We start from the raw sequence: 283468 nt of genomic DNA, 5'->3' as shown, positions 1-283468 counted from the left end.
GCACAGAGGTGTGGCAGCGGGCAGGGAATGACTGCACAGTCCTGCATGTGGCTTTTGGGTTTGCTGCTCTCAGTGGGGCAAGACCCAAAGGGGCTGGCCCTGCCTGAGTGTGGCAGACATCTTTTCATTAAAAATCCTTTCTTAGGATTTTTCTTCTTGAGAAGCTGAGAGGCTTCAAGAACAAAATGTAAGCAATGGTTATCTGCTGCTGTGGAATGCAACAGGTGCATCTGTGATTGGTCTCATGTTGGATGTTTATTATTAATGGCCAGTCACAGCCCAGTTAGCTTGGACTCTCTGTCCGAGACACAAACCTTTATTATTCATTCCTTTCTATTCTTAGCTTAGCTAGCCTTTTGAGATGAAACTTCTCCTTCTATTCTTTTTAGTATAGTTAAAATTTAATATATATATATCATAAAATAATAAACCAAGCCTTCTGAACATGGAGTCAGCATTCTTGTCTCTTCCCTCACCTGAAAACCCCTGTGAACACTGTCACACCTGGAGGTGCTGGAAGCTCTGTGGCCCCACTGTGAGGGCATCTGCCCCAGTTCTGTCCTGACTAAAGGAAGATGGGTTTTTGTTTGAAGCCAGTTCGGTTCCACATCATCTGGCACCTCCACTATCTCCAAGTGTTGATGTCCCTTTCATTATGAGACAGCAAGGAGCACTCTGCTGCCTTTGACATCAAATTGGTTAACTTTTATTTCCCATAACAGTGTCTCAGGGGTTAGAAGCTCCTGGGCAAATCCAGTCCAGTGGCAATTTGAGCAGAATCAGTTGGGTTCTGGTAGGTATTGAGTGCTGCAACTCGAGGATGCTCTGAGCCCTTTTTGGATATGTGTGTTCCACCCAAAACCCCCTCCACAGGCAATACTCTCTTGGCTGCAGACTCTGAACTGAGCTCTTTTAGATGCCCTGCAAATTCCAGGGTAGGGTTGTGTAGCAGGCAGCAGTACTGTAGAAGGACTTATTGATTGAAAACTCCCTTTGTATGTTCTCCAAGTTTAGCTCAAGCTGCTTTCCTGAGTAAAGGTCAAGATGAAGTACTGAATTTCTGAAATGCTAAAGTTCTGCATATCCCAGAACTTTGCTTTATTCTGCCTGTTTTGTCTGGATATCTGTTAAAAAGTTTGGCTGTCTGTCATCTTTGATGATTTGATGAACAATAGTGAGTGTGGAATAGCTTGAAGTAAATACTGGTCTGTGCAGTTGCTAGAACTGCTTGTCTCATCTGGAAAACAGCAGGTTTCCATGCCCTCCTTCAGCCTCAAGCCTACTTGACTATATTTATTTTTGTTGTTGGCCTCCTCTTTTGACAGGTAGAGAAGAAAAAGGGCCTGCAAGAAAAGCAGTAAAGAGTAAAAAACCAGACCTTATTGTTTCAGGATGGTTGGTGCTTTAAGGGGAAATCAGCCAAGTTTCATCTGTTAAAAATCCTGCTGAGATTGATTGGTGTATGGAGAGGTGATTATAAAAGCCAGCAAGTAGCTTAATTAGGATGGAGAGTTATGAGAAGTAGCTTGGCTTTTGTGAGAAGTACTGGAGCAAATGACTGTTGGCAAGTGGCTGGTGGAACAGGGAGAGCTAAGCTCAGGAGTTAGAGGATTGCTGCCTGGCGTGCTGCATTTGTATTTACAAGGAATAAAGCTGAGAATTGCCAAACACATGCTTGAATCTGGTTCATGTCAGGCCTTATTGTCCTGAGATTACATTTTGCACAAATAATATTTACTAATCAGGGACTTGAGAACTCTCTGAACTTGTCTCAGGGATTTTTTACTGCGTCAGGATTTTTAACGAGCCGGAGGAAAAGCAGCCTCGGCTATTCCAGGCTGCAGGTGAGAATTTGCTCCTGGCAAGAAGAAATGCCATACACTGTACCATTCATATTTACTCTCTTAACAGTGGGTACAGTGCCATCTAAAACTTCCCTGTGCCTGGGCAACGAAGAGCAAGAGCTCCTGGATGTCTCAAGCAGGTTTTGAACGACCATCACGCTCCGAGCTTCCCTCGCCTGCTGCAAAATCCCTCCGCAAGAACCTGGTAAGGAGGAGAATGGAGCATTATGTATTCAACAAATTCTGCTGATGCTGCTAGGCAGTGAGGCTGGAATGATTGTGCCAAATCCTGATCTTTCATGATAATGGAAGCGGAATTTTCCCCTAAGCAAGCCAGTATCAGAGGGAAAACCCAGGGGACAAGAGAGAGCATTTGAAAATACAGCCTAGGCATTAAAAAAACAAACCCAAACATATAGGCTTTAACTAGTTAAATTACAGAATACACAAATATCCCAGAATTATGTAAAAGCCTGATCCTGCAGTCTCTGAGTGGGGAAAACAATGTTTAACTGACTCTAATACTGCAGAATCATCAGTATAGACAAGAAGAAACAACTGGGTCATTCTGTCTCAGCCACTTGCATATTGCAGAACTACTTGTCTGTTCTTGCTGTTATTTCATCCCTGCTAATGTCTTATTTAACCTGCTCAGGATAGTTTTGATTTTGCAAATATGCAGAATAGATTAAATTTTAACGGCATCATTTAAAAATACATAGATTTGTGCAGATTTTTCAAAATGACTGGGATCTGAATGTGTAGGGCAACAGAACACGACTCAAAGCCCAATTTAAAGAAAGAACGTTTTGAGCAGGCATCAACAGATAGACTGAAAAGCAAGGCAAAAGCATAGGGGTTTTTTTTAGATGTTGAGTGGACTAAATGCAATGTGAATTTATCTGCAAACCATCTGTGATTTCTGGTATTTTTTGGTGCCTTCACAGCTCTAATTTTAAGCAGTTCTGTAGCCTTTAAATAATGGTACTTTCTTCCCATTCGGTTTTACAGCAGATTCCCCATTTGATCACTGAATGTTTAAAGAAAAGAAGTAACTGAGTTCTCTGCAGATTGCACACACACAGAATAAAACAGCAGCCTTTTTTTTTTTTTGCAAGTAAAATTTGACATATTTTGGGACAGAATTCCTCATGCATAAAATAACACCATGGGTTTTGCTGGGTATGGTTTACTTTTTGTATTTTGCTTTACACTTCTCATGTAAATTGGGTGCTGGGATAAGGTGTTAAGTTGACATCTCCAAGGAACCAAGTTCCAGAAGCAGCACAACACAACAGCAGATCTCTTTCAATTTTCTTAAAACTGATGTCAAGAGTACCAGTTTCATCAGGCAAGAGGGATTGGAAGAGTCATAATCCAGCCAGTCCTTGGTGGTTCTGCAGACAAATCTGGATTCTCTGTGTGTCACGGGAACACTCTAAAACCATAAACTGAAAGAAAACACTCTGGATTACCAAATATCCACCTGAAAATCGTAGTTCCTACAGTTACAGAGATCCCCTAAGGGGACAGGGAGGCCTCCAGGTCTGTTTTCCATCCAGCACGATGTGGGAGAAGATCCTTTTGAATGTGAGCCTGGTCCCTGAGAGCATGAAACAATAGGAAGCTAACTCTATCCATCCCACAGGAAATCTGATGATAGCTACATCATTGTCAGCTCGGTTCATTATTTCACTGTTTCTTCTGGCAGGAGTGCTCAGATAAGATTTTTGCTCACTATTGTTGGATATAGTGGGGGATTCTGATTCAGGGAACAATAGGAGAGAAATAGCACTGAAGAGCAAATCTCCTCCACATCTGAAAATGTCTTGCCATTCCAGCCTTCTCTAAAGAGAGGCAGGACTCATTCCCTTCTCTTGGCAGAAGCCTCAAACATGAGTCGATAACCCCTCAGCTTCTCTTCTGTTTCAATAATGCATCGTGTAGTAAACTCTGTGGCTAACTGAAGACTGAAAACCTGAAAGAAATTAATAGGAATGTAAAAATAGCAAGAACATCTTGCCAATTGCATTATTGAGCATCACAATTATTTGAACAACAACAACAACAACAAAATCAGTTTATTATATTTATCTGAAGTGCTGTCAAGAATGTAGCAATGAAGTATAAAGAAATGAAGAGGTTCTGGTGATGAATATCAGTCCAGCTTGCCATAGAATAAATATCAGCATTTATCTCTGTCAGAGAAAGATAAAGATAATTTCTTATGTTATAAGTTATTTCAAATATTGAGCCCTATTCGGACGTTTTGTGAGAGATTATCTGCACTTGCTTAGAAACCCAATAGTGGCCATTAATTGTCTCTCCTGACAACAAAATTAATTTCTCTTAAATGAGAATGCATTTCTAATTGGACACTTTCTTCCCTGACAAATTGTTTACAGTACCTCTGCAAGGATTCTGAAGTCATCTCTTTGCTTTGATGTTGCTGATTAATTACAGCCCACGTGGTTCTTAGAAGCTGCAATTTGAGTAACACACTTTGCTGTGAAATCTTCATCTTAATTACACACTCCCCCAGCCAAGCTTCTTCTTGAGAAGGGAGCTGAACTTCTCTTGCTGCATGTGATGCCAGGTTGGATTGTTACTTTTTCCCCCTCCCTTCTCTCCAAGTGAGTTCAGAGCTTATGCATGATCCGAGACTGACAGCGCCCAAAATGAAATTCTCTCTTTAGCCACAGAACAGATCCAGACCTGGCAGCTCAGAGCAGCTTTCCCTCTCCCATCTCATGGAGCAGCACTGATGGGGAGAGCTGAGCTGGCTGGAGCATCACTGTGTTAGCACAGGGGTCTGCCACAGCTAATTAGCCAGGCTGAGACACAGGGTTAATTAGTGTGGGCAGGATGCTGCACTAAGGGAGCACCTCTCCACATGGCATCAAGTTGTGCCATGTTGATTTACCCCCTATCCTTTAAATGTGGTTTTTTTTTTTTTGGTGGGAGATCACCAGGTCCTTGAACTTCTGGTGGAGAGGATTAAAGATACCAGTTCTGCTACTTGCTCAGGTGAAACCTGCCCATATTGAGCCACACAGGTAATTTTGCAGGAGCCCACTCAACAGCTGTCAGATAATAAGATTTTTGGATGTTCCGAACATCAGCTGGATTCTTGCTTTTATGTTTTATTAATGACTTTAAGGCAAGAAGATTTTTATCAGTACCTTGGAGATATCTTGGTTCCACATATTTTTTCTCCATAATGCCCCCTTACAATGCACCTATAATGAAGATGAAATGAACATACTGCCTTGGCTTGGGCAAGCTGCCAGTTAAGGAATTTTGCTTAAAAGAAACGAGCAACATCGGCGCGGCAATGCCCTACAAATGAGCACACAAAATGATGCAGCCTTTTCCTTCTAGATGTGGCAGAACAGGAGGAGGAATAACAAGAGGAAAAGGAGCTCCTGCTCTCTCCTTCAGCCATTATCTGTAGGTGTGGAAGCAGCGCCTGCCTTAACTCCCCAAGGAGCCAGTGGAGCTCTGAGTGCTCTGAATTGCCTGTTGTCTGTTCAGGAGGACTTGGCTCCTCATTTATGCAAGAAAAAGCAGATCCCTGGAGCAAAAAATTGTGAATGCCCTCCTTTGAGTTTCTAAGGCAAAGCTATGTGGTGCACTTTGTTCTATAGGGGCAAGTTCCAAATGGTTCCTTATATATTTATGGGTTTGTTTTTAGGCCACTGTTTTGTCGTTTGTTTAAAAATAGTAAAACAACTGTCAAACCTTTTTTGCTGTTCCAGGTAGGATGTGAAATCAGAACTCCTTGCATTTGGGCACCACAATGACAGGGCTTTTGGAGATAATTAAAATAAATGCAGTATTGACATGTAGGAATATATGTTTTAAAATAGTAACTATTAAATGGAAAAGAATCATCCACTTCCAAGTAATAACACATAAAATAAGTTACAGACATCTGCAATGTGCACTGAGAGTCTTAACTTTGTTGGGAAGAAAAAAAATCAAGTCATGCAGGAATGATCTCTCAGGCTGCAAGTATTCCCTAATAACACAATACTTTCTTGATCAATCTATTTTAGTCCAAAGAAAGAAATTTTATGTTTAAAATAACTACCATTACAGATCCATAAACAGTTTAGGTTGCTGGTCTGGCTGAGATAGTCCTGTCCTTTCTGCTTCTGGTTGCTTTTCTTTGATTCAGTATTTTTTAACAAAAAGAACTATTCTTACCTTGCTCCTATTTACTTTACTAAGTGTGCTCAGTCTGTTGCTGATTCTTTGAAGCACACTGCTATGTATTTCCCTGGCTGAGTAGGCTGAACTCCATTGCTTCAGACTACATTGCTTCCAGGTTTGCTTTACCCCAGTGCTCAGACAGAACAGCATCCCTCAGCTCAAGAGGAACCGCAGCCCTTTCATTTTCTCATTCTTCATGCTAAGTAATAGGGCTTCACTTTCCAATACCTCACATGGTGTTCTGAGAACATTTAATTGATTTGGTACAATTTTCAGAATCCATCACTTGACAGACAGAAAGTGTCACCGAGTGGAGGGCGAAGCTTCGCTTCACTTGGCCACTGACACCTCGGCTGTTCCTTGTTGTATTCATTTCCATTTTACATACAGAAAAAGAAAGATCTCCCATGGCCGAAGAATCTGTGTGGATTTTACTGAATTTAATTAATACCTTTATGAAAGGGGTTGTTATTTACTTTAGAAGCTGAGAAAACAAAGGACCCATCCCTGTGCTGCAGTTTACTTTGTGTGGTGTGACTATTGGCCTGTGCAGTGCTTCATTTACTTTAGCTCTATTTATTTTAGCTGCATTCTGAGGGTGAAAAGAGCTGGCAGTGGCATGGGAAACACAAGCAGCTCCTACAAAATCAAACCAGTACTGTTCAATGCTGTGAAAGCACTCCTGAAGGACCTGAAGGATATGGAGCTGTGTCAGGGGAGGTTTAGATTGGATTTAGGAAAAGGTTCTTCCCCAGAGGGTGCTGGCACTGCCCAGGGTCCCAAGGGAATGGGCACGGCCCCAGGGCTGCCAGAGCTCCAGGATGTTTGGATAACATGATGGGGTTGTTGGAGTGTCCGTGCAGGGTCAGGGGCTGAACTGGATGATCCCTGAGTCCCTTCCAGCTCAGGATATTCTGTGATTCCATGATTCTGTAATTTTGTGATTCCAGGCATCTGGACGTGGCACAGGGCGATGTGGTTTAGGGGTTATGGTAGCAGTACTGGGTGGATGGTTAGAGTTGATGATGTACAGATTCACTGAATATTCCGAACTGAAAAGAACTGACAATGATCATCAAGTCCAACTTTGAGGTAAATGACCCACACACGAACTCACAATCTTGGCACTATTAGCATCATGCTCTATCCAACTGAGCTAATCCCATGATTTCACAGGGCTCTTCCAGCCTTGCCAACTCCGTGATTGTTGACCTAAGTGTGAAAAACACCAATCGGTTTTAAAATTTTAAAAGTTTAATAGTAATAAAATGGTTATAAAAATAGTAATACAATTAGAGTAATAATAATTTGGACAATTTGAATTAGGGCAATATGAGACAATAGAAACAAAGAGTTACGAACGTCCGGGTACCTTTTTCTGGGCTTGAAAAAGGACACATGTTAGCAGAGGATTAACCCTTAAAAACAACAGCCTGTTGCATATTCATGCACCTCATACATGATGCATAAATTCCATTCAAACACAGGATTCTGTCTGGTCAGTGTCAATTTCTTCCTCTGAATCCTAACGGCGTCATCCTGCCCAAGCGAGGTGAGAAGAAGTTCGTTTCTCCTGATAATGGAGCAATAAATTCTCTTTCTCTGAAAGATGTAGGTGTCGTGTCACTGCTATCTCAGTGCCAGTCCTTTGTCTAGAAAAACAAGTATCCTACATAGCATAGTTTCTATTTTAACATTTTGTTATAACCTAAAACTATATTTAACCCACTACTTAAGAGAATTAACACAGCATTACTTTCTAACACAACACATATAACATTCATTTTAATATTTGCGAAAGGCCAATCATAAAATACATATTTTTCATATAAGCGACCCAGGAAGAGAGAAAACTTTTTAAAAATCGCTTCGTGGCGATCAACACCCGGCCGCCCCCACACATGCCGGGACTACATTTCCCAACGTGCACCGCGGCGGCGCGGCGAGGCCGGCGGCGCCGGCCAAGATGGCGGATGGGGCGCTGAGCCCCGGCGTGAACCTGGAGGCGTTTTCGCAGGCCATCGCCGCCATCCAGGCGCTGCGCTCCAGCGTCACCAGGGTCTTCGACTGCCTCAAGGATGGGATGCGCAACAAGGAGACCCTGGAGGGCCGCGAGAAGGGCTTCGTGGCCGCCTTCCAGGAGAGCCTGCACTCCGTCAGCCGCGACCTGGGGTGAGCAGCGGCCCCGGCGGGGCAGCCCCGGTGGGCAGGGAGGGGGTCCCGGGCTGCCCTGGCTCCTCTCAGCGCCCGGCGGGGCTGTTCTCACTCCACGGCAAAGTTTTAGGCAAATAAATGCGAAAATGCTTCGGTTTGTTTCCCCCCCAGCACCGTACGCGTTAACCCCTTTGTGGGGTTCTGCTCCAGAGTCTCCAAATAGTTCAATATGCTCATAATATTTACCTGGTTTTTGTTGTCATTTTGTTTTCACGAAGGATCTGTCGGTGGGGTTGCACTGACAAGGTGAAGGTGTTCGGCTGCAGGGAGATTTATCTCTACATCTAAAGCTTTTTGTTAAAAATTAAGACACTTTCTAGGTACAGTAGCGTCTAAGGGGTTCAAGAATGATCGTTTTACTACCAAAACTTGTCAGGCTGGAAAGTTATCCCAGGTAAGTGTAGCTGCTTAGTGCCAGCAGGTGTGTTTTTTGTAAGTAGAGACAAACTGCTGAGGCTGAAGACGAGGAGGAAAGTTATGGGCAGAAGAGAGAGGTGTACACACAGTTTCATTCAGCAATTTTGTGTATTTAAGTTGAAAACTCCTACACAGACACAGGAACTGAGAACTTTGTGTACGCTTAGGGACAAGGTTTAGTGGTGGACTCAGCAATGTGAGGTTTATGGTTGGACTAAACGATAATCAAGTGTTTTCCAACCTCACTGACTCAATGATTGTCCGTGTTGGTTCCACCACTGGGTTGGGTTTGGTTGATTCTCCTGGGACCATCAGCACTGTCCAGGGAGGTGTCCCCAGGTGTTTAACCACCCTTTCCCAGGACATCTTCTACTTCAGGGTCTTGTGTGCGAGAATTTCTTTCTTGTCAATTACAAGGCCTTGCTGATTTGAGAATTTCTTTCTTGTCAATTACAAGGCCTTGCTGATTTTTAGCTGTGAGAATTTCTTTCTTGTCAATTACAAGGCCTTGCTGATTTTTAGCTATGAGAATTTCTTTCTTGTCAATTACAAGGTCTTGCTGATTTGAGAATTTCTTTCTCGTCAATTACAAGGCCTTGCTGATTTTTTAGCTGTGATCATGCTAATGTTGTTACCCCCTTCTCTTCTGTTGGGAAGGGTGGTGGATAACCCTTCTCTTTAATGATGCTGTACCCAGCTGTAGAAGTAGGTGTTTTATCCCTTTGGTTTTCAGTTTTCAAGGCCTCACAGTTTGCTCCATGGAAGCTGATCTGTTCCTTTGGTTCTCCTTCTTGCCTCTGTGGCCTCCTAAAGAGTAATCTGTATAACCCCAAAATCTCCCTCCCAGACAATAATAAATAACAACTCAGGAGCTGGAATTGCATCCTTGTGGGTCCCTTCCACCCCAGGGTATTCCATGAACTGGCCTGTTAAAGGAGCAAGGGAATTCTCCAAGGTGTGCTGAAGTTAATATTACCAGTGCACTTTTATGTAGTGAAAATATTGACTGGTATCTCTGTTCAGCAAATCCTCAGTTATTATGCCTAGTCACACTTGTTTTATTGTATTCTTCTGTCAAGGGGTATTAAGCAGATTTGCAAGTGTTCACAGCACCAGAGGATTGGAAAGAATGTAGGCCATGAAAACTTCAAGGAATGGTGATTAATAAAGGAGAATTTTGTGTTAGTGAAGTCTGGAAGTCTTTTAACTGTCAGTTCCCTGATTGTTGGGAGTTTATTTTTGTAACCTTTCTTAAATGTAAATGGAGATATTTTGGATTTCTCTTTGCAGATGTTTTCATAAGCTGCCTTTTGAGTGCTGCATTTAATTTAGTGTAGCTTCTGAAGTTCAGACTTGGGTGTAGCACTGGGCAGTCAAAAGGAAAAGCACTTTAGTCATGTCACTTGAAAAACTGCTTTTTATATCTGTGCAAAGTGGCCAGCCTTTCTTCTACAGCTGATTAATGCAAGTTTGAAAAATTGCTTAACTTTTGTTATGATTAAATGTTGTGTTTGACAAATGAGATATGAAGCAATGATAGATCATTTCACAGTGAGGGAGTTTTTCATGGGAAAATGGTGCTTATTATGCTTCATTTGAGTATTTTACACTACAGATATACAAATTGTTCATGCAAATCAGAAGATCCTGAGAACTTGGAAGGCAGATACTTGATTAGAGTAATCACAGCCTTTGCAGGATTGTCTCCAGGCTTAGGACTAATACCAGTTCTTGTGTGTATTTATATGAGGACAATGTTAATTTGGAGTTTAATGAAATGATGAGGCATCTGTTTGCTTGGTCGGTAAAAAAATAACTTCTAGTATTGCAGGCAGTGCTGAAATCAGAATTTTGTGGTTTCTGAGGAGGTGGCCTGGGTTGTGAGTAGGACCTGCCATAGTCTGACTCTTCCCAGGTTGTTTTCAAAGACTCTTGACTTGTACTTTCTTTCCAAAGAAGAACTGAGCTTAACAACCAACAGACTGCTTCAAATTGTTCGGGTAATAAGAGGGATTATGTTTTAAATCAAATTTGGGACATATTTAAAACTCATTTAGCTACTAAAATAGAATTGGTGCGTGCTGCTGTCCGTGGAGGATTGCACATCTGTGATTCCCAGCTCTGACTCTGAAATTGCCCTTCTGCTTCCTCCCAGGGAACTGGAACGTCTGAGCAACCTCGTTGGGAAGCCCTCAGAGAACCACCCCCTGCACAACAGTGGGCTCCTGAGCCTTGACCCTGTGCAGGACAAAACCCCCCTGTACAGCCAGCTCCTGCAGGCCTACAAATGGTCCAACAAGGTAACAAAGCACACCTGGGTGACTGAGTTGTGAATTCCCATTGCATTGGCCACACAGCTGACTTCTGAGTGTTAAGAGCTGAATTTTTTAGACTTGAGGAGCATAATGCATACCTAAATGTGCTTTCAAGGATAAAATGTTGTTTTAATTAAGAGGAGGCTTTTCTGTGATACCAAGGCGTGCCCTTGATCTCAAAGGGGGTATTAGCTCCCAAGCATTTCCACATTTAGCATCTTATGTAGATATAAATTAAAAGTATGTTGTGTCCTTGCATCTGGCAGCAAACACTGCAGTGGGATATTAGAACAGAGAATCAACAGCTTATGTCACCTCCAAATTATTTCTAGGAAAAAGTCCTCTAGGGAAGTTCTCATCATCAGAAATCTTGAAGCTTTTTCCCTACCATTTTCTGCCCATGGTCTCAAAAGCAGCTTTGTATTCAGCAGCTTTGGCATCCCTCTTGTTTTAATATCATATAAATGGCATTGAATTTTAAGTAAAAGAAAAAAGGCAGATAATATTAATGTAGTCTTTTACATTTAAAAAATTTGGTTTTGCTGAAAAAAGCTTCTTTCTCAACAGCATAATTCAGTTTCATAAACCTGTATATTGAATATGTGTAGGATTTGGGTAGGTATGTTTCCTTTTGTACCCTGAACCAATCTACTTGTAGGTCAAAAAATACTCCTTTCCTCACCTAATTTTCTTGAGTAAGTAAACATGGCATTCCAATTCTTGCTGGCCTCTGAGCACTGTTATATTTCAGGTTGCCTGTTCCCATCCTGATTTTTTTGAGCATGCCTATTACTTTTTATAGAAGTATGAAGATGAGTAAGTATTTAAAAGCTTTCTTAAAGTTATGTTTGGAATACTATCAGCCGTTAAGAAACATAAAAGCTGGATTAATTTCTGTTACAATAATTATTAGTAGTAAGTGTAGTCAGAGTTGTAGCTTTTAATACCCTTATGCAAGACAGCAGGGGTAAGCAGGAATAATAAATCTGAAAATATTTAGAGCATTAAAAGAAACAGTTCCACTTTAAATTATTTATTATGATACGTGAGCCAGGAAGACTTTGAGAGTGCACAAATACTTTGTAGGCAAATTCTTGTTATACATTGAGCCAACCATTCTAATATTATTCAGATTTAAGATAGGATTCTGCAATAATGTTTGTATGAATACCACAGTAATATTGGTACAGTAATGGGTCAGAATACAAATATCTGGTTTTTAAAATCAGCAGGATTTGACATTAAGAGAAATTTGGTATGATTGGAAAAAAAGGGGGACAGGAAAAATTTTTAAGTGGGTATTTAGTAATTGAGAAAATATTACATGTTTGCTTGTATCCCTTGCTGTTAGCAGCTGACTGTTGGCACGGAAGAAAGAATAATTAATTTGCTACTTTCAGCAAAAGTAAAAGTAGGAAAACTTATAAACTTGTAATGCAGTTAAGTCTTCAGGGATTTAATTACTTCTTTAGGTCATTATCAGGGTAAACTCAGGCAGTAATGAAATAGCTTTACAGAGCTGTTCTAATGTAGTTTTTTATTAACTTAGAGTGTTATGGAGCTTTGAAGAGCAATTTTTTGTAATCCTGGATTCTGATTTCAAGAAGCTGGGAGTTTCAGTATCCTGTGCACTCATATTCACAATGAAATGTTGCAGGAGAAGAATTGTACCTTTTATTTTAGCTGTGAAACTGAAGTCAGAGACAACAGAGAAAAGAGAAGAACACTGGCTGAGTTGCAGGAAATGTGTTGCCTGTGTGAGGGTGTGAGCTGCTGGCTTTACCACCACAGGTCCCTCTGTTCCTGCTTAATTCTTCATTGCTAAATACACTTCTGGAATAAGAGTTATTTCATTACTTCTTCTGGCTGCCTTCAATTCTTATTATGTGTCTCCTGTTCCCAGCTGCTTCTCAGGGATGGTTTCGAAGTGATGGTCTGTCAATACACTTTAGATCTGCCTGCATTTAATTTTTAATTTGTGACCCCTTTGTGGCTTGCCTGCTTGTATTTTTGATGAGCTGAGATAAGGGCATTTTCCTCTGCCTTTGATTGTTCATGCATTACTGATGGCATGAACAGCCCCATGGCTGCCAGGGGAGGAGACTTCTGGGGCTGTGGTGCCATTCCAAAAGAACGTTCATGAAATACAAGGAAAATGAGTGCACAGACTGTGCTGCATGTCTCAGTGCATTCTGCTTATTTTTAAGACATGAGGAGACTGTTAAAAGTCACTTTGAGGACAATAATGAGTAAAGTTGGTAATAACTGGGCTACCTATGAGAAGCAAATTAAGTATTCAGTATATCAAAGCACTGTCCTGTGGTTCATGAGGTACTGGATGTTAGAATAGCTGGTTCTTTCTGTTTGCAGCTTTGTTTTGATGCTGGGTCCAGCAAATGCCTGATTTTGTTCTGGTCTTGGATGCATGGACAAGTTTTTGGTTAAAGTAGCAGTACTGGATGTGAAATGGAGTGAAGATCATAGTCACAGACATAAATGGAAAATGCTGTGTTTAAGATGGGAGTGTTGACACAGGAGATGAGACTAAGCTGGCACTGGTTTGGTTTGCTTACCATGATGAATTCTTGTAGCTTTTATGTATTTGGAAAGGACCCTCTTTCAGGTGTAGATTTACTGACCCCTTTGGCTGAGGGCAGTAGAGATGAGCTACATTTAATTGTGATTTCACAGCTTCTTGCCCTGAACCTTTTTTTAATGCTTCTGTGGGTCACAGCACTGGTTCCTCCATTTCTAATTGTGAGGTTACCTGCTCCAGGAGTAAGAAGAAGTCCAGGGGGAAGAAAGAAAAGTTCCCTTACAGAAGTGTGTTATCTTGGCAGCATTTGTTATTTATGAGCACCTGCTCTCCTGATATTTACTTACTGTAGTTTATCCAATAGTTTTGCAGATGGTAAAGTTGTCTGTGTAATGGAAGCAGCTGTTTGGGAACACAACAGCTTGTCAAATGCATTAATTGCATACACACACAGCTGTAAAAGAACTTTCCTTTTTCAGGTGTTTACAGCTCTCACCAAGCCATAACTGAAAAACACAGGAAGTTTATTTTATTGCAAGTAACAGCTAAGTGGTTTTTCTTCTTTGCTTTAACCTATTTTATGTATCATAAATAGTAGAAATCATGGAAGTGATTTACTTTGCTGCCTGTGGGGTGCATGGAGACATGGAGTAGCCATGGAACAGTATTTAGGTCTAGTTGATAAATTTCTTTTCCTCTCCTCTTCAATTTTATTTAAGAAAAGAAGTTATCTTTATTACAATTGAAGTGCTGTTTCCCAGAAGGATCCATATGTACCTCTAATGTAATACTGAAGATATAATATTAGATAAGGTAAAAATGAGCTATCATTCTGCAAGGTTAATGCAGAGAGATTATTATGGGTAAGACAGGATGTGTGTAGATAGCAGTAGTTGTTTTTCTCATGGACTGTCTCTGTTGAGTCATTGCACTTGAATTCTGGGTTTAGGAGTTACGTGCATCTTGGCAGTTGATTTTTTTTTATTTTGTAATATACTGCTGTGTCTGAGCAGGAGCAATCTGAGCTGACAGCAGCAGCCAGGAGGGCTCCTGGTCAGGGTGTGTGAGCCCTGATGCTGCCTGGAGCAGTCACACTGGGTCTGCAGAGGCTCTGCCTTGTCCCTCATTACCAGCTGCCTGCTCCTTGCATTATCTTGGAATTTATCACCACGGAGCAGAAGGCATCAGCTAAGCTTAGATTAAAGGAAGTTTTGAAAGTCACTTTCTAGACTGAGATACTGATTGAGTTTTGTTGGTTTTTTTGGGTTTTTTTAAGAGATGTGATTTGTGGTAGATACTGTAAACACTCTCCTCTTGCTCTTCAGGACACTTTTGTGCCAGGGCTCTTGTGCCACCCTTCCCTGTTCCCAGTGCTGCTTGTTTCCTGCAGGAGATGAGACCACCAACTCATGAATATCAGCTTCCTTTACTAAGCAGCTGCCTGTTTCTCAATATTTGTTTTCAATACTGGGCAACAAAGAGGTTTTGTAGGGGGAGAAGATGCTTGTTGGTGCTGTGATTAATCCAATGTCATACTTCCCCACACATGAAATGTTCACTGACGCTTTTGGTGGTGTGGTCACTTGATCCAGCTACAGTAATGCTGGAGGTCAGAGCAGGTTTTTGGAGCCCAGGAGTGTCAGCTCATTCTTTGAGTGGTACAAACTGTGGGTTTATCCATCTGCAGCTTCACTGAGGTTATTTATGGCCTGCAGTGTGCCCTGGCTCATCCTTTGTCCTTGGTGAAGTGTTCCATGCCCTCGCCCTGCGGGTGCCCGAGGCAGTGCCTGGTAAGGGGTTTCCACTGGAACAGAAAATAAATGTATTTTATGTCCACTGAGCAAGGAAAATGCTTTTTTGGGCAGGTTTCCCCTTTCTTGCTGGGATGCTGTTAAGTAGTTCATGGCCCACACTTGAGCTTCAACCACTGTAGAGGTTTTTTGCTTGTTTGTTTAGGTGAAGGGTGTGTGCAGAATGGATCAACTCCCAAACCAGAATTACTTTCAGGGAAGGAAAGCTGTGTTTGCTGGAGAGCAGCAAACTCAGTCTCCCCTGCATTCCTGAGTGACAGCAGCATCAGCTGAGTTCACTTGCTCAAGTAAAAATAGTCTGCAAGTCATCTTTGCTTCTCCCCCTTCCTTTGCACTGAAGGGTTTGTGTTCAGACCTTCAAGTTATTTTATTAACAGCAGTACAGGTGGGGAAATTGAGTGCAATTGTAGTCTTGAACAGGTGATGTTATTTCAAATTTTTTCCTTGATTTTTAACTTCACTGAAGTACCATGTTGTATCCCCTGCTATTTTCAGAGCTGCATTTATCCATGTGCTTTATTCCAGTTCCAACTCTTGTTGAACCCACGTGTGGGGGTGTGTGAGGGGTGGTGGTATTGTTTTATCTTCATGAGATGCTGCTTACAAAACGTGATAACCACGTGTTTGGGAAGGCTGTTTTCTGCTGCTTCAAGCAGGAAGCAAAAAATCAACTTTTCTGACTTTGTAACTTTTTAGGAATCAGGAATTACATCAAATTATTTAATTTACTCATCTGTGAAAAGATTATTCTGGCAACTTGGATAAACTTTATAATATCTGCATTATAACTTTTCTAAGTGAACACAACTGGACAGGAGTTGTCATGAATTTATTTGAAAGTAATATGCTGGCAATTACAAAATGAAAAAAAAATTACTGTTGATCTGCATGTGCAAATAGGCTAAAAATATTTGGATTTAAATTTGTTGCTTCATAGCTTCCTCTTGTTTTTACATAAATTTAAAATCGAACTGTTAAGATTACCATTAATGAGTTAAAATGATTTTCTGTCACATGACTGAAGACAAAAGGTATAGATAGGTTTTGTTTATTAAATTATTTTGATATGTTCCCTGATAAATTATTTGTATAAATTGTGTTTATTGTAGGGCTCAAAAGAAACAATCAATAGAGCATGTAGAGAAAGACCAGACTTGTTACAGCTGCACTTGGTAGCTTAGTATTGATTAGACACAAATACTGAGTTTAATGACAATAAATGACATTAAATGTTAACCATGATAGTAGAGAAGCACTGCAGAACAGGAAAAAAAATCACTTCATCTTGATTGGAAAAGGATGTGTTCATTGCAAGGAACATTAATTCTGAATTTTTGTCGTGCTCAAACGTTGTGACTTCGTTGTAGTTTTACAGCAGCATGGACAATGTAATTGGATTATTGTGTTGGTACTTCTTGGGAATTTCAGGCAGGTGTCCAAAATGTCCTTTCAGAACTTTTTTCCTACAAAAATGCAGCATTATAATACTGTGACATGTGTTGATCCTCAGATTGTGGTGGAATCTGTTTTGTAAGAGCAGAATCAGAGCATCCTGGAGGGAGCTGCATTGGGAGCTCCAGCTGTGGGCTCCTTTCCTGTGCAGATCAGGCACAGGAATTGATATTCCTGTCACTGGAGAAATGAGTGGCACAGACTGGTGGGTTTTGTACACTGGACACAAAATAGGAGCTGGGCCACTTGGATTCTATTCCTGCTTTTCTCACTAATTGTTGTAACCTTGAACAGGACACACTCATTTTTACTGTGCCTCATTTTTGGTGCAGATAAAAGAGGATAATATCACTTAACCTACTTCTTGGGAGAGTTTCTAGTCTAAATGTGTCCCAAGTGCATTGGGTTCTTTGGGCAGAAATGTTTTTCATGTGCCAAGTATTATATAGCCAGTGACTAATGTTGTTTGCCTGGCAGTCTGGAAAAATGTCCTTTATGGGTTTTTAATTCTGTGTGGTTTTGGGCAAATATCTGGTGAAATGCCCTTGCTGTTCAGAATTACATTAATGCATTAATGTTCAGATTTTTTAAATTTTTTTTTTTAAGTATGACTAGGAAACAGTTGATTACCTCTGTGCTTCCAACTCTGCAATTATTAATTACTGCTCAGTTGTCTGCTTGGAGAATACTCACTTTTCTTATTGCAGGGTTGATTTTAGTGACCAGAGATGGAAAATTCAGGTAGTGTGGAATTTATCCTTGATATTACAATGATGAGGGGAAGAAGCCCTGGAAAAGCTGTGATGAGGATGAAAGTGCTTGTACCAAAATGTAATTTCAGTAGTCCACCTGTGTTATACTGGAGAAGGAAAAAGGTGGGACGTGAAATTTTTCAGAGGGTCTTTGAGCTCTGCATTGATAGTTTAAAAAAATAAAGTGCATATAGTGAGAGCAGAAAATGCTGAAAACCATAAGGAAAACAGGGAAGCTTACAATAGTAGGAACATAAAGGCAGAATCAGCAGCTACTGCTTCTTAGACAGGGCTTGTTTTCCCTGGAGATCCTGCCTCAAGCAGTGTCTGGGGCATTAGGGATGGATAACATCAGTTTTGTCTTCTCCTTGGAAATGTATCTTCCCTCCTCAGCTGTGAGTTCCTGCAGTCTGCAGCTCTTGGGCTGTTTCTTTGCCTTTCATTTTTATGTTGCTTTCTGACAAAAGTTCAAGCCAGGGCTATTGTAACTATTTTATTGTCAGGTATAATAGTGGTTTTGACACCTAATAATGTGACTGAAAGAAAATGAAAATTACCAGTGTGAAAGTTATCATGGCAGGTGAGAATTTCCTGCATATGCTGACTTGTGCTAGTAGGGAAATTAGTTGAATTTATTTGACATTTTAGTAGACTGAAGTTACTCTGTTTCTTCAGGAAGGGAAGAGTTATGAGGATAACTTGTTGCTTAAAAAATGAGAAATAATTAGCCATTGGTTCTGACTTATTTTTGCTGCATAGTTTGAATGTTTTATATCTGTGATCCTCCCAGAGTTATCATAGTAATAATTCACACCAGGATGCTGTTGTGAAATAAGGTTATGTGTCCAAGCAGAATTGCCTTTCTTACTGAATTTTTTTTAGAATATTTTGTTTCAAATCTGAAGCAGCCTGAGAGCAATGTTATGGTGTTTTTCTATTGTTATGCCTAGTGTTTGTTATTATTCAACAGTATTTTTCAAGGCTCTGATCAAAATAATGCTGTAAGCAGTACCAGTCTCACTTTTCCTAATTATGGGAAGTGATCTATCAATAACACACTATTATAAATCACAGCCCCCTTGTCAGCTGGTGGGAATTATTTAATGCTTTGCAACACCTTTATTTGCTAATGAGTGGGTTTTTTCCCCTGTTTCTTTGATAAGTATTAATGTCCTAGCTGTTAGCCTATTTCAGGATGGAAATGATTGATGTGGCTCTGTTTTAACCAAAACACTTCTGCCCACTCCTGGTTCCTCCTCCCCTAACTCCTTTCCCTCTGCAAGAACTCCTCATACATTTCATGCTGGATGGCTCAAATATGTAATTTATAAGACAGTGATCACTTTTTCTTTCTAAGTTGTATAATGTGGCCATCAAATCAAATTAAAGGTGCCTTGCTCTGTGTTGAGTTTGAGTGCAGCTAAGCCAGGCACAGACACAGAAATGTGGCCTGGGTAACTCAGTACAGCCAGCAGAGCAGCAGAAAAGGCTTTACTTGCAGAATCTGAGGAATACAACAAAGTAGAACTGGAAATCCATGTTGTCTGGGGATTAATTGATGAATATTCAGGACTGCAGAACAAGAGCAGCTTTGAGAGAAAGCCTCAGCATTGCTTTGAATTTCCAGTTCTGCCTCAGCTCTCCATGGCTCAGGCTGACTCTTGCTGGTGAACAAGCCTGACCATCTTATGGATGGTGCCACCATGAAAGCACAAAGAATGTTTTCAGAGACTCAATGTCCTTTCTTGCTTTCTTTGAGGCAAATAAAAGTTGTTTGTAAAGCATTCTCTGACCTTCATATGAAGGGCATTCAAGGAATATGAACACTAATATAAAATAACTGATGCAGGTGATAAAAGTCCCACAGGTATTCTTCATATGGAAAAGATATTTTTGTAGCTTCTAGAGGAAATCAAATAAAATGGAAAATTTAATGATGTCACCCTGTTGCTCTCTACTTTTGTTGTTGTCAGGTCTTTTATTGTGCCTGTTATTTGGGTTTTTTAATGGAGAAGTATTCTCATCTCTGTTCTTCTTTGAGTTCTCTTTTGAAGTTACTGAAGTTCCCCCCCCCCCCCAGACAGTTCACAGTGAATTTATTTGCTTGAATTGCACATAAACAATGCTCAGTTCTTCCCCATTGTATCTTAATCTCATGCAGTTGATAATTGGGTAACAAAACATGGAGATGGTTTAACTGCTAATAAAATTGAGATTATTCTGTGTAAGGAACTGTGTAAGCATATAATCAAAACTCATTTCTGACCACTGGTTGCTGTTTTGTGGAAATGTGCATTTGGCAAAAAGGTGCCAGCAGTTCTTTGTTCAGCAGGAACTAATACTGAGCTGCTGATGTTGGAGGTGTGCAAAGCAGAGGGTCTGTGGTGACCCTTGAATTCTCTTGGGATCAATGAAAACTGATTTTTGTTTTCCTGTGAGGGAAGAGTAATCCTGGCCGGGACAGAGGGTGGTGGTTTGTGGCTGTGTGACAGCTGAAAAATGTGAAATGGGCTTTTGAAGAAGAGGTATCTGAGAACAAGCAAATTCATGAGCATATTAAAAAAATGTACACCCCAAGAAATACATTTTTAACTCTCTAGAAGGCCAGGCAGTCATGCAACTGCAGCCATGTGCCATTTCTCCTCTCAGATTGCTCACCCAGTCCAGATTTAGGCATTTTAACTTGAGGGCTTAAATTTTCAGCACACACAGAGCAGCTGAATGACCAGGACAGACATCAGGACCATTGCTGGATAAGAGCTGCAGGCTGTGTAACTCTGTGCCTGCTCTCAGGCTTCTTGAGTACTTCCAGAACCATGTCTTGGCTCTCCTGGAATCTCAGTGGTGCCATGGTTGGGATAGGAAAATAGAGAAGAGACCAGAATATGATCATTACACTCAGAGCTGCTTCACTCCCAACCCCATTTCCTGCTGGTGTATTTTCTTGGTGTGAGCTAGCATTTAAATCTACTAGAGCTGTCAAATCCTGAAGTTCTGGAAATAAAGACACTTATCAGTACATGTTATCATGTCCTTTGCTGATACAAGATTAGCCCAAGCATTTATAGCAGTTCATTTAATCTAATTTTAAAGTGCCTGAATGTAATGATTCTTGCAGAAGAAACAGAAAACATGAATAAATCTTTTAACCACTGACACTTGTTCAGTTACAGTGTGTATGGAAAAAGATGTCCTCTGAATTAATAAAAGAAGATTTAATGAAAGCTGATTGATTCTACCAGGTGCTAGTCTTTCACATTTTTGATCTTTTCAAAGAAAGATCAAAAGTTTCTGTATCCTGAGCAGCAGTTTCCTTGTTGTGCTCTTTTGTGAAGTTCTTGGCTTAGTGTGAAGCGTTCAGTCGTGCTTTGGAGCTGCTCTGTGTGTGCTGAAAATTTAAACCCTCGAGTTAAAATGCCTAAATCTGGACTGGGTGAGCAATCTGAGAGGAGAAATGGCACATGGCTGCTGTTGCATGATTTCCTGGTCTTCTAGAGAGTTAAAAATGCATTTCTTAGAGTGTACATTTTTTTTTATATGCTCATGAATTTGCTTGTTCTCAGATACCTCTTCTTCAAAAGCCCATCTGCTGACAAACTGACAGGAATAACTAATATCCTTATTAGATGGAATTAGCATGAATCATCATTATGAGAAGTAATGACCATGTTGAAATGCTGAGGGTATTTTCAACATTACCTCAGACTTGGTTGGCAAGCAGGGTGTAATGGCTCCATCTTACAGCACATAATAAAATCACAGAGGTCTTTGATCTTCACAGTTGTGCTTTGCAACAAATATTTCTAGCCAAAACCAGCAGAGTCTTGATTAATTTAGTTGTTGTATCTGGATTCTCTAAGCTCCTGTAACTGGTAGTGGCAGAGTATTAAGGTGCTCTGTGTACTGCATGGGCCATTAGACACAAAGGAATTGTTTCTTGATGTGACATTTTACAGTATTTTCTAAAATAGATGTATTTACTTCTCATTACATGAAACTGCAATTCCTAGGGAAATCAATATTGAAAATACCCACTAAAAGCCTCCCAGGATCTGCAAGTATGCACAAAAAGAAGCTGGATGCATGTGCTATTACCCACAAGTGGTGGGTTAAAGTGAATTATTTTAGTCTTTTCATGTCAACATTGATTCAGAATATTTTCCTTATTGTACCAGCCTGTTGCTGCTATGGAAGATGCAGAGAATGTGGACTGGAGCAGCAAGAGTCCTCAGGTGTCTTTAAACTGTTTTAAGCTGCCTATGGTTTGAAAATATTCAAGAATCTGTGATATGAGCTGTTTGACATTTTTCCTATTCCAAATGCTCAAAGGAATAAATCTACATAAAGAGTGTTAAAATGAGAGAGTCTTTGCCACAACGTCTGGATTTCAGAATGTTACTTTATTTCTCTTTTGGCTGACCACCACGACAAAACAGCTGAATCAAATACATTCTTTTATGTATAAAATATATTTTTTTGGTTTTGACAGCTTGTTTCCAGTTTTAGTCTAATTCAGTTTGAAACAGCTGTTCCTGATCTCTGCAAAACAGTTTTCTGATGGAAATCATGACATTCTCAACTACTGCAGCGTTACTGGGCTCTGTCTCATTTCAGATGGTGGCTTTTCTTTCTGGAAAAAGAATTCCTCATTCAGAGAAAATGTCACTTTTGTATCAAATAAGCTGCAGTTAAAAAGATAATAATGGCTTCCTCCTCCCTTCGAGGTTATCCCTCAGTGAGGGTGGATATATGTTTCTCTTCTGAGAAAAAACATCCCTGTGTGTTTTACCATTAGTTAGATTTTTATTCTAATGTTCCCTGCCCTACCCATCTGCTTTCAGTTGGGTTCTATTTAGAGTCTTCTCTGCAGTTGTCTCTGCACTCAGACTTAACAAGTTCTCTGCTTTGCCGTCTGCTTCAGTTTTACTCTGGAGTCAAATCTTGTATTTTCAGAATTTTCTGTGTAGCATTTTCAGTTTGCTCAGTGCCATCTTTTTTTTTTTTCCCCCCCCTTTTTTTTTTTTTTTTGGCTGCACTATTTAATGCTTCTTCCAAAGCTGTTTGTAGAAATATCATAGATCACAGAGCTGATCAGGTCTGTAAGCTCTCTGGTGCCTGATAAAGCACCAGCTAACCTTTCATTTCCAATTTTCTGGTTCTTTTGGGCACCCTGCATGTAATATGGAGTGAAGTTGCTAACTTTCAGCTTAACAACTTGCTGTGTAGTTGACTCTGTGAACACGAGTGTGTGATGTGGATGTCCCATAACACTTCTGGTGGGGAGGATGAAGATTTTGGGAGCCAGCAGCATTGCCAAGTTTGTCATGGGACTGGAGAGATCCATCCTCCTCTTTCCTCTGGCCTTAACTTGCTGCATGAGTTTTCACAAGTGTCTTTGTTGTGCATGTCTTTTTCCATCTGTAAAATATCTAACTATAAAATAGGGATTCTGCTACAGAGTGAGTGCTCAGAGAAATCTGAGGGAGATGCTGCACATGAGCATCTTATTGTGCCAAGCCCACTATGGACAAACACCATCCTGAAGTCTCTTTTGGGTTGTTTTTCCTTTTAAAGGACAATTTATCAGCTGAAATAAAACTCTTATCCAACACAACAGGAAAAAGCTTTAAAGCTTTACTTCCTAAAGAGCTGTTAAATATGTTTTCCGTTCCAAATGCAATGTTTTGCCTGGCAAATACTTTAGAGTGTTTGTAGTTTTCCTTGTATTTATTTTTTTCCCACAGTCTAAAAAAGCAGACTTGGGGCTGCATTAGGATTAAGTGAGATTAGAAACATCTTCTTTTCATCCCTCTTGTGTACCTCATATGGATACATCCTAATTGTATTGATATTGCATTCATCCTGCAAGAATCTAAGACCTTTAGTGTCTGCTGATGCTGCAGTTTTGATGGTGTGTTTTTCTTGCAAGTAAAATCAATTCAGACAAATCTTGGTAACTTTTACAACAAAATAAAATGACTATGCCAGGCAGGCACAGGAAGTTTTTTAAGCATGGGCATTGCTCTTAGATCACACACAGGGTTGTTCCAGCAGAATCGATTGGTTGATCTACTAGATTTAAAGGTCAACTGTAATCACATTTCAGGAAGATTGAAGAAGATATAAAATTGCTACTGTGCTTTTCTGGGTCACATACCTGCTTGTGGTGCTCTTTGCTTTTCCCCTGTACATCTTCATTTACTCAGCCAGGGCATCAATACAGAAAGGGCACAAGTCAATGCGCTCGCTTTCTGCTGTCGATGAGGGAGCTACTTAGTTGTTATTTCCTCCAGGCCAATCCTTTCCCTCTGGAAGAGCTGAAGCACAGAGGAGTTCACTGTACCTGATGGATTTGGAAGGAACAAATCTCTGTTCCAGGGAAGGGCTGTGTGAGGAGAGCTGCAGTCTGCCTGTCTTGTCAGACAGTCCATGCAATTGCTTGAGCTGATGCATCCCAGGGATGATTCTGTCCCTTCAAAGAGCAGCACAGGTGCACAGAGTCAGCAAAGCCCCTTTCAAGTGTGGGACCTTCAAAAGAACTTCTCACTGCTCCTGTTTTATGCTGCACTTGGTGTTGTGCAGATGTCCATAGAGACCAGGCAGCTTTGGAATATTCTGTTTTGTAAATATGGTGTTTCAAAGTGGTATTTCCGTGTAATAGGCAACAATATCTGCACACACAGGTGAATAAATTTCCTGCTAATTTTTTGCAAGAGCCCAAGTGAAACAACTGTGTTGCCATAGAAAGTTGCATGAATTAAAAGCAGCCAGGACATGGAATATTCACCTGCTCAGGTGAAATTAATTTTCCCTGGAGAGTAAAAGAGTCTTGAAATGAAAAAGGGGTTGATGGGGAAAAAGAGATTTAATTTAGGTTGATAAACCAAAACACATTGCTGTTAAAGTTTGTTCCCTCATGAACCATATTCTTGCTATATCAATTTGATAGGACTTCATTAATGAAGTTTTGCTCTTTTCCTGTACTGATAAACTTCTGTGGATCTTCCATGGAACAAAAGAGAAGAAGTTTAAAATGGAATAGACTTTATTGGCATGGGAGCTGTTCCTAAATCAGAGATTACAGCATTGCAGATACTTTTAGCTAATCTTCAAACAAATTTCAAAGTAACTTTATGATTTTTTTTTTCCTGTGGCTAGTAAATGCATATTTGCTGATGGTCAGGCTATGGAAAGGGTTTTGTTGTGTTAGCAGAACATGGAAAGATTATTCTCTTTAAGAGTCACATTCCTTCAAAAAATCTGTTGTAGGTCATGCTAACTATTTTACAAAGGTTATTTGGAGTAGAACTCTGTGAGCCTAAATGAACTCAGAGAGTACTGTCCTTAGTGCATTTTCATATGTGCTAACTTGCAAAATGCAGCAATTCCCAGATGGATGGAAATCAGGGTCTGTGGCTTTTCTCTAAGCATCCATGACCTGCTTTTAAAGCAGACATGGACATACAGCAGTGGCTGAAGGCTCTGCTTGAGTGGGCTGAGGAGACATTTATTGTGCATTTATTTAAGGTGCCCTTTTTCAGAGACTCTTGCTCTGCTGGCTGCCTAAATTCAGTCTGTGTTTTGCTTTGTCAGCCACTGTGAAGTCTGGAAAACTAATGTCTCATGTTCACTACTCTTATGGTAAAGATGGAAAGGGTTTTTTTCCTGAATAAATAATGGACCAGGGAAAGTTTCCAGAGACTTGGATGATCAAACTGGAGCAGCAGCACGTCCTTTGTGGTTTTCTCAGTGGCTGATAAAGTCAAACATGCCTTGACTGAGTGATTTGCTTTTTCTTTTCTTGCAAGTTGCTTAAATCTATTTTTTTTAACCTTTGTTGATGTTTGTTTGTCTTCATTAAAAGAGTTCTTAGGGAAACAATGCATCTTGTAAAGGGCAGAAGTAGTTCAAGAAGGGTACTGCAGATGTAGTTATTAATTTCATGTCTGCAGTTGGATGTCATCCTGACCAGTAGGTTAGAAAGATTTTTGCAGGAACTTCAGAGAGGTTGAAAACAAAAATCTGTGACATGTTCATGAGGTTTTCAGGCTACAGGGAATTGTCAGGTTATAAAAGAATTCTTCTGTGTGAAAGGAAGTTTGCAAAGTCAGAAAAACCTGTCAGTGGGATTGTTAGTGTCATGTAAACTTTATGCCTATTTCTCTTGTTTTTCCTTCAAATCACAGAGCTTTATATCCCTTCTTTCTTCAGTTTGGTAATTGTAGCAGCAGATGCTGTTTGGAATTGAAACAGTTTAATATATGATCCATCAGTTGCCAGAATAAAATACCCATTAGAAAAAGAGAAGAATAATCCCTTTATTATCAAAAGTGCTTGAACAAAGGTGTTTAATCAATCTTAATATTTGCTTTCTTGAGAAGAGCAATGCCAGTGGCCACAGTCCTGGCAGGAGGATGCTGGGACTCTACACTGCAGGTTCTGTTCTAATTCTTGTACAATGTCTCAGGCTTAAGTCTGGAAAAATAAATATATCTGGAAGCATCTTCCTTAAAATGAACTTGCTTTGATTTTCTATTTGATAATTACTTTAAAGAACAATAATATTTGGTTACTCCCTGAGAGTGATGATAAACTTGTGCTTTTGAGTTGTACAAGCCTACCCCAAGTTCAGGCAGTGGTGTCCTCATGCTGAATTCTAAACCATGTGTAAAACTGTGTGCAGAGGCCTTTTACCAACATCAGCAACTGTGTCAGTGAGTTTTGATTTAAGAAAAATAATAGACAATACTCTACAGTAAAACACTCGTTTTAGTGGATTTTTTTTTTAAATTAAAACAATCCTGTAGGTGAAACAGGAATATGTCAGCATAGTCTGTAGCTGAATAGCATCACCTGTCATGGTGTGCAAGGCAAGATGATATTTTCTCTGCTAAATCCAGCTACTGAGCTTGCCCTTTAAATAACCTGATTTATCACAGGAAACTTGCAGAGGAAGAAGGATCTTATGCTTGGCTTTAAATTGAGGCTTTCACCTGTGCTCTGGTTCTACAGTGAGTATATATTTATTTTAAGAGGTTCTTACGGTCAAAGAGTTTATAATGTTTTGGCCTTTCTGAAAAGTTTTGTGCTAGATTTTTAGCTTATTTTAAGTCCTTGCATAACTGGTATATTGCTTAGTCACGGTGGCCTTGAAATGCAATACTTGAAAAAAAATGAGTCTGAGGTCCTTACGCATTTGTCAAGAACTCCTTCGCCCTCTCTTCCTGTGTTGATGTGTTTGTTGATGTGTTCCCTGCCATTGCCTCTGGGTTTGTCCTCAAGGCTCAAACAGGGCCATTTCCATTTGGAACCAGCTTCTATCTCCTCCAGCATGGAGTTGGAAACTTCCTTTGGCAAATTTTGGTTTTGTTCCGTGTAAATAAATCTGCCAGTAAGAAAAGCAAACCCTAAAACCCCCTCAGCTTGGTGATGCCGCCCGGTGCAGTCTGTGCCATCTCCATGGTTTTGAGCCTTCATTATGCAGCTTGCACTCCACACACTTTTTATTTAAAGCAGAGCTAAAAGTAGAACTAAATAGCTGACGTTCAGAGACGTTGGGTGTGATGCAGAATTCCTGGGAGGGGGCCGGGACAGGAAGAGGAGCTGCTCTGGGTGGATGGAGCTCATTTATTTGCACAGAACTGTCTGTGCAGGACTCTTGGAAAAACTCTGAAGGAGCCCACGCTTTATCATGGAATATAGGCCAGCTGTAATAAGAACTTGTGTTTTCTTTTACTCTCGTTTAATTTTCTTTTGTTTTATCCTGTGAAATGATGGGATTTGCTTTGCTTTGCTGTTACAGCCAGGCAAACTATTGCTGCTGAGCTGTTGCAGCATGCCTGTGCTGAGTGCTTTTCATGGAGCCATCTCCATATTGCAGAGCCATCTGTTTTCCTTACTGTCCAGGCATTGGGCTCAGTAGTATAAATTACTGACTGCTCCTCAGCTTTCAATTGTTCCTGTTTGTTCAGCGTGCCGCCAGCAAGGCTTCAGCTCTCCAGCACCATTTTTAAGTTTTTCTTGCTCTTTTATGTTTTTGTGAATGCCTCAGGCAAAAGCTATAGTTGAGTGAATTGTCAGTTGTTCGTGTTGCTGAATTACTGGCTTGATAAAATAAACTTTGTGAGGTAGGTAGGTAGTGTCCTCATTAAAAAAGATTTTGTAGCTGGAGAAGTGAGGGAAACAAGTTCAAAATTCCTAATTTGTGAGAAGCAGTGTCTGGCTCCCCCACCGCCCCAGTTTCCTTAAATGCACACCAGTTTGTCATATTGCTGGTGCTATGAGCTCATACAGAAAGATCCTTTTTGGTTGTGTAAGTACATGCACTGCTGAAGAGTTGAGAATACTTTTAGAAAACTTAATGCTGAATTTATCAGCTCATGTCTACTTCAAAATTGTATTTGTAATGGAAAATTCCAACTATAATGTAAGTTGCATCGGGTTTTTTTAATACAATTTCCTTTTCTGTTTTCAAGACCAAAAGATACAGGTTTGGGTTTTGTTTTTCTTACATGTATGATGTATTTTTACATTCCCACTTGCAGAGGTTCTCCAGTGTTCTGCACTGATAGGCACTGTGCAGTGCTCAGCTCCATAGGGAGTTTGCTCCTGGCCAGCTCAGAACTGTTGGAGAAGGAGTTACTGTGGGTTTTGAGGTGAAGAAAAGAAGAATAAGTTAGAATATAAGGTATTCTGTGGCTGTTCAGGACTGGCAAGCTTTGGAAAGTGGCAGACCATATATATGGGATGTATTGAGGTTTTCATGGGAAGCAGTCAATAGGATGAGTTGGAGACCAGTGCAGGGTGATGCTGAAATTTTGTTACCACACAAACCATGTCGAGGGAGGTCAGTGCTGTTTCCCAGAGGCAGCTGGACTTTCTGGAATTACCCAGTTCAGGGATGGGTGTGATAACAGCTGTGAACTGGGTAATGCAGGGAAGGAGAACCTCCTCAAAGCCTCACTGGTTCTTTCAAGAGATTAAAGAATATTGTGGTAACTTTTTTTTTATTTTCCTACCTTTCATTTTTTCTTCATACTGTGGAACATTCAGAAAAAAGTGCCAGTAGTGTTCATTTCTTCTGTAGGGGCTTGTAGGCAGCATGGCCTTCAGCAGAGATGGGTGAAGTAATTAAAACATCACTGATAGTTGTTTATCTTAAGATTGAGGGAGAAAACACAGCCTTGGTTGAATGAAGCACTGTAGGAGCATTTTCTATTCAAATCCAATGTTATTCCCTTGCTTGTTATGCTCTGGTCATTAGTGCTTTTAATTTACCTTCCAGTGAATGTGCAGATGAGCCACTGAGCAGCCACATTCCTGTTTATTTTTCTGATGATGGCCATCTGAAGCAATAGATTGATGTCTGCAATTTTTACTTCATTAGTAATGAAGTCCACAGAGCAGTGAGAGGAATGTGTGTTTACTTGGTGCCTTGAACTGAGCTACTGATAAACTGCTGGGCTTTGATCTGGTAGGATTTTCATAGTGATTATCAAGATACAGAAATAAGGTATGTCCAGGTTTAAATGAGGATCTGAAATGTCTGTGGGCTAGATGGCCAACATTTAAGTAGTAATTGGATTGTTGAAGAGTGCCTGCAAGACAGCCAGTGCATGGAAAATCAAATATATGTCAGTCTCCTTTGAAATCCATGAAAAATAATAATTTCTATTTTCCTGTAGCTTTAACTGTGTCCCACAGCAACATAAAAATGCCTCAATCTCCAAGTCTTAAAACCCTGTGATAACGCCAGTGCAAATTCCTGGCTAAGTAATGAATCCCTAATGTTTGTAATTTCCAGAAAGTATTTTCCCAATTCTGTAGTGGCAGTCACTGTTAGGAATCCTGTAGGGCTCGTGTGGGTGGGGACATTTTTTGCTCAGTACAGTGACAGCTGCAAGTCTGGTCTTCAGAAACCTGGGTTTGGCCCTGAGTTTTATTCTCCTTCCCCTCTGTTCCTATTTTGAGCCCAGTAAAAAGAAGCATATGTTTTCTTGCATCAGCTACCTCAGTGTTACCTTGTGAGGCATGACAAGGTCATGTGTTTGCATGGCAAAAGAGGAAATCTCAAATTGTCTTTGAGCTGTCTTAGAACTGCTTTTTTCTTGTGATCTATTAAAGATTTTCATGATGTACATGGTTAAATTTTGATTCATGTAGGTATGCATGTGTTGATGCTACAGTGCTGCTCCTGAAATTGGTACTGTTATATTATTAATATTGCAGATCATGCCAAGGAGGTGTCTTGCATTTAATACAGAACATAAGAAGGTTTGCCTACCCCATATGAAAATCTCAAATTGGAACTGAAGATGCTATAAAAATTTAAAAGGAACAAGGTCAGCCTGAAAATTGCATATTTTAAAAAGCAGAAAATCATCTATTTTTTACAGCAAATTTCCTTACCTGTTAGTACCTTTACTAAAATAGCATTTTCAGTTATTAACACTTGAAAATTATTTTAAGCATCATTTTAATTGTAAAACTACCTAGTTACCATTTGTCTAGCGCTCATTAATATGAGGTTTTCTAGTTGAGAGATGTGAGAACTGAGCCAGAAGCATTTGGCTTCCTGTGCTCCTCCTGTATGATCAAACAAGTCAAGAAAGAAACGATAATGGATGGGTCACCTGCTTTTTACCAACTTCTGTTGGGGGGAAAGTGAGTAAGAGGGTTCTTTATTATAGCAAACAAAAAAAAAAATCAGTAATTGAAGATAAAAGTTTAACAAATCTGGACTGCTGCTGAGGTGGATGGTTTAAACACCTGTGGTCATTAAGCATGGGAAGAATTGGAGAAGAATAGTCTGGGACCTGCCTGAAAGTTCAGTAACTTACAATTTTTTAAACTTGATTGCAGAGGATATCTGGCCAGGTGTGCTTTATTTCCAATTAGTGGCTGGTCCAGACAGAAAGTTACAATGGACTGCTCCAGACTAATCCTTTATTTCTAGTGGTAGAAGTGGGGATAGAGATTCCAACCTTGCCACAACCTGGTGAAAGCCTCCTCTGGCTGCTTCAAAGACTTGCTCAGCACCTGACTGCAGTCATTATCTATGGAAACTCTACTATAAACATAGTAAGTATGTAGTAAAAACATTTAGTGTTGTTAAAAATCTGAGATTTCCTCAGATCCACACCCAGCATGAGTGGAATAAGAATTGTGAAGGTAAATTTAACAGTATTTGTAAAGAAGCAGAATAAAGCAGGAAAATATGGTAGAAGGCATCTGAGACGAGAAGTGTGGGCATTGTGTGAGATGCTGCAAATAACATTCTGTGCATGAAAATGGTGCTGAGTAACTGCCTCTTCATCCATGAGATCCTGCAGGCTGTGCTTAATTTGAGGTCTGGAAAGAAGCACATAATGAAAGTCTGAATCCTTAGCACAGGCAGACTAATTTAGATTGCACAGGCATTATGAAGCATTTCCTCGTTGCGGAATTCTTCATTTGTAACCTTAATTTTAATGTAATTTTTTTAGCATACCTAAAAATACATGAAAAATACTACTTTTCTCCTCAAATACACAATGTTTCTTGGGTCAGCACAAAACCTCCCACCTCCCTGTAAAACGGTGTGTTATAAATCCCTAAATAAACACAATAAACAGCTTTTGGAGAGGATCTCTTCCTTTTGGTTCCAACAGGAGAGGAGTAAATAAAGTAATTGATGTGCCCTGTTAGCTGTGAGCAAGTTTCATGTCCAAGTTTCGTGTGGTGTCTTTCCTTTGGCATGCAGAGAGAAGCAGAGGATTTTAGCACCTCGCCCACAGCATCCACCTCCTGACAGCAAAACTTGTCAATAGAGAAGCATTCAGCACTTCATTATTTCTACAACCTGAGCGCATTTGCAAATTAATTGATGTGTGGGAGGAAAGGCATCTGCTATTGTAGAAGCCCTTAACTGTTGCAGCAAAACTAGAAATAAACTGGTTAGCTGTAGTGAGCTGATATGCTGCTGCAGGTGTTGGAGCCTCTAAAGTGGATCTTGTCCTTTTTTCTTTTTGTTTTTGGTATTAAAAAAAAACCCAAACAACCCAAATCCAAACTTCTCACTGAATTGTGACCATGGAAACACTAGCATAGTAAAGGTAATACCTTGTATACTTCTATATGGTTGCTAGTAAGTAATTTCATATTTCTTGCTGGCTCAGCACCAAAAGAGAGTTTTAATTAGGCCTGTAATGAATGACTGGGAGCGTTTTAAAGGCTATTAATCTTGTGGTGTAATTGAGTTAATTATAATATCATTATAAGCTCCCATGAAAATAGGATGAAGTGTATTCCATTTGTTTTACTCTTTAAGTTATTTCTGAGGTCCCCCAGCTTCATCTCAAATGCTCCCACTGCAAGTCTCCAACAGAGAAAACTGTAAAAGCATTTCATGTGTCATTGCACCAAACCTTCTGTTGTGCATCATCCCAGTCCTGGGTTCTCTGAGCTGCCCCTCTTCTGTAGCTGCAAGTATCTCCTTGCAGTGCAGGATGCCTTTAATTTGCATCTCCCAGAGTAGTATTTCCTTGTTTTTCTGGTTTGCTATCAGTAACTCACCCGAGTGTGGCAGATGAGAGTAAGAATATGGGATCTATTTTCAGAAATAAAGATTACAGCAGCTTTCGAACTGTTACTCTTTGTGCTGTGGCAAAAAAATGTGTAGCAAAAGAGGTGTTTTTTTGCAAAGCATATGGCTCTTAACTCGTTCAGACTACTGTAAGTTTGGGATTTGGTTGTAAAACATCTCTGTGCTTTTTGCACTCTCTAGTCAGAGTGTGACATCTCCAACAGATGGACACATAAACTTTCCATAATCCACTTCTTTCCTTTCAAAAGAAGAGATTCTCATCTGTAAAATTTGTTGAGGAAAACCTAATCTGTTGAAATCTGTTGTGTGCATAGATGTGGGGATGTGAAGATGTGATGGATACACAGCTCAGCGCTGGATTTCTGGGGCTCTCTGGCTGCAGTGAGGTCAGCCCTGCTTTTGTACTTCAAACCCCCTTAGAGCATTTTCCAGGGAGGTTCAGGTTGGACATGAGGAAGGATTTCTCCACAGAAAAGCTGCTCAGACATTGGAAAGGGCTGATCAGGAAAGTGAAATCACCATCCCTGGACATGGTACTCAGTGCTCTGGTCTAGTTGTCACCAGATTTTGGCTGGTAACTCTATACTGTTTGCTTTTTGCAGCCCTGCATTATCAGGATTGTCTTGGTTTGATGGTTTTAAACTCTACAGTCAAGAGTTTCCAACCCTTACCCTGCTGGGATGGTAGAAGTACCTTTTTTCTTTCAGGAACTTTGCTGGTCATAGTTCTGTGTTTTCCATCCTCTTGACTATAACAGATTTTGTAAATAGTTTAGAAATGCCAACTTGTGATGTATGGGCCTCTTTAACATTTCTTTGATTTATGTGCACTATGCTGGAAAAAAGCAGAGGAAGCATATTATTCTGGAAAAGAATGTTGCCAGTCTTCCATTTGTTCAGTCTTAGTTAAAAGCTACACTTTTATCAATCAAACCTGATAGATTCTTTTTGCATTCCCAAAAACATTCATAACTTAATTCTTTGATGTCTGAAGAGGTAATTTGCCTACGACTTTTATAAATGTCTACTGATTTTTTGGATGTCTTACTTGAAATAGCTTTTAATCAGATTTTTCAGAATTTCCAGACACCTGTGGTGGTTCCAGGGTTTGTCTCTGTAAAAGTCTCTGGTGTTACGTGGGAAGGATGAGAGTTCAAACCTCTTAGTTTAATTAGTGATAATAGTGATCTTAAATTTAAGATTTGCTCTTATTTGTGGATGAATATTTTCTGTGGGTTACTTCATAGTGTCTAGAAAAGATGGATAAATCAATCTGCTCATGAATATCCTGCAGCTGTTGTAGGAATAGGGGAATAGGCCTCTTGCATTCTGTTCCAGAAGTCTCCAAGCTTTAATTGCTTGTCACTGGCAGGCTGGAAATCAGCATCCCCTGCAGCCTTGCTTCAGGATGCCTGCTGGATGTAAAGAAAGATATTAGTAAAAGTAACCATTTAAGGAAGAATTAGCTCCTAATTTGGCGACTTCAGCTCAGTTTAAACAATATTCCTTCAGCTCTTTCTGCTGGTGCAGTGGGGTGGTCACAGAAGAGTGTGGTGATGTTTGGTGTAGCTTGGCAGAGCCTTGGGATGGACTGTGGAATTGTGATCTTCTAATTTCCCCTTCAGGAAAGGCACAGGATGCTGAGGAAAGCCAGGTTTCCCTGTGCTGGCAGGAAAACCCTCAGCTGGGCTGTTGTCAGACATCAGTATGGGTATCTGCCTAAAGTCTGAAGATATTGTGCACTTTAATTCTTGTGCAAGTCACCAAAGCTAAGGAAAGGCATTCAACAGAAGTTAAAATAATTAAATTGAATGAGTTAGGGAGAGAATAAATCAGCAGCACAAGTACTGTTCCACTGCTTTCCCACTAATGGATTTCCCTCATCTCTGCTTTGCCTGTCTCCCCTTTGTCTGATTGTGCACTGTACTGGTTGGATTTACATAACCTGCACCATGTAGGCATTATATTGAAAAGTATGAATTCCTTGATTTGTCTGTAAAGCACTTTGTTTGCTGTAGTAAAGCTCCCCTCAGAGCTGCAAATCATGGCAGGGTGCTGGACAGTTTGGGGAGTGTTTCTGTACCTGATTGCAGCCCTTTATTCTGCCATTTGAGCTTTATCTTCCCATTCCTTGTGTAAGCACCTGAGCACGCCCTGTCACAGAGGCAGCAGGTCATCCTTCATACTGACACAGCTGCCACCTGAGCCCCTGACACCAAAGATTTAGTCTAGGGCTTTAGAAAATACTAATTTTAGCAGGAGAGCAGTGTCTCCAGAGTTCTGGTGGCTGTTTAAGGGAGCACAGAGCTGTGGGGGAAGGCACTAATTGTGTCCTTATCTTGGAGTGTAATGATGACTTTCCCCTGCTACAGATTGTTTGTCCTATACAAAGATAATGCTTCTGTCAAAAAGGAATTAGGATTTTCTGTCAGCTATTGATCATGTGCACTTCTTGGGTCTTTAGACTTTAATGAAGTCCATTAAAGGAGCACACAATTGTGAATAAACCTCACAGAGTGACATGAGACCATTTACCTATTCTGGAAAACCTCTGTACCCACCACCTGCCTTCAGGGTTACTCAAAAATAACCTGCTGCTGCTGTTTGTTACTGCACCTAAGTTTATTTTGTCATTTAGATGCAGAACACAATGTAATAATTCTACTTTGCTTTTTGTGATTCTGTTATGTGTTTGTGGCGTAGCTGCATATACAAGGAAATAAATGCTGGTTCATTTAGTTATCTTTTAGTAAATATGTATGTTCAAATCCTTCAGAATACCTGGAGGTATAAACATTTGAAGCATAAAATACAGTTGTTCTTCTAAAGAGTGCATAAAGTAGCTTGTAACCCCAGATTATGATTATTATGCCTCTTTATCCAATTTAAACACTAGATCCCTTTAAAATCAATGGTGGTGGCTGTGTTATGTCCCTTTATGTCGACATTATCCAAAAAACAAGAATATATCATTTCTGTAGCTATTAAATGGATTCCAGAACATTTTTTAAAAAGGTGGAGGAGGAGTACTGGCTTTTGCAGAGACTTTGAACAGTGCAGGTCATTTTATTGGCAGCAAGGATGCAGATGCTGAAGTTTTGACCAATTCCTTGAAGAAAGTGCCATGAGATTTGCTATCTCTGCACGGTTAAAAGCCAAAGACTTGCAAGCAGTATTGGAGTGAGGGAGCATTCATCAGCAGTCATTCATCAGCAGAACTTCTGTGTTTTCAAAAGAAAAGTAGGAAGAACACATTTTAGGGCTGAAATCTGACACTAATTAAAACAGCACTCTCAGCAAAAATAGGAATTCAGAGACAATGGAATAAAACCTGTAGCAAAAACAAGACATTAAAAGAAACAGGGATGTGTATCAATGCATTTCCTCTTATTGTGTCATTATATATATAAATAAATAAAAATGTCTCAGCTTGTTTTTGAACTCCCTAGGTCAGGGAGGGAGGGAGGAGAGAGCCCTAAGGGAGAAGCCCTGTGCAGGGTGATGTTCCCAGCCTGCTCCATATCCCAGTTTATAGACCTGGCATCTCACAGCCCAGGCATGAGAGGGGACAATAAGAGAAGTGTGAGCTCATAATTGTCACATTTTAGTGACAGATTGACACATTTAGTCAGATCCGGGTGTTTGGCAAAAGGGGCAATAACTTTTCCACAGAGATTTAAAAAAAGAATGAGATGGGAGCAGCCTTTGTTCTTCTCATGGATAGCATGTTTCTGGCTTAAATATTGTTGTAAACTGGAAAGGGGGCATAAATGATTTTTTAAAAAGAGAATAAAATGTCCTAATTAAATGGTAAAATAGAGCAAAGACATGCTGTCTAGTTTTTCTATTAATTGAAAAGCCTGCAACCCAGCTCAACAAGAGGAAAACCAATGAGTAGAGAAATTGGAGACTCTCCTTTTGGCTTATTGATGCTGTTTTGGTCAAGTCAGGAATTCAGCTGTCCTAAAATGATCAAACGTTGTTGGGAGAAAAAGAGAATTTCCAAACAGGCCTCATTATCTGAGAAAAGCTTTAAAATATCAATTAAGGTAGTATAATTTCTCTCTTGCTTGCTTTACTCTGCAGAGATGAAACTGTGGGAGTGTCCTGCTTGCTTGCTGGTTGCTGTTTCAAAAGAGCAAGTAGAATTTTATCATAATAAACAAATCCCTTTTCATCTGCAAGGGAGAAGTTGTTTAATGATGAGGGGCAGAGCACTGTGCATCCTAAAGGAGCCAAATGTGCGTCCCCAGGATTACAGTGAGTATCTGTCAGCCACCTCTCTAAAAGGCATTCCTTGGAGGAATGGAAATAAACTTTACGTTATCTGGATCTGAGAAAATGTTTTTCTGCTTATGTATATGATCACTAAGGATTTACATAAGAATGGAATAATAAATAACAGGGTAATGTGATTACAAAGAAAATTACTCTTCTGATTTCACTTTTTAAAGTGTTGGTGCTTAGAAAGCTTTAATTAATAGCAAAATGTAAATGTAATGTGCAGCTGTAGCTGATGTGATCAGTTGCTAATGCTCCAATTGATTGCTTTTTTTTTTTTTTTCCTTGATTCTTACCTTCTTTCAACCAGTTTTGCAACTTTGGATGGCCTTGTCAGTAAGTGCAGTGTACTCACTTGTTTGGGCAGCAGTCAGCACATGCAAAATCTCCAGCCCATGAATTATTTAAACTCAAGACCTCTAGACCCAGCTTGATTCTAATGATGAAGCTTTAGTTTTCAAAGTTTTAAATGAGCACTGGGCCCATGTTTGTGGTTTCATAACATTCACTGCAAAGTAACCCTAGAGGCTAAGATGGAAAGCTGTCACAGTATGGTCAGTGCTGCTCAGCTGAACAAAGGGGCCTTTCCTGCAGGGTTCTGGCTATAACAGAAGTTTCCTGTCTGCTCTAAATCTTAAAAGATCATCTGCACAAGACAGGATTTTTGGGGGATGTAGAGGTTCTTTTTGGTTATTTTCATTGTTACCTTATTTCTGGTAAGAGGGGTCACTGGAGTAGAGTAAGGAAAAGATATTATGTGATTAAGTTCTTTAAAAATATTAATGCTTTCAGTGCTAAATCAGATCTGTAATTCTTTAATACACCTTTTTTTGTTTAAATAGTTCCTGTGAAAGCCAAAGACATCTTATGTAGATGAAGAAATTGCCCTCCTTACAATTCAGCTGTGAGAAAAAGTAACTCCCAAGTGCTTTCACCGTTGATACTTTTCACTTAGTGAGGAAGATTAAGAGCTGTTAATACAGGAATATACTTTTCATATACTCAGGAGCATTGAAAATGTGAAATATTAGTGATAGCATTTTGTGCTAGAAAATCTAGCTGTGTGGCCATTAACGTAGAAAAATAATTAATCTTTAAAAAATAATTTAAAGTAATCCAAGTTCTGTTTTTATTTAGCTTCATGTAAAGCATTTGTATGTATTGAAGTGTTACTTTCAGTACCTTTCCTACATTCCTAAGCAGAATTCACACATCTGCTTGGAACTGCAGTTTTTAGAAAAATGTCAGCTATCATGAGATTCATCATAAACCTGTACAAGTTGGCACTGGGGTTTATCCTGGCTGCTAAATGTTGTCAATTGATTTTTGTTGTTGCTGGTTTTGATTTCTTGCTTTTCTGAAATAGATTTGCTGTTTCATCTGCATGTATTGGGGAAAACGGATCAATCTCATTGATATTATACAGAAAAATATTTCATTAGGGAAAGCTTAACCTCACACAAGCCAGGTGGAATTCCCCAAAGCTGGAAAACGTGGGTGCTTGCAGTAGTGATGGGGAAATCCTCTGCAGCTGATAGGGGAATGATTTGCACGACTGCCTGGTGCAGTGCTCATTTCAGTGAGTGTTCACCACTGGGCACAGGTGCCAGGAGCAGAGGGGAGGTTGTGGGGAACGCAGTGGGGAACGTGGGGAACATGGGGAACGTTGTGGGGGAACGTTGTGGGGAACACTGTGGGGAACGTTGTGGGGAACGTTGTGGGGAACGCGGTGGGGAACGCGGTGGGGAACGCTGTGGGGAACGTTGTGGGGAACGTTGTGGGGAACGCTGTGGGGAACGTTGTGGGGAACGCTGTGGGGAACGTTGTGGGGAACGCGGTGGGGAACGCGGTGGGGAACGCGGTGGGGAACGTTGTGGGGAACGTTGTGGGGAACGTTGTGGGGAACGCTGTGGGGAACGCTGTGGGGAACGCTGTGGGGAACGCCATGGGGAATGCTCTGGGAAACGCTGTGGGAAATATTGTTGGGAATGTTGTTGGGATTGCCGAGGGCAGGTTTGACCATCGGCGATTCCGCAATTTTTGGCCGTGAGGTCTCAAACCCCCCCCCCCAAAAGTGCTGGCGCACAACAGCTCTTCTGCTCCAACCCAAGCTCTGTCACCTCCTGTCTCCACATGCCCGCAACCTTCTCCCCGTATTCTTGCAGCCACCAGCATTCCCTGGATTCAGGACTCCTTGAGCTTCTGTGTGCTCATTAACCCCAAACAGGATTTGTGTCCCATGAGCTCCTCTCAGCCTCCCTGCCTGAGCCTTTTAGCACCCACAGCATCCTCTGACAGTGCATTTCAGCACTTTTCCCTAAAGTGGAGAGAATGTGTTTGGAAATGGCATTCTCTTGTTAGTAAGCAAAAATTTGCTGGGGGGGTTGGTGTGTTTTTAGCTGACATTTCTCTCATGGTTGGTGCTGGCAGACAAAGGTGTTGATTTTGTAAGAAGAAAAGGGAACTGAATGGCTCCTGTATTTTCTACCCATCAGACCATAAATCTCCTGGCCATAGTTCTGATACCTGTGGTCCTGCTTTGGCACTCTTTTCAGTCTTGCTTCTGCTCCTCAGAAAAATGATTAAGAAACAATTCCCTGGTCCCTTCAGTGAACACCCCCTGTCCCCAAAAAGGAGAGCACTCTGTGCAGTACAGTGTGATGCTTTAATAATGCATAAATCAAGCTGGACAGAAGCTGCCTGTCAGTTTTATTAACTTTGACCTTTTCTCCCATTATAAAGATGGTTTGGTAAATATTTAATGGCCCTTACAGGTTTTGACAGTTGGACCTGCATTCCTAAGAGCAAAGGTAGATTAGGGAGAAATACTTACAATTAATAAAAATAACTTAATCACTTGAGTCAGCCTTGAAGGACAAAATTTTGGTTTAAAATCTGGGGGTTTTTTATTCCTTTAGTAGATTTTTGGTTGATTTTTAATGCCTGACCACTAAATGTCACTAGCTGGGAGGTTATGAAATGTTTTTAAGAGGTTACCTTTAAAATCCATCTCTGATTAGTACCAGTGATTACTTCCATCTCTGAGCAAGTGTCCAGATAATGTTGTTTACCTGAAACACCTGCACAGGGCACATGAGTGGATGGTGTCACCAGCACAAAAAGATGCAGGAAGGAAAAGGAAAAGCATATACCTTGAGTCAGTGGGCTCTTCTGCCTGTCTTTGCCTTTAATTCCCTGCATATTGCACTCCCTGCACATTCAGGTAGTGAAGATTGAAAACTAAGCCCTGACACTGAAACATGGCCTTTCAAACAGGGACCCTCCATCGCTCTCATTGATTTTTTTTCATTTCAGAAAACTGTCGGAGAAAAACAAATTTGAGCAGAATCCATTGGTTGGGGCAGTAAAATCCCCCCCTTCCCTGGCAGAGCACAGCTCCCTTCCCATTAGCAATGTGATGTGTCTTCATGTTGTGCCAGGCTGAGCTCACGTGGCACAGCAGCCAAGGGAGCCTGGAGCCTGTTGGAAATCCTGGATGTGCTGAGCAGTGACATCTGAGTCAGGGCACTGCTCCCCTCCTGTTCACAGGTGGTTTTGGGTACATCATTCCAAGCTTTTCATCCCACTTTTTCACTCAGCCCCTGTAGAACAGCTTGGTCTAAGACCATTTCGTTTTCTGAACATTTTAAAATCGTACTTTCCTGATGAACCCATTTTTTATGTGCAGACCATGGGGTTAGAGGGGTTAACTGTGAAACAATTCATCTTTTTCAGAACAAATCTTCAGACAATGTAGTGAACACATAGATCCAGGTACTGGAATGATGCAGGAAATCACATTTGTCCAACAATGAATCTTCCTCCCCCTTCCAGATTAAAATTGGGTCACTCAGAATGTAACTGGAAGTGTTCAGAGGAGAACCTGTTGCACTTGGAGGTGGTTGCAGGACAGGCAGAGCCCTGTAGCTGTTCTTAAATCTGAGAGCTCAAAATCCTGCAGATTCATGTTGTGTCCTTCAAAAATTTGTCTTTTATTGGCAAAGGAAAAGAGAAGTTTTGAGGAGAAAGCTGCTGAATGTGAATTGTTCTGCAGTGCTATGGAGATGTGCAAGCAGGTATTTTAAAAACAAGACTTTTCTTTACAGCGATAGAAACTCCTTTGCAAATGTTTTGTGGTTTTATGTTTAAGAAGAAAAAGATGAGTGTTATTTCTAAAAAGCTGGTTTATATTGTGAAAAGGTTGCATCTGTCTTCCTCTTATCTTCTTCCTAAAGTGAGAATGTTTAGTCCCTAGAGAGGAGAAACAGTTTCAATGTTTAAAAGCAAGCCCAAGTTTCAAGAGAGGTAGACTTGAGAGGAAGTCCGTGATTTTCCATCTTACTTGCCCTAATGCTCCCATTTCACAGCAGATTTTCCCCATGTGCTTTTGTCCTTATTGTCTTCCACCCAGCAATATATCTGAAATACAACACACCACCTTCCTGACTGGCTGTAATTTGAATCAGGTGCCACAGGTAGCAGAGCTCTGACACAGACAGAGTACTGCAGAGGTGTGTATTTTAATATATATATGTTTTTTTCTTATCCAGTTGCAGTACCATGCTGGGCTGGCATCTGGCCTTTTGAATCAGCAGTCTCTGAAACGTTCGGCCAACCAGATGGGAGTCTCTGCAAAGCGCAGACCCAAAGCCCAGCCAACAACTCTTGTCCTGCCTCCTCAGTAAGTAATGGAATATTTGGAAGAGTTTCCATGCTTAGGGGGGTGAAACATTTCTTATTAACTTATTGGTTTTTTGGTTTAATTTTCAATCATAATAATAATTTCAGTAATCGTAATAAGCGACCTCGTGCTTGCGTTTTTGTTCCGTACACATTCTCTCTGTAGCAGGTCATTAAAAAACTTTTTGCAACACAAGTTTGTCATTGAGGAATGATTGCTCACCTGATTGTTATGACTTGGAGCTTCAAGCAGGACTTTTCTGAAGGTCCTAAAAGACTGAAGCCAAAAAGTCTTTGGTGTGAGTACTTTCTCGGCAAACGTCTGTTCTGAGTCCATCTGTTCACCATATGCTAATTTTGCATCGGATCTGAACCTCTTTTACAGGTGACAAGCAATTATGAGGACACTTAGAAATTGTTTGAGGACAGAGAGTATCAACACTTTGAGCAGCCTGTGTGTGGTGATGCCAGAAACACAGAGATGTGCACAACAAAGCTTATAAATTAATAAACTACCTGAAATATATTTAGTTACCTGTAAGAAAATGATTATTATGTAGAAAATGAAGTGCTAAGCAATTGTTCATTGTGCTGAGCATCCTTGTAGTTTGTGGAAACTGCCTGCTTTTCTTCACAAAACAAGAGTCACTGATGTATAAACACTGTGCTACCAAAAACCTTGTAGCTGTAATAATAAAAGTCCCTGTTGTCACCAGATTTCACAGGTTAACATTTAGAGGGTTTCTTCTTACAGGAAATGTGAAAAAAATTAGAGTCAACAGAGCTTTCCCCTTGTATATTAACTTGAAAGGGCTGGTAATCCAAGAATCCATAAAATGCTGTATTGTTTTACCAATATATCAGCCAAAGGAAAATGGTTTCAAGGGGGCTCCAGCTGTAGTTGGAAAACCAGATCTTGTTTCTCTGATATGTGGGATGGAACAGGAGTATCTTGTGACAAACTGGCTGGTTAGTTTTCCTTCTTTGTTGGGGTATCTGGAACATCAAATGGATTTCTTCTCCAGGAAGTCTATAAACTGGAATACTGGTATATCAGTTAACACAGATTTTTCAAAGGTCTTAAGGTATTTTGGTGTTTTTTCTTTCATTTCTTAATCATGGCATCTCTAGTTACTAGAAATATGTGTAAAGAGCTAACTTGTACTTTTGCATAGAAAAATCTGTTCCTTAACAGCTGCAGCTGTATAAATCTTAATGTGAGATACATAATATACATATTTAAAGGTATTATATGGCTTGTTATCTGTAGATGATTTTCCTTCAGTGGTGCATTTACCTAGGATCTGCAGATAGACTGAAATTTTAGTGTGGTAGCTAAACTTTAAGCAGTAGTTGAATTATGTTTCAGTATCTTATTACCACTTCCAGCATTATTCACAGGGAAAATGTGTTTCTGCTGAGCTGGCCCTTTATTTGTCACTGGTTGCCTCCTCTCTGGCTCCTCTCTGACCTTTCCATATTTGTTCTTCTTTGCTATCTCAGTGTCTTGAGAGAATAATAGTGATATTAAGGCAAATCAAATACCTGTTGGGCTCAGTATCTTGTTTCCAGCACAGGACAGAAGGAGATTATGAAAAGACTTATTGAAATAGGCTTATGAAAAGTATTTAGAGAAAAAAAAAAAAAGGTGTGACAAATGGATTTTAATATCTTGATTTTGCTGTAGTTTCATGCAAATAGTGATGAATCATGCACTGGGGTTTTTTTCCCTTCATTCTTTATAAAATGCAAAAGAAGAAAACATCCAGATGCAAAACTACAGATCTCCTTGAAAGGGCATCCTGCATCCTAATATTCCCATGGCAATTCAAGGATTTTTTTTTTAAGCTTTATTAATTCATCAAGAAAGGGATACCTATTTCTTGGTCTATTTTTGCTTTGATGTATGCTATTAAAATTAAGTTCAGTGACAAGTCATTGGGCTGAGTAACAATGAGTCAAGTGTTTATTAAATGTTGTTCAGAGCAGCTATATTATCTTGAGCTTTTCTTAAACAGAAGGAGTTGAAACCAGCTGTATGCCAAAATGTCATTTCAGGAGAGCAGGTTGGAGTGAATATCAACACTGCAGTAAATCCTCTCTGCCAGCAAAGGAATGCAGGAAACACTTGCTCAGGAGGTATCAGAGGTGATGATTTGGGCAAAGAATCTCCTAAAACAAATTTATTCTTATGCAGATTTTGCACATGGCTGGTTTACTAGTAAACATGTCTGTATTTGAGTTACAGGTGTTATTAGAGGGCAGGTTACTATCTATTTATTTATGGTGCTGTTCCCTGAAGAAACTGCATGAGTAACTTTTGCTATTGTGCTTCACGTTCCCCATGGCAGTGGTGCAAGCTGAGCAGTTTTCTTGTTCATCCAGGTCTTTGATCTGTGCTGCTGGTGTGAGACTTGGGTTGTATTCCACAAACTAAAACTTCCCAAATGGTGTTTCATCTCATAAAAGCAGAAAAATCAAGTTTTGTTCAATTCACTGTTCACTTGAGCCTTCAGTCTCTATCCCTGCTCTGCTTTTCTTCTTTCCCCTCCAAAATGCCTTTTTTTTAAAAAAAGAAACCAATCAAGCAAAGCACACCCATGCCTGTCTTGGAGGCTCAGCCATCTCTTCCTCTTTTATGCTCACAGCAGGAGCTGGAGAAAAGGTTTTGGTGATGGCAAAAGTGATTCTTGGCAGGTCCTCATTCCTTTTCCTCCCCAACCTTAGGCTGTCCTCTGATGTGCTTTGGTTTGGAGGTGAGAGCTTCTAATTCTTCACTAGTAAATATCTGAAACAGAGCAACAATTTTAAATCCAAAAGGTGGTTTTGAAAATGGAAGTTCTCTGCCCTATGAGGAAAATCTGCATTTTCTCCCTGTTTATTTGAGGACTTGCAAGTGTGCTGAGCAGTTTTGAAGCGAGGCCTTTTGGCGTTGGGTTTTGCTTTTCAGTATTGGTTTTCCCTGGCTCTGAAAGCGCAGAAAGGAAGCCTGGATTGATGTGTGTCTCATTCCCAGCCAAATGATGTGTGTGAGAAAATGACTAACTGCTGGCTGCTGTCTCTGCCTGCTTTGTCCCTCCTTCTGTCTTCTATTAACAAGACATCTCCCTGTACGTGCTAATGGATGCATTCCCTCACATGCCTCTCATCTGGCTGCGGGTTCCTTCCTTCTGTTCAGGAATCTCAAGGCAGTGTTTGCTGGAGTGCTGAGAGCTGTCAGCTCCTCCCAGAGCCTGGGGAAGTGTCTGTGTGCAGCCCTGCTGACAAGCAGGGTGGCTGCTCCTGCTTGGGAATCAATAAAGACAATAGGAAACGATGGTGGGGCTTTTCTTGTCCTCTTGAAATGTAGGAATTGGTGCAGTTAATTAATCTGGTATTATTTTGCTCGGCACCACAAATTTGCAGTTAGGAAGTTGCCCCTGAGACCCTGAGGCAGCAGAATTCTCTGGGGAGTGCTGAGAGCAGGGAGTCCACAGGGTAATCCTGCTGCTGGACCACTGTCACTATAGGGCACAAAAGAACACAAGCTCACACCGCTGTTCTCAAGGTGAAGAAAAAAGAGAAGTTTATTTTCTGACTCTAACATTTATAGTTTTCTAAAAGTGACAGCGGATTGGAGGGTGACAGTGCCACCTCTCCAATGACACTGGACAAACTAACAGTCTGTCAGATTTCTCTTCCTCCATAAAAGAATGCAAAACAATGAGTTATTTACAGAAAGTGTGTGAGAAAGCTCGCTACAAAAATGTCAACATCAGAAGGCTGAGAAAATCTTAAAAAATTAGGGCAACAGACCACCCTGCTGGGGTCCCAGGGAATCTGGTGTGTCACTGTCCAGCTGGAGAACAGCAGTGAGCCACTGTGAGCTGGGGAAGGAGGAAAAGAGGAAGGCCAGGATGCTCTCTGTGCTCTTGCAGTGGAGTTCAGTGGCACACACGAGAGTCAGTCAGTTTTAATGGGAATTTTTAGGAGTCTCAGTTGGAAACCCTGTGATTTTGATAGCTGTGTTGTGTGGGGCTTTCTCAGTGCTCCCAGAATGATCATCTGTCTTCTCTGTCTGGAAGAAAATTGCCAGAACAAGAACTTGATCACTGCAGAAGGTACTGAGGCTCTTGCCCTTTATGGTGCCTTTTAGGGTCATTTGTTGTCACTTTGTGGTTTTGAAGAAATAAGCACACTATAAACAATAAACAAGTGGAAGTCTTGTTCTTGTTTGACAACTTCAGGCTCAATGAACAGAGAGGTTTGAGTAAAAGAGAGTCCAGTTTCTTTGTTTTAAGGCTCTTCAACTTGTCTTGTAAACCTTGTGGTCTGATATATGCCCTGACTTGACAGTGAAAATACTGTAATAGATTGAGTAAAAATCTCTGTAAATTTGTACTCTATTGCTAGGAGCACACCAGCAAAATTACTTTTTTTTTTTCTTTTTAATAAAGGAAAAGACAGTGCTGCCCATGATACTGTTCTAGATGAATGAGCAAAAAAAAAAAATCTGTGGAGATAACTTTCCTTTTAGGAGATAACAAAGACTTGAGGATATAGAGACTCTGGATGGCCACTCTGTTTCTACTTATTGTTCTGGGTGAGATGGAGGAGGTCTCTGATCTGCTCTCTACACCTCAGAATTCATCTGGATAATTTTTCTAGAGAAGAAGGATATATTCAAAAGAAATCCATATTTTCTGCATCCTTTGGAACTGCATTACTAAAGATGCTGTATAGTGAGTGGATTCCCTAAAAAGTTAATTTCCTGGCTCAGCAGGTATTTGTTCATCTGGATTTGGAACAGAACTGTACAGATATCCCAAACTCTGTGTTTATTGGAGCTTAATTTAATACCAGCATACTTAAAGTGTTGTTCTGTCACAGCATTAATGTCTTATCTGTTCAATGGTTCTGTCATATAATTAGTACTGTCAGATTCCATTGGCTTTCGTCAAGAGCCTTCTTCAGGAAACTCGAAATTACTCTTAAGGAAGGATATAGTATTAAATTAAAAAGTTGCTGGTTTTAACAGCTATATATATATATGTATATATATATATATATATATATATATATATATATACACACACACACACACACTATACACCCAGTCATCAGATGTGCCAGAATAAATTCTTTGGAACTTAACTTGTATAATTTATCATTTTTGCATTAAGGAAAAATCCTGAGCCCTTTGCCAAGAGTTTTTTGGAGGAAAGCATTTTTTCAGCATTTTGTTTTATAAACAGCATCTAATTGCTTCCTAAGTTCAGGGATTTTCAGTACGTAAGAAAGAGGCAGGTATTTCTGAAGATAATGGCAAAAGATGCTTAAGACAATAGATGTTCATAAGTTTTGTAATTTTTAAGAGAACTTGTTTAATTATGCTGTGTTAGTCCTTTCCAACCCAAATTCAGTGGTGAATCTGATTCAGTTCAGTGTGACACAAGGTGTAGGGGTGAGGTTATTTAACAGCCAGTGTTGTTATTGCAATAATGTTGTTGATAATGATAATAATAATAATAATAATAATAATAACAATGCAATAATTCAGTATCAGGACTCCAAGCTTTGGGCCTCCTCCTGGAATGTTCAAGAGTAGAAGAGTGAAGTGTGTACCTGTATTTTCTGTTTTGAGAAAAGTCATCAGAAGTTTTGTGCAGTTCTGAAATTCTTCTTTGCCTATACTGGCAAAGCTGCATTAAGTATCAATATTCATTAAATACCACGGAGATGATAATGTAATAAAGCAATAATCCTCAGACCCACATCTGTACTTCTCTCCAGAAGAGCTGAGGTTGAGAATATAATTAAAGATTAAAACTCTGTTTGCATTCTGGAACATGGAGATATCTTTTTGTACATGATGGGGAATTGTATTAATAAGGAAGAGATCAGTTTCCAATAACTTTCAAGACTGGGAGCTCATTTCATATCCCTGTTCATGTTTAAGTTTCTCACCGAATTCTTTAGCTTGATTTTAGCCAGACAGTGCAACAGGAACTGTAGAAGAACATGTTGCTGAAACATGTGACCCTTTTGCTCCATAAATTAATCCCCTTTTATATGGAAAAAAAAAAGATTTCAAATTAGTTCTTTATATTGTAAGACAGTAATATTTACAAGAATAAGTTTAATTACTTTGCAGCCGTGTACCACGTCAATCGAACATTAATTTTATTATTTGATGTCTTGTGCACAGTTTGGATCACATCATTGTGCTGTTTTCTTTTTATTTTGAGTCAGTTGTTGAACTGCTGTTGCAGAGCTCCTCTGTGAAGCTGTTTCAGTGGGAGTTGCAGTGTGTTGCCATTTACCCCTGACTCCCACTCTGATTCCAGTGTGTTCAGGGCTTGTGGGGCCAGATTTGGGATCCCAAAGCTGGGGAAGCTTCTCCCTTGACTGAACCCACCTGTGTAAGAAATGATCAGGGTCAGTTCCAGGGTGATGACAAATCATTAACCTGCCTTGAGCTCAGTTTTCCAGAGAACAGCCCTTGGGTGGATGCTGCATTGTCCTTTATGAATTTCAGGTGTGACTCAAGTGAGTTACCCAGCCCTTGTCATTTGGATGAGATGAGTCTAAGCCTTTAAAGACAGATATTTTTCCTTCCCAGCTGCCCATATCAGCAGCAGAAACAAATGTTCCAGAGCTCTGTGAGTGGATGTTGTTTTGTCCTGCTGCTCTGGGTGCGTTTTGTTAAAATGTGATGAGGGGAAAGGGTCTGCTGTTCAATGTAATGGCAATCTGTCTCAGTTAAGTGGTGTTTACTGTTGAGCACTCAGAATAATGTAGCTGGAAAGAAAAAACTCCACAGTACAGTTTTATTTCATGAAGGGTTTCATTAGGCAGCTCCAGTTGATTAAATCCAGTAACATAGCAGGGATATAACAGTGGTCATCTCACAGCTTGTAGCCAAAGGTACCTCACCAAACTCTGCTCCAAAAAAGAGAGGAGGGGTAATCCAGTTGAAATTTTATTTCAGTGTAACAGGTAAATTATAAAACAGGTGCTCTTAAATTGTCTGATTTCTCTGGTTTGTTTCCAGTGCTGTTCACTTGGGTTATGTATCATGTTAACTTTGGGACTTTACAGATGCTTTGTGACCTGTGTAGATACCAAAGATACAGAACATGAGCTTTGCTGCTCTGTGCATCTTTAGAAACAGAATTCTTTTAAACATTTTAATCTTGATTTAATCTTCTAATATGTTGATATATCTGACAGCAGGGGTTTCTGCAGTAATCTTCTTTGTTTTGTTATGCCAAATCAGTGCTTTTTTTTTTTTGGCTGCAGTTATATGCTGAATTTAATTTAATTCCATTAAGTACTATACAGCTGCATATTTTCTTACAAAGTAATTACAAAAAACCAGCAGGCATTGATCAACATAGATTGTCCAAAGGAAATACTTTGACTGAAACTAAATGTTCCTTATGATATTCATTAACTGGAGAATAATTTCTATCCATACAATACAAAAGGATCTTGAATGTTGCTTTATCCATAGTAAATTACTGAAATATGCATTAAAAAATCTCAGAATGGTTTGGGGGGGAAGGGACCTTAAAGCTGATCTCATTCCACCCCCTGCCATGGCAGGGACACCTTGCACTATCCCACTTGCTCCAAGCCCTGTCCAGCCTGGCCTTGGGCAATTCCAAGGATCCAGGGGCAGCCAGAGCTGCTCTGGGCAGGAAACATTAGGAGATAAAATACATTAGGAGTTAGGAGATAAAACTTCACAGTGTATTTTAACATGGAGGAAAAACCTATTCTATTTATTCACTTTTCAACAGCTCTTATAACCAAGTACTGTGGAAAGAGAGTGCATGCAATTGAAATTTCACAATTTCTTTATTGTGTATGGAGCTTTTTCTACGAGTGTGTTGTGAGCCACTGTGGACTGATGTGATGAGCTCTGTGCACGTGCCTGTTATGGAGACACGAGCCAAAAAGCACCTGGGGCTGGTGGCTGTCGATGTTTTGTTGTCATATTGCACAAATAATCCCCCTTACAGGATTGCTGGGTGATGTGGAGCCCTGTGTGACCGAGCACAGCAATTTGAAATCATTGCCATCCACTTTGGGGAAGGTTAACTGGAACACTGGATTTGGGAAGTGAAAAAGATGAATCTTGTTGGAGACTCTGGGCCATGTAGCAGTGTTGATCTGCTGTTTCCAAAACATGTGCAGATCCAGAGCAGAAGACCCTTAGCGAGTTTAGAATTACTGGGGACCTCAGCTCTGTTGTAAAAGAGCAAATTTCTGACTCTTTGATGTATGTTTGCCTTAAAGGTAATGTTTGTGTGAGAACTGTACCATTAAAAGGTGGCAATTAATTAAAAGTTGTTCCACAGTCCCAACCATTAGAAGATGCCCTTGCAGCATTTAGAGCAGAACATTAATATTGCACTGTAGGGAATCCCTGTACTTTCAGTAAAAAAAAAAGTCAAGGATGAAGATTTTAATGTGTAATTAAAGACTGCAAATACTAGTTTAACTGCTTGTTTCTGTGTCAAAAAAAGTGGAAAAGAACACAAACTACGTGTGGTTGAACTAATTAAGACAATGAAGAACAAACTAGATAAGAGAGGAAATTTGTATGAACCTAATAATGATATCAAAGCTTTTGCTAAAGCTGTGATTTTATAATAAGACTGCTTTAACCCCCTCCCCATTTCCTTTTTTTTTTTAGCTTTGCTATTTGGGGGATGGGGATTTGAGGCTGCTTTACTGCAGCAGAAAGTCTGAAAAGAATAAATTAAAACTGCCTCTTGCCAAATTCAAAAATGTATTACAGCAAGTGTTTCCATCTGCATTGGTTGTATATTCCCTTGTCAGAGAGGAGGAGCAGAGCTGGAATAAGGTGGAATGAAAAGGTCTTTATATTTTGGTGGCTTAGCCAGACCAGCTTTATTGTATAATTGCATTGTGGAGGGTGGTGTAAGCCCATGGAGAATGTATTAATTAATAACTTTATTTCTTTATCTCTACAAAATAACCTTAGTCTATCTGAGAGGAAATCTAAACAGCTATGCTGGCAGGGGGATAAAAGTGCTTTCAGAGGGGACCCCTGTACCCTTGAGAAGGAAGCTCTAGGAGTGTAGCACGGTAAAAAACTTCAAAAATGCAAATCTTACCTGGAAATAAAGAAATTGAAGTAGTTTCAGCAGTAACTCTAGAAAGGGGAAGTTTTCCCAGGTGCTGAACTGCACCATGGGGGTGTCCTGGGAGCTCAGGGGCTGTTCCCATCCCTGGGACCGTGGTGGTGCCAGGCTCTGGCCATGCTCCTGACATGCAGGGTCTGAGAGGATGCCTGGCTGTCCTTCCTAACTACACAGAACTGCTTTGCTCTGCTTTCCTTTACCTGCTGTTAAAAATAACTGTTATTACTTTTTAATTTCACTTTAGGGCATTCTCTGGGTATTCATGTGTTTACAAGGAATCCTATGGATGAGTTAAATGAAAAAAAGCTTGGGGTAGCAAATTCCAGCTGATGACTTCATGGTTTTCTCCTCTAAATATAATCTTCACTTAAAATGATTTGAAGTATTTTGGTACTTATTTTCTAGTCCCATTTTCCCAACACACAGTGGGGAAAAAATAAATAAAATGGAACCATTAGAAGTTTCACTGGGTAAAGTGACTCAGTTTTTATCTCTTTATAGATGCTACTTTACTGTTATTTCCATTCTTGATGGGTTAATTTTGGAAGGCACTTGCTCTGTGCTGTGCAGGTTTTGCCTGCACAGGAGTAACACCAGCCTTTCAATTTCACTGATGTTACTCAGCAGTATGTGCATGTTATTGTGAAAATAAGTGTATTAATAGTGTGATGGACATTGCTACCTCATCATTATTATCTGATTCTTACCTTTGCATGGGTAACACAGGGAGAAAACTGCACAGGAAGACCTTGTTAACATTGGAGACTTGGGTTTGCTTTTTTCTGTGGCTGCACACTGTGTCTTTATTGTCTGTGAGTCATGGCCAGGGGAATCCTGTAGTAAGCCCTCTAATTTTAGCAACCAAAAGCACCTCCATGCAGCAGGTTTTGTATTGAAATTAAATTTATGCCTTAGTGTTGCTCAGGATTGTTCTTTGAAACTCAGTTTTGGGAAAGTAAGTTTGGCACAGAATTGGTGGTAAAGTAGTGAATCATTTATGTAACGTTCGCTGAGCTTACCTGGAATGAAATGAAATAAAAATTGCATTCTGTGTATGATCATTATGCTCCACTGTTGCCTGTAATGCTTTGACTCCATCCCTCACAAAATGTGATTGTGGAGTGTGTTCAGCCTTTTCATTCTGTGCCATGTGCGTTTGAAAGCACTTCAAGATACAGAGACTCCTAAACAACTTCTTGCAGAGCAAATTACTGTTTTGTTGAGTTGTTCTGTGCCTCAGTTTCCCCATGAGAATGGTGAGAATTTTATCATCTGGAGGCTGTGCAGGAATGCTGGGAGTGAGTGGAGCAAGAAGGAATTAACCACAAAGCAGATGCCCTCATCCAGGCAGAGAGTCTGGACTTCGACCTTTTCTTTTTGCTTGTTCAAGACCAGGTAATATTTTCTAAAATCCAGACTCTGGGAATGACACATTGTGAGGAATGAAGGAATGACCAGATAATTCCTACTTGCAAGGCCTGATAGGAAGCTCTCACTATCCACTGCCAGCATTTGTTGTGATAAATGAGTGGTGATGGATTATCCTGTATCCTTTGTGTTCTTGCCTTTAGGTGCTCATTTCAGTGATGGAAGGCAAAGTGCCAGCACATGAAATAATTCCACACGAGCCTGGCTGCAGCCTGTCAGTCTGTGTCAAGCTGCTTAAACTTCTGTGGCCTCAAATTGTTGAACTCTTTTACTGATTGCTGTATTCAGTGTTTGGTATTAAAATCAAATGTGCTGTAGGAGTGGCAAAAAATACCCTACGGTTTTGATGTGTTTTAAGTCAGAATGTAATATCTGTGTCCAAAATAGCCCTGTAAAGCTGAGCTCCCCTGAAGCCAAAGCCAGGTTTTTCTCCTTCCCTGTTTTACATGCAGAACCTTCTTTCATTTTGGCTTTTGCATTTTGACAGTTGCTCAGCAGAGATGATGCCTTTGCTCGTGACAGATTTGTGTGTGCCATGTAGACAGGTCTTGAAAAGAGCTGAGCCCACTTCTTGTGAACCTTGAGAAGGACAGTTTGAGGGCAGTGGCTGATGGAAGGAGAAAACAGATATTTTTGAAGAAATTACATTAAGTAATAATGTAGATTATAGTAGCCTCCTTAAAAATTCCACAGTGAGAAGCTGTGTTAATTGAAAGGAGTGCTACAAGGAGTGCTTGGCATTTAAAGTAATAGTTGCATGATTTTTTTTTAATCTGAAATTTGGCTTAAAAACAGTTTGTGTTGATGCATCCATGATCTTTTCTAGTTTGAAAGTTGCTCTTCATTTAAACAAAAGGTTCCTCCTTCAACAAGCTGATTTTACAGCATAGCAGATGATAAGCAAATGTAGTGCTTTCTAATCTTAGGTATTCCTAGGGAAATGAAATGGATTTCTTGACATGACAGAGCAATGGTGGCTCCTGTATCCCTCTTGTAAAATGAGTTTGTGGACAGAAAATGCCAGGTGGAACTATTTTAACATATGATTATGCTTTTAAAATTAAAATTTATTTTCAGAGCAAAGATAGCAACTTTAACACCACAGACAGAAAATCAATTATAATTTTTGCTAGTACAACTAAAATATTATCTGCTGCTGCTAATTTCTTTTTGTTGTTCTACAATTTCTGTCTTCCCTCAGTTTTTTATTAAGTCATCAATAGGGATAAAAATTCTGATATTGAAGCCTGAGTGTTGTAATATCCTTCTTTCTGTCCTGCTCTTTTGCATCTCTCAGCAGTGCCATGATTGAATCATCTCTTTCTGTGCTGGTATGTATTAAAGCCAGTTAATTTTTGGTGTCCTAGGCATCACCCTCCACCAAAAAACTCTTAATGCCAGTGAACAGTTTGCTTTTGTATTAATTGCTTTGTTAAAGTGTCAGTAAATAAATACTGGATCTTGAAGGTCTGCATTTTGCAAGTCTTTCAAATACATTCTGCTGAAATTCTCAAGATATCTTAAAATGCTGGTGGGAGGAAAGTAGACAGAGAACCTGGTTATTGGATGGTCCTTAGATTTTTCAGGTTGTTTCAAATATTTCTTCATCTCTTAACCTGCTCTGGTTTGTTTTGGAGAGTTTCAAGGATGAAGTTGTTTTCTTTCACATAAGGTCTCTCCACTGTTGACTCCTGGTGTTTTCAGATCCTAAATAAATCGTTCATTCCTGCCTCCTGAGCGTGGAGGAGAGGATGTACTGAGGAAAGTTCAGCTCTGAGTGAGCAGAGCCTGTGCAGGTGTCAGGGAGCACTAACTGCTGAAATACTGGGTCATGTTTGTACACACATGTCCCTTGGGTTTGTTTTTTTTTAAACCCTTGAAAAGAACAAAATGAGAGATTTGTTTTGTTTCGTGTGTTTGGTTTTTATTTTTGCTGTTGCTGACTTCTCGCCACTTGACTCAGCTGGTGGGATGGGGTGCAGGGCACCAGGCAGAGCAGGGAAGTTCTCAGTGCTGGATGTAATTTCATTTGTTTTGTTCTCAGTTTGCATTCTCTTCCAGCTTTCCCATCATCCTTTTCAGAGTTGTTGTACAGTGTTTGTCTCATTGTTTCTTTTGCCAAATTGCCAAAGGAGGCAAATATTTTGTCTTCTTTTTAAAAATGCCTATGAAGTGCTCTTAAGAATGGGTGCCATTAGAAGAATGCCAGTGTAGTTCATGTTTTGAATCTACAGGAAACTTGATGATGGCAATTAGGCAAAAGAGTGAAAATAATTAAATGGTGAAAGAGAAATCAAATACAGAAATCCATGTTGTGCACTGGGTAGTGAATACAAAGTGGGCATGGCCGGGGAGCTCCCTTCAAACACCTGCAAGCTCACTGATGTTTGGGATGTAACTGCAGGAAGATCTGTGCAGCCAGTAGCTACCATTGGGTGATATTTTATCCATTTCTGTAGGGCATCAGTTTCAACTGGTTGACTCACAGTAGCTATGTGGGAGCTAATTAATCATGTAATTTGCTGTCATGTTACTGGGTGAACCTGTATCCTGGTAGCAGCATGAATTGGAGATAATGGTTTCCTAATGATTGAAACTGCCCTAATAGCTCTGGCCCTCGTGCTTGACTTCAGCGTTCCTCTGGTGGCTTTTAGAAGAATCTTTGATGTGAGGTTACCCTTAATGAACATTCTATCTGCTCATACAGGTAGTTTGCAGCTGTGTGGAGCAGACACAGCTGAGCCTCTTTCTCTTCTTTATCCAGTGTATTTTTAATTAAAACAGCATATTAATAACAATAATGCATTGGTCTATAACATGCATGTATTCAATATCAATCTGTTCTGCAGGTTTTGCTGTGTGATGAAGAAAATTTGGGTTGTTTTGTTGGGTTTTTCTAATTTTTAATTGGGTATGGGTTTTCAGACCTTTTCCTGGGAAATTACAGAGCTCTGTGTTGGGTGGAATAGTTCAGGTTTGCCCAGAGAGTTTTAATCAGAAAATTATTGAACTCTTTCACAATAAACCTTTCAGCTTGGACGCTATAAATGTGTAATGAAAACAGCTATCTCAAAGAAAGGAAAAATAGAAACAGGGAATTTGAAACAGAAAGAAAACAAAAGTAGCCTTGCTTTAAAAGACACTGTCATTTATCTCCATATTTAAAATTTAGTGTGTGTGCAGGGAATGTCTTTAGTCAGTGTAAAAATCTAATTAAATCTTCTCATGGCAGTGATTCAGAGCTGACCCTCTCTTCATTGGAGCATCTTATTAGAATAATAAACCACTCCCTGCTGAGAGCCCCTGGCATTGACAGACAGGCCAGACACCGGGGCTGCTGATCAGAAAGGGTTCAGCAGGCTCCTGTTGTCTGCAGGGTCTGCGAGAAATGTTTTATTGGCTCTTCTCTAGCAGCACTTTGGAGATGTTTGGCAGAGTTCAAACCCTGGCTTTTGGCCAAGTCCAGACCCTGGGACAGGTGGATTATTTTGTACCACTCAGTCACATTACAGTGGACAGGATTTAGTTTTTCTTTGTTTTATATAAGGGACTGTGGATGCATAGACTGTCCTTTTTTATTTTTTTAATTTGTATCTGTTTACTATTAGAAATTATCTGACAACTTGGAATTTCTTTACTTTGAATAAGCAACTTGACGTGCCTTAAAGGAATTTGCTCTTCACAATCTCTGAGCTCTATATTCATGAAGAGGATTGGGAAATGTATTTGGAGCTAAGCTAGGCAGTGTTCATGATAATATTTGTGCTTACCTTGGGATATCTTCATTCCTTGGATTCCACTTGGGCACTTTCCTCTCTTAGTCTGCCTACATAAACAGAATCATATTATTTTTTAGTAGGCTGAGCTTTTCTCCCAGATTGCACTAGACATGGTAATTTTGCAGGGCTTATTCTACTTTAGATATATTTGGCATTAATGCTAGCTTAGGTTTTATTTTTTAGTGAAGCTCTGCAGGTCATGTCAAGCAACGCAGCTACACGACTACACTTCTGAATTTCTGTATTTCTTATTCTGGCTTTAGTCCAGCTCTCAGCCCCATGAAAGACTTTAAACTCCAGCTCAGAGGCTCTAACATTTCAAAAGCCACAGTGAACTTCAAACCTGTGTGATCTCTGCTGGGGCTGCACGTGATCCTTGTGTGAGTGGAAATAACAAATGAGAGGGAATCTGATTACAGGAGTGGGGAAATGGCCAGAAAGGAGCAGTGAATTTCTGCTGCCACTTTGCTGCCATGTCTGCACTGTGCTCCCCAAGCCCAGGAGTTACAGCCATGAGGAGCCCTTTCCTTTAACCAACTTTCCTGTTCAAGGAGAGTTTTTCTCAGAGAGTTTCCTCCAGGGAATTCGCCCTCCTCCCCCATGCTGACTTTCAGCGGAAGCCACGCAATTAATTTCCATAAGCCCTATAAAAAATCCCAACCTAAGGAACAGCTTGTCATGCTGGAGGAAGAAGTGATGAAAGCATATTTTTTATAAAATAGCGTTCTGAAGGGCTTCTCTCTCCTAAATGTTTGTGCTGGGAGAGTCTTGAGTTTATAAATGCCTAATTGTTCTTGTTATCTCCAGTTTTTCTACTGAAGTGTGAAGATGACCTTGAAGGAGTCTTTTGATAAACCTCTGAGTTGTAAGATAGATTTTTATCTCTGTAGTATCACAGGCAGATCGAAGTACTTGGTCAGATCATCATTCTGAAGAGCTAAAAACCAAGACTAATTATGAAATTCCCTCAAGAAAACTTCAACTAAGTGATCACAAAAGTTGGAATGAGTAAAAGCTTGTGTAATAAATTGCAGTGGGCTGTGCAACATTTATATCTCATCTTTTCTGCTTTTTTCTTCACCTTTGCTTCCCTCTTAATTACAGAACAAATTGATCTTAAGGATCCTTAAAGGCTGATATCAAGTATCTGAAGTACCCTTAGAACTAGTGATATTAAGACTTGCCTGTTTCTACCATAATTTATAATTTTAACAAAAGCTCTAGACCTTGAAGTGGATGATTTTTTTGGAGTGGCTGTTTGAACTCTATTGATGAAGCCTAAAATTTGAGTCTTCACATGCTAATTCTGTCTATTTTTAGTCCTGTGTATGAAATGGTCTGCTCTGCTCTCCAGAGGGTCAAATCCCTAATCTTCCCTTCCTCCCAGCCTCTGGAATTTGTGATGCTTGCACTAAGTTCAGGGAGCTGATGTGCCTAGGAGAAGTGATCACTGAGATCCCTTCCTGCCAGCAGTGCCTGTCATGGTCAAGCCCAGAGTGTGAAAAGGTCTGACTGGGCACAACATCTGTGTTTCCTGTTCATCACTCACTGCACCCAAAGGTAAAATCTCTCTGCTTCCCATAAGTATAGAGTAAATAATAGGTATCATGCATCATCTGTTGCTGTTCATAAAAGGAGGTAAGCACTGTAATTTCTGCTCTGTTGAGGGAGAAATAAAGCACAAAGAAAGAGAGTGAGAAGGCTTTGCTGTTGCTGTAAATCTTCAATAGGAGAGCTGAAAATAACATGTTATAAAATAATGAATTCTAGCTTGAGAAGGCTGAACTCAAGTTCAGTGACAGTGGGGAGTGGTGCATGGTGTCAGGGTCCCATCAGGGGGTCGGTGCACACAGTGGGGCCTTTCCCAGATGGGAAACAGCCCCACTCACTTCCCCTGGGAATCTGGCTGGCCAAGAAACCATCCCAGCCCCTCATTTCCTCGAGGCAGGACTGGACTCTGTGCCTTCCTTTGAGGCCCAGGGTCTGGTGTTTACTGGGGTCAGCATCAGCTGCACCCCCTGTCCCTCCCTGCAGGATTTCACCTCCCAGCACTGACCCTGCACCCCCAGGTGAGCCCCGAGACGGTGGGGGCATTATCCAGCTTTGGAACACCATGGGCACAGCTCTGTCTGTGTGAAAAATGCTCTTTTTCCTTTTTAAAGGACTCTGGGTTGGGTTTCTCCTGAAGAGTTCTATCTCAGCTCTGCTGTATGGAAATGTGTGTGCATGTGCAATTTAGGCTGATGTGTTTAAAATTTCAAACTTTTCAAATTGCTTGAAAAGTCAGGAATAATTCAAGAACCATCTAATGCAATAATTCTAATTCTTACCCAGGCCCCTAAAAATTACTGCTTTTAGCATTTGTTGTTAATAATAACAATATTATTATTGTTGTGGTGCAATGTCATGTTTCATGAAGTGGAAATATAAACAATGCATTTGTGCTGTGGGATTTTGGTTCTGAAATTATTTTACCTCTGATGCTGAATGGTTATGGGAGGGCTGGTTTCCCTCTCAAGGTGTGTGTAAAGGAGTTAATGCTTTTCTTTTTCATAAAGCACAGACCAGTGCAGGCTCAGGCAGGATCCTGGTGATGACTGTAAAGTAGATGCATGCTTGTTTTGTTAACCAGTTTTCACACATTCTAATATCCATATTCCTCTCGTGATTACTGCTGTGAATTAAAGGCATTTTGAAGAGCATTCCACATAAGTACAAAGAAAGCTATTTCAATACTATAATAAAATAGCCCTGGGAATTGGATTGCAAGGTCTCTATTTGTAACTTAAAATTTCCTTATTAAAGTTATGCTTTTTAAGGTGGTGCACTGGAATTCAGCATTGTGAAGAGATGTCTTTTTGTTCTGTATTAAAAAACAAAGTATGCACTGATAAAGTGTGTTACAGAGCTGTTTGTTCATATTTAATGTAAATGTGCAGATGCCCAGAGACTGTTTGATTCAGCAGCAGGTTTGCATTGCAGAGGCTTTCAGCAGGACAACCTGTGTTCATTTGTGCCATCACTGTCAGCTCAGACCTTTGAGGACATTCCAGGCAGGTCTGCACCACATCTCTTAGCAGTGGGCTCACGGTGGCACTGAAGAATTCTGAATTGTGTTTGCTGTATAAACAACGCCTCTTAAGTAACAACATTTTACCATAAACCAATATTTTATTGTTGAAATAGGATGACCCCAGTGTGCAGCAGTGCTGGCCCATGATGTGTAGTGCCAGGAATTGTGTGCAGCCACACAGGGAGTTGGATCGTGAAACTGGTTTAGATTTAAACCAATACTTTTCTTTTTTCAGTTGTGAGCTCCAGCTCCTCCAGCACAGCACAGCTGAGGGGGCTGAATGCTGTGCAGGAGGGGATGTGTCAGTGCCTTATGTCACTATTGCTGCTGAAGCCTCAAAATTGTTGAATCACAGCCTTAGGTTTCTAAATGTCTTTGTAAATCCAACCCTTAAACACTCTGTCATGGCTTCTGGAGAGCTGTCCAAACGATTCCACATGTGTCCTTAAGTGCTGTACCAGGTTTGGCCTGTTGTGAGTGAGAAGTGCAGATGGTGAGTGTTTGATACAGCTCTGTGTGCATATGCTTTTGCAGCAGACCACCCTGTGTTTATATGTAAACACTGCTAGACTATTTAAGCACTTAACTTAATCTTTTGCATCCACTCAGTAATAAAGCATAATTCCTCTATGACCAAAATAACATCCATAGCAAAGTTGAAAGCAGGAGGATTTTTAAGAATCAGTGGAAGTCTGCCTTCTCTCAGGTTTGGATCTTAGAGTGCTTCCACCCCTCTGAAGGTGGAGTGGGGTTGGGCAAAAATTTTAGCAAATTTGGGAGCTTTGTTCAAGGTGTCTTAGCAAATCAATTCCTTGCAGCCCACACATCCTGACTTCTTCCCACACCTGTGGATTCCTACTCTCCGGTGCCGAAACTCCCTCCTGCTCATTCTGTGGTTTAGCCCCAAGACTGAAGAAATGTGCACAACTCAGATTTGCTCCTTTTGCCCTCCCCTCACCTCCTGGTAGTTCAAAGTCAGTTAGTTATTTGAAAGAATATTTTTCCTTTCTGATGTGTCATGAATAAAGATTTTACAGCAGGAACAGAGGCATTGCAGGAGCAGCAGAGACCAAGTCAGTGTGCAGATGAGAAGGGAAGAGAAAGATGAGCCAGGAGGATCCTGGCTGGAATCTTCCACCAGGAGAAACTTGGAAATTGGGTGAGAAGAGAGAGGAAACTGCTGAAGCAGTTTGTTAGAAAGGACAAGAGGACGGTGTTAACAACTGTATGAGAAAACAGCCTGGCAAGGAAACTCATAGCTGGAGGAGATGTTGCTCAAAACAAGAGAATTTAGTACAGGAGCCAGGAAACCGCGAGCATTTCATAGAGGTTCTGCAGAAGTGAAAAGCAAGAGCCTTGTGTTAACAATAATTTAAAAAAAAACCAACAGAACCTGTAGAATCTGTGAGAAGAGGCAGAGACTTCCAGGATTGTTGTACAGATGTCAGGGATGCTGCCAGCTGTCTAATTTAGTCCTGAGATGTGAAGTGGCTCTCTCAGCGTGAGTGGTGTTGGATTTCTTTTCACGCTCCTCATTGCCTATCCAAGCAGGAAGTGTCATCTCACCAGAGCTGGCAGAGGTCACTGTTTTAATAACTGTTGTTAATTGATGCTTCTGAAAAGCTTTCTATCAACTTGAATTTGCTACCTGCAGAGACTTGCCTAGCAGGTACCTGAATCAAATTAAAACTTGAATTCCATGATGAATAAATCACACTAGAACTGTGATTACTCTCTGTGTGTTAAAATACACTATTTTTCCAGTCAGCCTGCCTGAAAACTATTAAATCTCTTTGTAAGTTTATAATATTTTAAATTCTGCTGCTGCTAAAATGTTTAAGTTGTGTTTGAGTCTTGATTCTGCCAAAAATAGCTGTTCTATAGGTCTTGGAATGAGTGCAGGCAAACGCTGTCCCCTGATGCCTCCATCAACCAACCCAACATGTGCAGCAGGGCCAGCTCATGCTTCTGAAATATCACACATGTGAAAAGAAATTATTAACTGGGTTGAAAATATTAACTGAAAGCCAAAAAAAAAAAAAAAAAAAAAAAAAAAAAAAAAAAAAATCTGTGAGCAAGTAAATACTGTGCTAGTGAGAGGATGTGTGGAGAGTTTCCCCTGTTGCTCTCCAAAATACCATGAATCCAGAGTTGACAGAATTGTAGAGTTTATTTTTGTCTTATGTGTTGTGTTTTCTGCTAAGTGTATAGGATAGATTAACTTCTTTCCTGTCACAAATGTGTATTTTTGCCCCTTTTCTCTTTATCTCCATCTTCTCAAGATCACTTAGCAAAATTTTCTTTCTTCCAAAAGAAAATTATTATAAACCTATATTTCTAATTTTTAAATCATTGTATTGGGTGGAAAAAAAGAACAGCATGCAAGTGAAACGCTGTGTGGGAAAAATGCTATTTAAGTCTTGTCTAATCTGTTAAACATCACACTAACACTGGATTGCTGGATGTAATCCAGTAAAAATAAAAAAAAAATCAAAAAGAGAGGTCACATTAGAGAGTGAAGCCATCTGTCCAGTGTGGAATTGAAAGGCATTTATAATGAATTGCTTTCCTATATTGCTGTCTTTTGGGGGGCCTTTATGTGAATCAAAGAGATGGTACAAGACCATTTATCTACAAAAACGGGTCCTGAATTATTTCTACATTGTCAACCTGATGTTTTAGCATGAAACTTCTCTGTGAGTGGTTTGCATAGATAATTAGGCCTTTCTAAACAGGATTTTCGAACTGGTTTCAAAGGTGTTTTCTGCATGTCCCAAGCATTGTTTCTGTAATAGGGACTAAAGGATTTATGTGTACATTTACTAGCAAAATAGCAGAGATTTTTCAACTAATATCTCTATTCCTTTATTCTATTTTTTTTCCCTGCATGCTCCTAACAAAGCTTCATATGAAGTGTAATATTTTGAATTAATTTTAGTCATTGCTGATGTTCACGAAGTAGATTTGTTTTGACTTTTGTAGTATTAATCTGGCATGTTTGTGGAAAAAAGAACTCTTCTACATTAAAATAAAAATACTGATTTATAGTGTTGACAGCCTTTGAGAGCATCTGAGGGTCTGGCTGGCTCTGCACATTCAGATGCAAACTCCTGCATGACAATATTAGCATTTTTTTTAATGTAAAAGTTTTATATCTAAAATAGAATTTTAATACCTCCTGAAAAATCATGAACTTCTGTCACGAAGGAAAGAAGAAGGAAAAACGAGAGGGGGAAGCTGGTACAAACCTGCTGTAGAAGATGTTTTAAAAATTTTTCCCCAGACCAGTAAAATTACATTGGGGAAATTGTTTTAGTACTTGATGAGGTGTAATGAGGTGAAGACCTGTTGGTTGAGTCTGTTCTTTTCTGAGTAGGATGTTCAGGGATCTGGATGGGGAGACACTTATGGGTCTGGATTAGGCTGCAGGTGTTGATGAAATTACTTAAAGCTCTATTAAATGGAATGGGACTAACTCTGGATGTTGCAATGAGAACTTGTTAAATGTTTTTGAGACCTGGGATAGTTCATAATATGAAATTCTGTCTATGAAGAGTTAAAACTCTGTGCTGTAAAATGAGGATTATTGGGTACAATCTTTTGCAGTCTGGCTTCAGACCTTTTTGAACAACCTTTGCATCCCAGAGAAGCAATAGGGAATTTGTCTAGACACACTCTTCAGCCCTTTGTAGGTGGAACAATGCCTGCTCTAGGACATGAAATTCCAGCTTGTATTTAATTCTGAGAATTCCATTAATTTCTTAAGATTAAAATAAGCCAAATGTCTGGACAAATCTATTGCCATTTGCTTTTCCCCACTTTGTGTTATTTCTTCTGGGTTTGTAAATGCTCCTTCCAACCATCATCTTTTGTATGTAGGAGAAAACTGAGATGTGCAGAGGACGTCAGAAGTGCTTTTTGGCAAAGTAAAAATAGACTTTTCTCCATCCTCAAGTGCTTTGCTTCTCTGAGACTGGGCAATAGGTTCTGTAACATAAATAGGAACCATCGTATTTTTGAGCTAAAACTGGACAGAGATGTGTAAATTTTGTAAGTGCTTATTTTGGCAGGAAATGTCTGTATTTCAGTTCTACAAAATAAGTTGCAGACAGCAGCTTTTTCTTTGACCCTCTTTCCAAACAGCCTCAGGAGTGCACTTTATCTCTTCTTTAACATGTGTTCCTCAGTTTTCTCTGAAGTTATCACCAGCTACACTTTTACATTACTTCACTGCACCTGATTTCTCATGTTCATCCCTTTACAAGATATTTTACCAAATGTCTTCTCAGAATGGCAAATCTACAGAATTTTGCCTTAGAAAAGGCTGTTTGTCATTTTGTATTTGATACACAATCCAGTCAGGCTAATTGACTAATTATATATGTATTTTTGGAAGAATCTGTGTTCTGATAAATGCTCAGGAAAGCCTGATGACTACTGGAAAAAAGGCGTGGGGGCACAAAACAATGCTGCACACATCAGTGAATTTTCTCCTGTTGGTCTGGGATCTTCTCTGACATCTGATTGATGGAGAAGAGAAGAGGTTCCCTGTGTGAGGGTCCTGACAGAGCTGCCAAAGTAAAACATCACAATTCCTGGAGCACGTGATTTTCATTTTCCTTCTTCTGTCAGCTGATCTATGAAAAGTGGTACAAAATTAACAGGCATCTAAGCCCAAAAAGTCACAGTAACTCACCTTGAAGTGCTTTCAGAAGGAAATTAGGAGATTTCTGCTTTGCTGGATGTGTGATTTCATTTAAAGGGAAGATTCCACAACCCTGTGAGTTCCCTGTTCTGCCTTACACTGCTCACGTAGTACAAGGTGACGTTTGGGTTTGAGTCAGATTTTAAGCCTCGTGGTCCAGACAAGTTTTACATTTAAAAATAATCTTATCTGAGAAAGACTTTGAAGAATTGATTACCTCCAGCCAGCCTGGATCCCAGTTTCAAAGGATGAGTGTACATGTCCACTGGGATTTTCAGAAGGACGTAAGCAGATTAGGTGCCCACATCCAACTGTTGTTCACATGATTTAGAATTTCTTGAATTTTCCTTCCTTAATTGCACTGACTATGCCAGTGTCTTGTTTTCTACAACTTTTCATTTTGTTTAACTTCTTCTTGCCTAAAGCTTGGCAAATTGCAAAACTTAAGCAATGCACAAATCTACATCACAACGTGTTCAGAGCCACAGGATCTCTGGTCATCCCTGGTCCTCCACAAGCAGGAGATGAATTTATTTGCAGAGCCTGGAGTAATGGCATTTATGAAGCAGAATAAACTCTCCTGCTGGATGAAATCAGCCTGGGATTCAGCAGTGTTTGAAATGAGCTGGGTTTGTGCTGTCCATGTGTGGTTGATTCCTCCTGATGTGCCTCCTCTTCCCAGTGCTGAGGAAGTTCTTGGCTTTTGGATGGTTTTGGCTTTTCTTATCAGCAGCAAGTGTTAATGAGTCATTGCACTGAATGGGGAACTTTCTCTGTACAATGACAAGTGTGGATTAAGGTTTTTGTCCAAAATTGTCCTAACTCATCTCATTCTTTGGTTACTTTTAAAAGCTAACTTTACCAGCTGAGGAGGTGTAGCTTTCCTGATTTGATTTTATTTTTTCCTGGTTGTTTTAATCCTTTGCAAAGCAGCAATTGGAGCATAGCACCTCATTGTTGTTCAGGAGATTTTAGCACTAACATTAGAAATTAATTACTTTGAAGAGCAAGAATTCAACTTTTTTTTTTTTTTTTGCCTTTATTTAAGCAGAATAAAGGGAAATTATTTGCCTGGGTTTTTTTTAATTTTTACTGTTAATATAACTCAGGCAGCCAATTTTCCCAAAGTCTTTTTTTTCAGAGCACACATGTGGATTAGCATGAAAACAGTTTTATTTATAAATTCATTCATGGGTCTGAGTTTGTAAATGGGGACAGATCAGTGCACAGATGATACAGACTGTCCTGGGAACTCTGCTAAAGCAAATGTTTGGATTTTAATGTGTCCAGAGGGGTGGCTGAAGTGGCATGTCCATGACTTGGGGTGATGTGTCCTGGGAAATAAGGTCTGTGTAAGGCTCTTTTCAGTGTTAATGGAGGTCAGTTCTTAATTTGATCCCAGGGAACAGGAGAACTGTGTGCCAGCTCACCTTGGCCTGGAGAAACAGGGATTACACCCAGCAGAAAGGATGTTGTTTTACCTTTGTGTTTGATTGCTCCAGAGAAACATCTGGAATTTACCAGCCAATTTCAGAGTCACCAGTGCATGAAATAAATTGGAAAGATTCAGGGAAAAAAAAAAAAAACACCTCTAAGAATCATCCAAAGACTTTGATAAAAGCTTTATCTCTTAAGTTTATCAAAGAGAGAGTAAGGACATGACAGCCTGTGAATTCCTGCACTGGAGGAGTAATTGTAATCATGTGTCCTTCAACCCTCCTGAGGAGAAAGTACAGAACTACCATGGCAGGAGTTTGAAGCTGACGGATTTGGACTGAAATTTAAGAGTGCATGTTTTTAAGGGCAGAGTAATTGATTTTCAAAACAACTTGCAGAGGGCTTTGGTTTGTTTCCTCTTATCAACAACTTTTTGAATTATTGCTTGCATGTGGTTTTGAAAAATACGCAGGTATCAGAGAGAAACTGGTCCAGGAAAGTCCCATAAATAGGGTTAAAAAGGATAATTTTTAAAAGGATAATTCCTAAAAAGAATAAGTGTTTTTTAAAAGCATAGTTTGTATAATCTGTGTGTGAGAGAGCCCCTGTGTTGATGGTGCTGTGTGCTTTGGTTGGTAGGTACGTTGATGATGTGATCAGTCGCATTGACAGGATGTTCCCTGAAATGTCCATCCAGCTCTCCCGGCCCAATGGAACCTCTGCAATGCTTCTGGTAAGCTGAAACATTTAATCCTTGAGTTCATTTCCTTCACAGGTTGAATTACTGTCCCAAAAATGCAGGGTATTAAAGATTTTTTTCCCCAGAAACATATCATTCTTCATTTGCCACAGCAATGCAGCATCCTTCTTGCTCTTAGGCAAATAAGTGATAAAAATAATTTCCCCTTTAAACAGAAGATCTATTGCTTTATTGTTAAATGTGATTGTAGAAATAGGAGCACAAAACTCAAATACTCACTGTGGGTTTTGGCAGACTTGGCAATGAGTGAATCCTAATCATGATAATTAAGAAGGAGGAGAATGTTGTCAAGAAGAAAAGAAGAAGGAAACCAATATGATTTAAATTTGTTCACATTGCTCTTGGGTCAGTGAATTTCTGTTATATGATGAAGTTAAGAATTTGCCTTTGAAGTAAATGAGCAGTAAAGGCTGGATTTGAGATAAACAAGTCCAATACATTCAACTTATTTCTGCCTGACCAGGCAAGATTTCATTGCAGAGGAGCCTATTGTTCACATCCATTTTTACAGCCAGCTGTTGTGCTTACAGCAAAAAAAGTCTTCAAGGCTCTAAGACTTTAGGTGGAAGAGGAGTCCCTGGTGTGGCAGCTGGATGCTGATTTCCTTCTAGGGAAAGGCAGAAGTCACATATTTTGCCAAATTTTAAATAAAACTAGAAAATAGACCACATGCACAGATGAAGAACTGAGGCCAGTTCAGTCTTTTCCACCTCACATTTCTCATGGAAATTTCCCTATAGCAACTATTGCTGTGATTATTTTTAATTTTTAAGTATTTTAATTGTATTTAGTTTTAATTAATCAACTGTCTAACATGTCATTATTAACTTTCTTTGAACAGCCACAAATTCACAAGAGATTAACTGAGTCAGAGGTTAAAATAAACAGCTGGCATTAAAACATTTAATCTGCAATTGTTGGATTCACCAAGTGGAAAAATATATTCCAGAAAAGAATGGAATTCATCAGTGCAGTCTTAAGAAGTTATAAGTCTTAGAAGTTTTTGCATTTCCTCTTAAGCTGACTTTGTGTTTTATCTATTTTGCTGTAAAAAATGTCTGGTTTTACTTCCTTACTTTGAAATGCTTTCCATTTTCCTGGAGCCCTTCTTTGCATACTGAAATACCTTCCACTTTTGGTGTCTTTTTGAGGTGGTCAGGAAATAGATGATGTTTTTCAAGACTGAGGCACGATTAGGAAATAAGGTAAATTATCTTGGATGTGATGCCAAGGAACAAGGTTGGGTGGTAACTGAAGGAGGTGCCTTCCACCAGCAGCAGTAACAGAGTGAATTCCATGTGGCAGTTGCTCTCTAAATCAAGGACATCTTTGTTCCTACAAGATCCCAGCCCCATGTTGAACCAGTGGTGTGCATATTTTCCTTGGATCAGAGATCAAAAAAGATTGTTTTTAAAGTATTTTTGTGTGTGATTGTGTGATGGGTTTATCATTTTTGCTTTTAGCCAGGTTTTTCCCTCTTCCCCATCTGTCTCAGTTGATGTTGCCAATATGGCACTTTCCATCTGGCCCTGACTGCTACAAAAGCTTTTGCTGTTTTCAGCCACAGATCCTTCAGTGGAAAAGGTGCTGAGGGATGGGCAGTGTGAAGAGCACCTCCTCCAGAAGGAGGGAGGTTTCTTCAGCACTTGTGATTTCTCACTCTGAACTTAACCCAAGCTACATCTGGAGCTGCTCCCCTGCTGCAGTGTGGTTTACCTCAGTGCCAAAGGCTCCAGATAATGCTCATTTTATCAAAATATTTCACAGCCAAACTGTTTGCCCAGAGTTAATTAACTAACTGGAATCTCAACCATGCTCATCCTTGGACTGTTCCTAGCACACCTGGTGTCTTAGCAAGGTCCTTGATGCAAAGATTTGGTTTTTACAGCATCTTTAAATACAGTTGCTCCATCTACTAGAGAAAACCCCTGCATTCATCTTCAAAGGCACTGGTAAGCACTATACATATCTTAAAAATATGTAAATTATTGGAGGGAGATGGGGAAGAAGGGGAAGGGAAGTCTGGGAGACTCTTTGAAACTCAAGAAACGTTGGGGCCTTTCCCAAACAAATTATCTTTAAGAAAAAGACCCAAGAAAGTTTCAGCCCCAGACTCTACAACTTCATGTGCACGTGGAAATCTGTTGGTGTCCTTAGCTGTGCAGGTGGGACTTGCACCACTGAGATTCATCTGGTGGTTCAAGGAGATTTCTTTCTCTTCAAGAAGAACAAGGAGCGGCTGGAGAGGGTCCTGTGAGGGACACCCAGAGGATTTGGGGCTGGAGAGGGTCCTGTGAGGGACACCCAGAGGATTTGGGGCTGGAGAGGGTCCTGTGAGGGACACCCAGAGAGGATTTAGGGCTGGAGAGGGTCCTGTGAGGGACACCCAGAGAGAATTTAGGGCTGGAGAGGGTCCTGTGGGGGCACCCAGAGGATTTGGGGCTGGAGAGGGTCCTGTGAGGGCACCCAGAGGATTTGGGGCTGGAGAGGGTCCTGTGGGGACACCCAGAGGATTTGGAGCTGGAGCAGCTCTCTGGTGAGGAGACACTGCGGAGCTGGGCTGGGTCAGTCTGGAGAAGGGGAGGCCGAGAGGGGATCTCAGCAATCCATGTCAGTTCCCTCCAAGAGGTGTCAAGTCAGTGCCAGATTGTCTTGAGTGGTGCCCAGTGGCAGGAAAAGGAGTTAACAGCCATAAACTAAAAGAAACCACAGAAAGTTTCACCTCAGCATGAGAATGAACCCTGAGATGAGCTCCCTTGGTTAGGGCACGGTGCCAGGGGTGGTGCCAGGTTTGTGGGTTTGATCTCCTTGTGGGCCATTCCCATTGATCCTTGTGGGTCCCTTCCAACAAGAATATTCTGTGATAAACTTTCCATGGATGGTGGCAGAACCACCCAGGGAGGACGTGGAGTCTCCCTCTCTGGAGACATTCCAGACCCACTAGGGTGTGTTCCTGTGTCACCTGCTCCAGATGACCCTCCCTTGGGCAGAGGGTTGCATGAGATGATCTCCAGAAGTCCCTTCCAACCCAAACAGTTCTGGAATTCTGGAATAATTAGGAGTTGTGTGAGCCTGTTGGTCGAGCTCTGCTGGCAAATAACCCTTGTGCTCAGCTGGGCTCTCCCTGACCAGAATCTGCAAATTCCTGTGAGAAAAATGAGCTGCTGCCTCCAGACAATGAGGAGGTTTTTTATGCTTCAGATTTACACACAGCAATTGTACCTCATTAGGCTGGATTTATGCTACACAGGCCAAACACATAAATAATTGAAACCTTTCAGAGCTGTGTGAGATCCTCAGCTGATTTTAAAAGCAGTTTATTGTGGCATTTCAAGGTGCTGTTTAATCCCAGTCTTCACCAGTGATTTTTCAATTAATCTTTTAATAGCACTATGTAGAAAATAGACTAAACATAGAATTATATCAGCTCTAATAACTGTGTAATGCAAAATTAATTTCCAGCAGCAGCACAGGGAAATGTGGACTCCTTAAGGTTTTTTGTGAGATTTTGTTGGTCAAATGCCAGGAATTGTATATAGATAAACCTTATCTTGTGTATTAAGAAAACATTAACTAATTTTTCATGAATGAAAATACCTAGTCTTTTTTTCTCAAATGATTAGTCATATTCCTAGATATATTATTTTTCCTATTGTATTAATCACATTATTTTGTATTTGTTTCACACACCTTGTTTCCATTACCAAAATTCAGAATATTTTTTGTGTGAAACAAATCCTGTGTACAATATATTCATTAATAACAGAAAGATTTTAGCCCTACTAACTTCAGCCCTACTTTTCCATTTGAGAAATCTGAGTTCCTTTCCAGTCCTACTTGGAGAAGAAGCTTATTTTCTTATCTATGTCTGGGAACTACTTTGTCTTTAAATTCTTTTTATTCTCAATATTTGTAAAGAACTGCTACAGAAATTGCAAGCAGTGGTAAATATTTTTGCAGGTAATGGAACTGTTTTCTGTAATTTGTGTTTCTAAAGCATAATGATATGTATAAGTAACTTCCAACCAAAAAACTGAATTGTTTCTGCCAGACTCAGGTCAGGAATCATTATTTTTTTCTTTCCAGGTTATCTTACAAAATTTTAAATTATTTTTTTATTAATTTATACTGCTGCCTAGATTTTTAATAGATCTGTCATATAAAAATACGAAGCAGGTTTTTATAGAGTTTTATTCCATCTCCTTAAAACCAGACACATTTGCATTTGAACTTTCAGATCTTGTTCCCAGCATTTGCAGCAGGCTGATTGTGTGGCAGTGGGTTGTATTAATTGCAAATAGGCCAGACATCTGTTCCCTGAAACTGAATAATTCCTTGTGTCTCATTGTTGTTTATTAGTGTTTTACATAAAACCATTATTATTTTTATAAGGAAAATGGATGCTGAAATTTATTATTTGCCCATCAAGAAAGGCACCAAACTGATTTCTGTGCATGAGACTCTGATGTTGGAGATCTGGGAGGAGTGGGGAGGAATTTGCAAAGTGATTTAAAATCAGTATTCATGCTGTATTGATTGGAAACAATTCAGTGCTGTTGTTTCTAAAACAATTTCGTATTTCCAAAGTGCTTTGCAGTGTAATCTTCCTTCCTTCTTTCCTGTTGGATGGTTTATCAGGAGAGCAGTGCTCAGGGATAAAAGCAGGCAGTTCATGGGAGGGATGTAGCTCTGCTGGTCACCTTTGGTGGCTTGGGCACCTGATTTTTAGGGCTGTAGGATGAATATTCATTTAGGGATTTACTGCCTTGGAGGCAGTAGCTTGGTTTTGGTGTTGAAGGGAACCCCTGGGATGGTGTTTAAGGAATCACTCCTGAGCTCACACTGGGACTTGTGACTGCAGTGGCTTCACAGTTTGTGCCTTAAGATGGAGAACCAGCATTTAAAAAGCATTAAAATCAGCATTTAAGGGGCATTATTTGAGAACCAGCATTTAAAAAGCATCAAAATCGGCATTTAAGGGGCATTGTTTGAGGTGGCATGGGCAGGGGAAGGATGTCTTGAATTAACAAAGTACATGAACAAGAGCTGGCAAGTAAATTGGAAAGTGTTCTCTGCTTGTCTAATGAAGAATGAGGAAGATGAGGAAGAGTCCTTTCCATTGGGAAAAGGGAAAAAAATAGGAAAAAAGTGGATGAAGACTTGTGAGAAATGTCCTCAGCTTTGCTCCCTCCACAGGGTTGCTGTGCCCAAAGCTCTCAGGTGTGTATTGATATTCCCATGGATTTATATTGTGGAAGATCACACGTCATTTTCATCCTTGTAAAATTCCTGGTGTGCTTTAATTTAGAAAGGAAAAAAGAAACAAAATCCATTTCATCTTCTGTAGCAATGCTGGACTGGTGTGAGTGTTCCCTAAGTGTGACTGGCCACTGGCAAAATCTGTCCTTGAACCTTGAACAAAATTCCTGTGCCAGTTTTTTTGCTTTATTAAGAGAAAAGGGAATGTTAGTGAGAGAAAAGAGCCAGCTCATCCTTCATATGGTGGGAGCATTTAAAGTCCTTCATTTATGTTGACTTTTTATCAGGCACTATTGCAATTAGGTTAGACTAATGAAAGGTAAATTCCAGCCCTTGCATAAAAAAAGAAATCCGTGTAAAGAACCTAATTAGTATGTTTGTTTATTTAGACTCTAATGGCTTAATTGCATCTTATCTTGCTATTTACAAATAGGCATCATTAAAGAATAATGAGCATGTGAGGGAAAAAGCAGCCATACCAGCAGCAGATGAGACATAAAAAATGAGAGGAAAAAAATCTAGTTGAAAGTCTGTGTGTTGGGTTTTTTTAAAAACTTTATTTTAATGCAAAACCTTTTTTTTTTCCAGCATATCTAAATACGATTTCCATGCATTGTACTGATTAGTAAGAAGGATCTGTGAGTGGGAGGCTGAGCTTATGGCTGGTTCCGTGGCAAGGAGCAGGTGTCTGGCCTTTTGCTGGAAATCTGTAGCTTGGTTACATCTCTGCTTGGATGTTGCCTTATTTCTGAGGTGAATAAAAACCACACACACACTTGTGCTCCTTTTTATAGAAGTGGGGAGGTGCCCATGTTAACTGAAAATAATGTTTTCTTTCTTTTAGCTCTGCATTGCAGAGCATCTGCAGCTCAAATCAGCAGCAAATTCCCTGGAATGCTGAGGGGAAATCTGCAGCTTTGGGAATTTTTCATTTCACAAAGTATGGCAGCTCAGTGTTGTCAGTATACATTTTCCTGATATCAAACTTAAATAAATTTTAAGAAAGAACATTTGCTAATGTGTTGTTTAAATGGTTGATAAAAGGGCTTTTCACTTGATATTAGTTTTAGTGAGGAGGCAAAATTAAAGGGGGAAATTCAAACTGATTCCTCAAGGCAGAGTTCTGGCATGGTAAATTAATTTTGATCCTTTTCATTTTGTAAACTCATGTGGACCCTGATTTTGACTTACTTGGAAAGGTACTTTCTTCTTTTATAATTATAACTGGTGTTAAATGGGAACTTTTTTTAGCAGTCTTACAAGAAATTATCTAAGTCATTCTCCCTGATTATTCTGTTTCCCCCTCTCCCTTTCTTGGCATACTGTGTCTGTCAGATGCTCCTTGAGATTTATCTTGGTGATAGACAAAATATTTTTAAAACTGGGATATTTCAAGAAGATTTTTATTTTATATGTCTTTGTCAGAAAAGCTGCATAATATTGCAGATTCCAATCAGCTGCCTGTCCTACCTTCTTCTTGGGCTTGCCATTTTAGGAAGCAGGGGATTTATGAATAACTTAACTGTCTGAATTTAGTATACTTTAGTTAAAAGGAAGTTAGAAGCATGTTGTTATTACACAGCCCAAAACAGAAGCTACAGAAGTATTTAACTTGCAACTGTTCCATTTTCAGCTCACAGAACTGTGGGGCATATTTTTTCATTCATATTAATTGAATTTTAAAGTGACCTTGTACATGTATTGATTTGAATTAAAATTTTCTACATCAAGGACGAGTTGGCATATATCCTTCAGGCAAAATATTAAAAAGCCAAGTGCTGTCTTAACAGGATATCGACAGGAGAAGTTGAAATTTAATAGGAAAACTTGGCTTAGAAGGGAAATTGTTGCCATTTTGTCACAATTGAAAGGTATCTTTTCTGAACAAGGAAGGAAATTTCTCTCAGTTGGTACCTGTGGAAATGTAGGGACATTTCAGTGCCCATTAAATAGAGACCATCTGGGTGAGTCTGGACCTCCAGGAGAGATCTGCACTTTTGGAGCTTGGAGTAGAACTATCAAATTTCTGGTTTACCAAAGGCATTAGTGTTTTATTAGCTTCTTTCAGGTGATCTGGAGGGACACAGCTGCATGACTGTAAATGTGAATTATGTTCCATACACAGATCTGTTCTGAACACGGCCTCCAAGCAGCCAAAGTGAGCAGGGATTGGAATAAAATGATCTGCTGAAAAACATGATTTGTAAAATACAGCAGAATTGAACAAAAAACATTAAGCCCTGGAAATAGTTATGAATCTTGATTACTGGAGGAAAAAATAAAGGCTATTGCATTTGCTGTGTGTACAGTATGGAATGTGCTTCACCCTGAAAATAGCTGTGGAGCAGAGTTGTGGCTTCCACGTCTCACAGCATCCCCCAGTCTGGTGACAGGCTGTTGTTCATTCTTTGTACTACTACCCTCATTCTTTCAGTGCTCTCAAAACCATGAACTGTAATTTCTCTGAGCTGCTCTTTTACAAAACTCCTGCTTCTGTCAGACTTGACTAATGATCCAGTCCTACAGAAATCATCTCAATGTCTCGATCTCTCTCCCAGCCAGAGTAAAATCTGCAGGAATCTCTTGTCAAAACAAGAGTGGTACAAAAGAGGAAGTTTTTGTTTCAGTACCAGAGCACTGTAAGAGCTCATTCAGACAACCCAGCCCAAGTTTGGATTTCTAGGGTGCCTGGGTGCCCTGTAAAGGGGAAGTGCAGCTCTAGGACCTTTCTCAGGAGCTCACTGAGGTACCCAGCCAGAGCTGGGTTTCCACAGCTCCTTACACATGTGGGAGACAGGAATTTTGAATTTCTGTGGTCAGGCAAGTGGCTGATCAAGGTCCTGTCCTGGACATTGTGCAGGATGTGACATTTCAGTGCTGTGATGGATTCTGGAAGTGGGGAGTGAACCACTGGAAGGGTGTGAAGTCAGATCACCTGGGAAAGGGCAGGGAGGTAATGCAGGAGCGTCTGTGCAGGTGGATCATGTGAAACTCATGAGGAGGTTTGAGGCCAGCAGTGAGTTCATTCCAGCAAGCTGGAGTGCCACACACAGGATTTTTCACTGTATTATGTTCCACTGTTCACTCTGAGGATTTTCAGGAACATCCCACACAAGCTTCAGATCAACCTCAGATTTATTTCTACCTGGCAGCAACGGGAGGTGCTGTGAATGCACAATGGAAAGAGAAAGAGGAAAGAAGGGAGCATCAGCTAAAGTGTGTGAAGGCAGTGAGGATAGGAAATATTATAGAGAAAGCTGGGTCTGGGTGTTTGTAGGGCAGCCTTATCCTTCTTCCATTAAGATTTCTTTTTCTTTAAAATGTCTTCTTTTCTTCCTTTTAATTTTGTTATGTATGGTTGATGCCTAGTGTGAAGTTATAAATAAGAGTCAGTTCTCTCAGCAGACCAATATCCCACTGAAGTGCCAGTTTTAATAATGCAGAAAAATAAATTGAAAACTGTTAACTCTTAATGTGCTGGCAGCTTTTCTCAAAGTTGATTCATTTCCTCCTGTTAGCAATTATGACAACTCTGTGATTCCAGTGGTGATCAGGATCATAGCTTGGGCACCTCTGGGTAATGACTTTGCATTTATAACTTCATTAATTCAGTGCCAGGTGCTGAAATAACTCTGCCAGCTTTTTGTACATGAGGACCAACTAGATCTTGTTTAAGAGTACCCTGGCAAAATACTGCATTTAAACCAAAATTCACAGCACAATGTGGTGTTTCCATACATGTTCATGGTTCCTGGTGTGTGCCTGGCTCAGGCCCTGATACAGCTTCCTGTCCTTCAGCCTTTCACATTTTTTTCTTCACAAATTACCCATTCTTCTGACCCACTTTTTATGTTCTTGCAGCATTATGCCTGGCAGCCTGTCTGCTTGATGGCTGTCATTGTCTCCCCTTCCTGTTCCCCTGTCTTTTCTCTTGCTGTGAATTTGTCCTGCCCTGCTGGAGTTCTCCCTGTTCTGTGCCAAAGGTTTGGCATCAGTTCTGTCCAGGGTTTGTCGCTCTGTCCTGCTCAGTGCTGATTAAATCAGCTCAGGCTGGGGCTGTTGGTGTTGGAACAAGATGATGGGCAGCAGTCATTACCAGAAGTTACAAAGGAATAACATCCAACAGATCAATAAAGGTGCATATTGACTGGTTTCTTTAGGTGTGGATTTGTCTGCTGAGGTCAGCAGTAAAAACACATTTGTTTTAGTGGGTGTTAATCTATACAGGATGAAATGTTGGAACACTGGCAGAAAATGAGCTGCTGCTGGTTGGGAAATATTAAAATGAGCTAATTGTTTCTTTTTTATCTCAGTTTTATGCTTTTGTGGGTGAGGAAAAACTCTCTAATAATCTCTGCATAACAAAATACAAAGACAAGATCCTTGTTAGACACACATCTTAACGGTATTGAAGTACAACTTCATCTTTGAAATGTAAATTGATTTTTAGATTAAAATGCCTTCATTATTGCATTTTTGTCAATAATATAATTTAGGCTTGTTTCTGTTATTATACTCTGACTGACCCTCTATATTTTCCATTATACTAGTTTTATTCTTTGCACTTTAACACTCTCACAGAAGGAAATGAAACCTTTGAAAATGTAACATTTTTACTTTAAGCTGTAGTTTCCTTTGAAATAATTTTACATTTTTATTGGACAGAAAATGTTTTCCATTAAACTCATGGTATGCTTTTACAAGGCAGCATTAGGAGAGTCCGATTCCTCTTTCAAATTGTTTTTCTCTAAGTGGGCTTATATTGGAGAATATCAAATTCATCGAAAATAATCACATTTGCCCATTGTTTTTGACAAGTTATTGAGTTGTGGTGTTAATAAAATGGAGAGAATTGCTTGGCAGTGTCATGTCTGCACAAGGGAATTCTGTGAACTCATACATTTTCAGTTGCAAATGAATGTTTGTTTGTTCTGCACTTTATAGCATCTCTCCTCCTCATATCACACACTGCTTTTAGATCTTTTATTTTGGTCTCTCTATAAAATATTGAAAACTGAAATTGCATCAACTTAAGCTGTTAACTCGCTGGTCTTACAAATTCAGACACCACCAGCTCACCCTGAGCCCGTTTGTGTCCCTGTCCTGCTCTTGCCAGGTGACCTTGGGGAAGGTGCTGAAGGTGATCGTGGTGATGCGGAGCCTCTTCATCGACCGCACCATCGTCAAGGGCTACAGCGAGAACGTCTACACTGAGGATGGCAAGGTGGGGCATTCACAGGGTGGGGCATTCACAGGGTGGGGCACTCACAGGGTGGGGCACTGGGGCACTCAAATCCTCTGAAAAATCCCTTCTGTAGGAGTGACGAGGGGTAGAGTGGTGGGGATGGACGGAGACAAGAGATCTGTGAGGCCACGTGGTGAAACTTGGGGTTTATTGCAAAGGGCCTGGGTGCAGGGCCCTGCTGGGAGCTGCCAGCCACAGAGAAGTAAAGACAGTGGTAAAGAGAGAGAAGGCAAGAGCGTGGTAAAAGTTATGAGAGAGTAGAAGAGGTAAAGAGTAAAAGAGGGTAAGAGAGCGAGGTTCCCCGTTACAATACCATAAATCTTCTTCTGTGCTGAATATTCTAATTCTTACTAACCAATCTAGTATGAGACACAAATCCTATAGCATTTACATAAAGCCCCTAAGAATCATTACATTACCATACTGGGTTACATTTTAAACCGTAAAAACTCCTCTTTGGGCCCCTTCTGCCAAGCTGGCAGGGTCTGCTCTGACCCTAGGACCTGTCTGCAAGCAGAGAGTGTTGTTTCATCTACCTTCAGCCAGCCACACCATTGTTTTCCAGTTGTTCAGTAAGGTATCTCAAAGCTTGCTTTCATTTCATCTTACTTATAGTTTCCATATTCTCCAAATCTTTTGCCAGACAATCATATTTATAAGGTTTTCCTGTTTCATCTTCCCCAACACCCTTCGCCCAGGATTTTTCTCCTGGGGAGCTGAGAAGCCTCAGAGAAAAAGGAAAACAAATTCTTATCTCATTTGCTTCTCCTGTGTTGTGCTCACATATGAGATTGTTTACCACAGGTGATTGTTTTGTTGGTTTCTGCTGTGGGTTGTTTTCACTCTTTGGCCAATCAGTGCCGAGCTGTGTTGGGAGTCTGGAGAGAGTCAGGAGTTTTCATTATAATCTTTTTAGCATTGTGTAAGTATCCCTTTTGTATTCTTTAGTATTGTTTTAGTATAGCATTCTTTAATATAATATAGTATCATAAAATAATAAATTAGCCTTCAAGAACATGGAGTCAGATTCATCATTCCTTCCTGCCACGAGGGGCTCTGCAAATACAATAGGTCACAGCCTGCACTTCATTTCCATCTGTTTTCATGGCAGAAAACTGGGATCCCACTGCAGGCACACTGGAAATGCAAAACTGGCAAAGGACTTGGAATGTTTGCAGAACATTCCAGTTTAAATCTGTCTTGTTTTGCTTGGGTTTTGCATCCCATATCTCTGAGTTCTTTCTAAGCTCTGAAGCCTTTGCTTGAATTTCTGATTTATCACCTTAGACCCCAGTTGCTGTGTTCATAGTGTCTGCTGAGAAAACATTTTTGCAGTGTACCAGCACATCAACAGCCCAAGGTCCAGCTTTCCCTCTTCTGAGAGCCATTGAGAAATCTTGGGCTGTTTTTTTTGGCTTGATAAACACAACAGAGAGGATCACTGGTAGGTGCTCCTCAAGAATTTGCTTGCCAGCAGCAGCACATCTTGAACAGCAGCTACTACAGCAAGTGTTACCTGTTTCCACAAGTGATTTATTTTGTGAACAGCTCACCCTGCTTGAACCCTGAGATTTCCTGTGCCTGCACACTCTCCATCTGGCTCTCCTCAGCACATCAGGAGATGTTAACAGGACCTGATGGCCTTGGCTCAGCTCAGGTCTCTTTCCAGGGTGGAAGGATCTCTGTTCCTGAGACATCCACCAGGATTCTCTGTTCCAGCAACAGCACTAAATACCTCCATGTTTCACACTGTCTCTCTGGAGCTTTCTTTTCTGATTATGAAGCCTATTAAAATAAGAAGTTCATTATATCAAGATGAATATTTGGCACCCATAGGCCATGTTATAATGAGGTGAGACTTCTTTTCCTTTCAGAAGTGATAACTGTGTTTCAGCACACAGAAGCACGTTGTGTGCTGACCCAGAGTTCAGCAGCTCTGAGTCTGAACCTCTGTTCTCTGGGAAAGGCCAGGAGCTGAGCTGCTGAAGGAAATAGTGCAGCTCCATCTCCCAGGTGAGACATTCTTCCTCAAAGGGCGGAGGATTGGCCTAAGAAGTAGTAAAATAAAAATTGCTTAATTTTAATTTGCCTTTTTCATATAGGCAGGTTTAAATACCAGTTTGCAACAGAAGCAGCTGCTCTCTAGTCCCTGTATATTTGCATATAAATACAGAGCTCCAGCAGCAGCCCCTCTTCACCCCAAGTTCTGCATGGAAGTGAAATGATGGTCTGCTGAGAGAGCCCTGACAGTGTGTGATGGATTCCCATGTCACACTTCATTTGGGTGTGCTCGTTTTCTCTGATGAATCCAGTTTCCTTTGAAGCTCCCTTGAAATACAATAATGCTATATATGCTGAAAAGCTAAGTAAGGAGTTCCTTTCTGAAACTCAGCATCTGGCACTGGGATTCTGTTGAGCTCAAGGTGAACTCTCCTGGGAGCTGCACATTGTTCCTCTGCCATCGTTTGCTGCCAGGGGACAGCAGGACTTGCCAAGGCCAGCTCTGGGCACGGGGCACTAACCTTTGCCTGCTGTCAGTGGGGAGCAGCTCTGCTCCTCCAGAGCATTGCTGTTAACACCTGCCTCATTTCTTGCTTTAAGCCAGTCTGCAGGGGAGTCTGTTCTCTACTCATTCAGCTTTGTGTCCAACCCTGGGCTGTGTCATTGCTCCTGCAAGGATGCACCAACCTGTGACCTTTACGTGGCACTTTGCAATTCCAGTGGGCATCCCAGAGATTTTGCAAACCTGAAGGTCTCTGTTTCAGGTATAAATATGAACATTTCATTTGACTGAAGTAGAATTGGAGTTGGAGCCACTTAAATCATGAGCAAATTTGGCTTGGAAGATTAAATAAATGCGTAGTTTGCTAGTTTTGCCAACTGGAGCACATATTGACAAACAGTAAGCTCCTTTTTTTTTTGTCACTAATTAACTACTCTGGTAATTGGAGAATAAGAATTAAGATTGTGCTCTCACAATGATTTGCTTTCCTTATTGTGCCTGCTGGGAATGAGCGATTGCAGTCAGTTAGGAACAGAGTCCATTGCAATTCCTTCCCTGTCACAACAGATGCTGTTGGGAAGGTACTTCAGTGAGGCTTCTGCACCATTCTGCCTTCTCAGTTGCTAGCCTGATAGCATGAAAAATGCACCAGCATTAAGGAGAAACACACCAAAAAAGTAAGAAAAAGATCAGTGAGTATCATCCTTATTAAATAACAGAAATATGGAGAACCCTCAGGAACACAGTGGGCGGTGATAATTTTTCCAGGGAGCAGTTTACACAGTCATTGTTGACTTGGGACTTAGCTTATGTATTCCTAGGAAACATTTAATATTTGTAAACAACAGGGAGATGAGGAATTAGGTGCTAACATGCAATATGGCAATGCTGAAGTGCCTCTTTTCTGTAAGGCAAGCTGAAGAAGGGACACTGGATAAATCTTCTTGGCACTTAAATAACTGGATGAGGGTCTGTTGAGTCACCCTCCAAACTGCACACATTGGAAAGGTACAAAAAGTGAAATTCAGTGGAAAAAGACTTTTTACAAGTAGAGGGGGGTTTGAGGCAGTGTATTCAGTGGTATTTAAAAAAGGAGAACTGGCCGTCACTGGGAGACTGGTCACACAGACACTAAGTGAGAAATGGACTGTGCACAAAAGAGGCCAAGGATTTCCCCTCTGATCAGAGCAGTCATCATTTATTACTGAAAATACACTGGTTTTTAGCAAATTCTACATTGCTGGGGAGATAAAAGGAAGAGACAAGTGCAAACAGCAGAGCTGTTGAGATTCCTCTGGTCCTTCAGTCAGGCAAGTCTGGCAAAAAAAACCCAAATCTGGGTTTTTCTCCTGGTGGTGGAGCTCTACAGTGACACACCAGCAGTTACCCAGGAAAGCTGACACAGCATTTTCCAGGTGGCTTTATCTTGCTGTGTGCTCACACATTGAGCTGTGCACGTTGACAGGTGCTTACATGACAGCCTCACGTGGTCTCTGCTGAAGTCTCCCTAAATTGGGTTCTCCCTCTTATACATTTAAATCCTTTCAAAATTAAGGTGAAAGAGCAGAAGTTTTAAGCTTGCAGTGAGTAAAACAAGACCAGCCATTCTGGGTTTTTTTTTTCAAGCTTTGCTTATACAGACAGAATCATTGCATTTCTTAAGTGCCTCGTGTACCTCTCTCGTGAATTATTCACAGACCCTGCAGAATGTCTTTGCCAAGCTGCCAGCTGCATAACTTGGACATTTTTGGTGCCACTTTGCAAAAACAATAAGTGAGATCTGGCAGGCTCTGACATGTCGTGGGTGCTGGACCTGCTCACAGTTGCTGTTGCTCACCATCCTAACCCTTCATGTCCACCACAGACTGATGCATTTTAATTACCCTCATGATTTTAGTGGTGGCACAGTGCCACCCTTAATTTCAGACTGTGACATGCTTGTTGTGCATTGAAATTTAACCATGGATGGTAATTAATTACTAGTGTTTTCCTGATTCCTGACTAAATGAAGCTATGCAGCTCATCTTCACAGGGCAGCTGAGTCATTGATCTGCCAAGAAAAAAATCATATTGGGATTTTTTTTGGCATGATGATGCCATGATTTTCTTTTGATGCAGAGACCAAGAACCACCTTGACAGGGCATGTGGGCACTAGCCAGATTTCTATTTTGCATCCCTTAGACTTAACTAAAGAAACATAAGTGTCTCTGTTGAATTCTCATGTTCAGGAACTTGGGTTATGTTAATGCTGTGGCTTCATTAATTACCCCATATCAATAAGAAAAGGCAGCTTTTAGCCTCCTAGCGTAAGAGAGGAGAAGAAATAGTGGTATCAAAGGAAAGCTTCAAAGACAGGCAGAGCTGTCTCTGGGGTAATTTCTGATCCCTGCATTCTCACCACTTCAAAGCTGGCTGTGTGTGTGTTTGGGTGAAGGGGGGGTTGAATCTGATTTCTCTAATAAGTGTTGGCACCGGACCTGTTTGATATGGGATGCAGGGAACATTCGGGTTTGTTATCGCCTTTGAAATCGCTCCGCGACCTTCAGCAAACGGCCTCTTGTTCCAGCTGCTGGGGCTGGCTGGGGAGAGGGGCACTGGGGAGAGAAAGCCCCTGTTTAATTCACATGCAGAGGATGCCCTGAAATTGTGCTTTCAGCAGTTTTTTCGTTACAAATGTGTGTCTTGATTGAAAGTGAAAAGTTGAAGAATAATAGACCTATAACGATGCATTCTTTAATCTGCCTCTGCCTTAATCCTCAGTTTCAGGAGGGAGAGGTGGGCACTCATTTAGGATGTATGCATGGAGCAGGGGCTAGTGGCTTTTTCTTTCTTTCTTTTTTCTTTCTTCCTTTTTTAACATGGATAACATCACGTCTGTAAGACAGGCATTCATTACTTTTTCAGCTTTCCCATCTCCATGCCAACTAATGAACATTCAGAACCTGTTGGACTCATCTTAAAGCAGCATCTGAAGTGGACTTTTTTTTTTTTTTTGAGCCTAACTAGAGAGGATCACATACTTGGTTTGATCACTGGAGATTAGCAAACCATCTATACATTCCAATTACAGCAACTCTGCAGTCAAAGAAAAGCTGTAAATTACATTAAAACAGGGTGGGTTTTTTTAAAGATACACATTAATTTTTTATTTTCAAATGTAGGCCTTTCTAATCTGGAAGTGCAGTGCTGCTTTCCCAGGTGGGATAATAAATCAAGCCTGGGTCAAGGTCTCAATGCTGGTGTTCACAGGAGTTCTTGATCTCACCCCAAGAGCCAGGAAATGTTACCAGGCTTGCAGGGAGGTGCCTCAGGGTACTCCTGTCCCCATCCAGCCTGGAGAAGGCATTGGGACATTGAGACATCAGCTGCCTTTTGTCTCAGGGCAAGGTCAGCAGTGCTGAGCCGTGAAACATCGATCCTGGAGCAGCTTCTGAAGCTTTAGCATCATCCTGTCCCCTCTGAGCTCTGGGGACCCAGGAGTCACTGGGCAGGATTTGGACATGGGCCACTTCACACTGCTGCTCCTACAGGAGTGAGAGCTTTTAGCATTCTGACCGTTTTTAGCATGGTGAATTAATCACTTGGACTCAGCATCCTTCCCCCTCGCTTCCCTCACCTCCCTCTAATGTGTTTTACTCACTTCACATGACTTACTTCATTTCAGGCTCTTTTTGTGCCTTTGGAGAGTTTTACTGTCAGTTGGAATGTATGGACACCTAAGGCAGAGCTGAAATAATCAGTTGTACCAGGGAAAGAGAGAACCCCCTTGTGAGAGCACGTGTGTCCAACCCTGGTATCAGGCACTAGAGGAGCTACTCCTGCTTCATAAATTCACTCAGAACTTCTTCTGTCTAGACTGAGATTCCTGAGATTAATGCTTTATCAAACACCTTTCCTGTGACAAGTTCTGTGCATACAGAATTGTTGAGTACACTGGGATCTGTTGGAAAAAGGTGATTTGCAAGTCTGGGATTGATGGGAGCTCCTCTTGGTTTTCCCTGCTGCTTTCCCTTGACAGAGTCTGAGCTGTTCCACAGGGCTGGCTAAGAGAGCATTGACATGTCAGTAGGAATTATTAAACACCAGAGCTAAGAAATCTTCAATTTCAATTTTGTTCTTTTAGTTTGTGTGTAGCTGAGCACACGTTTAAGTCATGGATGCATGCAGTTATCTACAACCTTCAATCTCTCTTAGTGTGATTTTTGTCTGCAAATGTAAATGCAGTTTCCTGAGGGATGTTTTATTTAGCCCCAGTAGACCCAAAGCTTTGGCTTAATTCAGCTAAATGCTCTTTGTGTCGTTTGTAACTGAATCACTTATTCAACACAAGACAAGCATAAACTTAATAAAAATGCCCTCATTTTGGAAACACACTCAAGCTGATGAATATTTGCATAGATCAGCCACAACCCCATACAAATGAAGATTTTGCTTTTTTAAAGAGAACTCATTAATTCAACAGGTCTTGTATGTATTATTTTTTTATTGAAACTGTGCTGAACTATGTTCATTCTTCATTGCAATACAAAGGAAATCTTATGTTATTAATTCCCTTTCTTGGATTGCAACAGGTGAGGGCAGGGGGTCAAAAGAGTGAACTCAGAGATGCATCTTTGTTGATCCATTTTCTCTCCAAAGCTGCTTCTTTATCTGTAGTAATTTATAACTTTTTTCTTTTTTCCCTACTGTAGCTTGACATATGGTCTAAATCCAACTATCAAGTTTTTCAGAAGGTAAGTCTCACATCATTTCTCTCTACCTAAGGCACATATGGGGAATTGATTTTAAATATCTGGGCCCTTATGTTAAATAATTCAGAATTTATTCTTTGTCATCACAACTTGCAAATAGCAAACAATAATCTGTAATGATGGAAAACTGTGAGTAGAAAAGAAGATCACTTCTAGTGTTATTTAATTTGGATTTATTTCCCATCACAGTTCCAGTCCATGGTTTGGAATAGGAAATCAGAGATTATACTACAATAGTCTTAAAATTTCATGAGAAATCAGTTTAAATCTTTTGAGGGAGAAAGGACTGTTACAGGTTCATTTGGATTTTGCTTTGTTGTTTTCAATGGGGTTTGTTGCCTCACATTCCTGAGAGCTTGAGTTTAATAAATCAGTGGAACCCCCTTTCCAGAATGAGTTTGGAAATATTTGGGTGTACTGTGTTTGGGTGTATTCTTCCCATGATGATGTAAGCCAGAGGAGGGACTTACTGGAATAAATGTTGTGCCATAAAGTAAGAGAAGCCCGATGAGAGAATGGCAGCAATAAAAATAAAACTGCTAAGAGGGTTAAAGTGTATTTTAGAAAGATCTATATCTTGCTATTTTCAAGGAGGGGAAGATTTCTCTTTGAAGGCCTCTTGTCAGAATGCTGTAAGTTCACATTGATCCAAGTTTAAATTCCAGTTTCCCTTCCCTCAAGCCTCAGTTCAAGGAGCTGGAGCCTCCAGCTGCTGCTCTGGCTCCTTTCATCCTCCTTTGGAGTTTGTGAAGCAAATGGGGGTCAGGGACTCGAAAGGGCTTAAAAACAGGGGTCACAACTCTGGCATCTTGGCTGTGCTTGTGCAGCTCCCTTCCAAGATTTCTGAGGCAGGCAGGAGGGGAGGATGTTGACCTGGGATATTGCCCTGCTGCAGATCAAAGACAGCTTTTGGGGAGCTGGGTTGCTCTCCCTTCTCTGCCTGGCATTAAAGCGAATTTTTGCTGCAGTTGGTTCTTTACCCCAGAGATTTAGTGGTTGAAATATTCTTTCTATTTTAGCATCAAGTAGGGTAATAGAGCAGGAAGTAAAACAGCATTTGTTTATCAGCCTGCTTTAAAGTGATTTTTTCAGTGGAATAAGTGTAAGGTTATGGAATGACCTGCATCATCTCAATTTCCCATTGTGCGTGTTTGGTTGTACTCTCATTTGGGCATAAAATTGTCCTCCTGGATGTTTTTGTTTAGAATTAACTTGCTGAAATTTGTGTTAAATGATAATAAATAATCCGGTTTTGATGATATAATTGTCTATAGCAAGATAACAGAGTTCAGTAAATGTCCAGTTTGCTTAGATGTCCATGTTAAGGACTTAGGATGCATAAATAAGTGGAATAAATTTCCCTTCAGGTGATGCTTTCAGAGCAGAAGATGGAAGAGATCAGTGAGAAAACATAAAATACCCCTCTTCCTCCTGCCTCTGTGGCTGCAGTATGGATAATTGAGAATCTTTCTTCTCTTCCTAAGTTCCTGTTGTCCAGTTTTCTCTTGATAAATACCAAATTATTCATATTTACCAATAAATAAATCCAACCCAGAAAGACTTCAGGGAAAGGGTGTTCTGTAACAGCTGAACAACTGTTTGTAGGGGGGTTTTTATAGTAGTTTTATAGATTTTGTTGCTGGCTCTGTCACTGTGTTACCTTGGACACCTTCACCTCTCTTTGGCTGAGTTTCTCATCCCTCAGGCTGGGGTAATATTTGCTGACTTCACAGGAGCTCTCACTGAATTGGTTGCATAGAGCTCTCAGATTCTTGCCTGAGAAATGTGATAAAAATGGAAGGTGATGGCAGCTTTTAATCAATAGATGGTGCAGATTGAGCTGATAGTTGAAGAAGTTAAGGCTGAGACCCACATCAGGTTTTCAAACAGGTGACAGAAAGTGCTGTGGTTCAGCATAGTAAATTCTCTGTGGTGCAGTGCTTGGTTTGATTTCCTCTTTATTCTCTAAAGCTGCACTTGTGTCTATTTGTAATACCCAGGAGTAGTGATTTAGGAGTAGCAAAATGAAGGAAATAGATAAAATAGTGTTACAGAAACTATCACACTCTGTTACCAGGGTAGGGTCTGTACTGCAGGATTTTCTGAACAAATGTTTTCATGCCACTAAAAAATCATGAGTAAATGTGTCAGAGCACATCTGAATGTTCTTGAAATGTGTTTCTCATGGCAGTCACCAGTACGGCAATGTGGAAAAAGGGAAAATAGGGATGAGTAACTGCTGTCCCCATGGAGGAGGCTGAGCAGCCCTTTCTGCTGCCTTTAAATGAACAGAAGTACAGGCCTGCTCCTCTTTAAAACCCCAACCAAGTTCCCAAAATCTGTCTTCAATGATAACACGAATAAAACATGTGGAGCTCCCCAGATCCCTGCCTGGGGGAGCTGCAGTCCTGTCACATCCTCACAGGGTTGCAGCACAACTTTGTAGGACCAGAGACCTCTGATCTTCAATGCAACCCTGTCAAACCAAGCTAAATTTGTCCTGACTTTTTGTTTGCAAACATTGGCTGTGTCAGCAAGGCTTTTCTTTCTCCTATTTATTAGGCAGGGGACCTGGGTATGTGTGATTTGATGGGGGGCAGCTCCTGGAGGGCCATTTCTGTTCCAGTGTACTCTCATTTTCCCAGTTCCCTGGAGACTTCCTGAATCTGCTCCTGGGGTGACCAAACCTTACAGGCACTGAATGCAGCAGCAGGGTTAGATCCAGAGAATGCAGCTGGGAAATAAGAGAGGGGAATGCTCAAAGGGCAGAAGCACAAGGAGCAAAGAAAAGGTTTCTCAGGCTGCCATGTTGGTGTGACATTTAAACTCCACAGGAAGAGCAAATATTTTCATCTTAAACCTCCTAATTTTAACACCTCGTGCCTCTTGATCCACTAAAGCAAGAGGAGGAATAAAACAGGAAATAAGGAAAGATTTTGAGGCTTAAATCCTGGTATACATGAAGGCTGCATAATTCCAGTCATTGTGCAGAGAGTTCAAAATTCTAATTGTAAACAATGGTGCCATGTTCATAACTTTGCATTCAAAAAATGAGGGAAGAACAGAATTTTGGAGCTGCTGTGAGGGGATCAAACTGGGAGATGGTGTCAAAGAACTGCTCAGTTAAGAGCAGCAGAGCTGATGTTGCTGGGTACTATGAGGAGGTTGGCTGTTCAAATCATATGCAAAAGCTTTAAACCCATTTATTTCATTCTGTTCTCAGAGTCCCACCCTTATTTTCACCTAAACAGTCTAGGAATGCCACAAACTGGTTGTGATTTTGCTTGATCTGCTTCTCCCCAAAGCAGATTTTCAGCAGCACTTGGAGAAGCTGTTTGTGAGCCCTGTGATCCCAAAGTGCTGGCATTTTCACCAGCACAAGGGCACATAAGTATTGTAATGTATGAAGATGTATTCCTGTCAATAATCTCAGAGTGAGATCACATGCAGGATGAATGCATGCATGAGACAGAGCGTGGGCTCTGCTGCTGCTGCTGCTGCTGCTCAAGGAGAGGAGCTGGTGGTTCCAGGGTCACCTGGGCAGGACCAGCCCCTGCCTCTCCCCAGAGACCTCCTGGAGGGAAATAAAACCTCTGGCACCCAGCCCAAATTAGCAGAACAAGCAAAATAATAACTAAACATTGCAAGGTCTGAAAAGAACTGATAAATCCTGTTTTACAGAGGAGTGTGGTGGTGCTTTCCTGAGCTGGGGGTGGTGTGTAGAGATTTGTGTGAGTTCCTCAGTGCCTGTTCCATCCATCATCCTTCCCGGCACCTCTCAGGCACCACATTCCCTCCAGAGAGACTCAGATCTGTTCCTGGAGAGAAGATTGAGTAATGGGAATCCTTGGAAATGAACAAAGGCATTGGTGCAGTTTTCCACGCTATAAAAGATCTAAACACTAATAAAATAACTTCCTTTTTTTTTCTTTCCCTCAGTGCTGTGATCAGCCTTCACAGCTCATTGCTACAGGCTACTGTTAAGGCCATGAACTTACAAGGGTTTGGGAAAAAAAAATTAAAAACCTTTCAGGGGATTGAAAGAATCCCTTTATATTAGATGGAGTTGTCAGTGCCATGCTGGAGGGAATAAAGCAGTGAGTGGCAAGGAAAGTTGTGGCTCTTAAAGGAAGTTCTGCACTTACTTTTGAGAAGGATATTTCCTGGCAGTGAGATAAAATGCATGGGGAGAGGGAGAGCTTTTATAATTCAGCCATGTGATGGTTTTTATTAGGCCAGGTGTAGCTGCATCCACCTGGTCTGTGGTGGGGCAAAGCTGTGCCTTAGGTCTTTGGTTTTTTTTGCTGCTTTTCCCACTTACAGGAAGCACTTGCTCAGCCTTCTCCACCTGTAAATTGTATAATTTAATTTTTTTAAATGGATTTTCTGGCTTTGGGAATGCTGTATGACTAACCAGTGTCATCAAAGCCCAATAAAGCCATTTTTGGATGTGTCACCTTTGGAAATCTTACCACTATTCCAATGCATTACAGCTCTGCCTGTGAAAAAATGAGACTTTTTCCCAAATCTGTTTTTTCCATGTCACTGAAGTCTCTTTTCCTCAGTCTCCAAGTGCTTAGTTCAACAATGGCTATTTTATTCAGCAGAATTTTGCTGCAGGAGATTGCCTTGTTTTTCCTTTTTTTTTTTTAGACAAGAAACACAAGTGCTTTTCAATAGATGAATTGTGAAATATTGAGCTCTTCTGCAAGATCTCTTGAAAAATCCATTTCAAGGTCCAGAGCAGAGCTATCCCAATCAATGTGTGCTCCCCTGAATATGTTTCCCTATTAAAAAAAAAAAAAAAAAGTAGAGAAATTACAAAGTGACTGATAACTTAGAGAGCAGCAGGTAAGGCACAACGATAAAAGTGGAGTTAATAAAATAAAACCCTGAGATGTACAAAATATCATCCTACACCCAGAATAAATTAGTTTCTGATTCCAGCTTGGCTGGAAGAAGAAGTGTGTCCCTTAAGTGAGCTGGCACATCCACAGTTTGTTTTGCTTTGCTTTGCTGTGAAATTGTATTGCCATTAGGAAAGCTGGGTATTGATCTTTTGGGATTTTTATTTTTGCTTTTCCCCCTCCTCTTTTTTTTTCCTTTTTCCTCTTGTTTTTTAATCTTGCTCAGTTTGTGTTTTCTCTCATTGTCTGTTATCTTGGGGGGGTTAAATGATTTAAATTCTCCCTCTCTCCCATGCCCTGGGCAGTTTATCCATGGCCCAGCTCTTTTCTGCTGGGGTGGGAAGGGGTGGGGAATCATTCCTTCACTTTTCTTCCTCAAATTTGACACCCACTTTGATCTTTTTTAGCTACCAGCTCTTGCTTAGGGTAGAAATTGCTTTCTTTTCGTGCAGAAGGCATTATTAGTGTTCCAGCAATGCTGGGATGGCTTTCATCTCCCCAAGGAATCTCATTATCTTTACATTACAATAGCAACAGCATATGGGCAACTTTGCCAAAGTGGCCAGTCAATTTAAATTTGTTAATAGCAGTATTTTTTAAGCAACTTCCTTCAGTGCCAAGAGAAAACAACTTTGTTGTTCAGGAGGAAAAAAAAAGAAAAATAACAAACCACAGTTTGTTAGAAGTAGAAATACAGCAGAAGGAGAACGGCTGCTCATAAATATCTTCAGAACTTCCTATTCTTTGACATGTCTGCTACTATCCTATAAAAGCACCAGCTCAAAAAAAATCAGATAGCTGGTGGGGCTTCTGAGCACTGCATGAGATGTGTTTAAAAGCAATGGCTGGTTTGAGTTATGCTGTGCTGTTAATGCACAGTTCATCACATTATTTCTTATATTTATTTTTACATGGTAACACAGGAATGGCTAAAACAGGCCGGGGTCCTTTTTGTGAATATTTTTGCAAACTCACCAGGATGTGCAAAGTCCTGAAAGTTTTGCCTTCCAAATGTCAGAATCACATGTGAGTGAGGGAGCTGGGTGTGTGAGAATGGTGGGGAGCAGATCCTGGGTCTGAAATAGCAGAAAAACTCAGAACTGGATTCAGTCAGCCTGATGTGATGGAGAGCTCTGTGGAGGAAGTTTGTGTGGTGTGAATGAGAGCTTGGCTATACATGGATTTATTCAGGAATATATCTTTGGCAAAACCACCTCCCTGAATAGCTTCAAGCACGAGCCTCTCTTGTCTCCAGTGAAACTTGGAGTATTCCAGCTCCCATTGCTGAATTGGACTGAACTGCAAATGGGGAGCAACTGGAGCTAGCTGGGAATAGCACTGGGAATTTCAGTTCTCACTTCCTCTTACTCAAACTTTGCTGTAGTCTGTAGACTGGCCCTGAGAAGAGCTCCACTCCCATGCCAGAACTAGAAAATACAATTAAATCACTCTCTGTAAAGTCATGTATTTTGTTGGCAGCTTTGACATTACTGATGAGGACCATTGAGATTCATGAGTTGAAATCTGTGAAAGAGCTCTTGTGGTTGTGTTGTTGTTCTGAATTCTTTATTGTCCAGCATAAAGAGTTTTTCCAGTAATTTCTTGCATTCAACATGGAATTTCTAAGAAGCAGTAAGCTCTTGACTGTGCTGATAACAGCTGACAGGCTGAATACTGCTAGAAAAGTGTATCATAACTGTCAGAAACTGCCCCTTCCAGAATAATTTGAAAAATTGTACTTACTAAAAAAAAAAAAAAAAAAGTCTGTCAGCATTGGTTAGTTTTCCTGATTTTTCTTGTAATTATTCTTATTATTATAAATACACATTTTATATGTATTGTGCCCATGTGCAATTCCCAGATGTGTGATCTTGCTATGGCTCTGTCTGGGAAATTAAAAAGCTTTTTATCAGAAATCTTTTAGTAATGCAAGTATTTATAAACCGTAATCATATTAATTGATTCCTGATGTCAGAGGAAATGAAACTGAGTAATCCTTGTACTCCCTGGTTTGCTACCTCCCCGTGGAATTCATGGTTTTCCTGCAGGCTGACACTGCTCTGTGTGAAATGGGGAGTGAATAAAGATATAATAATAAAGGTATTTTTTCTGCTTTGGTCTGATGCAGGTGACAGATCATGCAACCACTGCCCTGCTGCACTACCAGCTGCCCCAGATGCCAGATGTGGTGGTCAGGTCTTTCATGGTAAGTGTGTTGGAAAACACCTTTTTCCAGCCCAGTTTGAGTGTGTTTGCAGTGACTGACACAGGCAGTTCTGATGCAGTTGGAATTTCCCCAGAGACTGGGATCAAGATCTCATCCCCATTTCCCTGGGGGAATTGGTGTTGGAAACCTGAGCTGGGAATGGTTCTTCTGTCCAGGTCTCAGTATTGGCCTGATGGTTCCTGTCTGCAAAGGTCAGAACAGAAGGAAAAACTCCCTCAACCAAACTCTGTCCTTTGGCCCAGCCCTTGGACAGTTCTGGATGTACAAAACCTGCTCCACTGAAAGTTCCCTGGTAAGAGGAAATTGAAATTCCCAGAATTAGTGATCCAGCTGAGGAGTTTACCCAGTATGGGAAGTGATGGGCATTTTTTACAGAAAGTTCCATTTTGTATCCAAACTTTGTTCCTGTGGGACTGTGTGTACTCACCCAGCTCAGCTGCAGCTGCAGGAGAAGCAAGGAAATACTGGAGGATTCATACCTTCTCTTACTGAATAAAATTAATCCAATACAATTCTACCTTGATGTACAGATTTAAGTTTATCCCCTTTAATTCTTTTTGTATTTAGAATCCTGTTTGTGAAATAAACTTGCATAAGAAGCAGCCGTGTTAATCAGAGGGTGAATACAAGGAATTAGGATTCAGGATCCCTTCTACCAAGATAAATTCTGGCAGTGGAAGCTCTTGCTGTTCTCTCTGCTGCAGTCAGAGGAGGATTTGGGGAGATTTTCTTTACAATTCAGGCTTTTTCCTCCACTTCCTTCCCTTATGTTGCCCCTTCACCTGCAGCAATGCAGCTGAGACTTTGGGAAACATAAATCTCATTTTGCCATTCACTGTCTTTAGGAGTATTTAGCACCAGTTCTTTTAATTCCTTAATTTCCAGTGTGCAATTTCAGAGCAGTCAGGCTCTCCTCCCTGCTCTGCTGAATTGGTTGTTTAATAAAAAGGCTACTAAGATTAAGATTAGAGATTTGCAACGTGCATCTTAAAATAATCAGTTTTGAAAAGGGAAAGCAACCATTACTGGTCAGATCCATGTTCAACATGGTCCTGAAAATGAATGTTGAGTAGAACAAGTGGTTTGTGTGAGCCAAGGCCCTGCTGTATTGATCAGAGAAAACACCAAATCTTCCAACAAAGCAAAACCAGCACAAGTGTCAATATGTTGGGCCTTTCAGCTGTCACTTGTGCAATCCTCATGACAGGATCTTCTGGAGCCCTAATTTTCTGATGGGAATGAAGAACCCATTCCTTTCTTTTCTGTCAACACATGTCTCAAGTGCACAATTTAACTTCATTTACTTATTTTTGTATTATGGCTCAGAAAGTTCGATTTCTTAATAGTGCAAGCAAAGCCCATCCAAGCTGAAGTAAATAACAGCAATTTACTTGTAGAGTTGTGCTGCCCTTGTCCCCATATTTACTGCTCAACCCAGACAAGATCTGGTTCTTCTGGAGGAGAGTTATTGACAGCCCAAGGTTTGGTTGCTATAGAGAAGACTCTGATGAAGATGGAAGGATTTGTTTCAATAAACTCAGCTGACCTCTTCTTTACAGAACAATTTTCTCTTATCGATGGAATTCAATAGGACTTTAAATGACAAGATTCATGTGCATCCTTCACAGTATAAATCTGCTGGTCTAGGGCTTTTTTAGTTGTGTATCTCCTTGAGTGGGGAATTGGGTTATGCAATGCTCATTGCTGCGTGTGATGATGGGAACAACCCATTTCAGAGGCAGGAACTTTGTGAAGGAGCATCTCAGCTTACCCTGTATTGTTCAGCATTATTTGTTACTGTCATATTTTCTGAAAAATCCCTTTGCCAGGATTTCTTCTCCTGGGAAGATGAGAAGCTTCAGCTTCTCCATGTTTTGCTGCTCTGGAATGTAATCTGGAGATTGTTTATCCAAACATGTGAATTGTTTTAAATTAATCAATCACAGCCATGTTGGACTCTCTGAGTCACTCACGAGTTTTTATTATTCATTCTTTGTATCCTTCTCTTTAATATAGTTTTAGTATAGCATTCTTTGAATATAATATCATAAAATAATAAATCAGCCTTTTGAGAACATGGAATCAGATTCTCATCTCTCACCTCATCCTGGAGACCTCACAAACACCACCACTACTAGCCTTTTATTTATTTTATATCTATGTAGTCATCAGTGTAATCAGGTTTAAAATGGCTCAGTATTTTTATGAGCAGCGAGTATTGATCCTGAAATCGCATTAGAGAGGAAGTTCATTAGCTGGATGTGGGAGTCCTTCTGTCTTGAGCTCTGGAGAGCCCAGCCTGCAGTGGGAGTGCAGCAGGGGGTGATAGATCATGGCAAGGGACAAACCAATGCTCAGCTGGAGAAGGCACCACCAGGAGGAACAATTATATCCCAGTGAAAATGTGAGGCCTTGCAGCACTCGCCTCCCCTCACAGCTCTGGAGCTGCAAATGCCTCCTGCTCACAGGGCAGGAGTTTCTATTAAAGAATTTGCTTCACTGACTAAAAAAGAGATGATTAATAAAGTGGGAATTCAGCTCTACAGTGACCTTGTAGTCTTCAGTGTGTTTATAAAACACCTCACTGGGGCCTGGCCAAAGCACATCCTCTGTCCTTGCTGCTGCTGTTTGACAAGAGTAATGACGAAGGGGACCATCCACATCCAGTTTTCCTTAATTTCTCTCCCTTCTCCTTCCAGACCTGGTTAAGGAGTTACATAAAGCTGTTCCAGGCTCCGTGCCAGCGCTGTGGGAAGTTCCTGCAGGATGGCCTCCCACCCACGTGGAGGGACTTCCGAACCCTCGAGGCTTTCCACGACACCTGCAGGCAGTAGGAGCCCAGAGGAGGCAGCACTGGGCTTTGGGACAGCCCTGGTGGCTCCACTCTGAGCAGTGAGGTTGCACTGGAACATTTGACTCTGGAGCAGCCATCTGCAAGGCACGCGTGTGAGACTGATACATCTTGGAGGAGAAGCTGTGTGTGTGTGTGATCTGAAATGATCTGCCTGGGAAGATCTGGCACTAATTATCATTACTCCAAAATTTAATGAAAATATCTATTGTACAGTTTGTGTTTTGTGACAGAATTTTCAATGCTGAGGACTTTTATAAGCTTGAAATAAATTTTGTATTCTCAAGATTTGTGCTGTTTGTTTCGCTGTTTGGTCAGCAAAGCCTTTGGTTTTGGTGTGGATTTTTCAGTGCTGCTCTTTTCTTTAGGAAACATTTAAACATGCTGAAATGTTGGGGGGGGAATTGTTGCAAGGATGCTTATCTGAGTGCTGTGGAATTTTTGTGGAAGAGGAGATTATGGCATTGATTAAACACAGAATTTCAAAGGTTTGTGGCAGCTTGGAAGATGCAGTGTAACTTTCTGAGGCGGGGGGGAACCAGATGTTTCCCTTTACTGAAATTGTAATGAGAAATGTTAACAAAATCTGCATGTATTAAGTGGTTAGAAAACGTGTGATGAGCAGTGACAGTCGTGTTCTACAACTGAAATAATTCAGCCCTAAAGCAGAGTTTCTGCAGCACAGATACCCAGCGTGTTTCCTAAATGATTTAAAATGTGCATGGAGCATGCTGGAGAAGAGCAGGATCCCTCCCAGCAATCCCTGAGCTTGGAAGGGATGGGAGAGTTCCATCCTCTGAGCCTTGGCTGCTTTTCCTTTCCCCAGACACAGGAAAAGGTCCCTGCTCCTGTCCCAGCCTGAGGGTGTTGTGGGTGAAGTCTCTCCTCTGGTATTTTGCTCTCCTGTGTCATCCCCTGACAGCCAGTTTGATTAATTCCACTCTCATTCCCACCTTTTGCTGCTACAAACCACAAAGGCTTCAGTAATCAGCTGATTTGGGAGCTGGGAAGGGGAGCTCTGGAGGACCCTTGTCACTCCATTAAGTGTCAAATAAATTGACAGTGCTGCAGAGTCATTTTTGAGGTTCCTTCTGCCTTTAGACAAGTTTCTGTTGCAGGACTGGCTCTTACGAAGGAGAAATTGAAGGAAAATCCACGTTTATGACCGTGGAGGCACAACATTGTATGTGAAGGATGAGAGTGTGTGTTTAAGGATGTTAATAATCAGATCTAAATTTTAACTCTATATTATTACTAATAATAACATTCCTTGTCACCAAACAGAAGAATTACCATAGCAGTGGGATAATGGCCATTTCAAACCCAGCTGCAGTTGGATTACCTAATGAAAACTTTCTGTGCTGTTATTTGACCCAAGCAGCCTTCTCAGTCCAAAGATCAGCCAAGACAGAACAACGTTTGCATCTTGGATGAGCCCGAGCCTTGGAAATAATCAGTCCCACTCTCTATCCTGTTCCTGTGCTAATTAGAAGTTCTGGCTTTCTGATGGCATAAGCAATTTTTTTTTTGTTACTATAAAGGTCATAATATGATATCCAACCTGCTTTAGGCACTGCTGGCTGCTCCCTTCTGTTTATGCTTAAATAATGGTGCAGAAAGCAAATCTTGAGGTTCACAAAAATACCGTGTGTGGAATCGTGTCTTGGCATTTGGAGATAATTAGTTGCAGAAAACAGCGTTGTCCAGGTCTGTTAATTGAGCCTGAAATTTTAAACCTGTAGCTGGAGAGTCTGATGGAGAGTCACAGAATTCACTGTAAGTACCTGAGTATAAAAATAATTTGTTTTACTGAAGTGCAACACAAACCCCTTTGTCAGGTCCCTCCCCCCTGAACTGCAGCAGAGGGATCAGGATCTTGGAGTTCTGTCCCTGCAAGCCTTGAAGGGCAGCAGGTTGGAATATTTTCCAATATTTGGGGGAGTGAGACTCAGCTCAGGAGTTCCAGCAGTTTGGATTGATTCTGTGCAGTGCAGAGCCTGGTGGCAGTGCCTGGTTATCCCTGGGATGTGGATTCCCAAGGGAAGCCGAGGCTGCTCTCAGTGTGAGGGCTGGAAACTGGGTACAGAGTCACTCCTATGCACAGAGCCATTCTCACAGTCACAGAATTTCTGTGGGTTTTCTCAGCTTTACATACTGGACATCATAATTATTTTTGTTACCCTTAGAAAGGATGGGTGACCAAAAACAGTTTAATTGAAGAATTAATGATTTTGCTCTTTGCCACTGGAGTTTGTTGCAGGTATTAAAGCAGTCCCAATCTCTAAGGCAAACACCAAGGACTGTGATCCATAAGGAGTGGTTGGCTCTCACCTCTTCCAGAGCATCTTCCAGGCCTGCACTTGTCCTTATCCTCATTTCTGCAAGGCCAGCAGAACCAGGAGTGGCCAAACTGAGCACAGAAAGAGGGAAGTGATGCTCATGCAGAAGCAGGAGCTGCTGTGGTGGCTCTGGCTGTGACAGAGCTGAATCATGCCAGTGTGGTTGTTCCTGTGCAGGATCCATCCAGCTCCGTCCTGCTGCAGCCCCTGGCCCTGGCACCGTCACTCCGTGTCACCTCCCTGAGCCCAGCCTGCTCCTCTGGCAAGAAATCCCTTCTATTTTCCCTGTGCAAACCCTTCCTGCTCTGCTCGTGGTGCTGGCGAGTGCTAAAGGTTACAAAATCCATCTTTTTGCTAAGAAAGCAACTTAATTAATGTCCACGTTTCTGTGGTGAAGGGAACCCGCAGCAGATCCGCAGCCGCTCCCCTTTCCCTCCCCGCACCCCTCCCCAAACTGCTTTAATTTCTCTGCCAATATTGGACAAATGTAACAGGCTGACTTTTTAATTTTCTACTCCCAGGTCTCCCTTGTCCCCTCATGCATTTTTCATCACAGCTCATGGCTCCCTCCCCGCCTGCCCTGTGAAAAATATTGATCGACTGATTAAGCCATCAAGCCATGGCAAACAACTTTAATTTTCTAACCAAAGCCTTTTAGTTCTCTTTCCTTTCTTGTGTATTTGTTGCCTTTTCCCAAAGTTTTTAACGCCTGCTCAGAAACAAATACATTTTTTTACATTAGGCCCTGGGTTAATTGGTGCTGAGCAGCAGCCAGAGGAATCCACAGGGAAGTTTTTAGCCAGGAATGCAGTAAGGGAGTGAATGGTGTTGGTGTGTTCCCATTTCAAAGCTAAACTTTTTGGAGAAGGGCTTCAAGAACACGTGGGAAAGGTTTCCCTTTTCTCTTTGGCCTCTCCCAAACAGCTTTAAATTTTAAGAGTGAGTGGAATCCCAGCACAGCAGTGCAGCAGCGCTGGCCACACCAGCTGGGCTCTGGGTACCTGACAGGGCTCCTGCAGCTTCTCCAACCCCAAATTTACATCCTTCGCTAAACCCCCTGAAGGCTCACAGGTTTCACCCACCCCACGCTCAGAAAGCTGCTGGAATTCTGCAGATGTGAGAGCTGGGTTGCCTTGTAGAGCACTTTGAAGGCCTGATGATGATGGATCCCAGGGCTGGCAGGTGGGTAAAAGCATCTTTCTTGCAAACTCAGAATGTGGTTTCAGTGAGGCTTGTCAGAATTGCTCTGTGGGTTTGCAAATTGCTTTTCAAGGTAGAAATGCAGCTTAAATAGGAGGATATTTGTCTCTCAGTGGCAGCCTCTGTGTTGTGCTGTGGGGCTGCAGCCCTGGCTGGCGTGAGCAGCACTGGGGCTTCTGGTGTGTGGCAGGATCCCCATCCTGAGCGTTGTCTCCACAGTTTGTTCTGGTGTCTCCAGAGCTGTGAATTCCACAGATGTGGCAAAACCTTCCAAAAATCCTCTGTCATGGAGGGTTTGCAGGAGGGCAAGGACTGGGCACGAGGGCAAGGACTGGGCAGGACTGGGCTCTTTCACCCCCCTGTGCCTGGACTCTCCACCAGCATCTCCCTGGGAATCCATCCCTCCTTGCTCCATGCCAGGAGCCCCAGAGCTGAGCCCTGGACGTGGCAGATGTTGGCAGGGAGGGGGAGAGGAAGGAGGCTCAGGGTCCCCTTCCAGCTGCCACCCAAAAATGCAGGGAAACCTCAGAAGTTCCTCCTGCCACCCTCACCTCTGCTGGTGCGACCCCAGCACGGATCCCTGCATGGGTTTAGTTCACACCCATGCAAGAGGGGGTAGATCAGCCTCAAGCTGGCTGAACTCAGGTTTCATCAGAGAGTTTGGCCCCTCAGGCCATGTCCTGCTCTTCCTCCCCCAGCCCTGAGCAGGAGCTGTCACTGAATCCCACACCCTGAGCTGAGTCTCCAATGCCCTGCTTCATCCCAAAGCTGCACTGCAACTCAGAGCTTCTGTTCCAAATCACCTGGTGTCCTTCAGAGAAGGAGATTTGCTGCAGGTGAACGCAGGAAGGAAGGGGTGGCTTCAGCTGGGTTTCCTCACATCAGACAGCAGCTGTTTTTCCCATGCGTGTTCCCTGGTTGGAAGCAGCGGGGTAAGGAGGGAATTGGTTGTTTTGTGTCTCCTCTCTTCCTTTGAGAGACAGTAACTGCAATATGAGATAATTAGTTCCTATAAAGACCTGTGTGTGTCATGAACTTGCTGGAATTTGTGGGGTTGCCTTTCTTCTTCCTCTTTAAAAGCAAATGATCAAAACAAGAGACATCTCCAGACTTGCTCCTTGTTAACACAAGGAGAGCAGTGACCCTCTGGAAGGGCAGGGGTGTGTCCCTGCAGCAAGCAGGATTTTTTATCAGCTGGCATTTTATCCTCTGTAAAGTTCAACAGCAGCACTAATACCTGATTGCTGGGTTTATGTCATAAAAATGAAAGGGGGATTTAAAAAATGCAGTATGGCATAGGAATGTAAATGGGCTTTTATTGTCTTTTGAGTTGGGAGAACCCAGGAACAGCTGAGCATTTCTCATATTATTTACTTTTTTATGTTAATAAGGAGGCTAATTTAAAATGGGAGTCCTTGTAATAGACAGGGTTGTGCTGATTAAAAAGTTGCTCTGAAAACCAGAGGACCAGGATCAAGGACAGAGAAGTTTTGTTATTCAGGTGCTGAGACTGAGCATTTTGGGGTTTAAAGGTGCCCCACTCTGGTCTCCAACATCCCCAACAGTCCTGCAAATCAGCTCAGGAGTACTGCCAGAAAACAACAAATATGTGAAAAATATTAATGGTGAGATCATTTGGAATTCATGAGAACAAATATTTGCGTGGAGAACGTGATTCTAAGGGACAGTAATGCAGGCTGGGATTTATGTACCCAATTACAATTAACCCGTGCTACCAACGTCTCAGCTACTAAGTTTCACAACAAGCTGCATCTGCAGGTGAAGAATTATGAGCAGGAAATTTCAGTGTAGCCTTGGTATAAAAATAAAGCTGATGGAGGGGAGCAGCAGCCTGTGCCCGCGCAGCGCTGCCGTGCCCTTGTCTCTCACCATCTGCAATTCCTCCCTGCCTTTTGGGTTTATTACGGTATTTTTAGCCCTTTTTCTTTCCTTACTGTTGACAATCCCTCTTTAAAATGCTGAAAAGAAAGCAGGAGGGCTTTTTTACAGCGTCACCAGCCGGGGCTCGGGGTGACAATGGGCTGTGGGCTCCCCTGGGCTGGGAACAATCCGGAGAGCAGCCACAGCAGAGGTGACCCGTGGGCACTGCTCATTTTCTGCTGGATGAAAAACTCTGCCAGCCATCAGCTCCTGGAGCTGGCGAGGCTGGAACCTGCTGGGGGACCTGAGGGGAAGGGAAATGTCACAGGAGAATGGGAGCTGGGAGGGAATAAAGGCTGGGGAGGGGACGGAGCATCCCGCCTGAGCAGGGCAAGCCAAAGCTGGGTGATGTCCCGAGATGCTGAATTTGAGCAAAAATTGCTAAACCACAACCTTAACAGGAGGCTTAATTAGATTTTGTTTTCTTTCTCTGAGGTTTTACCTAGCTCTCCTATCAATCCTGCTCTCGTGATGAATTCTTCCTGAGCCAGGAGGTGACTCTGATGAAACGCTCGCGCTTCCAAAACCCTTCATCCTGAGCTTCCCAAACCTCGGGTTTCTGACAGAAATGTGCTCCCAGCTAAGGGGAGGGAGAGAAACCATGCTGCTCCTTCACATCAAGGTCTGTTCTGCTCAGGGCCTGTGTGGTTCCCTGAGCTTTTGGGTGTCTTTTCCCCCGTGGATCTGTGGATGAAGCAGCTGATGCTGCTGCAGGATGTGCTCCTGGCCCCGGGTGCCACCTGGGTCTGAGGCCCTGGAAGGTTATAGCCAAATTATTCATTGCATTAAGTACTTCTCTCCTACAGAAAAACATGAGGAAATTAATCCCAGAGTATTCAACAAAACAAGCCAAGAAGCAAAGCTGCCAAGCTCTCCTGGTTTGCTTTTTGTTTTCACTGAGCCCCTCGCTGTAATTACAAACATCCGTGAAATTAAAACTGCAAATTGCTGAGGTAGGAGAGTGGAAAGGCCGGGCTGGGAAACATTTAAATTGCTGTGACAGGACATTCTTCCAGCCTTAAAGCAGCAGTGGGGGATCAGGAAGGGAGTCCTGCCAAACTCACCTGACAGCCGTGTTGATTGTGCTGGGAAAATACAGGTGAGCTCTCCAATATCAGCACAGCTGGTCCCCACAGAGCTTTTGCAGATGAGCAGGGGCTGCTGCCCTCTGCAAGGCAGAAATTCCCAAATTTGTTCAAGAAGATTTAAAACCATGCAAAAATCCTCACAAATCTTTGGGTATCATCCCACATTTGACGCCTCAGTTTCCTGTTAAATCAGTTAAACTGGTTTATTTGCTTCTGTTAAAAATCCTTTTGATTGTTTTACTGTTACAAAACTCAGCAGAAAGGCTGGTATTTCGTTTTCATCTGTGAATATTTTTAAGGATTTTCTTGGGGGAGAAAGGGTGCTGCTTTAAAAACAGTCAAACATGGGCAGGCTCTGAACTAGAAAAGAGCTGAGTTATCTCTTTTTTAATACAAGCCACCTTCTAGCACGAGGTGGAGAAATCAATACAGCCTCACCCTGGTTATCAGAAGAGCTGCAAATATTCAACATTAAATCGTGGTGATATAAACAAAACCTAACACCTTCAGCCCTTGAGATGAAAAGTGGATTCACTTTATTTTTCCCAAGTCTGGTGCCACCAGGGCTCTGCACGAGCACGGTGTGAGAATTGCTGGATAGAGAAAGCAAAGCTTTTGAAGAGCATTCCAAAGGCAAAGTAATTAATGTTTTTAAAAACTGAAACAGAACAGAAACAAAAAACCCACGTTGAAATCCCTGGTTTTAAGCTGCACTTTAAATTTGTGGTGCCAAGCAGAACTTTTCTCCTGTAAGGCTCCTAGTGCTGAGCAATGTGCTTTTGGTCTCCTTGGATGCCATTTGAGTTCTGTTGTTTTATCACCTTTAGATAAAACTGGTCCTTTTAATGCTCCTATTTCAAAGAGATAACTTTGGGTTACCTGGTATTTTGTCCTCCACCCCTGTTATTTCAAGGAAGCTGCAAAAATAAGAGTTTCTGTCTTTAGTTTTTTGCACTCCAAGGCCGTTGGGGCTGGAGAGGCTCCTGGCTTGAAGCATCCTTCAGCCTGAGTTCTGAGGAGCTTTTGGCACATGTGCTCCTCTCTGTCCTCCAGGTTTGTGCTCAGATTTCAGCAGCTTTCCCCCTCCTTGTGCTCAGTGTCTCCTGAAATCAGAACAACCTCCTGAGTTTCAGCACAACAAGCAGTGCTCGGTTTTTACTGATTGTGGAAAGCCGCGTTTCTTTAAAATGTAAATTTTGAAAAGGAGTTATGTTTATATCTTTCATCCCTCAGGTATCACAGGCTTTACAGCCTCTGTTTAATCATGGATTGATTGATGCCCATGGAAGTTTTCCACTGGCTTCCATGGATCTTGGACAGGTCCCAGGGTGCAGCAATGCAACAGGGGATGCAGCAGCTCCACAGAATGCTGGAAATCATCCAGAGCATCACCCAAGGGTTACTGAACACCAGGATTTCACACACATGGGGCTGGCAGGTACCTGCTCACACACAGCCCTGCATGAAGAACTGATGGATTTTCTTCCAGAGATTTAAAATCCAAGGGGTGAGGCCCTGGGAGAGGTTTCAAAGCCACCACCCTCCTGTCACACATGTTCTTAGTGCAGGAGCAGATGGAATTGTCATAACCTTCCTCTGCTCCCTCTCATTCCCAGCTCTGCTTCAGGACCTGTGCACAAAGGTAACTCCTCCACGTCCTCTGCTCATCCTGCTCTGAACTATTCAGCTTTTTCTTCTGAGCTCGGTGCTAAAAATACTTTAAAGGTAAACCCTGGGGTGGCTCCTCCACTCTGCTCCTGCTCTTCCTTCCCCAGCAATCCCCCCACAGCCGAGCTGGCCCTTTTATCCCAGTGGAAACGTGGTATTGATCTCAGCACTTTACAAAGGGAGGGCAAACACGGCCCCTTTCATCCTCTCCTTGCACAGACTGATCTCCTTGTCGAAATGGGAGGGTTTTAATCCAAAAGGATTGGAAATCTTTGCCTTATCAAAGAATCCCCCAGCTCAGCCTCAGATGGGGCTGCAGCTGCAGCAAGCAGGTGGAAAAAGGGGGAAGCAAAGGGGATGCACAGCTCAGGAGCCAGTGTGGTATTTTCTGAGTCCCTCGTTGTTGGGAGGAATGATTGAAACTGACTCCATGTTCATAGAAGGCAAATGTATTATTTTATGAGATATATTATATTATATTATATTATATTATATTATATTATATTATATTATATTATATTATATTATATTATATTATATTATATTATATTATATTATATTATATTATATTATATTATCTATACTAAAGAATAGAAAAAAGATATTATTCAATTATTTCAATTACAGAAGGCTTAACCAGATACCAATGAAAAATTTGTGACTCTCTCCTCAGAGTCTGACACAGTGATTGGTCATTAGGTTAAAACAATTCACATGAAACCAATGAAACAATGACCAGTTGTTACACAATGTCCAAACCACATTCCAAAGCAGCAAAACACAGTAGAAGCAATCAGGTAATTATTGTTTTCATTTTTCTCTGAGGCTTCTCAGCTTCCCAGGAGAAGAAATCCTGCAAAGGGAATTTTCAAAGAATGTGATGGTGACAAACCAGCCCCAGGTGTTTGTGGGGATGGGACAGAAACCCTTGTGGGGATGGCACCAGCCAGGGCTTCAGGTGAAACCCAGACTCTGTCTCTGTGCAATTCCCCCCCATCCCTCCCAGTTCTTCATTAACTCAGTTGTTTTTAAGCGTGAACACCGGGGCTGTAAATCTGAGGCCATTTCGCAGGTTAGGTGAACTGTGAAAAGCAGATTTGCACAATTTGCAGATTGCTTGTTGAGGTGAGAGCTAATGCTGCTGACTCACGAGCTGAGCTGATGCTCTTGGCAATGCTTCCCCTCTCTCCAGCTATTTCTACGCAGCCCTTCACCCCTCTGGGGCTTTGGCAGCATCCAAAGTTTACTCCAGGAACAGAAGTTTTCTGAATCCAGCAAAACCACCTGTTTTTCCCCGGAATGATGCAAATGCACTGCAGTCTCTTCCACACCCTGGCCCCAAACATGCTTTTAAGCAGTCTCAGCTCAGACCAGCAATTAGTATTCAGGCAGGAGAGCCTTGGGAGCGGCAGGAATGCCTCCTCTCCATCTTTATTCATCATCCAAAGGCTGTTTGCTCTCCAGCTGCAGTGCTGGAGCAGCCTGAGCCCCACAGGACCTCTCAGGTGCTCCAAGGCTCTGTTGGTTTTCAGCATTTCTGGATCATTTCTGAGCTCAGGCTCTCGCCCAGCCCCAGAGGAGCAGAAACCCCTCGTGGCTCAGAGAGCTCACAGGGGGAAATGCTCGGGCTGAGGGGCAGCATCACCTCCCACCTTGTCTGCCTGGCTTTCTGTGCCCATCACAGCCATCCCTGTGCCCCTCATCTCCTCTGACACAGAGCTGTGCTTCCATGCATCGCTTGGAATTCTGCAGCAGGGCAGGGGAGAAAGGTTTTCCTGTCCTGAGCATTGCTCCCCCTGACCCTGCAGCTCCAGGGCCTCCAAAACTGGGTAAAGCCACTTGTTCTTCCAGGGCTTTTAGACTGGCATTTGTGCAGAATGGGGATTTCTTTAATCTTGGCTCCTCGCCGCGGTTTGCATCCTCCTCCCAGTGAATAACTGGGAGTTAACAGCATCTCCCAGCACCTGCTGTGCCCCTGGGCTGGGATTTTCTGGGAGGAAAGGATGAGATGTGATGCTTTTGAGGAGCAAATTTGGATCTCTCAGTGTCCTGAGCTGCCACAAAACACCTCCCAGGCTCTGTCCTGCACTGCCCAGGGAGAGGCAGTGATAGATTAATCTGAACAAAGATTGATCAATAATTTATGCTGGTGTTCTCACTCACCTGGGGCTCAGACAGACTTTGATATGATCTGATGGGGTCGGACCCACCCTGCTTTAATTAAACATGATGCCGAAAATTAAACGGAAAACCTATTGGCTACTGGAAGTGCAATCAATCTGCGATCAGTAACAAGAGACTGATTAAAGAGGTGATGCCCGGCAAGGAACAGGCAGGTTCAGCAGACGCTTCCTGAAGGCGAGATTAGCGGCACCTATTGAATGTAAATACAGCTATTGGCATTTTGTCACGGCGTGGCCTTTAGCAGCCGAGCTGTTTGTGTGCCTTGATGAATGGCTTTGCACCAGGGGAGGTGCTGCGGGAATTCGGGATGCTGGAGGCTCTCCCGGAGCATCGGAGCGGGTGGGATGGGGACAGGGAGCAGAGCTGAGCCCCCCTGTGCCCACCGCGAGGTTTGGTTTTATGGCAGGGAGTGCCCACCTTTGGCTGTGCAGGGGATGGGGCATGGAGGGATGGGGATTTGGTGTCCTGGGTGTCCCTGCCTTTCCCTCTGCCCATCAGGGATGGGGATTTGGTACCCCGGGTGTGTCCCTGACTTTTCCTGAGCCCGGCAGGGATGGGGATTTGATGTCCCGGGTGTTGTCCCTGCCTTTCCCTGAGGCCGGCAAGGATGGGGATTTGGTGTCTCAAGTGTGTCCCTGACTTTTCCTGAGCCCATCAGGGATGGGGATTTGGTGTCCTGGGTGTCCCTGCCTTTCCCTCTGCATGGCAGGGATGGGGATTTGGTGTTCCAGGTGTGTCCCTGCCTTTCCCTCTGCCCATCAGGGATGGGGATTTGGTGTTCCAGGTGTGTCCCTGCCTTTCCCTCTGCCCATCAGGGATGGGAATTTGGTATCCCGGGTGTGTTCCTGCCTTTTCCTCTGCCCATCAGGGATGGGGATTTGGTATCCCGGGTATGTTCCTGCCTTTTCCTGAGCCGGGCTGGGCTGTGCAGGAGCGGAGCTGCAGCTGGAGGAAGCTCCGGACCGGAGTTAATGAGGAGCCGGCGCTAATTAAGCAGCGCTGCCTTCACCCAGGGACACGGAGATGCTCCAGGAGGAGCGGAGGTGATGCAGGAACCGGAGCTGGCAGCAGGAAACTCGGGATGTGGGGAAATCAGAGACCAAACTCGGCGCTTTCACTGAGAGATCCTCACCCTGGAAGGGGGCAGAGCTTCAGGTGCCCATTCCAGGGTCATCCTTCAGATTCCCCATTCCAGGATCATCCTTCATGTGTCCCATTCCAGGCTCCCCCTTCAGATTCCCCAGTCCATGGTCACCCCTGCTGCTCTCACTGGTGTGACTGGGAAAGGTCCTGAGAGCACCCCCAGTCCCGGCTCAGAGCCTGGAGCAGCCCTGGGGACACTGGTGGGACATTGCCACCTCTCTTTGCAGGGCGGATTTTTCACCTGAAAAGCAAAGAGGAAAAGAAGCCGAAAGGTTCCCTCTGATTCCACCCCAGCCTCTCTGCTGTTCCACCCCAGACAGGGTGGACAAATGAGAGATTTTCCAGCCCTTGTGTGTCCCTGTCCTTTGCTCTCCTCTGCATGTGCAGCTCCCGACAGACAGACAGACAGACAGACCCTGCATAGACAGGACAGGGATGGGGACAGGAGCACGGGTGGTTCCTTCCCTCAGCTGCTGCAAATCCTCTTTTTTAACTTCCTTACCAATTTTACAAGAGAAAAGAGGCTGTGGGGGACAGACCCAGGATTTTCAGGGTTTCAGAGGGTGCAGGCAGGAGGCAGAGCTGAGGATAAAGCACCCTTGGGCTGTGCTGTGAGAAATGGCTGCACTTGGGGATGAGGGGGAGAAACCTCCCTGTGTTCCTTGGAATAAACCTTTGCCATCAATTTTATTTCAGTTTATAATTTAAATTTTCAGTTTATGATTTAAATTATTTCAGTTTATGATTTGTGTGTGATGGGCACCAGGGGGACAGGGATGGGGCAGCAGGAGAGCTGAGGGAGCTGCTGGTCACTCAGGGAATTTGGAAGTTGCTTCCTCACCTGCCTGCCTTGTTGGGGCTTTGATTCCTCACTGACAGCCTGCTGAAGGATTGATCTGAGCGGGGATAAATAATTCATGAGCTTTTTTGGGCTTTTTGAGCAGCTGTGAATTCTGAGACGCGAGCTCTGCGCAGCAGACGCTGTTGGGACTAAAAGAACAGTTTGAGGAGAAAGCTGGGTATTTTTGTTGTTGTTTTGTTGTCTGTTGCCGTTTATAATTTTTAATCTCCTTTCTCTTTTCCTCCTTTTTTTTTTTTTTTTTAATTTTTTTGTTCATTATTTTCTTCCCCTTCTTCCTGAGGCTCTCAGCAGGGGCAGAGTCCCACAGTGAGGGGATGGCTCCACCAGCTGAAGGCACCGGGTGGATCTGCAGGGAGATGCTGCCCCAAGGTGTTCCCTGCTCTCAGGTGCACCCCAAATCCCCCCCTGGAGCCTGTGCTGCTCCCAGCCCTGCAGATGAGAATCTTGGCTCCATGTTTCAGAAGGCTGATTTATTATTTTATGATACATATTATAATAAAATGATATATTATAACTATATTCAGGGGGGTTGGATGATGATGCCATGGTTCCTGTCTCACCATCAGGGGGAAAAAGGGAGTGGGAGTAGAGCCTGGAGGGGAGAGGGGATGAGGAACTTTCTTTGGGGTGTTTGGGAACAGGGCTTCATGCTGTGTAGGTGTTCTCCTCCTTTATGAAATTAGGATTGGCCAAATTTAGTTGGCTGGTTGGCAAAACAGCATCTGCCCATCCTGGGCTGCCAAAACTGCCCCCAGCCCTGGGTGAAACCTCTGTGACAACAGACAGGTGATTGAATGGTATTTAATTATTTTATATATATAATGGTATTTAATTAAATGGTATTTAATGTTTCCCAGGTTATCTGGTAGCATTTGTTAGCTGAGAGCCCTCCTAAATCTTTGCCATCAGTTTAAAACCAACTGTGCAAAGTTGGGAGGAGAATTTCCAGCTTAACCCCCCGATTCCACTGAACACCCACGGGCTGGCTCCAAGAGATCCCAGGAAGGGAGAATGGGGTTCAAAATATTTCACAAGGCAAAATTAATGATGAAAATATTCTCTTGCAAGTCAGCCAGAAGTTTTGTAGCTGGTTCCCAGCAGAGGCAGTGCAGGGAGGCAGCTGCAGCCACATCTGGGGGAATCTGCTATGCCAGCTCGAGTCAGTGTGGAAAATCTTGGCTGTGGAGAAGTTTATTTAGGAAAACAAGAGCAAGAGCAGTGCTGAGAGCTCTGTGGAGCTGCCTGGGAGCCCTGGGAGCAGCAGGCACTGCTGCTGCCATCAGCCTGGCACAGAGGGCAGAAGGGGGGTGAGGCAGGAGCTCTTTGCCTTCCTGCCCCCCAAACCACCCCGGGTGCTGCTGTCTGAGCCCACAGTGCCCTTCCTGGGGTGCTGGGGGGCTTCTGCAGCCCCTGGGGAGAGAAAAACTGACCCTGGACACATGTCCCTGATGCTCTGCATGGCCAAAGTCGTCTCCAGGGCACAGGGACAGACCCTCAGCCTGCCCTGGGAAAGCCACCTCAGTGAGGGTGTGTGCAGGGGTCCCAGGACGAGGGAAGAGATGAGAATCTTGACTCCTTGTTACTATAATATATATAATAAAATGATAAATCAGAAGGCTGATTTATTATTTTAATATATATATTATAGTAAAAGAAAATTATATATTATAACTGTATTAAAAGAATAGAAGGAAGGGTTTCATCAGAAGGTTAGCAAAGAAAGGAAGGAATGATGATAAAATCTTGTGACTGATCAGAGTCCGAGCCAGCTGACTGTGATTGGCCATTAATTAAAAACAACCACATGAGACCAATCACAGATCCAGCTGTTGCATTGCACAGCAACAGATAATCGTTGTTCACATTTAATTTCTGAGGCCTCTCAGCTTCTCAGGAGAAAAGATCCTAGCAAAAGGATTTTTCATAAAATATCATGGTGGCACACCTCAGTGGCCCCACAGACCCAGGTTTATGGCTGTGACTCCAGCATGGGCTTTTCCTTGATAGGCTTTTCTTTGATGGGCTTTTCTTTGATGGGCTTTTATTTTTCCCTCCAAACAGCTCCTGTTGCCCAGAGCAGCAAAAGTGGTGCAGAAGGTTGGTGGGGATGTGGCCATGCCCCAGGGAGAGGAAGAAGGTGTTCTGGAGGGTTCTCACCACATCTCCTGACTCCTCCAGGATTTCATTTGTTTGCTGTGGCAAACCTTAGGCCTGGGAGGAAATTTCAGGGATTTTGGGGTCACCATTCCCAGCAGATCCTGGGCTCCCAGGACATCTCACTGCTGGGGAGAGGAGAGGATCCCACCCTGATGGGCACTTTGGGCTGAGTCTCATCAGCCACGAGCGGTTTCAGGCTGATGAAAATTATTCATGAACTTGTGCTGAATTAGATGAGGACTTGATGAATGGGGGGGTTGGGTTTTTGTGTCAAAATGTTTCTTCATAATCCTTAAAAGATGGAGTATCTCGACTCTTTGAAATGATGTGAAAATAACTAAATTTGGCCAACACTAATTTCATAAAGAAGGAGAACACCTACACAGCGTGAAGCATTAGGTTTGGTGGCAAAACATTCTCCATATTTTTTTTTCATTTGCTTATCTTGACAAGGGAATGAAAGAGAAAGCTTGGGGGGATTTGGTTTGAGGTTTTTTTATTTTTCCTGAAGGCCACAGCAGTTTTTCTATCCCTGCCTTTTGCTGGGTGGGTGGAGGTGCTCGGGAACAGTAAAGCAATATTGGTTATTTAATTTTTGGCCTGTTACAGAGAGGAGGAGGAGGAAGATTCTTCAGCAACAGTAAGTTATCTCCAACACAGGGGCTATTCTCCTTGTTTTCTGCACCTTAGTGAGCACATCTGCCTTCTTCTCTGGTGAGAAAAGCAGCAGAGGAGCCCCTTGGGTTGGACACATAGGTAGTTAATCAGCCAATTAATTAATCAGTCTCTGGGATCCAGCTGCCAACACAGTTTTTACTGGGTTTTGTTTCTCTTTGGTGCCTTCATGATGCTCACTACACCTTTTCCTTTGGAGCAGGCTTTGGACCTGCAGCAGCAAAAACTTGACCCCAGGAGCTTGATCTGCCCATTCCCACCCAAGGAGGAGCAGCTGTGCCAAGCAGAGGAGATAAACACTTGAAATTTGGGATGAAGGAGGCTCCAAACATCCCTGCTGCCTGCAAAATGGGTTTGTGTTCCCTGAAAGCCACAGGGATCACAGGGAGGCGCTGGGAACAGGTGGAAATGTGCAGTGAGACATTCCTTGTTCATGGAATAATTGTAATCATCATCCTGTGAAGGGCTGGGGTGGGGAGGGTCACTGTCATTCGGGTGGGTCCTGCTCACAGCATTTTCTCATTTTCCATGTTGGGTGGTGGAAGAGGGGGAGTAGGACACTCACATTTCTTGCAGGTAGGAAAGCGCAGGAGGGGTTTTTTGTTGGAAAACGCTGCTTGGAACGTGGTTCCTGTTGAAGAGCAGCTCTGTCCCAGTGCAGAGGGAGGGAGTGAGCCCCTCGGAGCTGTGTCCTTGAGGGAGTGCAGCATCACCCCGACGCTGGCTGGGACTGGGATGCCTCAGAGAGGCTCAGCAGTCAAAACACGGGGGGCAGCAGGGTCTGTCCCACGTTCCCAGGGCTCCTGCAGGGGCTGAGGGATGCTGCAGGACGGAGCAGGGTCTGTCCCACGTTCCCAGGGCTCCTGCAGGGGCTGAGGGATGCTGCAGGATGGAGCAGGCTCTGTCCCACGTTCCCAGGGCTCCTGCAGGGGCTGAGGGATGCTGCAGGATGGAGCAGGGTCTGTCCCACGTTCCCAGGGCTCCTGCAGGGGCTGAGGGATGCTGCAGGATGGAGCAGGGTCTGTCCCACGTTCCCAGGGCTCCTGCAGGGGCTGAGGGATGCTGCACGATGCCCACATCCCTGGATGTGCTCCTCTCTCCCACTACCGCTGCAATCTGGACAAATCATTCCTCTTCAGAAGTGGCCGAAAAAATGGGAAAGGAGCGGGGGCAAAGTGGGAAAGGAGGCCTGGTGTGGGAGGGGAAGGCGGCTCTGTTCATCGATAGGCGGTGAGATGCTCGCGGCCGGTGCAATTACGGTGATGAGATGCGCGGGTAGTTAGCACATCGCCGCTAATTAATTAATTCTCTGTGTTACAGGAGCTGGCAAAGGGCTGCCGGCGCCGAGACTCCGGCAATAATTCACCCAGCAGAGGAAATGAACCACAATGAGAGCTGATGGACAGCTTCAACAGGCAGGACTGCATCTCGTGTGGGAGCAGCACTGGAGCTTCCCACTGTCCCAAACACCAGAGTGGAAGGAAGGAAATCCCTTTTTTTTTCAGCCAAATCTGCTTGGATTATTTGGGAAACCAGAATTTATTTGCTGCTAGCACCTTTTACTTTAAAAATGCCTGATAAAGCTGAGCAACACCCCCAGCAGAGGGACACCTCCACCCTGCAGGTGAAGGGGAATGATGCTGGAGGTGGCATCCCCACATCCCACCAGGGCAGGGGCCTGTGGGGCACCCTGTGTCCTCTTGATGTTGTCCAGGCCGTGCTATGGGATGTTTGTGATGTGGTCAGCAGAGATGGGCACAGGGTGTCCGTGCCTGGATGTCACCTGAGCTGTGTGAGGTCACCTGTGCTGCGCCCGTGGTCCTCGAGCATCCCACAGATGTCACATCAGGTAATTAAAATAAAAAATAAAAAAAAAAAAAAACCCAAAAAAATCAGGAGAGATCTGGTCCTGGATGTTCAAAGGATGTTTGGGAGCAGACAAACTGCCCTTGCATGCCTGGCCATGACCTCTCTGGGGCTCCTGTCCTGGCTAGGACCTGGGGCTGGCTCTGCCTCCTCCTGAATGGCTCAAGGCCTTGGACACGAGCCCTGCTCCTGCCTGGAGCCACTCACAAGGGGAAATTCAGGCTGGACAGGGCCTCTGGAGCAGCCCAGGCTCCTCTTCCCTTCTTTTGTATGCAAAACTGATAAGAAAAAAAAAAAAAAATCAAACCCCAACCATAAAACCAAATCAAACCCAACCAGTTCTTCAGCTTTATTTGGATGGAGGCCCAAAGCACAGTCTGGCATGGCACAGATGGAAATCCTATCTGGGGCTACTGACTCACAGCACTAAAATAAAACCTGTTAGTCAGTGTTCAAAAGGGCTGGAGCTCCTGAAGAAACCCTCCAAGGTGCCCAGGGGGATGCTCCACCAGGGCTGCCATGGGCAGGGCAGTGTTCCATGGAGCTGCATCCCCTGGGATGCTCCAGGAGTGGTGGTGACGAGCACTGGAGAACTCAGCAGGGCAATGCTGTGGATGTTATCGACCAGCATCCTCACCTCCCCCTCTCCTGTTCACTGATTTCCATCCCTCCCCAGTGCATTGGGTTCTTTAATCCATCCAGGCCATGGCCTGCTTGAGTGGGGCCAGCCATGGGGTCAGTGCTAACGATATGCTAATGAGGCTGGGGCAATCAATCCCCCCTAATCAGGCAATCGATCCCCGCTGCAGGTGCATCTGATCTTGGGCTGTGCAGGAGCAGCAGCTGATTTGATTATTGAGGGGTCCTTTCATGCTGTTTGTCACAGCAGGAACAGACTTGGAGGAGACTTATAATAAAAAAAATAACTCAAAAAATAATTAAAAAGAAGGTGCGGGGATTGGAGCATCCTTTTGAATCCAAGGGCTGTTTTGCTGGAGGTGTCTGCTATAAAATAGTGGGGTTTTAGTGGGGTTTTGGTCTCCTGTCTGCTGTAGTAGCCGCAAGCAGATGCACAGGAGCGAGCAGGAACAGGATTTTTGATCCCTGTAATTTGTGTGAGCCCTCTGATAGATTTTAGCATCACCTGTTTTTAGCTCAGGGAATTTCCTGAGCCTGGTGGTGTTTGCCCCATCTCATTGAGCTCCTCATTCACTCTCCTCTTCAGGCTTTTTCCCACCCTTGAATAAAAATTTCAGCAGCTCAGATTATATGGGGAAATCCATTTAACCACCTCTAGTCCATGGAAGGGGGAATTAAAATCCCCTAGGAAAGGGGAATTAAAATCCCCTGGTGACCTGTGCATCTGGAAAAGGAGGAGATGTTGGGGAAGGTGCCCCTGCAAAGCCTGCACACACAAGTTTATTTTCTAACTTTAACACTTGTAGTTTTCTAAAAAGTGATAGTGGATTGGAGGGTGAAAGTGCCACCTCTCCAATGGCACTGCACAAACCAACAGTCTATCAAATTTCTCCCATTCTATAAAAGAATGCAAAGCAATAAGTTATTTACAGAAAGTAAGGAAGTTTGTTACAAAAATGTAAACATCAGAAAGCTTAGAAAAATCTTAAAAAAAATCAAAGCAACAATGGAGGAGTAATGTGGTGTGTGGCAGAGGTGGAGGCAGCTCTCAGGGTGCCCTGAAAGTCACAGGAATGCCCACAGTGCCAGCAGCGTTTGCCCTGGCTGGGGCAGATGGGCAGGGACAGGTTTGTGTTTGAATCTTGTTGGACACATCTGCTGGCAGGTCAATTAATTCTGCACCTTTTCTCCCCTGATCAACCTGTCAGTTCCAATATTATCGTTAATTAGAAGACATGTCCAGAGTCAGCTAACGCAGTGTGAGCTGTGTGAAAAACGCCAATCACTTGGTTTTAAAATTTTAAAAATTTAATAGTAATAAAATGGCTATTAAAAAGGCAATACAATTAGAGTAATAATAATTTGGACATTTTGAATTAGGACAATACGAGACAATAGAAACAAAGAGTTTTGGATGTCTGGCACTTTTTCTAGGCAGCACAAGCCTGGAAAAGGACCCATGTTAACAGAGGATTAACCCTTAAAAACAATAACCTGTTGGATATTCATACACCTCATCCATGATGCATAAATTCCATTCAAACACAGGATTCTGTCTGGGCAGTGTCAGCTTCTTCCTCTGAATCCTGACAGCTCCTTCAAGGCGGGAAGAAGTTCATTTCTTCTGATAATGGAGCAATAAATTCCCTTTCTCTGAAAGATTCAGGTGTCCTGTGGCTGCTATCTCAGTGCCAGTCCTTTCTTTAAAAAAAGTATCCTACATAGCACAGTTTCTATTTTAACATTTCTTATAACCTAAAACTATATTTAACACACTAAGAGAATTAATGCAGCATTACTTTCTAACACAACACATGTAATATTCATTTTTATATTTGCGAAAAGCCAATCATAAAACACTAATTTTTCACATCTAAAACTATATTTAACACACAACTTAAGAGAATTAATACAGCATTACTTTCTAACAAAACACATATAATATTCATTTTAATATTTGCAAAAAGCCAATCATAAAAATACTCATTTTTCACAGCTGTGCCCTGTGCCATCCCTGGCTGGTCCAGCCCCACATCCCTGATCTCTCTGCAGCTTGTCATTGTCACCAGTTGCAGCCAGAGCTGGCATCACCTCTCTCAAGGTCGGGAGGAGCTTTGGGGTTATCTCTGTGCTCTCCCCAGGCTCCACTTTCCCACCAACAGGCTCCCTTCATCAGCAAGAAAACTGTCTTTTCCTAACACTTATTAAGCCCTAATTTTCATCTTATTCATTACTACCGAGTCATTAAGCTGGCAAGGAATTAAATGAGGTGAAATGAAAAGAATTGAAAGAGACCAAAGAGTTTGGGGCGGTTGGGTTATTTTTTAAAAGAGACCAGAAAATAATCTCCCAGGATTAAGCAGGTGAGAGCAACTCACCCTGTGGAAGGGCATGTAAGACTCAGAGACGAGGTTTCTAATTAAAAAGAGGCACTGGAGAACCCCAGGGGGGATCTGCCTGCTCCTCCTGCTCCACCAGGTGACAACGAGGACACCGGGCACTCCAGGACGGTGAACCGACTCCTCCTTAACTTCAGTGGAGCTCAAATAAAAGCTGATGGGATGGGGATTTCAGGGGACATTGTGAGGCTTCCAAAACCAGCCTCTGCTAAAGCCTGCCAGTGCCAAACTACAGTCCTGAGCTTTTATATGTATATACACACACGTGTATATGGGGGGAAGATTTAGGGATTTTATTTAATATATTGATATGTTAGGTATAAATAATATACCATATATATATATATATATATACACATAAAGTATTATATATATCTTATTATATATAAATTTTTATATATATATTATATATATATGCATATATAAATTATATATCATATATTATATATCTCATATATATATGAGAGATATATATGTGTATATATATATTATATATATACATATATATGTGTATAAATATATAATATCAATATATAGATATGTATAAATAATATTAATATATTAATATGTAAAAATATGTTTAAATATATGTCTGAATGTATAAAGCCATTGCTTCCATGAAACAATCCTCTACCTCCAGGGCTATGGAATGGCCCTTGCTGGGTGTTTGCTCCAAGCATGGCTCTGGAGGGTGCACGTGGCATTTATGGAATGCTTTGAAATCCATAAGTGTCCATCTCTCTGTCCTTCCTCTCCAGGATCTGACCTCACACTGCTTGTGTCCCCAGGGCTCCTGGCACAGATCTGGATCATCAGGAGGTGCTCACAGCCCAGCTCTGGGGTGACCTGAGCATCCCACCCCTCGATGGCTCCATACCACCCCCATTCCCACCCCATCTCCCACCCAGGCTCCCCAGCCACCAGGCAAACCAGCATCAGCTGCTGCCTGGGCATGCACACCAGTTTGTGGCTTGTTTTCCCCCATTTTTATTGTTGTTTCCTCTGACTGAATTAAAATAACAGTTCTACAGAGCAATGTCAGAGCTGCCAGAGGAATCCCATCTCTCTGGTGACTTCATTAGCACCAGTGCCTGCAGTCAGCAAAGTCACAGGGCTTTATTAGTGCCTGGTGGCTTTTTTTTCTCCTGCCCTCACATGCAGAACCCTCATTAGTGGGAAGATGGAGCACTAAAGAGCCCCGTTAAGTTTCCATCCAGATCTGTTTCATCTCCTCCTTTCCTGACACCGAGTCCCTGTCACCTCCAGCTCCACCAGGAGCATGGGCACATCTCTCATCAGCACACCTCTCCTCCTGGTGTCACTGGTTTTAAACACACCTGGGCAGGGAGGTGGGAGTTCCTGGAGCCCTGATTCAGCCACACCCTGAATGTGTGGTTGGGGTTTGTTTCCAGCCCTGCTTCACATTCCACACAGCCCCGGGTGTGTTGTGGCCCTGCCGGTCTCTCGTTCGTTTCTGATGCATTCAGGATCGTAAGGAGCTGTTATTTTGTGATGGATTAACGATGCTGTATTTGCTTTTAGCCTGTTTTATGGTGCCCCAAGTGCCTTGGCTGTAACTCTTCTGTTTATTTGTTTTATTATCCCAACTGGCTGCTCATGGAATCACCCACTGTCCTCAGCATGGGCTCACAGAGAGGATGGGGGAGATGTCCCAGCCCAGGTAAGGCTCAGCTCACCTCGGCTGGGGAAATGTGGATTTGGAGCTGGACTTGGGGGATCAGATGTGATTGTGAGGTGGGGGCTGCCAGGGAAGGGAAAAAAGAGGAAGGGGATGCAGGAGGCAATAGCTGCTTTAATTCAGTGACTCTCTCAGTGCATCCCCCCACTGTGTGCAGTACCCTGGAGCCAGAGGAGATGCACAAGGAGCCAAGGGCTGAGGAGAGGAAGAGAGGAGCTGTCCCTGCTGCAGGTCACATCCCCACAGCTGGAACCCTTCTCCATGCTGGCCTGGGTGCAGGTGAGCTGCTCCTGACAGCAGCCAGGGAGGGTTTGAAAGGCAAACACAGGCTCGGGGTCCTCCCCATCTTTGGGCTCATCCCATTAAAAATGGGACCACACTCCCAGTAGAGTTTCTAACCAATCTTTAACAATCCCATTGTCCCACCTCCCCTGTACCTTCCCTCCCCTCCCCAGGGGCTGGTACATTTGCAGAGAGGTATCCAGTGCTAATAATCCACATTAACACTTCGGGCTGGTGGATGCCAGCACCAAGGGCCAGACTGCATTTTTTAAAAGAGACCAGACAAGCCTAAAAGCCTGGAAATTTCCAGCAAAAGCCTGGAAATTTCCAGTAGCAATTTCTAGCTAATTTCCTCCCTAATTTCCAGTAGCAAAGATCAGCTGGGAGCTTCAGGGGTTAGAGCAGTGGGTTGGAGGGTGAAATGAGAAATGAAAGAGGAAAAATAAACATAAAAGTAATACAAAACAAATAGCTGGAAGTAATTCCATTAAATCAGATATTTTTAAAATGAAATATTAAAATATTAACTATGTAATTAAGTATTTATTAATTAAAAGAGAAGCCAAGCCACATTAAGCTGAGCAAGGCCCAAATCATGTGCAGGTTCGTGTTTAGCTCAGCTGCCAACTCAGTGGACCTTGGCTGTGTCTCAGGTCTGTGGAAGGGACAGGGAGGCAGATTCCTCAAGTTAGAAGAGCAATATTTCCATTCTCCTGCCCTCCCAAGGTAAGAGCTGCCCATGTTGGCTTTCTAGTGGCTCCTTCCTGCAGAAGCCCAGAGGTGCCTGTGGAGCTGGGCTGGCAGAGGCTCCAGGGCTGCTTTCCCTGGCTGTGCATGGCTGTCACCCCTCCTCTGGTGACATCCAAGGTGCTGGGACACCTGTGCTGCTGTCCTGGAGCCCCTGGGTGTGGAGGTGGATCACCAACGATATGAACAGGGCAGGAGACTTGTGATCAGCTCAAGGCTGCAAGGCCCAACAAACCCACAGCCACCATCGTCATTCCCTGGCTAACTCAGAGAGAAGGAAAAACACACAGCTTTGTCCACTAAGAGCAGAACTGGAGGTCCCACCCTCATGAAAACAACGGGTTTGTACCCTGTGTTTCAACTTTTAGAGCTTTCCAGGCTTGGTCTCTTGGTTCCAGCTGAGGTCTGTGCTCAGGGTGAGGGGCAACCAAGGTTCTCAGCATCACTGCAGGCCCAGTACTTTGTTCCTCACGTCCAGACATCACTCTGATCTCTTAATTCTGTGTTGGCTCCTTGTTTTCGGGGTCCTTTCGGTAAGTTTGGTGGGGTAGCTTCCCATGGCATGCTGGTCCTGAGGTTATTTTGCATTCTGTCTGATGCCACCCCCATGTCCTCTCCTCTCACCGTCAGGGAGAAGGAGACCTTAGCCCCAGGTAGGGCCTTACCGATACAAAAGGAGCAATTAACCAACCAGTGATTACAATAACAGACAGGTAGAACTTCACCTTGGCAGCAACTGGTTTGACTGGTTCACTCTACAACCCTTTTTTCAAAAAAACCAAAAATTGGCCGATTTTTTTTACTTATAACAACCAAGGCACAGAGTGGGATGTCTCAGCATCTGCTCTGGGAGAGTCCTCGGTGCCCCCCTGGTGTCACCAGGCCTGGAGCTGGTGCCAGGGTCACATTGAGCCCTCCCAGCCCAGTGCAGGGAGCAGGAGCTGTCTGGTGCCTGTGACAAACTCATCTGTCACCGAGTGAGGGCCACGGGCTGCGAGACACTGCAGAAGAGAGAGAATTAAAGAGGGAGAGAGAAAGAGCAATCAATACATTATTTAGCAGCAGGAATGCAAATGACAAAAAATTAATGAGGCCTCTCACCCCCTCCCCAGCACCCTTCCCCCAGCCCTCCTTTGCTGTAAGATTGCTGACAAATTCTCTGGAAAATATCAAAACAGCCGGAGGGTGTAACCTGCCAGAGTGATGCACCATTATCTATTATTGATGGAAACCTTGACAAGTTCCCTTTAAAAAAGGAGAGAGAAAGGCAGGGAGAGAGGGGAGGAAAAAATTGCATCTAATCTTTGTTTTAAAGCTACAGTTGCTCATTTTCTCTTCCCCGAGGGCGGCTGAGGAACAGAAGTGGTGTCACTCTGGTGATGCTCCCTGAGCCCCAGCCTGGCCGGGAGCCTCCGGGCTGGGCTGGGCTGGCAGGGAATCCACGGGTGCACAGGGAGGAGGAATGTTTGTTTCTTCCCCTGTAAAGAGCCTTTTAAGCCTCGTTTAAAGATGAAATAGGGCTGAGCTGGCAGAGAGCACTGGGGATTGTGTCTGGGGAGAAGCTGGGGGCTTGGGGTAAGAGGGAAGGAGAAGATGATCAAAGCAAATTGTGTGGTAGATCCAGGAGGAGAGAGCAGCTGTGGGACAGGAGGAAGAGAAGGTAGAAAAAGTGACTGGCGGGAAAAATATCCAACAAGTCCCTGAAGCATAGCAAACCCTGTCCTGAGCAGCAGAGAGGTGAGAAACCATGGTAGCCAGCACAGAGGCATTATCAAACAGGCTGGCGAGTGACACACTGCAGGGATTAATACTTAATAAATGTCACTGGCCTCCTGACAGCTCCTCTGCTTTGGCCTCTTGCAGCAAGCCAGCAAAACCCTCCAAACAAACCATGAGGAGCAGCTGATCCAGGTGCCAGGGGTGCCCTGTCCCTCCTCCTGCAGGTGCCACCATCCCAGGGGACAGCTGGGCTGTGCTGGCTGCAGACCCCCTGTCCCACCCAGCCTGGGGATGCTGCAGGCCAGGGGGACAAACCAACCCAGCTGATGCCACAGGAGCCCCCCAGATCCTTCCCTGCATCCCCCTGAGCCTCCTTGAGCACCCACCCTGAATTTACAGCCTGCTTGATCCCCCCAGATCCTTCTCTCCATCCCCCTGAGCCTCCTTGAGCACCCACCCTGAATTTACAGCCTGCTTGATCCCCCCAGATCCTTCTCTCCATCCCCCTGAGCCTCCTTGAGCACCCACCCTGAATTTATAACCTGCTTTCCTTTCTCTGTGCGTGCAGCTCTGGGAGGGAGAGCTGTGGCTGCAATGTGGGCAGGAGCCACCCGTGTCACCGTGCCTCAGTTTCCCCAGGCACAGGATCTCACCCTGAGGTCCAAGATGAAGGACACCTTGTAGATGACGGTAATTATTCACTGTTGCTTTTTCTTTAGGTCCTCTAAAGGATTTCTCTCAATCCCTCAAGGATGCTTGTGGGATCTTTTGCAGGCAGATGCTGAGATGCAGCTCCTGTTTGCCCATCAGTAGCTCTAGGCCTGTCCTCGGGCTATTTAACATGGAAGGTACAGGAATTACCCCCAGGGGTTTAAATCCTCACCCCACTGTCCTGTCTTCAGCAGAGTCCATGCCAGAGACCCCAGAGGTACAAAATCCTGGGCAAGACAGTTTGTAGCTTATTAAATTTAATCCTGGCCAACACCACTCTTGTTCCAGTTTGTTCTGAGTTTGGAGATCCTGCTGAACTCCACTGTGAATTTTCATGGCAGGGCACCCTGCAGCTCTGCCTGCTCTTGGTTTGGGAGGTACCCTCGTCTAACTGCATTGAAAGTCTCCTGTTTTGGTGCTGCAGAGGCCAATTTGTGCTCCTCTACCTCAGTCATTGCTTTGTATGCCTCTGCCTTCCTTGTCTTCACCTCTATCCCATCCCCTCTTCTCCTAAAACTAAATAGCCTTAAGTCTTTTTAATCTCTTCTCATGGATTATTGATACTATTTGTTGCAATTCTTTGGATCTTTTCCATTTCTGCTCTGTGCTGGCAGGGATGATGGGGTGATGAGCAGACTCTGCTGAAGGTGAAGTTTTATAAAGTCGCAGCAGCTCTGCCGCCTCTCCCTGCTCTGTCCAAACTTTGGCAAGGGGCAGCTGCTCCCCATCACACCCTCTGCTCCTGGAGCTCCCTGCTGCAGTGCCAGGCTGCTTCCCTGTGGTTTTCTCTCTCGGGAGGAGCCCCCATCCAGCAGCAGAAGGATCTGTAGCTTTCTCTCTGTGTGTTTTGTTGCAGTTGAGCTCCGCAGTCGCGTTTCCCAGCCCCGGCTCCTTTTTTGAGTTCTTGACTGCTCAGCCACTGCTGGGACTCACGGAGCTGTTCTGAGTCCCCCAGGCCTTGTTGCTGCAGGGTCCAGAGCCTCTCTGGACCCCCCAGACACAGAGGTGCTGCTGCTGCTCCCCATTATCCCTTGGCAGCATCCCTGTGTAATGGGGAGCAATCCTGTTCCCTTCTTGACTCTCTCCAGTTCTCCCCCATCACATCCACAGCCTCAGCAGCTCCTTGTGTTTGCACATCCAAACCCACCAGGGGGTGATGCAGGCAGTGCACAGGCTCCCGTTTAACTGGGGAGGTGGCCCAATTTATACAGAATTATTTGTGGCCAAGGGCTGGCAGGCAGGGCTCCCCACTGCCTTCTCTTTGTGTCCTGCTCTTGGGGGTCTCAGGGGAGAAATCCCCTTTACAAAAGGGTTCTCCCCACTCATCCAGCTCACCTGGATACTTATTAGTTAAATATTATTAGTTAAATATTATTATTAGTTAAATCAGTTTCGTTTTGGTGGCTTTTTTTTTGTTTTGTTTTGGTTTTTTTGGGGTTTTTGGGGGGGTTTTTTTGTTATTGGAAGGCAACCAGGCTGAATCCCTGATTTTATCCCCTGGGTTTCCTTCAAGTTTGGCTTTTACTGCTTTTCCAACTTGCTGAAGGGGTTATCTCACTCCTGTTTCAGCCACAAGGGAATGAGCCTTGATGTCCATCTGAAATGTGCTGGGTGCATGCTGGGTTTTCTGCCATCCCGACCACAGCAGTGTCAACTCTGTCAGAAGCTGAGCTAAACCCTGCCCACCTTTAAGCTGGGGGGGAAACATGATTTGGTCTCATGCTAATTGTACTGAAGGCTGAGTGACTTTTTTACTCTTTTCTTATTCCTTGGTTAACTCCAGCTGCCCCCATAGCATTCAGGAGCCATCCCCCAAATACCAAAACCTGCAGGGAAGCACTGAAGGCCAAAACAAGGTAACAAAGCTGCTAGGAGCAATTGGAGAGGAGATTGCTGAGATTTCTGCCAGAGAATTGAGAAGCTCCAGCTCCTGCAGTGGGACTCCCCAGCCCAGGTAGGCAGGCTCTCAGCTGACAAGAAAATCAGAATTTTATGGAGCTGAAGGTCACCCTTGGGCCAGCTGTGGGGGGACAGAGAGCAGCAACGTGGTCACCATGGTGCTGGAAATGTCATGTCCAGCCAGAGCATTTGTTTTGCTTTCCTATTGTCTGCTGTGCTAAAGAAAGCTTTGTTGGCAAATAGACTTCATGGGAAGTTTATCTCCCTGCTGCTGACTTTGTGCAAAGCAAAACAAAACAAAACAAAACAAAAAAAAAAAAAAAAGAAGAAAGAAAGAAAGTAATAATAAAAAGAATCCAACATAAATTCCCGGGAGGAATCAGGAGGTCAAGTTTAAAAATAAAATAAAATAAAGGAAGCAAAAAAAAACCTGCACCAAACAACCCATCAGCACCAGCTTGAGGATGAAGAGAAGTGCTGTGGGCTGAGGAATAATGGTTTGAGGTTTGCATCGTTATCAGTGCCCCACATTTACAATGCTCTCTGAAATGTATCAGGGCTTGTGCAGCATAATGGGAGCAACCTGGGGGTCCCTCCTTCAAGACCAGGAGGGCCAAAATGAAGATTTGCATGAGGCATTGCAGCCTGTCACCCTGCAGGAGAGAGGCCTTGGAGGGGCTGGGTGAGAATCACTGGCTCATGTTCATACCTGTGTTTGTTAATGAGGTCCAGAGGTGTCTGTGCCTCCCCTGTCTAATTGCAAAAGGGGAAACTGAGGCACACAGAGGCTGGCCCTGCCCAAGTTACCTTTTTGCACTGAAAGCAAACACATTTCCTCTCCTCTGTGCACATCCCTGTGCTGGTGCTGCCTTTCCCAAGGCTGGATCTCCTGCAGCCCTCAGGATTATTCAGCACATCTCCCTCCTGACCTGCCACAGGCTCCTTTATTCCCCGCTGGGCTCCCCAGGTGCATTTGCCAGCACAGCTCATTCCTGCCCTGCAGGACCTCTGCTATTTCAGGCCAGGCTGCCTGCAGCTCCCCCAGGTTTCTCTCCTCCATCCTCCCTCCCTGCAGCTGCTGACAGCTGTACAGACCCTGTGGAGCTCCAGCAGCATGGCCAGGTGACACTTTGGCTTGGGCACAAGGTCTCCCCACCTGGGATTGGCAGGGAGGGGAAATCTAGGCTGTCACGTCCAATTATATTTTTCCCTGGGTGACCTTTGTTTCCATAACACAATTTTTATTATTTGACTTTGTAATATTGATTTTGATTTCCTTTTTTGATTCGTTTTCCTTTCACTCTTTTCCTGCAGGGGAGTGACTTGGTTCACCTTCAGCATCTGCTTGCTCTGTGGTGTGAGGCAGGAAGGGTCACTTGTCCATGGAAAATGACCTGGAAGAAAAGCAAGGTTTTAAAGAGGGCTTGTGTATGAGCTGGGCTTGCTTCTGGTGCCCTAAATTGGTCCCCTCCATCCTGTCCTTCCTGAACACCCCTTGGCTTCATGGTGAGTTGTCTCCCTCATCCAGAGGTGGATGGGAACTGCATTGCAATGAAGCAGCTCTGGATGTGGAGCTCCTCCAGTCTTTGCTGGCAGCAGGAGCATCTTCTTCTTGGGAGGGAGAGTTTTCCACAGAAATGTGTCCATCTCCTTGTGCTCCCTCTTCAGCAGTGACCAGTAACGATGCTTCAGATGGAGGAAGAGATCAGTTGCAGCAGGCAGAGTCTAAAGTGTATTTCCTACAATCCTGTGTGTCCGGCAGCCTGTGCCATGAGATGACAAAGTGACAAAATTACAAACTTTCCTCTCCCCTGCCTGCTCAGTGCCCTGAGGTCTGTGATGCAATGTGGCACTAGGTGATGCCCAAGCCATCCAGAGGGTTTGGGACCATCTGTGTCTCTGGGAAGATGCCCTCATTATCTGCAAGGGGAAAGCACTGCCCCAGATATCCTGTTCCCTTCCTCTGAAAGAAGCAGGGCCTTCCTTCCAGTTCTGTCCCCCAGGAGGGTCAGGGCAGGCTTCAGAGCCCCTGCTCAGAGCTGCTTTTGCTCTTCAGGGACAGCACAGATGGACCATGATGTGGTCAGCAAAGTCAGCAGCTGAGCTCCAGCCATGCACAGCAAAGATCTTTATTCAATTATCTGCCAGGATGCCAATAAGCCCAGGAGGATGAGCCATCGATGTGAACCCCACGTGTGGGGGGTGAAGGGACAGCCAGACCCACTCAGTGCTCAGTCTGAGCACTGAGAATTGCTGACAGAAACACCTGGGAGTGCCAGACACCTCGTTAGCCAGTGAATCCTGTGCTGGTGATTCACACAATTTTGTTTCCACTGTGAAATATAGTCCCCACTAGAGGGAAAAGATTAAACCAGAGAAAGAACCTTTACAGCCTTTTCTCCCTCCACCCTCACCTTCCTAATTATTTTAAATGTACAAAGGGCTTGTCATAAGCTGTTTAATCTCTCTCTCAGTTTTTTTTCTTTTAACAATCCCAGGGCCTGGGGTTCTTCTCAGCGTCCTCCTCAGATCCACCTCATCTTCCTGTGGCAGCGTGGGGCCAACAATTTTTTTTCCCTATTTACTTCTTTTCACAAAGACTAAGACAAAGACATCAAAAAGCTTAACTTTAGCTGCCACTTTAACAGATATATGTGAAAGTGCAATTTATTTATTTTTTGATTAATCCCCCAGTGCCAGTGACCTGAGTCTCTCCCTCCTGCCCACCTGGCTGTTGGTGTTTTACAGATGGGGAAGCCCTGAAACATTGAGTGACCCACCCCAAAAATCCATCCAATGGATTTGCTGGTCTTGGACTGAAGATTCGTCTGGGGAACAAAACAAAACAAAACAACAAACCAAAGGTCAGTCACCAAGCAGGGAAGGGACCAAGGTGTTTCAAGGTTGGGATGTTGCAACAGGACAAGGGGTAATGGCTTTACAATGAAAGAGGGTCAATTAAATTACATATAAGGAAGGAATTCTTTACAATGAGGGTGAGGAACCCTGGCACAGGTTCCCAGAGAAGCTGTGGCTGCCCCTGATCCCTGGCAGTGCCCAAGGCCAGGCTGGACAGGGTTGGAGCACAGTGAGAGGTGTCCCCAAATCCTTTCAGGGGGTTTGGAACTAAATGACCTCTAAGGCTCCCTTCCAGCCCTGACAATTCCATGATTCCATCACTCCTTGTCCCACCTGCAGGCAGAGGACAGCGAGCACCTGAGGGATGATCCTGCCGGGCTTTTCTCCTCTTCCTCTTCCTCGCCCCCAGGCTTCTCCTGCGCAGGGCGGGGGGAGCCGGCGGCGCCCCCAGCCCCATGTGCCGGCAGATGCTGCCCTCTAGAGCCCGCACCCAAATCTCGCCTTTTTCCACGGAAAAAGCTGCGAGAAAGCGAGTCCTGACAATCCTGACAGTCAGAATGGGAGAACTGACGGAAACTCCTCCCGGGGTGAGAGCACTCAGGGGGACCAGCACAGGGCTATGGGGGATGTACAGGGAGAGCCTGGACAATCTGCCCAGACCATCAGCTCTCCAAATAAAAATAAAAATAAAATAAATAAATTAAACATAATAATAAAACTAAAAATTAAAATAAAAATAAAATAACAAGACAACAACAATAATAGTAGTAGTGGGAAGAAGAAGAGAAAGAAGAGGAGGAAGAAGAAGAGGAGGAAGAAGAAGAAGAAGGAGGAGGAGAAGAAGAAGAAAAGAAAAGGAAGGAGGAGGAGAAGAAGAAGAAAAGAAGAAGAAGAGGAAGGAGAAGAAGAAGAAGAAAAGAAGAAGAAGAATAAGAGGAAGGAGAAGAAAAGAAGAAGAAGAAGAGAAGGAGGAGGAGAAGGAGAAGAAGAAAAGAAGAGAAGAAGAAGAAGAAGGAGGAGGAGAAGAAAAGAAGAAGAAGAGGAGGGAGAAGAAGGAGAAGAAGAAGAAGGAGAAGAAAAGAAGAAGAAGGAGGAGAAGGAGAACAAGAAGAAAAGAAGAAGAAGGAGAAGGAGAACAAGAAGAAAAGAAAAATAAGATATTACTAATTTTAGTATTAAAAACTTCATTTCCCTAAATAATTTCCCTTATTATTAAGAAAAATAAATATAATTTATTTTAATACTAATACTAATTAGTAATTTAATACTAAATACTAATTTAATACTAAAATTAGTAATATTAATTAAAAACTAAAAAAATACTAATACTAAATAATAATACTAAAATACTAATTTAATATTACTAAATAATAATAATAATAACAACAATAATACTAATAGTTTCCCTTTACATAACTTCCCAGTTATTCCATGCTACTAAAGCCCACTCTGACCGGTTTTTTTGGGGTGAATGGCCACTTCCCCCTGCAGGGACAGACCCAGCAGAGCCCTGATCCCACAAGCTGGAGGGGAACAGGAGAGCAGGGCTGGGATGGGATCAGCCGGGATTTGGGCCGAGCCTCACTAGAGGGCAGGAGAGCTCTGTAACTGCGCGGCTCCAGCCTCCCCGGCATTTCTTGCACAATTTCCCCGTTCAGTGGGTCAGCTGTACAGCTCAGTGGCTCAGGAAATGACCCTGTGGGGCTGCACTTTGTGGCTGTGGCTTTCCCTCGGCGCTCCCAGCCCGTCTGGGGCTGCCTCCAGAGAGGGGTTCCACCATCTGCAGCTTTTGCTGCCTGGGAGTTTCTCCCAGCGAAGAAATATTCGGGGAAGGAGGCTCCAGATGTTGCCCCCCACATCTGGCACGTCTCTGGCTGCAAGGTGAACTTTAGCCCTGTGCTCTCATTGATAACAAAGCAGGTACCCAACATATTCTTCATTTCTTCCTCCTGATGTAGCATCAGCACCTGGAAATTTGGCTTTTTGTGGGGTGTTCCAGCATTGCTCCCTCTTGAAGGCAACCAGCTCCTGCCATCCCTTTCCCTGTACCCAAATGTGCTGCAAGAACCATCCCTGTGGGTCTCACACTGCTCTGTACCAGCCTGAAAAGTGACATCTCTCTTGTCAGACCCTCTCCAGCCTCAGCTCTGCCCTTAACAACACGCTCAGATGGACACCATCAGCTCTGAGCTGTTTTTCCCCTGCTGACTCCAGGGGATATTTAGAAGCATCAGGTTTTCCCAGCGTTGTGAGTTACATCTCAATGCAGAAACCACGAGAGAAACTCCAGCATCCCCCGGAAGGCAGCACATCATGGGCACAACGGGGCTTTTTATATCAGAGACTATGAAAAGACCTTCCAATTTAGTAGCTGTTCTGTTCATATCTCACATTATTGCACACAAGCTCCTTCTCCCTTGCCCAAGCCTGAAAACGGGAGGGTGTAAGAATAGCAGCTTGTTACTTCATCTGTCTGCTTCCTGTGTGTACTCCCAGTCGGGTCTGCTCTCATTAGCATCACCCTCTGCAGCTCCCTGTTACTACTGCTCACTAATACCAGTGAGTCAGCACAGCTCAGCGTGGCTGCCACAGCCACCATTTACATCTGTGTGAGCCGGGGGAAAGCCTCCACCTAAATCTTGCTTTTTTAAAATTGGATTTATTAAGCAAATGCACTCAGGAGCTCTCCGTAAGCCTCTCAACAAAAAAAAAACTGAGAGAAAAATGCATACTCTGCCTCTGAGACATTTCCTGCTGTATCTTCTGCCTGGCCCTGGGTGTGTGAGATGTTTAAACAGGCTCATGAAGTCACTTTCAAAGTTGTGTGTAAGGAAAGCTTACAAAAATAGCAGCCTCGTGAATGATTTATTTGGTAAAGGAAGTAAACAACCTCTGACAGCTCACCAGGCTGCAGATTTATTGGCCCGTAGCACAGGGCTACCTGTAAGTCATTGTTGAGATGTTTGTCCCTAATTAAGTTGTAGAAATGAGTTCATTTTCAAACAGGACCATAATTATTTTATTATTGCCCGGAGCCCTCTCCGCGGGCTGTGCTGTCACCTCCCTGTGGAGTGAAGCCACTTGTCCCCAGGGAGCTGCCACTGCCACTGGGCTCAGATTAAAGCAGTGTGTGCGGGCTGGGGTGGCAGACACGGAGCTGGGGTGCCAGGGGGCAGGAGCAGGGTCACCGAGCTGGCTGGGGCTGCTCTGGGCCTTCCAGCAGCCCTGCTGGGCAACCTGGGCTCACGTTTGCCTGCCCTGAGTGTGGGTTTGGGGTGTCTGTGGATGCTGTGAGGATGCGCTGGTGTGACAGTGTCTACGGGGGTTTTCAGGATGAGAGAAGAGAGGTAGATCTGACTCCATGTTTCAGAAGGCTTGATTTATTATTTTATGATATATATATATATATATATATATATATATTACATTATAACTATACTAAAACAATAGAAAGAAAGGTTTCATTTCAAAAAGCTACCTAAGCTAAGAACAGAATAGAAAAGAATGATAACAAAGGTCTGTGGCTCAGACAGAGAGAACTACCTCTGCCGTGAGTGGTCGCTGATTCTAAGCATCTACACGAGACCAATCACAGGTCCTGATGTCCATCCCAGGATCCCGATGCCTATCCTGGGATCCCGATGCCCACCACAGGATTCCATCCCAAGATCCCGATGCCCATCCTTCAATCCCAGTGCCCATCCCGGGATTCCATCCCTTGATCCCGATGCCTATCTCAGGATCCCGATGCCCATCCTGGGATTCCATCCCAGGATCCTGATGCCCATCCCACGATCCCAGTGCCCATTCCAGCATCCCGGTGCCCATCCCAGGATCCCGATGTCCATCCCAGGACCCCAATGCCCCTTCCAGGATCCCAATGCCCATCCCTCGATCCCAATGCCCACCCCTCGATCCTGATGCCTATGCCAGGATTCCCTCCCAGGATCCCAATGCCCATGCCAGGATTCCATCCCAGGATCCCGATGCCCATCCCAGGATCCCGATGCCCATCCCTCGATCCTGATGCCCATCCCGGGATCCCGATGCCCATTCCAGGATCCCGATGCCTATCCCTCGATCCCGATGCCCATCCCGGGATTCTACCCCAGGATCCCGATGCCCACCCCAGGATCCCGATGCCCATCCCAGGATCCCGATGCCCATCCCGGGATTCTACCCCAGGATCCCGATGCCCATCCCTCGATCCCGATGCCCATCCCAGGATCCCGATGTCCATCCCAGGATCCCGATGCCCATCCCTCGATCCTGATGCCCATCCCGGGATCCCGATGCCCATTCCAGGATCCCGATGCCTATCCCTCGATCCCGATGCCCATCCCGGGATTCTACCCCAGGATCCCGATGCCCACCCCAGGATCCCGATGCCCATCCCAGGATCCCGATGCCCATCCCTCGATCCCGATGCCCATCCCGGGATCCCGATGCCCATCCCGGGGCCCGGCGGTTCCGTGCCCGCCCCGCCGCCGGCCCCGCCCCGCGGTTCCCTTTGTGGCCGGGAGGCGGCGCCGGGCGCTGGGCGTGCGCGGCGGGAGCCCCGGGCCGCCCCTTCCCGTCGCGGCCCGCGGAGCGGGCAGGGGGCGGGCGCAGCTCCACGGCCGCCGCTGGAGCCGCTCCCGCATCGCGCCCGGCAGCAGCGGGAGCCCGGCAGCCCCGAGCGCCGGCTCCGTGCGCCGCCGGGCCTGAGCGCCGAGCGCCGGCTCCGACATGTCCGGCAAGATCGAGAAAGCAGGTGAGCGCCGGGAGGGAGGCCCGGGGCAGCCGGGAGGGAGGGACGCGCCGGGCCGGCCGCGCTCGCCGCCCGCCCCGCGGAGCCGCCGGAGGAGCCGGAGCCGCCGGGGCTGCGGGAGCTGCGGGAGGTGCCGGCGGTGCCGCGGGCCTGGCGGGCCCGGCGGGGCGGGGGGAGCCGGGCAGGGACCCCCGCGCCCGGCCAGGCTCCCCCGGGGGCTCCTGACAGCGCGGGCGGGCAGCGGGGCCGGGGCTGGGCCCGGGGCCGCGGGGGATGCTCTGCGCGTCCCCCCGGGGCTGCTCCTGCGGTGCCCGAGCGCTGTTTGGCTCCGGCTTTGTGTCTCCGCCGCGTTTTCCTTTTTCCTCGTTGTTTGCCTGTTTTCCCCCCTAGTTCCTTTATTTTATTTTTTGTGTTCTCGCACCCGTTCCGTCCTTGCCGTGCAGCCGAGCATCAGCACAGCCGGGCGCTGCAGCGCTTTGGGGCCTACAATGATTAATTTCAACTTCTCCCAACTTTCCTCTCCTGGTGTTTGTGCAGGATGAGAAAAGATGAGTCCGTGGGCAAATGTCAGAGGGACCGTGCAGGTTTTTTCCTCCCTCTTCCCCTCTGCCAGGGGTGCTCACGAGAGCCAGAGCCAGGGGAGGCTGCTGAGGTTCCTCCAGCTCTCACAAGGAAACGCTCAAGCACGGATCATATTGTCTCTCCGTGCTTCTGGAGTCGTGCCTGCTTCTCAGTTGTCACTTTAGATGGTTGAATGACCCTGTTTTTCTCTGTAGTGGGAGTAGTACGCTTAAAGATTCAATTAGTGTTGTGCAAATCAAGCGGCGAAGTTACGTAGTTTAATTATGTTGCATTTAATTAGCAGAGGAAGAAATCGATGCTGTTTTGTATATTTCATTGTGGGGAATGGCTCGGCTGTCTCCTCCTGGGTGAACGCAGGGCAGGAGCCTCCAGGCTTCCCAGGGCAGGAGCATCCAGACTCCCCAGGGCAGGAGCTTCCAGGCTTCCTAGGACAGGAGCATCCAGGCTTCCTAGGACAAGAGCATCCAGGCTTCCTAGGACAGGAGCATCCAGGCTTCCTAGGACAAGAGCATCCAGGCTTCCCAGGGCAGGAGCATCCAGGCTTCCTAGGACAAGAGCATCCAGGCTTCCTAGGACAGGAGCATCCAGGCTTCCTAGGACAAGAGCATCCAGGCTTCCCAGGGCAGGAGCATCCAGGCTTCCTAGGACAAGAGCATCCAGGCTTCCCAGGACAGGAGCATCCAGGCTCCCCAGGGCAGGAACATCCAGGCTCCCCAGGGCAGGAGCATCCAGGCTTCCTAGGACAAGAGCATCCAGGCTTCCTAGGGCAGGAGCATCCAGGCTCCCCAGGGCAGGAGCATCCAGGCTCCCAGGGAAGAAGCATCCAGGCTTCCTAGGACAGGAGCATCCAGGCTCCCCAGGACAGGAGCCTCCAGGCTCCCCAGGGCAGGAGCATCCAGGCTCCCCAGGGCAGGAGCATCCAGGCTTCCTAGGACAGGAGCATCCAGGCTCCCCAGGGCAGGAGCATCCAGGCTTCCCAGGGCAGGAGCCTCCAGGCTTCCCAGGACAGGAGCCTCCAGGCTCCCCAGGGCAGGAGCATCCAGGCTTCCCAGGGCAGGAGCATCCAGGCTTCCCAGGGCAGGAGCTTCCAGGCTTCCCAGGGCAGGAGCCTCCAGGCTTCCCAGGACAGGAGCATCCAGGCTTCCCAGGGCAGGAGCCTCCAGGCTCCCCAGGGCAGGAGCATCCAGGCTCCTCAGGGCAGGAGCATCCAGGCTCCCCAGGGCAGGAGCATCCAGGCTTCCTAGGACAGGAGCATCCAGGCTTCCTAGGACAGGAGCATCCAGGCTCCCCAGGGCAGGAGCTTCCAGGCTTCCCAGGGCAGGAGCATCCAGGCTTCCTAGGACAGGAGCATCCAGGCTCCCCAGGGCAGGAGCATCCAGGCTCCCCAGGGCAGGAGCATCCAGGCTTCCCAGGACAGGAGCATCCAGGCTTCCCAGGGCAGGAGCATCCAGGCTCCCCAGGGCAGGAGCCTCCAGGCTCCCCAGGGCAGCGGCCAGGGATGCAGGAAGGGTCCCCGGTTCCAGGGGATGCGGGTCGGTAGCATCTCCTCCTGGCCGTGCTCAGCACAGCCTGGTGTGCTCCGTGTGTTCCGCAGCGGCCCCGGGGGATGAGCAGCCTGCCAGCCGCCTCTCCGCGCAGCACCTCGGCGTGCTTCCAGCTCTCCGCGCTGAGTTACTGTCTGACAAGTGTGCTCGGCATCAGGGGACAAATGTTGCTCCAGAAATATCCCAGGTTAATCCCGTGCACCGTCCCTTTCGGAGGATCCCGGCGTAGCTTTGCTCCTGCCGAGCTTTTCTGTGCTTGTCCCTTACTCCAGCGAGCAGGGAAGGTGTTAGCAGAGTACACAGACCTCGGGCCAGCTCTGGAATAATTGCCACTTGTTTATGCTGGAGGTGAATTTGGCTTGGGATTTAGTAACTGTAGACAGTAATTACAGACGTATAAATAAGTGATCACGTTTTGTTTATTCGCGTGCAGTAAATAACCCTGGGAGAATAGTAAATAGAGCTCCACACCAGAGAGGCGGCGAGAGGAGTTCAGGCACAGGAAGATCACTCTGGAGACACACAGAAACTCAGCACGGTTCCATAAACAATGGAGCAGAGAGGCCAAGAAATACCATATAAATATAAAATGCCATATAAAATACCATATAATAGCAATAAAATACCATATAAAAGTCATACCCTGCGCAACCTAGAGACCAGCCACACTGAGCTCCCACTGGAGAATTCAAGGATGGTGCAAGATCCATCCCCAGGTCAGTGCTGTGAGTGTGCAGGTGGAAGATGCAGTGGGAGAAGCCCTGATGCAGGGACATTTGTTCTAGTGGAAATCTATCACAGTGATGATTTGCTGAACAAGAGAAACTGTAAATCTGGGAATCTATCATCTTTCAACTGCTTGTACTTTCATTTCTTTAGGAAGGATATTAAAAAAGAATAATAATCCAGTCCAAATATAAATGGGAAGAGAAGAGACAGGAAAGGAGGGCTGGGAGCCAGTTCCAGAGCAGCACTGTCTCCATCTCTGTTCCTGAGTGTTTGAACTTCTGATTGACACAAACAGTTTGGTTAATAGCGTCACCGAATAAACACAGCCTGTAGCACCACAGCCACTCGGGGGTAATGTTTGTCAAAACGTGTACAGTAGCAGAACAAAGGATACAGGCTCATGAAACAAATGCTGTGAGGTCCAAGGTCTGTGCATTTGTGTACATTTGAATTTATTTTTTCTTACAGGGACAGAAATTCATGCATTATGTTATAAATAAAATAGACTACTGCCTGGTCACAAGCCATGGTGACAAACTTTGGAGTGGGCTTTGGTTTAACTTGTGTGTCCATCTAGACAGACTGCTGTAAAAAATGTGTTACCCCTTGCAGGGTTAGACCCCCAGAGACCCTCAAACATCTGCTCCCCGGGTCCTTAACTGAAACACCTTGTTGGCACTCAATAAAAAACAATAATAAATGATTAGAGATAACAGCTTCCATCCTGTCCATGAGGGAAGAGCAGACAAGGCTCCCTCTGGAGCCTCTCAGTGCTGCTGTTTAATCAACAGAAGGGTCACTGTAGAGCAATTCAGAGCTGTGCTTTGCAGTGAAGGGCAGCCATCTGGTAGTGTAGAAGATGGTGTATTTGGGGTTTGTTGGTGTTAGAGCCCCTGCTTTGTTAGGCTCCCACTAGGAGACTTCCAGACCCTTTTCCAAAGCAGAAACCTCCTTGGCTGGAAGAGGAGGAATGGCCATTGGCTTCTCTTTGCTCCAGAACTGTGACTTTTTGTCTTCACTTTCAGAAAATATTTGCTCTCTCCCTTTTTGATGTGAAATCCAAAATAGAGATGCCAAGAAAGAGCAGAGAAGGTCACAGATTCTGCTTTGGTTTCCTGTTTCCATGGCGATGCACGAATTCCTGTTTTTATTTACCTGATGGATTACGTGCTGCTGGGAATTCAGCTACTCTGCATCATTCGGGGAGAGTAAGGGAGGAATTAGACACCAAAAGCTTGTCATGAAACAAGTCAAAAATGCCCTTTTATTAAAACCAAAGAACATATGGGTGCCATATTTTGAAGGTTTATTCTACTTGGTGTTTTCAGTCTTAGTCTTGTTATTTCTTTCAGGGTTTTCGTTTCCCTTGTGAACTTGTTTTTTTCAATGGCTGCCTGCTAAAGGTTGTTTGAGAGAGCTGTTTCAGGTGTTAGGTACCTGGAGTGCAGGCAGTCATCTCTGTTCTGCTCAGGACTCATTGGGATGTGTTTATTCCCAGCAGACCAAAAACACTATTGGCTTTACCTTTTACTCATAAGCACTTGCCTGATAAGCAAATTCACCTCAAATTGTCACCCTTTAGTATTGGTGGGATAAACATCTAGGGGTGATTCCAGGAGAACTCTGTTTTTAAGAAAATGACAAAATTGAAGAAGCAATTCAGGAGGTCCCATTATTCCCATCTTTGTAGGAATTTAATGTTCTGTTTGGAGTCCTTCAGGCCAATTTATGTGATCCTGAATTGTTCATCTGTGGATGTTTTTGTACAAATGTGAAGTTTCCTGGAGATTTTGTTTTTGCAGAGGGTATATTTTGAACTGTCATCATGCCTTGGATCATTTTATGGAAATTAGCCTGCCTGTTTTATATACCTGTTCAGTTTTATGCAGTTTCTCTTTGTCTGTCATGCTTAGGTGGGTTACTAGGCAGGACTCTCAGTTCTGTTTTGCATTCACAGCTGCACCGTATTTCTCAATACTAAGTGAGGGGTTTCAGGTTAGAAAATTTTGCAGTTGACCAGCTTAAGTGCTTCTCTGCTGGTGGTGTTCAAGCAAAGTAAGAGTTACCTGCAAATCTGAAAATGAGACCCTTCAAAAAACTTCTCTCTCAACCCCAAAGGTAATTCAGTTCCAATTCTTCCTTCGTCAGGCTTTTAGCACCTCCTGTTTCCTCCTGTGTGCTGCTCCCATAGAGACATCCCACGTGTGTTTTACTGTAACTTCTTTAAACAGCACCAGCCATTCAGGCTGTGTTGTTGTATTGCACTAAATAGTTTATTTAGTTGTTGTTTTTGTACTGGGTGTTTGGTAATTTTCACACGGTCAGGTACAAGATGATTGCTGGTTTCTACAAAATGGTACAAGGAGCAGAATTTGGCATCTTTTGTAGGCCACTGTAGGCTGACAGGTGGTGTGTTCCAAAATGCAGCCTGTGGGATAACTGCTGCAGGATTGAGATGGTCTTAGCAGTTGTAAGAAGGAAGTGGGCAAGGAGTGGAGCAAGAAGACAGCTGAAGGCTACTGGAATGTGAAGCAGCTGGGTTGTGCCTTAGTCAGTGAAAATCAGAAACTGGAAACAATTGCTAAATTTATTTTCAGCGTAAGCAATCGTTTTCCTTGAACCACAGTGACTAAATATATCTGTTGGTTGTGATTTTTATGTGGTGGTAACTCACTGGCTCTTGCTAACCTCCTGGCAAGACAAGAGAGGAGTGCAAGTTCACTGTCAGTCAAGATCGTAAAACAAATATCCCTCATTTAGATCTCTTGATTCACTTGTGTGCCTCTGCTTGCTGCAGTGTATTGCCTGAGTGGAAGAAACCTGGGTGTTTTTTCCTAGGGAAGGGAGTCAGTCTCTAACTCCTCTTTCAGATTTCCTTGGGGTTCTGTTCATATTTTTGGAAGTTTTGAATTGCAGTTGATGCTCTAGTAACTCTAGTGTAGGTGCAGGTAGAGTCTAATGCAAAGGTGTGGTCTTTCTTTTTAAAGAAATATACATTAAGACCTAATTTATTCCAAAGTGGAAAGCCTGAGGGTAGAACTGGCAAAATGAGCTTTGCTGTTGACTTACAGATCCTTGGAAGGAGAGCATTCCATCCAGAATCTTAACAGCATTTGAGCTGCGAGTGAAGGAACGCGAGGAGTTAACTTTCTAAACTTCATTTTAAAGAAGCTGGAGAGATGTTGTCCCTTCCTTGGCAGAGGCATTTGATGGCTGATCAGGTTTAATTCAATCACTCAATCATTTATGTGTATTATAGGTAGCTCTCAGTTGAGCTAGTGGGAGCTGGAGTTGTTTGTTACCATAGCACCCAGTTTGGAAGATCCCTTGTACCCCAGCAAAGGTAAGATGATAAAGAACATTTTCTGTCTTTGTGCCAGATAAAACACCTGAAACTATGTTGTATATTAAAAATAACAAATTACATGTCAGAATTACAGGTAAGGTGATTTAATAGCCTCCTTCCTCTCTCCCCCTCCTCACCACACCCATCATTTTGCATAGTTTGAATACATGTAGTGGATAGAACTTGTTCAGTTTTCCAAAGCATACAGTCACAACATTTTTTTCTGCTGGAACTGGAGATTTGGGATCTTTTGCTAGTTGGGAAGCTCTTGCCCTCTGTGTACTGTTGCTTAGCATGAAATGAATCCTTCCAGCTTATATTCTGCCTGTAGAGACATTACATTATCTAGAGGAAAATCCTATACATGGAGAGGGCTCCTTCAGCTTCTCAGATTTGTGACAGAATAGGCTTTTCTCTCTGAAAAGAATTGAAAATTTATTATGCTGTAAGTGCCTGAATACTTGAAAAATACTGCTTTGGAGTTGCATTTTTCCTTTTTGTTTGTTAGCATATGACTATGGGAGTCAGCCAGTGACATGGAAAGAGTATTAAAATCACATAGCAATTGCAAGGATATTAGCTTGGTTATTTGTAATTTTTGTCTTAGTGGTTACAGTTGAGAAATATTGTAGAACATAATGGGGTGAGGGGATGGTAAGGTAGAACAGTGTGTCATTCTCAGGGCTTGAAATCAGAGGAAAAGGGAGAACAGGTTGAAGGAAAACTAGATTTATTGTCTTTGCAAGTTTGAATTTGCAGCCCCAGCACTGCAAGGTGTATAAAGAGGTGGCCAGAGAAGGAAAAAGGAGCACCACATGTGGATGGAATGGGTTGAAAGATGAGAAAATTGAGAGGATGCCCAACGCAGCAGCGATGGGAGAGGAGGGAGCGGGGGCTGCGTTGCGTGCGAGGAGAGCAGAGAGGAGAGGACAGGATGGATGGCAGAGGGGGAAATCAGGCAAGGAGGATGTTCCCAGCGGCTTCCATGGAGTCTGTTCCAAGGCACAGAGACACAAGATGAATTTCAGCAATCCGGAAAAGCTGCAGGAATCCTGCAGGTTGGGACGTGCTGCCAAAGGAATGCTCTGCACTTGTGCTGTTCACGTCCTGCTGCATCCTGACAAATTACAGCTTTATTCCCTGACCCACTGCATCCACTCTTAAAAATACATTTCCAAGCTCTTCTTAAGGTGTCTGACACTGGCAGTGACAGAGCAAACAATTTCATCTGTGTGAGTGAGAAATGATGTCCTCACATGTTCTGTGGAGCAGCCTGAGCAGGCTGATGGATCACATTATTGATCTGCTTTTATTTGGGTTGCATATTTCAGTGGAAGCTCTCCAGCTTGGAAACAGTCTCTTCATGTTAAATCCCTTTGCTGTTTGAGCTGCTAGCACAGCTCACCTTCTGTGGCGTTTGTAAGAAAATGTTTCCTTGTGAGAGCAAGGGAGAAGTGAATAGAGACAAGCAGAGGGAAAAGCCTGTATCAGTGTTCACTTGGTGTTGTGGGAGGTACAATATTCACAGTATTTGGAGGATGGGTTCTCCTACACCTCCTTTCTATTGTATCATATTTAGGAAAGTATCTGAAAGATCTGAGAATTGATAAGAGCTATATTCTAAATAATTTTTTATTTCCCATTTTATAACCACTCTGAGGGTCAAATGGGCACAGGTGGCACTGAAGAAGAGATTTCTTAATTACAGAAATGAGGCTTTTTGGATTGAAAAAAATACATGTTTTTTTATTATCTTACTTTATCTGGGTGGCAGTGTCTGCTGCTTTGGGTAGAGTTTTTCTGGTGCCATGAAAATGCTGTGCACTTTGTGATGTAAGTTAACATCTTGGCATGGCTATCAGTTCCTCTGAGGAAATCCTAATCCATTATTCTGCCCAGGGAGAGAGGTTAAAGCTTGCTTGCACTCTCATGCTCTCATTCTTTCTCTCTGAAGGCTTCATGGGGGGATGCCCTTTGTTGAGTACTTAACATATTCACTGAACCAGTCCCATTTATATTCTAAACAAGATCTTTAATTTCATCCCTGACGTGTACAAAATCTTGGGGTTTGAAAGAAAATTTTCTTTTTCAGGCTTCTGGAAAGAAAGGAAAAAATCAGTGGAGGTTAAAATCAAAGAATAGTTACCCACAGCTGGTAAGGTTGGAGGAAGCAGATACTGCAGCTTGGTTGGTTGATTAAACCTTGATAGAATTTTGCTGGGAGACTGAATAAATAGTTCTGTATCCATTCAGCTGTACTTTGCAGGGAGTCTTTAATAATTAAAATAGGAACCGAAACAAGTGTGTTCCAAATGTGCAGCACATATTGTTTTATCCCTTACCTTCTGATGGGTTTTTTTGGGTCCTATCTGTGCTGCCCAAGAGGTTCTGCAGTAGCCTCAGGAATTAATTCCATATTTAGAAAGTTTCCTTTACGAACCAAATGTAACAAAGGGCACCCAGGGAGATCAATATTGCAGTTCTGGTTGTAGAGTACATTCCAATCAATTATGGAGAGCAGAGCTCAGTGAATCCATCTGACAAAGGGTTCAGTTAGCAGGACAATACTGTTTAAACACAATTTTTCTTGGGTGTTTTATGATCCTTTCAGTTGTGCTCTAACCATATTAACTTTGTCAATTTGAGCATTTTGCCTTTTTTTTTTTCCTTTTTAGTGCTTAATGCAGCCTTGCATTTCACATTTGACAGTGATGTGTGCTGCAGCTTTCATATACTAGAAAATTAAATATCCCTTTTTGGATATATATTTTCCATCTTAATTTTTTTAAGTCTACATTTTCTACTTTTCTCAGTAGAATTATATATAAGAATAATACATTTGAGGAACTAGGGAATTCTGCCAAAAGGTTTAGTTAGAACTCATCTATGAATTTACAGGGATTTGCAGAAAATGTAGAGCACTGGTTTGTGCAGGAGGTGGTTTGTTTGTATAAATACCCTTGAAAGGTCACATGAAATCAGATGTTCAGGCTGATGCCAGATTTTTGACAGAGCATGGTAGGAGCAGTGCAGGGGCTGAGTTTAACTTTTACTGCTTGGAATTGCTTCTGCAGAGCTGCTGTGTGGGAAAAAATTGTGGTACCCAAAACCATGGTGCATCTGAAAGTCACATGATTTAAAAAAAACCCAAAATCTTGTATTGTTACAAGCAATACCTAGCACATAACTGACAAACTGAGGTGGGGAGTTTCTCTGTTTTCAGCTCAGTTTTTCTGTTCTTTTTATGTGTGTAGCTCTTTGCTCTTTCTCATTAGAATCAGCTTCACTTCTCTCCCCGGCTCTGTCTGGGATGTTGTTTTACAGGAGAAGCACTTTGGAACATTGTGGAATCACTCTGTTAAAACGATGGAGTGAATTTAAGGAATGGTCTTTAAAGTCCATGAGCTGGCACTCTCAACTCTGGCCAGTTTTGTGATATTCAGGTGCACAAAATCCCTTTAAAGAAGAACCAGGGAGTCTTCATGCATAACTTGGCACATCTCTCAGAGATAAGTTTGCTCCTTGTCTGCACCTCTCTTCCTTAATCTGTAACATCCTTACATAAGGCAGTGTGATAGCTCATCCATCCTCTATTACAACTCTTGGTTTTACTGGCCAATTTCTGTCAAACTTTGTGGAGCAATGGATATTAAAATTTATTTAAATTTCTGCGCATTTTCTGAAGAAGGCTGAGGAGATAAGAGAGGCCTCCAAAAGGGCCTTCATTATGGCAAAATTGAAAATGTAGCCATCCCATGTTTGTAGCCATTTGGCAAATGTGACTTGTGAATGGCCTGGAATGGGGAATGCCAAGGAAAAGCAAATCTTTGGGGAAAAATGCAAATATGTGTGTTTTGGAGACAGTTCAGAGGAGCCAGTCAAGGGCAGTGAAGGGTGGGCTGCCAATAAAGGGCTGGTAACAATTGCAGGGCAAAGAAATGCTTAAAAACCATGCCAGGAGAGAATTTGTTCTTGTTAACTCTCTATGCCTATTTCCAGGTAGCCTTTAAACAAAGATGGTTTTGTTCCTATGTGTCTTGGGTGAAAGCACTTGCATAAATTCCCTGAATATTCATTGGCAGCACTTATTCTTAGATTTTATCCTGAAATACAACCTGCTTCATTAGACCTCAGAGGTGAGGTGTGTGTTGCACACAGAGGGCTCCCTGGGGACATCAGGTGCACCACAAGTGATACCCAGGAGAATTTCCCTGAGCTTCCATTTGGCTGGCAGCCTGCTGAGTGCCAAGCTCCAAACCCTATTTTGCTTTGGGCAGAGGAATTTATCTATAAATCCTGAGGGTCTTTTGGCAACAAGGTGTGTAAGGGTGTTAGTAACACTTAAAAGGATGTTGGAAGGGTGTTGATTGCCCATGTCATTGCTTGGATAATTCTCAAGCTCTGTAAGGACTGAATAATTGTACCTAAGGTTAGAACCATTGGTTATCCACTCTGTTGGAGCTCCACTGGTAATGTCACCAAAAAATTCCCCCATGCACTGTGGGCACGGCTGCTTCTGGGATTAATCCCAGCATGCATGAGCTGTTAATGTGGCTGTGGGTCAGCATCCTGATCCAAACCTGCAATGCCTGCAGAACACCCTTTTCACCAACGCTACCAGGCTTGTCCTGTGAGAGGGCTCAGATTTTCCACTGAAGGAGAGGTCAGGCCTTGGAATAAGCTGCCCAGAGAAGTGGTGGAGTTTCTGTCTCTGGAAGTGTCCAGGAGATGTCTGGATGTGGCCCTTGGGAATGTGGTTTTGGGGAGATTATGGCTGACACTTGGATCAGATCATCTTGAAGGTTTCCTCCAGCCTTGGTGCTCCTGTGGTTCTGACAGCTGACAGGCTGTTAGTTTTATTGTTACTGTTAATTTGTTTTTACCATTTAATTCTTTTCAGATGAGATAATTCACATCTAAAAGCTTTGGCAACATAGTACACTAAGTTTCAAATATTATCATAATGGAGAAGAGTCATACTAGAAATATTAGTACCCAGTTGTATACATTTAATGAAATTGTTATTCAAAGCTTTTATGTCCAAAACAGTAACACTGGTTTGTGTTGATGCTGCATGCTCTGATCTTAACCTTTGGGATGATAACAAAGCACAAAAAACTGGCTCCTCCTGCAATCCTTTGCCCTTGAAGGAGTCATTTAGTTAAATTCCTTAATATTTTTGCAGCTGTGGTTGTGGTTTATTAACTGATGCTGCCTTGAAGAACAGTCTGTGTCTGCAGCAAAGTTTTCATTACTCATCTGTCAATACTTGCAGAGTTAAACAAATGGGTCTGAGTAGAGGTTTCTCCTCTTCAGTCTAAATAGTTTCTTTCCCTCTATTCCTGCTATTTTACCCAAGAGAGAGCAGAGAATAGTTTTGAGGCAGTGAGTGCAGAGTTGTACTCTATTGGATAGGAAGGTCTGGCCTGCTTTGTCTGTCAGGATTATTTTAAGCCATGATGTTTAGAATTTATTAAATGAACTAGAGGGAATTAAAAACATCTCTTTTTCCCAAAATATTCTCACTTCTACAGCTGTGAAATGCCTTTAATCCTGATTCATACCAGCTGAAGAATCTCCTGAATTTCTCTTTTGCAGTCAGAAAAATATGATTTTGGGCCAGTTTAACAATTTGCTTGTCAGGAGAAATCCGGGTGAGTTTGGTTTGGTTTTGTTTTAACACAATCCTCCAAACTGAAAATCAGATAACCCAAGACTATTACATCTGTGTTTACTGATGCACACTTCAAGTTCTGCAGTAATTGCCTTGGCCTTTGGGTGAAATGAAGGAGGCGGTTTATCTGCCTGGGTTTTTATGGGGATATTTCTGCATGATAACTGCAGATGAAGAGCACATCTTATTTGGAAGATAACAGGGATGTCACCTCTGGGAGGTGATGGGCATGAATTTTGTGCTGGTGAGTGGAAGGAACTGGAGGAGCTGCTGTGATTGAGCAGTGGATAGAAAATGCTCTGGTGTCCCAGGGCAGAGTGAAGGATGAGCTATAATAAGTAGGGGAGGAGCACTTGCAGGGGTCTGACTCACTTGGCCACATGCTTCTCTTGAGTTTCACACTTGGCTGGGACAAATATCAAAGGGAATAGCAGCCAGGCTAGTGAGCAAGGGTGCTGAGAGCAGAGGTCTGTGCTGACCTCTCTCTGTGCATTTGCTTTGGGGAGAAATACCAGAGTCCTTGTGGTGGGAAACCTCACATGTCAGTTCCCTGGGCTTGGAGGTGTAAAGAGCTAACCCCAGCCCAGTAAAGGTGACTCATAACTGGAGCACTCTGTGCCTTCATGATGTTGGCTGGTAAATTTGGGCTGGTTTTCTTAGCAAATGGAACTGCCATCAACTGCATTTTAAAATCTGTCCAGCAGGAGACTGCTCTGAGAGTGGAAGGAACCTAAACCTCTGCCAGACCTAGCTGTGAGCATGAGGACCTAGTTTGGAGATAAAAACTGATTAGTGGATAATTCCCCCAGAATGAATAATCTCTGCCTTAAAAGATGAGTTGCAGATGGTTTTGGATGAGAGAGGGAGAGAGATCAGGTTTAAAATGTCATTCTTTCAGTAACCTGAATCTCCTGACCTTACGTGACACTGCAGAGATGATTTCAGCCGAGTAAGACCAGGAGGAGAGGCAGGCTGGGATGTGTGGTCAGTGCTTCCTGCCTTGGGCTGACCCTGAGCCCCAGTGTTATATTTACCTGGTAGTTTGAGAGGTCTTTCCCTCCACAAGGTCAAGGAAAGCTTCCAAAATAGAGGGAAGAGCCATTTGTAACTCCCCAAGTGAGGAGTAATATCTGACATGACTTCTTGAACTATTTTCAGATTGGTTATGTGTCTGCTGATCTTTCACCTTTGCAAAGGTAACAGCACTTGTGTGTTTGCCTGTCCTTGACTGGAAAGGCTGCAGAAAACAAAACTGAAACTTAAAACTAGGTTAAGGACTATTATGAGCAAGCTGTGTCAATAAAAGCCATCATTTTGTGTAGCTGTGCAGCTTTTCAAATTACTCCAGCGAGACTCTCTTTACAAATGCTTTTGTGTTTTGTCTGTTGACTCATCCATCTCAACACTCACAGTAACATTTCAGTGCTGTCTTATAAAGCCAGTGATTGAAACAAGGCTGTTCTTGGGCTGGTTCATCAACAGATGCAATTAATACAATGATGTTTGTTTTGACACCCTGGCTCACTGGCAGCATTGTAAGCAGCATTGCTATGCGAGGAGATGGCTGTGGTTGAGGGCTCCGTGTACAGGCAGCTCACTCAATATTTGTATTCAGCTTAAAGTCAACATTGAAAGAGTTTCAGACCTCTCCTGAGCTGGCAAACAGGCTCACTGGTGCTACCAGTGATGCTAACAAAAGGGCAAATCATAATCTGCAGCACTTCTAATTTATTTACAGTCTTATAAAACGCTGGGTTTTCGTTCTGTCAGAGAGCACCACAAGTATAAAAGGAAAGCTCAGAGGGATTTTCTCCTTGTGTGAGTCTGGGAAGGTGGTGAAGGAAATACGATTTGGACTCAGATATTTATTCTTTCAATAGAACAATGTCAGTCCCAGACCAGAGCTTCTCAGATGTGTTTTACCCTGGGAACTTGTGTGAAATGTCTCTTCCTTTTCAGCTATTTCATTTTTAGCTGTATACAGGGTGTAACCATTGTTTAAGGGAGTGTCTGTGGCATGGAGCCAGTTGATATGTAAACCCTATCATGAATTGTTTTAAAGAGAGTATGATTTTCTGTACTGAGATATATTGATGACTATTTTTCAGGGCAGGAAGTACCTGCTGACTCCAGCAGTTGTCAGAGCAGCTGTTCATTATGAGTAAGCCACAGAAAAAAATCTTGTGAAATCCCTAATATTTCTAGGAAGCAACTCGAGCTTAAATGATCAGTCTAGTTAAGCTATATGAAGAACTGCTTTTGTATTTTCACTTGCCTGAAATGTTATATTGGGGAAAAAAAATTCTGGTTCTTAGGGTATCAAAGTCTGTAGGACAGTTTATAGAGAGGTATTTAACTTCAGGCTAGTTAATATTTGTTAAGGCTTGCCTGGACACTCCCCAGACTCTTGCTCCAGGGTACAAATTTAATTGATTTATTCCATGTTGAGTTAATGCAGCATTTCTGTTTCTGCAGGTAGGCATCTCTGCTGCTTTGAGCATTTGGCTTTGAGCATTCTCTGCCATTGTAGAACCCTGTGACCCAGCCTGGGTTTTTACCAGGACCTGTGTTAGCCCAGGCACTCACTGGGAACTCCCTGTCTGAGCTTCCTAATGAGCAAGTTAGGACTTTTTTTGTTATATTCTCTGTTTTTAATCACAGAGCTGACTTCTGATGAGATAATATATAGATTTCCATAGCTTTCCGCCAAAAGATTTGTTTTGAATTAATGAACGTTTTTTGTGAATTTCTGTAGTTGACATTTTCTGGAAAAATAAGTTCTGATTTTGGCCCAGACCCCTCTGATCAGTACCAGGTGTGAGCAGCAGGATCAGAGGGCTCATCCAGGGTGTTGGAGGTTGTAGCAGCCCTGCTGACCTTTGGCTCACGGAAAAAACAATGAGCAAGGAGTACAGTGCTCCAGATGTGAACCTGTCTGGAAACTGAGTGTGCAGAGATAAGCTGCTGATGGAAACACCCTCTCCTCTACAGCTTCTGCATTATCCAGGTGAACCCAGAGTCATAGCTCAGCCTCTGAGATACCTCCAGCCCAAGTTCAGTCACTCCCCTCATTCTCCATTTGGATTGCTTTTCATTTTGTTTTGTCTCTTGTTGTCTTCGATACCAGGATATGATTTCTTCTTTGTCAGCTCTCCCTCCCCTTTGTTTCTCTTAGTTTGCAGGTTTTTTGGGTGGTAACACTCAGATTGCTTGTAGTGCATCTTCTGTGTCACAAGGTTTTGACTCAGCAGCGTTGTCCTGGAGATGTGCAGGGATGTGCCAGTGGTACATGTGTCACAGCAAAAGAACATCCTTACACATCTTGCCCAAGCAGCAGAGCTCCTCTTGCTGCTAAATGCAACTCTGGGGTCATGGCTCATGAGTGGTAACAATGGGAAGTGTGGGATGTTCCGGCTTATTTTGAGATCAAGATTTCATTTCCCTTGCAATAATTTCATGAATCAAAAAGGAAAATGTGTAATGCTTAGTGTTCACCTAGAACTTTACATTTTTAGAGCATTGTGCAAACATTTCTTCTGTACTTCTGGCCTCATGATGGGTGGTGATGGAAAGTTCTGTCTGCAGTGAGGTAAGGACAGTGAGTACAACTCCTGCCCTCCTTTCATTTTCTGCTGTGCTTCCACTTGGTACTGTGGGCAGATGATCTCTACATCTCCAAGAGCTTCTGTGGGCTTTTCAGTCGTCACTGGAGCTGTGTGAGTGGGTTGTTAGTTCATGTTTTAGGGATGTCATTAGGATGTGACAGTGGCAGCCCCAGTGCTGTGTAGTGGTGACATCTCTCTGCGTGAGAAGACCAAGGTGATGCCTGCACAGATCATGCCACCTAGAGGAATGCAGCTGGCAAGCCCGCAGCCATTGCTGTGCTGCCAAAATTTTGGTGGTTGTGCCAGTGACTGTTTTGAGACCTTCTCCAAGCCATGCCCTTTGTGGCATCACCTCACAGTCCATCATGGTGTCAGGTGAGAGAAGATCTCTTCACAGGCAGCTCTCCATCAACTCAACAAACATTTCTCAGCTTTTTACAAAAGACTGCTTTTCCCAACTTAGCCTCCTAAATGTTGATCCTCATCCTTTCCAATGGCTCAAGAACCTGAAATTAAGTTGTGGATCTCACTTTGCACTCTCCAGGAATTAGGGTGAGGAATCTAGTACAAGGTGTGATTTGATGGGATAACGTTCTCCAAGCTCTGTGCTTTTTTTGGCTTGTATGTTGCAATTTCTTTTGTGGGAGACTGTTAAATTTCCCAGAAGATTATCCTAATTTCCAGAGTCTCAAAGTCTGAATTGTAATTAAGCACTTAATTTGATGAGGGCTTTTAGATGTCTTGCTAGTCTACTGGCAGCTTGGGGAAATACTTCCATCTTCCTCCCAGCTTCCCTTGCATAGGTTCAAGCTCAGAAAGCTGGGATATATTTAGAGCTGGCAGAACTGCCAGCCAGGCCTCAGAAAATTGCTCCAAATCTCTGCTTTCTGGGTAGGATAAAGCCAAATTCAAAAGGAGCCTGGCTTTCCTGAAGAAGTTGGGGTGATGACAATTTATCAGTAACAAATGGGCAGCGGGGAATTTTAATAATAAATTTTATTGCTTGCAATTGCATTGAGTTCCCTATTGCCACAATGACAGTAATCAGGACATCCAACAGGGAAGCAATTACTTTATTTCTTGATCATCCAGGCAGTCAGCGAGTTTTGTTTCGAGATAAGCACATGGTTTGACCAGAGGGTGTCACCTCTTCGGGAATGAATTTTCTTTTTGACCCACTTTAGTCTAATACATGGTACAGTAAGGTCAAGACTGATGACTTGGGTTCATAGGATTTAATACACAGATAATAATGACTGAGTAGAGTCTTTTTCTTTTGTGCTATTTGAGGTTAGGGCTTCTAGATTAAGTTTCTATCTTCTGCTAAAGTTTCTATCTACTGTTCAAGTAAAACATTCTTTCTCCCCCCTCTCTCCTGTGCTTCAACTTTTATGCCTAAAATCTCTGAAACAATCATGAAGCCTTTATTCTGCTGTGCCTTTGAAATGACCCTCATGTATTTTCATCAAGACATTAGGATGGCCTTCCCATTTCCTTCTATTCTCAGCTTAAATTTGCCTGTTACAGGAATACTAAAAAAAAAAACCCAAAAAAACCTGAATTACAGTTAGTCATATGTTAAAATTACCAGATTAAAGCCAGCAGGAAGAGCATCCTCTCAGTGTCAGGGGATGAGGCCATGTCCATGGCAGGAATGAGATGATCTTTAAGGTCCCTTCCAACCTAAAGCATTCCATGTTGCCTGCATTGACCACTGGTGATTTACCAGCCCAGTTCTGTGTCTCTCCCCCATTTTTACTGATAACTTTCTGGCCTCCAGGCTACTGACAGCTGTTGTCCACTTGCTGCTAATTAAGAAAGCAGCATGAGGGATGGGAATGTGGATTGGAGAGATTGAGCCCCCCTCTCCACAGCCAAGCGTTTCAACCTGATTAAAGAGCATCTGACTGACACTGAGCGGCCTCTTTTCTCCTGCTGTCTCTCTGCAATAGCCTGGTTTTTATCACAACTCCCAGGTCAGGTGCTCTCTGTGCCTCTGGATTTTTTAGACCCCCTAACAATGGGCAGAGTCAGAGCAGATTTGCTGTTCAAAAGATGGGAACGTGTGAAATCTGAGCCACTTACAAAGCCCCGTCTTTAGCATGCAAAGCGTTGTGTACGTCTGTGATCTTACTCAGAAATTCAAATGTAGGTCGTTTTTTTTAAATAAAGTGACACATACTACGTGGAAAATTTCAAACTAGCTATTGGAATCAAGATCATTATGAATTAGCAGCACTTAAGTGGATGGGCCAGCGATTTCAGAGATTTTCTTTCTTTGTTTAAGGATTTTTCCTTGTTTGCTTTGTTTCCTTGTTTTGGTTTTCCTTGTTTTGCATCGAGTCCCAGTGGGAGACCTTTTGTGCGATACGGTAATGCTGGGATTTTTATGATCCAGCAAGAGAATGGGCTTGAACTCTGAAATTCCCTTCCTAGCCTGTGCCTCTGTGGAGGTAAAATGATTGACTGAGGTTAATATAATACAAGATAGCTGTGTTAATACGCAACCAGGAGGTGTGAATTCAAGAAAGAGTGGTGGTAATTTGGCTGAGGAAGCCTCCTGTAATGCTGATGCTCTCAGGAGCTGTTTACCCCCAGAAATAATATGACTCTCTGTATTTCAGATTAGACCTCCAAAATTCAATCTGAATTGTTACCTGTGATAAGTGGGCTCTGTATAGCCCTGCATAGCCCCTAGCAAGCTTTCAAATCCATGTCATTTGCTCTTTTTTATGGAATTTAATTTCTCTTCTTCCTTTCTCATTTTTCTCATATTTGGCTGTTACCTTTTACCCTGGAGTTGAATGGGTTTTGATGTTTTTTTGGAGGTTCTCTTTAAAAGCACTATGTAAATATAGGTGTAAAATGTTTATTTAAATAAATAAAGAAATCACTGCCAGACATGGCTCCTTCGGTGTGTGAAAATCCTTTAATAAGCCATGTCTACCACAGTGTAATTGAACAGTAGGAACATGTCTGGGGAGAGGAGGATGTACTTTGATTGTACTTACTGGTGTTCACCTTATTATGCCCATGATCACTTTGTGAAAGGAGCCTTGGAGCATGTGACTTCAGCTTTTGTAATAAAGAAGTGCCTTATATTTGTTTGAAGTTGAACAAGAGCTGTTTTACCAGTGTTATCCTATATTCACTAAACACTTACAAGATTAAAATAGTAGGAAATGCAAAGTGTGGTGTGCTCCTAATGAGCCGAGCTGGGGAGACTCTTTGGGACCTGGGTGATCCAGGGTGTGAAAGTGCCATAATCTCCTTGGGCAGCTTTTTGTTTTCACATGAAGAGAGCAGATGCTGACATGGTGCAAATAGAAGAGAAATCCTATCAGTAGATTGGCCCCGAGTCCCCAAGCTGGAGTCTGTAAATACAGTGATTTATGGGTATTAGAGATGAAAACCATGTTTCTTTCTTTCTTTCCTCCAAGCAAAATATTATTTCCAAATAGATCATCTCATTATTGGACTCTGGTTTGGCTAGTAATTTTATAAAATAAACCTAGTAGCCTTAATGTTAGAAAATTAATGGGTTGATTTCTCTACTGCTGAGAATTTATGGAGGCTCCAAATCCCTGTCTGTCTTGCTGTGGGAGGTAATTAAGAATATGAGGGAGTGGTTTCTTGGTTTGAAATATTGAAAATGACTGTAAGCATTCGTGCTGTTACATCTGGAGAGCTCGTTAGGGGTGGTGAGATGGGTTCTGCTGGGTCATTTGCTGTGAGCATTGGTCATTTCTTTCACAGTGACCTGCTCATTTCTTGGGCAGCTTGGCCAAAGTGTTTACTGTGTGCTGCCTGTGACGGGCAGCGTGTTTCAAGGCTATTATAGGAATATTATGTGGCCTCAGGATCACAATTATTCCATTTGTCCTTTAAAGCTGCTCCTGGTGACTTCAGGAGTGGAGCTGCCATCACCCAGGTGGGTCACCTGCCAGTGGTGATGTGGTTTTGCATCTGTTCTGCCTGAGCTTTTCACGTGACTGACGCTGTCACCTGCTCTGAGTCCTCACCTCATCAATTTGTGCCATGAATTTCTGGTTTGTACAGTGAAAAACCATCCCAAGGCCATTTTGGAGGCACAGAGATGGCGGTTTTCTCATTAAAGGGGCAAAAGTAACATTCTACAAATTTCTGTGTGCAAACCAGCTGCCTGTTTGGTGCTAGGTCAGGCTTTGTTTGTTCTATTGATCAAATGTAAGCCTGGAGCTTTGCTGCTGGGTCTGGAGCTGACTTTCCCAACCCTGAGTTCCTGAATGACAAAGTATTTCAGTGGAGCTGGCACTTCTTTGTTGGGCTATTTTGCAAATGCAGACCCAGTTGCTAACAGAAGAGCACAAACCAGGGATTTCTGCTTTACAATGGAAAATGTTGAGGTTATGTTGTCCTGATTTCTTATAACACAGGATTGTCCTTTAAATAAAAAAAATTGACAATTCATACAAGAAAAATCTCTTCCTTTGAGGTTTGTTATCTACTCTGTACAACAAAGCTAGACTTTATCTTTGAGAAACAACTTCCCATATATATATATATATGAGAACTATCTCTAAATATTGCCTTCTAATTAGATAAATCCATTCTGCAAGGGGACAGTCAAACTCCAAAATAAAACTATATAGGGAGTTAATTGGTAATAATATGTATGAGTTTCCAACTTTCACCTTGATTTAAGCTGCCTTTCCAGGATGGAGAAGCCCTCATTATAAAGTCTGAGCTACAGGGTTTTGTGGTTTTGAAATGTTGCCTGTGTTATCATGATAAATTCTGGTGCGTGTTACAGTTTGAAGCGATTTCCCTAAAAGTAGATTTGTACAATTGCCAGAAAACCAGCTCAGCTCTTCACCTGCTCTGCCAATAAATAGCAAATTTACTTGACTATACTTGAAGAAGTATTTTCTATATATTTTTAAAATCTCTATTTTTATAAGTGATTTGAATCCCTGTTGAAAGTATCTTCTGTGAGGGCCATCTTTCAAAGTTCCCATGTGGGTTCAGTTTCATAATTATGATTGTGACTGCTATATATGGTGTTGTTTTTTTATCAAATAGCAGCAATCAAGCCTTGAGGAGTGTTTTATACCTACAGTGTGTCATATCAGGACAGACATGGAAAAGGTACTAGTTAAAGTCATGCAAAACTGTAGGAGCCTTTTGCAGATGGACTTAATGTTTCAATACATTTTAATCAAGCAGCTTTTCCCAAACAAATGCCTTTTTCAAGATTTGTTTTGAGCCATATTCCAGTTCTGCACTCTTTTCAGTAGATACGTAAGTGGCTCTCAGGTTAATGAGGAATGAGGGCACATTGAGTGTATTCAGACTTCTGGCTGTAGAGTTGCCAAAAATGAAGCAGGAGAGCTCTCTTCCATCTGTCATTCCTCTACAGAAATCAGCAGTTTAGAAGTGGATGTAGCTGAGAGTTTATTTGCTGAGCTTCAGAGTTCATGAGTACACAGAGGAGAAAAAAGGCAAAATTTATGTGTGTGTTTTGGGAGGGAGTTTGCTGTGTAAATTTGTGAACAGGGTAGAAAGGAAAGGGGAGTTTCCTGAAAACATGTGCTAAAATAAATGAAGTCCAAGCACAGATTGCAAATCTTGTGAAGTCGTGCAGGGCGTTGTGGGAGAGTGGTCCTTGTGTGGAGCAGATGTTCATGGAGGTCCTGCAGTCACTGACTGCAGTGTCTGATTCCCCAAAGCCCCTTCCCCACAACACAAGGTTGTTTCCACTGAGCAATAAAAAAAAAAAGATGTTTTTTTACTACACTGACACAAAGCTCAGTGCTAGATTGTTATACTAACGTGATGTTAATAAACGAGGATCATATATATGAAGTCAGTTCTGTGCTTGCAACGTTATAGGTGGTTGTTTTTTAGTTGAAAATGGTTTATAGTGTTTCTTGTTCCTTTTTTGTACTCATTGGCTGGATCCAGGTGAAGACTCAAAATCAATTTGGGGTGAAGCTTTTGCAGGCAGGTTGAGCATTACCAATTGATAATATTGATCCCAAAAGATGTGGGAGGCGTTCACCCTTCTAGTAAACACCACAGGTATTTCTACAAACATCTCCTGATGTCTGTCTGAACCCAGCAGTGTGATATACTGAATGGTACAGAAACCACTGGGTTTTTGCCTGTTTTTCACGGTGAAGGAGCACGAAGTTAATCACAGTGAAGCTTTGACAAGGCACCAGGCTCAGCCTGACCGAGGGGCCATGGAGCAGAGCCGGGCCTGACCCTGCACCACACGGCTCGAGGCCTCGTGGAGCTGAAGTTTCCCGTTACAAACTGGCTGCTGTTTTCCAAACAGACCTCCTAAAGCTCCAAAGTATTGCTCAACAGACCACAAACTGAAATTAGTATTGATTCACCTTTCAGGGCCCACGGCAGGATCGCCACACAGTCGCATGTTGTGCGGCACAGACTTAAATAGCTTTTGGCAGTTCTGGCTTAGCTGTTTTGTCAAAACCAAATTAAATAGAAATACTGTACAAAATTATTTCTTATTTATAGAATCCCAAGGTCTCTCTGCCACAGAATCTGGGCACTGGCTTTTAAAACATGGTTTTTTTTCATGGAGTGGGTCATGGTCTTTCAATGCATTCGTGTGTCTTCCTGGCTGGCTCATGGGCAAGATCTCACTTTTGAAACCTGATGCCATGCCCTGAATGGCATGGGATATGATCAGGAAATGGGCTGTTGGTAAAAACATCACTCAAGTAGCTATTAATTCACTAAGATTTATTCTGTGATAAGAGAATGGTTTCAGCAAGATTGTAAACAGATGCTGAGATAAGGTTCTGCTTTGGTTTTGGTGAAATTCAGCCTGAGCTGGGTTCCCTTTAGCTGTTGGGTTGTTGTATATGAGCATGGAATCTTCTTGAGATTCAGGCCAGCTTCCAGTGTGAGCAAACTGAAAGTTCTTCGAAAAATTGAAACTGATTCTTAGTAGGGCCCCCTATTGGGAATTTCCATTAAAGATGACAGTAACTGTTAAATACAGATAGGGTGATACAAGATATGCCAGCAAAAAGTGATGTGCCAAAGAAATCAGGCTCAGGTATCACCTTGTTAAGTGGGTTTTCAGACTTGTCACTGCATTAGGCTGAGTAATGTTCTGAAGCAGCTGGGGAATAGCTGCTTTTTCTTCAAAATTAAATTAACAAGTGAAATTCTAGTGGCTCTTTCCTGCTACTGAAATCTCAAGTCTTCAGTAGGCTGAGATGAGTTAGAGATGGGATGGATTCCTTCAGACTCCCTTCATGTTGTTGATGATGTTTGGACAAATCTGCTGGGGTTTGCTGCTGCAGAAATTCAGTCTTCTGTATCTTTCAAAGTCAGGATTTGCCAGAAAGAGTGGGGAGAACTACAGGTGTTGGTGTCAGTGTGCCTTTACCTTGAAACCTGTTGTCTGTAGACCGGCAGATTTTAATTCAGTCATGAGGAGATGGCATTAAATAGAAAGCTGCCACAAATAGTTGTTTACTGTTAAAATAACTTTAATGTGCAGCAAAGTGAAAGGCAGACATCCCACTTAGACTCCCCAAGGTGCTTCATGTTTCCTGCCACGGTGGTGTAGGGATGTGCTAATCCTACAGCTAAGGAAGGGAAGAGGGAGCTCCCTCCTGGGCTGCTCAGTTCAATTAGCATCTCAGTTTCCCCTTGCTGGAGGCACTGATGTTCCAAATCATGCTTATAGAAGACTAATATTTTCTCCTGCCCGTAGGCAGGCAATAAAGCTGGTGGTTTGGTTGCAGATCCTATCAGGTACAGAGCAGAGTATGGAATTGAGGATATGGCCTGCAGCTTCTTAACCCTTCGTGGAGCAGCACAACAATAATGTCAGAGCAGCTCCTGACCTGATTACATCAGAAATTTCACACCTGCAGAGCCCTGTATCACTTCACACACACACACTTGTCTGGTGTGTGGAGATAGAACTGCTCCTTTGGGGCAACAGGAGAGCACTACTTCAAAGTTGAGGGATTTGCACAGCCCTCCTGTGATGCCTTGTTTTATTGAGTAAGCAATATTAGGGAAATTTACACTGGTATTGCAGTAGTGCCTCTAGGAGATAGTGCTGGCTTGGTTCCTGAAATTCATTTTTTTTCTCTCTCGTGCAGAGATGTGAGCCCCCAGCATGGTGCACTGGAGTTGTGCAGACATGTTTAATCTCACTGAAGTGAATATCTGCTTTTCAGCATTTGAGCCCTGAGGATACAGTGCTAGTCAGAACAGTGAGAAATGAGGCTCCTGCGTGGAGCAGTTAGCTCATCTTGGGGCATGCATGGAAAAGAGCTTACATCACACTCTCACCTGGACTGCTGCCCTTGGTCTGTGGCACTTGCTAAAGAAGGAAGTAAAACTGAGCATGTTTAAGCAGATGCTTTCCATGTTTTCGTCTTATTTCTTGTGCTCAGCTCGGATGAGTGTGGGTGGTGGCTCTTGGGCAGGGTATAAGGTTCCTCCCAAGCCGACTAGAAAAGAGGGGTTATCTTTGCCATTCATATTGAATGTGCAAAGAGTCTGTAATCAGAGGTCAAAAATAAAGATGACTATAATTAGTAATGTCCAAAGCAACTGGAAATTGTGTCAGGCAGATCTGAGCCAGCTTCTTTCTTTTTTTTTTTTTTTTTCCATTGCCTAATGAATGAGAGCAGAGGTTACTCTCCAAGGATGAAAGAGGGCTGAGTTTTTCCCATTCAGAGCCGGTGCTGTGGGGCAGACAAGAAGCCAAGGCTCCATTTACAACCTTGTTTGTCAGCTGCTGAACCTATGGCCAGGTTGTGAGCAATTAGGCTTTTCCCTAAAGCATCTGAAATAATGCCTTTCTGCTTGGTGTCCTGCCGAGTGCCTGTGACGACACCCTGTCACCTTGGAGATGAATAAACAGCTCCAGCAACATTGGGTTATAATCTTTCAGCTCCCAGTTTCAAAGCTGACCGGCCGCAGGACTGAAACACAACCCCAGCAAAGATTTTTTTTTGGGAAGAACTTAAACATGGTTGAGAAAATGAGAGGAGGGGAGAAGGAGTTGAAGCAGAGCTCAGTGATGAGGGTTTTTGCTTGGCCATGGTGTCAATGAAACAGATGAGCTTTGGCTCCTGCAGCCCGGAGTGACTCAGGTGCTGCGCACGCACTTGTGCCTGCAGGGCTTTATTTTTAGCTGTCTGAATCACTGTCATGACCATGTCCTCCAAAAGCTGCTAGACAAGTGGGGATGCCCACAGACCCCATATTAAGTCATGTTTGGTGAGCAGGGAAATTCAGCAGATTCCCTCCCAAGCGTTGCAATTTCTGTGCTAGGAGCTGTTTGCTGAAGTCATGCAGATGCTATGCCTGGTAGCTGGATTATTTTCTTCATTTAAAACTAAATGTTTAGTTAAGATCCTTGTTGGCTTTCATGGGTAGAACAGGGTGAGCAAGGACCACATTGTTCATGTTGGTGTTGGAGGCTACTTGAGTCTCTTGTTGTTCTAGTGCTGTTGGCACTGGGATAGTTACGAGTCACATTACCAGTGTTGTTGTAATCCCATCAATTCTCTGGGGCTTGCAGGGCTGTGCAAAATCAGTTCTTAGATGGGAAATTACCAGAGACTCGCCAGATGCTGCACAAAGGTTTGCTGGTGATTGCTGGTGTTTCTGCTTGGGGGTTGATATGGCACCAGTCTGCTGGAGCAGCTTTTGATAAACCACAGCAGAAGTCCTGTCTGCTGCTTATCAATAAATTACACTATCTTGTTCAAAAAGAAATCTCAAAGACAGTTTTGGTGTGCTGCAGGAAACTGAACTTGGGTAGCAGTTTTACTTCCTTAAATCTCTCCTTGTTTGATTTATTGTAGCTTTTTGCCTTTTTGTTTTCTTTTTTCTCCCCTATAAATCAGTTGAGCAATACTGCTGCAGTGTTCAGCAGGTAAAGGATTCCTGGTTTATCTGCATACAGGGAGATTTCTCTATTCTGAAATACCAGGCAAAAAGAGGAGTAAAGGGGAATCTGGTCAGCTGCTCTGAACATGCTACTTGATGGTGTGAATCTTCCTTGCAACCTGAAGATTTGCTTCCAGATATGATACTGGAAGAAAAAAGAGCTGTAATGCTAATGCACCATAAAATTAATGTTGTTGACCAACCCAGTCCTTTCAGAGCAGTTGGGAGACGTGGCTGAATTGATAAGTTACCCTCTCTGCCTTCCAATTCCCTTGCAAACACTGCAGGCTCTTTCCACGTGAGGTTGCTGCAGCTGGAGATCCCTCATTCATGGCTGCTTAGGAGGAAAAAAAAAAATCAAAATAAAAATGTGCTCTCTGACAAATAAAAATGTTTTGCTTCCTCTGGAGGCCCCAGAGGGCGGCATAAAAATAATGAAGGCTGTGAGTCAGTGAGCATTGCCTGGCCAGCTGAGAGGGAACTGAGCCTCCCTTTTCCAGAGAAGTTTGTGTGCTGTCATTGCACATCATTAATGCTCACTGGTTTATGCTCATTCACTGTAATGTTGCCAGAAAAGAAAAAGGGCAGTCGGTCTTTCCGCTCCCCAAAGCTGGCTGCTTCCAAGGTGACGTGAGGGTAGAGGAAAAGTTTCTTTAGCACTCGAGAACAATTGTTTGATTCTCAGCTGCCCTTCCTCCATGGTTTTCCTCTAAAACCTGGCGGCTCTCCTAGCAGTTGGATTCCCTGGAGAAGGACTTGGAGCAGCTTACAAACAACTCCACCTAAGGTACAAAGGTTAGGGTGGGCAAACTTCCTCATTGACATTGGACCCTCCCTTTTTTTTTCCTTTCCAGGTCCTCTACCAGGTCTATTTTTTGTTTCTGCTTTAATTCTCTTGCTTCAGTCTCTGGGGATAATGGCAAAGTTGAGGAAAGCAAACTCACAGAGCTGGGAGTAGCAGTTCTGAGGCTTTTGAGCACCCATGATGCAGCAGTGATATGCCAATACATTTAAAAGGGATATTTTAATTCTGTTCTGTCACATTCTGTCTTTTCTGTACTCAGGATCCCAGTTCATACTTTTGGGAACACACAGCATTGCACAAGTGCTGCATATCAGCGTTTTTAGGCTTCTAAACATCCTCAGGACTTCTGGAGAAAGAGGGTGTAAAAAGAAGCTGAAGGCTGTGTGCAGTGTAATGGAAGAGCTGGCAACACACTGCAGGTGTGAAAGGGTGGAGAATTTATCTGGGGTCCTCCTCATCTGTGTCTTCAACCCTCCTTGAAGCCTCGTGCTTGCTCTCCACTTTCACAACTACTCTTTGGCAGGCTCAAACATTTTGTCACAAGACAGGATTATTAGAATTTATTTTTACAAGTGCCCCTGCAGTCGTTTTCTGTTGCCCGCAGCTCGCTGGTGAGCATCACACTGTGCCTCCTGTGCCAGCTCTTCTGCAGAGGAACTCTGCTCAAAGGCTTGGATTTTCTGTCAGTCACTGATTTTAATATTTACATTACAAGAGAGCACAAAAGCTTTAGCCAGTGCACAGTCCCCCAGATCTGTGAGCGTGCAGGTATGTAACAGATACAGCCCTTGGCCTGAGGGTGGGAGGAAGATGTTGGGAATTGTAGTAATATTTATATACAATCTGGGAAGGCGTTTGCTTTGCAGAATGTTTTGTGATTATTGTGGTAAGCTCTCATGTGCCTGTCTGCCCATCCTGAATCACCTGTTTTCCTGTGTTTCTGAGAGCAGAATTGCATCCTGAGTAGCCCCAAAGCCTCTCGCTGGGTGCTGCATCGCAGCACAGACATCCTCAGCAGAAAGGTCGTTTTGAACTCTGCCTCGTTATTTTTGCTTTTTGCTTCAGAACCCTTAAAGTCCCTGTCAGCTAGGGTTTAGCTGAAGCCTTGCAACTTGCCTTTTGTCTTCTCAAGTGATGGAGCTGAGCCCAAGGGAACAAATGCCATTTTAATGGGCATCGTTGTGTAACTCATTACATAAGTCACTGCTGCCTTCAAAGGACTCGTGGCAAAAGTGGCAGGAGCAGTTGATTAAAAATGTGCACAATAGCTTCATTATGACATGGGGAGAGATGTCCCCTGTTATTTTTAATCTGATAGCTTTAAAATATGTGCATCCAGCAGAGACCTAAATGGCCTTTGAAAAAGGAACCATTTGTGGAATAAGGTTTTTAGACTCCACTTCGTTTTTTCTAACAAGCTGCAAGAGTCAGGACAAACTGGAAAATGAACTATAACCCTTTTTAAGGTTGTGTCCCCTCTAAAGCTGCAGGGTTTTGGTGTCTGAACACACAGAGGGTGAGAGAAGATGGAAGGCTTAGTTTTTCAGGTGAAGGAAAGAAAAGGTACTGTATTCTGAAGTTTGTGGGGTTTTGATTAAAAATAAGTCTATTTTCAATTAGTTTTATATGATCCAGGCACTACACAGGTTGAGAAGCTTGTCCCAGCTGCTGGAGCCTCCCTGCCATGGAATAGTAGTGACAAAAACAGGACCAGGAGGTGCAGAAGCAGGCAGGGCATTATTTCCCATTCTTTCTGAAGCTCCCCTGTGCTGGTACAGGAGGCTGGAGAGTGGGACCCAGCAGATGGAAACTCTGCTGTGACTGAGCTCTGTAAAAGGCTGAACTTTCACTTTGACTTTAAAGCTTTGCTTCTGGCTTAGCTTGGTGGAATTCACCAGCCTATGTGTGTTTTTGACTTATCCTGGCCTTCATTTGAACCCAAGTGGAGAGTAACCATTTGACTATGGCAGAGGTGGATGTTGGGCTTTGACTTGCAGGCTTTCTCCTAAGCAGCCTTAGTTCCTTCTCCCACAAGCACATAAGCTGATTTATCTGCCTCCCCTTTTAATCCACTGTTGTTTTCAACCTGCAGTTGTTTTCTCACCAGGTTTGGCTTTCTGTTGGCGGACTGGAGCAGCAATTGCTGGAGTTGGGGGGCTGGTGGGGCATCGGTGGCTCCTGGTTGACCGTGGTCTCCTCAGCCATGGTCTGCCTGGTCCAGGAGCTGCGGGGACCCTGAGAACCCCTCTGGGCACAGCTGGCAGCAGGGCTGGTTGGAGCAGGAGTGTCAGAGCAGCTCTGTGGTGCTGTGTGTGTGTGGTCAGAGCCCAGACACACGCCTGGAGCTGAGCAGGGCCGTGACTCAACAGCTGGAGCACGTTCAGCAGCAGGAGCCTCACTGACAGGGGATGGAATTAGCTGTGAAACCAGTGATGTAGTGAAGCTTCCAGGCAGAAATCAAGAAACTCAGATCTATAATAAAGTCATTTTGAAGGGCTTTTTTTTTTTTTTTCCAGCAGGAAAGAGCATCCAGACAGATGAAATATGAGGGGATGGAAAGTCAGTGGTTCCTTTGAGACAGAAATACTTTGATACAACTTTTTCCCCCTTCCAGTTGAAATAACTTCATTGAGTTTATTACCCTGACTTTTCCCATTCATCTCACAAATATTTGGACACATCATAGAAGTAAGTGTAGGGTACCCTCCTCCTGCACACCAGAGAGGAAAAAGCCAGTGCTGAGGCTCCAGCTAAACACTGCTGGCTATTCATCAACAAGAGGCAAGGGTAATATGATAGAATAATTTCCAGTGGGCAAACTCCCAAGCTAAGAACAATCTCAATGCTGCATTAAGGGGTTTGGTTACTGTAGATAGGCAGGAAGGAGCAGAGGGACAGAAGTGGTTTGAGCCACTGCATGGCTCTGTTTTCTGCCTTGGTGTATGTTATCAAATTATTTAATCTATAAAGGCATGCTGTGCTGTTTGAATTTTTTAACTGGACATGTAGGCTATTTCAATTAGGATATTGTATAAAAAAGTTACTTTTTCAAGGCAGACCAGTGCTGTGGTAACCAGTCTAGGAACTTACTCAGCTGTGCCCTTTGGAGGAGAATTTCAGGCTTCATCTGTAAAAGCTTAGGTCCCTTACACCTGTGAGCTGGAATCCCTCCCTGCTCAAGTGTCACTTCTCTTTTATACCACTTCATCCAGATTCATTACACAGCAAATTCTGTTTATAAAGCTTGAATGATGTATCAGCTTGCAAACTGTAAAGCCCAGTGTGCCGAATAATTCTGTTGGCATTCACTGAACATAATCACAGGACCTCCAGAGCTTGATCCCTGAACACGGGGAGAGGCTGAGGGCCTGCAAAATGATGGAGATGCTGCACCAGAGTCACTGACTCACCCTGTGCTCTGCTTAGACAAGTTGCTTCACCTCTGTGCCTGCTTCCCATCTGCAGAGTGAGGTTAAGGCCTGACTGTTTAAGGATGAAAAGGATGTGTTTGTAATGTGCTTGGAACAAGAAAAGCGCTATTTTAAGTGCTAAGTGTAATTGAGTGTGAGAGAATATTGGTTTGTGACTCATTTGTTTAACTGCAAATGCATCAGAAACTTGTGAGCAGATGAGAGCTGGAAAGTGCTTGGTGTAGACAGAAAGCCATGGCAGTAAAAAGCTGCATTAATTTGCGATCTTCAAAGCAGGACTTAGCAGGGCTGTTCAGACTATAACGTTTATTATTTTTGCAAATGTCAGCTGGTTTACTTCAGTACTATTTTAAGCAGTTCCCATTCTGCTCCAGCCACTTGCTTCTGTCCTTGCTCTGTGTGTCTGTCTCCCCTCAGAGTGTGGCACACTAATGATTTGGTGTTTGCTGTGACCAAAGGATAAAAAGAGCAAAGGAGCAGTGGTTGGCTGCTGGTGGTGGTGAAGAGGATGTGCTGTCAGCAGAAAAGGAGCTTTCTCTGGTGGCATCTCCTTTTTGAGGGTCCTGACCACCCAGACATGGTGATTCAGCCATTCACGTGCTTGCCCCAGGAAAGTGTGTAGAGATGTCTGGTGGCAAGGAGAAAAGGAAATGGTAATCTTTAGAAATCTTTTTCCCTTCCAAATATCTTGTCCCTACAACTCAAAATATCAGCATAGGTGACCAAGGGTTTTGCAGGCATTGAGTGTTGTCTTACTGAAACCAGCAGTTTGGATCTCACTGCAGCCTGTGGAGGAGCCAGACACAATTTGTTGCTGTCACCACTACTTCCCTGCAGATCAATTATTGTAATTGTTTGCCAGTTCTCAAAAAAATTAATTCAGAGCCGTGACTTTTCATGGCAAGTGTGTGTATGCGTGCAAATATGGAAATTCTCAGATGGTGTATGGAATAAATACAGATTATTTAATGAGGAGGAGCTCAAGAGTGTTATCACAGCAGCCAGGAACTCTCTTCAGTGGTGACCTTCAGCACCCTGTGGAGACGGAGAGGTTTTAAAGGTTTGGAGATCCTCTTGTGGATGTAAAGCACTGACGTAAATTGTTGCTAAGTTGGGGTGCCAGCTGCTGCAAGTGATTCTTCAGAGGCCAACTGATACGCCTGGATTTATCTGCAGTGGCCAAGGTTTTAGTGCCTCCCTCCTCAGAGCACTAAACAGGACTTTAGGACACAAAGAGAACCTTAGGAAAACATTCACTCCTGTAAGTGGAGAACAGCTCTGCAGCCAGACTAGATTAGGACGGGTGCTCACACAGCTCCCGTTTGTAGGATGCAAAATCCTGGTCTGGAGGACATCCCCAACCAGAGCGCTGTGTGCTCACAGAGGGTCAGAACATGCTACAGGAAACCAGGTTCAAAGGGAGCCAGGTTTCTTTCCTTGGTCTGTGGTTAGGTGGTTTCTGAGTGCCAGCAAGAGCACTTGCTCTGTGGTATTTAGCTGCTGGTTGCTAGATTTGACTCAGCAGCCTTTGCTGTTTGCAGCCTGCATGCTGACGAGGTGCTGCAGTGCTGCATGCATGGGGCTGTCCTCTGCACTCAGTACAGCCAGTGCAGCTAATGCTCAAATAATCTAAAAGAAAAATTAAACACTCAGCAAAACTGTGTGCTTTTCTTCATAATGTAGTTAGAGACAAGTTGGGTAACTTCTGCTGAATTATCTGGGTCACTAGAGAGCAACTCAGACCTTCATTTATTAAAGTGCTCTTCGCTCAAAATACTTTCTAAATTGCACTCTACAAGGCAGATTAGTTTTTAGTTTTTAGCTTAGTTTTATTTAGCTTCATGGTTAAACAGATAAAAGTGTATTTCAATGATAAGTCTGCATATGGCATGATTGCAAACCTTTAAGACTTCTTTTAGGTATTCAAAAAACAATGAAAATACAATTTCTAAAAGGGCTGAGCACTTCTGCAGTTCAGTTCCTTGAAGGATGCCCCAGTATTAGGTATCAAAGAGGTTCCTCCATTTTTTCTGGTACAGTGGAAGTGAAATCCATTGCAGATGACAAGGGCTGGCAATTTTGTTCACATTATCCATGGGGCCACATTCAAAATTGATGCTGCAGAGTGGGTAGAGATCAGCATCCCGGGCAGGGCATGACCTGGGACTGTGTTCAGCCAGGTCCCAGTAGCAGGCAGAGCCCTGCACTGACCCACAGCCAAGGGCTCTGCTCTGCCAGGGGCTGTGAAGGAGTCACTTCATCCCCTGGGCTCGCTGCTCATCTGCCAGAGAGGCACGATGATTGCCTGCTTTGTAAAGTACTTCAGGACCTTCTGGAGATAAGTGCTTTAAGAGGGGTGTTTTCCCTCTTCCCTCCAAGGCACAGAGCTGTAGCAGTCCCTCTGTCCCTGCCTCCAAGGGAAAGCAGGAAATGATGTTGATATTGTGGTTGAGGAAAGCAGGAAATTATGGTGGTGTTGTGGTTTGAAACATAATATAGAGCAGCAGTTTGTTAATTTTCTTTATTGTGTTCTACTCAATAAATTTACATGGTGCAAGTGTCTTCCAGATAATGCTGTAACACATCCCTGGTTTCATCATATTTGCCCTAATCCAGAAATGCTTTTCTGTGTCTTTCTAGATTCTGAGCGTTCCCATCTCTCCTCGTTCACCATGAAGTTGAAGGGCAAGTTTCATTCACCAAAAATAAAGAGAACACCCTCAAAGAAAGGAAAGCAAGTCGACCTGACAGTGAAAACACCAGAGAAGTCAGTGAACAAAGTAAGCAAAGGCCATGTTCTGTTATCCTGATGGGTTCTTGCTTTCTGGTACTCAGTCTATCATAATCTGGCGTGTGAATTTGTCCTGTGCATAATTCTGCAGCTCAGGGATCCTCAGGGTCATTTTATGGTTACCTATAAACAGCCCTGTGTAGTATTAAATCAAGGCATGTGCTTCACTTTGCAGAGCACGATGAGACCTCCTTCCACAAGCATTTAAATATCTCATTATGGAACGCGGTGTATGGGCTGACACATCCTCCCCACATGCACACCCTGTGGGTTGTGCTTCCAAAGAGCTGCCTGGTTTGGGGTGTGATCCTCTGAAAAACCCCAGACCCAGGCAAGCACATCCTTGAAGCTGCTCCAAAGATGTGCTCAATCCCTGGTGACACCAGCAGGGAGAGTCCCACAGAGGTGTTGGAGCAGCTGCTGATCCAGCACAACGTTCCCCAGACCAAATGTACTCCGGGTCCTCTGAGCAATGAGGTCACAAACTGATCTGTGTTATCTCCTCTCCTGTTGTGACCAGATTATGTAGCTGGAGACTTTCTCTGTGACAGCACTGTTGCAGTCAGTTTTCAAGTACAAATTGAAGCCAGAAGTTAAGAACAGTTGAGGTTGTTTAGGATAATTAAATATCATTCTCAGCTGTTAAGTCTCATCCAGTACTCAGTGCCAGACATGCAGAATTTTTCAGATTATCTCTGCTGGGAGTTGTTGTGGAGGTACTGAGAACAGCCAGCAAGATAAAGTTTTGTTAGGTTTTATGACTTGCTCAACACCCAGAGAAGTCTCTGCAGCCTTCCTCACCCTATTCTGCCCCATCAGATGAAAGATGATGAGGGATTTTTCCCCAGGAGACTGTGGAATTGCTTTCTAGGGAGCCAAACACCTTGCATTGCTGAGTGCTATTTAAAAATAAAACTAAAAAACCCCAAGACAACCCTGAGAGTACTCCTTGAAGGCTTTTAATTCCAATGATGTTTCAGGATGGTATCTTGAGATAATTTAGCAGCCTTCCTTTAAATTGATGTGTGACCACATTAAATACATTAGAAAATGAAGAGCCCTTTTCAAAATGTGGTCTATAGCAAATGCATGTTAATAATAGATGAAGTTTTTGCTTTTCTATTTTTCCCCTAAAAACAGTGCAAGAGGATTTACTAATAAGCCATGCTGGACATTAAAATAATTTTTTATGTACAGATTGGGATTTTTTAGTTGGAAAACAAAACACTTGAAATATTTTTTAATTACTGTACATGATTATTTAAACTACATTAATCTTTATACTGAGAAATATTGTTGATTTCTGGTTCATTCCTTACCTATTTTAATAGCTACTGCCCAACTAATCAATCAGTTGGATGTAGTCAGCTCATTAGCTTTAGGGGAGAGAGTGGGGAAGAGGATGGGCCTGGATTGTTGCCAGTTTTTCTCACTGGAACACAGACATCAGTTGACAAACGGGAGCTCTTCTGTCAGAAGGCTCACTTGATAAACCAAATATCATCCTTTTCTCCCTCTTAAGTACTCAAGATGCTATTTTTGTGCTCTTGAAGTAGATAATCACTGTAGAGCAGAAATAGCAATACTAAAAATTAATGTAAAATCACGATGTGTAAGCTGAAGGATATGCTCAGCTCATGCCAACATCATCATCTCCTCTTCCCCTTTATATCTGGATGGGGACAACATTGGAGATGTTCTTTTCTTTTTAGAACCTCCTTTTGTCCCCTGAACTTTGTGATTCTTGTCCTGTTGTAGGAACAGGAGTGTCCTTCAGTGCTATATACAGACTTATGATAGGTTTTACACTGCCAAAATGTAAGGAAAAAAAGGATGATTCCAGCTTTTGTAATTGGGTGTATTCTGTACAGCTCACTGTGACCCTTTCTGGGTCAGCTGTGTCTCATACATGATGCATTTGCAATTTGATTATTAAGGGAAAATTTCAGAAATCATCCAGAAATATCTATATGTGTCAGGCAGGGATTTAGAGGAGATGCTGTTTTGCCTGGGTTGTAACTTTTTCCCATTTAATGTCCCAAAGAGAAATGGGAGGCTGCCCCATCCCTGGGAGTGTTCAGGGCAGGTTGGACAGACCTGGGGCAGTCTGCTCTGGTGGAAGCTGTGGCAGGGGTGGAGTGAGATGAGATTTGAGATCTCTTCCAACCCAAATCATTCCATGGTTCTGTGCACTTCTATGTGTGATACTTTGGACTTTGGAAGAGGATTCATTACAAAGTGCTCCTGGGAATGTCACCCAAAGGAGAGGGAAAAAAACCCAAAAAATAAAAAATAAAAGAAAGGGCTGTGTCCCAGGCAGTGTCTGGATTCACATCCCTTGGTGTGCTCAGAGGAAGGATTTGTGTTTCCAGTTGTCATTCTCAGCCCTGAACTCTGTCAGGCCCATCCCTTCTGTGCACCAGGAGAGTGTTTAAGCTATTAAGTCACAAGCCTTTCTACAGGAAACAGTTGTTGAATGAAACCCATAAGCAGCCATGGGAGCAGGAACTGCAGTCTGCATTTTTTCACTTCTGTTTGAGAGCTTTGACTGCTGGACCATGGTTGTACTTACCCAGGGAATTTACAGACCCTCTGATCCCTAAAATGTGTGCTCATTTCATATGAAGTGCAAAACCTTGGAGGAGGCTGAGGCTCTCCATAGATTAATGGTCGGACTCAGTGATCCTGGAGGTCATTTCCAGCCTAAATGTTTTTAAGATTTTGTATCCTGGAATAAACTCTGCAGTGGTGAGGGCACATCCCTGCAGAATGGGAAATGTCATTTTTTATCCCAGTGGGTTGCCAGGATTCTCCTCAGCAAGGAAGGGAGTTCAGGGCACTGTGGGCTGTAGATCAGAACTTGAGGTTCCTGGCAAGAAGTGTTGTCCAAAGGGGAAGCAGCAGCAGATTTTGGGCACTGCCCAGACGAGATGGAAAATGACAGGGTGGTTTGCAGTTCTTGGATTGGGACTTAGACTTCTGAAGTTGGAGCGAGATGGAACTTGGGATTCTAACCCTTTTATGCAACTGGCCCCAAATTACTAACCAGTGCTGCCTATAAATTGTTCTTCCTAAAACCTTTTGGGCTGCTGGCCTGATTTTGTAGAAAAGCAGCAGTTTAACAGCTGACAGGAATATGGGGAGCACACAATGCCCATAGGTCATTAATTCCTGAAGCTGAGGAGATAATGGATGAAATCTGACTCTGCTAAGCTCTCTGCTCCTTTTCTAGCAGTGCTCAGTAGTTATTTTAAATGTCACTTAGAAACTACTTGTGGCCTTAGAAGTCCTCCAGGCATACTGTTGTAAACTTTTAAAAAACTATCCCTGTCCAGAATGCCATTGAGGTATCATGTGTCACTTCTGAATTTCTTCCTTTTGTGTTTGTGGTGGCACAGAAATTAGTGACCACAACTCAGCTTTATTCCAATGAATTGTTCCCTTCTGCAACATTCATTCACCAATGCCAAAACTTAGCTTTTACAGTTGGTCCTCGTGGAAATTGTGTGAGTTCTCTTCTTCCAGCAGCATCACAAAATGATTCAGGTTGGAGGCTCATCAGAGTGGAGTGTTTTCATGTATTTTACAAGGACATGTAGTAATTGGACAAGGGGTGTTACCTTTAAATTGACAGAGGGCAGGTTTAGGTTAGATTTAGGAAGAAATTCTTCCCTATGAGGGTGGTAGGGCCCTGGTGCAACTTGGGCTGTCCCATCCCTGGAAGTGTCCCAGGCCAGGTTGGATGGGGCTTGGACAGCCTGGGATAGTGAAAGGTGTTCCTGCCCAGATGGGCTTTAAAGTCCCTTCCAACGCAAACCATTCTGTCCCAGTTTAGGGTGTGGGTTTCAAAGCAGCGGTCCTTGATGTCATCAGTGGTGTTATTCTTAGCCTAAAGCTGATCAAGATCAGCCTTCAGTTTGGAATGCAGGTAATTCTGAAGGTTAAAGTGGGGGTGTGATCTTGCACTGACTATTCCTTTGAAAGAGTAGTGATTAAATTTAAAAGTGTTTGTGGTAATAAGAGGTTTTTCCACTCCTCCTGGAATGCACCTCAGTGTCACCAAACTTTGGGTTTGTTAAAGGAACCCTGCCCTTAAAATACTGAAATTTTAACAAATCTCTGCATTTCTTCCCTCCTCTTCAGAATGTATCATGGCTGGAGGAGAAGGAGAAGGAGGTGGTCAGTGCGCTGCGCTACTTTAAGACTATTGTGGACAAAATGGCAATTGATAACAAAGTGCTGGAGATGCTGCCAGGCTCAGCCAGTAAAGTGCTGGAAGCCATCCTGCCCTTGGTGCAGACTGACCCACGAATCCAGCAAAGGTGAGTTTCCTCCTTGGCTTTTGGGGCCGTGACAGACCAACAGGCTCCTGCTTTATCTGAGGAACCTCATGGCAGGAGATGCTGGTGAAGTGACTCCTGTTTTCACTAAATTATTTTCAGACATCATTTAAAAGCAGATTCCCTGCTGTGAAGAAGCTCATGCCATGGAAAGATAAAGCAAATTAGGCTGCTTTCAGAGTGGAGGAAGGGATGGGTCTTAGCATAAACTTAGAAATTCATTGTTTTCCAGAGGGAGATTCTCTTCAGATGCTATTCCTGTTTCTGCAGTCCATGGTGGTATCCTACAAGCTAACAAATCCAATAGCTTCACCTGAAAAAAGAGTTTATCTTCAGAGTAATCCTTTTTTGTGCTCAGTTTATCCACCCTGATATTACAGAAGTCTGAGCCTGCACTCTTAACTGCTTTTTTTGGATTTTGCTGGATCAGATACAGAAGTAAATAGATGTACTTCAGCAGATTAACCAGTCCAAGTTCATTCCTGCCTCACTCAACAGATTATTGTTTTATGTTTTAACAGATTATGTGTATTACGTTTTTACCAGTTAGGCAGTGGGTTTGAAGCCAGGAAAGAAGTAGAAATTTGCCAAAGCCAAGCTCAGCATGGTTTATAAGAATTTGTGGTGTTGCCAAGCCACAGAGATATTGTTGGTGTTCAGCCCATGGATGCTGGAGCAATTGATTTCCAGAAAACAAACAAACATTGTTGAATAATACTGAAAGAGCAAAGTTAACACAGAGGAAAGCACAGAACTAAGCAGAGAAATGCAGGTGTTTGGTTCCTGAAATCCTGCCAGGTTTTGTGCTGTTCCTGTTTGTTTTCCCATTAAATAGCTCCAATTTTTTTTTACTTTCAAGATGCTTATTTCAGTGCTGGCACAGGGAAGGTTTATAATGCAGTTGGGGTAGCACTGGGTGCCAAATACTTTGCAAACAGAGATGCTCAGTTGTGTTTGGCCCCAGAGCTGAGGCCAGGGCAAAAGGAAGGAGGAAATGGGTGAGTATCACACCTGTGGCTGGGACAGGTAAGATCCAGTTGAAGTTGGATCTTTTGAACCATAAATCTGTTAAAATGGGAATGTCCTCTACACAGAGATAAGTCTCTGTTTCTGGAAACACTGTGCATTAAAGCACAGATCCCATGCCCTGCCTTGCTTACCCTCCCAAAAAAACCCAAAAGGGGATCTGGTTTTCTCAAAAAGCCATGTCCTTCTCTCCCTACCTGTGGCAGGACACAAAGGGGTGACTCTGATGGCAAGAACAGTGAGCAAGACTTGTGTCAGTGACAAAGAAAGCCCTACATTATTGTTGGACTCCTTTTGGCTTTAGGGGAAGCATTTGCATCAAGGAAAAAAGTAATTAAATCTTGCACAAAATGGGCTTTCAATTACTGCCTCCTTAGAAGGAAGCAGACTGAAGATTAATGGCAAAGAAATCAAAGCCTTAGAAAGAGATGAGGGAGGGCCCTGTTTAGGAAATATCTCCTACCAAGCTAATTTCATTTGAAATGAGAACAAATGGCAAGCAACAAACCTTAAAAAAAACCCCAAACAACAACCAAACAATCAAATCCTTGCCATTGTTTGTATTCCCTGGTTGAAACTTGACAGTAGTTCTTCCCCCAGTCCTGCAAACCTCATTCACCTAAATAAACTCATTGGAGCTCATGGGCTCGATTCTTTTCTCACAGATAATGAAGTTACTGGAGTTAAGCCAATGCAGAATGGATAGCAGAGAGAAATGGGAAGATTTGGAACAACTTGTATCAGTAATGATTGCAAGATTACACCTTCTCTTATCTGTTTATGGTTTTGATGCAGTTTGAAATTGATTTAACGTGGCAAAGAATTGCTGAAGCGTTGCCATCAGCAGTGCTGTTAACACACCTTGTTTAGTAATGAAGTCAGTGTTTTCAGAATGGCCAGGAAAATGCCTGGGAGCACTGTTGTTACAGTTAACTTTTATTTAAAGTTGTCATCCTTCCAAAACTCTTTTTTTTCTTTCCCCTTCAGAACAATAGCTTCAATTCTGTTTCTCATTAAAAACAAAACAAAGCAACACCCTTCCTCTTTCAAACCTGAAATTCATTCAGTTCAGTTTCTCTAAATAAGTAATTTTAATTACATGTTTTCAGGCATTATAAACAGTGAGGCAGTGATTTGTAAAGGAATGAATAGAGTCAGCTCTCAGTGGTCCAAGGTGGTTTTGGGGAGAGCTAATAAGGAAGAAGGATAATACTGAAATAACATAACTTAAATGTAGGGCTTGAATACTTATCTTTAACGTTAAGGCATAGGATGGAGCTGTAAATTAAGATGGAAAGAATTGTTTTTAGCATTGCTGTGCTAACCTGCATCCTAGATAATTCCTTCTGATACTTGGGAATGAGCTGTTGGTGGTTTGTACCTTCACACTGTCATCATTTGGTGCTAGAGAACAGGAGAGCAGCTGAGCTTTGTCACCTGCTCAACACAAATTCTTAGTGTCAGAGAGCAAAGCACTGAAATGCACAGCGTGAAACTCACTCTCCTAACATTTGATAACATCTCCAAAATTTCTTTTTGTTCTCTTCTCTTTTTTTCTTTTTTTTTTCCTCAACTGCTCCCTGTCCTGCTGTGCAGTTCTGCCATCTCATCCTGCTACAGCCGAGTGTACCAGAGCCTGGCCAACCTCATCCGCTGGTCTGATCAGGTGATGCTGGAGGGGGTGAACTCAGAGGACAAGGAGATGGTCACAACAGTGAAGGATGTCATAAAAGCTGTTCTGGATGGAGTCAAGGTGCGTGAGACGTTGTAAATTTTATTATAAAGAGCATATAGTAAAGTATTTTAGAAGAGATCTGTGTAAACTTGAACTCTTCTAGTGTCAACTAGACCCCTTCTAGTTTAAACTAGACCCCTTCTAATTTAAACTAAACCTCTTCCAGTTTAAATTAGACCTCTTCTAGTGTAAACTAGACCTCTTCTAGTTAATCTCTTCTAGGTTTTTAAGTGCAGGTAAAATATGATGATCCTATTTCTGCCTTCAGTAAACTTACCTCTTAAATCAACTGTTCCATAACTTAAATGTTCCTCTTTGGAGTGCTGGTTAAAGACTAGCACAGTTTGGCTCTGAATGGGAACTTCTGGCATGCTCACCCTGGCATTTGGATGAATTGGAAGAAGCAATGGATCTTTCTTCAGTGTTGCATTAAATTTTCAGCAAGTCATTCCCAGTCTCCCCTGCAGATTACAAGACGTGGTTTGCACATTTTCTGTCTCAGCAAAATAAAATGAAAATGCTCCCTTGTCAATGCCCACAAAGAATGAAAGACTCCAGCTCCATCTTTTAAGAGAAATTTCAAGGGATTTGTCAGTGGTACATCACCACTCTGAGCAGCTGGATTAGGGTGTGGAACAGGTGATGAGCTAAACTCAGTTTTGTGCAGATTAGTTTTACATTGCTAATGGAAACGTTGAACAGAAACCTTTGTGTCCATTGTCAGACCTGCTTGTAGCATTCCCTCCCTGTTCCACCCTGGACAAGCTGTGGGCTTTCCTCCTCCCTGCAAGGTTCTTGTACCCATTATTTCTGTGTCCCAGGCTGTCCCTGGGCTGATCACTCACCTGTCCTGGCACTGTTGGTAAAGTTTGGTTCATCTGGGCTTAGGGCACCAGTGGACAGACTGTCTTATCTCCTGGGAATCTTATTTTGGAAACTGTAGAGGAAGTTAAATCTCTTTCAAGAGCAGGGCTGAATTTAGAGGGGAATGTTTAAATCACAAGAAAAATTGGGATGGAGTTTTAAGAACTGCAGCATCACCTGGACTTAAGGATCAGGAACTGGTACCTTTCACTGTACTCAGACTCAGTTTTATTAAATGGAGCCAAATGTAAAAACAAAGTGGATCTCCCAGGCTTTGGCTGTCACATTTTCAAGCCTCTTGGTTTGGTGTCTGCCTCATCTGGATATCTCTTTAATGTCACTCAAGCACAGATACTAAAGTCTGCTATTACTTTATGAGCCTTTTAAATAAATATCTTTGAAACAAATCATTTCTAGCACCTAAAGAAGATGGATTTTCTAGGATTATTTTGCACAATATGCTCTTTAAGCTACACATTTTAAAAGTAAAGCTGGCCTTAAATTTGCACAGCAGGAGAGAGGAAAAGAGTTTAGCCTAAAATCTCAGCTGCTGTTAGTCTGGAATTCAGCAGCAATTTGGAGGATGTGAAAATCTGTGCTGTAATTCCCCAGCAAATGGTGAGTTACCACTGAGTGAATCTGCACAATCCCAGGGAGAGATGTGTTATCCCCAGATGTGAATCAGAGCTGTGTGGTCTCATTGCAGGAGAGTTGGGCACACAACTTGGGAGTTGTTCTTTGACTTCAAACAGTATTTAAACCCTTGGTACCTGTTGCCTTTCAGCCAGAGCTGTGTCCTCTGCACACTGGGAGAAGGTCTGGGATGCCTGTTCTTGAGCCAGCCCAGACTGGGAGCATCCATGGACATGTCCTTGCAGTGCTAAATCAGGCTCTGCTTTGTTTTTAGGCTGAGTTATTTTGGCCTTCCAGTTGGAGCTGGCTCATGTCTGGTCAGCCCTAGAGCAGATGTGTGGCTGTCTGGGGAGATGGGAGAGTGTTTGCCCATCAAGAGGTCAGCACTTGGGAGCAGCATGCTTTCACCTCCTGCACAGCAAGGAACAAAGTTTATTTTAGAAAGGCCCAGCCACATTTGGTGGAAGCAGAACTGAGATGATGGACACTTCTCTCCACAGCAGAGCCTGTGTTTTGTTTTTCTGGCAGATCACACAAGATCCACTTCCACATTTCAATGCTTACTTCTTTATTTTCAGAATTAAACATAAAGGAGACTCTTGTTCACCTCTGTTACTTGATATTTTGATCTCATGTTTTAGGGCTTTGCTAGGCAGGGAAAAAAATCCTTGGTTTGATTACATAACTTCTTAAAAATCCATCTCATTGTGGAATTTTCAGCTTGCTGAAGTAGCATAGTTTGTAGAGAGGCTTTAATTATCTCTAATTACTGCTGCAGGAATCTCTTTCCTTGCTGATAAGGAATAGCATAATGTGCATCTGGCTCAGTTGTGTGCACATTACCTCTATGTGTATGCTAAAGATTCTGGCTTGATTTCCAAATGCTAATTCTCATTTGGGGATAGCAGAGAGAAGAAACACTGAGGGTCTGGTGATATTTGTCAAAGTTGGAAGGGAAAGTGATCCTCTCAGGTAATTGCAGTCATGCCTTGGTGCCTCCACTGGAAGGTGCTTTGGGTTTTTCCTCCCCCAGTCCCAATGGTTTGAATAATTCTGAAGATACTTTTGAGCCAAATTGGATTGGTTTTCTCCCATTTTAACCTACATTTCCATGTGGTAGACACCTTTGTGTCCATTATGATTGGCAAAATAGGAAAACTGAGCACTTCAGCCCTGAGTGTCTGGGGCTCCTCAGGGCTGCTGCAACACAGCCACCACCACAGTCTGCAGTGTTGGCCTGGCTTTGGTTTCAGGTGAAGGAAAAGGAGACATTACACTTTCCCTTCCACAGCCTTCTCAGGGGGATGTTTAAGGAGTATTTTGGCTTTTGGTTTGAATGCCCACACATTTTATTTCCCTTATTGTGCTCCTGTGTGTTTGCAGTCCTCGCTGGCCACTACCCCAGAGACTCCAACCCTGAGTCTCTTTAAGTACACGAGGATCTCCAAAAACCTTTTCAGCAGTGGAATTTTGCCCAGAGGGCAGAAAGGTGGCAATCCATTGAGTCATCACTCAGCCCCATGATGCCAAATGCAGCCAGAAGAGTCAAGTGATGTTACTCATCAGGACACTTTCCAGAACACACTGTTCCCACCAGGGCTCTCTGTCCCACATCTTCTTATTTTAGTCCCCATGGACATCTGTTTGTGCTCCCTCTTCCTCCCCCCTGTGTGGGATGTTCTGGAGAGCTGAGGTTTTGGGTAACACAATGTACTGTGTTGGAGCACCAGCTCACACCAGGAGTGTAAGTAGGGCATGGAGACCAAAGTCAGCTGTGGTGGACACTTGGATGGTGTTTGCTCCTTATTCCTCTTGTTGTGTGTGTGTTAACCCATGGAATTTCAGCTTTCAGAAGAGCCTGATGTAAAAGGGCCAGAACTTTTACAGTATTTTCCTTCCTCAGAGGGATGATGGCAATGCCAGGTGTTTCCAAGCTCCACAGACAAGGACACAAAGATGATACTGGAATGATGACACTGTACTTCAGGCTGCTTTAAAATAATAAAATTAAAATTGATCCCTTCCAGTTTCCTTTGTGTAATATGCTGGGAAGCCAATAGTGGCAGGAAGCAGTGCCAGTTTTCCAGGCTGCCTGTAAGAGGGGCATGTGTTTGTGTCTCTGAGCTGGAGATGTATTTGTCAGCCTCAGACAAATCCATGAAATGTTCTTTCTGTCTTTGTGGCGTGAATGATTGTTGCTTTGACTGCTGGCAGACTTAAGAGTTCAGGATTATCATGCCCTTATCTCTTTATCCAGAGCCTTATCTGCCCATAACAGATACACTGCAGTAGCTTCTTGAATGATTAGGTCTTCTATTGCTAATGTGTTAAAAGGTAGCTTCAGGGGAAGCAGCCTTTTAATGAAGGTGTTCTCTGTTTAATTTTTGGTGGGGCATTTTACAGAAAACTTGCTTTTTGAAGCAAATACATTCTTATTTATAAAATAGAAAGCAATTATTTAATGTTGGTTTTGGCTAGATGAAGTACTCCACTGGGTAAGACTGTTTTGTACTTAGATTTATATATGTAAAGCAAATTTGCCATTATTTAGGGTGTTGTGTGGACTGGAACACAGTTGTGAGACAGAGGAAAGAGGAAGCATAGCAAAAACACACACACGTGGGTTTGTGCAGAATCCCCATTCAGTCAGGGTAATGAACTTCACTCAAATGCTGCCAAAACTTCCTCTGGGTGCAGGCTGCTCCTCAGCAGCTGTTCTGCATCATTTGTGTGGCTCTGTACCAGACTTACACCCAGCTCAGCTCTCTGTGTCCACACCATCATTAAACCATAACCAAGAGTTTACTGCAGTAGCATCTCTTTGTGTTCTGAGATGTTTAAGTGCAGCATTCATCAAATGATGATTATTCTCTTTTTCTTCTCTCCATCCATCAGGAGCTGGTCAGACTCACGATTGAAAAGCAGGAGCATCCCTCTCCCACAAGCCCAGTTAAACCCAGTTTGCCAGCATGTAAATCTGACAGGTGGGTCACTGATTTCTTCTGTGGGCAGCACTGATGTAGAAGGGATAATTTCTGACTGCTGACAGTGGAGTTAAATCATTCAGCTGCTCTTCACAGAGGGTGGTGTAGTGTTCTTTATGTAGCCACCATCCATTTCAGTAGGATCACTAAAAGAGAATGTGCTATGATAGGACAGACACCAAAATCTGGCAGTGAAACACCCTTTGTGTCACATGCACTCTGAGCTCTGCACATACATGGAATTCCACCTGGAGATGCAAATTCTGCCTTCTGTTCTAGGTGTCTGTCTGATAGCACATGATTTAAAATAGGTTTGAATCTGTCAGGGCTGTGTTCCAGCTGTGGTTTATGATTTACAATCTGTGTTTTGCATGTGTTGCAGCCCATCAGAACTTCCCCTTACAGACCGAGAAATGGAGATCCTCAACAAAACAACAAACATGACTCAATCCAACGAGCTGCTGACTGACTCCATGGATGAAGAAGTTGCACCTCCTAAACCCCCTCTGCCCAGCATTCGTGTGGCAGAGAACAGGTAACACTGCCCAGCCAGCCAAAGAGCACCAGTGCCTCTCACCACCCTGTTGGATTTTAAACAATCTTGCAAAATGTGCACAAGAGAGGAGGGTTTGTGTTGCTTTTGAATTTCCAGTCCTCCAGAGCAATTCTTCCCTGCTCCTGCACTTTGCTTTGTGTTCTCTCTTATTATTTCTTTGTGTCTTTTCCTTCTTTTTATGTGAGGATAATGCCATGCCCTGATACCCACACATGAGAGGCATCACATAAATCCATATAACCTCACATAAAACTGTGTGATTTCTGCACTGTGCAGTCTTGGTCTGCTGTATCCCATGGGAAATGTTCCTTTAACCTCGGGGGCAGTTCCCAATCTGTCCTGCACAGCCAGGTTGTTCAGCTTTGCCTATCAGCTTAAGAGTGAAAGCCAGGAGTGCTTGGTTGTTCTTACCCTGTTCTGAGAGTAACCACATGAAACTTTCTGTGTTCTATTTTGAGAACGAAGAGAAAACCCCCAATTTGCAGGTTTGTGTGTGTGTGTTGTTTTTCTCCTCTAGTACTGGTGCTGATGGCTGGTGTGAAAAATACGTGTTGTGGTAATTTGCAAATGCGGCTGACAAAAAGAATCACATTTCTGTGTATTTTATGAATTCTCAAAGGTTATATAAAATTTTCGTGGTATGTTCCAAGAACAGACTATGTGTGCTCTTGGGAACTTCTCAGGCTTGATGACTACCAGAATTACGTGTCATTAGGAGCAAAAACTTAAAAGTCAAAGGGTTAAACTCTCACAAATTACTGTAAATGTGTGGGTCTGACACAGATTCATGTCAAAACAGGGGGCCCTCACAGTGCACAGTGAAAGCAGCTCTGACCCTTTTGTTCCCTGAAGTTCACCAAGAAAGCAAAGACCAAAAAAGAGAATTTTCCTGTCCTGTAAATCTGTTAAAATTTGAGCATTTTTCAGATCTGGAAGGTTTGAGGAGGGGGAGGGACTTCTGTGAATGGAAACAATATTTGGGTCAACCAAAACATTTAATTTGGATTTTCACTGCTTTTATTAAGAAATAATTACCATGCTAATTAGCTCCATTAAAAATACTTTTTACAGCAGCATTTGTTTCTGTTTGAGAAATACCAACCTTAAGAAATAAATCACTTAACAAGAGAGTTACCTTACCTGTGAGACTATTCTTAAATCGATATTTTTAGTGGATACCTTTTGCTGAATAGCTCCTGGCTGACAAAAGCTCCTGGAAAACATCTCGTGAAGCCTCTGAAAATCCTTTTTTTTTTTTTTCTGGAAGAGTGATGGAAACATCAATTCCTGTTGTGTCTTGCAGCCCTCCACCAGCATTACCCCCTAAAAAACGTCAGTCTGCACCTTCCCCAACCAGAGTGGCTGTGGTGGCCCCCATGAGCAGAGCTACCAGTGGGTCCAGTTTACCTGTTGGGATCAACAGACAGGTAATGGCATAACCCCGTTGTGAGAGCCAAGGGAAATGTGCTGTGAGCTGGAGAGAAGCTCAGGCAGATGCTGAGAGCTGCAGGTCCCTGCTCATCCCAGGCATTCTGCAGTGGGAGTGGCAGTGGCAGGAGCAGCAGTGTCATAAATAATGTTGGCGGCGTAATTTTTATTTTTTTTTACAGCGTTGTTGTGTTTAATTAACAAATTGCTACAAACTTGGTTGCCTTGAGGGGTGGCAGAGTGTGAGTATGGGAGTGGCTGAGTGTTGCCATGGCCAATAGATCAGGGGACAGCAGCTGGCTGAGCTCCCTGACATCTCACCATCTCTTGAAAGACTTATTTTCATCCAGTCACAATTTCAATCATCTTTTAACTCAAGCAGCAGTTTGAGCTGCTGCTCTGACTGCTGCTGGTGCTTTGGAAAAATTTGTACATTTTCTGGTAGAAAAATGGGAAAGTTGTATGTGTGTTAATCACATTCAATTTCTTGTGCTTGTCTGGGGTTTATGAGGTTGTAAATGGCTGGGTTTGCTTTACCCATTCAGGAACTTACTAGCTCAGCAGTGAGGACCTGAATCATATCAAATTGCACAAAAATCAAATCTTGTCCTCATCCCCAAAGCCTCAGCTCTGGCTTAGGGAGCCTCTACAGTTGTTTGGCTGACTCAGATAAGCTGTGGCCACTCTTCAGTTGAAACTACAGTCACACTAAAGGTGTTCTGATGGAGTGGGAGTAGTGAGGGGTTCACTCACAGGTTAATAAGCTTGAGGTGATTTCTGAAATGGGACCATAGACATAGGCACAGAAAGTTGTATCTCACTGTAGTTTATTTTCTCTTTGTGTGAGGTAACCAAGTATTTGCTAAAGGCCCAGGTGTGTCGTGAGAGGTCTTGCAGTGTCATTCCCTTGTCTCAGTGTTGGGACAGACAGCAGACACAGGTAGCTGTGAAGAACTTGATCATCTTCTCAGCATCTGCAAAGTCCAGTGTGGTTACAGAACCCCTGCTTGAAATCAAGAACACCCAGAGCTCCCTGGCATGCCCTGTTTGCCACATCAGAGAGTTTCTGTGTTCTCCCTGAGCTTAGAGAGAGCCAGCAGCACTGGGAGGTCTTTGCTCCTCGAGCTGCATCTTCCTCACTAGCGAGCTACCAAGAGTGATGATGATGATTTGACGTTTTTATTTTTTTTATTTCTGTCCTGAAGGATTTTGATGTCGACTGCTATGCCCAGAGGAGGTTGTCGGGTGGGAGCCACTCCTACGGGGGGGAGTCTCCTCGGCTGTCCCCGTGCAGCAGCATTGGCAAGCTGAGCAAGTCAGACGAGCAGCTCTCGTCGCTGGACCGCGACAGCGGGCAGTGCTCCCGCAACACCAGCTGTGAAACCCTGGGTAAGAGGGGCTGCTGGGGGCTGCTCTGCCCTGCCAGCTCAGCTGCACGAGCCCATGGACTCAGTGCACTGCACTTGCAGCTGCTGGCGTGGAGTTGCTGCAGGCAGCTCAGTGCAGAGCTGTTTCAGAGAGGGAAAAGCCCAGGGGATGTGTTTCCCATGCTGTAGGTGATGGTTCTCAAACTCAATTCAGCTCTCAAGTGGAGTGTTTTCTTCATTTCAGCCCTGTCTGCAGAAATTAGAGTCCTGGTAGACTAAAGCAGTGTGGTTTCTACATGCTAGGAGAGAAAATAAAAATATAAATATGACAAAAATTAAGTCTGCAGATGTCTGCCTATTGAATTTTTGTTATTTGTTTGCTAGTGTAAAGAATTAATTATGAGTTGTATGAAGTCTGGATGTTACAGAAGGTGTAAAAAGATGGTCCCAGCTGCGAGGAAGTTCCACTCTGATTAAAATGAACCGATTAATTAACTGATAGAATGGGAGGGACAGAACTGAGAAGGTCTAAACAGTAAAAGAGAGAAACTAATACATCATCCTCTGTTTACCCAGATCAATCAGATCACTATGATCCAGACTATGAATTCCTGCAGCAGGACCTCTCCAACACTGATCAGATACCTCCTCAGGGGCCCAGTGTCCTCAGCCCCTTGCCAGAGTCCCTGGGCGAGTCTGGCTCCCCCTTCCACGGACACACGTTCCAGCTCCCGCAGGGCTCCTCTCCTCCACTGGAGCCCTGCAGCCTCCCAGGAGCAGCACAGCCAACAGAGACTCCCCCAGCTTTGCCAGAGAAGAAGAGGAGGAGTGCAGCCTCGCAGACCTCAGAGAGCTCGGGCTGCAGGGTGTCCTACGAGAGGCACCCATCCCAGTACGACAACATCTCCGAGGATGACCTGCAGAGCGCCGCCCTCGTCCCCTCCATGCCCTTCACGCCCTTTGCTGCTGTTCTGCCTTTCCAGCAAGGAAACTCTTCAGCTCCAGTGGGATTCGTTGGTGATTTTGCTGCTCCAGTTTCGAACAGTGACCCAGAAAAGCCGCCACCTCTGCCAGAGAAGAAAAACAAACACAGTAAGCAAGTTTCTGGTTGGGGTTTGTTTTTTACCTTGCGGTTGTCGTGCTTGTGATCATCACTAAGTAGTGGCGATCGTGGTGATGCTCTCAGTTGAGTCTGAGTGTCCAAAGCAGTTGGTCAGTGTCAAAGACATGGAGGGGAAATGTCAGGGCTGTGATGGGCAGGGGGTGATTCCTGGGGCCAGGACTGATCCAGGCCCAAGGGATCTGGAATCACACAGCATCTTGTTTACTGCAGTGAGACCGTGTTACTTCTCTGTTCACCTGAATGTGAGTCTTTGAGGCACTCTGCCTTGGAGATCTTTCTGCTCTATTCTCCCTTTTTAAGTCTGCTTCCTCCCCCCTTCCCCAATCTTGTTTTCCCACTGCAGGGGAGAGTTGGATCCTCTCCAGGAGCTCAGAGAAAGGGCAGCTTTTCTGTCCAAAACCCAGCCCTGCCAGAGCAGTTATTGGCAATAGGAGCACAGTCACCCACATAGCTGTGCAAGACAACACTATTAACTAGACTCCAGCACTGCTGTTTTGCTGCAGGATCTCATTTCCTTTGGATGCCTGAGAATTTCCCACATCATTAAAACAAGCAGCCTCTAAAAGCAAAGGCTCCTGTCCCCAGCCAGACTCCTGGCACACCAGGGCTGACCACATCTCAAGCTCACAACCTTCCTCTGATTTCCTTAATGTTCATGGCTGAAAAATGTGAAACCTCTTGCCAAACAGGCAGCCACAGTGCTCTGCCAGGGGTGGCTGTGGACTGCACAGAGAGGTCCAGCAGATTTTGCTTTGCTGGTCACTGGCTGGCTGTTGCATGAGGAGGTAATGTCTACAAGATCTGGAGGAAGAGCATTACACTGCATGGCTGGCAGCCCAAGAGAAGAGCTGATTTCAAAGAGCTGAGTTGGCCTTCTGGCTCCTTTCTGCATGGACTTCTCACTGAGAATAATTTTTGTCCAGAGAGGTTGTGGACTCCATGTCCCTGGAGGTGTTCCAGGACAGGCTGGATGGCACTCTGAGCAACCTGGCCTAGTGCAAGGTGTCCCTGTGCATGGCAGGGGGGTTCAAACTGGATTCTTTAAGGTCCCTTCCAACCCAAAGCAGCCTGAGATGCTGCAATTGTATGGATAAGGTGGGAGTAAGAGGGGTGTGTGGTGTCAGGGTTATTCTCCCCATTCCTGTGCAGTGCACTCTGCCAGTCACTTCTTTAAAATATGCCTTGTCTAAAAGCATTTCCATTATCCCTGAGTGACCAGTCCACGTGAGTAACCCTCAGGGATTTTACTCAGAGCACAAGGCTTGACCCACCTGAAACTGGGGGTCATCCAAGTGTCCCCATATGCAGGAAATCTCTTTTGTTCCTCTCTGCTAATCGAGCAGTTAAAGACACTAAAATCAGCTAAAAAAGAGGCTGAGATGGTTGTGGACAACAGAGAGGAAGCAAATGGGCACAGGCAAAGGTGTTACAGTTCAAAATGCTCTCCTGAAGTGTGAGCTGCCAGGGGCTGTAATACAGAGCACGTCAGTGCAGGGTCAGATCCTTGTGGATCTGCTGTTCCCAATGAGGGATGGCTGTTACCCCACTCAGGCTGGGGGGGATGCAGGGAAATGCACCTCTGTGCACGTAGGCAGGAGGGGAGATTCCTGGGTGAGTCTTGGGTAAGAGGAAATTTTGACATTTGCAAGAGAGATCTAAGCTGTTTGCTTGTGTCATTAAGCCCCATGTCTTTCTTTTCTGGTATCACACAAAATGCTAAAGAGTTGACAACAAGTTTAAAAGTAATCTGCATTATTGCTTGAGCACAACTTTAACCTCAGTACCAAGACCTTGTGTGAATTTTCTTTGATGTTGGATTAGAGTTAATTGTAATCTGGCACTACCAGAAATGTTGTGAGTATTGATCAGATTGCATTGTTAGGAGAGGCAGGATCTGTTACCTAATGTGTTGTCCACTCTGATGATTTGATAAAGCATCCTTGCAAAGCTTGTAGGTAGTCCTGGGGCTGATACCTGACCTCTGCAAATTTTTAGTTGCATTTGTGTGACACTGAGAACTTGTTTTAAGTTGTTTTTACTCCACAGTATATCACACCATGGATTTGTGGTTGCTAGTTTTACTTTTTCAGCATTTAAAAGGCCAGTCAAACATTACTCAGGCTCTGTGGTGACACCCAGGATATTTTTTGCCCAGAGGCTGATGCATGTAGATATTCTTGTGTAATCACACAAGGCTGCTTCCAGAACCTCAGCAAGCTCCTGGGATCTGGAGAAAATGCATGGATTTGTTAAAAAACACATATGGGACTTGGTAGTAGTGCCTTTGTTGTGGGTCATCTCTTGGTAGCTGGCAGCAAGTGTTGCAGCAGAGACACTGATGGTGTTTATTGGTAATACAAGGAAGAACTGCTTGAGTTAACCTTGTGCATTGCTGTGAGCTGTGCTCAGAGGGACCTCCAAGAGTTGACTTCTGTATAATTTACACAGAGGAGTGATAGGGCTTTTAGTCTGGCATGAGTTATGGTTATTTTACTGTGCTAAGGGCAAATTACTCCAGACTTCTGCTTGAGCACCAGCACTGTGCTCCTGCTGAACGAGACGCAGACGCGGAACAGCTTCTGCCATTAAGAGCCCAGAGTCAGAAATAACAAGATCCTTTCCTCAAACAGCTTGGAAACTACTGGTGAGGCACTTATTCATGTTTCCCTCCCTGTCAGTGGGAACAAAACACAGCCTGGTGCCCAGTGAGCAGCTGGTATTTAACTGCAGGAACCACGCTGGGGGCAGGCTGGGCTCAGCCAGCGGATAATGCCAGCTCTGTGAGGAGCAGCTCTCCTCCCAGAGGTGACAGCAGCCACTGCCTCATTGACCTTGGCTTCTGCTGTGTGGTACAGCTTAAGAATGTCCATTATTTTGGCTCTTGCCCATGCACACAAATCTGTTGTGCCTGTGCAGGGCGCAGGGTCGGGCTGGGCTGTCGGGGAGCCCTTCAGGGGGATGCTGGTGGGTCTCACCTTACTGCAGGTGTGCCTCACCTTATTGCAGGTGTGCCTTAGTGCTGATCATCCCCTAATAACCCCTTTGGACTCCAGCAGCCCCTGGTCCTCTCCTGCAGATAAGTGTTTGCTTGCAGGAGAGCAGTACCTGTGACTTGTGCCATATGGGCAGAGCTGGTGTGTGCTGGAAATCCCTGAGCAGCTTTAGCTCCTTCAGAAATGACAGGCAAGGCACTGCAAGCAGATTGCTGGGAAGGTGTTCCAGCCTCAGTCTGAGATTTCATGTTTTTTTTTTAATTTTCACATATTTTCTGTCTGGGTTAAGAGCTGACATAAACTGGGCATGTGGTGGGAGAGGTTTCTCTCTCACGCCTCCTTTTCTCCTGGGGTGCTGCCTTGAGACTGTCACTCCACCCCAGCTGCTCACTGGGGAGTTGCAGCCCCCATCCCTCCCTCTGCACAGTTGCTGCAGGGCGTGCAGCCTGAGCTGAGCTGCTGATGTAATTTCCCATCTGCTTTTAAATTTCTGCCTTGTTAAAAACCACAGTGCAGAGGGGGAGAGGAGACCCTTTGCAATCAGGAGTCATGGGAGTGCTCTTGCTCTCTTTCTCTCCTGTTAAAGATTGGCAGGATTTTAATGATGCCTGTTTTGATTTGCACTCTGCAGTGCCAGGTTTGTATTTCACCATCCCAACTGTTTTTCACTTTGCCTAAAAACAAAGATGACAAAGTCGAGGCAGAGACATGCTCACCTGCCCAGGACTAGTTGTAACAGGCCAGGCAGGGGAGCTGCCATGACAATGGGATGCATTAGCCCCATAAAGAGCTGAGATAAAAAAGCTCTTCATTATTCCCTTGCAGATTGAGTTAAGGCAGATTGAGCATTCAGGCTCAGTGCCCTGAGCTGCAGTGATTTGATTTTACACGAGTGCCCTTTTCACCAACACTTGTGAGCTGTGGTGTCATTGCAGAGTTTGGGGCTCTGCCAGGAGCTCACAGCCATGGATCCCCAGTGGTGGCTGCAGTTCTGGGTGTTCACTGAAGCTTTTGGAGGTGACTCAACACCAAGGGTTGGTCTGCGTTCAGCAGTGGCTGCTGCATTGTGCCAGCACTGCCAGGCCTGCCCTCTTGGCTTTTGTCCTGCTCAGCTGATGAGCTCTCAAAATCTTTCCCTCAAGCTCTTGTCCTTTGCATTTCTGCAAGGACTCCTGATCCTTAGTTCAGTTTTGCTGCTAGAGAAATATCTTCCATAAGCCTTCTTTAGATCTTGTCTCCTGAAGTTGTTGTGTGATACCAGGGCATTTTCCAGGGCACAGGAGCACCTTAGCCAACTGAATCACTGATACCTGAAAAGACAATTTCAGCAATTCTGTATTTCCTGCACCATCACCATGATTCCAAATAAGACAGTAATTCCAGAACATGCTTCTTGTCACTGTGAGGTGGTGCTGGGAAGGAGCAGGGAGTCTGAGGGAGCAAGAGGAGCAAGGCTCAGGTGGCAGGGAGAGCTCAGGTCAGGACTGCAGCAGCTTTGGCAGGGCTGTGCAGGACTGGCTGTGCTGCAGGACATGAACAGGTTGTGCCCTGGCAGGGCTGTGGGGTCACAGGATGGGGACAGCAGGTGCTGCCGGTCAGGATTGGAGTCCATCAGCTCCATTTCCTGTGCTCCCATTGCTCTAACCTCGTTTTTTTCATTATTTCTTTTTTCTTTATTCCATCTTTTTGGAAGATGGATATAATTCTTTTGGGGAAGGGCAGCTGTGTTAGCTCCATTTCTAAATGAAGTTTAAAATATTAGAGGAAATCTGAAAAAAGGTGCCCAAGACAGGTGCAAAGCAACTCCTTCCTGCTGACACATTTGCAGGGCTGTATCCTGTTTAAAGGCTGGCCCAGGGCTCTGCCTTGGCAGGTGAACAGAGGAGCAGCCAGTGTGGGAACCAACTTCATGATGTGCAAATCCTGCATTGTGCTCATTGTATTTATAGCTTTCCCTGAAGTCATCCACTCCTTTCAGCTGTGCAGCTGAAATGCCAGCAGAAGATGAAAAATTGCCACCAAATGACCACATTTAGAAGAAGTAACAAGTGCTTGTTTATCAGGAGGAAGGGAGGGATGCTCACAGTGCCTTGTGCATGACAGCATGTTTACGAGAAGGTCTGGGTTAGTCCTTCCCATGACACTGAAATACATCTGTTTCTCCTGCTCTCAGGTGCACAGAAAGGGATTCTTTCTTTGTTTTACATTATTCAATATACTTCTGATCCTTAATAATGGGGGGGATGGGTTTGTGGTAGTGTTTCTGTGGCACTGGATGTCATCCTCCCCCTCCAACACTAAAATATTGCAGCAATAACTAATCCTCTGTCAGAGCTGCCCAGGCTCACCTGTGTGGGGTTTTTTATAGATTTTGGAAGAAATATTATACAGATGGTAAGGTCCTCTAGACAAGGTTTGATCCTGTTTAATATTTCTATTGAGCCACGTCTCACAAAAGCTTGTGAATCAGTTGAAGTTGAAAATTTGAGGTGGTAAATTGTTTAAAAAGGGATGTGGGAGCAAAGGGTGCTGGATTTGAGCTGAGGAGGTAGGAACACGTGGTCAGTGGCACTTTTAGAAGTGTTTTGTAAGTATTTTGTACCAGGATTGGCAGTGGCATTTAAAGAGCTGAGGGAGAGGCACAGGCAGGCTCACAGGTAGGTGTTCTCTGATAACAGCTTTATCAGCTTGCCAGAATGGAGAAACACTGTGTGCCTGCTGGTTCTAGAAATCTTGCTGACTGCAGACATGAGACTTACTGTAGGCACAAGAATTATTGCAGATTTATTGTCAGGATTGCATTGTTACACTCCTTGAAAGCAGACTGACACTATTCTGGGTTTTTGGTGACTTTGGTGACATTTTGGTGACTTTGGACATTAGCTTTTGAGGAATATTCTCAGAATTGGATTATGTGAGGATTTGGGCTAAGCATCAGTGAATGATGCTTCTCAAGCTGCTGTTTGGAGACCTCGTGGTTCCAGAGCTGTGTTTGTGGCCCGGGATGGTGTTTGCTGTGTGCTGGCTGGCAGGACGGAGATCTGGATTTGCAGGGTGCCCTTCTGAGGACGAGCAGCTGCCTGCTGACCCTCAGTGGGGTTCGCAGAGCAGGACAGTGAGTGCCACCTCTCTTTGCCTTGCAGTGATGGCCTACATGCAGTTTGTGGAGGACTACTCGGAGCCACAGCCCTCCATGTTCTACCAGACCCCTCAGAACGAGCACATCTACCAGAAGAAGAACAAGTACCTCAGGGAAGTCTATGGGATCAACGACTCCTTCACCAGCTCAGACCCCCCTCAAGATCTGGCACCTCCTCCTGCTCTGCCCCCCAAGCAGAGGCAGCTGGTGAGTGACGCCCCAGGCTCAGCTCAGCTCTCCCTGCCCCTGGCTCTGCCAGGCAGAGCTGGTGGGAGGATGTCTCCCTGCTCTTACCCCATCGCGCTCCCTGGCAGCTTGTGAACGTGGTTTTAGGCATTTTGCATTCTGTGAAGTTTTGCTGCGTTGCAACCCCACGTTCAGGCGGTTCCCTGTAAGATTTGAAAGTGCTGAAAATGAAAGGTTTGTCTTGCACATGGCAGGGCTGAATCTGAATCTGTGCCAGGCTTGTGTAACAGCAACTGCTTGGAAGATTTTGACACACTGAGCAACACTATTCTCAAGAGATTGCTGCGCTGTTGTTCCCACTGCTGTTTTGAAACTGTTGTCAGAGATGCCACCAATAATAACTGTTTGAACAGAATAACTGCTGTTATTTTATTAGGCACAGACCTTTGGTACAGCCACTGCTTCACTCTGCATGTTTCCCTCACCTCAGTCCCCTTGTGTGAGTCAGGATTTTACCTTTTCTCAGGCTGTTTCCACATCCACATGTGTGTGTGGGTTTAACAGCACAGAAAGGGCCATTTTCCATGTGGGGGATGAAATCCTGACCTCACTGATGGCAGCAGCAGTTTTGTTTCCAGCCTCACTGGAGGGTGGGATTTTCTCCCATCTCCTTTTAAGGGTTTTCCTTTCATTTCGTTTCTCCTTTTTTTTTCCAACTCCAACTTAAGGTATTTTGATTATATTCATTATCTTATTTGTTCTGTTAAAAAAAATTTAAATTATTTTGTTTTGATGTAGCTTACTTAAATTGGCCATGGCATTAACAAAATGGGAGGAAATGTGGGAACAGAGCCATGAACTTACCACTGTGAGGGTGACTCTTGCAATATTTCTTCATGTTGTATGTGCTAAAGTTTGACTGCCCTAGAGTGTTACTTTTTAACTCTAACTTTGGGATTTGCATAACTACATTCCTGCGATGCAAGGAGAGTCCTAAAAAGATAGAGTGACATTTTTTGGCTGAGCTTAATAGTAATAATGATGATGATGATGATGATGATAATAATAATAATAATAATAATAATAATAATAATACAATAACAATTTATTTATTTATTTATTTATTGGGACAAGACTTTAAATGCTGGCATCCCATTTGCTTTGCAGAGATACTAAAGAGTCTAAGGACTCATCTCTGGAGGATCAGGCAGTTTTCCAGGGTGTGTGGTCCCCATCAATGTGACCCTCCTGGAGGTGGCTGCACTTCAGGGATGTTTTTGGAGGTGACTTGGGCTGCACAGTCATGATCAGAGTTTGCAAAACACAGATTTACTGCAGCCATTGTGCAGAAGGGAAATTCTGCTCCTGTCCTGAATTTGATGGCTGAAGCAAAGCATTTCTTTGCTGCCCTTTAATCATTTTCTGGACAGCCAGGATGCCACTGCTTTGCCTGCTGGCCTTTCTTGTAATTTTACAAGCTGATACCATCAAGGTGTTGCTTGCAGTTCCCCTGAAGCAAAGGTTTCTTCAAGTGCAGCCTCCCACCCTTCATCCCTCCGTTGGGAAAGAGGTGCAAGGAGGTGATGGCTTATTGACCAGTCCCTGTAAAAGGCACCAGACTCTTGTTCCTCTGCTCCTGCTGCCCTGGGAGATTTTGATTTGGCTAATCAAATGGGCATCAGCTGCTCTAGCAGCAGCAAGTTTTGCTGGATGGACTCTTCTGTAATATAATAATGAGGAAGTCCTTTCTTGTCAGCTCCAGAGTCAAAAATAAGATTGTGTGTTTGCATTGTATGTTTTATTCAACAAGTCTGAGAAAGCCTGAATATACCTTATCCTCTCTCAGTCTCCTTACCATAGGGAAATTCAGGAGAAATTCCTTGCCAGGATTTGTCACTTACAGAGTAATAGCTGCCTCCTGTGCAAATGATTATTATTTTGGACTGGACAGAGAAATGGCAGGATGTCACTGTCACCCAGTCTCACAGCAGTGCCAGTGAAGATCCACAGCTCACACTGGGAGGCCAAGTTCCCAATGTGCAGGTTGTCAGAAGAAGCCAGAAATGTGCAAGAGCTGTGTGCTTAGAGCCAGCTGCTGCTTTGGGTGTCTGTCCCCACGGCCAGGGGACAAAAGGACAGCCAGGAGCAGCTGTCCAGGGCGAGCAGGGAGGGGGAGGCAGGAGTTCACATTTAAGGGATTTGTGAAACAAAGAAGATTTAAATTGTGATTTCTGCCGAGCCTCTTGAGCTCAAGAAAGGCACATTGGTGTGTCTGCTCTGATGAGCTGTATGAATAGCTGTTTGTTTAGCCAGCCATTATATGCATTGTTTTACAGTTAGCATTTCTTGCCCTTTATTCATCACCTTTTCTGTGCTCTCTTTCTCTGTGTCTTGTGTCTCCTGCTTTCTCCCCCTTCCTCAGCAGGCCTCCTATGCTGCCTCTTCTTTCTCTTCTGTCTCCTACTGTGTCCAGCAACCTAAAGTGCCCTTCAGCCCCGAGGACTGCGCTGCCACTCAGGGCCTCACTATGTCAGTCTCTAACTCCTTTCTCAGCAGGCACAGCTCCTTTCCTGTGCACTCGGTGAGTTCTGAGCTCTGCAACACGTGGGTATTGTCTGACTGCTCTGCCAATTCCCTGCTTGGCCTCTCAGGTGAACCTGGAGGTTCCTTTGGGGGCTTTTGAACTCCTCCTGTAGTCACCGGGCAGGTGGGAGAAACGGTGTGTGAATCTCACCAGGTGTAATTCTCACCAAGTGTAACTCTCACCAAGTGTAATCCTCCCAAAGTGTAAATCTCACCAGGTGTAACTCACTCTTCCCCAGGTGTAACTCACTCTGCCCAGGTGTAACTCTGCCCAGGTGTAACTCTGCCCAGGTGTAACTCTGCCCAGGTGTAACTCTCCTCTGGGTGTAACTCTGCCCAGGTGTAACTCTTCCCCAGGTGTAACTCTCCCCTAGGTGTAACTCACTCTGCCCAGGTGTAACTCTCCCCCAGGTGTAACTCTGCCCCTTCAGGTGTGACTCTCCCCAAAGTGTAACTCTGCCCAGGTGTAACTCATTCTTTCCCAGGTGTAACTCTTCCCCAGGTGCAACTCACTCTGCCCAGGTGTAACTCTGCCCAGGTGTAACTCTCACCAAATGTTTGCCTTGGTGAGATTTACACACTTTTCACCAAGTGAAGCCAGGGGAGGTGTATCTTTCTCTCCACGTTGACATTTGTGGCAGGGGACTCAGGAGCAGCACACTCCTGTGTGCCCCAGGCTGCACGTTGGAGCTGCAAAGCCTTTTTGTCCCATTGCATGATGCCGCTGATGTGGATGAGTCAGTTAAAGGCTGCTCTGTGGGAGAAATAACAAGATGCTGTCCCCAAAATCCATGGATTTAATCAAAGATGTGGAACAGGGGCTGCAGCTCCTTTATTTAATTTTTTTCTAGTAAACAGCCCCTGCTAGATCTTCCATCTCATTTTTGCCTGTCTGCTTCTCTTCACGTCTCCATGGTCCCAAACAAGCTCAGTTTGCTTGTATGATTTGCTGATGGATGAGCAGGGTTTTCTCTCCTACAGCACTTGTGAGCAGCCTGAAGAGAAAATGACAGGAGGAGCTGGAAATCATTTAAATCAAAATAGTATTAGAGCACTGCTTAAATCTCTGATCAGCTGCTTAAATTAAATTGTAGTAATAACAAAGTGTTAATATAATGAAATTGAATTCAACCATGGGATTCCACCAGCTCATCAGTGTGGGGCTCATTTTCATGTAAAACTACGTGGTTATGCTCTGATTGCCATGTGATGACAATTGAGAATACACTATTTTTTGACAGTGACCTGGATGTTTAGTAAATTAGGCTTCTCCTGGAGAAGAAATTATCAGGCAAGACTTGAGAATGTTCCGAAGTGTTCAATTAGTTTAATATGAAATGTTTGAAAACAGTATCCTCCCACTGTGCCACTGCTATCTCCCCATTTCAGCACTTACTCATTCTTTAAAAATCAGTGATAATCACTGGTCCAAAGAAGAAGAAAGTATTCAAGTGCTTTACAAGTAGAGCTACTTCACAAGGCATGAATGAAAGCTTTTGGCTTCCACTTGTGTGAGAGAGAGCACTATCACAGCTTTGCTGCACAGATGAAAAGGCTGAGGGGTGGCAAGGTTAGTCTTTGCATAAATTCGTGGTAAACAGTTCTGAAATTTGAAGTAAAAGTCCTGAATTGTACAGCTCTCTTGCTTGGTAGTGGTCCTTGCTAGCAAAACATGGAACTGTAGGACTAGATAAAAGTGCTTGACTATTTTTGATTTAATTGGGAGGCTATAAATATGATTCTATAATGTTCTAAAAATACGTGGGCACTTTGATTTTAAAAAGTGTCCTTGTTGGATTAAATGGTTACTACCTATTAAATTGCTCTGACCCATTCTCATCTTACTTTGGACTACATTACTGTGAATATATTATTTTAAGAAATGTTAAAACTTCATTAAAAAATCCTTACTTATTTTTGCAAGGATTTGGTGAAGGATAAGATAAATGGCTGGAGCAGTGAGGAACAATGAGAACAATGAGACAGGGCACTGTCAAATGAAATAAGCTGAATTAAAAATGGTGATTTTTCCATTAGTACCTTTAAATTAGGGTCATTTCATAGTTTCTCATTATCTGGTCTATTTTTTCACAGCCAAAAATGAGATTTTCACTATGAAAGTGTCTCTGAGCTGCAGAATACCAATGTCCTGACCCATGTAATACCATAACCACGGTTTATCCTGTTTCCCCTATCCCTAATAAGACAGAGATGTGAAACAGCTGTGGGGTTTGGATCCCTCCCAGGGTGACACCAACCCTCCATCAGCCCTGCAGGAGCAGAGCAGCCCCTCCTGCAATCTGCCCCAGGATGTTTCAGGAGATGCCACCAGGAGCAATTCTGTTCATGTGCCATGTGTTGCTTTTAAGGGTTTTCCTTTCATTTCTTTTCTCTTTCTTTTTTTTTCACCCCAACTCCAACTTAAGGTATTTTGATTATATTAATTATCTTATTTGTTCTGTTTAAAAAAAAAATTAAATTATTTTGTTTTGATGTAGCTTACTTAAATTGGCCCTGGCATTAACAAAGTGGGAGGAAATGTGGGAACAGAGCCATGAACTTACCACTGTGAGGATGACTCTTGCAATATTTTCTTCTGAGCCAGCACCACACTCTGCTTGTTATCCCCTTAGCTCCGTGCTGCAGGTGAAGGATTAGTGCCTTACTCCTGATTTACATGGCTTAACAAGACTGTTTTCAGACAGCAGAAAAGAGGTGAAGTTGTTGAGAGCATCTTTTAATTTTTTAATGGATGAATTTTTCCAGAGCCCTGACTCCTTTCTCTGCAGGGGCTGCTGCAGCCCAGCTGCCAGCACTGCTCTGTCAGCCCACTAATTGTGCTTTTCCCTCCTTTGCAGGAAATTGTGTCAGAGGTAATAGCTTTTACTGGATAGAGGCAGATCTTGAGCAACTGGATCAGACCTCATAGGTTTGGCAAGTGGAGCTGTTTTTTATCCCAGTGTGACTCGTGTCTGGCCTCTGTGCCAGCAGGGCTTGTGTTGGTGGTGTGGGCTGGTGCTTGAAGGAGCTGCATCATGTTCCCCATCCCATGGACACAGCCATTAAACCCCACACTGGGGGGACAGCTGGATTGTGCTGTCAAGAATCATTCAAGGGATTCCCACCTCTTTTGGGAGTTCTGAGCAGTGGGGAAGGAGGTTTGGAGCAAGAAGCATCATCCTTGGTTATGGTGGGCAGTAGTTTCTCTCCAGCTGATCGCTCCCTCCCTCCTTGTGAGCACTGTCCCTTGGTTCAATCCATCCTTGTGCTGTTTGCCTGGAAATGGGTGGGCAGGTATCCCAGCAGCAGCAGCAGTAATCAGATCTTGAAATCTCATTACTTCCTGGCAGCTGGAGAGCTCTGCACTGCTGGAGGAAATACCCAGTGATGAGCTCCACTGCTGCCATCCACCCTTGGTGGCTGCAGGAACTCCTGTGGAAGCTTTTCCTCACTGAAACAAGGAGCAGTTGTACCTCCAAGGCATGTACATGCCATTAGTGGAAATTTGGCTGCATCCCTCACTGTGGAAAAATAAGTTGCCTTTCTCAGAATGTTGGGTTTTTTCTTATGTTTTCTTTTTAATTAAGGAACATTTCCAGTAATTACCATTAACCAACTGGCTGTCAGATTCCAGCAGAAGGCACAAGTGATTCCCTTGTGAAAGCTACAGTTCAGTGCTTCTGTTCTCACTTGTTCTCACCATTCTTGAGCAAATTGAGCAAGTGCACAGAAAATTCACAGCAACTGTTCTTCTTTCTTGTGTGTGTGCTAACGTATGTTCAGGAAAAGGGGGGTCAGATAAGTGATTAAAGGCGTGCATGACACTGCCATGTGCTTCCCACATTTTCCCTGCCTGGTTCCCCTTCCTGGAGCTCACTCCCAGCCTGCAGCACACACCAGGCTCTGCCTCAGCAGAACCTGAGCTCTTTTCATTCCCATGGTGAGAGCCTCAGTCAGACCGTGGCTGGGAAGTCATAACGTGTTTGCTCCTTTCTGTCCTGAGGTTTTCACTCCTTAATTTGGAGCAGAGGGAAGGGGGATTGAAAAGATTTGCATCCCTTTAACCAGCTGCTCTGACTTAGGTATTGTTTTGCTTTTCCTGTTTAGCATTCCTTCTGTGTTTGTGTTCATTTCCACTGCCTGTGGCAGGCTTGGACATTGGTATTAATAGTGCTGTTGCCTGCTGCCATCACTGGATCCTCTGGGGTGGTGAAAACCTCTTCCCCTGGGGGTTTTATACATTTTCCTTGCAGTTGGAACCCTGGTCTTGCTGACCAGTCCCATGTTGACTGCACAGGCCACACACCCCATGTTTTTTGTGTGATTGATCTTTGAGAAGTTTTGTCTTGGCTCCAGACTCTGTCTTTTCCTGATCTGCCATCTTGATCTGGGGGCTTTGTCCACAAGCTAAAGAGTTGATGCTGGAGCTGCAACTGAATTGAATTCTGATATTTTCAAAAAAGGGATGCACGGCAGCATAGTAAATAAATCTTACAAATGTTTTCTTCCCCTGCTGCCCCCTTATTTGTTCTGTTGCAAAGATGTGCAGGAATCTCTCCTCCACAAGGAAAAGTTTGGATTTTGTGTTTTCTTGTGCAGAAGCCAGGAGACACAAGAAGCCCCATCCACCCCTGCACTGTGGTAACCATCAGTTAAAACCAGGGAGGTCAGCTCTGCAGCCAGGTCAGAGGCCTTGCTGAGAAACATTCCAGGCTGAGGAGTTGCTGCCTTTCCTGTGGCAGTGCTTGAAGCCATTCTGTTGGCAGCTTGTGTTTCCAGCCATTCATTGCAGGAGCATTTCCTTCCTCATTAGCAAAAGTACCTGGAAGCCCAGCATTGTGTTACGAGATAGGAAGTCTTTTCAAATAGTTGTCTGTGCAATTATATTCTTAGAGCCTAATGACTTTGCAACACCCAGTATTTTGTGAACATAATTCTGTACTGTTACACTTTGGGCATCCAGTTCTGGCCCGCTGCCCACATAGTTCCCTTAATAACATTAGCAGGGGAGATCTGAAAGATTGATCCTTTCCTCTGATAGCTTCATACTTTGGGAGTCGATGCTCTACCTGGTCTGGGAGTGTCTGGCAGGATGGCAGATTAATTTGGCAGAAGTCCATAGGGTAACTGAGAAGGCTGTGCTTAAAAGGTAAAAACTGTGTCTGCTGATGCTGCAGATGCTTTGTCAGCCATATAATTGAATTCAGCTTTGGATTTGGGCTGGAGGCTGCTGTAACTTGGACCCACTGACTCTCTGCATGTATACCCTGTCAGCTGTGGCCAGCCATGCCTGGTGAGTGTGAAGAAGCATCTCTCCTGAAGTAAGTTTAAATAGAAAAAAGTGCTTATCTCCTGCCATCTAATCCAAATAAACAGCCAGAATGTCACTGACCTCTGGGACATCCTGGAACAAGGCTTCTAATGACGGAAAGCTGTTCTGAAATATTCACAGTCGCAAAAAATCAAAGGCAGCAAATTGAAAAGGTTGAAAGATGCTGTCTCTGGGAATCCTCTGTGTCACAGTGTGTGGTAAATGTTCAGGGTTTGCTTCCTGCTGCTCCCAGGAGATGAGGCTGCTCCCAGCTCAAAGCTGCCTTTGTGCAAGCACTTCCCGAGTGGCAGAGAGGTTTTTATAAAAACCAGTGCCCTGGTGAGAGGAGAGGGAGCTCCCTCTTCTCCCTGTCTCGGCTGTTTGCTGTCACAGGTCAGAGTTATTCATGCTGGGAGCTTCTTCTGGTCCTGTGGTGGGAGCTGGCAGTGTGGCCAGAGTTTGGGGACGGGAGAGCATCCTTTCCCTGTTTTGTAGCTTTCCCAGAAATCACTTCACTTAAAGCAGAGCCATGGAGTAGGAGGTTGTGTCCGTGGAGCCACAACTGACTGACCCTGCAGGAAACCTCTGAGAAGCTGATGAAAGCAAGCCCTGATTTGTTTCCAAGATGGGGGGGAGCACTAAAGGATGGCTTGTTTCCTTGTGACACTTGTGTTGAATGGACTGTCCCCTCCCCAAAGAAGTATTTATTTTAGAGGATGACAAGGCTTCCAGGAGATGGACAACACCCAGATCCCATGGAAGCCACGGCTGGAATTCCTGGGGCAGCTGCTGGCTGGGCTGGGTCAGGCTGGGGAGCAGCAGGAATGGGTGCCATATGGACATCATCTCCACTGCTGGGTGGGATTTTTTTCCCTTTGAAAAGTATGCTTCAGTCTTGGCTCTTGTCCCAGCACGGCTGCATAGCTGGAATTCCAGAGCTGCTTGCAGGCTCCGGAGGAAGGAGGGGGCTCCCTGGCTCCCTTTCTACAAGATGCAATTTTACAACAAGATTGGAAGTGGAGAGCAGGCTGGCTAATTAATGCCAGCGCACCAAAGGCTTCTCTGCACTGTTCCCTTTGTTAACAGCATGCTGAGAGCCTGTCTGCATCTTTAAATGATTGTTCACGGATCACGTAATGAAGATTAATGCATTTTCATGGCTACCTAGGCCTTAAGCTGGCATTCTCAACATACCTCATGCCAAGAAGTTGTTCTGAAGGTGTATTATGAGACCAGGGAGAGAGAAGCATACAGTGATTGTCAATACTGACTTATCTGCATTCAAACTTCTAAAATTTCTTCAATGTTATGTTATATTTAGGTCTAAATTGCCTTCAAATTAGGATTAATGTGTGTGAGACTCCTCGAGGCGGGAGCTGTACAAATGTTCCTGCCCCAGAAGCAGTAACTCATGTCCCTGAGCTGCTGGTCCAGGCTGCAGAGCCTGCCCTGAGCTAACCCTGCCAGCACCTCACGCAGGGCTTGTCCCAGAGTGACTTGGCTGAGCACAGGCATTTCCTTTCTCTGCTGCCCTGCGTGAGCTCCAGCACTGCTTTGCAGAGCCTGCCTTTTCCTCTGGGTTCAGCAGGTCAGGGACAAAGCCCCCTGCACCTCCTGGGTGGAAGATGTCCATCAAGTACAAAGTGAAGGGCAGTGTGTGCCGCCCGTGTCATGTGGGTGCAGGAAATCCAGCAATGGGGGAGCTGGCACTGAGCTTTGCTGGAGCTAATTATTTCCTCTGCAGGAGCAAAGCATCTTCTTATCAGCACAGCAGTTTTTTGAGAGCTTTCTTGAGCTGTTGAGCAGTGGTTTTGGGGTCTAGGCTGGGGCTTGGGGTGATCATTGGAATATTAGTGCCAGTGAGATCATGGAATAGCAGGCAGGCAGAATGAATCTGCTGAGCCAAGGTGATGTCATGAGCCCGGCGTCTTACGAGGGATTTAGTGGTTTGTGCCATGCAAGTGAAAATGAATAAATGTAGAGCATTTATCCAGGCAGAAGGTAAATACAGAGATTAGAGTTGTCATTGTTACTGAGGGAGCTCCAAAAGCTGACAGTGTCCCTGGAGCCAGCGCTGCTCATCCGGAAAGAAACGGGCAGGAAGAGAGAGGAGCCTGTCCTAGAGCCAGTCTCCTTTTAGCCACAGGCACATGGAGGGGATTTGCATTTTAATTATTTTTTCAGTAGTCTTTTAAGCTCTCTTTCCAAAGCATCCCCCTCCTCTCCTCTGTATTATGGCCTGCAATTTGTTTTGGGCCCTGAGAATACACCCGGAGCACTGCTGGACTCCACACAAGGCACAAGGCACAGGCACTCAAGGATTAAGGTGGTGGAAGGTAAAGCCTAATCATTGACCTTTACATTTCCTTTCCTTTGTAGTGGAAAAGCTTTTTTGACCAGGCTTCTGGCCTGAGGCTGTTATCAGTTTAAATTTTTAAGCCCACATGTTTCCTAGGTAGAAACAAAAATACCAGTGCTGAGCTGGGTACTGCTGCTGGTGCTCAGGTGATGGACTGAGCTTTGCTTTTTCTTACCTGCTCAACTCTCCTGAGAAAATGTAGCCTGAATTCTCCAATTCCTGCCTTTGATTCCCTTTCTTTCTGCATCACAGTGGTGTCACTTTTCAGCCTGGTTTGAGCAAGTTGTGTCAGTGCTTCCTGAGAACTCTGTGCTGCAGCAGATCCCTCAATGGAGCAGCACCACAACTTTGTTCCAGCCTGGGGTTTTTTTGGATGATGTGATTCTTCTTTCAGTCCACTTGACTATGACCAGCTTTGCAAGTTTTAAAATAAACTCCTCTCCAGCAGATTTAGCTTTTTTTTTTAATGATAGTCAGCTTTGTTTTGGACTTACCCTGATGGCAAATCTTACTAGCACCAGATGTTAAAAGACAGAGGGTTGCTCTTGTTTTTCTTGGCACAATATATTCCCACTGCACCCTGTTTAATATTATCTGAACAGTAATCTGATGATTAGGAGAGATAGTGAAATAAAGCTTTACGCAGATGATCTCTTTTCATCTCTTCAGCTGACTCTTCAAGGCACTGCATTAAAGGATTGGTTTGATAAGGAATTCATCACTCCTGAGGGCAATTACCATTTTTGCTCCCTGTTTTTCACGAATGGGAAGGAGTAGCAGCATAATCTCCTTTATCCTTCAGTGTAACTTTGAAGGCAGTATCCAGCCACTCCTCCCTGGGAGCTGTGTGTTCTGGAACAGACTTGACACAGTAGCTGTTAAATTACAGGGCTGGAGCAAAAAGCATCTTAAATTTGGATCCTGTGGAAAATCCCAGAAAAGCAATAAGCACTTGAAGTAGTTTTCTCTATGTGGATACTTCAGCATGCTCAGAGTTGTGCTTTTGGTGTACTTTCTGAGCTATCCAGGTTTTCCCTTGCCTAGCAAAGGCTGGATACCTGCAGCTCACACCTTGCTGCTCACTTTCCCTCTGTGAGATGAGCAGCCAGGCTGCTGTTGGTGCAAGAACAGCCAGGAAAAGCCTGGCTGATGTATCCCAGGTAGCAATTCCTGCTCTAGTGTGTGGATGCTGAAATAGTGCTGCCTGTGTTAGAAATGCCTTGTGCTGTCACTGCTATGCTGCTGCCAATCTAATTACTTTTTCTTTTGTCTGTCTCTTTCCTTTCCCCATCTTCCTTGTTGTTTTTTTTGTGTGTTGTGTCTCTGCATCCTGCAGTACAAATCCGTGTTTAGGTCCTACTCCCAGGACTTTGTGCCTCACAACCAAGTCTCCATACCTCCTTTCCTCTCTTCTACCTCCTCCTCCTGCTCCACTCCGCCTTTCCCGCCCGTCCACGTGTCCCAGAGCCCCGACCTAGCGGTGCCCGCTGCAGCCAGCCAGTCACCCAGCACTGTGGATGTGCCAAACTCCTCTTCTCAGGAGAGCAGCTTTAATGGGAGTGCTCCTGTCTGCCTTCCTTCTGAAACCTCTTTCACTGATTCTCTCCAGACGCCTTCGGTGAGACCATCCAGAGGGATGATGATAACGTGCCTTCACGCAAGGCTGCCTTTGTTTGTTGGGGTTTTTCTTTCCAAAGAAAATGTCTCTTGTATTAATACGTGCTAAATTGTGGTCTGGTTTGGTTTCCAAATGTGTGTGGATTGAAGAGAGGAAATTTCATATAAAAATGGACAGCCTCAGCAGGTTTTAGAAAATGTTACACAGATATAGGAAACACAAAATGTCAAATGCTGGTGAAGGGGAGAGTTGGCTGTAGCTTCCTGCAATTCTAAGGTCAAGCTGAGGGAGGTAAAGGAGTGTTCTGTGAGGTTGGTAGTTACTAAATACAGGCTCCTAACAGCAGTTCACATCCTGCAATTGCCACCTGCTCCCTCCTGAGTCACCAGGAGCAGTGGGTCCAGTCCAGCTCTGTCTCTCCTGTGCATAAAGCCTATTGTTCTCTCCAGGTTCCTGCTCTTCCCAGTCCCCATCAGCCCCAGCTGTGTGCTTGGTGGCAGATTGTCACATGTTGGTGAAGTGAGGCTAACACTGTTCCCACTCTGCTAGTTTGAGGTCCCAGATCCCTTTGCACATCACTGAGCAGGTCTGTCCATTACAGATACTTTTTTGAACACCTCATTTTCAAGACAGTTCCTCTTTGGTCCGCTGCGAAGCCGAGAGTTGATGGGATTAGAGCTGTCAGCACAGGGCATGCTAGAGCTGCCTCTCTGCCAAGTTTGGAAGAGGGTCACTGATTGCAGAGTAAATGTGCAGCTTTTCACGCTTTGGATGTGACCTTGCTTTGCATCTTCCTTGCACCGGGTCCTTGTTATATCCCAGCAGGCCTCGAGTTTGGTGTGTTCTGGTCTGATGGGTCTAGTCCATGCTTGTAGCCTAGTTTGGGGGATACCTTTGATGCCCATGGGGCTGAGGGCTGGTCTGCACTCAGCAGGGCTGCCCTGGCTAGGACAGGAGCTCTGTGTCCAGCTCTGAACATTCTGCTTCCAGCACCTTGAAATCCACCCGCTGCACCTTGGCACTGTCACCTGGAGCCCACAGCTCTTGCAAAGCAGTGCCTGCTGCTGCCCAGGGCCTTCAGGATAGTCCTCCAGAGCCAGAAATAATGATCCCCAGGATGGTGCAGCCTCAGTGGCCACAGAGACAGAGAACAGCTCCGAGGGAGGTGACAGCAGCTGCCAGGGCAGTTCTGCTCCCAGGTTCTGTCTGCCACAAAGCACTGGTGGGGGGCACCATCACGTATCTCCTTTCATCCTGTCTCCCTCAGAGTGAAAACGCCAGTGAGGAGGCTGGTGAGGGTGAATATGTCAATCTGTATTCCTCTGGCCAGAGCAACGGGGAACTCCCAGGCTCTGAAGGAGTAAGTAAAGCCCGAGAGGGGCTGCCCTGCCCGGTGCATGCGGCTGCACGGGGCTCCTCTGCACACCCTGTCTGTCCCTCTGCTGCCCCAGCCATCCCTCTGCTTGCCCACTGCTGGCTGCAGGTCTGGGGGCCCTCTTGGTGCAGGTGCAGAGCAGGAGATGCTTTTGGGGTGACGCTGAGTCCTGGCAGGAGTCAGGGATGGCTTCTCCTGCTTCGCTGCTGTTTGGAGCTGCTTGCGTGGAGTTCCCTTGCAGAGAGCTGCACCCTGAGCCATCCTGGGGCCACATCTTTTCTTGTAACTGCTTTGCCTTCCCTATTTTAATACAGAAAGCCTTCTGCACTAAATACTTATTTTTCCCTTCACTGTTTGGTTGCAGAGTGAATGATTGATTTTGCATTGTACTCACACGCTGTTTCTTCCTTTACCCAAGCCTTGTATCTTAGATATTTCCTAGAGGAGCCAGGGCGTTTTCCATTCCAGGGAGGTCCCATCTTCCTGTTGGGTCATAGGAAGCTGGCAGCAGTGTGTGCTGATCCTTTTGCCTGCCCTCCTCTTGGAAGGCACATCTCCTGCAGGATGTGTCCAAGACCTTTATCCATGGTGGTGTTAAATACGCCAAGAGATAGTGCTTCCATCACTTCCCCTCAGGAGACACATCTGGGCAGGCCCATCCTTTTGGGCAGCTCTGAGCAGATTCTCAACTTTGAAGCAAAGGGCTTTACACAGATAGAGTCTGGAAAAATCCTGCAGACCCCAAGGAAGCCAGGCTCAGCAGGGTGTTTCCATGCTGGGTGGTTTCAGTCCTGTCTGTTCACCAGGTTTGCATTTCCAGGCTTCACTCTGCATGATGTTAAATAATTCTGAACTCTGACACTTTTGGATTAATATTCCCATTTGCTGTTCATGGCTATTTGTCTCCTTAATAAATGGCTAATTTAGAATGCTGTATCTTTGCTCTGAGCTCTCTACCTGCTGTTCTGTGCCGCGGGTTCAGCTGGTTCTGCTTTTCTGCATTAGCCTCATTTCCACAGCCCTGAGTCGTGGAGTGGAAACCTTGCATCATTGCAAAACCTCTTGTGATGGGAGAGGAGGGAGGTAGGGAGCAGTGAGCATCCACCCCTGAGGCAGGGGGGCTGTGGTCAGGAGGGGAACTGAAACTGGAGAGCTTGGAGCTGATTGTGTCTGTTTGGATTAAAGCAGGAGGCAAAGTGTATTTCAACAGGAAGGGCTGGAGGAAAAATAAAAGGTCATGAGAGGGTTAAAATCCAAGACAACAGCTGACTTATGTTGTAAGTTTCAGCATCATTTCACAATGTTAAAAGCAAACAGTACTAATTACACTAGTCTCCAGAGATGGTCCCAAATTTCCTGTCTGATTAACTTCTGTGTTTTCCTGGCATTTGGCATTAACTTGCATCAATCTTTAACTGCTCTGTAGGAATTTACAGTAAAGGGCCATTTAGAGGCAGGCAGACTGTAAATGCAAGGCTGGCTGGGCTCAAGGACCCCGTGTAATGATGAAAAACTCCTTTCTCTTGGCAGGAATCTCCCCCTGTCAAAGATGGCCCCTCCAAAGACTCGGCTTTGAACAGCAGTGCCATGGGCAAGGAGGGCAAAGATGGTGCTGAAAGGTGAGCCTTGACCCCTGGTGTCCTCCTTCCATGTTCAAAGGGTGCAGAGCCCCACAATCCCCTCTGCCAAACCATCCTTGGGCTGCCTGGTGTGCCCTAACCCTCCTCCACGTTGTCTAAACCTTTAAGCCCACTTGATGGGATCCTGAATGAGGAGAACCCTGGCTGGATGTCCTTGCTGAGCTCAAGGAGCCCCTGGGGTTAATGCAGCCTGTGCTGGCATCCTCAGTCCATGTCAGTGGCTGTGCTGTCCCTGACACTGGCTGCTCCCTCCTGCTTCCAGGGAAATGTGTGAGAAGAATCTGTATTTGCTGTTTGGAATCATCTTCCAGAGGGAAATTTCTTCCTAACCCTGCTAGTTAGAGGCTGGCTGAGGCCCTGGAGCAGGAGGCTTTATATCCCTGCTAATGCTCTTAGCTGTCATTTGCCTATGTAAATGAAGAGGTGCAAGCTGGAACAGATGGGCTTCAGGAGGAGTGGAGTGAGTGCTTCCCTGCTGCTCGAGATTGCTCTGCAATTGCATTTCTAAAGCAAAAACAGAGAGCAGCAGTTGATTTGTGTGTGACAGTCAACTTCCCTCCCCCATTTTCCTGCAGTTGGTTTGAGGGTTTTAATCCCTGCAGTGAAGGAGACAACACAAGAGTGCTCTGCAGAGCTCACTATCTGCCCAAAATACTGACTGGTGGATTTTGGCCTGGGGAAAGCTCTGAGGAACATAAGTACTTTGGTTTGGGTTTTTTTAGAAATACAGGCACAGAGAGGACATGTCCTGGCACAAAAGTACCAGCCTTTGGGGGTAGGAATGACCAAAAAAATGGTCATGATTTTCTGCTCTATTTTCCCTGTCATCTCCCCTTGTCTCAGCACAGCAGGTCATGAACTGACTAAGATGTGTATGAGGAGAGTGTGCTCAGTCTCTGTACACTTGAGGAAGGGCTTAGATTTGTGTGCACTAAAAATTTGGTGGATTAAGGAGACATGGAAGTGTGTACTTATAGTAAAATCCTGTCTGCCAAAAATGCAGACTGACAAGTGTTCACGTCCTGAAGGTTTATCTTTCTCATTTTCAAGAGATGCACAAAACAACAGAGTTAGAGAGAGACATTTGGGCTTGTTTGCAAAAGATTTACCTCCAGAGTGTCTGTGTACTTACTGTCATTTGGTGAAGGTTATTTCCCATTTCTTTGTCACAGGCAGCCACAGTCACCAGATGCTTTGGAGTCATCACAGCTGGAGGAAGAGGTAGATGAGCTGTCCCTTATTGACCACAGTGAAATCATGTCCAGATTAACACTGAAGCAAGAGGTAGGTGCATTCAGGGTTTGTTTGGTTTACTCTGAGTTGAAATCTGATTCTGTGTGCACAAACAAGGCATCAGCTTTTATTAGATAGGAAAAACTAGGTTGCAGCAGAAGTGAGGTGTGTGTGAAGGCTGCTGTTCAAGTATGAGGTGCTGGTACAGGCAGGGAGCACCAGCAATGAGAGAGAGTTTAACAGAATGTGAGATGTCTCCCTAAAAATCAGCTCATCCTGTGCCCTTTTCCCAGTGTGCCCCTTCCCTCTTCAGCCTCTGACAGTCTGAAATGAATCACTGAGAGCCTGAGCACAATCCATCCTGGTGGGGGTGATGGTGCTGGCCTTCCTCTCTGAGGGCAGGCTCAGCAGGTGAATGAGCAGGACATGATGTGGAAAAGCAGCCAAGGAGTTGTGTCTGTGTTTGAGAAATGGCGGGGGAACCTTGTGAAGCTCACAGGCTGTCAGGGGGCTTGGCTGGAAAACACAGAATGGATCATTTACTGGCATTCAGGGGTGTTCTTTGGTCAGCTGAGATGTGCAGGAGACAGTGAGAACCTTTTACATGTTCTCTAAGTAGTATTTCATGAGTCTTGCCAGAGAGTCACCTGAAAAATTCACATCTGCTCCTGGCTGTAATTCATGTTTCACTGTTTTCGACATTGAAAAGCTAAAGACATTCCTAGGGGAAGACAGACACAACTCCAGCCTCCTCTGACTGATTGTTTCCTTTAAAAAACATATAAAAATCAGTGATTTCTGAACATTTGTGACTAGCAGATCTGTGTCTTAGTGTCCTTTTTCTTTCTTTTCTTTTTGATCTACGTGTTTGAAGCAGTATAGAGCTGTCACTGGGAGCTGCTTCCTGCAGTGTGGGAACTGCTGGCTGAGTCCTGGATCAGTTTTGCATATTTTGAGTTGTGAAATGCAGTAGCTAGAGGAAAGATGTGTTTTAGAGAGTGATAATGCAGGGGTCAAGCAATTAGCAGGGCTGTTTTCTTCTGCCAGATCATTTCAGGTGACCTCTGGCCAAATGGCTCCAGATTAGGGCATTAACTGCTGGGTTTTGATGTTCCAGGAGCATGCAAGCTGAATGCATGACCTCCCACCCCAGAGCCACTGTGCTACGTGATCCTGCCCTCTGAGGCAGCTCACACAGTGCTGCTGCCCTGCTCACGGGAGGATTTGTGGCATTTCTGGGCAGAAGGTTCAGCCTTCCCTGAGCTGCACAACATGGCCTGAGGGAGACCCTGAGTGAGGATCAGCCCAGCTCCTCCTCTGGGGCACCAAATGCTCTGTGCAGATTCCAGGATTGTCCCAGCTTGTGCTGCCAGCAGTGCCAGGAACACTTTGTGTGCTGCCAGTTGTTGCTGAGCTGGAGTCTCAGCAATGTTAAACCAGGCCTGAGGGAGCTTGGGCCGTGCCTGACGTGGTCGTGTTGCCATTGCAGGGGGATGATGGGCCAGATGTCCGAGGTGGATCTGGGGACATTCTCTTGGTGCACGCCACAGAGACCGACAGGAAAGGTAGGTGGGGCACAGGGCACGGCCTGGCACGGCCTGGAGTGGCCTGGCACAGCCTGGTACGGCCTGGCACGGCCTGGCACAGCCTGGCATGGCCTGGCATGGCCTGGAGTGGCCTGGCACAGCCTGGTACGGCCTGGCACGGCCTGGCACGGCCTGGCACGGCCTGGAGTGGCCTGGCACGGCCTGGCACGGCCTGGCACGGCCTGGCACGGCCTGGCATGGCCTGGCACAGCTCTGGCTGCCTCTCCTCTGCTCACTGACAGCTGGGCTGGGGGAGTCTGCAGGGATCCCCTGAGCCTGGGGGGTTGTGTTTATCTCTGGGAGATGGAGGTAAGCTGGATAAGCCCCTGGTGGTTCCATTTAGCAGCAGGGATGGGATTAACTCCCCCCCAGCCCTTGCCTGGATCTGGCACAGCAGTGACAGTGCTGTGTTGTGTCCCTGTACCTGCTGAGCTGGGCCACTGCCTCCTGTGAGAGCAGGTGTGACCAGCCTGGATCTTGTTTCCAGAGGTGCTCCTTGTCCTTTGAATTTCAGGGCAGTGGTGCTGTAGGAGTTATGGAATGGTTGTGGCATCAAAGCAGGAAAAAGGGATATTGGTTTGGGTCTGATGGCACTGGGAGGCTGCCCAGGTGCTGCTCTGCTGACACCCTGTATTTTCAATTTACTGTGCCACCTCCTGTCTCACTCTGTACCACTTGTGTCCTGGCAGCCACCCAGACCAGTTCAGAGAGGGAATCCACAGTACAAAAGATGTGGGGGAGGAGAAGGCACATTAGCAACCCTGAGCTCCAGATTTGTTAAAACCCCTCTTCATCTGCCCAAACCCAGGCACCACACACATGAGGCAGCTCCTTTCCAAGACCTGTGGCAAAGACAGCCTTTGCAGTGTTTCCAGAGAATTATTTGAACCTGCCAAACACATTTGTGCTGATGGCCTTAACCAGGATTGATCTCCTTATCTCCTGGGAGGCAAAGCACTAACCTCTGAATCACTCAGTGCTCAGTTTAGAGGTTGATAGTCAAAGGGGAAATATCTTTCATGTACATTTTTAAATGACAGGGGTTTTACTGTAGCATAAGATGTTTGCAATTACTTACCAGCACCATTCAGCTAGCCAGAAAATCCTTCCCCTGACAGCTGTGTTTCCCAGTCTGCACGGGCATAGAATGCAGGCAGAAAGGACCGAAGATAGGAACACACCAGAGAGGAGGAGGCAGTTGATTGTGCCAAGGCTGGAAATGTATATTAAAGAAAAGTCTAAATGAGATGGTGGAAATACCCTTATAAACATGCTGTAAGTGGGATAGAGAAATTTCTAAACTTCTTGCTCTCTGGAATAAGCATGACCACAAAAAACTCCCCTACTGTTCCTGCTGAAACACAGCTGCCTGGTGAGGGGGTGAGTGCTGGGCCTGCAGTTCATGAACAGGGGGCTCTGAGGGCTCTGCAAGCAGTGGGGTGAGAGCTGTGGGGAAGCCAGAGCAGGATTTAAAGTGCCCAGTGGTGCAGCTGTGCAGAGCTGGGGCAGGGGACAGTTCCAGTGCCTGAGCTCAGCCTGCCAAGCCAGGGCTGAATGGAGCACGGAGGAATTTGTGCTGTACTAACCCACTGCCTGGGTGACTGAGAGGGTTAATGAATTAAGCTTACAATGAGAAGAATTCCAGGCTTGTAAATCAATCAGCCAAAGGCACAGAGGGGTAGAGTTAAGAGGCTTTCCTTTAAAGATGAATTTCTTGGCAGCTTCAAGTGCCAGAGCAGACCAGCTGTATTACCTCACGTTGCCTTTTGGGCAGATGGGAACCCAGAATAAATGTAACTCCACGCCCTGCTGCATGATGCTTCTTGTCCATTTGAGTTTTCTGAAAAAGCTAAATGGCATAAGGGATAAAGAGAGACCTGTGGTCTTCAGGAATAAAATCCCTGGTCAGTTGAGTGCTCACAGCCACACACACTTGCTGTGAGTGCAGGGTTGGGGCTGGACAAGGCCTGGTGTGAGCACTCAGGCTCTGTTCTGTCACCCAGAGGCAGCAGCACTCCTGATTTCAGGGCAGGAGGAAGGTGAGGTTGCTGCCAAGAGGAACAGTGCAGGTAGAGAGGCAGAGCTCTCCCTCTGTGCCCTGCTCCTTCCACCTCCCAGCAGTGGCTGTTGCAGCACGTGCCTGTGGGGTGATGCCTGCTCTGGCTGGGACAAGCCCTGCATGTGCAGCCCAGCCTGGGCAGGCACAGCAGGAGCTCTTGCCCTGTCTGCCCCTGGTGCAGAGCTCCTGGCAGGGCACAGTGCCATCCCCTTGTGCAGTGCCCCTGGTGCAGAGCTCCTGGCAGGGCAGGGTGCCATCCCCTGCACACCCTGCCCCTGGTGCAGAGCTCCTGGCAGGGCACAGTGCCATCCCCTGCACACCCTGCCCCTGGTGCAGAGCTCCTGGCAGGGCACAGTGCCATCCCCTGCACACCCTGCCCCTGGTGCAGAGCTCCTGGCAGGGGCACAGTGCCATCCCATTGTGCAGTGCCCCTGGTGCAGAGCTCCTGGCAGGGCACAGTGCCATCCCCTGCACACCCTGCCCCTGGTGCAGAGCTCCTGGCAGGGCACAGTGCCATCCCCTGCTGCCCTGCCCCTGGTGCAGAGCTCCTGGCAGGGGCACAGTGCCATCCCCTGCACACCCTGCCCCTGGTGCAGAGCTCCTGGCAGGGCACAGTGCCATCCCCTGCTGCCCTGCCCCTGGTGCAGAGCTCCTGGCAGGGGCACAGTGCCATCCCCTGCACACCCTGCCCCTGGTGCAGTGCTCCTGGCAGGAGCACAGTGCCATCCCCTGCACACCCTGCCCCTGGTGCAGAGCTCCTGGCAGGGCAGGGTGCCATCCCCTGCACACCCTGCCCCTGGTGCAGAGCTCCTGGCAGGGGCACAGTGCCATCCCATTGTGCAGTGCCCCTGGTGCAGAGCTCCTGGCAGGGCACAGTGCCATCCCCTGCACACCCTGCCCCTGGTGCAGTGCTCCTGGCAGGGCACAGTGCCATCCCCTGCACACCCTGCCCCTGGTGCAGAGCTCCTGGCAGGGCAGGGTGCCATCCCCTGCACACCCTGCCCCTGGTGCAGAGCTCCTGGCAGGGGCACAGTGCCATCCCCTGCTGCCCTGCCCTGCTCTGTGCTGCCCCTAATCCCCAGGGCTCCCATTTTGGCGCTCCTGTCCACAGGGATCAGGCATTGGCACTGCAAGTGCTCTGCAGTCCTCACCTGACATCTGCATTCCTGTTTGCAGTTTGTGCGTTCTTCAAATTCCATCCCCTGTGCCCATGATAATGCCCAGAGCCTTTGCAATTCCAGGCCCTGCAGCACCTTGTCCTGCAGGTGGATCAGCGCAGGCTGTGTGCACCCATCTCTGTTGGGGCAGCATCAGTTTTTGTAGTGCAATTTGCTTTTCTTTCGGCTGGAAATAATCTTGTAAATCAGTGTAATCTTCTATTTACACTGTCCTGGGATGGATTTCGTGGAACTCAGCAAGGGCAGAGGATCTGCAGCCCCACAGCATGTGCTGAAACACATATGTTCCTCATTGGGAGGGCAGAGTGACCTGCCTGAGCCCCAGAGACAGAGCAGGCATCACCTCTTGCCATCAGATCTTCTTTTTTAAGCATCCCCAAGGTCTGAACTACGTTTTTCCCTGACACATTATTGGTAGCTCCTGTCCCACAAGCAGGTGTTTTTCACTGACCCTTTTATGAGGCACAAGCCCGAGTGGGAGCCAGGGCCAGCCCGGTGGGGACAGGGCAGTGTCACTGCTGCTCCTGTACCAAAGGGTCCATCTGCTGGTAAGGACCAAGAGCACAGCCTTCCTGGGAAGTTCACTCACACCAAAATGTGTCCCTGTCCTCCTCTGTATATCTGCATTCAACCTCACAAGCAGCTCCTTTTTCTGAAAGCAGAGTTGACTGAAGCTTTTTTGCTTTTTCCCCCAGATCTGGTGCTGTACTGTGAAGCCTTTCTGACCACGTACAGGACATTTATTACCCCTGAAGAGCTCATCAAGAAGCTGCAGTACAGATATCCTTTTGTCAGAGGCAGTTGACTCCCATCAGGAGTCAGAGCTGGATGGTCAGTGTGGAGAGAGCTGGTGGCAGGGTTTTGGTCAAAAGCCTGCTGGCAGCATGGTCAGGGATGTGCTGGCCCTGGTGTGTCCCAGGCAGGAATCCCTTCACCTCCACTCTCTGCAGTGGGAATTGCTGCAGGGCAGGTCCAGTCACAGTGGATACTGGGCCTGAGTTGTCTCCTGAGGGGTCCTGGCAGGGTAGAGGAGCAATTCAGATTTTTTGTGTGTCACTGGGGAAATGTGTTTTATTTGGGACATCTCATTTGTGGAGTGGGGACCAGAGAACCTTCTGCCTTCCAGAGGAGCCATGGGTATTCCCTGCATGGGAAAGTGTAGTTTAATATTAGAGATTATTAAACCATCAAGGCTTTCTCTCTCTTACTGCAATAAACTCAGCCCTGAAGATGCTCTTGGCCTCCCAGCCCTGAGCTGAGCTTGTGCCTGGGAACCCTGATATGCAGGGTGAGCATTCCTGGCAGAGGATGGAGAGGGGCTCTCCCTGAGCACCCTGCTGCCTTTCCTTGCCCCTGGCTCTGTTCCCTGCCAGCAGAGCAGGGCAGGCTCTGTTGGCCCTGGTGGCTCTGTTGGCCCTGGTGGCTCTGGTGGCCCTGTTGGCCCTGGTGGCCCTGGTGGCTCTGTTGGCTCTGGTGGCCCTGGTGGCTCTGGTGGCCCTGGTGGCCCTGGTGGCTCTGGTGGCCCTGGTGGCTCTGGTGGCTCTGTTGGCCCTGGTGGCTCTGGTGGCCCTGGTGGCCCTGGTGGCCCTGGTGGCTCTGGTGGCCCTAGTGGCCCTGGTGGCTCTGTTGGCCCTGGTGGCTCTGGTGGCTCTGGTGGCCCTGGTGGCTCTGTTGGCCCTGGTGGCCCTGGTGGCTCTGGTGGCCCTGGTGGCTCTGTTGGCCCTGGTGGCCCTGGTGGCCCTGGTGGCCCTGGTGGCTCTGTTGGCCCTGGTGGCTCTGTTGGCTCTGGTGGCTCTGGTGGCCCTGGTGGCTCTGTTGGCTCTGGTGGCTCTGTTGGCTCTGGTGGCCCTGGTGGCCCTGGTGGCTCTGTTGGCCCTGGTGGCCCTGGTGGCTCTGGTGGCCCTGGTGGCCCTGGTGGCCCTGGTGGCTCTGTTGGCCCTGGTGGCTCTGTTGGCTCTGGTGGCCCTGGTGGCCCTGGTGGCCCTGGTGGCTCTGTTGGCCCTGGTGGCTCTGGTGGCTCTGGTGGCCCTGGTGGCTCTGGTGCTGTGCAGCCACGTCAGAGGGAGCGTGACGTCACCGTGTCCTGCTGCAGCTCGTCAGTGCCATCTGCAGCAGAGCTGCTGCTCTGGATCAGCAGCCAGGGACACAGCACGGCTCAGCCAGGTGACAATCCTGCCTGGGCTACCCCTGCCAGTGCTGCCTCACTGATAACCTTGCTCTCTGTCCCTTTGTCCACCTGGCAGAAGGTTTTTCAGCCTGTGCTGTCGCCCCTGTCACTGTCCTTGCAGCAGATTGGGCAACCAGGAAGGTGGAGGTGACATCTGGGATCTGTTGAGAGCAGATGTCACAGACCAGTGGGGGAGATCACTGTGGGGAAGTGCTGCTCATTAAATGCCACCTTAGAGAGAACAATTTCAGGGTACACCTGCTCTCAGTTCTGTGAGGTGTCAGTTCCTCCTCACACCCCTGCTACCAGCAGCTGGTGTCAGTTTAATGCCATCTCAGTGTCCCTTATCTCCTGGAAATCAAGCACCAGTTTCCATCAGGACAGAGCAGTGTTCCCTGGCCGTGTCCAAGGCAAGGCTGGATGGAGCTCTGAGCAACCTGGGGCAGTGGAAGGTGTCCCTGCCCATGGTAGGGAGTGGAACTGGATGATTATTAAGGTCCTTTCACCCCAAATCATTCAATGATTTTATGATTCCTTGGGGCAGTTGGGAATTGCACTGATGCTGATGGGGCTACACTGAGTTAATTCTTTAATTTACAACCAACATATGAGAAGTTTTGCCACTTCCCGGACACGTTCAAGAAGAGAGTCAGTAAGAACACCTTCTTCGTGCTGGTGAGAGTGGTGGATGAGCTGTGGTGAGTTCCTTTCTTCATTTTGGGATGCAGGGTCAGTAACTCACAGAAACCTGGCAGCTGGGAATATGTGGGTTTTAGGGAAGATGCATTTTTTTAACCCAATCTGTAATGACAGCTGAAATCCCCCAACCCTGACCAGTGGGACACCTGTAATGCTGAACTCTGTTGGAAGAACAGATTGTTCCTGTGTGTCCTAAATGGGTCAGTGGTTTGAAAATAACAAATAAAAGGAGAATCTCTGGGAAAGAAAGAGCTGGGAAGAAGAGAAATTTCTGTTGGTAGGAAAGAGCAATGAGACTCAGTACAGATACAAACCCCAGAGCTCAGTGTCTCAGCTCTGATGCCTTCCCTGCATTTTCCACCTTCCTCCCAGCTTGGTGGAGTTGACAGAGGAGATCCTCAAGCTGCTGATGGACCTGGTGTTCAGGCTGGTGTGCAGTGGGGAGCTGAGCCTGGCCAGGGTGCTGCGCAAGAACATCCTGGATAAGGTGGATCAGAAGAAAATGCTGAGCTACGCCAACTCCATCAAACCTCTCGCAGCCAGAGGGGTGGCAGCCAGGTGAGGAGAGGTGTCTGTGACCATACCTGTGTCCTCTGAGAGCCAGGGCACCCCTTCCCTGGCAACACAAGAGTTTTCCTCGGTTCAAAATGCAAGAAAGATAAGAAAACAGGTCACGTTTGCTGAGCCTTGGTACTTCCTGGTTGTTTTCCACAGGCCAGGGACACTGCATGATTTCCACAGCCATGAAATAGCTGAGCAGCTGACCCTGCTGGATGCTGAACTCTTCTATAAAATCGAGGTACAGAGATGAGGATGGGCTGAGGGCAGTGGGAGGGTTTGGACCTTCTGCCAGCTCTCCCAGGCACCTGCTGGACTGTGGGACACAGCTGATCTTGTGCCAGCAAGTGCCTGTGAGCACAGGCTGCAGCTGGGAATCTTGGGGAGGAAATCCCATTTTAATGTGTGGTATTTTCACACCCCTCTCCTCTCCTTCCTTGGCAGATTCCAGAAGTTCTGCTTTGGGCAAAGGAACAAAATGAAGAGAAGAGCCCCAACCTGACACAGTTCACAGAGCACTTTAATAACATGTCCTACTGGTAAGGAGCTCAGAACATGGCACTGAACTGTGCCTAACCTCCAATGCCTTGCAAATATTCCAAGTATTTCTCATAGACTTGGGTTCCTTTGTTACAAATGGGATAATGTGTATTTTTGGCCAGGAAGTAGATGCAGAGCACTCATCTAAGGCCCCAGAGCACAGCAGAAATAAAATAAGGAGGGTCTTGTAATCCAGAGGAATTAATTATCAGTATCACTGAGCTCTTGAAACAAACATTCCCCTTGCAAATAAATGCCCTCTGTGACAGTATCCTGTCTTTGCTGTGGATTAGAGTGCTCCATTTAAGTTTGAGGTATTGTGAACTTTTTTGCATTGGCCCATCCCTATTAGTGATCAGCTTTCTTAATGAAACACGAGGAAATCTGATCTCTTCTTAAGCAGGTTTATCTTTTATTGTCTGTTCTTTCAGGGTCCGTTCAATAATTATGCTACAAGAGAAAGCCCAGGACCGAGAGAGGCTGCTCCTTAAATTTATAAAGATTATGAAGGTACCAGTTTGTTTTTTCCTGTGAATCACACACACACTGCTGTCTAAAGGGGCAGGGGAGTGGGGCCCTCTGCTTGGTAGAGCTGTTTGGTGCTAGAAGGCTTTTCAGAGCTCTCAACTAACGGGAATATTCTCCCTCTTGACAGCACTTACGAAAGCTGAATAATTTTAATTCCTATCTGGCCATTCTTTCTGCACTGGATTCTGCACCCATCCGAAGGCTGGAGTGGCAGAAGCAAACCTCAGAGGTGAGGAGCAGTGGGGCCTGTGGGCTTTGGGGCAGGCTGAGTGTGGTTATGTGTGAAAGAGCTGAGTGGTTTTACATCCCAGCAGTGTCCCAGGGCGCAGGGATGGTGGATAACTCCTCTCCAGTGGGTAAAACGCCGCAGTGCTGGAAGCCTTCAGTGTGGCTGGGCATTCTGACAACTGCAGGAGTGCCAGCACAGTCACAGGGGACAACAGCCTCCTCCTCCTCCTCCTGCAGCCCAAGGCTGGGGGTGGCTGAAGGCAGCAATGTGAACACCCCAGGGTTGGGCTGAGTAAATCAGCTGGAGGTGTTTGCAGCATGGCATTACCTCCCTGCTCCGTGTGGCTCTCAGGGGGGAGGTGACAGGGAGAATGGCTTGGCAGCAGGGGTGTCAGCAGGGGATTTGTGTGCTGCAGGGCCTGGCTGAGTACTGCACCCTGATCGACAGCTCCTCGTCCTTCCGCGCCTACCGAGCGGCCCTGGCCGACGTGGATCCCCCCTGCATCCCCTACCTGTGAGTGCAGCTCCTCCCCTGACACTGCTCTGCACCTTCAAATGCCTCCTTCAGGGATTTCTCAGCAGCTGCTGCTGAGCTCAGCCTCTGCCTTTTGCCCAGCCCCTGGGGTAAAGCAGCACCGTGCCACATCAGCCCATGGGTGCTCTCTGGAGCAGTTTGGCTGGGGGTGTTGGCATCTCAACACCTTTGGATCTGCTGCTGGGGAGTGTTTCCCTCTGGATAAGGTTGCCATTCTGGTGGCAGTGGGAGGCTGTTGGATTTTGTTGGGCTGCCCTTTGTGACTAACCTCTGTGTCTGTTTGCCTTCTCCCTTGGGCTGCTGCCCCTTTCCCTCTTTCAGAGGCCTGATTCTGCAGGACCTGACCTTTGTCCATCTGGGAAACCCTGATTACATTGACAGCAAAGTGAACTTTTCCAAGCGCTGGCAGCAGTTTAACATCCTGGACAGCATGAGGTGCTTCCAGCAAGTGTAAGTGCAGCAGTGGGGCTCAGAGGTGGGGACTGGGGCAGGGGCTTGGACATGGGAGCCCCTGGGCAAGGAGAAGGGAATCTAAAGGGGAAGGGAGTTGGAAGGAGAGCTGGGAGCAGCAGGGCTCTAATCAGTCTCCTTCCCCCTCTAGGTTAGATAAACATTGTAAGGGCATTTTTCTGATATAGTTTTGGGATCCAGATAAGTTTTGCCTTCAGGTTTTGCCGTTGCTGGTTCCTGTGTTCTCTGGGATGTTTGGGATTTTCTTCAGTGCTGTCTTGCAGCAGAGGCAGCAGATCTACCTGCTGATTTCTGTATGATAAGTGCCTTTTTCCCCTCAATTCAGCAGCAGGTTTTCCCCTCTGTGGTGTGACACCACTGCCATGAGCACAGGGCACAGCCCACACACACACACACAGTTCTGGGTGTCCTCAGAGCAGGACAGGGACAGGGGTGGCCCAAAGGCAGGAGAGGAGCCCAGGCAGCCCTTGTGTAACTGCAGCTCCTCTGTGGCTTTCCAGACATTACGACATCAAGAGGAACGACGACATAGTGTCATTCTTCAACGACTTCAGCGACCACCTGGCTGAGGAGGCCCTGTGGGAACTGTCGCTGAAAATCAAACCGCGGAACATCACGAGGCGGAAAACAGATCGGGAAGAGAAAACCTAGGAGGAGGGGTTGTGTGAGGAGAATCGCTCCGCAGAGGCGCCGAGGGCAGCTATGAGACTGGAGTTCGATGTTTGTACCTGTCACTGGATGACACACCCTCCCTCCCAGCTGGCAGCCAGCCCTGGGGGTGGCCATGCCGGCCGGCGCAGCCGCCGAGGGCAGAGATCGATCGGCCGGAGCTCGCTGCACTCGCCCTCCTCCTCCTCCCGCCCCTCTGTGCCATGAACCAGCTTTAACCCCGGGGACAGAGCTGTGTGGAAGGAGTGTCCCACGCCAGCGTGATGCTGGTTTGCTGGCCTGTTGCATTCAGGTGTTCCCTGGCTCTTGTTTCCATCCCGAGCAGGGGCAGCAGGAGCTCAGCGCCCACTGACTCGTGTCCGGAGCGGCGTTGGGCAGCAGCCGAGGAAGCCAAGGGTTGGAGTCTCCCCTGCAATGCCACCTTCCCAACGTGTTCGTGAGGATGGAAGTGTCTCCTGCTGCCTGCCAGAGGAGCTCTGCTTCCAGAGAGCTGCTTGTGTTTACAGGGGTCTCGGCTCACCCCAGATCTCTGGGCCTTCTTCACGGCAGGAAGGCACCGGTCGTAGATGCAGAAGAGGCACTGAAAATATGGGCAGGGACCCGCCATCTCCAGTCATCACACCCCCCTCCTCCTCTCAGATCTCGTTATTTAAGCAACAGTAAATCCCTCTGGACCTGGAAACACGGACTGCCCAGGTACTGGGGGTCACCTGCCTGTGCCCCCGTGTCTCTTAGCGATGGTACTTAGCTTTTGCACAGGAAATGCTGTAGGATACAGACTGTACATACCTAGTGTTTAGAACCCCCTGGAGATTTTTGATGCATGTCTGAATACCCATGAGTTTATAGGAAAAAAAAAACACAAGACAAGTGCAAACCAGTCTGTATAAAATCCACAACCAGTGACAATGTTGTTCCGAGTGCTGGATAAAGGAGGCTCGGGGCAGCCAGGTGGGCACTGGCTGCAGAGCAGGGGCTGGAGCCTCCTCAAGGAGCCAATTCTGGGTTGGGAACCAGGAAGGAGCCCTGTGCCCAGCTGAGCCACCCTGTCCTCCCACCCACTCCTCTCTCCTCTCTCTGTTGCCAAATGTTTTTCTCTGGGGGTCCCTGTTGGACCCTCAGTGCTGTGCTTTGAGAGCTGTGCTTTGGCAGGACCCCCAGCCAGTCCCTGTCCCCAGTCCTGCTGCTGCCAGCAGGGCAGGGACAGCCCAGCACGGGAGGGCAAGGCAGGGGTGTCATTTCCCACACACACAGTGTTAACCCCAATCTGTTCAGTGTGCCTTATTCAGCCCTTGTGTCCCCCTCTGTGTCCCACCCAGCACAGCCCCAGCCAGGCCGTCTCACATCCCTCCTCTCTGTCCTGCTCCAGTGGTTTGCAGTTGGATTGTGGGTGTGAGTGTGTCCTGCAGGTTTTGCCAGACCCTCCTCAGCTCCCTGTCACGTTGTCAGAGGTTTTTACAGGGTTCTGGCAAATTCCTGCAGGTTTAGGGCAGCATCTCCCAAGGAATACGGAGATGGAGTTTCACAGAGCATCCTTAACTTATTTCCTAATAGCAGCTCTGTGCCTGCTAAAGCCTCTGTTTGTTCTGGGTGAATCAGAGCTGCACTCCTTTCCTTCTCCAAACAGATTGCAAAGCCTTGGCCAGCTCTGCCTGGCTCTCAGGAGGGAGTGACAGCCCAGGGTATAACCCTGCTTTGTTATTTTCCTGAGCACTCAGGCACGAGGATCACACGGTGGCCAAGCACAGAGAGACCCCCTGCCCATGAGGGCACCTGGGGGAGGGCAGTGTGGGGTCCAACACAGTTCTGTGCAGCCTCAGAGCAGGAATTGTTCATGCTGAACCACAGGGTCTGAGCCAGAACACTTCAAAAGTTGTTTATTTTCATGGCACTGAGGGCATTGGAGCCGTGTGTTCTGTCCAGCCAAGGCTTTGCATTCCCCAGAGGCTTCCCAGGAAGTCATGTCCATGTTTCCTTTGTAAATAAGATCTTTTAAAAGCCCAGCATGGTGAAAAGGGTGATGAATACACCCAGGATGTGGTGTGGGCTTTGCCCTGGTGGCTCTGGAGTCACAGCCCTGGGGTTCAGGGGGACAGGAGGGGCCAGCTTGTCTTCATCCAGCTGAGTGACCGTGTTACCTGAGGGGTGAGCAAGTGGCTCGGGCACACAGGACACCCCAAAACTGGCACTGACTGGGGTTCCACAGGGCTCCACCCCTGGCCCTGTGCTCTTCAGCATCTTCACTGACAACCTGGACACAGGACTGGAAGGGATACTAAGGAACTTTGCTGACAACACTAAATTTGGGCATCACGATATAAAAGAAGATATTAAGCTATTACAGAGTGTCCAAAGGAGGCCACAAGGATGGGGAAGGGTCTGGAGGGGCCCTGTGAGGAGCAGCTGAGGGCACTTGGTTTGTTCAGCCTGGAGGAGACTGAGGGGGGACATTGTGGTGTTCAGCAGCCTCACAAGGGGCAGGTGCAGATCTCCTCACCTGTGAGCAGTGACAGGACCCAAGGGAACGGCTGCAGCTGTGCAGGGAGCTTTAGGTTGGAAATCAGGAAAAAGTTCTCCCCAGAGAGGGTGGTGGGGCACAGCACCAAGCCTGTTTGAGATCAAGAAGTGTTTGGATGGGATTTTTGCGTTGTCCTGTGCAGGGCCAGGAGTTGGACTCGGTGATCCTGATGGTCTCCTTCAAGTCAGCAAATTCTGTGATCCTGAGATCCCCAACCAGCAGGAGCCGTTTCAGGTTCTTCCCTGCACTTGAGCCCACAGTTAGCACCAAAGGAGGTTTTGGTCTCTGCCCTCTGCCTACCCCCAGAGCCGGAGGCTCAGCCCGTGGTGTGGGGATGGGAGCTGAGTGCCCCCAGCTTTCCTCCCCCTTCACCCCTTCCTCTGCTGTCATCCCCAGCTGAGCAGTGTCCCAGCCACAGCTCCTGGCTCGTGTCCCACCCTCAGGCCAGGCTCTCAGGGCTGGAGGGACCCTAGAGGAGGGTCCCCCACCTGGAGCAGCTTCAGAGACCCCCCCATTCTCCAGGAGCAGAAACCCAGAACATCCTTGTGCAAGACTGGCCATGAGTGTGTCCCCATCTTGCAGGCAGCATCCTCACCTCTCTTTAGGGAGAGGGAAGAGTCTGAGTGCCCTCTCACACGGGGCAGGGAGTGGGGAGAAGCCATGCCCCCCGTCACCAGCCCCCTGCCCCAGGCCTCTCCCCCAAGCAGTTCCGTTGTATTATAGATTTACCACTAACCCCCATGGTGGCATCTTCCTGCAGACATTTCAGACCTGTAACTTTTATATTAAAGACAAATAAAACACCAGTAACGAGCCTGCCTGATGATCCTGTTTACAGTGCATGCACAGTCTGTGGATTAAAGTGACAATCGAATCCGCCTCTGGCGCTGGTGTGGCCTCGTGTTTTCTCGTGTGCCTCTTTCCCCTTTATTTTTTCACTATAAATTTCTTCCCTCTCTCTGCCAAGATGGCTTTGCCTCAGTACAAGGGGAGATCTTCTCCTGTCACCTTCCCTGGGCTCTGGTGTCCCCGTGTCAGGGTTTTGGCTGCCCAGCTCCCAGCGTGTGCCCAGCCCGTGCATGGCCGTGTGCCCGCAGCCGAGGGCTATAAATAACCCCTCCATGGAGCTATTTCAGTCCTGGACAGGGTTCAAAATTCCTCTGGAAATAATTGTCACAGGCCAGCTTAGGAGGAGAGTGCCCAGACACTGACCTGAGCACGTGGCCCCTGTGCCAGGGCTGGAATGTGGGGCTGCATCCCAGGGAACCAGCTCAGCTTGGGGGGACACTGTCTGCCCACAGCTCAGGGTGCCCCCAAACTGCCCAGGCCAGAGGCACAGGGAGATTCCCCTTCCCTGGTTCCCACCTGCTAAACCCTCATTTCAGCTGTTGCAGGAGAACTTACCCTGAATTTTTTGGTGGGCAAAGGCCATGGCAAGGGGAGATGTAGGCCCTCGGTGTGCAGAGAAAACAGAAGTTTTGGCTACAGCTGTATTTTATTTCAGTCTGGAAGCAGCAAGAGGTGGCAGTACAGGGGTGGGTGTTGTGTGGTGGGGTGTGTGTGTGCAGAATTACCATAGAATTGCATACATGAGTTTGTATGTTACACTATTAATGACCAGCGAGGGCTTCCCACACACCTGCTACTTCTGCTCCACCTCCAACCCCAATCCTACAAGATGCTCCCTCCGCACCTGAGTCCCATTGGCAGCTCCAAGTGGGAGCCCAGAGCAATGGGATTCAGCATCCTGCAGCAGAGCCTGATCCCACCCACGGACCCTGCCCAGAGCTGGATCCGGCAGGATGCAGCATCTCCCTGCTCCGGGCTCCTCCGGCCCTGGGCTGAGCAGATGCCTCAAGGCTCCGGGGCAGCTCCCCGCCCCACCAGGAAGGACGGACGCTGCCCCACAGCCCCAAAAACACTTCATTGTCACTCATTTCCACACAAGGATGTGGCAACTTCACCTGCCCGTGCCCCATACCCCCGCGCAGGTGGAGCCACCAGGAGCTCTCGGCGCCCTGGGGCTCAGGGTCCTTGTCACAGGTACAGGGACACCAGCACGTAGACGATCCAGCTGATGGAGGCGAACAACCCGATGAGGAGGCTGATGAGGACCAGTGACTGCGCTTTTTTGGATGCCAGGTACGCCTGGGCCATGTCCCCACGGGCGAGGGCAGCGCGGGTCTGGGGCAGGGAGAGAAGGGGAGCGCTTAGAAGAGACCCGCAGCACCAGGAGGGGCTTCGGGGCTGCCCGGTGAGTCCTTGCTTACCTCGTGGGAGTAGACGAGGGCCATGACCCCGGTGATCAGGCAGCAGAAGAGGGTCACTAGCACCGACTCCACCGTGTAGTCCTTGGGGCGGTGGTGCCCGCGGCCGGCGGGTGAGGGCCCCGGCGGCGGGTGGTACTGCGGGGGAGGTTAGAGCTGCTCCCCGCCCGGGCTGTGCTGCTCAGGGCACCGCGGGGACCCCACAGACCCGGCAGGGAGATAAGGGGTGAGCCCTGCTGCAGAGCGGGGCAGGAACGCACCGGGGTGGGGGATACGTACCGGGCTGTAGGGCAGCGGCCCGGGGTGGAAGCCCGGGCCTGGGTAGGGCCGCGGTCCCGGCCCCGGCGGGTAAATGACGGGACCTTGCTGGGCATAGCCGGCTGGGAACGGCGGGTAGAGGAGGTGGTAGCTCTTGGGGTCCGGGGGCGAGTACGGTGGAGGAGCCCCCTCGAAGGCTGAGTTGGAGACAACCGACACGGCCACGGGCCTGTCCCCGGGGGCCGCGGGGGCGTCGCTGCGGGGGCCGGGGGTGGGCAGCGCCCCGGCTGCTCCGGCGGGAACCCCGGTGGGAGCCCAGGCCGTCCCGGTGGGAGCTCCGGGGGTGGGCAGCGCCCCGGCTGCCTCGGTGGGAGCCCCGGGGGTGGGCAGCGCCTCGGTGGGAGCCCCGGGGGTGGGCAGCGCCTCGGTGGGAGCCCCGGGGGTGGGCAGCGCCTCGGTGGGAGCCCCGGGGGTGGGCAGCGCCCCGGCTGTCCCGGTGGGAGCCCCGGCCGCCCCGCTGCCGTCCCCCGGCTCCGGTCCCCGCGCGGCGGGGCCGCGGGCCTGGGGCCCGGCTGGCGGCTCACCGTCCATCCGCGGAGAGGCCTGCGGGGACAGGGAGGCTCTGATGGGACGGGACGCTCCCGGCACGGTCACCCCCGGTCCGGGGTGCCATGGGGCTGCCCTCGTGTTCCCCCCGGTGCCCCATCCCCGGCCCCACTCACGCCGGTGCCCGCGGGCTCCCAACCGCCGCCGCTCGGGGCCCGGCCCGTTCCGGCCCCGCCGCGGCCCCCGAGCCCCGCGTGGCCCCGCGCGGGCGGCGGGAGCGCAGCCGGGCCGGTTAATCATTGACCCGCTGCTGTTTGCCCAGGGCCCGCGGGCGGCGCCGCCCCGCACCGGCCAGCCCGGCCCGCAGCACCGGCGGCTCGGGGTGCGCAGGGACCGGGAACCGGGCAGGCAAACGGGGCTGGACAGCGGGTCCGGGTCCGGCCGGCCCATGGAACCCGTGATGGGCGCCGGGCAGTCAAGAAGCTTCAATTTGTTTGTGTTTAAACATATGATTTGGTTTTATTTTAGAATATTGTATTTACATGTAGAATGTGGTGTGTGTTCCGGCTCTATTTATACACAAAATGTATATAAAATCCTGCATATTGTAGCTATAGCTATTAATGTTTAGCATGTGTGTGTGGCTATCTCTATCGCACCCACGCACAGGATGTGTGTGCACACACTGTGTGTAGGTGTCTTACCCATATGTGTGTTTATGCATCCTGGTGTCTCTGTGTTGGACCTTCAGGTGTTTCTTCACAGTTCCTGTGTACAGCGCTCTGCACACACCTGCACTCAGGACCAGGGGTACAACACATATGGGAACAGGTGTAAAACACACACGGGAACAAGTGTAAAACACAGGGGAACAGGTGTAAAACACACATGGATACAGGTGTAAGACTCGGGGGACTCAGGTACACATGCACGTGGGTACAGGTGTCAAACACACACGGAACAGGTGTACACATGCACATGCTTACAGGTGTAAAACACACAGGGAACAGGTGTAAAATACACGGAACAGATGTACACATGCCCATGGGTACAGGTGTCAAACACACAGCCGGGGACAGACACACGCTCACACACACGCTCACGCAAGTGTCAGGATAAGACAGCGTTGTCTGTAGCAGGGCAGAGCCGTCCGGCTGTCCGTCTGTCCGTCTGTCCGTGCCGGTGCTCCGGCCCCGGGGCTGAGGCCGGCTGCGCTCGGCGCACGAGGCCACGCCCCCTCACGACCACGCCCTCACCCAGGCCCCGCCCCCGCCCCTCTCCACCTCCGGCCCCGCCCCCCGCCGTCCATCCCGCCATGGCGTCCGCCGGCGGCCCGGACGCGGAGCGGCCGCACCCCAAGCCCTTCCTCATCGGCGTCAGCGGCGGCACCGCCAGCGGCAAGGTGAGCCCGCCGTGCCGGGGCCCTGCCGGGACCGTGCTGGGGCTGTGCTGGGGCTCGCCCCCGGCGGCCCGCGCGGCGCGGGACCTGCGCGGCGCCCGCAGGGCATCGCCGGCGGCGGTCCCGGGGCTGCGCCCCGGGCTGAGGGCGGGCTGGGGGCCGGGCCGCAGGAAGGGTCGGGGTCCCCCCGTCCCGGCTGAGCCCCCCGTCCCGCTCAGTCCACAGTGTGCGAGAAGATCATGGAGCTGCTGGGGCAGAACGAGGTGGAGCAGCGGCAGCGGAAGGTGCTGATCCTCAGCCAGGACAGCTTCTACAAGGTGCTGACGGCCGAGCAGCAGGCCAAGGCCCTCAAGGGGCAGTACAACTTCGACCACCCGGGTGAGCCCCCACCGGCCCGGCCCCTCCAGGGCTCGGTCCGTGCTCGGAGCGCAGCTGGGTTTCACGGGAAGTCCCCGTAGGAAATGGGAAGTGTTGGAGAACAGAAATGTGCTTTCCCCTAGCAGAACATCCATTTGTCCTTCCCGTGTGCCCGTTGTTCTGGAGCCGTGCAGAGGTGCTGAGCATGCCAGCCTGCTGCCTGCTCCACTCCATGCTCTTGAGAGGCTCCCTAATGAACCACAGCATTCCCCAAATCCTTTCCTGTTACTTCTTGTCCACGCAAACAGCTGCTCCCTTTGCCCGGGGGAGTGCTGTGGATTGTAGGCGGGACAGGGAGCTGCCCTTGGCTGGAGTCTGGTGCCTGTTGGGTGGGTAATGGAAACCATGAAGGATGCCTGGGGTTTTCCAATTGGCCCTTGATTAACAGATGAACAAAGTCGCAAAAGATTGCGCAATTACTAAGCAGGTTGATAAAATTATAAAATGACCGGCTTTACCTTTGAGCTCTTAATTTCATCGTGTTGTAGCTCAGAGTGCTGTGGTGCTAGTGGTAGGAAAGAATAAGCTGCAAGTTCCTTTTTTATGGTGAAATACCAGGCAGAGGGTTTTTCCTTTGGGTCTGGAAAAATCTGAGCAGATCATTTGATACAACAGCATCTGAAAGTCCTTCTCTTTGAACTTTCCTCCCGCAGATGCCTTCGATAACGAATTGATGCATTCAACCCTGAAGAACATTGTTGAGGGCAAAACGGTTGAGGTACCAACGTACGACTTCGTGACACATTCTCGGTAGGCCCTGCCTTTGCCTGAGGTCCTGGGTAGTGTGGGGATGTCCCCAGCCTGGGCACAGAGCCTGTTTAACAGCTCTGGGTGTTCCTCCCGGCAGGCTGGCAGAGACCACGGTGGTGTATCCTGCTGATGTTGTCCTCTTTGAGGGGATCCTGGTGTTCTACAGCCAGGACATTCGGGACATGTTCCACCTGCGGCTCTTTGTGGACACGGACTCTGACGTCCGGCTGTCCCGCAGAGGTAAAGCCCTGCCGTGCCCCTGCTCCTTATCCGTCCCCACCATGGGACAACAGTCAGGGCTTTTATCTCCCTTTCCCAGTTCTGCGAGATATGAAGCGTGGGAGGGACCTGGAGCAGATCCTCACCCAGTACACCACGTTTGTCAAGCCTGCCTTTGAGGAGTTCTGCTTGCCGGTACGAAGCCTCTCACTAATTTCATTTGTGGGGTCTTCTTTTTTTGGGGAGGGCTAGAGGAGCAGGGTTGTTTGGGAATTAGCTGCTGTAGGGGCAGCAGTGGTGGCTTTTGGTATTTGTATTTCACAAATCCCACGTTCTCCTCTCTGCCTCATGTCTTCAACCATTTCAGGCTGGTTGTTAAGGAACTGAAATGGTCCCTTCTGCTGGCAGAGCACCATGGAAATGCCTCAAGCAGGTTTTCTCACTGCTGGCTGCTGGGGCTATTTAAGTATGGGTCTCTCTGAATGAAAGGCTCCCACTCTCAGTTTATTCTTAAGTCTTGTAGGAAGAAAGAAAAGCTTGGTTTCCAGCAGCATTTCTCAGAGGGAACACTGGTGAAAACCTGGTGCAGACCATTCTAGCTCTGCTTGCTACACCATGTAGTGTGAGGCCAATTTAGGTACTAAAATAATCAAATTAATTTGTAAAAAACCCTATGAGAACAAAATCCAGTAATATGTGGATTAAATAAATTGGAAAAGGCTAACTCAGGCGCCTCTTGCCCTAGATCAAAGGAATTCTGGGATTCTAAAACTACTCATTAGAAATGCTGAATTTGTCGGCTTTTTTGAGCTGTGGGGAGGAAGAAAAAGCAGGAGTGCTGTGGTGGCAAAGATCAATAAAATGTTATCAGAGGCAGGCAGGAATTTCACATGCACATTGGATACCTTGGCTCTCAGCAGAGATTTACAGTGCCTTGCGAAATGCTGATTAAAACCAGCTCTGGGCAAACAGACCTTGCCTGACATGGGCACTGTTTGAAGGCAGCTCAAATGGGTAAAAGCAGAGGACTCCACACCTGACCTGCTCTTTCTACCTGGTGATTCTCTGCAAAGAGACAGTAAGAAGAATCCCTGAACTTAAATCCAGTGCACATTTCCCAGTGTGATATTGGAATTTATTTAGGTTGTCACCATGAGAGAGAGCTTTAACTTACAACCCTGGAGCACTTCCATCTTTGCCCAGTTTTCTGCTTGCTTCTTCCTGGAATGAAGCTGACTTCTCCCATCAACAGCCTCCTCCACCACTGTTTCTGTTTTGCAGACAAAGAAGTATGCAGATGTGATCATCCCCAGAGGCGTTGACAACATGGGTAAAAGGGATTCCCTCATTTCCCTGGGGAGAGACCATTGGGGTTGGGAAGAGAGCAGGAAGCATCCTGCTGCCTTGAATGCCTGCTCTTGAGGATGGGGTTCCCTCATTTCCTTGGGGAGACACCTTTGGGGTTGGGAATGGAGCAGGAGGAGTGCCTGCTCCTGAGGAAGGGGTTCCCTCATTTCCTTGGGGAGATACCTTTGGGGTTGGGAATGGAGCAGGAGGAGTGCCTGCTCCTGAGGAAGGGGTTCCCTCATTTCCTTGGGGAGACACCTTTGGGGTTGGGAAGAGAGCAGGAGGAGTGCCTGCTCCTGAGGAAGGGGTTCCTCATTTCCTTGGGGAGACACCTTTGGGGTTGGGAATAAGCAGGAGGCACCCTGCTGCCTGCAGTGCCTGCTCCTGAGGAAGGGGTTTTGCTGGAGGGGAGGGAGCTGCTCAGCCTGATCAGAAAGCCCAGCTGCTCAGCCTGTGGAGGGCTGCAAAAGTGACCTGTTGAGGTCTGACCTCAGTGCAGACAGCAGGCAGAGTTTCATTTAAAGGCTTGTTAAAACTTGAGCAGGGCTGGATGCTCCACATTTTCTAGCTAACTCATCCAGGAGAGCCTTCACGTCCTCTATTCCCCGTTCCTCTCTGCAGTTGCCATAAACCTGATCGTGCAGCACATTCAGGACATCCTGAACGGGGACATCTGCAAGTGGCAGCGGGGGGCGCTGAACGGGCACGGCCGGACGTACAAGCGGCCGTTCCCGGAGCAGGCCGAGAGCGCCGCCGTGCTGGCGGCCGGCAAGCGCTCCCACCTCGAGTCCAGCAGCCGCCCGCACTAGCCCGGCACGGCCTCAGGCTTTGCCTCTGCTCCACACCAACACTGAAGACAACTTTGGCAAAGGACTTCCACGGAATGGTTGGTGAAGTGCCCCTTAAGTCGTCCTAGCAGCGGAGGGGATCCTGGTGGGAATCTGCTCGCAGAGGGGAGAGGAAGGGGTTGGCCTTCCATCCTGCTTCCCTCAAACCCTTCCCTGTTCTCTCTGAGATGTCTGGAGTTGTTACTTGGTGATGAACTGGTAAAGGCAGTGTTACTTGCCTTTTTTTTAATTTTCACAATGAGATCTAATGCTGAAGATTCCCCTGAGAATTAAGCACTGTCAGGTGACTAGCAAGATACCCCATTTCCCTGATGATGGTCGTCTGTAGCAGGAAAATCTGCTGCCTCTTGGGTATTTTTCTCTATATCCAAGACTAGCTCACATGCTGTTAATTTTAACAGGCTCTGACTCTTCTCCACCTTGTTGGCACCTTGAGTTGTGGCCATGCTCTGCTGCTGGCCACCTCCTGGCCTGTATAGGCACCTCTCCCTTGAGATAGGGGTGAGACAGGGACTGACTGGGACAAATGGGAACTTGCAGTTCACCAGGGGACAGGCCCAAGAAGTTTAGTGGTTCTAATGATTCCTAATTTATTCCTTTCCAAGCTCCTGAATCTTGCAACACTGTTTGGTTATTTTTTGTACCCAGTGTGCTTTACCACAGTTACTGAATGTGTGAGCTCCAACTGGATTGAGTTGCTCATGGAAACAGAACCCTGACCTTGTCAGTATTAGTGTCTTTTAGTGCATTCTGTACTGCTGGTTGCAAATTCTGCTGGGCAGAATCCGTCCACTTCCAGAGATGGCTGGTGAGGTCAGCAAGGGGGAAACTGGGAATTGCAGGACCCTCCTCCTGCTGGCACTGGCAGCTGCCTGGACACCCTCAGACAGGGTCAGAGCACTTGCCTTGCACTCCAGCAGCTTCAACTCAAGAATGTCTGGCTTTCTAAAAAGAGCAGACAAGAAGTATAAACAGTGATATCCCAGTTTCTGTAGTTTACCCCAGATAAGTGATACTGCAGCAGCATGAAGAGTCGGTTTGGGAAAAACTGCAATGAAGTGCTGGTTGGACCTTTGAAAATGTCCTTGTGATACTGTTCTTGAGTCTGGACTTAAGGTGTAATTTTGAGAATGAGGGTGGGAGGGAAATGTTACTAAGAGGAACTTTTTCATATTTGGTAATTTTCTAAAAGCAGGGTTTGGCTGTGTTGGTTGTGGGTGTGTTACTTTGGCTAATAAATAAATGAACAGTGATCAGAAATGACCATTTTTATAAAAGGTAATTCTGGTACATTCACACCGCCAGCAAAAAGGCACAGAAAGAAACACTGCTGGAGGGGCTTTTATACTCAACAGTTCTTTCTCCCCTTAACTCAGAATTGTTACTTTTGGTTCTGTTGTGGCTGAAAATTTAGAGAAAAAACTCAAACTTAAGCAATGAGTCTGCACTTCCATCCCTATAGTATTTTCAGCCTTGGGAAGGGGTGGAGGGTTGGTGTCTCAGTGACAGTTCAGTGGTACTTGTGCAGTGCCCAGGAGAAGGCAGAGCATTTCCTGCCTGCTGTCTAGCTCAGGGTGACAGACTTAGAGCATGAGCTACTGCCCTGAAGCATTAGCTCTCAGGGCTGATTGCAGTAGGAGCAAAAACCTGCTCTGAATGACTGTGGTGTTGGATCATACCTTCCTCAAGGGTGGGGGAGCCTTGAATAGAATTTTTTAGAGCAGTGAGGAACTGCACAGCCCCTGGGGTGTGGGAATGCTGCTCTGGCAGCTTTGTGCTGCCCTGCAGGACCTGCTGCTGCAGCCACATGGAAATACAGCAATGGAATGTGGCCCAGGTACTACAGCCTTGCTCAGACACCGGGGCAGAGCCGTGACAAATTCCCCACTGAGTCCCCAGTGCTTCACCTTCACCTCTGTGAATTCTGTGCTGGTGCAGGCCTGGCCACGGGCTGGGTTTCAGTGTTTTCACCCTGAACCCATGTGCACAAGCTGGAGCAGGTTTCCTTGTCAGCAGAATCAGTCCTACCCTGCCCAGAGTTCCCTTTCCCATGGGACCTGAGGTGTAATGGCAATACTGGCACTTCTGGTAACAGGCCTCAGGCCTCACATCAGTGCCACATGGCCAAAGGATTATTCCAGCTTTGGCTCAATTCCTGGCTTGCCTGAAGCCTTCTTTAGCTGTAACAGCAAATTTTTAATGTCTTTTTATTTTGCTTATCTTCTTAAAAGTGATGCCTATGTCAGATGATTATAAATAGATAATAGTAACAAGTCATTATTCTATGCAGAACGAACTATTTATAAATGTAGCTTAATGCTGTGTTTACATAAATAGAAATGATAGCAGAGCATTGGAAGTTGGGGGCAAATAATGCATTGTTGAGGAGTGGAGTCATGGAATGATGCTGTAAGTCTGCAGGGCCAGTTACTGATTGTTAAAGATGAACAGCTTTAGAGAGGGAAAACCCAGGTTTCAGGCACAACAAAGAAAACAGAAAAAAGTGTCAGATGTGTTGGAAAGAGTCCATTTATAGTAAGCATATAATGGGATTGCAGACCACAGTGATAGAAAACACATGGAATGGCCCTAAGTGCAATGTAGTGCCAGAAGGAAGAAACCACCACAGTATTTCCAGGAAAGAGAAGAAATTCTTGCAGCTCTGCCCAGCAAAGGAGCTGGGATGCTGTTGACTGAAGGCAGCAACCTTCACACCCTGAGGGGCAGTGAGGGGTGAATGTAAGAAGGGCAGAAACTGGCAACTGTGCTCAGAACAGCTGTATTACTGCTGAGCCCCTTTCTGTAACAGCATTCCTTTATTTCCTCCTGTAATCATTAGATCAGGACTACTACCAAATACCTGAAGCGACTGTTAAGATTTCCATGATACTAACAATAAATTCTTGGCTTTGCACAAGTGTTTCCCTTGCTGCAGCCAGGCTGGAGTGGTCACTGCTTTCTGATCAGGATGTTCCAGGTGTCCTTCCAGCGCAGGGCCCTGAGCTCCGCGGGCGCCAGCGCGGGCTGCCCGTAGGTCAGGGGGCTGAAGGTGCAGTACACAAAGTACACCCAGGAGAACCAGGCCACAACCAGGGCACTGAACATGCTCTTGAGCAGCACAGATCTGGGATCAGACAGGGAAAGAGCACTCAGGTTACATCAAGGCTGGCCAAACACTTCATCCAAAAGATCTGTGCCTAGCTTCCCTAAAGGCAAATGACAGAGTTTGGCCACTGCTGGAAAAATCACTGCTGGAAAATCACTGCTTTCCCTGCAGCAGCCCTGGAGAAAGAGCTGTGCCAGTCCTGTTCAAGAGAACTATTCTGCTGAGCCAAATACCTGCAGAGGTGATCACTGAGATGCTGCAGTACCACAGGAATCAGGAGAATCTGGAATGTGACAGCAGGCAGGTAGTGGTACAGGAAAAGTGTTTTCTCCATCAGGAAGAAAGGCAGGTAATTTACAGCCCAGCCTCCACCACAGATGCCTCCTGCTGCCATCCAGAGCTGCCAGGCATCTGCAGGAGACAGGAGATGGCACCTGAGAGCAGAGCAAGGCACAAGGCTCCACCTGGACACACACAGAGTGCAGCCAGACCTTCAGGGATGTCGTAGATCCTCCTCCTCCGCCGCAGCAAGTACCACAGGGACAGACACAGGTACAGCAGAGCAGCAGCATTAGCTGAAGCCCAGGTGGCAACATTCCCAAGGAGGTGGATCTGGGCCTGCAGGATACATGAGGGTCTATGCCAGAAGCAGGAACATGCTGTGGTTCTTTTAGGTAAGTTTAAATATTACCTACACAAACTTGCTAAATTAAGCTCCAGAACGAGCCTGCCTAGTAACCTGGAACAAAGCTGGTTGATAAACTTTGCTGCTTTAGGACTCTTGTGTAATGGAAAGCATTTAAAGGATGCTATTGGAGATGAACTCATCTTCTAAATGAAATTCAATAATGGAAACTATTAAACTGCAATTTACCTTTAAAAAAAAGGCACAAGCAAACATGATTTAATTAAAAGCAACTACTGTCAAAGCTGTATCTCATGCTAAAACAAATAACACACCCCTCATGGAAAATATATTAATACAGGGAAAGTCCTTGGCTCTGAGCTGCAGCCCTGCTCTGACTCCTGCTCCTGGGGCTCACATCTGAGCTGTTCTGCTTTCTCAAAAGCTTCACAGCTACTTCTGCCTCTTGTACTTACCCCCGAAGAGGGGTGGAGCCAGTAGGCAATATTGGTGTCCATGGTGATCCAGTCCAGGGCAGAGGAACTGTACTTATGTTCTGTGTCTTCATTTTTTAATGTCAGTATTTTCCACTAGAGAAAAAAAAAAAGGTAAGCAGAAGGATTCAGCATTGGAACAACAGGTGGGACAGCAGGCATGGGTGAACAGCTCCAGATGTAAGATGCTAAGTTCCTAAGCTGGGAGTGGAGAAATATTTTACATATTTCATACGGATACTGATCAATACAATTTTAAAATTTTGTTATTAAATAATGCACTTTCCTTAATGGATTTCTACAAATATAGTAAGGGGCATCAACACTACTCACTGCACTTACCACATATTACAGTTCAGTTTCAGGCAGCTTCTGGGTGCCCAACCAATTTTCCTCCCCCTTTTCTGTTACACAATCACTTGGGTATTTATTACTGGACAGCCCAGGTCTTTAATGCCCTTATAAGTGCATTCAGAAACATTTTTTTACAGTGATGAAGCCAAACTATCAGCAAGGATTAAACAATGAATTCTCAGGCTCAGAGTCTGCAGAAATGCCGAGGTTCCTGCTCTGCAGCAGAAGGAAAAATGAAGGGGATAACAAGACACTCACCTGCAATTCTGTGAATTTTGCCATGAAACTGAGGTTTTTACTGATGTCCATCTGTGTGGGGGAGTGAAGTTCCACTTCCCTCTCTTTTTGCTCTTGGCCTGGAAGAAAACAGCAAAGCTCAGAAATAACCACATAACAGGCAGAAAGGGGAGAGAGCACACAGGCTCCTCACTCTCCCAGGAGCCCTTCTCCAATACATCACCCAACTGCAACAGCACCTGAAGGGACTTTGTAAGGATTCTGACACCATGGTAGAACAAACACACACAGTACCACCTTCCCACCACCATGAAGTGAAACCTGCTGCAGGAACATGGCTGAGACATACTTTTGCCATATCTGTGCTCTTCCACATTCCACAGCATGCTCTGGTGGTAGCCTTTGGACAGCTTCTCTCCCACCACCTCCAGCTGCCGGTATCCCCACTCAGGCAGAGATGCTCCACTGAGCTAAAAGAGAAGGACAACAGTGAACTTGTAAACTGAAAGTTCTACCAATCTGAACTGCAGCATGGAAGAAATTCTGCTTGAGCACTGGATGACAGCAAGGGACTGCTAGAAAATATGGTCACCATAAAAAAAAAATCTCAATAAATGCTACAGCCATAAAATCAGTGATTCTGGCAAACTTTGTGAAGAAAAAGATCCTTAATTATTCCAGCTGCTCTCACAGGCACATAGACACAGCATCAGTTTATAAGAAGCTGAGTGTAGAGTGGTCACAGCCTCTGGAGAAGCAGGACACCTTTGATAAGAGAGGGATGGAGTACCAGTGTGACAACCCAAAACATGCTCTTTTGTCACACTGAGCAATTATTTCCTTTTTAATTTACTTACTTGGTTATTCGTTATAGTGGTGTAGCCATTTTGGAGCAGAGTTTTTGAGAGTACAAGAACTGCATGAAGCAAAAGCTACAGGCAAATGAACATAACTCACTTGCCTTTAGCACTGCAGAGGTGTTCACGTGAACAAACCTCACTTCTGACAGAATTGTCTTCCACACGTCCGTGTCAGACTCACGATTTACAATTTCCTACAACAGAAAGATGATTTTGATCCACGTTGTCTCAGCTGTTTCTGCTGGAGCATGATCAGCTCCTCCCCTCCCTCTGACCACTCACCACTCTCCAGAGGTTCTGTGCTGGCATGGAGATGTTATAATCAATATAGCAGGAAACTTCTTGGGAGTGAGGGCTAAGAGGAGCAGCAACATCATGCCTAGAAGACAAATAAAGGAAGGTCCTCTATTACCATTTCCTAAATACATATAAAAAGCAAACCCATATGGAATTGGCTTAGACTGGATTCAGTAATAAAGCAAAAAGTAACTCATTTATTGGGATAGCACTGTTTACTCTGAGAGAGAGCATTCCCCACAAGCAAGAGCTGCCAGGAACAGGCTCAGAGGAAGCCAATGCAGATGCCTGTGATGCCAGGCTGAAGAACAAGCACTGATTGTGACAAACAGAGACGCTGTTCACTGGGGTTTCCAATAATGAACAAATTAGATTTGGAAGGGACATAGCAAAAACCCAAGCTCAGAACAACCCCCTTCCTAATCTGAGTGATATTCAAGTACACACAGATGCCCTTTGGGAAGCACTCAGGAGGCAACTTCATACTGCAGGCTTTCAAAACAGGAAGGAATCTGGCAAACAGCCACAGCACACCAGGTTCTCCAGCACATCCTGCTAACACATCCTTCAGGTAGGAGCATGCCATCAAAGTCAGTGCACTTGGATTTGGGTTAAGTCACACAAAATGCTGAATTCCTGCACCTGTCCAGAGTGGGGGCAATGAAAGGGTGAGGATGAAGACTGATAGAGGGGACTCTATTTAGGAATTTGCAGAACTACCATGAAATGTGAACAACTATGAACTCCTCTAAAGGCCACTAGTAGGGAAGAACAGAAGCAGTAAGCAACTATTAAGAAGTTTGTGATTAGGATCAAATCCCACTGCCAAGTCAATCAGAAAAAATAAATAAGCACACAGCATCCTTGCTCTGGGCCACGGGGATGGCATATGGCACTAACCACACGAGGTCCCTCCAAGGCACACTGGTGTAAAAATCCACAAATAACAGGCAGTTTGTGGCATATCTGAATGCAAGGTCACCGAGTGGTTATTCTGAGAGCCAAGCCAGCAGAATGAGGCAGCAGGCTTGGCAGGGCAGAGCAGAGCAGGAGGAAAGGACTCACGTGTTGAGGTAGCGAGTTGTGATGCCATGGACCAGCTGCACGATGTGCCCGTGCCTGACGGGCCGGGGGGGGTTACTCACCACCAGCTGCTGCCTGGGGAGAGACACCCAACAGCAAATGGTTAAACTGGAAATGGTTCAATTACAAACATCTTTATATAGACCACAACCTTGTCATGACCAAGTTGTTAGGTCAAGAAGCTGCAGGTGTGGACAGAAATTTGGGTAAGAAAATGAGAAATTAAAGCAATATATAGGTTGTACCAGAATGGAAGCAAAGCTTATCAAGGGAAAGGTGAGTTAAGGGCAGAATGAGTCAGAGGATCAGTAATGGGATACTGACACTCCAGGCATTAGGTCAGTGCTCTGAATCCAGGTCAGTCAGGAGTGAATTAAGGTTGTTACTGTCACACAGCTGTTTGGTGGCTCGTGTGAATCACTGAGTGCTTCACTGAGTCTGATGGGTGCTGCACGACAGCAGATGTCACTTTGGCAGAATTATAGGAGACATCAATGGCTTTAACACCATATAAACTCTCACCTGGCCTCTGGACAGGGCCATGGCAAGGGGGAACTGCAATTCACTGAACTGCTGCCTATATTTTACTGTTCCATAGAAGAACTTCACATCCTCCAATGCTCATAGGAGTCCTCTGAGTTTGAAGAATTTTAATATATTTGGGGTCTGTGGTTCTGTTAGAGTCCCTACTTGAAAGGTTTGCACCACGGACAAACTTTCCCAACGTGGATATGACTTTTAATGGCACACAGTCCTTCTGATAGGACTCTTTCTACAGTTCGTAGAACAACATAACAAACCTACAAAGCAACTTTTTGATCAGTATGGAATTATGTCACTCAAAGGCTTTTACTGACAAAACAAGGACAGAGAGTCCTGCTCTGCACTGACAGTGACAATGGCAAAACTCTTCAGCACAAACCAGGCCCCAGGTACACGCACCACTTGGAATCCTTCCTACGTGGCAGATCTCACAGCTCATTCCACACTTCTAACACAAAGAACTACTCATTTTTCAAAAGTGTTTTCTACTCTTTTCTGAGACTTATTCAAGTTTGATAAAACTCATCAAGACACTCTAACACCATGGCTCACACTTCAAAAAGCAGAGCTTCCCTTTCATGCAAAACACCTGAAGAATCTCCAGTGGACTTGTGAGTCTTTCAAGTCCCAATTGTGCACAGCACAGCCCATGTTCTGGCAGGAGCAGTTCAAACAGGATTTTAGAGTCCTCAGTAATGTTTTTACTACATTGAGAAGGATTGTGCAAAGAGCTGCAATCACTTGCTCAGATCACACCAGGCTTCTGCACCCATAAGCAGAGAAGAGTTATGTCCAATCCAATCCAAGCCCTGGTTGGGTTTTGAAGCATATAGGTTGAATTTAAATCTCTTGCATACTCACATTCCAGGATCTTTGACAATCCACCAGTTGTTGACATCCTTGAAGGGATAGCAGGTCACCTGCTGCTGATGGGAACTCCCTCTGCCATTCTCATACCTGCACAGGGAGTAACAAAACCCCCCAGAGGTGTAAAGGCACAGCTCTGTGCTCACCAGTGCCAGCAGCACAAACCAGCACCACATCACTGATCACCCCCTACAGAGCACAGGGACTCTGAAGGATCAGTGAAAACACTGCCAGCACCCAAACTGCTACAGTTGGACTGGCAGGTGGAGAAGCAGAGCTGACCCTCCCCACAGAGACCCAGGCAGACTCCTCACCTGATGGGGTAAGTGTTGGTGTGGGAGTGGAGCCAGCACTGCATGGGCTTGCCCAGCACGTTCCTCAGGGTGATCTGGGAGCCATAGGCCACCTCTAAGGGCTGACCCTGGGTGATTCGAGCCAGCCCTCCCTGAGAAGGGCAAGGACAGGGGAAGTACAAAGGAGAAGAAAAAACCAGAGGCTGTTTAAATTCCATTGAGTCACATCCCAGTTCAACACAGAAGTATCTTCACACAGTGTCTTCTCATTTGGTTTTATCTACTAAAATCAAGTCTTGCAGCACCATACTCAATAGATATTAAATACACCGACACCTAAAAATCCACAAGGTCTCAGGAAATATCCCAAAGCCACGTTCTAAAAGACATACTCCTATAGTATGTCACCATGTGAGAGTCCAGTACTGTATCTACTTCTGTGGAGTTTCCTGCAGGAAGGGACAAACCTTCAGCAGAAGAGTGAATCTATTTTTCTTGCTTCACTGGGAAAAGGTTTTCATCTGTTATTAGGATTTCAGTCATTATTGCTTCACCTTAAAGCAGTACTACAGCAGCAAAATAGTTAAATGACATAAAAGGGGCAAAATCTGCAGGATCAAAGGAACAGGATTAAACAAATAGTGAACATTCTCCCCTCTTGTCTCTAATAAATCAGTTCAAGACCACATTTCCTTTACCTCTAAGCTGGCTTGGAAAGCACTTGTCATGATCTGGTCGTGAGGCCCAGAGCGATAGAGCAAAGCCAAGTGAACGTAGAAGAAGGAGAGGTAGAGCCCCATGGGGATGATGATGAGGGCCAGACCCCGGGCCAGAAAATGGCACAGCAAGGAAACCTGGAAAAACAGAGAAAGCTCACTTCTTTCATGCTCTAGATATAAAAAATTCCAGAGCACTTAACTTTATTTGTTTGTCTTTTCTAAGTTTTCCCCACTGCTCTCATTCAGCTGTGACTTTGTGGACAAGGATCTGAAGTGGAGCTGGCAGGAGTGTGTGAGACAAGTGCATGTTCTGAGTCACACATCACCAAGACATGGAAAACAGCAGAAAAGACACTCACACACACATATTTTTGTTAAACTTAATTCCATCTTCCCCAGCAACTGAGCTGGGAGCTGTGCTATGACAGGAGGGTTTCCAGACAAGGAATTTTAGACAAAAGCCAGCTACAGACTGCACTGTTATCTGTGGGCTTCAAAGGCTTCTGCAATGAAAAGTGACAAATAATATATTTTGCATGCTGTGCTACATACATTTGACAAGTTCTGGTCTCCTATGATGTGCCAGAAGTGGAGTCCTGCAGTGGCCAAGAGCAGCATATAGGTAAACAGGCCCATATATTTCACTCTGAAAGTGCATAAAAATGAACATGGTTAAAAAACCACACAATTACCTAAATATTCTAACATTCTCTTCAACAGCAGGCATTAAAGTCCAGGTAAGACACCATCACTTACCCAACTGCACAAGAACAGGCTACTCCAGTCAGCAGGAGCCAAAACCACCAGCTTCCAGAGAAGGAACTTAAAAGATAAATGTATTAAATCACTTGCTAGGCTCAATTTAACATTAATTTTACTTTATTAAGGATTAGTTCATCCTCTGCAAGGATCAGAGAACAAAAGAGACAAATATCTCTAAATTCAGTGCCTGTAAACACTCACAAAGGAGAATTAAGTGACCTGTTATCATTAGTGTTTCTGTGCACACAAGGAAACCTTCCAGTAAAAAGTCTGGGTAGGCAAAGAAATGCTCCCAAGAGATTTTATTTCTATTTTAAAATTAAAAAAGACAACCCTGCAAGCAGTAAAAGCAGTCCTTAACACTGCTCAATAGAAAAATTCTGGGGCAGCCATATGAGAGGGTGAAGCATTGGATTTTACAGACAGGTGAAGTGAGTTTCAGAATGATTAAGAGGCATAGAAAAACACAGTTTGTGCCAAAAAATGTCACCATGACAATATCTCCATGTGGGAGACAATCCAGCTTTACCTGTGCTTTTGCAAATTGTAGAACTTCAGGTAGGACAAAACTGCAAGCAGGATAAAAAAAATCAATATTGATTCCAGAAGCATGAACCTTGATTGAGTGATCAGAGAGTTTTCTGTTGGAAAAGGGAGACAGAAACAAAAATAGATAAACTTGTCTACAGGCAAGTGCCACCTCAGACAATCACACTGTTATTCAACAAAAGGACCTTCCTTTTTAGGGACAGACAGCTCCTGCTGGCTGTAATGGGCAAGTGCTGGGTTTAGAGGGACAAAAACTTTCCAGCAGGAGCAAATTACATGGACATAACTGCTTCCAAGACAAAGAGGTGGGCAAGCAGTGAAGTTATCAGGAGGCTGATAAAGCTGCTGCACTTCCTACAAAGCAAAGAAAATCAGTGCTGGGAAATGCAGAGGTGCTGCTCAAAGCAGAGAGTCCAGGCAGCAAGCACAGCAAGCAATGAGCACCACAACAGATCTGCAGGAAGGGGAGCTGCAATGAGGCAGAATCAGAGAAGCTGGTGGGTAGGAGAGGTTTCTCTTATCAGCTAAAGAGCTGCTGAGAGGCTTTTTCCCTTTGAGGCAGCTGCCAGCAGCCCCTCAGAGAAAACAAAACCAGCTAGTTGTACACACCAGAACAGTGTCAAACCACAGTGCTAAGGACACAGGCTGGTTTGCTGCAGTTTGGATTTGAAGAAATCTGATGAGCTCTGACTCTAAGTTGAGTTGTCCTGCTGTTAAATGCCAGAATGTTGTAACTCACCCTGTAAACCTCTGAGGAAGGGAGTTCAGGCCCCCTTGAATACAAGAAATGTGGTTTCCTGTGAGGCTGCTAAGGCTGCCTGCTTTGGTTAATATTGAAAATAACTTTTATAAAGCCCAGAAGGGCAGCCTGCTGCAGGGCTGTGAGGATGGAGGAGACCAGGGAGGCTCAGCACAGACTGGCACAGGCCAGGGCTGATCTGTTGCTCATATTTCCTGGGGAGGTGCTACTCCACCCTATTACTTTGGTTTTTTAAAATTTTCTAAGTTTTCTTATGTTGACATTCTTGTAGTGAACTTTCTCACACACTTTTTGTAAATAACTCATTGTTTTGCATTCCTTTATGGAAGAGGAAAGAGTTGATAGACTGTTAGTTTGACCAGTGTCATTGGAGAGGTGTCACTGTCACCCTCCAATCCGCTGTCACTTTTAGAAAACTATACATGTTAGAGTCAGAAAATAAACTTCTCTTTTTTCTTCACCTTGAGAACAGCAGTGTGAGCTTGTGTTCTTTTGTGTCCTATAGTGACATAACCCTAAACATTCCTAAGGGGAAAAGGAACTCTTCTCCCCATGTATGAAGAACATGTTGAACAATCTCACCTAAGAGAATCAGAAGAGCAGCTCCAAGTGCAGCAGAGTGGGAGAAATGCAGTTCAGCCAAAATCTGGTAGGCCAAAGGCACACAGAGAGCACCAGCCAGGGCTGGCAGGAGTCGCAGGGACCACACAGGAACATTGATGCTGTACTCTGAAACACAACACAGCAACCAGTGATCCACCAGGCTGGAGACACAATGCAGAGAGGACAGACCAACACAGAATTTCTTGATTGTTAGAGAAATCTAACTCCTATTTGCACTGATTTGTCCATCTTGTATTGCTTAAATGTTTTAGCTGATTTAGAAAGCCTGTGCTATGAGTTCACAGTGCTTTTAACTTGTGCTAGAGACCTGCAGAAGACTTGTTTAAAAAGACAAGTGAAGGTGGTGGGAAAGTGTTATTTCCACTAGACAAGCAAAAGGAATCTGTCAGTTGCTGAAATTCTGCTTCTTTTCTCTAAAGAATGACACAGTTAAAAACAACTCTCACCAGCTCCAATTCTGTTCCATAGGAAGTTTCCATCAAATCCTCCTAAGTAACCTACAACACAAACAAGAGAATTTCCAGCCTCAAAGCACATATAAAACCTGGTGCTAAATTGGGAACCATTTCCCAAACACACAGCTTCTCCTTGCATGAAGGCCCTCTTTCCCAAAAGGGTCCTCTTTGATACTGTTCTGTCTGCAGCAATACTTGAGAATGTGCAGAGGCACAAAGACTATAAATTGGGAACAAGGGATTCTCAGTGACAAAGTCAGATGTATATTTAATCCCATACAGACACTTTGATGTTGTACAGAAAGGAACTGAGGCTATTTCTTGCACTAGCAGTTCTCATCTTACTTTTCTCTTTATCCAAAGGATTGGATTCTGGTCACTGTACAAAGGATTGGATAAAGAGAGGTGATGGAAAAAATCCAAGAGAGAGGATTGGATAAAGTGAGGTGATGGATACATGGCTTCATCATCCCTCCTTTATTCATGCAACAGCCCCCTAACAATCCTAAATAAAGGAAAACTCAATTCTCTCTGCATCAGGCTCTCATTTGCTTTGTGCTTTCTCCTCAAAGTGGATTTAATGATTCATTTCTATCATTTCTAACCAGCACCTCTCTCTTCCACAGCAACAAGCAACAGGCACTCCCCAGTCCCAGGAGATCCTACCTCCCAAGGCCAGCAGCATGTGGCCAAAGGGTGGGCCACTGTCATCCACAAAGAAGATCCTCTTCATGTAGAGGGAAACAAACTGGCCGTAATAAACTTCATCAAAACTGAAACACCAGAGGCAGAAAAGTGTCAAATCTAACAGCAATGACCCTGCAGGGATACTCAGAAAGCAAACATCAGTTTGTTGGTAGAGAGCTAAGAATGCAAGGAAGCACTGAGGCTTTCCTCAGGGATTTTAATTAGGGAAAGATTATCACTGTATTGGCATTGTTCAGCCTGGAAAGGAGAAGGCCTAATTGTGGCTTTGTGGTGCCTGAAGGGAGCCTACAGGAAAGATGGGCTGAGACTGTAAGAGCCTGGATGGCAGCACAAGCAGGAATGGCTTCACCCTGACAGAGAGTGGGTTGAGATGAATTTTAGGAAAGAATTCTTCCCTGTGAGGGTGGGCAGGCCCTGGCACAGGGTGCCCAGAGAAGTTGTGGCTGCCCCTGGATCCCCTGGAAGTGCCCAAGGCCAGGCTGGAGCACCTGGGATAGCGGAAGGTGTCCCTGTCCACGGCAGGGGGCAGAATAAGATGAGCTTTAAGATCCCTTCCAACCCAAACCAGTCTGGGATTTTGTGTTTCTATGATTTACAGAGGCTGACATCAGTCAGGCTGTGCTCTTCTGCTCCTGCATTCTTGCTCACAAATGTCTGAAAAACAAGTCTGTGTCATTCAGGAATAAAAGAAACTCATTACTCACACCACAGCCCGTGGATAGCAAAGCCCCCAGAGACGACTCATCAATCCCATCACAGTCAGTGCCACAAGGCTCACGTTGATCTTTGCAGTGACCACAACTGGCTCCTTCAGAAATCCCAGCATCCTGTCAGAGGTTTGTCTGTACCTTGGAGAGCAGAAGAGAACAGCAGTCACCTTTTGGCTCACAGAAAGCATCAAGCCTGATTTCTGCTACAGGCAGCTCATGGTAATTAAATTCCCAAAATTCTCTTGCTTTTTATGTTTTTGTGTTTCTATTCTACCTACAGGACTAGCTGTAAAAATAAAGTTACTGAACTGACACACTTTTCATCTGCCCTGCTTCTGCCTGCAGTAGTAAGCTAGAAACCTTGTTTATTCTTACACTGGTTCTGCAGAAACACAGCAGCTTCATTCTCCAGCCTGTATTCTGCTTTGAGCAAAGCAAACCTCACAGCCCAAATTCTGATGCTACTATGGACAACCCATGTGCTCAGGCACCAGATGACCGCACTAACTGAGCTATTTAGAGCCCAGGTAGCTTAAAAAAAAAAAAAAAATTACTTCCTTACAAATGGAGGTATTTCTTTGGGATTGGGGAAGGGAGGAGCAAATCCCCCAAACGCCCTCTGCATGGTTACTGGTGCTGTTACTGGAGCACAGGTACAGGTGCTGTTTAAGCAGAAGTGCTAAAAGCCAGGTCAGACAATAGCAGAGAATCCGTGCCGTGCCTCCTCACCTCAACACAACGGAAAGTTACCAGAACAAATCCATCAGCGAGGCTTTGATCAGGGGAGAACAAAGCGAGATGTGAGCACATCACCAGCATCCAGAGCCGTGCCACTGGCCTGGTTTCTCTGTGCCTACAGAACACAAGCGCTGCGTGGAGCTGAGGTTTGCAGGAACCAGGGCAGAGCTGTGCCCCCACCCGGGCTCTGTCACCCCCTCGCACGCCCTGCGAGCCCGGGAGCCCCTGATGGAGGCCCTGCGGTACAGCGGGGCCCAGGGCAGGTGAGCAGCACTCAAACCTCCGCACCCCTCATGAGGGGGCAGCAGGGCAAGCGCCCCCACCCCGCCCTGTGCCCCCTTTAGGCTCTCGGGTGGCATCTCTGACCCTTCAGGTGGCCCTCAGAGAGACACCGAGCCCCACCACCCACCCTGGATCCAGCCCCCGATCCTCTCTTAGGCGTTTTTGGGGGGCAGAGGAGCACCAACCCCAGCCCCGCCAGGGCCTCGCCCACTCCCCTCAGCTCTACGGGAGTGAAGGGAGCGAGTGACCAGCGGGACCGGGAGCACGGCCAGAACCAGCACTAGGGCCGGAATTAGGATCGGGACTAGGACTGGGATCGTGAGCAGGATCAGGATTAAGACCGGGACCAAGCCCAGAACCGGGATCGGGATCAGAACCGGGACCCCCGGCCCCACACGGCCCCACACGGCGCCGGGGGCGTGGCCTTCCCTCGCGCCGCGCTCCACCCGCCCCTACCTGCCGTTACCGGATGTGACGTCAGACGCACGCATCCGCACGGGGGCGGAACCAGGAAGTGCTGCCATGGCAACGCCGCATGTGGGAGCAGGCCCGGCCTCCCAGACATGGCGGCTGTGAGGGACCCGCCAGCATCACGGTCATAATCGGGTTGCTTTTTTTTTTTCCTTTTTTTTTTTTTTTTTTTTTTGTTATTGTTCTTTTTCAAAATTTTTTTTTGGGGTGGGTGGGTGTTTTGTTTGGGTGGGTTTTTTTTGTTTTGGATTTGTTTTTTTTTTAATTATTATTAACTAAAAGAACCAGACAAGGGACTGGGGAATTTGAGAAAAGCATAATCTGCTTTATTTTTTTTAATTTTTTTTTATTTAAATAAGGAGAATTCTTTCATATGGAAAGAGCTAATACAATCACATATTTGAAAGGAGAAACAATAGGTACTGAAACGAGGAGAAGGGCAATAAAGAGTGTGCCGCAACTGGCCTGGTGATGCCGTGATTCGAATTCCGGTCCAAGTTAAAGTTTCCAAAAAATATAAACAGGTTGCACATTACACAATTATCCATCGTCTGCCCTTTCAAATATCTGGTCTACATGAAAAGACAAAGAGAGGAAAGGCCAAAAAAAATTTACTATACAGGTCATGAAGTTAAAAGCTTTAAGGAGGACAGTATCCCCTTGAGAAACAACAAATGCAATTCCTACAGAACCAGAGGGAGGATTCCAGCTAAGGACAATGCCTAAGACATGCTAAGGGGTGAGCGCCTCACTGCTGCAGCTGTGATTCCTGGGGACAGTCAAGGACATCTGGAGCAGCCAGAACAAGCCACTAAACCCAAGGGAGTGTCTATGGCCACTGGAAAACCTGGTGGTCTTTGGATTCAAATAAACAACAAAAATAGCTGGACTCTACTGTCTCTTTTTTCGGCAAAATGCAACTTTTCTGTCCATGTGCCACAACTAAGCACGCTGGTGGTTGTTGTAAATTAAATTTTATTCACAAATGCAACTTTCTTATGAAGAAACTGGGTTGCTGAATAAAAAAATAACCAGTGCTACAAGGAATTAACCTGTGCTTAACCAGCCTGGAGCAAAAGGGAGGGTTAAGAAAATGCAACAGAAGGAGGTCCTGGCATGCAGGGGTGCTGGCTGCAACGTGACTGGTGTAGCCAAGAGGTGAGAGACAGCAAAAACACTCAGCTCATTTGGAATACTTATCTCTAAATACACAGCAAGCACAGGGCAGCTTGTGGCTTTGCAGCATTCCTGCCAGGAAGGTGTGGATGGAGTGAGTGGCTCTGAGCGAACACCACACACGGGAGTGCAAGGGGCAGCAAACACATCCAGAGATGCTGGCACAGCCAGAAGCAAGCTATGGGACATCAACAGCAAGACCTGTGCCACTGGCGACTGTGCTGCTTGCCTTTTAAAATATGCTGGAGTGCCTTTTTATTCCTTTTTTTTTTTTTTTAATTTCCAGACTTGAACGTTGATTTGTTTTTAAATGAAGAGCTACAGCAAAAGGGGTGAGGGCAGCAGCACGGACTGGAGCTGCTGGCCATGGCAGGGCACTGATCACACAGGAGCTTCAGACCCTCTGCTGAACAAGAGCAGCACTCAGCCTCTCAACATTCCTGCTGCAAAGGGGCTCCACCTTTCCCTCCCACTGCACCCTGCACCTTTCCCAGCAGATTTGGTAGCTGACTTCCAGTCAAAGCAAAAGCAACTCACAAATGAGTAAATCAGCAATAAATCAACTCTTCAACAGTGCAGACAGCAAGCAGAAGGACCTTCTGTAACTGTACTGATCCCTTCTGTGCATCTCCATCCTCCTCTCCATGCTGGATTTTTATCACCATTCCAGCTCCCTTGGCTTTTCTGCTCCTTTGAGGATCAGAGGCTTTTCCTTTTGAACTCCAGAGCACCACAAACTGCACTAACCTTGGACTAGCTTTAAACAAACAAACAAACAAACAAGCAAAAATATATGCCAGAGAAGGATATTGCACCGTAGAAATTTGGGCTCTAAAACTGCTTTCCATCACACAAAACTCCACTAAGTGAGAGAGAGTCTTGCCAACTGCAGCTGACAGTCACGCAAAGTTGAGAAATGGAATGAAGCTCACATGCATTTCTTGGCCTTTCCTGCACAGAATAATTCAGACATAATATATAAATAGAGCAGTGAAACAATTACTTTTTCACCTAGACCTACAACATCAAATACGTATAAATAAATTCTAGTGTTTTATTCTGTTGGGGGAAGGAATGGAGGGATTAAAAGAGAAACAAGGGTGACCTTTTTCAACAGGAAGTTTTGTAGTTCTGATGGCATGTACACCAGAGGGACTGCAGTAACTTGGATCTTGCAATAACCCAGTTTCTCCCACATGTTTGACCATTTTGAAGTCACACAGGTGGGAGGAAGGAGGTTAGTGTCTTTGTAAAGCTGAAGTAGTGTGTCTAGAGTAGGGAAGAGATGAGAAGGGCTCAGGTAAGTCTCTTTAGCCATTAGTTAGATTCTGGGCTTGTATTAGCTAGGGCCAGCTGGGCAGAAGGATAATAAAAAAAAATCCCAAACAAACAATTCTGCTGTTAATGGTATTTCAAGGGAGAAAACAGAAACAAGGGTGGGATGACTTACTGGAGGTGCAATCTTTGGAAAACACTGGGAGCAGGACTAGCAGATGAGGATGCAGATCTGGGAGATGCCTGAAGGTTGGGGAAATATTTGTCACTAAATCTCAAACCCTGTACTTTAAGGAGGATGCTAGAGAGATGCTGGCACACTCTGCTCTGAAATTAAAATCCATAAAACCTAAGAAAAAAAGAGCTCTTATTTTTTCTTAAAGTACCATCCTATCCCTTTCCCTTCGGGTTCTCTGCCATGTTCCATGGGGACACCTATGGAGAGGGGACATTACTATGCCTAAGTTAGTTTAGGTTTCTAAGCTCTTTAAAGCTACTGTATAAAAATCATATTTATGCCTAGCTTAAAACTTCAAATGCATCCTTAGAAAGTTACAAAGGATCTTTTTCCAGAAAGGGCGGGGGGGGGGGAGCAAACAAAGAAACAAGAACACCTTTCAGATCCCTTCCCCAATACATTCTTTGTTCAAAATATCTTCTTTGGAACCACCACCAAATGACTTTCTGCCACCCAGCAGAGGCTGACACACAGCCCGTGAGCAAGCCACCATCTCCAAAAACGGTTCTGTCCCTCACTTCAGAGTGACCAGCCTACTTTACATTTTGAAAGAGCTAAACAACACAAACCAAGTTAGCTGAAAGTAGTTTTTACTTTAGACTACCATCAGGTGAAAGACTCCCAAGTCCTTTCAGGAACTTTTAGGTCCGTCCTAAAAAAATCTACGTAACACACGCACACACACGCACACTCACATAAACCAAAACCAAACAGCCAAAGAAATAAAACCCAACCTCTCCCACTGGGATCTTCCTTGTGTAGATCATCAAATACTGGAGAGGAGTGGTGAGGTGACGATGCTGTACACACACTATATGCAACTGCATCAGAGTAAAGAACCCTTTGCTGTTCACCTGGGGAAGGAGAGGAGAAGGATTTTTCCAATCTGCCTCAGGAACCATGAGCTTCCAACCCAAACCAGGAGGTTCCAAGTGTGCCTTGCAGAGGGGCTCCCTTACCAATGTATCTCTATGCAAATTTTACAAAAGGCCATGGAATAGAGGAATAGAAAGCAAGACTCAGGGAAAAGAGCAAAGCTTAGGAGAGCAGCCCCGAGGGTGAACACAATATAGGACAAGTCTCAGGAGACACGAAGAATTCAAGCAGCCAAGGCAGGGAGCATGAGAGAGCATCACAACTACAAAAAGTAGTCCATACAGACCCGTTGGCTCTAGCCAACTCTTCTGACCCATGTGCTGTGAGAATTTTTTTCTTCCTAACAAACGTTACACTTCGTAAATCTATGATTTACATTTTGGCGAGTGTTTTGCAGTCACTAAAAAAAATCCGAAACGCACAAAAAGGAAAAATTTAACACCTAGACCTGTATGAGCTTGCAACAGAAATCTGGTGGTTTCAGTTTTTTTTCCTTAAAATGAAAACGCTAAATTTTGTTGTGCACAAAGCACCCCAAAGCTGTGTTGAAGTGGTGCAAGTTTCAGGATTTATGCACTGATGTACTACATATCCTTAGTACACATTTCCTCCTACTGCAAGCACTGCCTCTAGCTTAAAACAAAAATACTGAAAAATTAACAGATGTCCTATCTGTCCTGTGTTTTTTAATCAAATAGTCTGAAAGGCTAAATCATCTGGGGAAATACACCCAAACAAACTCGAACTCTCAACATAGCACAGAACCATATACAAAACTAAGCAGAGTTTTGTCAGAACACCATTTTAGCTGAAGGGAATTCTTTTCTGAAAGGAATGAGGAAAGCAGAAAGAAGGGGGGGAATGAGAGAACATATAAAAGTTCTGCTATAAACAAAGATACAGCTTTTTTGTAAAAACCTCAGCTGCCTTTAAAATGAAAAACCTCAAACTAAACCCCTCTCCCCCAGTTGCCACTCTGCTGAGACAGAAGTAGGGAAGGAGAAGGACGGGCTTTGCCAAGTGAGCAATCACAGCTACCTGTGGATGGGGCACGGGGAGGGGGGAAAATAAAAAAAAAATGGCTAAAGCCACTTAAAAGTCACATGATTGGTTTGTTTTAAAGCAAGCAGGTCAATGTCATATCCACTGTTTCAAACTGCTTTGTTGGGAGAGGGGCTTGAATGATGTTGCTGTAGTCAGTCAGTGTGGGGTGGGGATAGATCTGGTGAGATTTTCAGGAGATCCAGTGGGGTCCAGTCTAAGCTGTGGTGCCTCTCAGGCAGCAGGACCAGGCAGGCATCAGGTGCTCCTAGGCCTTGCTCTCCTCCACTTTGACTGCCTGAGGTTTGATCGCTCCTGTGCGCACTGGCTTCATCTGGTTTGTGGAGGCTGTTTCCTGCAGCTTCACTGCTCCCAGACTGGCTTTGTTATCATCCACCCGCTGCTTTGCCTTGTGACACAAAAACCAAAGCATTAGCTAGGACAGACACCTCTAGGCAGGCAGAACAAGCAAACTGTGACCATCATTCATGCAGGACATTGAATTTGCTCCTGTAACACTTCACATTTAAGGATCTCAGTGTTTCGTGTATTTGGCAATGCAAGTAACTTATAACTAATCTCTCCTGACTTTCAAATCACACAGAATTACTCCTGGACTCAATAAAACACCCACCTACCCAAGGGAAAACAACTCCCACATGGAGCTTCAGTTACACAGCCCTTTCTGCCTCTTCTCTGCAGCCCAAGGCACAAGCACAACAGTGTAGCAGAGAGGTATTTTTGGGCTGTACAAAGAACTCAGGTACACTACCTGCTGGACGTAGTGTCCTTGCACAGAGCCCATGCTCACTGCTGGTCCCGACGGCTTCCCGCTGGGGCTGGCAGAGCTAGGCCTGGAAATCGAAGAGTCGACAACATTCATGGAGTAAATTCTACAATGGAATGAGAGCCTTATTCATGTGTGAAAGAAAAAAAAAAGACAGCAAAGCAGCAATAGACAGGGCACGAGTCTGTGCTGTGCAGATCAGTGAGCTCCACAGTCCAAATGACAACACACGGGTCGGTTAGGAGTAAAAAACCAATAAATTAGTCTTGCAAAAGCCTCGATGACCTGATGTGTCTAGACATGAACACTCCCATCTTCAGGACCAAAAACATTTATTCAATGATCCTCCGATTTCCCATCTTCACAAGGAACAAAAGCACACACCAATTCCAACGTGTCTCTGAGATTCAGTGAACAAGGAACTTCATGCACTTCCCACAAAGCACCAGGTCAGGTACACACACTGGCCCACACCCAGGATGAAAGCCATGACCATGCATTTAGACACAAGTGCTTGGACTGAGGTGAGCACGTTCTAGACATGAAAAGCCAGGTGATCTCGTGCAAGGATGATGGGTGCACCACGTTTCTCTCCCATCCTAAGGAGCCCGAGCTGCGTGGAGGTCTCACCTGTACGTGTGTGGGGACGGGACTGACCCTCCGGAGGACATGCTCTGTTTACCATCGGAGAAATGAAACCCTTTCATTTCCATCTGGGAGGACTACAGAGGAAAATGAGTGAGAGAGAGTATCATCTTTGCATTCACAAATCGCGCATTACTTCATATAAAAACTCAAGCCAAATGTTTGCCCTTCTCCCCATCATGCCCATTAAAGAAGAAATATTTTTCAGGTGAAGAAAGTGAGGCTTGTAAGTGAAATAATCTGTTTGTATTAAAGCACCAAGCCAGCAGCACAAGCAAATACAGAACCTGGAAGTTAATTGCTGTGCTCTCTCTCCCCTAGAGTAAGACAAACTTATGATATGAATCCATCAAACCAGACATGACATTAATATACCTACTCAAATGGACAAGCTTCACAACAGAGTGAAATATCTGGGCAGTATTCCAACTGTGTCTGGAGCTCACCACCCCTCAAGCACTCTGGGGAAACCTGTGTAAACATGTAATAAAACTGGAGACTCCAAACTGGATCAAGGCAGGATGTGGCTCCCTGGAAACAGAATGATGACCAGCAGCAAAAACCTGAAAACTGCTGGCTTGCACTTTGTAGATGAGGGGAAATGGGTTCCTTCATTTTAACAGCAATCCTTGGCTCGGATATTTAAGGATCCCAAACAAGCCATTCTCCCCTTTAAAAAGCAAGGAGTCAAACTTCAACGCAGGAGGGGTTACTGAATGCCATGAGCAGCACCAGGAGTTAATCCTTACCTCCCTGCTGGCAGCAAGAACAGAAGGCTGGGATCCAGGAGGGAGGATTCTTCGGGGAGCTCCTACAGGCAGGTTTTGCCCCTGGGGAAGCTGGATGGACTGTGGCAGAAGCAGGGGCTGCTGGCCAGAGCCGTAGCGGGGCAGAGGCAGCTGGGAGCCAGGCACAGGCATTGTCAGCTGTGTGACAAGGACATGTAGTTACCTTAAAGGCAGTAACAGTCTCGTGTTTGACATGCTGCCTCCCAATACCCTGAAAGCACAGCCTTGCCAAAAGGAAGCTCCCAAACAGCGCGGTCTGGCACGGAATAAACGCAAATGACTGCAACAGAGGGACTTTCACACTGAAATGGATGTTCTGGCAGTGCTGCCAACACTCTGATCAGCTGGGTTTTTAACATGCCATCAAGTTAACCTAACTGCCCGTGGATGGGGGCTGTTCTCCATTCCTACAGCCCAGTTCTCCAGTCTTCCTTCCTCATGGTCACTTCATGGGTCTGTTTTCCCTTCATACAATGGCAGTGTCAGTGCAGTGTCAGGTGCTTTGTTTTCACCTTTGAAAATCTCCTACACTCTTACACCAAAACATTCTGAGGACTGGACCTCCAGAGAAAGCGATGGAGACCTCAGTTCCATGTTTCACAGTGAGCTTCAAACCAATGATGGATAGAATTAAGAGCAATTACAAAAAAATACTGTAGCTCAGGGCTGAGGCACCCTCTGTTCCCTCTGATTTTCTCACAATTGCTGGATTTGGGAGGTTCTATCAACATTTTAGAATAAATAAATAAACCAATCTAAGGCTGGCAAAAGAAACCAAGTTACTTGCTCATGATGGATAAAGCATTTCTTCAAATATTTCATTTGCCAGTGTTCTCTGTATTTTCCTCACCTAAGTTACTTTCAGGATTAACTCTTTACGTCAGCCACAACATAAAAATCCCTCTGAAACAAAAAATAAACCTTAACAAGTTGCACAAGATAAACGTAAGATGAGTTTAATAAAATTATCAAATTTCTCCAGAGAATCAGAGCACATGCCCACAAACACAGCTATGGTCACAGTAGAATTCAATGTTTTTATGTGAACCATGCTTTATTAAAACATTTTCACACATTGAAATTCCTGTTAGGAGTCTGCCAAACAGATCAGCTGAAGCTGTAAATAAGACTTGGACGACAAATGAACTGAGAAGACAGGTGAGCCTTTAATACAAGTTCCTAGTTGCCCTGGAAGCTGAGGTGCTGGGAGAGATGACTGGGATTTGGCTCTCAGAAGAGGTGCTTTTAGGACAACCATTGCATCATGGCCTCCTATGCATGCAGCACTGGAAGGTCTGACTTCCAAGTGACAAAATGACGTCTCAGCAGGGACAGACAAGGTATGAGCAACCATCTCATTAAATAAGGTGCTGCATATGTGAAACCATGGTTCACAGAACAGTGTCTCGGGGAAATCTTCCGCCTCTTTACAAAGAGTTTAGTTCAGACAGACATGTTACAACCCATCCTCAGAAACATGTGGCTGTGAATTAGCCTGGACCAAAGGAGTGGCTCGCCAGTCCTGCTCCTAACCTGTGTGAGCTGAGAGTCCATCATCTGGGAGGCTCCCATACCAGCCTGGTTTATTTGCCCCTCATAAACCAGTGCCTGGCTTCCGTTCATGGGCTGATAGGGGGACCCAGACTGGGTTTTCACCACCTCCAAGGGCTGCATGCCTGGGAAGGCGGAATATGGAGGCTTCAGAGCAGTGCCTCCTGTCAGGACCATGGTGCTGGGCTGGGACAGACTGGGGTGCATGTACACCTGAGACCTGCAGGAAAAAAACATGCTTCAGTCATGATGCACAAAGCCTTTGGAGACTGTACAAGCACACCCTGCCAAACCGTATCTGGCCTGCCATCAGTTGTCAGACAACTAAACTGACAGCTTAGAAATAAACTGTGATGCCACTTTCCATTTTAGTTACCAGGATTTTTTTACTTCCATTCTTAAGCTTTTACAACCACATCCTTGTGTTGCCAGAATATTCAACAGAACAATGTTGTGTAGTATCTGATATTTATGTTTCAATATCCCACAAAACAACCTGTGCATTAGCAATTAAGGGAGGATTCAGGTTACCTAAAGTCTGCAGCAGTTTTGCAAAGCAGGAAAAAATCAGAAGTTAAAGATTCCAACAGCTCTAGCAAATAAGAAGGGTTGTTTGTTTAAACCTCAGTGTTCAGGCTTTTAAGGCACTAACTACTAATTCAGATTTTTCAGTCTCATGCTCCCTACACTGGCACTGTTATTAGGGGAAGGAAACAGCATTTGAACAAAGGGGAAAGGGAAGATGAGCGTGAGGTATCTGACCAATGTACTCAAACATCAGGAACATAAGAGAGCAAGCCACAAGGAAAGGAGAACAGGAAGCAGTTACCTGAAGGGCTGTATGGAGCTGTACATCTCCTGGGACTGGGACACAGGCAGACCACCCCTCAGTCCAAGCTGAGCTTGGGCCTGTAAGGATGTGTGGAGGGAAATGGGAATCTGTTGAGCAGCAGCAGCCTGCAGAAGAAATTAATATGACTGAGAGGTACAAGAGGAGCCAGAAACTCTCCAGGGCTGTTAGAAACCCATCCATTTCCTGCATGAGTCAATCTGCAGTGACAATTACCTACACTGGGCTGTCACCCAGCCCTGCATCATTCCCCAGAACAGCAGCACACACTGGGAACAAACTGCCCAGGCACCCAGAGGTTGATGCCTGCAAGAGGCATTTGATGGACATGAGGGAACCAACATGCTCCTCACACACAGCAGGCAGTGACAATCCCAGCTCTCACCTGCCTGTACTCCACCTTGAAAGAGCTCTCCCCAGCCCTATCAACACCCAATGTACTAATGAAGTTACTCATTACTATTGACTGGCTGGGGAATTCACTGAAAGTCACTTCATCTCACTCAGGCCTCAGCATCTGTTTCAGTTAAAACCACTCCAAGGGCACTGGTACAGAAGGGGAAAACTCCTCAATTCCCTCCCTTCAGTTCCACTAACCTCTGACACCCACTGGGAAGCAGCATTCAAGGAACCTAAAGGGAGCCCCATCTAAGCTCCTTTGGGCTATGAAAGTGAAAAATTACTCCTTGTTTCTTAAGTGCCACCATGAAGAATCCCTGAAACACCACGTGCAAGCTGTGCTGCTCCCTTACCTGTTGGTAGCTCTGCTGCTGAGGTATCGTCTGAGGGACCAGGCGGGGCTGACTTGCAAACACGTGCCCATCCAGGTACAGGGGTGGAATATGGTTACCTGGACATCACAAAAGGCAGGCTGTCAATTCAAGGTACAGGGGAGATGCAGCCACAGCAGACTGCAGATCTGCAGGTCAAGACTATTTCCCACCTCTCAGCAAGTTAACACAAATATAGCACCCATTCAGAAAGTGTCTGTAAAGCTCCTAAATCCGCATACCAACATCAGCAGTAGCAGGATTGCTGAGAATTAATCATATCTTCCTGTCAGAGGCTAAATGTAAACCCAGGTTTCCCACCTCCACAAAAGAATCAGACACTAGCAGCTCAGAAGTTGGTAACCTGTACTCTGAACTAAATGCCAGCAACCTGCTCTGCAATCATCTCATCTTTGCAGCTCAGACAGACAGAAAGAGCAAACACAGTGTTTAAGGCCTTGACACATAAGATGTAAAAGCCACATTCACCCCAAGGGTGGCACCAATTAGTAACTGCTGTGCCACTCCTGTGCTTTTGTGCAGATGTGAACCACAGGATTAAGCAGCAAGATTAGGGTGGGTGAGGAAGGAAATCACCTGACTTGGAACCATCTGTTCACCAAGTGAAAGCTAACAACAGAGTCACTACACATTTCATTCTGTTCCTGAACTGAGACATGAGAAAGAGAGTGCATACATGAGAAGCCCTCTGGGACCCAAGAGTCATCCCATGGAGAGAATCCCAATACATTTCCTCTTTCCAGACACTCTCCCTAATTACACACACTAACATGACTGAGTTAAGCTTTTCCTTTAACTAAAAGGCAGCAACACCTTCCCCCCTTCCCAGAGTTCTGTGAGCTACAAGCCAGTTGCTGTTTTGCTAAAAGCAAAAAGTGCTCAGAATCTGTGGCTTCAAAGGCAAAACAAGCAGAGGAATGGCTGATAATGATATTGGTACTGTTGAAGCCTCTCAGCCAGAGGTCTCTTTCCTTCTATTCTACTGGGCACACAGTAAAGGGTAAGCAAGATCTATTCAGACATCAGACACTTGTCACTACACAGGGAAAGCTGTCTTTGTATTAAGCTTTCACCAGTGACATTCTTTAAAGTGGGGAGACAGTCCCTCTTTCTGCCTTGCCTGGGTTGTTAAGGATCTGTCAAACACCAGCCAGCCAGTTACTCTACACAGAAGCTCTTCTCACCATGCTCTCATCTACAGAACCAGAGGATGGCTCCCAGGTAACAATCAGACAATGCAAATGCTGCTGCAGTTTGCAGGTACCTGGAATAGATGCAGAAGGTGCTACAGATGCCACAGGCATGGGAGGCATAGAAACTCCACCAAAAGAGCTGTAGCTGACACCGTTGGAAGCTCCAACACTGGAAGGAGGCTGGATGCCTGAGCCTGCACCTCCTGGGGAGTTCTGTTCTGGTAAACTCGGAGAGTTTTCCCAAGCTTTACGAGCAGACTCCATCTATGGAAACAAAGAACAATAACTACAGACAGTTCAAATGGGGAGGACATTACCAAAGCCCATAGTTGCTCATCTGTGTCCTGTGAGCCCAAATCCCCTGCACTCTAGACATAGTGGAAAGCTGACAGGTCTGAGGTCAGGGGATTCTACAACAATTTCTAATGAACAAGAACCCTTCACAAATACTCAAACCCCTTGGTATTTGCTGAGGTTCTTGGGCTTGGGATGGAGGTGGGGTTTGGTTTGGTTTATTTAGTTTTGTTGTTCTTGTTTGTACACTTGGGTGAGTTTTGTTTGGTTTTTCCCTCTCTTTACACCACCAGGCTTCCCAGGATCCCTGAGCAGCCACCTTGCCCAGTACAGAAATAGGAAAGCTCTGTTGCACTTGATTCTACAACTGGCAAGGACTTCCTGCATTCAGGACTTAAAACACACACCCCTGCACTCATGGTGAAGAGCACATATGCACAAGTTTTACAAAAGTTAAATAAAGTTTAGCAATACCTAACAGAATACTCTGGGAAAGATTTCCCCACAGAGAAGTGGTATCCACACACCTTCAGAGTGATCTCCCCACAGATGTGGTATCCACACCCCTTCATCTTCCTTACCTTAAGAGTAAGGTCAGCAGTGGGGAAGGACATGGGGTTCAGGCCGATGCAGCGCTGGAGGTGATGATCCCTTCGCAGGATGGGAATGGACTGTGTTAACCCTGCCTGAGGGGAGAGTCATAACAGGTGAATATTTGTGAACTCTGAGGAGAATGGTGTGAGCCACCAAGGCTGACAGAGGTGCAGCTGGGCAGCTCCAGTAAGCGCACATCAAAGAATTCAGTCCCTGGTGGTACTGCATGAGCCAAGTGCCACATTCACCTAGGGTCCATTCTGCTCTTGCAATAAAGGAGGCTTTGGTTATGTGCAAAGACATCCCTCTATGCTGAACTATATCAGCTTCCTCTTAAACATCAGTTTGATCCAATAACTTCCATTTGCACAAGAGTTCTCCTTCCTGTACCATACTTAGAAACTACCTAAGTTTCAGACAAAACCTGTTTCTGAAAAGAAACACCCTATAAGACAAGTCTCCAAAATCAAAACCAGACAGCCTACAAACTTGAAGACATTTCAAAAGCAGCTTTGTGTGTGTCTCACATTGCTGTCTACAGCGGAGCTACCAGCTGGGCTTTCAGTGTGCTCTTGCACAGAAAATAATGAAATCCCCAGAGGGCTGGAATAAGCTGGGAAACCTCCAAAAAGGTCTGACCACCATGTTACAGTTCTCTGCCTTGCTGTGACAGGTGAAACCTTCTCAGGAAGCTGGGCAGTCTGGGTCTAAAGATGTCACCATCTGGACCATGGCCATGTCCAATACTTGTGTGTCTCAGAGGAAAAGAGTGGCCATCTCAGAGATGGCTTTACACAGATCACAATGATAATGAAGTTGCTCTCTACATCATTTCTGTGTTTGTCACACTCATTGTACCACAGTTTCATGACATTTCCATTTTGGATTTCAGTGACATGTGCTGCCTAAACATAAAATATGAAGTCAGATGCAGACATGCTTCCTCTCTTCACAAACATCTGAGGTTTATCTAAGGAGTATCTCCAATGAATCAATGCCAAAAGAAAAAAATACTTACATTACTGGCCAAGGCATCCTGCAATTTGGTGACAGGGTTAGCTGCAGTGCCAGAGGCAGAACCAGGTGGCAAGCTGAAGTCAGAGTCCTGAAAAAACAAAACACATAAAATTTAAATCCAGGTCCATGGGCCACCCCTCTGCTTTTCATGGTTCATGACTCTAGCCTGAATTATGACACTACAAACTAAAGACTGATCTCCAGTAAGCCTTGCTGCAAACAGAAAACACTTCTCAGCACTCAGCAGCAGGCAACCCCCAGAGACACACAAAAGCTTGGCCATGATTTTGTCCCTCACCTCTGTTACCACCCCAGCTGGTCCTTGGGACAGTACTTCCAAGTGGACACTAAATGTTTGCCAGGGCATCCTGAGTGGTCTGGTCTGTGCCAGTAATGAAATCTAAGGCAAACCTACAGCTGGAGCTTCCTCTAAATAATCCTTCTGCCTCAAACCACTTTTCAACCCTCAACAAGATCAAATCACCAAGAAGATAAAATTAAATTCAATCCTCACTTTAGGATTTACTCCAAATTCAATGGGTGGCACAGGAAGTACAGAATCCACGTGAATTTCCACCCCATTAACAGGGGGAATATTCCCTTCCAGCCGTTCCGTTCCCTCCGAACCCTTTCTGTTTTTCAGGGAGCGTTCGTTGCCGATGGGTCCGGGCTTGTGTTCCTTGTTCTGTCCTGAGCCTTGATCTGAATCCTTAACAGGAAAGCAGAGAGGCTGAGACACAAAGACCAAATAACCCAACCTCAAGCCTTAAAAATGCTATCAAGAACAACAACAACAACCACTTCACAACGTCTCTCACTCTGCGCTCTGGCTTGGCTGCGAATCCAGATTACCTTTTTATCAGTTTGCTTCTGCACTTGCTCCTTCTGGCAGTCAGGCTTTGAGTCCACCAGGCCAGCCCCATTCATCTCCTCTGGTTTGAGGGTGCCATATGGAGAGCTGCGCTGAGAGGAGGTCGCGGAGGATTCCCGAGACTCCGCGCTCAAGTCAATGCCACTATCCCCCTGGCTGCCTTTAAATCCCTGCTATGCAAAGCACGAAATGTGTTAAAGCCCCGGACTCCGACCCAGCACCACCGAGGAAAAACATCCCAAAAACCAGCAAGACCACGTCCCTTTGTCAAATCACCATCCTGGTTAACTGCAAAGGAGTTGGGCCTGACCTGCAGCAGCCCTTGGCTGCTCCTTCAGCTCTACACAGCCCTGAGACAGGTGAACGGATGCACCAACCAGACCATGGCTTCAGAGTAAGGAAATGTGTCCCACAGAACAACCAGGCTGAGACTGCCAAACTCACTTCACAGGGGACTCAAACTGAATTTGAACTCTTGGTCTCCAGAGGTGAAGAGTTCAGGAACTCCTCTGCCCTTCCTGCACTAAGGCTACAGCTACACACTGCTCAAAGGCACAAACAGGACCTAAGGGATTCCACCCTCCTCAACCACAGTGTGCACCCAGTGATGAGCATAACCCTGGAATAGCTCTACCACACAGTTACTCCAGATTTATACCCACACACAACACCAAGCAGTGCTGCCTCGGCTCTTTAGGTCAAGATTTGAACAGCGCCAAGCTCAAATTAAAACTGCAAAGAGACGGTTTAAAATGGCACAAGCAGAGTTGAGAGTCACTAAGCACAGATGCAGCAATGAGAAGCATAAAAGCCACCTGCATTAATACTTTATACACACAATACCTTGAAGGGCACCTTAGGAGCCACTTACCTCAGTGCTGGACTCAGTACCATTAAAGGTATTTACAGGCTTGCTCCAGGAATCGCTGCCAGGAGACTGAACAGAGAGTGCTGGAAGAGAATGGAGGGCAGGGTTCAGCTGCCTGAAACACAGCTATGAGCACACCCTGTACACATTACACCATCCACCTTCCATTTCTAGACATGAGAAAGGGTATTTTCACCACCTCAGAACATTAAGTGTTGCCCAGACATCTGAGACATGATGCAGCAGAGAACACAGGGTATGAGGAGTGAGAGTGGAGAACAGGGAGGAGATTTCTTACGGAACACAACAACAAGAGAAAGACAGGTCAGAGAGAAACAAGGGTGGCACTAACCACTCAAGGCTAGAGATGAGAAAATGTAGGAAAGCAAAGTAAGAAAAAGTAGATCCAGCCCAAGCAGCTATAAAATGCTGTATAGCTTGCATAGCTGTAACTTGATGTGAAACAAGGACCCAAGAAGCAGATTAGGAGACTGACATGGCCAGCAACAGGAGCAGGATGGCTGAACAGTAGAGCTTAGAACAGAGGTTACTCCACATGTCTGCAGCTCCCCTCCCTTTCCCAGCATCAGACAGGAGAGGGTTTTTTTCTCTGAACCACAGACCCTCCATCCTTGCTGCATATCCCAGAGGACTCCAGCTCTGTGAAACCCTTTGGAACAAACAGACCCAAGCCTACCTGGGCTGTTGCTCTCCCAGATCTCTGTGCCCAGGCTGTTTCCAGACACTGTTACATCACTCTGCTCCAAGCACAGGCTGTTCTGCTTCTTAGCAAATCGCGGAGGAATGCGCGACTGAAGGACGCGGGCCTTGGCTGGTGCCTGTGACAGGAGAGGCACAGGTGTCAGCCCGGGAGGGTCCCCCAGTCTGACAAGGCTGGAAAGAGCTGCCTTTTGAAGTGTGAGGTTTTCTTCTGGCAACAACACAGTCAGAGTGCAAAGTCCTCCACTGCTCCTGCTGCCCAATATCCCACCAACTACAGCCAGGATCTGGCTTAGAGAGCCAAGCTGCTTTGGATGAAGACCACTCTAGAAACTTAACTCCCAATTAGCAATTGTGCTGCAAGCCAAGAATAGTCAGAAATCAAACTCTCCTTTTCAGACCAGCGGCCCTAAATGCATTTCTGGGGCCCAATACAGGATCTGTACTACATTGGCACTGTCAACTGTATGTTTTTCTGTTCATACAAACACTTTCTGGGGCCTTGTTTCTCTGACTGCAACCCAAACCATGTAACAGGTCCAACTTTTCTGCCTGCCATTCCTCACCTGCGCAGCCTGCTCCTTCTTCCTTCGCTCCTCTTCCAGCAAGCGACGCTGCTTTTTAGTAAGAACCTCAATGAAGCCTTCCCCTGCCATGGAACCAACTTCATTCTCTTCTGCTGTGTTTGACACCCGATTATCAATGATGGTACCTGAACAAAGCACACAGAGAGAACACAGTGCACATGTGTGTGCATATAAAGCTTTGTAATTGCAGAAATTTAAACAGTGCACTTCAAAGAGGATCCATGCCACAGTAAGTTCACCTAGCAACATAGCAGCTACATTTAGAAAATAAAATAATGTATGTAGTCTGCTGACATCTACCAGCCACTTTATTTTGCAGGACTTTGCTGTCTCCTCTGTTTCAAGATGACCACACTTCAGCCAGAGGAGCTGTGTGATAACTCAGGTAATTCTCTTTCCAGAGATACAAATTTCTTGCCTCCCTGCCATTAGCTCAGCCTCTAATTCCCCACTCTGGATTCTTTCTCAACCTCCTTCACACAACATAAATTTAAAGCCTAAAAATACATTAACATCTTAGACAGAAATACAAATATATTCTCCCTAAACACAAACTTTCTATCGAAGAAACATTACAGACACTGTCAGATCAGGCTGAAAAGTTTGTGTTTAAAATTTAACAACAATTTTACCTTTCAAGTTTTTCTATTTAGATACACAAGAATTTTCTTGTTTCTGGAAACAAATGGAAAAAAGCCCCTACCGTGATAATAAAAATTACACTGTATTGAATCAGTCTGGCTTTAATCAGTCAGCCATAATATGTTATCCTCTTAAAGAAACAAATGAATCAAGATACTCACTTCCATAACTCAGCTCAAACTGTGACAAGGCCTCTCCCTTCTCACTTGCTCTTTGTGCAGTGGATTTGTGCTCCTTCTCTGGCTTTTTACCTGGCCCCTCAGCACTCTCTGAGTTCACATGGGAGGCCCTATCCAAGCTGTAAATGGAGTGGCTGCTCCCACCACTGGTGTTGCCAAGGCCTCCTCCTTCTTCTGTAGACCTACACAAGAAAGAAGGGAAAAGATTTAGTTTTGTCAGTAGAATGCGAATAGGAGTGACAAGAAGAAAATGCATGGGGTGTATGTCCACTCCAACATCTGCATATATCACAGATCAGAAAACAACTTTACCTTTTGCTCTTTATCAGGGTCCCATTCTGCTGGCTCTCATATCTGGAAGCTGCTCCCACGCCAGTCCTGACGGACTGCTCTGCAAACCCTGCCGGCTCAGCCTTGCGGCTCTGCCTGTCCACCAGCGGCCTCTGGCTTGAGAAGCTCCTCTTTGCCAGCTCCCTCTTCTCTCCCAAGCTCCCAGTGCTGAGGCCACCTTCCAGCTGGCCCTCACTCTCAGGGGCTCCATCTCTTCTGTCCCGCCGCTCGCTGAAGTCGCTGCTCTCCGACGCCGTCTCCCACTCCTCGTTGGCATGGTCTGAAGAGTTCTGGTAGGACAGCTCAGGGGAGCGTCTGCCCGAGATGCTGCTCTTCTCTGCAGTGCCCAGTTTGGATCTGCCGGGCCACTGGCTGGGCAGCAGATTTGGGCCTCCCTCCTCAGGGTTCCACTGCCCGACTGATTCCCTCTCCTGCCTGAGGCGCCTGAACCGTGGGGGTTTGTCCTGGCGGGGAGGACGCCGCCTCCTGAAGGGCCTGTTCTCTATGTTCTCCTGATCTGCTGAGTAATCCTCCTGGAAAAAGTGCCTTTTGTCATCCAGATGACTCTCATCAAAAACCCGGCTGGAGAAGGAATCCGTGTGTTTGTAAGAATCCTGAATGTAGTCCCTGTCAGACTGCTGCCTGCCCCCAAAGGTGTCTGATGGAGACGAGTGGCTGTACTCTTGCCACCCTCCTCCCCCACTCCTGCCCTGCCACTGGGTGGGCTCCTTACCCATGAACCCCCTTCTCCCATAGCCAGAGTTGCTCAGTCTCGGTGGCAGTGATCTCCCAAAGGCTCTTGGAGCCCTCATCTTAGGATCCAGGCTATTGTGATCATCTGAATAGATTTTGTTGGACCTCCAAGACTCTTTGAAGTCTCCCTTTTTCAAATCACTGTCCTCCCTGTCCAGCACAGAGCCTTCATTGCTGTTCTCAGAGCCCCTCTGCCGGCGACGCTTGGGGAGCTCCTCATACTCTGAGCCTTCGCTGTGTGTCTCGCTGGCAATCCGGCGCCTTGGCTTGCCCCTGGGGAAATCCTCTGGCTGGTTGAACTCCCGCAGCCCTCGGCCCCGGCTGCTCCTCTGGTTATTGTTGTAGACCCCCCTGCTGCTCACAACCGTGCCTCGGCCTCTGAAAGTGAACTCTCTGAAGCCTCTCCCTCGCCCACGCCCTTGACCTCTCCCACCAAAGGCTTGTTCCTCATCAATGAAGATCCAGTTGTTTCTTTTTGTGGGAGGGAGATCATTGCTTTCTCTGGATAGTTTGTTCTCCCAGGTTCTTTCTGGCTTCTCTTCTTCTTCCTCCTCTTCCTCTTCCTCCTGGGATTTCTCAGCCTCTCGTGCAAGGTTGGTTTGGGAAGAACCTTTGTCATCCAGCAGGTAACGCGTGGAGTTCAGCAAGGCAGCAGAGTCATCTGACTCATTTTCCACCTTCTGAACAGGTGCCTTCTCCTTCAGTGGGCGTGAGCTGTCCTCTCCCTCCAGTTTAACCTTCTCCATCTCCTTCTCCTTCTCTTCCACCTTGAGGGCTTTCAGGACTGGTTTTTTAATGGGGCCCGACCGCCGTGTCCTCCCCATCTGCTCTGGGGGCTGCCCGCTGGTGCTGCGGCTCTCAGGAGCCCACTCTGGTGTCTCCTCAGTGGCCTGCTTGGTACTGGCTCCTTCTTTCTTCCAGGGGTCAGCACTGAAGGACTGCTCATCCCGGGGTACTTCTTCAGCAACTTCTGCTGCTGTCTCTGCAGGTTTCTGATGGTGGTTGATATCCCAACCGTTGTATTCAGGCTTCTTCTCTGCTTGGATAAAATCAGGCTCCAGAGGTGAGCACCTCAGGTTTGCATGGCGGCTGCCAGCAGGACAGGCTTCCTGCACACTCTCCTGGTGCTGGAACAGGAGATCCTGGCCTATCCTCTGAGAAGACAGGCAGCTGTCAAAGTCTGCTTGGGCCTTCTTGTCAAAAGCATTCAGATACTCCTCCCCTCTCTCCTCAAAGAGATCTCGCTGAGTGCTCAGACTCTCTGGCCTTCCAGAAGCAGAGTAACTTTCATTCCTGAGAACAAAACAAACAACAAAGAAAGTCAGGTAATGCAGAGCACAGCACAAATCCAAGGGTCCAGGCTGGATACAAGAGGTGAAAAGAAATAAACTGAGGTTTATGGTAAATCATGAGGCAATTAACCTATAAATACAAAATGCTGGGAAAAGCTGCTGTGGCCCCAGGCTGTACTGCCTGGTTTGTTAAATCAATACATGATAAAGAAAAACTGCTCCTATGATGGGCAGCAAACTTAAGAAATTAAGGGAGATTTAACTTCCAATGATGTGGAGATCTGAAAACAAAGAACTGGTTTTAGAATGTCTAAAATAAGTAGGAGACCAACTAGCAATCATCAGATTTTTTGACTCATGGCTTTTTATACCTTCCCGTATAGGTGACAAGGCCCCTCTCCCTCCAAACAGGCCCCAAACTGGCCAGATAGAAAACTTCTGAATAGCTCAATAGCTCTGTGCAAACCAGCTAAAACACTGAGGAGTGTAAGGGTGCTCCCAGATCAGAACCTGGGCCTGTTCACAGACATCTTTCAGGCCAGCTCTAAACCTGCTTGTCAGCAGATGGTTTACAGCAGCACCTCCCATCCCAGCATACATGAGGACAGGGGAATTGTGCACTCACCTGGCATGCAGCCCCTCCATGCTCATGTTGTCAGCCTGTTTCTGATGTGACAGGGAGTATCCTTTGCTCTGCAGGGATGTGTAGCTGTCTTGGCCCCACACTGGCACAGGATCCAAGGGAGCAGTTTTCCTCTCTGCCTGCCCTGCCTGACAGTTCTGATCTTCAGACCGACAGCTGCTCCCACTGATGGAGTCCTGCTGAATCATGGGCTTCATAATTCCTGCTCACAACAGAGTTCATGCCATTAGCACCAGGATTTCACAGACAAGAAGAATTTAACAATCTCCTAGCTTGACTCCCCTTCCTTCTCAGGCAGCAGGTGGCTGCAGCCATGGAAACCTCCCTTGTAAAGGGGAGCCTGTGGTTGGAAAATGCACAGCTGGGAAATACACCTGGAGTGATACAGAAGATGACACAGCTCTCAGAGTCCAGCCCACACAGACACTACACAGCATCACTGGCTTGGGATCAAGCAATGCACCAACTCCAGGGAATGATTTATATATCCTGATGTTTACATTCACACCTCTGAAGATTAGGACAATATAGGAAGGTGGAAAGTGCACAGTTCAGGAACTACAGGGTTTCTCCATCACATTGCCTAAAAGGGGTCTATTAAGATTTCACATTATTGTAGTAACTCCAAAACTCATCTTCCTCCTTCAACAGGTAAGATCAGTGGATCTGCTACCCTTTCCTCCAAGGGGCAAGATCAGTCACATCCACTATGGTCAGAAAGCAGTCAGGGAAGGTCTCCCACTGCAGTGCACAGAATGGACAGACATGTCTACATGTCCTCCCTCCCAGTCTCCCACCACTTCCCATTCTCAACCCTAGAGAAAGGATGCCAACAAGAATGCAAAGTCTGAGCAGAGATTAGGACAACACAGCAAATCTCCAGCTATGAACCAACTCAACAGCCAAGATAAACCCTGCCAACACCTCACCTGAAGGGTGAAGGGCTGAAGGGTAGAAATCCACGGGGGTGCGGCTGGGGGCCATGCGAGGGTCCATGTAGGACGGCATCATCATCCAGCGGGGGTCGAAGCCGAGCATCTGCGGGTGCGGCGGGTAGAACGTCCGCTGGGCATGGGAGTGGGATGGAGGAGGATACACCTGCTGCTGCCAGTGCTGCATCTTGTACAGCTGCTCCTGCAGGGGACAGGATGGGCCATTGGACATGGCTGTGCTGCCAGCAATCACACTGATGTACTGCTCAGCCAAAGGAAAACACGTGCCATCAGCAAAGGGTCAGTCTCTGATCAGATGGGAGGGTGGGGCAGACAGGGGCAATTCACTCCCAGCTGGGAATGTGGCAGTTGTTATTCTAACACACCACTGTGGGCCAGGCTATGTGGCCAAACATAGGGGATCACCTTTAAGACCACAATTTGCATCTGTTCAACACTCCTGAATGTATACAGGACAGCTTCCTGTCAAACGTCACTTCATAACCGGAACCAAATACTTCAGAAGATGTTACATTTTTCAGGAAATGCATTTCTAATTTATTTAGTGTGTAGATATATTAGTTCCACCCCTGTCAGCTTAAGAGATTAGATAAAAACAACCTAAATCACATTAACAGAGCTATTAATATTTTGCTGTGTTTCCTGGGCATCCTTCAGAGACAGGCTGGCACTTGCAGGCTGTTTCCCCATTTCCAACACAGCCAGTCCACCTTCCCTTAGCTGAGGATTGTCATGATGCTAATTTGACTTGACATTTAACTTTTGCTGAAGGTCCAAAAATAATATATATTTGAAAGGAGTCTGTGCACTGAAGAAAGCTTTCAAACACTGAACAGCTCCAATTAACATCAAATGCATCTACTTACTTGTCAAATGTGCCACCATATTTTTCTGCTAAGCTTACAACAGTGTCAGATACCGTAACTGGTTATTAAAAAAGCCAATCCCCAACTGCAGAGCAAAAGAGACACCTTTAAATCTGAATCTGACACATCATTACAGCAAGGAAGGCTCTGATAAATGCTGATTATATCTACATTGCCTAGTCCTCTGGTACCTCAGAGAAAATATTGCCTTCACAATACCATCACTTCCCCATTTTATTCTCTACATGGAGCTACCAGAGCAGCAATACAAGCCAGCCAAAACATGCACTGCCTCATACATACTAACATCAGAGAGGATAAGAGAAAATAAAATAAAACTTCATGTTCTTCCATTAGTGATGACCTGTGGTATTATTAGCATGACAGCAAAGACATCCAATTCTTTTTAGTTTAAGAGCATCTCTTTTCAAGAGTAACATTAGGCAGCATTTGCTGCTGTACATCTGAAACATGAAAATGTCAACTGCCGAGCAATGAGCACGGGGAACATCCATAAAAGAGCAATTACTGAGCAAAAGCCAATTGTGAGCTCTTCGCTAAGATCTGCAGCAGCATTGATGATATCCCATTTCAAGTGGTTATTTTATGAAGAATGGCAATTAACTTTGCATTATCTGAAGCCTGAATACTCTGTCCCTTGGTTTGGCTCTGCTGCCCTACAGAGACTCAGTGCATCTGGCAGCAGAGCTGCACGGCACGTATGGCACATACAGCACTGAAAGGTCAGGCAAGAGCCAAGATGCACAAAGCAGCTCAGCTGATGTCTCAGTGCCCCAGAACAGTTTTCAATGCAACAAAAATGAAACATTTAAGACCAAACATTTTTACAGTGCAAAGAAAACAATGGTCTCAAAGAAGCCCACAGAAAAAAATAATCGAAGTAGGTATTAGATGAGAGCTGAGCAAAGGACCAGCCCTCTGCAAAGGCAGGAGATGGAATGAGAAGTGTGCCACTCCAGAACTCCCTCCAAGTCCAGAAGCAGTCCAGGAACTTGCCAAACTAAGCACAGTTTGCTCCTGGCAAGCAAATGGCTGCCCATACCTACAATGGTAAGGACTCAGCAAGTGCTGAGTGAAATGGAAGCAGCTGAACCCCAAGGGTTTCCTTTACTCTGTCCTGTGTATTCGGGCACTGCAGCAGTGCTGAAGAACAGCAGCTCATCTTGTGCCAGAGAGCAAAAAGAGATGTTCATCAGGTTCAAGGCTAGCCCAAGGAACAGAACCTCCCCTGGGCCCACACAAGCACCAAGACAGCCATTCATGGTTCTGGATGTGGAACATCCACAGCTTCTTCTGCTCATGAACATTTGCAAACCAGAGCTCTGCCACAAACCACACAGTCCTAAGAGTTCCAACTGTCAGGAGATGCCCAGACAACCATGCAAAACAAGTCAACATTTCTGACAGCATTGTATTTTTCTCCCAGGCAAGTGACAAACCTGGCAGAGCTCTACCCACAACAGCTCAAGCATCACAGGGAGCAAGGAAAACTTATGCAGCCCACAGAGAGCACTTCTACCAAATCAGAGAGGATATTTCCACGATCAGAAGTACTGAAAAAGGCCAGGGTAAAACCCCACTTATCTCCTCCCAGCCCAAATACAGATGGTGTTGAGAACTGAGCAAACACAATGGTTTAGTGGGGGTCCAGAAAATGGATTGTGAGTCATTTACCTGCTGCTGTTGCTGCTGCTGCTGCTGCCTCTGGAATCGTGGGGGAAGAGACTTCTGGTATTTGTTGAATTCTTGTGCTGGTGAGGGAGCTTCTCTGAGCTCCTCCTCACTGCTGCTTTGGGCTGCTGCTGCTGCTGGAGCAGGACTCTCCTCTTCCAGATAGCCAACAGAGGCGTCCTGTGTGTGAAACTCAGGGGTTGCTGCAGAGAAGAAAACAATCCTTCAAGAGCCTGCTCATGAGAGAGTTGGGAGTGCATGACCACCACCAAACATACACAGCTGTGGGCATGTCCTGACTGTATGTAATACATGACTGAACCGTACTACAATCAATACAGCACATCCTTTACCTTGACAGCCCTATAGAGGGTTTTGTCCATCTTATTTTAATGATAAATTCTGAGATACTCCTTTACTATCAGCCTTCTGCTTAAGCACTGGGAAGAAAGTCCTTTTCCCCACTAGTCCTTAAACCTGGCAGCACTTACTCTTTTCTGATCTATGGCCATGAGCACTTAATATTATCATCCAATCATGAGAAGCCCATGAGGCCCATTCAAACAAGCCCTCTGCTAGCACAGCTCACTGAGCACAGATGAAAGCAACTGAAGAAGTTTGCATTTAATAGCTTTTTTAATTTAATCAACCTTTGTCAACAATGCAAAATACTCTGCAGAATACAAGCAGCAGCTGATCTCTCAAGGGCAGCTGAAGGACCCTCTGAACACTCCCTCCCAGGAATTCCCCACTCCCACTAAAATATCAGCACTACAGCAAAAAAAGCAATTTTTACAGGGTGAGGCAGGCAGTGTTTCTGTACCTTTACGGAAAGCATGGCCATTCTCTTGTGTAGTGTTTTTCTCTGTGCTGGGAGGTCGCACATCTTCATTCTCTGTGTGTTTCTGTGTCTCCCCATTCTTCTGAGCCAGTTTGCATTTCTGATCAAGCTGCTTGAGCTTTGCAGCACAGGCTGCCAGGCGCTCCTCCCTGGCTCGCCGCTCCTCCTCCTCCCGTCGCTTCCTGGCTCTCTCGACAGCCTCAGAGATCTCAGAGTGCACAAACTTCTGTCTCACAGGCACCTTTTCTTCTTTATCCTCGACGGACTGCTGTCTGAGAACACTTCCTAGTGCGGGCTTCTGCCAGAGAAAAACCATTCCTCCGTAAGTGTGACCCAACCAGCGCCTCTATCCTGAGATCTGCATCCCACGGTGACAATTTCCCCTTCTGACTCCCTCCTCTCTATCCTCGAGCACAAATCCCCCAGTTACTGGGAAGGGTTATTGATATTTGGTTCAGTAACTCCATTTTCTCACTGACAACCCCACTGTTCTGGACCAGCTTCAATTTCTTTTCCCTAGTGGAAGTGCTATGCAGATAGATTCCTCTCCAGGTGGATATAAACTAAGAATAGAGAAATTCATCAGCATCCCATTTCCAATAAAATGTCAAATTAGCCTCTTAAGGACCATGATGGGCTTCCAGCTCACCCTCATGAGTTCAACCTACCTGGTATTCTGAGGCAGAGCTCCAGCCATTCAGCTTCCTTGGAGGCTGCTGTGAATCCTGTGCTTTCCGGACTGGCCGGGACAAGCCAGCTGAATCATTCCAATTCTTTCCCTCCTCCAAGGTGTGCTTGACATCTGCACTGTCTGCAGAGCTCAGGGACAACTGTCGCTGCCTTCTGGGATCCCAGCTGTTCCTGTCACATAAACAGCTTTATTATTGCATTTGCTACTTGCTTCAAAAAGCACTTGGAGTGTAATCAAGTGGCAAAGGCAACTGACTCTAATAAAAAGGAAAGATCACAAAAAAATCACCAGAACAAGTGATGTGCTTCTCCGAAGGTACATAAGGATCAACTCCACTATTGTGCAGCAGATAAAGGTGAGAAAAGAGAAGAAAAAAGCCTGGCAAACTGGAAGTCAGCTGCTAGACCTACACAAAGCCTTGAAGACTACTCAAACACTGCCCAGTAAAATCAATGAAGTCACAGTAACAAATGAGAGGGATCAAGACTCCACATTTAGAACAAGTTTTTAAAGATTCTGGTATTGCTCACTTTTACTAAGGGTTAATTGTAGGGCCAAACACAGTGACTTCTTACCACTTCTGTCGTCCATCTTTAAGAGTTTCTTCCTCTTCTTCATCTTCACTAAACTTCAGTTTCTCAGAATAATCCACCTCATCATGAATGCCTACAAAGGCAGCAAAGGGAGAACAGATTTCTGAGAGAAGAGAAACAGGTCCCTTGTCCTGATAAAGCTTATGCCCCCCTTTAGCACTAAATTACAGGACACACAGGCTTGGCATGAACTACTCACAAAGCCAAATGTCCAGCACTGGTCCTGGAAATCACAGAATAGCTTGGGTTGGAAGGGACTTTTAATGTCATTTACCAACCTCCCTCAATGAGCAGGGACAATTTCAGCTAGATCAGGCAAGAAATTACGTGAGCAGTGTGGACACACACTAGTGAACAGCTGGACTGGTCCCCGAGGAGGAGCAGCAAACAGCCTGGGAGTGGGGGCTGCACATGAGAGGGCAGTTGCCAAGCCAAACTGCGTGCAATTGGATATCAAATGCCATGACTGAAAAGGCAAGACTAACTCTCCTTCCCAGCACCCACAGTCCCATCCCTCCTGCTGTGCTTGGTGTTTTCAGAATTCAGGAGTCTTCAGATCCAGTTCCTTGAGCACAATATGATGGAAGGATCAGAAGGATCCATTGTGTCATCATTTACACCAATTTCACAACTACACAAAGCCAGAGCATGAAGGCACTTTACCTGCCCATCCATCATCTGCATCATTGTCCAGCTCATCCAGCCCCTTCAGGTTCTCTGCATTGATGATGGTGGGCCGGGGCACTCGCTCCAGCTGCTGCCGAACTGGGCGCGTTGGGCGGGACAGGCTGGGCCTGTTCTCTTTTCTGTAGGGAAACACAGAACTGGTCACAAACAGCAAAAAGAACATCAAAGAATGCAGAGCTGAGTTTGTAACACCAAATCTCTCCTTTTCTACTATGCACTTATATACACTTATATACAATGCATCCAAGTTTCTCTGCCTGTCCAGCGATTTCTTCCCCTTGTCTACCTGGTACCTAGAACTTACAGATCAGAGCTCCACCCCTCCAGTCTAGGATCACACCCCAATTCCCATGTCTGCTTGCTCTTCAGACACACAATGCTCATAGTCTTGCTGTTCTAGTTGGAGAAAAGCACTCCTGCTTTGGGTAAAAAACAGGGTTCCCCTTTGGTGCCTGCAGCTTCACACATGCAACTGCATCCTTGGTCCAAATTCTTGCCTGGTTTAAGGTTCATGTCACACCCTGAACCTGCCTCTCAAGTGGGAAAGTGATGGCAGCCTTACCCATCCTGGTCATTCATCTGGAATTGTCTGAAAGGTACCCGGGGCTCAAGCCGAAGCTGAGGAACGGGGAAAGACCCTCGCTCCAGTGGTGCAGGGCTCTCAGATGGCTGTTGTGGACACATCTGGAATGAGGCAAAGCAGAACAGCCTGGTTTTAATCCTTGCCACAGGAAGATTTACCCAGATTAGGTGACAACATGTGCAAGGTAGCTGCACCCCACACAAAAGGGAAACAAACATTTCACATCTGGCTGGCTCCCTCTCCAACTCCAGAGGGAAAGGGACAACTGGACTTCTCTTTAGGCTGAGCAAGGCTGTGCTACACAAACTAAAAACATGCCAAGAGAAGGATCCCTGAGCAAGCCCTGGCAGCCAACTAAAAGTCCAGAAAACACATCCCAGCTGCCTTCAGTTTCCCCTTATCTTAAGAATGAAGGGGATCACAACAGTGTGGAAAACGGGTGACTCACAAAAGCAGGCAGCATGTCATGGTAGGTGGGTGGCTGGTAGACATTTCCCATGAACTGCGAGGCCCCTTTGCGGAGGGGCTGAGCTGGGCGGAGAGACGGCTCCTTGGCATCGCTGGCGCTGGCTGAGGAGGGGGCCCCGTCTCCAGAGCTGGGGGTTTTGCTGCCCAGCTCAGCAGGGGAGGCGGTCAGAGATGTGGCAGAGGTGACGTTCCTCCCACCGCCCTCCCTCCAACTGGTGACATCTGGAAAAGAGGTAATTATTATGTTAATGTTTGTAAATGCAGGCAGCCACTCTGCCAGAAAGTCTCAAAAGCTCAAGTACTCTGGTCAAGACCTAATTATCCCAAGGTTGTAGAAAAATATCAAGGATCAAGAAGAATTTCCAACTGTGTTTATTTTCTTAAGAGAGGAGCAGCTTCAGCTGTTACTAAGTAATTGCTGCACCAGTGGTGTCCTTATTTGCCAATAAACCTGAACTCCTATCAGAGTGTTCCCCGTCTCCACAGTCCTTACCCTGCAGAATTAAGGCCAATTAGATGCAAAAACAGTGCAAGAGAAGCCACATTACACCACACACTGATTTCACTGTGGCTCCCCCAGCCCAGGAAGGGGCCTGCTTTGTAATATCACACAGCAATTTTTATTTAACAGTGTAGTAGATGACAGTCCTCACTTGGCTGTCTGGACCACAGGACATCAGGACCACAGGCCAAACTAAGTAGCCTGACACGTCTAAGGTCATAAAAAGATAAAAGGAAATGTAAGGATGAAGTTCTTGGTACAAAACAGGGTCAGTGGGGTTACTGGGCAGACAGACAGACAGACACAATCCTTCACTCACTCTGGGGGCGGAGGCTTGGTCCTGGCCCATACGACGGATCTAAGGCGCCCTTTTCTTTGCCAACCTTGTCCTGCTCGCCAGCTGCTTTCAGCGTCGGAAATTCCTCGGGAGAGAAGGATAACAGTCGGCTTGAGGCCCTTGAACCTGTCAGACAAATAAGTGTGGCACTCAGAGAAGATCTTTCCACTGCTTCAACTCCCTGATGAGATCAGCCTGGAAATGTGTTTGCTGGGAATCTGGGCCTCTGGCACATTTAAACCCAAATTACTACGGTACCAGCACCTCACTTCACATCCCCAACACTCTCAGCCACTGTCACCAACACGACAACACGTGTCCTCACCCAGCACTCCCACACTCAGGATCTTCATTTAAATTCTCACATTCAACAAAGTCAGTGAACTTTCTCAGCTTCCAATTATTTTTGGGAAGTACAGAATTCAGACAGAGGCAGAGATACAAATTCTGCAAGATTGCTCATAAATGATACCCTGCTATCAGGTATTTGACATCTCTATTCAGACTCTTTTTGCTCAGACCTCACTCTGCCAGGGAAGTCTATCGTTAGAATTTCTGTTGATCAGTGAAACACCACAGGGTAAGGGCAGATGTTCTGTGCTCTCCTCCCTGCTGCAGCATTTTCAAGATGCAGATCGCTGGCCAGATCGGGTCAGGTTCATTTCTAGTCACTGGCAAATTGTCTTGCTGAGTCATCTGTCACTCCAGAACAACAGCTCTGTCAATTCTAAAGATCTGCCAGTGACTGGAACACGAAACACAGCAATTCTCCTAAATCTGTTGGCAAGATAACACTGAATAAAAGGAAATTACAAGCATTATTGTACTATTACACATTAAAAGAATTGCTTTTTTGAGAACTGCTTCTTAGTGTTACTTGGCTAAAAAGCTCTCTTAAAAAGGGCATTTCAGAATTATATTAGAAGTATCAGCCATAAGTACTGAAGACTTGCAAGAGTCTCATCTATCTTTCTCCTTCCTTGCCCTGAAGAATCAAGACAGACTGGCTTAAGCAATTTTCATTTTTTCCAGTTTTCTGGAACTTGCACACTGCACAAGGCCTCCCATGTGGAATTTCCAGGAAAGACTCTGCAACAGCTGCACAAAACACTTTGAATTTTAGACACATGAAAATATTTGAGAAGGACATTGCCTAATTTATTGCAATGTAGCTAAGACTTGCTGAAGAGTTTTGATTTTTACTGAACTAGAATGGCACAGGTATGTGTCCTTCAGGGGAGACATCTACCCCCAGGTAAGGCTGTACCATTTAAAGACTATTTATGTGCAGCCATTAGGAATTTGTACTCTAACCCTAAGCAGCACCACGCTGAAAAAAGTTTGGTTCCCCTTTTATTTCTCCAAATGTTCTTTATACAAAGACATAGGCATGGACAAGTCCATAATTAATTTATTAGGCCACTTTTCTTCAGGATACACCCTCCAAAAGAGATTTTGCAGCTCTAAGACAAAAAGAGCAAAAAGCAAGAGATTCTCCTCTTTGTCTGTAATACCTGAATTAGCTAAGAAGGAAAAGCAATTGTTCAGTGGCACTAGAGAAGAGGTGCCAGCATGGGATGGCCTAAAAAATCCTTTCAGACAGATTTCTAATGCTTCTGTGATTCAATTGCCTTCTAATTAAGCTGTTCTTAGCCATATAAGCAACTGTTTTCTTGGGTTGAGAGCTCTACATTGTTAAGTGTGATCTAAAATGAGTTTTCAAAAAATTCTTTAAGAACATTGTTAGATGATCAGATTTCAAAATGACTGCACAGGAGGTCTACACAGAAAGAGTCAAAAAGTATCAATTAATAAACAAGACAGTCTTTGCACTGGCTACCAGCCTCAGGTAAGTACAAATCTCTGCTTTAACATTTAGCCTTTGAGAAACACCCTCTCATTAAGGGCCTCATTTAATTTAGGATAAATTTGTCCCCTCTGTTTGTACAATCAGCAGCTGTCTGTTCTTTCAAATATCTCTGCAATTTCACTTGACAAGTGAATGGTTTCAGGTCTGTTCCCATTATAACAGTGGAACTGAGCTGTTATTCTCACGATGGTTTTAATTGCACTACTCAGTGCAGCTGGAAGCCACCTCCTGTGTGGAAATGGATGCATCTGAACACAACTAAACTCCCAATTCATGTTAACACTGCTTCAGGATTCTCAGTCAGGCAGAAGCCATTAGCAGCACAGTTACTGAGGGACACTTTAACAGCAAGGCCTCAGCCAATGTGTAGGCGAGTGCACCCGACAGCAGCTCCACTGCCACTTCCACCCACTGCAGCTCCCTTGGATCACAGATCCTGTACAAGAACATTCCAGCCTCACTCCTGACTACCCAGTTAGGTGATGATCCTCCTGCTACTGCCCATGGAGATACCTACATTTCCCCTCTCCAACGTCCCTTTCTTCTTCTCTTCTAAACCAATCCCTCCCCTATTTCACAGTGATTACTGCACCTTTGTTACACACTGCTCTGGGCTGACTGAAGATGCTCATGATGGGGGTAAACGTTCCCTTTCTCCTTCAGAAGCTTCCCCTCCCAGATCTCCCTGCTGCATCCCCAAGAGCATGACTTGCTCTGGGGTTCAATGTGGCCATGAGACACATTCTGTTCAAGTCATCTCTTGCAGAGGCAGCTCTGAACTGACTCAGCTGCATCATTCCAGCCAACACAGCACACAGAGTGCAAACAGGACTCATAAGGCCTCACTCCCATTCTGCACCAGGCTGACAGAAAGAAATGGAGCCCATCCCATCTCATGCCTGTCTGGGAAAAGCAGGCACATACCAGCTCTGTTTATCATACTCACCACCTTCTTGTCCTGCTGGCTTTCCATTCAGCTGTGCCCATGACTTTGGTCCACCTGGCACTGAATTTGTACTCTGAAAACAAAACAAAGCAAAAAGAAACCCCAACATGGATCAGTTTAGATTCATGACTGTTTCTCATTTCCTGGCTGGCACCTGCTATGGTTCAGGCCTCAGATCACAAAGATACCACAGGCCTCCACAGCTTCAAGCGGGGACTGCAGTCAGCTGTTCCCCACTCCAGTGTACTACAATGCTACAGTAAAAATCCACTGCTCTGCCCTAGTGTCTCCTCTGCCCATTTTCACCAACTATTTCCTCAACTTGTACTCCCATTAAGCTTTCCTTTTGTTTTGCTGCATTTTCCTAAATGTTCTCAATCTTCCAGATTTGTTCCATGCCACAACTCAGCTTGAAGGCTACCCTACTTTCTGATGCATTAACCACTCTTCTCCTCTTCAAAACATAACTTCTGTCCCGATTTCCCTGAAGCTCAAGGGCTGGGAATTTTTCTTTAAACCAGAAGTGTGAATCTACAACACACTGGGGGTCAGGTCCTTGCACTCTCTGGGGCACCTTCTTACTTGCCAGTAGCTTTTTCAGGTCCTAACACTGGCTACTTCTCCCACATGACCAGTTCTCTCCCCATCAAGTCTCAACAGGCTGGGAGCAAGAGCTGGATCTGTTGTCACCAAGCAATGTTTGAATTACAACCAAACTAGAATAGTTTAGAAGTGCTAACCAGCCATCCCACATTCCAGCCATTTTTTTACTACACTGCAACTAGATTTACTGCACACATTTGAGAAATACAGTTCTGTGTATTTTACTTCTGTAACTGCAGCACAACGCTGCTGGTGCACAGCAGCTTGAACTCAAGAGAGTCACTTCCACAATAACTGATTATACAGGAGCTTTTTCTTAAGAGCAAGGCAACACAGGCAATTAAAGTCCTCAAGCTGCCTGGGGACAGGGGAAGCAGGGTGGGAGTCAGAGACTGCTGGCACCTACCTCCTGACTGATTGACTGTGTCGGTTTCTGTAAATTGGAGACAGATTTCTGCAAACCCTGCTGCGGCAGCGACTCCTGCAGCTGTGCAGCCGTCGCACTGGAACTGAGCACAGACAGCAGAGGTGAGACCAGAGGGGGGGAAGGCAGGAAAACAACTCCACACTGGCACAGACAACAGAGAGCTGATCCCTGTAAGGTCTGACACCAAGCACAGCAGTGCACAACCACTGCTGCCTGCCAAAACTCAAAGATTCACTCTACCCACCTCTTTTGGTCTGGCTGATCCTGCTTGTTTGCCCATCCTGTACCGTCCTTGGGTACTATAATGACGTTGGGGTCGTTTCCTTTGTTCTCAGACTTCAAGCTAGGCAAATTTGCAGGAGGTGGCATGCGCCGGGCAGCAGCAACTTTCCCAAGACTCTGTAAGCCATGTCTAGGAATAACTGGTGAGAAAGGAACAGCAGCAGGTCAGAGGGCTGTATCCTGCTAGATAAGTAACCTTAATTAGGAAGCTGTGGCTGGGCACAGCCCCAGCAGAAGTGCTGCTGCTATGTCAACACACAGGTTGTTTCCCACAGGACCACAGATGCAGCCTTCTGTTGCAGCAGCTGGCAAACAGCTCCTACAGTGGGAGGGAGAGAAATCATTCTCCCCAACAAAGTGCTCACAGAGCCCTTCAGGAGGATTTACACAGGTAGCTCTTTTATTTCACCAAGGAGAAGCAGCACCACCTTTTTACAGCTTGGGGCAATGGCCACCCAAGTCCAGCTTTTAGCAGACAAACAGGTCACCTAACCCAGGAATCCTGAGGTCTCCATTTTCCAGCTCTATACACCAGACCACATTTATTAAGAAAGTATTTTATTTTTTGTTTTCTATTCTCACACCAAATCCAGAGCCAGTCCGGGCAAGGTCATTTTTTTGAACCCACTATCTACTTTTGGTCATATTTCCACTGCAAAACCAACTCAGGTTCTTTCTCAGTGGCCTCAGCCCTTGACTCTCATCTTACACAAGGTCTGACCAGCTTAAGGCACTTCAGTCAGTCCAGGTGTCCTGCCCTGGCACAGCCTAAGGCCCTGGTAAGGCCTCCACTCAAGTTTGCTACCTGCCCACTCTGCAGCAGGCTAAATGAAAGGGCCAAGAGTCCCCATCTGTTCTGTGTAATTCCTCTATGTCTCCACAATAAAAGAGAAATGGAGATTTTCCTCTGGATCTTAATGAAACACAGGCTTTGACACCTGCACCAACAGTGCAACCCAGCTGTGTCCCACAGGGTCAAAACCCTGAACGAGCTCTGCAACAACACTGTTGGAAAACATCAAAAGGAGCTTTCTGTTTCTTACCTGTAGTTCTGATAGCTTCTATTGACTTTCCTTTATACTTATCAAACAGGCTGAGAGTCGAGTACTTGCTTTTCCCATCCTTTCCCTTGGTTATTTGCCCCAAACGATCGGACATTGCGATGAAATGTCATCTAGTAAGGAAATTGCTCTGCGCCGCTCCCGATCTGCCTTTGAATGGAAGAGAACAGGAAAACCCCATCAAATGCACTGTTCAGTCATGCAAAACATAGAACACACACACAACAGCAAGAACTGAACATACAAGTGAGCACACACACCAAGATACAAGTTTTAATTCCCTCTTCTTTAGTCACAAGAAGCTTTTGGGCTTTAAGATTCACAAATTGAATGAAAAGAACTGCAGGAATACACCTCTCGTGGCATCTTTTTTCTGCCACTCTAGTGCTGAAAGAAGTGAGATTCTTTAAGTGTGAGAACACAAGAGAGGGGGAGGTCAACTAGTCCTTGCTTTAAAAGAGTAAGGCCGACAATAAACAGCTAACACAAGGATTCCTAAACATAAATGCCAGAAAAGCACTGTATCTTTGTATCTTATACCACACTAGAATTTATCACTGCATTTCCCCTGAAGCACTGGGTTTGTAATGTTTAGATTATGGTTCCACACTGGCCACAGTTATACCAGCAATTGATGCTTTGACAGCATCACTGGAAGACAACAGAGCTATTTCTCCAAATCCCCTTTTCTCATCAGCTGGCCATGAAAGAGAGTTATGGAGTCAGAAAAAAACTCAACTGTACCAGATTCAGGTTCTTGAGCCTGTGAGTTCAGCTGTTCTACTAAGAATTCTCCAAGCACATTACCAAAAAATCATAGTCTTCTGTTGCTGGCATCTTGAACATAATTTTTAGCTTGAAATGTACTTTCTGTAATGGATGTGGTTTGTTAATTTTTCAATCTGATCTTCGCCTGCATGATGGGTGTTACACACAGCATGTTGTGCCAGTAGTCTCCTTACTTTGACTTTTTGGCTCTTGGAGCCTGGGATAAAGTTGAACCTGTAGTACTCACACTGTACATCAAAAGCTGATGTCAAAAAAGACACTTTGCTTACTTTCAATGGACTTATCTTACATTTTTTTAAAGCATCATTCTGTTGTAAATTCTATCAAATCTAGGAGCTTCATCTAACCTTTTCTCACATAATTTAGATTTCCAGATTTTTTGTTGTAAAGCCTCTACTTCAAGCCCAAAACTGCTGGCAGTTTCATTTCACCATCTGTTAGGGTAAAATGAAACCATTCTAGGGTTTCAACTCTATGTTGGGAGTAACAAAACACTATATACATGTGTGTGTGTATATATATACACACATACACATAACTCTGATCTTCCCACACCTCACACTTTCTGAAACTCACCCAGCTGAAAGCCTTTCCCAACAGAGACAGCAATCACTCTTTCTGAAAGAAACTGTAACTGACCAAAGGCTACAACTCCCAGCAGCAATGCCTTATCAAACACGATTTGCAGGTAAGAGGATTAGTCCATCACACATTATGTACAAATTAAAGCACAGACTGTGAACATGCTGGACAGAGCCAGGCTGGGAATGCAGTGCCAACTGCAACTGGCCCAGTAAAGCCCATCCAAAGCTGCTGCTGGGGCAGGTGTCTGACCAATAAGCCTGGCACTACACAGCATTTGTTCTTGCACTGCAGGATTTAACCATGGCTATCGGGAGCAAGAAGCCATGGACTGTGCTAGGTGCTCAGGGAGAGAGAAAGAAAAGTGAATGCACAGGATGCTCAGGAAAAACACCCTGAGAAGCCCCTCACGTCATTTCTGGACCATCACACGGGGCTGCAGCATGAAGGCTTTGTGGGGGCAACAGGGCTGTCTGGCAGCCTTGAGGCACCTCTTCCTGCAGAGCAGCAAACAGATCTTTGGCTCCAGTCTGGTTCATCTTTGCTCAGATGGCCACTATGTGCCAAAGAAAACAACAGCTCCTCCCTCACTTGCCCATTTGCACTGTATTAGTAGGACAGACATAAGAGAGAGGGAGAAAACACACTGATTAGCATACACTTGGCAGGAAAGCACAAGTTGGACTGAGAACAATGAGCTTTTTGAAGGGGCAGAGCTGTGGGGAGCCCCAGAGCAGAACAAAGAGCAGAGGGTGCTGTGCTGGCAAGAGCACAACCACCTGCTTTTACAGGTATATTGAGCCTGGCTCACAGCCTATCCACACCATGTCAACCCTGTACCAACCTCACAATAAAAGCAGTAAAATCTACTCTGAAGTTTAGAAAGCTCAAACCAAACAAAATTAGAAGGTGTTTAAAAATAACCCAACAGCAACAAACCACCTACTCAGATCAGATTCAGGAGTTATCTGGTTAACAGAAAAGCCATGAGTTCCTGAAAGTCAGTGTGCAAACAGCACACAGGGCAATGCTGCCAAAGAGAAACCCTGACAACAGTTATGTAAGCAGGTCTCAGCTGCCTCTTGATTACATCTTCTATCCTTAAAAGGATTCAGGAAGAATAAACAACCACTGCACAGCAGAGGAGCTGGGGACATGTGGGATAAAGCCCCTTGTCAAACTTGCTGGGACAGACAAGCTGGATAAATGAAATTTACTTTCAACTCCTTCAGTGCTCTGAAGATGTGAAACACAGCTTTGCTCGTGTGTTATGTGTGTGCTCCAAAGGGAAAAGGAGACCATGGAGAGGTGAAGCAATTTCCACAGTCACTGTGCAGAGGCTGCAGCAGCACTGAGCTGGGTCAGAGCTGCTGGACTGGCAGGACCTTGCTGCCTGTCCCTCCTGCAGATCCCTGCCACTCCAAGGGTGTTATCAGCCAGGGAGATCACTCAGCACCCAGCTCACCCACAGCACTTCAAAGAGGCCACAGAGCTTCCAAGGCTGGCACAACACTGCACTATCTTCCCATCAAACAGTTAAACAGGGAACCCAGGTAGGGATCATAAAGACCTTCCAGTCTTGAAGAGCAAAGCCATTTCTGATAAAAACCGTGGTTCATTTAGAACTGAACTGCCAGCCTGCATGCTCATTATTAGCAGAGCTGGAACTAGAAGGCTCATGCTGATGCTGACAAGTGAAAACTGACAGCCTTGGCAGAGCCTCTGACCTGTGCTCAGGGTTCCCGTGCCCAACAGCTGACCCTGAAGAAAGCAATATCCCGTTACAGAGAAATCATAAAAAATCAATCACCAGCATTTCTGCAAGGTTTCTCTCTGGGTTTATAGAGGTCTGTGGGGGAAGGCTTGCTATCAGTTTCAGCATGGAGAGTAGCTCTTCTCATTTTCCTACTACAGCCAGGGACAGCATCAGCAAAACAGTGTCTGAGCAATCATAAAATACTGCAGCATGACCAGTTCCCTTAGAGATCCCAGGATACAAACAACTGCACTGAAGCACTCGGGCAGAGAGCTCCAGTGCCCAGGCATAGTCATGTCCACATCACACTACCCTGGATCCAATTTTTGGGTGTTGACCCTGTCTAACTGCCTTTTAAAGGGGGAAATTCTAACCCAGAAAGCAACAATGACATTTTAATGTCTTTAAGACATTAGACTTACAAGCATGCAAGTCTTGGAGCTACAGCCTGTCCTGCAAAAAAATGTGAAAACCTGGAGTTACTGGCGCTGGTAAGAACTGGAAACCCCTGAGCTGAAAACACAGCCAAACACAGGGACTCCTGACAAACAGGATTGTCTGCAAAGCTCTTTGCAAATCTATGTATGCAGGAGGCTGGGCTGCTGGTGTTTTATTCACAAGACTTCAATGGAGCTTGAGTATCTGGAAGTCAGCCAGCCTTAGCTGAGCAGGGCAAACAGATTTATGAAAGGTAACACACATACTAGAAGGAATCATTGCAGCTACTCACACACCACTGAGCTCTACACCGAGCACAGTCCTGACTACTGCAGATCCTCACGCCTTGCTCACTTCACAGCAACACAAAAAACAACAGAATGAGATTAATAGGGAAAAGGTTTTTCTTCACAAGCAGAATAATTTCTGATGTAATTTTACACAAATTGTTCAGAACTCACAGGTTGGAAAAGTTAAACAGTACTTTCAGAATAGAAAAGTGTCTGGAGTTAGGTTAAACTGAAATACATTGTGGTTCCTAATGTTACCAGCAATGTGAAACCTTTTAAAAAACTCAGTACAGTTTTACAGGAGATTAATGATGTTCACTCTTCTTTAAATACACAGAGAGGTCAATTTTACTTGTACTTCCATAGCTGGACATTCAGTTGTCAACACAGAGATACCACTACCTCTGGAACACGTCCCACCAAGAACCAGCTATTTGTGAAACACTCAGCACCTGCCTCAGCAATGAAAGACACCACTGGCTGCCCCTGGGAGGGCTCTGGTGAGACACTGTCATCACCTGCCCAGGACTGGCTGTCAGATGCACTTATATCCTGCTAAAGCCCTGCTTGGGCCATGCAGGATCAAGAGCCTAGCAAGGAAGGGACCAGATGAGCACTCAGCTCCCAGCAGAGATTGCTTAGTAAGGCAGGGAGCAACAGGAGAATATCAGCATCCAAGTACAAAGTCAATGGGATCAATGCAGGAGAGCTGTGCAGCAGGCAGAGGCTGTAGCATAAGGCACAAAAACCCTCTTGCTCTCATTCTACTGCATCACTTCCAGAGGGAGATGCCAAGATTTGCTGGTACACCTGAAAGGCCCTGCCAAGATCTGGGTGTAACACCAAACACAGTGCCAGAAAACTGCACCAAATCCTGCCAGACAGGGAGAAGCAAGTCAGGAGCCTGCAGTGCAGAGAAGAGATAACAAACCTCCATCACTGAGCTCCTGATTCACCACAGACCCTCCTTGCTTAGCTCAAGTCATATTTGGTGATACCAGTTCTTTTAATCCTGCACAATTCCAGCTTCTATCCATCTCCCACAAACCTTGGCTCAAAGAATGAGACCAGGATAGTATGTGCCATGATTTGTTGCAGAGGTTCTGCTGCTAGCCAAGCAACACTGCTGGAAGCTGTCTGCCAGAGCACTTGCCTGCTGTCCAGCCCCATGCTCAGACCTCAAAGCCAAGCCTCCCAGGATTTGAAACATGGAGCAGGACTATGAAGAGCAGAGGCAGAGTCTTCTGGACAGTAGATCTCTCCTAACTCCACACTGTGGAGCTCTACAGACAGTGGTAAAACCTGACAAAAGGGAAGGCAGACAAAGAGTCTGATGACCTGACCTAATTTTCTCAGTTTTGCCTTCACCAAGCTCACCTGCTGCCCCCTCTTCTGAATGTACCAACAGGTTGGGAATCACAACTCCTGTCAGTGACTCACTGCACACTCTAGAGAAAACAGGTCTTTGCAATGGCAGGTTTGGCCTTAAAATACAGAAGCTTCACCTCTCTGCTAATCAGCTTTTCCAGTGCTGGGAAGGCAGGCAAGGTAAGGGCAGCCAGAGAGGCTGGAATTGTAACTTACTGTAAAACAGATAAAGAAGACTGGAGTCTGGAGAATAGCTCAATTGTATTTACACAAAAACATTAATGAGTTCTGTGCTCCTTTCTGTGCAGGCTGGACAGACAATACCACACCCTGGAAAGGAGCCCTGACCTCCAGTAATTGAGGATGCAGACAAAGAAATAGTTCATCCTGAGTATGCAAGACTATGGCACAGAGCAAAAAAAACCCAGTCAGAAGGCTGGAGCACAGCCCACAGAAAGTACTTATGACATCCTGTGCTCATGAAACTCCCCCTCTTTTTCAAACACCAGAAAACCCAAGGTGTGCAGGTAATTCTTCCCTTGAAAGGAGTGTCTGCCCACCAAAGAAACAGCCAGTTTCACCCATCAGCCCCACCATGCTGCAGAGAAAGAACTGACCCACTGGTGCCAGCTTGTCAGGAAGGTATAACCCTATCTCCAACCCAAGAGGAAGTGCTGCAGGGCTTTCATATCCTGCAGGGAAGCAGGAAGGTGTCTCATGTGGAACAACCTGGAGGCACCAGCTACCAACATTACACTCCTTACTCTCACATCCAGGCCCAGAAGATGTTAAAGGAGACAAAGCTCAGCACAAATTGAAGTTAAAAAGTAAAAGTTATTTCTTTGCTGTTACATAGTTCAGAGGCAAAACCCAGGGAGGACAAACAGCTCAGTTCAACAAGGATCACCCCAAGCTCAGTCTGGTACAAGAGGAAAGGGAAGCAACCTCATGATCTGCACAAGCTGCCTGCCCAACAAGGCTCACATCCAAGTGCAAACCTGTACCCTTCAGAGCTTTACTTTCACTCTGCCTCCCCTACAACCAAGGGGCAGAGTTGAAACACACAACCCTCAGCCTCCAACATAGATTCTGCCTTCCACCCTGCCCTGCTGAGCTCTCAGTGTCCAGGGGAACACACAGACACATCCTGCTCCCTCAACACCAAACAGGGAGGCTGATGAGGAGCAGGCAATTTAAATCCAAATACAAAGGAAATACCTGGCATAATGCTCTGTTGGCAAAACTTGTTCAGAAAGCTCCTGGCAACATTCAGCTGAACTGTAAGGTAAATTGGGCATTTAGGTATCTGAGCAACAATAACCGACTGTGAGTAGCTGGTGGGGATCTCCTGATGGGTAACAGGACTGGCACTATCAGTCCAAGTCAGAGAACAGTTTACTCAACTAAGACTGTAGACAGGAAGAAGTCCCACAACTCAGGTGCCTGCTTCAGCCACCCAAACCCCAGAGAGAATGTCAAACAAGAAGGAAATGCAGTGCAGCAGCACCTGCCATGTCCAGAACACTCCCTTCCAGTGGAAAAGGCTGTCCATTGGCACAGAAAGTGCACCCAGTCCTGCCCACTGCTCCTGAGGAGCCCACGAGGGCAGGACGCACCCACACAAGCACAAACTGTTCTCAAGCACTGCACAACACCTTAGGTCTGATAGGTGGAAGCAAAGACTCTTCCCTCACTAAAAATAAACACCACTGCATGTAAAGGTTGTGAAAGTCCCTCAGTCCTGATACTTCTGCCTACACAGACCTTTAAAAGTCATCACAGCCCTGATACCCATATAACCAGGTGAGACACAGCAAGAGCAGCACACATGAAATACCTGTGCTGCAAGCAGCTTATCTTGCAGAGCACAACCCATCCAAGGCCACCACTGGCCACTGGAGAATCCTTCTCTGTGAGCATGTCACAATTCCTTCACCAGGTCCCAAGCTCAGCAACTTACTGCATCTCTCAGCAGTGAACATAAATTTGAACATAAATTGCCACTAAGCAGAGAGAAAAGCAGAGATGTCACAGCTCCAAGAGATGAAATCAGAGCAAAGCTGGCAGTCCTTTGGGTTAACAGTCCTTTTTTCAGGAACAGAAACAGCTCTTTCCACACAAATGCCATCAGCTGTTGAGTAAGCTGCTCTGTTTTCTCTGCAGTCTCAGGAAGGATCACACTGGAAGGGGGATGTGGATGTTTACCCTGTGCCTGATGAGCCTCACAACAAAACCTGGACTCTGGCAACACCTCTCCACTCTCAGGTTGTCTGCTGACTTCAGGGCCTCAGCTCAGGTTATGCACAGAAGGTTTTCTTTATGAAGAGAAAAAACCCAATGCTGTTGATGAGCAGGCAGCAAACAAACCCTCACTGCACCAGCAAGGGAGAGGTTCCTTTACACCCCAGCTGAGCACATCCCTCCAGCCCTGCTCCTCCCAAGGCTCTGCTGGGAGCTCCCCTGGCAGGTACATGCTGCAGGGTACAAAGCTGCCCTGGCAAGAGCTGAACAGCTTTTTCTCTATCAGATTTCTCCCAATTCCCACAGCCATCAAGACTGAGGCAGCTGGTTCAAGCCATTAATAAGATGACAAGCAGCCCGGACAAGCCTGCAGATCATAAACACTGCAGAGGCTGAAGCTTCCAAGGAAGTCTTCCTCCAGGTCCCCCAGTCTGAACAGCACTAAGGCAATGCAGCATTGCACAGCAATTCTCCTTACAGGAAGCCTATTCATGGGAGCCATTAGCACCACAAATGAGTGCCAAGGATGTCAGGAGAAACGTGATGGGAAAGGGACACAGGTACAAAGTGGTAAGAAAGCACCTTATGTGTGTTGTGATTCAGTACTCTTAAGAAAGAAGCTTCTTTAGGTTTTCCGGAGAACTGAGCAACTCGGACTATGCCCAGGACATCTGGACTACTCCGAGCCAGACAGGAAGTGAAAACGTTTCACAGATGCTTTCATTTACATAGATATTTGCAGTGCATAACTGACAAGGTGTGTAAGCGTCATCACTTCTATTTTCCAGATAGGAAAACGACACGGCAGAACTCTGCAGCTCTGCTAAGTGGCAGAGCAAGAAACAGAGCCTTCATCCCCCACTTTGTGGGGCTGAAAAGCACCCTCTGAATCACACGGCCTGCCTGACGCTGTGGGGCCAGCAGCAGCATGAAACCCTGCTCCAGAGAAGTTCTGGGAGGAGCAGGTCCTTGCATGCTGGGATGGGGAATGCTGCAAACACCTCCTACATGAGCAGCCCCATACACTGCTTACACTGCAGCAGGATCGCAGGCTTCATTAGAGACAACACTAAGCTCAGATGAAAAACATTAACACCATAATAACACTCAAGATCACATGAATCTGGTTCTGAATGACGGTTCTTGAAGCTTGGTTATTTCAATAAAAGATAAAACCAGAGTTATTATTGTAGCCAAAGAAGGAGCACCTCTTGAAGGTGTCCCTACTCCCCTGCCTGCTTCACAGCCCACTCCAAACTCTGAACAAGATCACTCGAGGCTTTTGTGCAGCCTCACAGCCCACATACAGGTAGGAAGAGCTGAAGAGCTCACCCCGCAGCAGAACTCTTCCAAAAAAATCACTATATTCCCACACAATAAGTGCCTGGAGGAGGCAAAGTCCCAGTGCAAGCTCTTCAAATCTGTCTCTATTCACTCCTTGGAGCACCATCACGACAATTCCCATCTAAACATCTCAATAGCTACCTGGGAAGGATTCCTCCACCGAACCTCTTGGGTAAGGGTGTTAACAGCACAAATACTCAGTAGTTTACTCCTCTTACTCCTACCCACCTGAAATCCGAAGGCTATTGAGGGTGCTCCCAACAGCTGATGGAAGCCCGGCAGACATCTGAGACACTACAGTCCAACAGAGTGGGCCTCTTGACCAGATCCTACAGGTAGTTATCAAGTCCTCCCTTTCTTCCCAGTTATTTTTCCCGTAGTTCTTCACACTTAAGCCTGGCTCAGCTGCCCGTTTCAAACCTGGTCATTATCTCTTCCCTTTCACCCAAGGTATGACTCTTCATCAGTCCTCACAAATTAATACCTGCAGTCTCCTAAAGACGGAACACTGAGCTCACCCCCCACTTCCACCGCTTATCACCTTCTCAGCCTATTAACACTCTCCTGAAAATTTAAGTGTTGGAATCAAACCACAGACATTGTATTTTGGCTGCAAGTTAAATAACCCCTGCAGAGCTGCATATACACCTTTTAGCACCTTTGGTCCCCACACACCCCACAGCAAAACAGCACAAGCAGCTTCAGAACCAACCAGCGCCAAGGCAATTACAGAACAACACAGGGCTACTAAGGCAGCCTCCAGTCCACTTCGGTTATTGTCCAAATACTCCCAGATTAAAAACCAGATCAGGATTTAACAGTTCTACAGATCAGTATCTGAACAGCTTTGCTCTGAAATAAACAGCTCATAAGCTCCAACTGCTCTGTTACTTTTGCACCAGAAGTACACGTGCAGGCAGGGAACATCCTGAATTCTAGTACAACTTACTAATAGGACATGAGTCCAATAAATGTTTCAGCGAGGCTGGATATAATGCAATGTCCTGCTTTAGCCCCATTTTATCCTTTTTGGGGAAGGAAAAACTCTTTAACCAACCCAGATGTGTGCAAAACCCACCCTCGGAGGTGGTAACAAAGCCACTTAATTTCAGAAGTTAGAAAAGGCTGTTCTGTGATGGAGAGCTGCAGCTCCCCAGCCTTTACCTGCTCTCTGTGCTCTCACCTCATTGTCTGATACCTGACAGAAGCATCCTTCTATTTCTTCTGCTTCAAATGAGACATTAGTGATAAGGAGCTGTGAAATTATCTATCAATTAGGAGAATGAGTCAGTGACACACGAAAAACAAAACCCACTTCACAAGGCAGGATCAGCTTAAGAGCAAAGTCTGATACTGAGACAACAGCTCAGTGCCAAGTTGCAGAATAAATGAGGAATGTAGTAAAAAGAAACAGAGAACCAGAGAGGTCCAGCCCTTGGAATAAACCCTCTCCTAAAGTTACCAACCTGTATCACCAAGTCTCTCCTGCTCATACTGCTTTTATTCCTGAACTTTCATGTTTTCCAACATGAAAACACACATTTTTAACTGGAAACACCACAAGAGCAAAATCTCTTTGTAGACTACCATCATACATGAAAAAAAAAAACAAACCCAAAACAAAAAAACCAAAACCAAAAGGTTTAGTATTATTTTCAGCATGTAAACCTATGCTGACTTGCTCTTAAATACTGCCACACCCGGGCACTGAGCACTTCTGTCCTGTGCCATCACCCAGGCAGGCACACAAACACAGCCTCTAATGCCACCACTACATTCAATAAATAAATCAGCCTTTGAAGTCAGGCTTCACACAAAGCTTTATTAAAAGGTTTTATTAAGATGTCACTATAAAGTGAAATAACTTTAATCCAAAATATTTAGCGACATTACTCACTTACTGAAACAAAAATACTTTAAAACCCTGTGTATCCCTTCCAGCATCTTTATGGACTATTTACTCACTCTTCCAGTTTCAGCCAGCTGGCTGAGCTGCCCTTTTAAGCTCTCATGCACACACAGAAAAAAGAAAAAAAGCTCAGAGTGCATCCAAAAAATGCACTGTAAGACCAAAGAAAAAATCTCCGAATTTAGAAAAAACAAGGCACCAAGGCACTATTATGGAAACCCATAGCTAACACGTGGTCTATCTTTTTTTAAAGAAAGGTAACTGTCAAATCATATAAAAATTTGTTTTCTCAACAGTGAAGACTGCTGAAAGCATCCTCAAATGTGTGATACCTAGTTTACTCAACCATGCAGAAAAGCATACCAGACTAATGAACAAAAAAAAAAAAGTAATGAACTTGTACTCAAAATTAAGCACAAACTCAAAATATAGCTAATAGCAGATGTACTTACACTGGCTTGCAAAACCAACAAAGCAGTAACTCCAAACAGTATCTGAAATTTTTCTGTGTATGATTTTTATCTGAACTTTTAAATTTTAACAATAAAAACATTATTATAACCCAAAAATATTCTGCTAACCAGAAAAAGCTTCTTAAGCCACAGACCCAAAAGAAACAGCATCACCCATGATGAACCCACAAAGATCTCATGAACCACAGATGAGCTGCTGGTAAAACCTCGGCTCATTTACAATGCTTCACTGGGAGTGAAAAATGCATGCAAGTATTTCATATTTTCAGTCAGAAATCCGCCTGAAAACATCACTTTCCATCCTCTCTTTAAATTCCACTTTCAGAACATGGCCTTACCTTCCCTACCTCTTCCAGGTGACTTTACTCCCAGTCTCTGGCTCAGAGCACTAGTTTTTGGAACACTGGGATTTCACTACCACCGAACATGGAAAAGGCAAGTACAAAAGTAATGTCCTGGCCTGTTCATATCTGAGAAACCTACTCATCAGGACTTGATTCTCCAAACTTGGGCTCTCCAAAACAGGGACCAGCTATTTATCCATCGTGGAAGAGCCTATTCCAGTGGAGGTGTCAAGTGAATCTGTAAAACAAGGCTTAACAAAACCAAAACTTCCATTATAAACCTGGATTCGGGGCTAGAAAGGGTGGGATGCCGTCTCCCCTAGGAGATGATGCAGACACTGCAATGTGCTTACACTTTATACCTGTTCCTAGAAAGAAACAAAACTACTAAATCCTTAAACGTTTATGTCTACTGTACCTTATACCCCAAACACCAGCAACATCAATAAATGAATATTTATCCGATGAGTAGATACTCAATGTCTTTCTCACCCTTTGCACACCCAGAAGACAGAAACCAAACAAAACAACTTTCCTAACAAACCCCACAATTTCCAGCTCATTCAAGCCCCTTACGGCAGCTGTGACTTTAGAGATCAGGGGGGTTTTTGTAAAGAAAAAACCCTCTAAATTCACAACCAACACACTAAAACCACCCCCTGGAGAAAATGCTCAGCACGTGTCCCAGGACCCGCATTAAGGATTTCCCCAGCTTGCAGCACAGCTGCTCCCACACAAAAATTAGAAACTCCTTCTTGAAAAAAAAAAAAAAAAAAGGCCTAAAACATCTTTCCAAACCTACCAAACGAGCTCGCCCAGCGCACAAACTCCATCCTCGCTCCCCCCCGCCCCAGCCGCATTTCGGCCTCAGCGGCCCTTTTGTAGCTCCCGCACAATAACAAACCGGCCGAGCCTTCTGGATGCCACCCCCCCCTTGTTTTGCTGAGACACACACACACGGCGCGACAAAAATATCTTTGTGTCACACTCCAGACGCCGAAAAAAAACAACCTGCCTTTGCGGCGGGGAGCCCTCCGGCCCGGCTGCACCCTCCGGGGAGCGCAGCGGGGCGGGGGCGGCTGGGCCCGGCGGCCGGAGCCCGGACAAGGGGCCCCGAGCCCGGGCGGCCTCGCCAGCGCCACCGGGGATGGGCCCGGCCAGGCCCCGCCGCGGCCCCGTCCCCGCAGGGAGAAGGGGGGCGGTTCGCACAATAAACACCGGCGGTATAGAAGCGAGAAACCGGGGCCAGACTCCCCTCAACCCGCCCGGGGGACCCGCCCGAGCCGGGAGGCCGCGGGGTGCCGCAGCCGCTGGCTCCGGCTCCATTTTAGCGCTGCCTCGTCCCACCTTCCCTCTCCCTCCCCTTCCTCCTCCCCCCCGGCCCCACTCACCGCCCCGAATATCCGCGGCCGCCGCCGCCGCCGGCCCCCGATACCCACCTGTGGTGGTGGCGGGGAGCCGGGGGTGCCTGCGGAGCCGGGTGCGGAGGGACGATGGGCGCGGGGCGCGGCGGATGGCGGCGGATTGCGCGGGGCGGCGGCGGCGGCTGCGGCCGATCCGGGCACTCGCTGCCTCCTCCTCCTCCCCCTCCTCCCGTGCCGGCCCGGCCCCGCCGCGCAGCGCCACCTGCAGGGCGCCGCCGGCAGCGCGGGGGCGGCGCCGAGGGGGCGCTGCCTCAGGGGAACAGGGAGCGGCTGGAGAGGGTCCTGTGAGGGACACCCAGAGGATTTGGGGCTGGAGAGGGTCCTGCGAGGGACACCCAGAGGATTTGGGGCTGGAGAGGGTCCTGTGAGGGACACCCAGAGGATTTGGGGCTGGAGAGGGTCCTGTGAGGGGACACCCAGAGGATTTGGGGCTGGAGAGGGTCCTGTGAGGGACGCCCAGAGGATTTGGGGCTGGAGAGAGTCCTGTGAGGGACACCCAGAGGATTTGGGGCTGGAGAGGGTCCCGTGAGGGGACACCCAGAGGATTTGGGGCTGGAGAGGGTCCTGTGAGGGACACCCAGAGGATTTGGGGCTGGAGAGGGTCCCGTGAGGGGACACCCAGAGGATTTGGGGCTGGAGCAGCTCTCTGGTGAGGAGACACTGCGGAGCTGGGCCGGGTCATTCTGGAGAAGGGAAGGCTGAGAGGGGATCTCAGCAATCCATGTCAATATCTCCCCGGCGTGTCCGTGGATGGTGCCAAACTCTCTTCAGTGGTGCCCTGTGACAGGATGAGGAGCAATGGGCATAAACTGGAAGACAAAAAGTTTCCCCCAACTTCT

At 45.3% G+C, this 283468-nt stretch overlaps 6 protein-coding genes and 1 long non-coding RNA gene across 19 annotated transcripts; 3 read left to right on the top strand and 4 right to left on the bottom strand.

The window, feature by feature from the left end:
- Positions 1-8016: 8016 nt before the first annotated feature.
- MED27 (mediator complex subunit 27) lies at positions 8017-93467 on the top strand. Its single transcript, XM_063174564.1, has 8 exons — positions 8017-8231; positions 10846-10990; positions 40971-41101; positions 65317-65410; positions 75813-75920; positions 83137-83178; positions 90232-90309; positions 93030-93467. Exons 1-8 carry the CDS (start codon positions 8026-8028, stop codon positions 93162-93164), a joined length of 939 nt encoding a protein of 312 aa, XP_063030634.1. The 5' UTR covers positions 8017-8025; the 3' UTR covers positions 93165-93467.
- Positions 93468-127922: 34455 nt separating this feature from the next.
- Positions 127923-213565, top strand: RAPGEF1 (Rap guanine nucleotide exchange factor 1). Of its 8 annotated transcripts, none has more exons than XM_063174469.1 (26): positions 127923-128011; positions 160301-160440; positions 164595-164773; positions 167414-167570; positions 171945-172033; positions 172416-172568; positions 173893-174016; positions 175223-175406; positions 175961-176476; positions 182644-182846; positions 185251-185406; positions 194415-194696; positions 195964-196056; positions 197602-197690; positions 198884-198995; positions 200434-200509; positions 204463-204551; positions 206544-206632; positions 207006-207191; positions 207348-207432; positions 207636-207730; positions 208163-208241; positions 208387-208488; positions 208904-209001; positions 209344-209472; positions 209994-213565. In XM_063174469.1, exons 1-26 carry the CDS (start codon positions 127987-127989, stop codon positions 210142-210144), a joined length of 3681 nt encoding a protein of 1226 aa, XP_063030539.1. In that variant the 5' UTR covers positions 127923-127986; the 3' UTR covers positions 210145-213565. The 8 variants fall into 8 exon arrangements, with proteins under 8 accessions (XP_063030539.1, XP_063030538.1, XP_063030543.1 ...); XM_063174468.1 differs by having other exon boundaries at positions 185248-185406; XM_063174471.1 differs by lacking the exon at positions 127923-128011 and adding an exon at positions 134176-134206 and having other exon boundaries at positions 185248-185406.
- On the bottom strand, positions 186205-188191 carry LOC134428170 (uncharacterized). The gene is made up of 2 exons (XR_010030334.1): positions 187973-188191; positions 186205-186403 (listed from the first exon to the last, which is right to left on the bottom strand). It is a non-coding gene; the product is annotated as an uncharacterized LOC134428170 (long non-coding RNA).
- A 591-nt stretch (positions 213566-214156) lies between the features above and the next one.
- On the bottom strand, positions 214157-216201 carry PRRT1B (proline rich transmembrane protein 1B). Its single transcript, XM_063175003.1, has 3 exons — positions 215227-216201; positions 214951-215085; positions 214157-214864 (listed from the first exon to the last, which is right to left on the bottom strand). The coding sequence occupies exons 1-3, from the start codon at positions 216199-216201 to the stop codon at positions 214718-214720; spliced, it is 1257 nt and encodes a 418-aa protein (XP_063031073.1). The 3' UTR covers positions 214157-214717.
- An 847-nt stretch (positions 216202-217048) lies between these two features.
- Positions 217049-221991, top strand: UCK1 (uridine-cytidine kinase 1). Its single transcript, XM_063174479.1, has 7 exons — positions 217049-217153; positions 217369-217528; positions 218221-218317; positions 218415-218557; positions 218637-218731; positions 219818-219866; positions 220505-221991. Exons 1-7 carry the CDS (start codon positions 217067-217069, stop codon positions 220690-220692), a joined length of 819 nt encoding a protein of 272 aa, XP_063030549.1. The 5' UTR covers positions 217049-217066; the 3' UTR covers positions 220693-221991.
- Positions 221992-223242: 1251 nt separating this feature from the next.
- Positions 223243-236297, bottom strand: POMT1 (protein O-mannosyltransferase 1). 2 transcript variants are annotated; one of them, XM_063174477.1, is made up of 21 exons: positions 236254-236297; positions 235507-235630; positions 234772-234915; positions 234026-234132; positions 233351-233401; positions 232863-233009; positions 231501-231612; positions 230966-231031; positions 230762-230855; positions 230189-230344; positions 229512-229642; positions 229192-229287; positions 227770-227862; positions 226690-226786; positions 226509-226601; positions 225897-226017; positions 225569-225666; positions 224939-225052; positions 224329-224455; positions 224071-224248; positions 223243-223855 (listed from the first exon to the last, which is right to left on the bottom strand). In XM_063174477.1, the coding sequence occupies exons 3-21, from the start codon at positions 234891-234893 to the stop codon at positions 223681-223683; spliced, it is 2178 nt and encodes a 725-aa protein (XP_063030547.1). In that variant the 5' UTR covers positions 234894-234915; positions 235507-235630; positions 236254-236297; the 3' UTR covers positions 223243-223680. The 2 variants fall into 2 exon arrangements, with proteins under 2 accessions (XP_063030547.1, XP_063030548.1); XM_063174478.1 differs by lacking the exon at positions 236254-236297 and adding an exon at positions 235925-236076.
- A 275-nt stretch (positions 236298-236572) lies between these two features.
- PRRC2B (proline rich coiled-coil 2B) lies at positions 236573-282737 on the bottom strand. 5 transcript variants are annotated; one of them, XM_063174401.1, is made up of 32 exons: positions 282645-282737; positions 269654-269821; positions 268573-268750; positions 268308-268410; positions 267299-267371; positions 264465-264608; positions 263624-263865; positions 263155-263276; positions 262569-262711; positions 261888-261978; positions 261290-261482; positions 260604-260919; positions 259784-259983; positions 257199-257403; positions 256252-256471; positions 253564-255627; positions 253234-253433; positions 252410-252555; positions 251821-251962; positions 251127-251206; positions 250237-250428; positions 249899-250093; positions 249386-249472; positions 248355-248459; positions 247551-247743; positions 246248-246345; positions 245475-245602; positions 244628-244865; positions 243056-243232; positions 242292-242383; positions 241647-241767; positions 236573-241283 (listed from the first exon to the last, which is right to left on the bottom strand). In XM_063174401.1, exons 2-32 carry the CDS (start codon positions 269766-269768, stop codon positions 241143-241145), a joined length of 6744 nt encoding a protein of 2247 aa, XP_063030471.1. In that variant the 5' UTR covers positions 269769-269821; positions 282645-282737; the 3' UTR covers positions 236573-241142. The 5 variants fall into 5 exon arrangements, with proteins under 5 accessions (XP_063030471.1, XP_063030469.1, XP_063030474.1 ...); XM_063174399.1 differs by having other exon boundaries at positions 282597-282693; XM_063174404.1 differs by having other exon boundaries at positions 241647-241728; positions 282597-282693.
- Positions 282738-283468: the final 731 nt, after the last annotated feature.

The sequence above is a fragment of the Melospiza melodia genome, chromosome 22 (genome assembly GCF_035770615.1).
Source record: "Melospiza melodia melodia isolate bMelMel2 chromosome 22, bMelMel2.pri, whole genome shotgun sequence".
Classification (NCBI taxonomy): Eukaryota; Metazoa; Chordata; class Aves; order Passeriformes; family Passerellidae; genus Melospiza; species Melospiza melodia.
This window is presented reverse-complemented; position numbering and strand designations above follow the sequence as displayed.

What these genes read in the sequence shown, in the direction of transcription:
- MED27 (XM_063174564.1), top strand. Translation starts at nt 8,026, where the DNA reads ATGGCGGATGGGGCGCTGAGCCCCGGCGTGAACCTGGAGGCGTTTTCG. An exon ending in ACTCTTGTCCTGCCTCCTCA is followed by an intron (nt 41,102 to 65,316) that starts GTAAGTAATGGA and finishes TTTGGTTGGTAG; the next exon opens with GTACGTTGATGATGTGATCA. An exon ending in ACTATCAAGTTTTTCAGAAG is followed by an intron (nt 83,179 to 90,231) that starts GTAAGTCTCACA and finishes GGTCTGATGCAG; the next exon opens with GTGACAGATCATGCAACCAC.
- RAPGEF1 (XM_063174468.1), top strand. Translation starts at nt 127,987, where the DNA reads ATGTCCGGCAAGATCGAGAAAGCAG. An exon ending in CTGTTGGGATCAACAGACAG is followed by an intron (nt 174,017 to 175,222) that starts GTAATGGCATAA and finishes TCTGTCCTGAAG; the next exon opens with GATTTTGATGTCGACTGCTA. An exon ending in CCCCCCTGCATCCCCTACCT is followed by an intron (nt 209,002 to 209,343) that starts GTGAGTGCAGCT and finishes TCCCTCTTTCAG; the next exon opens with AGGCCTGATTCTGCAGGACC.
- PRRT1B (XM_063175003.1), bottom strand. Translation starts at nt 216,201, where the DNA reads ATGGGCCGGCCGGACCCGGACCCGCTGTCCAGCCCCGTTTGCCTGCCC. An exon ending in GGCCGCTGCCCTACAGCCCG is followed by an intron (nt 215,086 to 215,226) that starts GTACGTATCCCC and finishes CCTCCCCCGCAG; the next exon opens with TACCACCCGCCGCCGGGGCC. An exon ending in CCCTCGTCTACTCCCACGAG is followed by an intron (nt 214,865 to 214,950) that starts GTAAGCAAGGAC and finishes TCCCTGCCCCAG; the next exon opens with ACCCGCGCTGCCCTCGCCCG.
- UCK1 (XM_063174479.1), top strand. Translation starts at nt 217,067, where the DNA reads ATGGCGTCCGCCGGCGGCCCGGACGCGGAGCGGCCGCACCCCAAGCCC. An exon ending in GACTTCGTGACACATTCTCG is followed by an intron (nt 218,318 to 218,414) that starts GTAGGCCCTGCC and finishes TCCTCCCGGCAG; the next exon opens with GCTGGCAGAGACCACGGTGG. An exon ending in TTGAGGAGTTCTGCTTGCCG is followed by an intron (nt 218,732 to 219,817) that starts GTACGAAGCCTC and finishes TCTGTTTTGCAG; the next exon opens with ACAAAGAAGTATGCAGATGT.
- POMT1 (XM_063174477.1), bottom strand. Translation starts at nt 234,893, where the DNA reads ATGCTGGGATTTCTGAAGGAGCCAGTTGTGGTCACTGCAAAGATCAAC. An exon ending in TACAATTTGCAAAAGCACAG is followed by an intron (nt 231,032 to 231,500) that starts GTAAAGCTGGAT and finishes TTATCTTTTAAG; the next exon opens with TTCCTTCTCTGGAAGCTGGT. An exon ending in AGAGCACAGATATGGCAAAA is followed by an intron (nt 225,667 to 225,896) that starts GTATGTCTCAGC and finishes GTTTTCTTCCAG; the next exon opens with GCCAAGAGCAAAAAGAGAGG.
- PRRC2B (XM_063174401.1), bottom strand. Translation starts at nt 269,768, where the DNA reads ATGTCCGATCGTTTGGGGCAAATAACCAAGGGAAAGGATGGGAAAAGC. An exon ending in GCTCTGCCTCAGAATACCAG is followed by an intron (nt 260,920 to 261,289) that starts GTAGGTTGAACT and finishes TTTCTCTGGCAG; the next exon opens with AAGCCCGCACTAGGAAGTGT. An exon ending in CCGTCCCCACACACGTACAG is followed by an intron (nt 241,768 to 242,291) that starts GTGAGACCTCCA and finishes ATTCCATTGTAG; the next exon opens with AATTTACTCCATGAATGTTG.